At 42.3% G+C, this 288,358-nt stretch overlaps 1 protein-coding gene, 1 non-coding gene and 1 pseudogene across 3 annotated transcripts; 2 read left to right on the top strand and 1 right to left on the bottom strand.

Annotated features, from left to right (window-relative positions):
• Positions 1-51,024: 51,024 nt before the first annotated feature.
• Positions 51,025-252,205, bottom strand: MTCL1 (microtubule crosslinking factor 1). 2 transcript variants are annotated; one of them, XM_075532530.1, is made up of 15 exons: positions 250,841-252,205; positions 239,445-239,669; positions 237,485-237,643; positions 139,658-139,717; positions 138,468-138,542; positions 133,310-134,596; positions 132,045-132,200; positions 109,011-109,241; positions 107,689-107,877; positions 93,230-93,397; positions 90,470-90,724; positions 73,792-74,088; positions 67,863-67,894; positions 62,937-64,500; positions 51,025-52,184 (listed from the first exon to the last, which is right to left on the bottom strand). In XM_075532530.1, exons 1-15 carry the CDS (start codon positions 251,870-251,872, stop codon positions 51,975-51,977), a joined length of 5,940 nt encoding a protein of 1,979 aa, XP_075388645.1. In that variant the 5' UTR covers positions 251,873-252,205; the 3' UTR covers positions 51,025-51,974. The 2 variants fall into 2 exon arrangements, with proteins under 2 accessions (XP_075388645.1, XP_075388646.1); XM_075532531.1 differs by lacking the exon at positions 138,468-138,542 and having other exon boundaries at positions 250,841-252,204.
• Positions 143,820-144,704, top strand: LOC142428041 (axin interactor, dorsalization-associated protein pseudogene; annotated as a pseudogene).
• On the top strand, positions 248,527-248,633 carry LOC142428332 (U6 spliceosomal RNA). The gene has a single exon (XR_012780254.1). It is a non-coding gene; the product is annotated as a U6 spliceosomal RNA (small nuclear RNA).
• Positions 252,206-288,358: the final 36,153 nt, after the last annotated feature.

Here is a 288,358-nt window from a genome sequence, read left to right as displayed (position 1 = left end):
GGTCCTATAGGATCACTAGGAGTCAGAAGGGAAGTGATGCAGAGAGTTTAGCAGTCTCGGATCTTCATCAGTAAGTGCTTCAGGTCCTTCTCACGGTCCACAAGCAAACCTGTGTCATCTGTGTATCCCAGATTGTTGAGGAGCCTTCCTGCAGTCCTGATGCCATGTTTGTCTTCATACAGTCCAGCTACTCTGATCACCATATATATATGACATGGGTATGGTAAAAAGATACAACCCTGACATACGCCATTCCTGATTTTAACCCACGCAGTATTCCCTTGACCTGTTTGCACAACTGCCTCTTGGTCCATGTACAGGTTCCATATGAACATAATGAGCTGTTCTGGAACTTCTATTCTTCTCAATGCTACCCATAATGTGTTATGATCCACATAGGCAAAGTCTTTGCTTATTTAATAAACTACCATTAAACATATTTTTATTTATTTACTTACTTGTTGATTTGTTTGCTTGGTAGTCTTTGCTCTCAGATACAGGTAGATATAATGAATCCCGTGTAAAACAAACTCATTTCATTTCCCTATGTAGAATATATTATTAGAAAAATCTGTACACTTTAAAAAGAGAGTCGAAGTATGGTCTGTACTATTCATTGAAGGCGAGCTTAATAAAGACATAGGGACCTTAATCTTTTATCTCAACCGGACACACGAGAAGATTCAGGAACAAGGTCAGGACTCTTCTTGACTACGAATCTGACATCAGGCAACACTGAATATCTGAGTGTTCCAAGTAAGTCCTGGAGAGGAGTAGCAATGATTATATGGCTAAGTATAGACACTCTAGTGCTGCTAACTGGGTACTCCCTGGATTGTGCAAACAGTAATACGCTTGGCTGCTAATGGACATTGTGGAGGTTCAATTCCACCGGAGATGCTACAGAGGACTTGAAAATCTGCCACTGAGAACTCCGGAGCACAGCTGCACTTGGCCGCACATCTGAGCATCACAGGTTGGAATCACCACGACGGCAACTGGCCCTGGGTAAAAAGAAGTCCAAGGGATTGTGCTAAAACAGCAGGCTCAACGGTCAACACAACTGGGTTGGAGGACACATTTGTGCATGTACTTGCTCCTCTTTTTACAAACTGGATATTGTAGGCAAATCATTTCATCTGTTTGCATCTTGTTTTCACATTTACCTTCTGGTAGATGGATAAAAACAACACTTATTCTATAGCTATTTTTGTGAAGCCCATTGATCGTATTCTGAAGCTGGATAATGACAAGTTCCAGTCCTGTAGAAGCATTTCTCTAACCCAAGAGGTTCTGAGTATCAGGAAGCAAACAGGTTACAGTCTCACCGAAAGAGTAGCGCTAGGAGCGTTGAAGAAGAAAGAAATGGATTTGCTTTATTTTGATTGCATTCTCAGAAGAGATATTCTTTTCCTACAAGCCAGTCCACCGCCTTCAGAGACGGAGGAAATCAAGGCTTTTGTTCATTCAGGCAGCGATGTCCTCCCTCGAATGCCCAGAAGCCGGGCCCCTGTCCTTTATCATGAAAACCCCCTCATTGCAGTTCTACCCTTACGGTCCTTGTTTGTGTTAAGGCTAGATTCCTTGTTCTTCCCCAGGAAAGAGAGAAAAGTGATTAAAAATCTATTTTATTATGTGTATTCAGAGACAATTTCAATAATCTTACAGATTTCCTGGCATTACATGTACAAATACCTCCAGTGTCAAACAAAGAAAAAAATTCCAAACTTAAATCACTCAAAAGATTATATTCTTTTGGGCATTCTAAGAAATATAGTTCAAAGAGGAATGGGATTTATCTAGAGAGACGATTGTCCCCATTCATATAGTCACATCTCTGTTTGTGAATGACCCACCTAGATTCCTCTTTCTCTGTGTGTATTCGCCCACTCAGTAAGCACTGGGCAGGGGGGGGGGCGGGGAGGGATAGCAGGAAAAGGAGAGCTTGTTTTCTCACAGAGCAGACCCTGCAGAACCACAGTTCTCACTGCCCATTCCTAAACTGTGCAACCCCTCCTTTTCTAGAAGACGGTTAAAGTGCCTGAAAGCTGCCTCTGGATCCACCTACCTTCCAGCTTTAGACGTTTTTGCAGCTGGTTTTTCTCATTTTGAGTTGTGCCCATGAGCAGATGACGGTCCCCAAGGCTTCACTCCCACACACTTCCCTCCATTCACCTCATGGTGCTTGACTTTACTTGGAGAAGGCAGCTCTTTCTCAGCTATATTTTGCCCCTGACCCGAGGGGCTCACCTTCCGGCACTGTCTCTGACAATGTTCGGCTTCTATTCATTAGACTTTCAGTATCTGACACTATTTCAATGCTATGCATAAGGCTTCAGCTGCCAATTCCTCTGGACAACCTATTCTTTCTTTGTCACCCAGGTGACTCAGCGGTTGGTTACATGTCGCATTGCTAACAGCAAGGTCAGTAGGTGGAAACCACTCGCTGTTTGGTGGGAGAGTGAGTTTCTGTTTCTCTAAAGAGTCACAGTGTCAGAAACTCACACGGGCAGTTCTGTCCTGTCCTATAGGGTCGCTATGAGTCAGCATCGACTAATCCATCCGTAGTCTGGCAGCCCTGATGATACCCGATCGCTTTGGGCGAGCCTGCTGGCATTTGAAATACATGGTTTTCAGCAACACACAAGTCACCACAGTGTGAACCACTGAAGCTCCGGGTTGGCGTCTACAAGTGTCAAGATGCCAGTGACCTCCAGATGGAGAAAAGAGCTATTTAAAGAGATCAGGGCGAAGTGCCTTCGTTTCTTAAAGCTGCTGTAGTGCAAACACCACAAGTCGCTTTAAAATAGAAAATTATTTTCTCATAGTTCTGGGGATTGAAAGGATAAGTCGGCATCCAGATCGTGTCAATACCTTCCTTGTCCATAGCACTCGGTGTTCCTTGGTTCTTGGAGGCCTCTTACAAGCCTGTCACCCTGAGAAAGCTTATTTATGATTTTTTAAGCCAATCACTTTTTAGGATACACTTTGTATTATTATGTCCTAATTTACATTAATTTTATATTAATACAGCAAAGAAACTCCAATTTCCAATTATGTTTACATTCATAGGAATGTGGGTTAGGATTCCCACACATATATTGATGGAGCACAATTTAACCCATAACATTTTATCCTTTACCTTTTCCCTAATCTAGTCCATTCTGTGTGAAAATACTTTCACCCTCTCATTTCACCACCATTCCCCCTGCACCTCACCCGCCCGGAGTCTAAACTCATTAAGTATCAACCCTGTAAATTAAAGATCGCAACTTCTGGATTGTCAAATCAGGTGTGGGTTAGACTCTGTGTCCTATCCTGGGGGAAAATTTCTTTTCATCAGTGCATCTGTGAAGCTTAGAATACAGCTTTTAAAATGCAATGGTGGAATAAATAGATATTTCCATTCTAAATAGAAGAATTTGAAGGAAAAGGAGAAATTATGGATACCAAACAAATCTAAAACTCAGCAAAGAAAAGTTAGTCAACTCTTAAGGGCTGAACGTAATCTGCTGCTCTCCAGACACATCTAAGCAATGCTATAGCCTCCTACCTCTGAACATTGGTCATGTTCTCCATATTATCCAAACTCAAGGTGAAAGTGGGGCTTCTAGGAAAGCTGATGTGAATATTAATCAAGATATCAGAGCACTTGAAAAGGAGGGGTTGCAGAGTTTAGGAATGGGCAGTGAGAACTGTGGTTCTGCAGGGTCAGCTCTGTGAGAAAATAAACTCTCCTTTTTCTGTTATCCTGCCCCCCACCCCCCGGCCCAGTGCTTACTGAGTGGGCAAATACACACATAGGGAAAGAGGAAACTAGGTGGGTCATTCACAAGCAGACATGTGTCAAGATGAATGATGGGACTTGTCTCGCCTGATAATATATTCAAAGTATGTGAGACGAAGTCTTGCCATCCTTGCCCCTAAGGAACCCTCTGGCCTTACTTTTCTGAGACAGATCAGTTTGTCCATTTAGCAGTCCGTGGTACTGTCAGTATTCTCCAGCACCACCATTCAAATGCATCGATTCCTCTTTGGTCTTCCCTATTCAACATCCAACTTTCACATGCATGTGAGGCAATGTACAATACCATGTCTTGGGTTGGGCCTAACCGTCTGGTGAATCTTGGTCCTCAAAGTAGCATCCTTGCTTTTCAGTACTCTAAGGAGGACTTGTGCAGCAGATTTCCTTGACGCGATTCGTCTTTTGTTCTCATGACTGCGGCTTCCATGAGCACTGATTGAGGTTCCAAGCAAGGCAAAGTCCTTTCCCACATCAACCTTTTCTACATTTATCATGATGTTGCCTATTGCTTCCGCTGTGAGGATTTTGGTCTTCTTTTTTACATTCAGGTGTAATCTCTACTTGGCCAGATGTTTGGAACATTACTGCTCTGACCCTGATCATTGTAGAAACTGGCAGTGCATCTTCCCTAACACTGCCAGTGGCGACCGGTGACATGACTCCCAGTTTAAGCAAGCTTTATTTGCAACTGTGTGTGTGCGTGCCTGTGTTCTCAAACTCAACCACAAGAAATCCCATTAGAAATTAGCCTCTGGAGATCTCCCTCTATCTAAAATTGAGAGAGGGAAGGAAATTGGTCACCGAATAAAGAGCTTGGGAGAGAGGAGTGTAGAGATCAAAGGCAACCTGATCTGCTTTCCACATTTTTCTGTATTTTTAGTTTGTACTGTTTGTGCATAGGAGGGTGTGTCTCGGAGGTGTTATGTCATTGGAGGTCACCCTCTTGAAGTCGTGTTATTTGCTTTTCCATTTTTGGCATATGGAACCCAGGATTGATGAACCTACAGAGACAGCAAGTAGAATAAAGGTTTCGTGGGGAGGGGAGTACAGTGGTGGTGGGATACATGGGAGGCGATGTTAAGGAGTCCGTGTAGAAAAAGAATGTTTAGAAACTGATGTGGTAGCAATTGTACAACTCTACTTGACATGATTGAATTATGGAATGATATATGTATTAAATCCCAATTAATAATAAAATTTAAAACTCAGTACCATAGCAAATGTATCCCTGGGCAGTTTTTTAGTGTGATGCTGTTTTAGGTACCAGTGGAACTCTTCCAGTTCATAGCAGCTACATGTACAACTACAAAGAAGAAAATACCGTCAGGCCTTGTACCATCCTCACAATCCCTGCCAAGTTGGAGCTCATTATTGCAGCTTCTATGATGGTACATCTGGTATAGGCCTCCCTCACAGTCAAAGGAAGACTTTTAGACTTTTCCAGCCATGATATTCCTCTCCAGGGTCTTGCACTCTCTGATAGCACGTCCAATGTACATGAGATGAATCCTTCCCTTTAAGGACCAGTATGGCTGTACTTATTCCAAGACAGGTTTGTTCATTCTTCTGTCCGTTCACGATATATTTCATATTGTGTGGTAGTGACATAATTTCATGTCAACTTGATAAATAAGGTGAAGGGGTGGAGTTTAACCTGCCAGTCAGGTCACAGCCGGAAGATGCATCCTTGTAGGTGTGGCTTTCTCATGAGGATTCATGGGAACTTCCTCTCTTTCTACCTGGAGGCAGATCTCTCTCTCTCTCTCTCTCTCTCTCTCTCTCTCTCTCTCTCTCTCTCTCTCCTTCCCTTTCCTGCTGTGGAGACACTCAGAGAGCTGGAGGAGTTACGTGGAGACCCATGCAAGTGCTGAGATGCTTCCACTGCCACTGGATTCACAAGACTTTCCACCCTCTGACCTGTGATCTTCCTTCATTTGGCATCATTGCATGAGCTGCATGAGTCTGAAGAGGTATCTATAAACTAATATGGGGCATATGGGCTAATATTGGACTTATGGACTCAATCTGGACTGGGCTGGGATATTTTCTCAATCTATAATTACTCTTTCAGATAAAGCTCTTTCCTTTACATAAATGAGTATCTCAATGAATTTGTTTTTCTAGTCAAACTGGACTAACACAATTAGCCAGCACTATAATTCAAATGCATGAATCCTTAAACCTACCTTATTCATTGTCCAAATGGTCATAGATTTGGGAAAACATGGCTAGTTACTCAATGTAGGAAACTGGTCTTTCCTAACTCCTGTCGCATCGCCAGCCTCATGGAGCACAGTGAATTTAGTGGAGTTTAAATGTTTACTGCATGAGTGAATGAGAGTCACCACTGAAGAGGCAAACTGGGATGGGATTTGTTCTCAAATGCTCATGGAGGGCAGCCTGTCCCTAACATCTCTGAGTATGAACCCTAACCCTGCTGCCACCAGGGATTCTATTTATGAGGTTTAATCCATCTTATTTGAAGATGACAACAGAGGGCTGCATATCTCCTCTGTTCTGAAATGTCACTCCTGAGCCACACAGCAGAGTAGCCCTTCCCCCTGCACCCGCCACCATTGGACACATCGCTCTGTATCCCGCATGCCATTCTGAATTTACTTACTTCATGCGCATAGCACCTGGAGGGAAGAAAGCAGGTTTATTTGCCACTGTATACAGAGCCTGGCAGTGTCAGGACGAGCAATGCTTAGCAGACATTTGCTGCTTACATGCGCAGAGGATACAAAGCCCCACCTCTGCACTTCACCGCAGCCTCCATGTGACAGACATGAATGAGCAGGGAAACATGAGTAAATTATTGGTGCTAGTGCAGCTATTAAAATGATGCTACTGGGGGAAGAACATAGCCTGTAGAAACGTCAGGCTTCAAGCATGGGTTTAGCCTTACCGAGTCTGCAGATGCCTAGACTTGTTACTTTCAATGAGATCACACCTGGTGCAGGAGTGACTACTTCCTCGATGATTGCTACTTGGCTGCTCTTAATGAAAATACTTGGACAATATTATATACTCTCCAGAGTGCCAGGTGAAGGAGGAGCAGAGGGAAAGATGGTATTTGGGGGCCCTCATTATTCCTGTCCCCTCTCTCCTGAGCTTTAACCAGCAAGGCAATTAATTCTGTCTGCCGCAGAGCCTTGAGGATGAACCAGTGGCCGGGGAAGAGAGGAGAGAAAGATGCTGGCAGAGTTGAAGAGTGACTCAGGAGAAGAGGGCACTACGTTTCAGTTCCTAAATTCTAAATATATCCAGGAAATTATGAGAGCAGTAGCACTTTGTGAAAGAGAAATATCAGTATTATGGCGTGCTTGTCATGGTGACTTACTCTCTAGACGAGCGTCTTCCGGGTCCCTGGGGACAGACACACGCAGACACACACACACACACCACATGTCCCCCAACAAAATTCTGACAGTGGGAGTATTGGAGGAGTGGGAGGTGTTTGGGGACTACTAATCCTACTGGAATGAAGAGGTTCAGCATTCAGAGCTCACACTCAGGTCTACACGGGGTCTCATCGCTTCGCTGTCTGCGGTGGAAGAGCTGGATGAGGCTACATGACGATGGACCGACTAGCCTGCCAGCCTGTCTCGCTCCCACCCTCCTTCCTCTTCACGGCGGCTGCTGCTACCCAGGGAAGGGGGGATGGGGCCATTTCGAACTGAGGACGACTGGGGGCACCCCTGCAACGTTCCGCACTCCCACTGCCTTTCTTTCCGGCCCAGCACAGCTGGGATTTAAAGCCCCGTTAAATTTCATTGGGATGCTAACGTAATCTGCTAGTGAGCTGCTACCCAGGTCGTTGATCCCAGTGACGTCACGTCTGGGCTCGGGTTGCTAGGCAACGAGACGGGAAGTAGCGTCACTGGTTCTCGGCAGACAAAATAGCACGGACCGCGGGGACAGGCTTTGCCCTTGCGTAGACTAAATCCATTTGTAGCCATCCGGTGTCACTGCACCTGGCTACGGACTGCTTTGTGGGGCATTTCGATGTTGAACGCAGTGCTCCAGGCTCCATTACCATGGTTCCGCTGGGCTCTGCACCTCCCCTAAGTGGGTCAGGGGAAATTTAGACAAGATCTTCAGGGGCTTTGAGAATGCCTTTCAATTTGATCTTCATGTTTAAAGACAGTGTTCTCCGGGGAAGGTGTTCTGCCGTGTTCTTTTGAGCTTGCACGGCGGTGCGGGTCACAAAGGACCCAGCTCTTCTCATGGCCACCTGTCTGCTTTCTCTGGGGGGACATAGCCCTCCTACCGTCCACCCCCCCCCACCCCCCCACCCCCCCCACCCCCCCGGTGAAGCTGTGTCTGCCTGGCAGCTCTTATGTAGGAACCACTGGGAGCTTCATTCCAATCTGATGGCAGAAAGGACGCTTACAGAAATTGCAGTTTCATGCCACTTGGCATAAACAGTGAGAACTCAATCGTTCATCTCTAAATTGGTGGGAGGTAGGTGGCCAAACCTGGTGCTAGGTGTCTACTGGCAGGTTGCTTCAGACAATACCCACACCGGCCTGACCTAGGTGTTGTACGCTCCGTACTTCCTTATTGGCAAGCACATTTTTTCATGAACATGGTAAGCTGTGGTTCTAGCTGCAGATCGTGGGTGCCTTTCTAATTCTATGAGTCTATATTTTTTCCCACCAAATATTGTACTTCAAGCCTGTAAATGTACCTTGGGGAAATCCTCCCTTTCTCTCTGTAATCCAATCAGCAAATGTATCACAGTAAAATGGGTAGAATTATGTGAGACAGCAATGAGGCAGGAATCATGTGAGGGCTTAGTGTGTCAGGATCTGTTTACAAGAGTAAACAGTAATTTATAATCATTGCCTTTTTAGAACATACTAAGAAAAGGATTCTAGTCAAATAGACCACTTCAAGCTATTTTCCAGCCTTGAAAAGAGATAAAATAGAGTCAATGAAATTCAAAACATGATTTTGTCTATTACACTCCAGGAGCAAAGACAGGTGAAATGAGATGGGCCTAGAATCACACTGGCCCAAATGTTTCACATAACAGGGCCGATTTACCCACATTAGATCTAAGCCTCCTTCTCTTCCTAGGGTGCAGAGATAGTGGATAGAGTCTGGTAAATGAAACCTCTGTGTGAAGCCCTGCTTTGCCAATTATGATCGTATGATCACAGCTCTGTGGGTGGTGAAGATGACTAAATGCTCAGCTGTTAATCAAAATGTTGGGGGTTCAAGTCCAAGTGCACCCAAAGGGCCCTCAGAAGAAAGGGGTGGTGGTGTACCCCTGAAAACGGTGTCATTATACACCCCGTGACAGTACTTTGGCATTCATGGGGTTGCTGTCAGTGTTGACTTGAAAGAAATTGGTTTAATCTGAGACAGCCAACAGCCTTTCAGGTTCACAACTTCTTTCGCTGTAAGATTATAATAGCCTTGATTTGCAGGTTTATAAGAAAATGAAACGTGCAAGAATAGCTAACATTTGCGGGGCTTGTGCTAACTGAATATCTCACCACAACCCTGCTACTGTTGTTTTTGGTAGGTGCCACCACACTGTCCCAACTCAGAGAGACCCTAGGTACAACAGAAGGAGACCCCACTCAGTCCTTAGGCATCCTTATAATTGTTCTTTGGGTACAAAAGCAAGTAGAGAATATGCTGAAAACCACACAGATTGTGGCAGAGTCAAGAATGGTCCGCATGTCGAATTACCATGGAGCCCTGGTGGAATCGTGGTTACATCTTTGGACTGCTAACTGCAAGATTGACCATTTGAAACCGCCAGTGAAACGCAGCTGGAGGAAACCCATGGGAGCAGTTTATCCCACTTCATACACTCACCGTGCATTGGAATCCACTTGGTGGCAATGAGTTTGGTTTTTCAGAGTTTGAATCACGGTGGTTCTCTATGTTGCTGCAAAAGAGAATCATGTGGCCGGTACTGATAAATTGCAATGGTCACGCCTCACCCGAACTAATGACAGCAGAATTCTGGGGGTCAGGAGGGAGGCGGCAGTGGATGTTCCCATGTGATTCCAGAGTATAATAGAGGCACCGCTACCAAAAAAACAAACAAACTTCTGCCATCTAGTTGGTTCTACGCATAGCGATCCTAGAGGACAGGGTAGAGCTGCCCCTTTGGGGTTCTGAGACTGTAACTCTTTACAAAAGTGGAAAAGTTCATTTTTCTCCCTAGGAGAGGCAGGTGATTTTGAATTGTTGGCCTTAATCCGCAGCCTGGCTGGTAACCACTAGGCAATCAGGGCTCTGACAGCTAAGATTGTTGCTGTTACTGTGAAGTGTTACGGGGTTGATTCGGACACATAGCAAGCCTATGTACAACACAACTGAACACTGCCCGCCCCTGGGCCGGCCTCAAACACAACTGAACACTGCCCGCCCCTGGGCCGGCCTCAAACACAACTGAACACTGCCCGCCCCTGGCCAGCCTCAAATACAACTGAACACTGCCCGCCCCTGGGCCGGCCTCAAACACAACTGAACACTGCCCACCCCTGGCCAGCCTCAAATACAACTGAACACTGCCCGCCCCTGGGCCGGCCTCAAACACAACTGAACACTGCCCGCCCCTGGGCCGGCCTCAAACACAACTGAACACTGCCCGCCCCTGGCCAGCCTCAAATACAACTGAACACTGCCCGCCCCTGGGCCGGCCTCAAACACAACTGAACACTGCCCGCCCCTGGGCCGGCCTCACACTCGTTCCTATGCTTGTGCCCATTGTTGCAGCCACAGTGTTAATTCATCTCCTTGAGGACATTCCTCGCATTCATTGCCCCTCCACCTTTACACACATGCTGTCCTCCAGGGGCTGTTTCTCCCGACACCTTGCCCAAAGAGTATCTAGCCATCTTTGCTTCTAAGGAGCATTTGGCTGTACTTCTTCCAAGACAGTTTGGTTCGTTCTTTTGGCAGTCCATGGTACTTTCAGTATTCTTCACCAGCACCATAAAGCAAATGCATCGATTCTTCTTTGGCCTTCCTTACTCGATGGCCAACACTCACATGCGTATGAAGCAATTGGACATGTTTTGATGCGATCCACAAGGTTTTAAGTGGCTAATTCGATGAGCATTGATTTGCAGATCCAAGCAAGATGATATACCTGACAACCTCAGTCTTTTCTTCATTTAGCAGACTGTTACCTGTTGGTCCAGTTGTGAGGATTGTTGTACTCCTTACATTGGTTGAGTCATAATCCACACCGAAGGCTGCAATTCTTGAGCTTCACCAGCAAGTGCTTCAAGGCCTCCTCACTTTCAGCAAGCAACATTGTTTCATCTGCATATCGCCTGTTGTTAATAAGCCTTCTTCCAATCCTGATGTCACATTTCTTCTTCATATCACCCAGCCTACTGGCTTCCTGGATCATTCAATATTTTTCTCATAGAACCTTTTAATATTGCATCTCAAGGCCTGAAGTTTTTCTTGAGTTCTTTCCATCAAAGATAATGTAATCATGCTCTTCCTTTTTGCTTTTCTTTTTGCTTTTTTAATCATTTTTTGGGGAGCTCTTACAACTCTTATCACAATCCATACATACATCAATCGTGTAAAGCACATTTGTACATTCGTTGCCCTCATCATTCTCAAAACATTTGCTCTCCACTTAAGCCCCTGGCATCAGCTCCTCATTTTCCCCTCCCTCCCCTACTCCTCCCTGCCTCATGAACTATTGATAATTTATAAATTATTATTTTGTCATATCTACACTCTCAGACGTCTCCCTTCACCCACTTTTCTGTTGTCCGTCCCCCAAGGAGGAGGTTATATGTAGATCCCTGTAATCGGTTCCCCCTTTCCACCTTTTTGATTTTCTAACTTTAGGTCTTTACATTGTCTTTTTGAGCTGCTCTTTGAAAATTTCTGTTCAGCTCTCAGTTCATCATTTCTTCCATATGCCTTAGCTACTTTATGATTCAGAGCAAGTTAAAAAAAAAAACAAGTTTCAGAGTTTCTTCTGATGCTAATGCTGAGCTTTCTTATCTTAATAATCTTTTGCTTTCTTTGTGAATAATATTTTTTATGTCCTTCCACAGTTCAACAAGTCTTCTGTCATCAGTGTTCAGTGAAGTAAATCTGTTGCTCTAAAAATTCAGGTGTGTCTTAGTCCAAGTAGACCAGAGAAACAAATCCAGGTAGACTCGTGTGTGTAAAAGAGCTTATAGACAAAGAGCAATTATATTGAGAAAACATCCCAGCCCACTCCCGATCAAGTCCCTAAGTCTGATAGTACCCCATGTGTCTGATGCCAGTCTGTAAATTCCTCTTCAGACTCATACGCAACATATGCAATGAGGCTGAATTGAGGAAGATCACGAGGCAGTGGATGGAAAGTCTTGTGGATCCAGTGGCAGTAGAACCATACCAGCACTGTCATGGGTCTGCATGTGGCTCCTCAAGCTCCAGGGCTCTGGCTGCATCAGCACAGTTCCATCAGGCTCGCCTTCAGTAATGTCTCTCAGGGAGTGAGTGTATCTGGCCTCCAGTGAGCTATTTATCTCCATGGCACCTCCAAATGAGGTCATCAAGCTGCAACCAGATTGAAAGGCTAGACTCCACCCCTTCACAAGTTGGCACCAGATTATGTAAGTACCGCAAATGGTATATATTCAAGGTCATATTTTGGCTCTCGTGGACTTGTAATTTTCTTCTGCTTCAACTTGAACTTAAATAAGAAACATACAACTTTCCTCTAGTTCTTAAATGCTTCCTCCCCCCACTATAATGATTTAATTTCTTACCTTACAAATCTGGCTAGACCAGAGGATGTACATTGGCACAGATAGAAACTAGAAACCCAAGGAATCCAGGACAGATGATCGCTTCGGGACCGGTGGTGAAAGTGGTGATACCTTGAGGGTACAGGGAAGGTGGGGTGGAAAGGGGGAACTGATTACAAGGATCGACATAAAACCTCCTCCCTAGGGGACGAACAACAGAAAAGTGGGTGAAGGGAGACATCAGACTGTGTAAGATATAAGAAAATAATAATTTATAAATTATGAAGGGTTCATGAGGGAGGGAGGGAGGGAGGGGGAAATGAGGAGCTAATATCAAGGGTTCAAGTAGAAATAAAATGTTTTGAGAATGATGATGACCACAATGTACAAATGTGCTGACACAGTAGATGGATATGGATGGTTTGTGATAAGAATTGTACGAGCCCCCAATAAAGTAATTTTTTAAAAAGATCACTATCCATCAGAAGCACCTCAGTTACTAAGTTTAAGTCAAAATGTCGACACGTTAAAGAATCTAAGAAAGTTAAATTTTAAATAAGTATATAAATAATTTTAAGACCTTTAAAGTGATTCGCTTATATTATAATTGAGTTAATAGATCTTTGTTGTAATTAATTCTCATGTCTCTGAAAAGATATCCATGAAAAATTATGAGATATATAAGAGCAATGGCTGAAGAACTCACTGTTTGATATAACAAAAGCTTTACCCATAGGGCTAAGAGTTTAATTAATAGGATTAACAAAAAAATAGGTTTCTTTACATTAGAGCAATGGTTCTCAACCTTCCTAATGCCTTCCTCATGTTGTGGTGACCCCTAACCATAAAATTATTTTCGTTGCTACTTCATAACTGTAATTTTGCTACTGTTATGAATCATAATCTAAATATCTGACAAGCAGGATGTATTTTCATTGAACATAATTAAAGCATAGTGATTAATCACAAAAACAATATGCAATTATTATTGTGAAATATTTATTTCTAATTACAAATAAATGAAATTTTGTCTTGAAGCATGGTGTAGCATGGGTAACAGTCTTCACGCTGGGTACTCCTTTGTGGGCGTGTCTGCATGTGGGTGGACCCACCTGGAGACGGAGAGAGGCGTGGTGTCTCAGTTCCTAAGACCATTAGAAATACCTGTGTAATCATGAGGTGTCCACCAAATCAGGGATTGGGTATCAAAAGATCCCAAACAAACAATTATATCAATATGACAGGGGGGTTGGAGTGGAGACCCAACGCCCATCTGTAGACAATTGGACATCCCCTCACAGAAGGGTCACAAGGAAGGGGCGATTCAACCAGGGTGCAGTTTAGCACCGACAAACACACATCATTCCTCTAGTTCCTGCATGCTTCCTCCCCCCTACCTCCCACCCACTACCATTACCCAATTCTCCCTTACAAATCCAGCTAAACCAGAGTACACATTGGTATAGATAAGAGCTCTCGACACATGGAATTCAGGACAGATAAAAACCTCAGGAACAGTAGTGGGAGTATGAAACCATGAGGGTGGGTGTAGGGAACTGCGTGTCTCCCTACCCTGGATTTTAGCCATGAATTTACTCTCACCATACAAACTGCCCTGAAGTTTTACTGCCCTTTGTTCCTTTCCCGCCAGAGGGTGGCTGCCTTGACCCTTGCTAGGATTGGTGCTCTTTCACTAGCAGCTGCTATGCTCATTGGTCAATATATGGCTGATGGCATCTCCCCCCAGGCTCACCAGGAATGCTTCATTAGCATACTTACCTGTTTGATCAGTTGCCCGCCATTCCTTCCTTGTTTGGAGATGCACGACTATTGGCTACCTCAGCTGTACCTTATTTTACATGTGACATAATGGTGCCAGCCCCTCGCTGGCTATTTAAACCTCTGCTCTCAACTCAAATAAATGAGGCTTGATCAGATTCCTGTCTTGCCTCCATTTCTCGCGCCCTTGCCCATCTTCATTCCCAGTCCCTCTTTCAGGTTCACGTTGTTGATGTCCCGCTGGACGGGACATTTGGGGGGTGGGGTGGGGAAGGGGGCGAGGGGGAGAAAGGGAACAGATCCTAAGGTTGGATATATAGCCCACATCCCAGGGGGACAAATAACAGGAAATGTGGGTGAAGAGAGACAACAGACAGTATAAGACATGAAATAGCAACAATATATTGTCAAGCATTCACGAGGGTGGGAGGGTAGAGCACAGAGGGGGTAAAGAGAAGCTGATACCAAGGGCTCAAGTAGAAAGAAAATATTTTGGAAATGTTGATATACACGTATGATTAGTCTAAGTAAATGATGGATTGTCATAAGACATGTCAGAGCCCCCCAGTAGGATGATTAATAAATCAATATATGTATAAAAGAAAAACATTTTTAAATGAGTTCGTCTCAGAAACCCAGAGGGGCAGGTCTACCCTGTCCTACAGGGTCCCTATGAGTTGGCATTGACTTGATGGCAGTGAGTTTGGTTGGGGGTTATTTACTTATTTGTTTGGCTTTGGATTGCTTTGAGAAATTTTCAATTTAGTCTTAAAAAAAACAAAACAAACAAACACCCAATTCCTACGGGCTCACTAGGGCCATATCAACTTTTGCAATCTACAAATAAGTTTTTGCTTAGTTGGATTGCTGAAACATTTGACCAAAACTTTCCAATAAAAATGGACTCTATTGGATTTATTACAAAGGACGAATATCCTGAGTTAAAGTCCACCAGTCTAACAAGATTTCTAGGATCCTAGACGGTGACAAGTTTCATGAATTACAGAGGATCCAAAATTTGTCAAGGATAGAAATTAGCCACTAAATAGAATAAATGTTCCTGTAAGTCCTATATGTGAAAATATTCTGGGCATTTAAAATGTAGCCTATGTTATAAAATAGAATAAAAGTAAGATTTCCTGATAAGTTCCTAGTTCATATAAATGATGTTTCTATAGAAACAATGTAGCTACTACATTGACATCCGGTGAATTCCGATGGAAATTCATGATGAGAGACGGGAAGTTAAGTCCATCTCTGAGCAGGTGGTTTCACTTCTTGGCGGGTAAACGAGAGAAGGGCTACCTGCCTTTGTTGAAAACCTTCACATCACTACTGTGGACCCCCAGTTAAAAATGTCTTGTATAATGTTACTAACCATGCATTTCTGACTGTTTCCTGATTTTTAGTAATCTAGGTCTTGTACAACCTGGATTTTATATTTTTTGAGGTATACAGCTTTCTTCACAAGTCCCATTAGAAGGATACATTTGGGAAACCTCACTGAGCGAACTGGGCTTTGCCTTAAACACAATTGTTGAGGATTAAAGTACTCTTTTGGACTTTAAGTTGAAGTACTTCAGTGAGAAAAGAAGCAGAAGATTGCTATCCCACGATGTGGACTTGGAAGTCACTGGACTTTAGTTAAAATCTCTTTTGCTTTGAGTCCAATAATTGACTATTTGAGACTACCACATATTTGCCTTTTTAAAAACTTTCTGTGACATGCCTTATTTCTGCAGACACATAGTTTTGCCTTAATGCCATGTATCAAACACTATTATTATTTTAAATTATATATCATTAGTTGTTGCTATTGTTATTAGGTACCATGGAGTCAGTTGCAACTCTATGTACAACAGAATGAAACACTGCCTGTGTTAGTCTGAGAAACAAATCCACAGAAAATCATATGTATATAAAAAGAGTTTATATAAAGGGTAAGTGTACATTAAGAAAGCATTCCAACCCAGTCCAGTCCAAGCCCAGAAGTCCAACATTAGCCCATATGTCTGACACCGATTTACAAAGTCCTCTTCAATCTCACAAAACACACATACTGATGAAAGCCGAATCAGTGAGCATGTAAGCATCTCATCACTGGCAGGGGTCTCCACAAGGCTGTTCCAACACCAGGGCTGCATCAGGGTAGGTCCATGTGGCTTCTCCTCAGGAATGTCTTGCAGGAAGTGAGTCTTTCCAGCTGAAGGTGGAAACTGGCTAAGGCAGCTGCACCCTGGTGCCACCATCAGAAAACAAGAGACTGGAGAACTAGAAAGAGGAAGCTTACCAAGCCATTTATCTCACTACCCCATCCTCACAATTGTTATATTTGAGCCCATTGTTGCAGCCATGGTGCAGAGTCATCTCCTCAAAGGGCTTCCTTTTCTCACTTCTATTTTACTAAGTATGGTGTCTTCCAGGCACTGGTCTCTCCTTACAACATGGCCAAAGCAAGTGAGATGAAGTCTTGCCAACCTTGTCCCTAAGAAGTATTCTGCCTTGATTTCTTCCAAGAAAGATTTGTTTGTTCTTTTGGAAGTCCATCAATTCTTCATTGGTCTTCTTTACTCAATGTCCAACTTACACATGAATACAAGCAATTGAAAATATCATGATTTGGTGCAGGCACATCTTAGTCCTCAAAGTAACATCTTTGCTTTTTCAACACTTTAAAGAGGTATTGTGCAGCAGATTTAACCAATGTAATGTGTCCTTTGACCTCTTGACTGCTGCTTCTATGAGCAATGATTGTGGATCCATGACAAAATCCTTGACAACTTCAATCTTTTCTCTACTTATCATTAAGATACTTATTGGTCCAACTCACTGCCATTGGACGATGCTGACTCATAGCAGCCCTACAGGACAGGGTAGAACTGCCCTTGTGAGTTTCTGAGAATGTAACTCTACGGAGTAGTAAGTCCCATGTGTCTCGGAGGAGCTGGCTGGTTTCAACTGCTGACTTAGTGGATAGCAGCCCAAACCATAACCACTACACCACCAGGGCTCCTCCCCATTGGTCCAGTTTGGAGGATTTTTTTTTTTTTTACATTGAATTGTAATCCGTATTGGGATTGCTGGGGAAATGGCTGTCTAGTTAAGACTCACCCACCTGTGCTGCCGGACCAGAAAATTGAGAGGTAAGGTGAAGGAAACTGGAGGTGGAGTCCTGAAATTAGAACCAGAGTACTAAGGTCTGTCCTGAACCCCGTTTTTGTGTGTGATTTCCACTCACAAAGTGAACCAAGAATGCACTAAATCACTTTAAGTTCAGGGCATTGCTACTCCCACCCTTTTGTAGCGAGTTGCGATTTCTCCAGGAAGACACCTGAAAGGAGACATGATCCCAGACATGAGAAGAACCCCACATCAGAGTTCTCTGAGCCATTAGCGGCCTTGAGCTCATAGCCCGGGGAGTAGGGGTGGCGGGTAGCCACAATTTGGAGTAGAACAAAAAGCAGAAATTTAACTGAGGCAGATCGTGGTGTGGGAGAAAATAGTCATAGTTCTTGGGGCAAACTCAGTCCCAGTTGGCTGAGAAGGAAATGTTAGGTTTCTCTCTCCAGCCTAAATCTCAGCCTTGGTCCTTAGCTCCACGCGAGAAAGATTTCACGCCGAAGCCGGGCTCGTGATCCAAGTGAATTTAATGAAAGTTCAAAGAAGCATCAGGTTTTACGCGGCACCTATAGGATTCCTTTGACCATGCGGCCTGGCAGAGACTGCTCCGGGACACGCAAGGATCTCTCTCCTCCCACGAAGACCACCAGACCACCCAAGCAAGACAAGACCAAGAGACCAGGCGCCCAAGAGCCCAAGAGAACCTCTCCCTTCTGGTCCCTGCCTTTTCAAGGGTTCCCGGGGGAGGTGTGGTGAACGACCCCAGGTCAATTCCATTGGCTGAATTGCAATCACCCGGCCCAGGTGGGCTGCTCCAGGTGTAACGCCCATCCAAGCCCACCGCGGGGAAAATCCAGCTTTTGTCTTTTGCTGGCTCTCCTGGGCATGTGTAAATGGACTTCCCAATTCCCTAGGCTAAGCTACCTAACAGGAAACAACCCCCCTGATAAGCTGGATCTCCCCCTCTGGGGGTCAGCATGACAGCCCCAAATCAGGGCACCTCACAAGCATAATATAAAAGAGAATATATATTCCTGGTAAAAACTGCGAATCCCAGGCTCATTGCTCAACTCCAAGAAAGCACAGAGAAGGGATCCCTTAACATAAATCAGCATAAGAAGAAGCCCAAGGTAAGGAATGCCAGCATTTAGCTCCAGGGCCTGGCGGCTTTCTGCATAACAAAGACCCACTGAAGCAAGTCTAAACTTCTAACCCAGCCCAGAGCTAGAGCCCAGAGCCAGGGAGACCATTGAATTTGATTCTATTCTAGCTGGCCAGAGGTTGGAGGGGGTGGGATTGTAATCCATATTGAAGGTTGTAAACCATGAACTTCATTAACAAATTCTTCGACTCTGCTTCACTTTCAGCAAGCACGCTTGTGTCATCTGCCTATCAAAGGTTGTTAATTAACCTTGGAGAATCCTGAGGCCCCACTCTTCACATCAGCCATCTTTTCTGAGTATTTGCTCCGATGTATAGATTGAACAAGAATGGTGAGCGCATATACCCTGAAGCACACATTTCCTGACTTTAAATCATGCAGTGTTCCTTTCTCGCTTTACACAACTGCCTCTGGATGAATGGACATGTTCCAAAAGAGCACCATGAAATGTTCTGGAATTCTTGTTCTTCTCAAGGATATCTGTAGTTTGTTATGATCTACACAGTCAAATTCCTCTGTAGTCAATAAGACACAAGTAAGCATTTTTCTGTTATTCTCTGCTTTCAGCCAAGATCCAACTAATATAAGCAATAATTTCCCATATGCCACATCCTCTTCTGAATCTGGCCTGAACCTCTGGCAGCTCCCTGTCCATGTACTGTTGCAATGCTTGCTGGATAATCTTCAGCAGAATTTTACTTACATGTAATATCAATATCATTCTATAGTTTGAACATGTTTGGGTCGGGTCTGAATTAGGCAGCCCCCGTTTGGACTAAGCGGAAGCAGGTCTGGGCCCTGCATGAGCGTCCCTGCATATCCCCAACGTCAGCAGCAGATGGCGCCAGATAAGCTAACCAGTGAAACCAGATGTTACTGGCTCAAAGAAAGCAGCAAGGAGTTGACAAGCAATTCTGGTTTCCACGCCCCATAGGCTAATTACCCTAGATGCCTCACCACCCCTTTATAACCGTTGTTCCCAGCTGCTGATGCTAGGTCATGGAACCTCGTCCGGGAGCTCCCCCCACCGATTAAAGCTATTTCTGTTTCTGCTCTTCCTTGTCCTGTCATGTCGGTCTTCCTCCCTGTTCCTCAGTTTTGCCTTTACAGAACATTCTGTTGAGTTACCTTTCTTTGGAATGGGTACAAATATGGATCTCTTCCAATCAGTTGGCTAAGCAGCTGTCTTTCAAGTTTACCAGTGTTTCTAATGCTTCGTCAGCTTGTGGAAAAATTTCAATTGGTATTCCATTAATTCCTGAGCCTTCTTCGTGGTTAATGCTTTCAGTGCAGCTTGAGCTTTTTCCTTCAGGACCACTGGTGCTTGCTCATATGCTACCTCTTGAAATTGTGGCATGTTGATGAGTTCTTTTTGGTACAGTGACTCTGAGTAGCATTTTCATAATCTTTTTATCATTTTATTGGGGGCTCATACAACTATGATCACAATCCATATATCCATCCATTGTGTCAAGCACATTTGTACATTTGTTGCCATCATCATTCTCAAAGCATTTGCTTTCTACTTGAGCCCTTGGTATCAGCTTCTCATTTTTTCCCTTCCTCCCCACTCTCCCTACCCTCATGAAACCTTGATAATTTATAAATTATTATTGTTTTGTCATATCTTACACTGTCAGATGTCTCCCTTCACCCACTTTTATGTTGTCCATCTCTCAGAGAGGAGGTTATAAGTAGTTCCTTGTAGTCAGTTCCCTCTTTCTACCACACCTTCCCTCTGCCCTCCTGGTATCGCCACTCTCACCACTGGTCCTGAAGGGATCATCTGTCCTATCCAGTTTCCAGTTCCTATCTGCACCAGTGTACATCCTCTGGTCTAGCCAGATTTGTAAGGTAGAATTGGGATCATGATGGGTGGTGGGGGTGGAAGGAGGGAGGAAGCATTTAGGAACTAGAGGAAAGTGATATGTTTCATCATTGCTACACTGCCCGCTGACTAGCTTGTCTCCTCCCTGCGACCCTTCTTTAAGGGGATGTCTAGTTGCCTACAGATTGGTCTTGGGTGCCCACTTTGCTATCCCCCTCATTCACAATGATTTGATTTTTTGTTTTATGATGCCTGATACCTGATCCCTTTGACACCTTGTGATCACACTGGCTTGTGTGCTTCTTCCATGTGGGCTCTGTTGCTCTGAGCTAGATGGCCGCTTGTTTACCCTCAAGCCTTTAAGACCCCAAACACTGTATCTTTTGATAGCCAGGCACCATCAGCTTTCTTCACCACATTTGTTTATGCACCCATTTGTCTTCAGCGATTGTATTGGGAAGGTGAGCACACAATGATATATTTTTGTTCTTTGGTGCCTGATACCTGATCCCTTTGACACCTTGTGATCACACAGGCTGGTATGCTTCTTTCTTTTAATGCTTTCTGCATCATTTAATATTTTTCCTACATAATCTTTCATTATAACAACTCAAGTTTTGAATTTTTTCTTGAATTCTTTCAGTTTAAGATATGCTAATCATGTTCTTTTGGTGTTCTAACTGTGGATCTTTGCATATTGCATTATAACATTTAGCTTTGTCTTCTTGAGCCACTTCTGGAAATATTTTATTCAGCTCTTCAAGCTCATCATTTCTTCCATGCACCTTAGCTATTCTAGCGATTAAGAGCAAGTTTCAGAGTCTCTTCTCACACTCATGCTGACCTTTTCTTTCTTTCCTAGCTTTTAAGTAACCTTTTGCATTCTTCATGAATGATGCCCTTGATGTCATCCCGCAACTCATCAGGCCTTCTGTCATTAGTGTTCACTGTATCACATCCATCCCTGTTAACTGTTTTCTATATTTTTAAGTTTTAAAATTGAAGTTCTTGACATTCCTTTTTAAATTGAAGTTCTCAAAATTCCGGTGCAATATATTAAAGGTTATATTTTGGTTCCCATGGGTTTGCTCTGATTTTCTTCAGTTTTAACTTAAACTTACATATAAGAAATTGATGGTGTGCCCCTATAGCCAGCCCCTGACCTGATTTAGCTGCTTAGATTAAGCTTCTCCATCATCTCTTCCCATAGATATAATTGATTTGATTTCCCTGTATCACTACTGGAGAAGTCCACATTTATAGTCTTTCATCAACATTTGAATTGTTGAAAAAGGTATTTGCTATGAAGAAATCACTGGTCTAGAAAAATTCTACCATGTGATCTCCAGGTACATTTCTGTCATCATGACTGACTACATTTTCCAATTACTGTTCCTTCCTCTTGGTTTTCAAGTTTTGCATTCCAATCGTCAGTAATTACATCTTGATTTAATGTTTGATCCATTTCAGACTGAAGACTGTGGCAGAATCCTTCAACTTCTGCATCACTAGTTTTAGTGGCTGGAGGGTCAATTTTAATCATATTTGTATTGATTGGATTTCACAGACAGCATTGTACTTCAAGATTGATCTTGAAATGCTTTTTTCCCCAAAAGCATTTTGTTGGGAGCTAATAAAGATATCATATCATTTCATAGTTCCATCACATCCAGCAGTATTGTACAATTGCTACCACAATCAGTTTCAAAACAGTTTCTTCCTTCTTGAACCCTCCTTTACCTCCCCTCCCCCACTGTTCCCAACCCCACCCCCCTCGGGAACCCTCATTCTACTTGTTCTCTATAGGTTCATCAATCCTGTGTTTCATATACTAAAAAACAGAAAATATAACAAAAATGCAAGAGGCCTCCCCACAATGACAAAATACATAGGAGATAAACCCCAAATGAACATTCTCTCTCTCTCTCTCTCTCTCTCTCTCTCACACACACACACACACACACACACACACACACACACAACACACAAATGTTGAAAACCAGATCAGGTCCAACCTGTATCAAATGGGGGACCACGCGACAAGGTTTAAGCTGTTCACGTCAGGATTATCATTTTGTCTCCTGCAATCATCTCTAACACTCTCTGTGTGGGAACTAACTTCTTCCCATCCCTCCATTACGGATAGAAGGAAATCACCAGCGACTTAATTCTTATGCAGTTCTCACAACTGTATCTCGGGCTTCCACTGTCATCCACAGCCTTCTGCAAACCAGAGTCTCAGAATTTAGGCTCTGATACTACTGAAGGTGGTGTGCATCTTCCATGTGGACTTAGTTGACATCTCAACTAGATGGCTGCTTGTTTGGAAACAAGCCTGTAAGACCCAGATGCGATTTCATCTGATAACTGAGCATCATCTAATGTCCTCACCACACTTTGCTATGGCACCCGTATCTTCTGTGTTCCCTTCATGAGGGTGAGTATCAAGCAAGGCCATGATGTGAGAACTAATAGTTACTAAATTGGAGCCAGAATTGAGAGCAAGCCCCAAATCCATTTCTGGATTGGTTTTTTATCTACCCGCGGGTCTCTTTAGAGACCTCCTTGTTAATTTAGGATAGAGAGTCTTAGTGGTCATCTCCATGGAACAGAAAGATCTTACATTAATATTGTCATTGATTAGCCCCTGGTACTAATTTTTAAAACACCATTGAGAGAGGGATATTGGACCTACCTGAATTACTCACTTGTACAGTAATAATCCTTATGTGGCGGTACACCGTTTACACAAACAGTGGGAGTTGGTTGTCAGGCAAAATTTACAATAATATTCACTGACAATGTCAATCCCATTTCTGCCACCATCATATATATCTTAATAGAGCAAATAGGGCATTGAGGTACTAAGTCAATGCTTGTCCACCTACCAACGGTTCAATACTCTTGGTATAGCAGGTGTGTGCTTCTTTAAACACCATGAATTTTCAGTTCTCAGTTTATAGGTGTGTTTGAGGTAGTCCAGTTAACCTACTGGAGTTTCCACAGGACCCATTGCCCAGTGTTCTACGGCACTTGGCCTGGGTCCCCAGGGTGTGCTTAGAAACTGGGGCCAATGTGGCTTATTAGGTGCATATTACTGGGGATACTTCCCTTGGAGGTCAGTATCCCTGACCTCCATCTTTTTCTACCAATAGACATGCATTGTCTTCTCCCAGGTGGATCTGCTCCCTTTCCCTCATCCCTCAGATAGGGGTGTCTACCTGTCTGGGGGGCAGGGTTGGGGCTCCTCATAACTGTGCAAGGCAACCACTAAGTGGTCGGCATTCCCTCCCTTTCCCTGGACAATTTGATCCCAGCTAATATTAAGAGCCCTCTGCCTAAGTGACTTTCAGGATACAAACCTCGAGAAGGCGGATCATGGTTCATTGGCACCAGTCTTTCTGAGCGCCCTAATCAGCAGACGAAATGTCCTTTTTGATGATGAATGCAAAGCCATTCCGCTTGAATCGGCTATTCTGATTCAGAATGGTTAATACTAGTCACTTCAGCTCACTAACCTCTAGAATATAGAACTTTATGAATTCCATTTCATATTTGACCACTTTCAATTTTCCTAGATTCATACTTTATATATCCCAAGTTATGATTATTGATGTTTGCAGGTGATAATTCGAGTGAGTTGCCACTGAGTGAACTGTGTCTATGAGTTTTTATTGGCTGTGGGGTACTTGGCCTGTCTGTATCTCCAGATTCTGAAAGGACCAAATTCGGGTGTAGTCACACCTCTCCGGTCAAACCATGAACCTGGTCATGCTCTATCCACAGCTGGGTTTCTTCAGGCATGGACAAGGAAGTAAGCAGGCAATGAGTCAGCACAAAGAGTCATGGGTTTGCTGACTTTCGAGTTTACAATCAGCCTAAATGTATGGTGCCTTCTGGCTTATAATTTAAAATTATCCTAGGCTGTTGAAATCACCCCTCAGACATCCTGCTGTTCTCAGTGCTTCCTGCTTAGCCTCTTGTCCTCAGTCTGCCTGGGTTCTCTGTCCCCTATATCACACCAGAATTGATCCCCTATATCACACCAGAATTGATCCCCTATATCACACCAGAATTGATTTGGGGAGGCCTTTTGAAGTGTATTAGTTCCCTACAGTATCAGAAAAGGTTCTAGCTTCAAAACAGAACAAGTTCTTTCAATGCAATAGATAGAACTAGGCCCAGAACCAATCAAAATAAGCACACTTTTTATTCTTCTTCCATTCTCTTATTTTAAATGGTGCAACTGCCTGTAATTGGCTTCCCAAGCCTCTCCACCACCTTCAACTGCACCAGAGCCATGATTTGTCTTGCTATGGTCATAGATAGATAGATAGATAGATAGATAGATAGATAGATAGATAGATAGATATAGATAGATAGATAGATATCCCACTGATGCTAAAATATAGATGACAGATAATAGTTGAGAAATGCCAAATTACTTATGGAGAAGGCTCACAGAGATTGGGGTAAAAATGGGAGGAATTAGGCAAAGGGAGTGGAGGCAAAGAGGGGCTTGTAGGCCAAAGTTGCGAACAAGATAGTAGGTCGGGCCTATGAGGCAGCACAAAAATAAACAAGTAGATTATGGAACTCCTAAAGATGGTGGGGTTTAATAGAAGGCACTAAGAATCTTCAACAGCAAATCCTAAAACTCAGTTCCCGATGAGCAAAGTATGATACACAATATAATAATAGCAACAGAAAAATTGTCCAAACCCACATCAAGCATCCCTGGGCTGACAGCTGCCTTTTTATCTAAAGTCTTGATTCCAAAATGCTCAGAATGTCTTTTACATATGAAAATCAGGTAACTTCCTTGTTTGATATCTCTTAATTAGGGCAGATTGACTAGAGAAACAAATCCAATTATATATATATGGAAAAGCATTACATCAAGAAGTAATTCTAGAGCAATAAAGCAGCCAAGCCTAATCTAACTCAAGTCCATAAGTCCAATACTAGTCCATAGTCATTTTCAGAATCATGCAGCCACGCGCAATGATGGAGAATACAGGAAGATCACAGGCCGGGGATCCAGTGTCCTGTGGCTCCAAGGTCGGTGGAAACATGGCAGGCCTCCTGAAGCTCGAAAGGTCAGTGCCAAGTCCCAGTCTGCTGGAGGCAAAGTGGCAAAGAAAGAAAATTTCCAGAGTCCTTCTTATGAAAAGACCACACCCCCAAGGAAGTACCATTAAGCTAGGACCTGATTAACAAGTTCCATTTCTACACTTTCATACATCTTCAAGTTGACATAAACTCTTCTAACTACCATTTCCAGGTCTTGAATAAAAATCACCTGGAGAAAAAAAAAATCCAAGCCCTTTGTCCTCCATATTTTCCCTCCTGTCCCTCTCCTCCTGACTTTCCTTGTTTTTGCCCCAAATATCTGTGTTAGACCAGGTTGACTAGAGAAACAAATTTATTGACACATATTTGTAAGAGAGGACTTTATATTAAGAAGTAATTATGCATCAATAAAACATCCCAGCCCAGTCCAGGTCAAGTCCATAAGTTTATTTGTTTTCTTTTATTTTTTAATCTTTTTATTAGGGGCTCATACAACTCTTATCACAATCCATACATACATCAATTGTGTAAAGCACATTTGTACATTCATTGCCCTCATCATTCTCAAAACATTTGCTTTCAACTTAAGCCCTTGGCATCAGGTCCTCATTTTTCCCCTCCCTCTCTGCTGCCCCCTCCTTCATGAACCCTTGATAATTTATAAATTCTTATTTTGTCATATCTTGCCCTGTCCAACATCTCCCTTCACCCAGTCTTCTGTTGTCCATCCCCCAGGAAGGAGGTCACATGTAGATCCTTGTCATCGGTTCCCCTTTCCAACCCACCCTCCCTCTTCCCTTCTAGTATTGCCACTCACACCAATGGTCCTAAGGGATCATCCACCCTGGATATCCTGCATTTCCAGTTCCTATCTGTACCAGTGTACATCCTTTGGGCTAGCCAGACTTGCAAGGTAGAATTGGGATCATGATAGTGGGGGGTTGGGGAGGGGGAGGAAGCATCTAGGAACTAGAGGAACGTTGTATTTTTCCTCGTTGCTACATCACACCCTCATAAATTTAATCTTAGCCCACAAGTCCAATATTAGCCCATGAGTTCCTCTTCAGACTCATGCAGCACATACAATGATGCCTAATGCAGGAAGATCACAGGCTGGTAGGTGGAATATCCTGTGGATTCAATGGCAGTGAATGTAACTCCAGGACTCTAGCTGCCATCAGCATGACTCCATGTGACTTGTCAGCAGGACTGTGTAGCAGTGAGAGAGAGTTCCCAGAACCCTCATGAGAAGACCACACCCACAAGAAGGGATTATCAGGCTGTGACCTGATTGACAGGCTAGATTCTACCCCTTCATTCTTTTATTAAGTTGACATGAAATTGTCTAACTACCATAATATCCTTCTTTTGCTTCTGGAAATCTACTCCTAAGCCAGCTTTGTACCAATTATTCCCTCTGCTTGGCTCACACTTTCTTCTTATTCAGGCCTCAGATCAAATAGTATCTTCCCAGAGAATTCTTTCAGTTACTGTGGTAGTTACATAATCTGGTGTCAATTTGAGAGGATTATGAATGAAGGGGGTGGAGTCTGGCTTGTCAATCAAGATATAACCAATGAGCCCTCTATGTGGACATGGCCTCCTGAAAATTCTGGGAAATCCTGTATTTCCTCCTTGGAGGTGGGAGACACCTCTTTCTCTCTCTTCTCACTCCCTGGGAGACATTGCAGCTGACAAGATGCATGGAACTATGCTTGTGCCCCGGAGCTGGAGAAGCCACATGGACCTACCCTGATGCAACCAGACCGCTGATGCCAGAGAAGCCACGCAGAGACCCCTGCCAACACTGAGATGCTTACAACCCACTGGATCCAAAGACTTTCTACCAACTGGCCTGTGATTGTCCTGCATTCGGTGTCATTGCATATGTTTTGTGAATTCGAAGAGGACTTTATAGATTGGCATTGGACATATGGGCTAATATTAGACTTTTGGGCTTGACCCGGACTGGGTTGGGATGCTTTCTGAATGTACAATTACTCTTTATATAAACCTCTTTCTTATACACATCTGTGTGCTTATGAATGTTTTGCTGGTCTACGCAGACGAACACAGGTACCCTCTATTACATCCCCTGCTCCTCTGCTGTTCCCTTCACTACAATATGAGCTCCACAAAAGCAGAGAACTTGGTTTTTCCCTCCATCTCCAGGGTTTACAAATCCTAGTACAATATTGTGCACACAGTTGGTACCCAATGCACCTAGATCCTCATAACAATCCTAGTGTTGATATTTTTTGAATGAGAGATGCTCTCAAAGTTGCACCCTTAAATAGAAATTATACTCAAATATTTTACTCTAAGATCTCTACTGTTTTTAGCAATCCAGAGAAAGTCTCAAAGACTCAGTGTCCTCAAAGTTATTCAGATAGCCTACTCGCTTGTGATTCATTGTGTGTGTGTGTGTGTGTGTGTGTGTACTGGATTCTAATGCATACTGTATTTCATAGGCTAATGAAGAAAGACTAAATGAAAATCAAAGAAAACCATGGAAAATATTATATTACTTGGTATCCTCTTGGAACAACTATGTTTAAGAGTTGAAGAAAGATGGAAACTGGCTCAATCATGTAAACGGATTGTTGAGTACCCTAATTATTCATTGTGAATTAATACCTTCTGGAAAATGTACTAACTGCTAAAGTAAACAAAAGCATTTTGTTTTGTTTTCAAAGTAGGCACATACCATCAACAGATAAAAACATACACAAAATGTTGTATGACGTGACTGATACGTGAAGGAGGCCAGACACAGATGGCGATGTATTATATGATTTCCATTATATAAAATATCTTGACACGGTAAATGCAGTGAGACCAAAAACAGAAGCGCAGTTGAAGCAGTGGGGAGAGGAAATGTCAAGGAATGGAGACTCACTGCTTTTTTCTCATGGGATGTCTTTTTTTTTTTAACATTTTATTCGGGGCTCATACAACTCTTATCACAATCCATACATATACATACATCAATTGAATAAAGCACATCTGTACCTTCTTTGCCCTAATCATTTTCAAAGCATTTGCTCTCGACTTAAGCCCTTTGCATCAGGTCCTCCTTTTTTTCCCCCTCCCTCCCCGCTGACCCCTCCCTCATGAGCCCATGATAATTTATAGATTATTATTTTGTCATATCTTGCCCTATCCGGAGTCTCCCTTCACCCCCTTCTCTGCCGTCCATCTCCCAGGGAGGAGGTCACATGTGGATCCTTGTAATCAGTTCCCCCTTTCCAATCCACTCACCCTCTACTCTCCCAGTATCACCCATCACACCCCTGGTTCTGAAGGTATCATCCACCCTGGATTCCCTGTGCCTCCAGCTCCTATATGCACCAGTGTACAACCTCTGCTCTATCCAGACTTGCAAGGTAGAATTCGGATCATGGTAGTTGGGGGAGGAAGCATCCAGGATCTGGGGGAAAGCTGTATTCTTCATCGGTGCTTCATCGCACCCTGACTGACTCATTTCCTCTCTCATGAGATGTCTTTTGGGGATGATGAAACTTCCTGGTACCAGACAGTGGTGATGGTTGATCAACATTGTGAATGTACTAAAAGCCACTCTGCCGAACACTTTAAAATGCTAAATTTTGCTATATATACTTAACCATTGTGTATTTATCAGTTACTTTCTTGAACAAAATAAATAAACATTTCTATCTCTGGCAAAGATAATTTTAAAAAGAAGACACAAATGCACTGAATCAGAAGTAGAATTATAATATACACAGATATTGTAATATTGAAAATCTTAATATATTACTTTCTCATAAGGAGAGCAAAGGAAAGGGTAGAATGGAACATCTAACAGGAATGAATAACCCCTGCTGAGGATTTCCATTTCCACCCCAGATATACCGAATCAGAATCTGTAATTTAGCAAGCTATCCCTGTGATTCTCATTTATCGTATATATGTATGAGAATAACCACGGGATGTTGCAGGGGCGGGAGTGTCTGGTTAAAGTGTCGATTCTGATTCGCTTTATCTGAGGTAGAAAGGCGAATTCTCAGCAGGAGATCCAAGGAGAATAAGCTGGTAGAAGCTCTGAGCGGCGTTCAGCTGCTGTTGCTGGATTGCTAGTGAATGAGATCTTTATTAGGGCTGCCAGTGCGCCTCACAGGCTAGTGAGGAGAGCGTGCCAGTGTGACGGATGCTGGCTGTGCTGCAGCAGTGTGCCTCATCTGTCTTTAGGCTCTAAATACCAATGGCACCTTAGCGATGACTTGTGTGGACCCACATCTACACTTCCCGTGGGCTATTTCTTTTCCGCAGCCGCTCTCCTTTCACAGATGAGCATCAGTCACTTCGCTGCCGCAGCTTTCATTGAGATGAGTGAAGAAAACGATTTATCTCTACCACCTGGCCTTTTGCAAGGTTGGAAGGGTTCCACAATAAATAGATTTGTAAATGGGATGGTTGGATCGGTTCCAAACCAGCTTTCAAGGCATAGATCTGCTTGATTTGGCTCTACTCACGTTCTGGCGCAATGAGTACACCTCTGTACTTTGGACACGCATGATGGTCCTCTTACCACTGTACTTCTACTGCTGCTTCCACTTCACAGCCTTTCCTTTCCTTTCAATTTCAATCGGAACTTCTGTTGAGGTCCAATTCTACTTGGAATTTATACCACTTCATTTTTAGCATTTGTTTTATGCCTTGGAATTTATCTCCTTTAACCTAATCTGAAGAACTACTCCTGGTAATTTTGGGGTGGCCTACAGTAGTATACAACTTTAACTGTCTTCTGGCACCCTTTTCCCCTTGAACAGTACCCTAATTTTTCTTTCCTGGACCAGTATGTCACAGTGATTGGCTGAGAGTGAGGCATGTGACCTAGTCCAAAGCAAGGAAAATCCGTTGTCCTAGGATTGTTGCTGGAGCTCTTGGGTACGAGCCTGTTTCTCCAGTGTTGCAGAACTAGTAGGAGCTGCTGTGACTATGGTTTTCAACTCCTGGGATGCTTGTCTGAAAATCAAGCCAGAGAGAGGAGAAGAGAGCTAGGAGACAGAGAGAGAATCTTGATGGCTTTGTTTGGGCTCTGGACTCACGGTGCTTGTCAGCAGCAACATCTTTGACGTTTTCCTTTATGAAAACCAATGATTATCCTTCTTGACGCTGATTGGGTTGCTTCCAACTGAAAGAATGCTAATGAGACAGGGCAAGGGAGTAAACACGGAAATTTGGACGGCACATGCATGGAGCCCCCAGCAGCATCTTCAGACTACATTTCCCAGAACCCCTCGCTAAGGTGCAAAGGTAAATTTTGGCAGAGCATATGCACAGGCCACAACAATATCTTGGGCTAAATTTTCCAGAATTCCTTGCTGCATAAAGGAACTTGTAGGAAGTAAGAAACATCAAGACTGGCCATGCTGCCTGGTAAAGGTTTCTTCCTCCTCAGAGATTATAGCTAAAATTTTCATGTGATATCCTATGTGTTCCAAAAGTAAAATTTTAATAAGACCAGAACCTGAATTCTGGTCACATATCTGGTGAGCCAGCCAGGAGAAAGTGGGGTTGCTGGACTGTTCTTTAACATGATGGCATTAAACCAGAATCATTTTTTAAATCATTTTATTGGGGCTCACACAGCTCTGATCACAATCCATACATCCATCCATTGTGTCAAGCCCATTTGTATATTTGTTGCCATCGTCATTTATAAAACATTTTCTTTCTACTTGAGCCCTTGGTATCAGCTGCTCATTTTCCCCTCCCTCCCTCCCACCACTCTTCCTCCTTTATGAACCCTTGATAATTTATCCCCCCCCCCCCCATGTTTTACACTGACCAATGTTTCCCTTCACCCACTTTTCTTAACTTAGGAAAGAAGACAAGTGGCTGAAAGAATGCCTGGCACGTGTGCAGCCCCCATGCCAAGAGTCCGGTCAGATCCCAGCCATGAGAGACCCTCACTAGAGAATCTGATTATCCCTTAAGAGCCCCGGTGGCACAGCTGTGATCCGCCAAGTCAGCAGTTTGAAACCACTAGCCAGGCACTTCATGGGAGAAAGACGGGGCTTTCTACTTGAGTTAGTTAGTTTATTGTGCCAACCTGGCCGATAAACACATGTGGGGTTAATTGAAAGGCAGGAGGGAGGGCTAAATGGCTCGGTGAGCCTCACCTTTCAAGTTCTTCGTTCTCTTGCTTTCTGATGATCAGACCAGGGTGCATCAGCCTTAGAATTTCCCTGCTTCAGCTGGCAAGGCTGACTTCCTGCAAGATATCCCCAAGGAGCAGCTGCATGGACCTACCCCAATGCAGCCCTGGGTGCTGGAACAGCTGGGTGGAGACCCCTGCCAGCGCTGAGACGATTACCCTTTCACTGACTCTGCTTTCCTCCTGCAGTTGGCATCACTGCATCTGTTTTGTGAGATGGTGGAGGACTTTGTGGATTGGTGTTGGACATATGGGTTAATGTTGGATTTGTTGGCTTGGGCAGCACTGGGTTGGGATGTTTTCTTGATGTGCACTTAACCTTTATATAAAACTCTCTCTTATACACGAGTTTCTGTGGATTTGTTTCTCTAGAGTACGCAGACTAACACACTATTCCCGTAAATAGCTGCAGTTTTAGGAACCCACTGGGTCCACTCTACCCTGCCCTACAAGGGTCACTATGAGTTGACACTGACTTGATGGCAATAAGTTTGGTTTGGGAGTTTCTTTTGACTTAAGGTATGTTTATCTGTCTATTGACTAGTGTGGCAATTACATAATCTCTTGTCAACCTGTGAAGGGGTGGAGTCTAGTCTGTCAATCAGGTCACAGCTTGATGACCTCATTTGGGAGGTGCCAATGGAGATAAAAAGCTCACTGGAGATTAGATACAGGCTCACTCTCTGGGAGACATTCCTGTTGACAAGCCACATAGGCTACACTGATAGAGCCAGAACCCTGGAGCTGCAGGAGCCATGTGGAGACCCATGCCAGTGTTGAGCTGCTTCCACCACCACTGGATCCACAAGAGTCTCCTCCCCGCCCCCCACTGGCCTATGATCTTCCTGCATTCAGGGTCATTGCATGGCTGTGTGAATCTAAAGAGAAATTTATGGACTAGTATCAACATATGGGGTAGTATCGGACTTACGGACTTAAATCTGGATAGGGCTGGGATATTTTCTTAATGTACAATTGCTCTTTAATATAAAGTTTTCTCTTACATACATATCAGTGTCTATGAGTTCGTTTCTCTAGTTAACCCAGACTAACACAACTAGGATTTGAAATATTCTCGTGTAAAATCTGGTTAGGATGGAACCCTTTTCTTTGCTTATGTGTGACTGATTTTCTACAGTTTGGCTCTGTCTTGATTTTGAAAACTAGGTTGTTGCTTTCTTGAGCTTGTTTTGAAGTCTAAAGTTCTTCCTGTTTTCTTGTTCTGTATTGAGAGTGTTGTGAATCTGAATGGAGAACACTCTAAGTGTTTCAAAATAGATTTAGTTAACTGCATCTTTGGGTGTAGAAAACGTGGATGGTGTGCTTGATACTCACCTTCATTAAGAGATCAATGAAGATAAGCGTGCTACGAAGAGAGCAGATGGTGCCTGGCTATCAATTGGAATAATGTCTGGAGTTTTAAAGGCTTATATACAAACAAGAAGGCATCTAATAAGGGGTCAGGTAAGTACACATGGAAGAAACACACTAGCTGGGTGTGATCCAAATATAACAATAACAAAATCCAAATATGATATAGGTAAAAGTATGAGAGCTTCAATTGTGAACTCTCAATTTGTAGAAGACTGTGGAGGACAGAGGGAGCTCAAAACCCATCTGCAGAATATGGAGTCAGATTAAGCTTCTAACAGATCCTTTCGATCCACAGGGGAGGGCATTGTTCCAACGACAGACATTTCTTCACTGGATTTTTAAATGTTGTTGGAACTTTCTTTCTTACTCTTTAATTTTACCTTTATATGATTATTTTTCTTCTTTCCATTTTAAAATTTTGTTTCTGTTGTGTTTTCCAGTGTGTAAAAGGAGTGGATGCATAGGGAAAATAGCTGGTGCAACGGTTTATCAGGTTTGTGGGAGTGGGGGTGGGGGTGGGCGGGGTGGGGAGCTTGAGGGGACTGGCGGAGCAAACAATGAATGCATGAGAGGGGAGGGAGTTGACAATCAGTTCTAACTGATTGTGATGATGTATACACAACTCTTTTTTAGAGAAATTAACTATAGAAGGGTATGAATATTTTATATATATATATTATATATCTATAATATAGATATATAATCTACTAAAAGGAAAGCAAGAAGCCAGGCTCTGCTAATGGTTCCCGTGGTGAAGGAGGAGGAGTTGCTGCTTAGGGAGCACTGAGTTTATGTTAACGGTGGTGGAATCATTTAGAAAAGGAGATCAATAATGGTTGTTCAGCACAAAGAGTGTCAACAATGGCACTGGCTTTTACATATAGGACTTGTTGAACTGGAAGATGGTTTGGCACAGTTTAAAGATAACGACCTGAGTAATGAGTACAAGCAAGAAGGAAGTGCTCTAGAATGGACTGTGGTGATGACCGGACAACTCGTTTTGCTAGGACTGAATCACTGAATTATATGACATGGAGAGGGATGCCGATAAAACTGTTAACAAGAAAAGAACAATCAGGAGGTGAGTGTCCTCTGCTTGACTTCTGAAAAGTGTGGGTCCGTGCTGTTTGCCCTAAGATGCTACCAGCAGGGTGCTGCACACGGGTCTGCCTTACCAGAGGCGCCCAGCAGAATGCCGCATGCACTCCATTCCCACAGTCACTATATTTCCAGAGGCTTAATCCACGTGGAGACCCTGAAAATGGATTTGTGGCTACAAACAAGGTATTCACAATTGAAACTCTGATACCCTCCCTTGCTTCAGATTTGTATTTGATTATTTATAATCCTTGGGTCATACAGGCAGGTGTGCTTCTTCCGTGTAGTTAGTTGATGCTGCACTTAGATAGCTGCTTATTTTATGACAAATCTTTTAGATCCTAGACCCTATTTTTTCTCCTAGCTGGGTACCATCCTGATTTTTTTCACCACACTTTGCTATGGCATCCCTATCTTCAGTGATCTGTTCATGAAGGTGAGCATTGAGCAGGGATATGTCATAAGAACTAATTGTTCTGGATTCTGAGGATGATGGCAACCAGGTAGCAGTGAAGGGAGGGACTTCGAAGACACCAGCGCAGAAGGGATATCCTATACTTCCTAACAGTGAGATTCTCAACATAAAGATAAGTACACACAAGTTTATTAACGCCGAGAGCAGCAATGCCTGAGGACAGATTTCCCATTGTGATCAACCATCTGCACAAGCTCGGACACAGCTCCTGCTCACCTGACAGATTTCCCCCAGTCTTGGAGCTAGCTTACACGGCAGACCGATCAAGCTGCAGGACAAGCTTGGGGCAGACACAGACACAAGTAGGCTCAGGTTTCTGTTCCATGGGAGCTCCGTTCTGATTTCACGCAGCCTTACCTTCCTGATGCTAGATATATCACAGCCTGCTGAGCCTCAGGAGGAGATGCTCTGCTGGGCTTTCCACGGAGGCTGGGGAATTCCAGCCAGGGCTGACACTGATGGTGACCCTTGTTGCAGGGATGTAGCTTTACATGACCTGTCTTGGGACCCCCAAAACCACAGTCTTGGGGCACCTGAAGTGCATTCTTCAGCAGCTACCTTTTTTCTTTTGTGTGTGTGTGTGCGCGCGTGCCCCCACCCTCCACCTGTAGCTTGCCTTTTTTCTCCTTTTGTTTGCCTAGCCATTGCTCTGCCTCAGAAACAGAAGTATCAGTCTAACAATATAAGCAAAGTGCCTGTAGACAAGGGAACCAGAGCTGAGCTCACAGACCTAAGAGAATAAGTTAATTTCTCAATTTAAACACCACCACCTGTCCTACAGACAATAGACATACCTACACATCCCTCAGTGGGCGGGTCTCCTGGGTGGGCAGGTGAGCACCCAGGCAGATGGTCAAATATTCTGCTTCAGCTCTTTGAGATATTTCAAACAGAGAGCATGTGAGTGAGTCAAAGGCCATAAGCCCCAGAGACCAGAGGGCTCTCCTGGCTAAGGTACTGACCAGACTGTGTGATTCACAAGCTATTTCAGGACACCATGTCCTGGTCAGCACCCCAATAGACCACTCCAGGCCACTTAAAACTACACACTGACATCTGAGCAGACCTTTACTTCTCCCTTCCCTCCTAGACCTCTTAGATAGGTAGCAGATACGGACCTTATCACCCACCACCACGGGGTGATATTCATCAACTGAACTCCCACCTGATCCACCCGAGGTCTTCCTTTAAGATACTTAACTTAAATTTATATAAAATATAGGAATCTCAGCCCTACCAGACACCAAAACCAATCCCATAGCCTAAAACTCAACCTCGAGTTCTCATTCTAAAAGACCACAAGGTGAAACACTTCCCCAACTGCTGGAAAGTCTGCTCCACATAGATCTGATTCCCCTGAGACAAGTTTTAGACCCCAGCTATTCTATTGTTGGTGTTGCTGTGTGTTCTCTTATTCCTATATCTTCCCCCTCTTTAAAACAAAGTTGTGCACTATTCTAACAATCCACCCTTAAACAGTGTTTCCCATCTGTAGTTTACATAAGAAAAAAAACTATTATTGTTTTCTTTATTCTCCTTCAAATGATCGTTTTTCCCTTCCTTTTAGCTCCACAACACATCATTAATCTACAAGTTAGCAATATTCCTTCCTTCAGTTAACATCTCATTTAAAGCAAGCTAGACCATTTCAGGCAGTTCAGAGCTACAGCCTGCCCCTGGGACCACTCAACACTCACCTTTTCTTCCCATTCAATCAACAAGACAAGTTGTACAGCCCTGATCCACCCAATAATCCTTCTCTGAAACCCCTGGCCCTTCGAATGTGTGAACCCCAGCCTATTCATATACAGCAGCCCAAGACCACCTAGATCAATTTCTCCGTATCCTGACATTCCACACTATCCCCTGGCCACCAGGATACCAAATATCATAAACATAATCCAGTGATCCCAACTACCTGACCTGGAGGATCTAGCCACCCACAAACACTGAACATAATTATTCCGCAGGTTCCTCATCCAATGTACTACAAACATGGTTCCAGAAGCTACCTAAAGCGCGCCCCCACCTCCTCAGTCTTCAGGAAACACAAAAATCTCTTGCCCACATCAGAGACAAAGCACCTGGACAAAGCTTAGAGCCCAAACAAACATACATGAACAGATCTTCAGCTTCTTACTTTAGTATTATTGTTTCTACTTTTATTTTCAATGTTTTAATCTCTTGTGATTTTTCTCCTTCAATTTGAATACCTACATTTTTCTATCTTAGCCTTCTCTACCTTTCCTTTTTTAATTAATCAACATTTCACTTTCCTTCTCCCTTTTATAAAATCAAAAGTCAACACCACTCTTACAATTTTTTTCATCTTTTCACTTTTTCCTCTCAATTGTCATTAGCCTTTCCTTTTGTGTTGAGTGTGTCTAATTTATTTCCTTATACTCCACTAACTAGCACTATTAGATAATCCTATTTTTTGTTCTCTTTTCTTCCACCTGCCTCTAACACTCCCCAACCACACTTTGATCCCATCCCTAATACTTATCCTAACACTCTCCCTCAGATACTTAAAGTGTCTAATATCACCCTTCCACTGCAACACCAAACAGTGTAAACTTACCCCAGACAACCCCATCTCAGTAGCACTCCTAATAACTATACCAAGATGTCAAGGAACCATGATACACACACACACACACACACACACACACACACACACGAGAAACAGACAGAAATAAATGCACAAAACCCAGACCTAAATGAAATGCCTGAAATTAAACAGGCTATAGAATTACCATAAACATAACTTAAAAGAATTATAATTGCACTCAGACCTGCAGATGAAGAATCAGAGAAGAAAAGTAAGAGTAGAAAAACTAGAAATCTCACTATACACCTTACAAGAAACACCTTACAATTAGAAACACAAAAGTAAAACACTACAATAGCAGAATAGCAGAATTCTATAAAAGAAAAGAGAACCCAAATTGAAGAGATGAAATCATTAATTAGTGAGCTTGAAAACATCAACAGATTCCATTCTAAGTGAAGAACAAATAACAAAAATGCAAACGAGACCAAGAAAGGAGTGAGAGAAATATGTTACACAATCAAGAGGCACAACCTACATCTTATAGGGATTCTAGAAGAAGAAGAAACAATCAAATTCATATGGCGAATAGTCCAATCCAAGAACTCCTGCAAGAAAACTTTTCTCAATGTCTAAAGGATGAAAAGAGGACATTTCAGAAAGACGAAGGGGAACCCCCCGGAGAGCTACCAAAAGGAACCCCAGCATATTGCAGTCAAGGTGTCCACCATCAACAAGGAGCATCCAGAGGAAAAAGAACAATCACAAAGATGGGGCCAGCACTTAGAATAACCCCCCTCTGCAGAAACCATGCAGGCAAGAAGGCAATAGAGTGACAAACATTGCATCCTGAAGGAAAAAAAATATCAATCCTTGAGAAAAATGAGAACGATAGCACAGCATATGAAAACCTGTGGGACACAGCAAAAGAAGTAAACAGAGGCCAATTGAAAACCATCAACATATGCATGATAAAAGAGGAGAAATCCAAAATCAACACCCTAACACAACACCTTCAAGGAATGGAATAAGGACAACAACATAAACAGTCGTATAAAAGAAGAAAAGAAATCCTAAGGATCAGAGCAGAAATAAAAAAATATGGGGTGGGGGGAATGGGGAAAAAGTCAACAAGAAGGTATTCATTTGAAAGAATTAACAAACTAGACAGACCACTGGCAAACTTAAGAAAGGAACAACACAGAAAGGATGCAAATAGGATAAGAAATGAAAAGGGTGATATTACAAAAGATCCAAATGAAATTAAAAATAATAACACACTACTATGAAAAACTGTATTTAAACAAACTCAACAATATAGAAGAAATGGAGAGATACCTAGAAATTCATCATCCACTCCAATTAAGGAAGACAGATGTTGAAAAACTCAACAGACCTATAGCCAAAGAAGACATAGAGCAGGTCATGAAGAAACTTTCAACCTAGAAAATCCCAGGGCCAGATGCTTCACAGGGAAATTCTACCAAGTATTCAGAGAAGATCTGACACCAATACTACACAAACTATTCCAGAACATTAAAAAGGACAACAAACTCCCAAACTCATTCTATGAAGTGAGCATAACACACATCCCCATATCAGACAAAGACTCAGAAAGATAGAAATTATAACCAATATCCCTCATAAACATAGATGTTAAAATCCTCAACAAAATAATTCACCATGACCAAGTGAGATTCATTCCAGGGATGCAGGGTATGTTTTAAAATTTGAAAAACAATAAATGTAATCCACCACATAAACAAAGCAATAAGCAAAAACCACATGATGATATTAATAGATGCAGCAAAGGCATTTGACAATATCTAAAATATTTCTGATAAAATCACTTAAAATAAGAATAGAAGGGAAATTCTACAACACAATAAATGCAATATGTGAAAAACCAACCAACAGCACTCTCAATGTGGAAAAATTAGAAACATTTCCCCTGAAAATGGGAACCAGACAAGGATGTCTCCTGTCACTACTTTTACTCAACAGCATACTAGAAGTCTTACTAGAGTCATCAGACAACAGAAAGAAATCAAGGGAATACAAATAACAAAGAAGTGAAACTCTCGGTATTTGCAGATGATATGATCCTATATATCTAAAACCCCAAAGTCTCCATAAAAGCCTACTGGAAACACTCAAGAGATTCGACAAAGGAGCAGGATACAAAATTAACAATCAGAAATCCATTGGATTCTTGTATATCAGTGAAGAGTGCTATGAAAAAGACATTAAGAAAAAAATGCCATTTACAATAGAAACATAGAAAGTGAAATACTTAGGAATAAACTTAACGGGGGGGGGGGGAAGATCTATACAGAGAAAACTGCAGAAAATAATTTCAAGACACCAAAATGGACCTATCCTGTGCTCATGGATAGGCAGACTCATAGTGACCCCTGTAGGTTTCTGAGACTCTGGCTATAATGGGAGTATAAAGCTTAGTCTTTCTCTCTTGAAGCGGCTAATGTTTTTGAACTGCCAACCATGCAGATCGCAGTCAAGTGCATTACCACTACATCACCAGGACAAATAACTTTCTAAAAACAAGAACCAAGGATAAGGACTCACATTTACTTATCTAAAAACCTACTATCTAGCCCCAATAGTGAAAACAGCTTGTTACACGTTCAAGAAGAGATACATAGACCAGTGGATGAGAACCAAAAACCAAGACACAAATTCAACAGCCAACAGAAAACTAATCTTTGATCCAGGGACATGAACGATCACATGGGACAAAGCCAGTCTCTTCAACATCTGATATTGGACAAACTCGATTCCCACATGTAGAACAATGAAACAAGACTCAAGTCTCACATGCACATAAATGAACTCAAGATGGATTAAAGACCTGAATGTTAATCCAGAGCTATCAGGATCATTGATGAGAAAACTGCAACAAAAATAATGGCCCTAGTGCAGGGCATGCTTAGACTACCAAGTAAATAAAGGAAGCACACACATGCTGAAGAAGGCAAAATCGTTGACTGGGACATGTTGAAAATACATCACTCAAGCACAGCAAAAACTTTATCAAAAGAGTAAAAGGAGAACCCACCGATTGGGATTTTTTTTTAAACCAATGACGCATTGGACAAAGGTCTAATTACCGAAATCTACAGAACTCTACATCAGCTCAATAAAGCTGAAACATAACAAATGACACAAATAAGAAGTGGGCAAAAGGCATAAACAGACAAAAATACAACTGGCTAACAAGCAGAAAAAATGCTCACAATCACTAGCTATCAGGAGATGCAAATTAAAACCACAATAAAATACCACCTTACACTCACAGCACTAGTCCAATAAAAAAAATAGAAAACAGCAAATGCTACAGAGGCTATGAAGAGACTGGAACTCGCATACACTATTGGTGTAAATACAAACAACCACTGTGGATAATGATATGGCGATACTAAAGCAACTGGGAACTGAAATCCCATATGCTCCAACAATATGACAATTGGGCACATGCCCCAAAGAACTTAGAGAAAAAACATGAATGGATGCATGCTCCCAAGTTCATAGCGGCACAATTCATAATAGCAGCAGCCCACCCCCCACAGTAGAAGAATGGATAAAGAAACTATGGAAGATACACACAATGGAATATTATGCATCCCTGAAAAACAGTGATGAAAGCATGAAACACTGAATGACATGGAAGGACCTGGAAACCATTATCGTGAGTGAAGTGAGTCAATCACTAAAGGATACATATTGTGTGAACCCAGTGCTATAAGAATAAACACTAATTAAACAAACCACAAAGGCCAATTCTCAAAGGCATAGAAAGTCGACCTACCAGCCATGAACCATACGTGACCCCCCTTATATGCCTTCATAAGAAACACCTTGAAAAAGAAGATCTCATATTGGCTGATAATAGCATCTATAAAGTGGACTAGAGACATATGTAAACCATATACATATATGAATGAATTTGGGGTTACCTCTAATTCTAGTCCTAGTATAGAACAATTAGTTCTTTTAAAAATAGTTTTATTGATATAAAATTCACATAATATACTTCCAAAACTGAGTTGCTTTTTAAAAGAGTTGTTTATATATCATCACAATCAGGGCTAGCCCTCTCTCCCCGCTCCTGCATTCATTATTTGCTCAATTCTCCTCACCCTTCTCCCATCCCTGATAAACAATTACATCAGTTATTGTCTCTATGCACCCACTCATTCTGTGCCTCATAAACGGAGAAACCTAACAGAAGCAATAAGAAACAAAAGTAAAAAATAATAATTAGAATAATATAAAGATAAAAATGAAGAGTAAGATAAAATAACCCAATGAGGAAATTTCTGTTGTGGAACAAGTGAGAATTATTTAAACCTAGTGCAAATTCAGGTTGGGTCAAGAGGGAGAGCAAATGTCCAAGTAACATATTATACCATAGTTCCATGCACTATAATCAAGTTTCAATAATCTGTTTGATAGCAAGGATATTCACACTCCTCAATTATGCTCAGAAGAAATTTGCCAAAGGTCTAATTCGCATGGGTACTCTGTAGATGGACCTTGGGATTCCACTGGTCTACATAGCCTTCTACAAGTTGTGTGTTCATAATTTAAGTTCTGATTCCTTTCCCTCCATTGTATTTGAATTTTGTTATTTGGATCACACAGGCTGGCGTGCTTCTTCCATGTGGTACCTCCCTTATATGACAGTTTATTTGAATACAAGCCTTCAAAACCCCAGACAGTATTCTTTTTTTAAAAATCTTTTTATTGGGGCTCATAAGGCTCTTATCACAGTCTGTACATACATCAATTGAGCAAAGCACCCTTATACATCCGTTGCACTCGTCATTCTCATAATTCACCTTCCACTTGGGTTCCTGGAATCAGCTCGGTTTCCCTTTTTCCCCCCATCCCCCTCCCTCCCCGATCCCACCCCTGGTCCCTTGATAGTTTATAAATAATTATTATATCTTATCTTACACTCCCCGGCGTCTCCCCTCACCCGCCTCCCCATTGCCCATCTCCCAGAGAGGAGGTTACACATAGATCTCCGAGATCGGTTGACAGTATTCTTTTTGATAGCTGGGAACCATCTGCTTTCTTCGCCACAATTAGCTGTAGCACTCATATCTTCAGTGATATGAAGGCAAGTATCAAGCAGGGCCGTGTCTAGCCATGAAATGTTCTTGGCTTGGGGCTGCAACTATGTGGGAGTCCAGAGTCCATTTACTTGGATACAGATTACGTACAGCTCTGGTTCTCTTTAGAGGTCTCATTTTCTTTTTAAGCTAAAGAACACATCAGTCATTCCCTAGGGCATAAGGCCTTGATAGTAGTGGCATAGAATTTAACACCGAGAAAAGGAGGTTATGTGAGGATAACCCAGCTATGAACTGCACTCAGTGAGTTAGATTGACTTCTTAAATTATTGAGCTCTGTTTACATTGGTGCTAGGGGAAAACTTCCAGTAATGTTCATTCACAAGTGTAGATCTTTGCCTATCAGATCAATACATGTCATATTAAAGAAGGGTATTAAAACAGTAAATATTCTGTGGCTCTGGGCCACCCTTCATTGGATACCTGATAAGACAGGGATCCTAACTAAGGTCCAATGACTGCCAATTCCATAGTCTTGGGTTGTCCATCATTTGTTTCTTCTCACACCAGGGCATTTTGGTCTTAAATTCAAGGGTTACAGGTAATTTTGACACAGAGCCCAGTTCACTCAGTGGAATTCCCAAATTGAGATCGTTTGGTGTGGACTTTGGGGGATTCCATGTTCCTCCAAATGATAGAATGTAAGGTTGTTATAATACATTGTCCATGGCTTGGTTTACAGAGGGTTGGGTAGAAAGTAATTTTAAGGTGTCTAGCCCTGAGCACAGTATTGCACTTATTCCTCTCTTGGATTCTCTGTAATAATTGTTGAGCATCCCTTCCCCATGTGAGGTTACTCCTCCCCATATACCAGCCAACCGAAGAGTAAATGACTCCTCTGAAATCCAAATGGTTCCCTTCCCTAACACTGACTTGGCTTTCCAGTAAGGTTCCCTTCTCATTCCTGTGCAGTGTCTGCTGATCTGTTACGATCTTATCTGACTAATGCATGGCGTCAAGTGGATGGTGCTCTTACTTTTCCCACTTCAAGAGTGACCCAAGCTGATGTGAAGTCTTCTTTTTTGAGGAGGTTCTAAAGATGTGTATAGAAGGGAGATTGTGTGTGGTTCACGTAACATAGGCAGGCTCCGTACCCCCTTTGTTTGGGAATTGATCTCTAAAATTAATTTGGGTATTTTTCCTCATAGTAGTGGGTTCATACAGTATTTGTCCTTTTGTGATTGACTAACATCACTCAGCATAATGGTTTCCAGGTCCTTTCATGTCATGCTGTGTTTCCAGTTTTCATCACTGTTTTCAGGAACGCATACTATTCCATTGTGTGTATGTTCTATAGTTTCTTTATCTATTCTTCTACTGTTGGGCATTTGTGCTGCTTCTAGTTTTTTGCTATTATGAACTGTGCTGCAATAAATGTGGAAGAGGATATAGCCACTCGTGTTTTGTCACTCGTTTCTTTGGGGTATGTGCCCAATAGTGGTATTGCTGTCTCCTACAGGATTTCTATTCCCAGTTGTAGTGCCATATTGATTTCCACAGTCTTGGCACATATTTTCAAGTCCACAACATTGTATGCAACTTCCATTATCTACACATTCTGTCCAGTATCTGTTGTTTAAATTGTTTCAATTTTGTTTGTTTGTAGGTGTGTCATTTTTGTAGTGGATGTAAACGGTGTTCTTTTCTTTATGTCTTTTTCAGAGCTATGCTCACTGGTTCATTCTTGTCTCATATTATTTGCCTACAAGTCTATTTTAGGAAAGATTAATATTGCCACAGCTGACTTTTTATGGTTGCTATTGGCTTGGTATATTTTTTGCCCTCCTTTAATTTTTAGTTTCTTTTTGTCTTTGTGTTTAAGATGTGTTTCTTGTAGGCAACATACATCTGGGCCTTGTTTTCTAATCTAGTCTGCTAGTGTCTTATGATTGGTTCATTTAATCCATTAAAATTCAGTGTCATTATTGATATATGTGGGTTTGTTGCTGCCATTTTGCTGTGTTTTTGTTTGATTTATTTTCACTTGTTTTTGTGATTTTATTTGTGTCTTTGTTACTTTATTCTATGTTGTTTTGGGTGCTGCTTTTATTGCCTGATGCTCTCAGATTTGTCTGCTGTTGTTGATTTTCTGTCCATAGTGATACAGTTTATATCTTTTTAAATGTTGCTCTTGGTTTTAGCAAATTCTTTAGTTTTTTTTTCTTTTCTAGAAATACCTTTATTTCTCTCTCACATTTGAAGGATAATATTGATGGATATAAGATTCTTGGCTGGTGGGTATTTTTTCTTTCAGAATTATACATGTCACTCTAGCGTCTCTTGCCTGCATAATTTCTGCTGGGAAGTCCGAGCTTATCCTTAGTAGTTTTCTTTGCAGGTGATTATTCCGTTTTCTTTTTTTCCCCCTGTAACTCTCCTCAGCTCTTTTCCCTTGACATTGGAGAGCTTGACTACGCTATGTTGGATGGTTTTCTTTTAGGGGGTACCATATTAGAAGTCCTCTCAGCTTTTCTTGCATATTTGCTTTCTCCTCCTTTGTGATGTTGGGGAAATTTTCTTTCCTGATTTCTCATACTTTTTTCTCTGTAGATTTTTTTTGTTTCTTCTTGTTCTGGTATCCCAATGAGATGTAGGCGATTCCTCTTGATACTGTCCCCATAATTCTCAGGCTTTCTTTGGATTCTTTCACTTACTTTGCTGATTGTTTCCCTTGTCAACTGCATATTATTTGCCTAGAATATAATTGTCCTGGAGCTCACTGATTCGATTTTCCTTTTCTTCCATTCTATTCCTGTCTTTTACTATGTTGGTAATATCATTGTTTATCTTCTGAGATTTCTTTTGATTTAAGGATTTTAATTTTTCAATATTTCCAATATTCTCATGACTGTTCCCCACATATTTTTTAATGAGACCACTTTAATAAAAAAATCAAGAAAGATTTTTGACTGTAAAACGGATTTTCATGGGAGAGCAGTGGGGCTAAGAGAGGTAAGGGGAAGTCCTTGGTTAGGGAGTAGACGGATGTTAGCTTGGTAGAAGTTATCCCCACATCTTTTGAAAGGATCTCAACATCATTCTTCTGAATTCTGTTTTTGGTAGTTCCAGGGGCTCTTCAAGAATACTCCATTATGTTAGGATTATTTGGGTTTGTTTTTGACTTTTTTGCTTTTCTGTGGTCGATTATTGTTTCATGATATTATGGTACCAGCGTTAATGGTGTGGGTTCCTTTGTCTTGTAGAAACATTTGGTCTGTCTACTAATAGAAGCTGGAAAACATATAGTGGTGAAAAGGAAAAAGGGGTAGAGAGATGGGTTACTCAGGAAACTGGAAGATGGAGAGAAAATCAAAGTAATGATAGTAAAAATAAGTAGCTGTCTGACAATGTCAAGAAATTAGAAAAATTAACAAGAAACTATCTTAAGAGTGGTAACAGAATTAAAGTTTCATGGAAATCTCACAAGGAAAAAAAGTGAGCAGAAACAAAACTGAACAAACTTCCTTGTGGGTGGGGATTCGTGCTCCTTTGAGAATGTTATTGTGTGTCCATGTGTGGCATGTGGGAGTGAAGGGCACTGGAGAACAAAGCAGGAAGGGATTTAGTGGAGAAACGTGAGCTTGCTTACTGAGAATGTCTGCACCAAGTTGCCTTGTGATATGCTAGCCAAGAGCTTTGCTGGCTGTGTTGCCTCTGGGACTGGAAAAATAGGCTCTGACAATAAGAAGGGAGGTCACAGAAATGGCTCATGCGGCTGATCAATTTTAAAATGGTGTCTGTCTGCAGAATTGCTGCTCTCCCACTTTAAGAAACTTGGGTCTACTGAGTTTTAAAGTTGATTTTCTCACTGCCAGAACGTGCAGGATATCCCTCTTGGTGGAACCTCCCTGGAAGTTGCTGATAAAATTTTGCTGTGCATCTCTTCTCCTGATTGTTTTTAACAATAAACCTCAGATTGGGAATCTTTAAGAGTGAAGTACAGGAGGGAGAAACATAGTGATATGCATTTAGTCTTATATTCTTGGGCAGACATAACATTGATGGACACCAATCCTTTCCTCACCCCATTTTTCTTTTTTCACATTGCTTTGGTTAGGTCCTATGGAGTTGGTTTTGACCCACAGTGATCCTATGCATAACAGAATGAAACACTGTCCGGTCCTGTGCAATCTTCACCAGGGTGCCTGTGCCTGAGCCCAGTGTTGCAGCCACTGTGTCAATCTGTCTTATTGAGAGCCTTCCTCTTTTCCCCTACCCTTCCATTTTACCAAGCATAATCTCTGTCTCCAGGGACTGGTCTCTCCTGACATGTCCAAAGTATGTAAGATGAAGTTCTGGCATCCTTTCCTGTAAGGGACACTCTGGTCTTATTTCTTCCAAGACAGATCAGTGTGTCCTTTTGGCAGTGCATGGTACTTTCAATATTCTTCTCCAGCACCACAATTCAAATGCATCAACTCTTTGTCCGTCTTCTGTATTCAATGTCCAACGTTCACTTGTATATGAGGCAATTGAATGTAACATGGCTTGGGTCAGATGTCTGGGTTTAGTTCTCAAAGTAATATTCTCATCTCATCATTATTAAGAGTTTCTATAAGACAACCTTTTCTGTGACTGTTGGTGGAATTTTCTGAAACACAAACCCAGTTGATCCTAAGGAAACCTAGACTGAAGATCATGAACAAGCCTGTGCCTATGAATGCAGCACAACTTCAAGTGCTGCATCTTCACTTGGAAGAGCTTGCTCGCGTCAATGAAGAGTAGATTAGGAGAGATTTCTACTCATATAGGCAGAGTGATGATACTTTACTCCCTATATAACCAGGAAGCAGATATAAGACAGACCCCATCCCTGATCTCATGAAGAATTGTTTGTGAAATCTCTCAGGTGGGGAATGAGACAGGGCAAGAGAGTGAAGGTGGAAATTTGGACAGAGGATGTGCTGAGTCCATAACATCTTGGGACTATATTTCCCAGAACCCCTTGCTGCAAGCAGGAAGCTTTTAAAATGAAGCATCTACATGCAGGAAGTAAGAAATACTGAGACTGGACATGCTGGCCGTTAAAGACTTATTCCTCCTAGGTGTTTCTAAATAAAATTGTGATGCTTTATGTCTTCCAAAAGTAAATCTATTGGTAAGACAGGAACCTGCATTCCATTAACACTAATGTAACTCAACATGGGGTTAGGAACAGTAGGTACTAAATATGTATTTATCAACTTGATAATTTGCTTGCAAATATTTTAGTTAAGTGAAACTCTTGATTTTAAATTTAAAGATCGAACTGTGATAATGATGGGTGTCAAATTTATGCCATTAACTCACCCAGATAAGACGAAAAGTGTGGGCCTACTGAAACATTAAAGCTGGACACTTTGGGCTAGAGTTGTTAGTCTGCTCTTCTGTAGTCTCATTCCTTAAAAAGTTGTACTTTAGATGACAGTCCGGCTCAGAACGGCCAATGCACAGAGGACCCACTGCGAGATGCGGCATCCTGCACTTACCCATGCCCCTACATGGACAGCACCGGAGACACAGTGTGGGATGTGTGACCGAGCTGACCCCACCACACTGAGGCAAAACACTGGGGTGTGCAATAGAGTGGCGGGCGAAGCAGAGTAAGGAGGTCCAGAGGGAGTATCAAGGATGGACTTTGGGGCCAGGGTGTGACACCCCATCAGACTCGTCTGGAAAACACTCTTAAAGGTCAACAAACAGACCTTGAACTATTAACAGGCTTTTCTTTCTTTTTAAAAATTTTAAATCTTTTTTCTCTTCTTTTAGATTTTTATGTCCGTAGCATTTTTGTTTATTAGTTTGTTGGTGTTGCTGCCATCGTCGCCATGTTCGTATATGTCAATTTGTTTGGTGCTGTAGAGGCCACCCGCAATTTTATGTGCATATTATTCTCCGAAGGTCTATCTAGATAAGATAGGCTGGATAAACAATATGAGAACAATGGGAACAAGGGTCGGGGGTAGGGGTGGGAGGTGGGAGAAGGGAGTTGGTGTTGGTCAACCCAGGGACAAGGGAACGAATGGTTCAAAACCAGTGGAGGGAGGGGATGGGAGGCCTGGTAGGGAGTGACCAGGGGCAATGCAACCGAGAGGAATTACTGAAACCAGAATGAAGGCTGAATGTGGTGGTGGGACAGGAGGAAAGCGTAAGGAAATAGAGGACAGGAGTAGGAGGCAAAGGGCATACATAGAGGCCTAAATACAGACATGTACACAGGTAAATATATTTATGATTATGGGGGAAATAGATCTATGTTCATATATTTATAGATTTAGTAGTATGGTAACAGGTGGACATTGGGCCTCCTCATGTGCATTCCTTCAATACAAGAGCAGTTTGCTCAGCTAAACAGTCATTCCTTGATATTCACCTTCCAGACATGATCACTGAAGACAAACATGTGCATAAGCAAACGTGGTGAAGAAAGCTGATGGTGCCCGACTATCAAAGAATATAGCGTCTAGGGTCTTAAAGACTTGAAGGTAAACAAGTGGTCATCTAGTTCAGAAGCAACAAAGCCCACAGGGAAGAAGCACACAAGCCTGTGTGAACACGAGGTGATGAAGGGATCAGGTGGCAGACACCAAAGAACAAAAACCATCATTGTGTGACCACCTTCCCCACATAAATGCTGAAAGTGAATGTGTGCATAAATAAGTGCGGTGAAGAAGGCTGATGGTGCGCGGCTATCGAGAGATATAGCATCTGGGGTCTTAAAGGCTTGAAAGTAAACAAGCGGCCATCTGGCCCAGGAGCGGAAGAGCCCACATGGAAGAAGCACACCAGCATGTGTGATCATGAAGGGTAGAGGGTACCAGGTATCAAGCACCATGGGCGGGGTGGGTGGGAGGGGATCATATAATCGCAAATGAGGGGAGTGCATGTTGGGGACCCAATGCCCATCTGTAGACAACTGGACATCTCTTGCAGAGGGGTCGTGAGGAGGAGATGAGTCACTCAGGGTGCAGGGTAGCATTAATGAAACTCACAACCTTCCTCTAGTTCTTAAACACTTCCTCCCCCCTACTGTCATGATCCCAATTCTACCTTGCAAACCTGGTTAGACCAGAGGATGCACAGAGGTGTATATGGGAACTGGAAATACAGGGAATCCGGGACAGATGAACCCCTCAGGACCAGTGGTGAGAGTGGCGATAGCAGGAGGGAATGGGGGATAGAAAGAGGAAATTGATTACAAGGATCTACATATAACCTCCTTTCTGGAGGATGGGCAACAGAAAAGTGGGTGAAGGGAGATGCCGAGCAGTGTAAGATATGATAAAATAGTAATTTATAAATTATCAAGGGTTCATGGGGGAGGGGGTGTGGAGAGAGGTCAGATGCTTACAGACATCCTCCCTGAGGGCAGTTAGTCAATCAGACTATATGGCAGGCCTCACTCCCTGGTACTCGGGACAATAAACTATTCCTCCTTGAGGCCTGTGCCTGACCAAGCGTTCTCACCCTACCAATAATGATCTCTATCAGTTGAGTCAGGGAACAGGCCAAACTGGCTCTGAGACATCCAAAGTTAAGTTATCTGCCCATCTTATCACATGTACACCCCCATTCCCTCATCTTATTATTGCATGTATGTCCCTAGACCACCCCCTCTCATTACTGTATTACCTAGAGCACAACCCCTTTCTGTGACGTTTGTACCCACCTGTAATTAGGGGGCTTACATGTCCCCAGAGAATATAAAAAGCCTGGGCTAGCATTAAAGAGGTTGCTCTCTCCCTCCACGTGGACCATCAGGCGGGGCTGAGGTGAGCATGCTACCATGAATCGTGTCTGACTCCACTTATTTCTATACTTCTATCTCTCATGCTCTCAATAACTTTACTATGATCTTTACTTTTTATCGCTGTACAATTGCGCCTACCGGACCTGTAATGATGTGTTAGGGGCTGGCTTCCCCTGACAGCGGGAGGAGCAGGGAGGGGGGCTAAGGAAAATGAGGAGCTGATTCCAGGAGTCCAAGCGGAAAGCGAGTGTTTTGAGAATGATGGGGGCAACGAATATATAAGTATGCTTGACACAATTGATGTGTGTGTGGATTGTGATGAGAGTTGTATGAGCCCCAATAAAATGATTTTTTTAAAAAGAGTTGTACTTTAGGTGAGGTTAGCATCACCATATCAGAGAGAGATGAAGGGCACCTTCTGGAATTACGACTCACTCCTTCTTTCCTGGTGAAGGGAGATGTAGAAACAGCACATGTTTCCTTGCAGAGACCTTGTTTCCTCACACATGCCTCACCCACGGTTTGACTGCTTTGATACGAACCCTTCTCTAATCCCAGGACTTTCTTACAGAATGCAGTTGATCATGTACTTAGGGTACCTTCCACCTTAGATCTTTTATCAACCACTGCCTTTGTATAGGACCTCCTCTTTTCTGTGTTCCCTCCCAAACCAAAAACTCAATGCCATCACGTCAATTCTGACTCATAGTTACCCTCTGAATATAGCATCACTGTCCCTGTGGGTTTCCAAGACTGTCACTCTTCACGGGAGTTGGAAAGCCCCGTCTGCCTCCTGCAGAGTGGCTGATGATGTACAAGACAACCCAAGACAACCAAGACAACCACTGTACTACCAGGGCTCCGTCTCCCTAGCCACAGAAAGCTTTCAGTTTGAGACCCTGGAAATAGACAGAAATCATGGGACACGTGCGATCAGAGAAGAGACTGCCATCGTAAAATCTTTATTTTCACTTCCTTGTGGTCTCACACAGACTCAGAGCCATCATGAATTGTGTCAATTTGGCTTCTTTACGTTTTCTTGAAAGATTTCTCCTTAAACAAGAAAACTGAATGAACAATGCACATTGCCTGTTAATCTTTTTAACAATAATTTTAAACGTTACTGTTGTGTCATCAATGCAAGAGGAATGACAATAAAAGTACAGTACAAAGAAATCCACAATGTAGTATAGTGAAACACGTAGACGCACATGGAGGCGATAGTGAGAATCAGCAGCATTATGTACATGCACTCAGTGCTGGGGACCCAAGACATGCAAGGCAAGGAGAAGATGTGGACTGCACAGTGGCTCTGTGCACGCCTCTGAGGACTCGGTACCTTCCCAACACACTGACTTGTATCCCCTCGAGTTTATATAGATACTGGCCTTGTCTATTGTCTTCACGGCTTTTTCATTACAAAGTTCAGATTCAGTCAGAAGCATTTCAAAAATTCTTAAATAATAACACTGACAAAATAAATTAACTTACAATGCTCTAATTCAACATGGAAGTGAACCAAACCAAAGCCGAACAGTGGGAATATAACAGAAAGGCAGCAGTTACTGAAAGTGAGGGCATTCAAGATCTCTTAAAATGTACACTTTTAAAACGTTTGTTGTTAAATTTTGTATCATACTCACCTTTTGTTTCATATATTGTGTGTAAAAAAGATGCAGACAAAAATAGTTTTCTGAGCTATGAAAAAAATTAAGTTATTACAGGCACATTTACTGTTTCATTCTAGAAACATTGCAGTTTCACAGGTTGAACATTCAGTATCTGTGTGTTTTTAGAAAACATTATTTGACCTTGGGAAATCAAGCTCTCTCCGTCTGGGCAGAGGTTGGTTCATGACGGTAAGGTGGTTTTGCAGATTACAGTGAATTATGCTGTGATAATTCATGCATGCTTGCATCTTGGGTGCGGCTTCTCCACTGATGGCTCCGTGTCACACTGGTCCTCCACGGGCAGCAGCTCTCCAGAGGCCTGAGGTATTGAGGCAGTGGGGAATTGTGGAGCCCAACGGGATGGCGGGCGACGATTTGCTGGTCTCTCAGGCCTGGAGAAGCAGGGCTCTAGGGAAGGGGCGAGTGCTGAACAAGGCAGTTCCTTCAGGATGGGGGTTGGGGTGGAGGGAGGAAAGACAGCATCATTCAGATGAGCAACGTCTCTATGTACTAACTCCCCCTAATTTTTTAATAGATGAAAGTTAAATGTACCTTTGAATATTACTTCTGCTCCTGAAGAATAACTGACAAGCAAGCAAACCTACTACAAGCCAATGGCTACAATGATAGGGTGACATAAAATTATCATAAAAATATGGCAATACTGTGATAGGGATTTCCATGCATAGCTCCTTCAGACGGGATGGGACCATCTATAAGTTAGGGGGAAGCAGCCGTGGCTTGGTCTCCACAACCCACTTCATCATATTCTAACTGAGCTGCTTCAATGATTTCGGCTTTCTAGAATTACCTTATGAGGTCAATAGGACACATTCCTAAAAAGTCAGGCTTCTTCTGCCTGAGTTTGTCTGGGTCCATTCCACCCAGCTGTCTGAGCAGTGAGACTCAGCCTAAACTAAATCATGCTCCTGTTTACCTCACACTGACTGTCAGTATGGTAAACAGATTCTGACATGTTAAAAATGCAGGCAGAAATTTAAATTTGGGCCTAGTGTTCTTTAATGATTATTCATTCAAGCAGCATTTTAAAAAGTGGAATTGGAGTATGCGTGTTCGATTTTGTATTTCACACCTCCTACACATTCTGCAAACTGATCAATACAATACACATGCCGCCCAGTGCAATTGACGTGTCACGTTTATTTTCCAGGGTTCGCGGTACTTTTTGTTTGAAGAATGCTGAGCTGTATGTTAGAAAACAAGCACAGATACACATGGAACTTGCTGGCACACAGATATGAAGCATGAGGAAAGCACTGAGTTACACCAGTGCTGCCCAGTGATGCCCAAATGGCCGGAAGCCAAGATGGAAAGCCACTGCAATGGAAGGCAGAGGAAAAGTGACGAGAGAATTAACACCCTTCATCTCACCCCACCCACCCTGTGAATTCTGCATTGGAGAATCTGAAGAGAGCTGACGTGCAATGGAAAAGATCAGCAGTGACGCATGAAGGGCGGTGAAACAGACCAGGTGAGTCATTCAGCAATATTATAATGTGGGAGGAAACACACAACGGACCATGGACATGGCCCCATGGCAGTATGGAACACACAGGCACACCCATAGAGCAATGGCTTGAGCCGGTCCCCCTGCCTCCTTAGTATGATCAGCAGAAACTTCTTAAGGTTCTGGGCTGCTTTGGTGGTGGACGTTTCAGGTTATAGAGGAAGAAGTGCAGCAAAGTGCTTACACCAGTGGTGCCATGACAAGCAAGCTCTCTCCAGGTCAAGCCACATCGACTCAATGCCGAGCTACAAACTAACTCTTGCGATGCCTGCGTCCTTCCCTCACTTCAAAAGGAGCTAGAGCTCGGGAAATCTGCTGTTTTCAGACCTTCTGACAGAAGTGGACAGGTGCTGATACCTGCAGGAGGCAACAGGAGGAGAAGCTCTGCTTTTGTGGTTTAGTCTTTTTGTATGTCTGATCTGATTCTTTAAGAGCAGTCTATGGATACACGTGTGTTCTTGGAAAGGCTCTGCTATAGGTGTATTCAGCCAACATTGCTGCGACCCACTGATCCCACCTTGCTAATTCTGAATCAGAGTGGGCTGTTTGCTAGAAATCTTGACACTGCTCCCCGCCCCCATCGCTCACTGGTATTTCTTTATCGATTCTGACAAGGAAAATAAAAACTGCATCACCACTGCACACAGAAAACCAGTGATGTCTTTTCCCTGTGGGGTTCCTGCACGCCTCTAATGTCAGGATGCATTCCTTACTCGGTGTTACCTCAAGGGACCCCTTGGAAGGACAAGATACATGGGGATTCATTCCTTCAGGTATGAGTATTGGTGTGAAAAACAAAAGAAAGAAAAAGTATCCTTAAATAGAGTACACCTGGTTGCAGAGCATACAGGTGGGTTAAGAGCGAGAGGGCCAACCAGGAGATAGACCTGTTGGACAAGCCTGAGACACCACTCTTGCCCTGTATAGTCCATAAACCCTCACAAGGGGGGAGACAATTTCAGTGGATACAGCAGGTAAAACCTTCAATACCCGCAGCACTTTTCTTCTCACTCCACAGGCAACACTGGGGGTGGGGGGCAAGTGGGAAGTTTTAGGCTTGCCAGTCATCCCCCGTCGGTGTGCTAAGCCACACAGAATGCGGGTGAGTGTGCGAGCGAGCGTGTGGGAGCGGCCTTCTATTTCAGTAACTCTGCTTTGCTTGTGAACAGCAGACGGCAACCACGAGGCTATGAAATGACTTGTCCAGGCAGTGTGGAAACAAGAAAGAACGCACTTACAGCAGCAGGCAGGCAGGCTAGAGTCCCCAGGGGGCAGTTAGTAAGACAGTTTGGTTCTGGACAGAACAGACAGAGAGAGAAAAGGGAGTAGGTTGGAAAGGTTTTGTTTTTCACGGAGAACAGAGTAAATGTCTGATAGTCAGCATGCACAATGTCTGACGAGAGCACTACACGCAAGGCAGCGTGGAGAGTCTAGCGCGGCTCTCTCACAGCCAAGGTCTTCGCAGCTGCCCAAAGCTCAGAGCCAAGAGGGACCCATCTGAGACACACACATCATGTGAACAGTCCAGCCTTCATTGTTTGCACTGTGCTCCACTTCTTTTTCAGTACACCATTTCAAACGTCAATCGGCGAATGAAGAGATCTGAAACAGGGCATGACGGGACTTGGTCGCAATCATCAAGCCCCACTCGTCATCCTAAAGCACCCCCAGCGGAAGGGCAGACTAGCATCACATTTCCACACTGAATCTCCCTTCTACCCTGAGACTGGTTTTGGTTCAAGTGCTCTCTTCATTCCCTAATCAATATTCGCGCTTCAAGGGGAAACAAGGAAAAGTCACATAAACACAAGTGGGAGAGTGCAGTGAGAAAGGCGGATTTCTTTCTTCCCTATTGTCCATATTCTTCGTGCAAGTATGCCCAGATCACCCCCTGTATCTACATATCTGAGGTCAGATAGGTCCTGTAAGAGAATGCTTAGAGTAGGTGGGGGATTAAAATAGGCTCAGTGGTGGTCGTGGTTCTGGTTATTCTGGAATGAAAATTCAGAGCTACTTTATAATGTACAAGGTGACAAATGAGTCTCCAATTGGTCTCATACTTATGCTACTTCACACCAGGGATAAATCCACTGGAGAATTTAGAACAAGCGAAATCCTAACAGTAGAGAAAACCCCGGTGATGGTGGAGTAATACCACTTGAGTAGTGAGCGCTTCCCATAGGTCTGAGTCCAAGATGGGTCAATGGTCCCGCCAATCACCTCCCTTGGCAGCAAGCATGCCAAGTGAGAAGGAAACCTAAACCTATGCTAGACAGAGGATTAGAGGCGGGGGACGCCCCAGTTTCACACGGATCTCATACCCTAGTGCTACGATTCTGCCACGTACCCATTTCGTTTAGTGTTATCTAGACTTCCAGGAGCTTTCACTGCAGCAATTCAAGGCAACTTTTGTTCCTAAAAAATCATTTATATTTCGTTTCCAATATAGATAGATACCACAGATACAGTCAAGTTGATGCTTTTGGACTAAGCTCCAATCCCAACGGATTCCCGTAGAACCCAAGGAGGGCAGGGTGTTTTCACACACACACACACACACACACACACACACACACACACACACACACACACACACACAGACCCTTCCACAGCGGTGACACTTACCTGTGGGTCCAGAGGGATGGTTGACAGAGCCTGCAGAGGATATCATTTGTCACCTGAAAACATGCAGCCAGCAACAACTGTTCTCCACAAAATAGGTAAGCAACTTTATCATAGAGCACCATATCTCAAGCCACCTATCAGTACTTCTCTGGCTGAGACTAGGGATGCACAGGAATGCCCAGGTACAGTATTTTGAAGACTTGGACAGTGAAAGGAAGAATGATGGAACATGGTGGTGTCATAGGCAAGCTGGGAGGCCCGGCTTTCTGATGTGTAGGTAAGTACATAAGGAGGACGGAGAGTTTTGGTCTTCATGAGATCCCTGAAAAATAGGTCATTCTGTTTTCCTGGGGTACTCTGTTTCCTAGACTACTGCAAGAAAAATCCTGCTCAGAAGAATCCTAAGTTGCTTTGAAGAATTTTGTTAACCAGGAAGATTATCAAGGTCTATATTGAAGTGCATGAGTCATTTGTAGGAGCCATGTATATATTCCCTGGAATTTCATAGAAATTTATAAGAACAGAATTATGGACAAATGCATGTTGTAATTTTTTTGAAGTATAGAGTAAGTTGTAAAATTTTCAATGTAACAATAAAAAAATGAGATATGCTAGCCTGTGCTTCAGGTGCATTTTGGGTGTATTTTCATATATTTGTTCTTTTAAAATGCAGTAATATAACACCATAAATAAAAATATTACCATAATTAGCATATATTTATAATCATGAAAATATTTTGGCCAACAAAAAGGAAAGAATTATTCACAACAATGATATAATCAAAAGTTCTTGGTCCTAATTGGAAAACTTCCAGTTTCTTGCATGTTTATATATTAAAAACTATTTAAATATCTGCTTCCGATTTTTAATTAATGAACAGGTACATAACACTGTACAAAATACAGAATCTACAGATTAAACTTTCTTTATTACCTGCACATTATACATCATTATTCACTCTAGAAAGGTAACTTAAATAATTTTAATGAGTATACGATAATTTTAAGAAAATCTCACTTGCTCTCTCTTTATTTACATAATTTCTTCAAGTAGACTTAGAATTCTGATGTGATACTTTATAGTATAACTTTACTGTACTTTATTTGCATATTCTCCATATCAAAGAAATAAAAATTGATATAAGGACTGAACAATATATTTTTTATCAATTTTGAAACATTCTGGATCTGAACCAGAATTACATTATTTTACTGAAAAGTTTTTAAAATACCTTAAAAGTACTTTGAAATAAGTGCAGTAATAATTAAGCACATATGAATATAAAGAAATATAAGTACATTTTGAGATAAAAGGAAGCGAAATATGACCGACTGGGGAAGTTCCTTGAGAAGGAGGAGGAGTCTATAGCAGACAAAAATAAGGTTGGGTGGGAACCATAGCATCAGGAGAGGGATGTGAGCTACCAGTACTTCAGGAAGATTCTTGTTTGTGCATGTTGAACAGTGTGCAGGATTGGGCAAGCTAGAGAAAATTCAGAGAGAAAGTTGTTAGGAGTCCAGAATCAGAAGAATTACGGACTGCAATAGAAAGACAGTGGTAGTGATACTGCACTTGAAAAATACTGATCCGGAGAGGTGAGTATAGTTGCTAGTAAGGATGAAGCCACAGATTACAAAGTTAAAAAGTCTCACTTAAAGTACCCACATAGAAGACCCAAAGAATGAAGAACTGTGCCTCAAGACATCAGAAATGCCCAGTTCCCCAAAGGGGTTCTCAGGGTGGAATTTTGGATGGACGATCTGGTACCATGCACACACATGTGCACGCACATTTAACCGTGCTGGGTTTCAAGCCGGATGGTCAGAGATATACAAAATGATGTAATGATGCTGAGTAGAGCATGTAAGGGAAAAAATTAAACAGTATTTAAATTTAGGAAGCAAGGCACCTCACCAAGAAACAAACAAATAAACCCCGGTACAATTTCTAAACTGAGACTTTAGAAACAAAGGCTGAAGCTTTCTGAAGGGTTGTCTAGTAGCAAGGAGATATTAAATAGAGTAATCAAAGTTAATTTTTAGTTATGACCTTGTCTAGACTTGCTGGATGATGAGTGAGGCAAAGGAGCTCTTGATGATCACCGCAGGCAGGATCAATGAGAACAGATATTGCAAAGAAATCATTGAAAATAGCCAGGAGTGTTGGCGAGATAAAAATATTCATAGGAAAAAAATTCATAAGATCATTTAAAATGTAGTTGGGCACTACAATGTTCTTCTAAATAATACGAAAACAAGAAAGCTGATTATATAGAGAAATATTAATTGAATCAGTGTATGAAACATGAACTGAGCCAATATATTCTGGAAAGGAGGAAATTGAAAAAGCTGAAAGGCAATTAAGGGAAAGGCAAGCCAAATATGACCAAATCATGACTTGCCTTTTGAATTGCACAAGGAATGCTTCACGTAGCTCTCACTCAGAGCATGTTGTGAAGGCTGCTTCCAGGGGCCTGGTGGAAAGTAGGTTAAGAATTGGGCTGCTAATCACCAGCCACTTTCTGAGAAGATGAGGTTGTCTGTTCATGTAATAATTTAGCTTTGAGAATCCTAATGTGCTTGATGTGCAGTGGGTGGACCTCGAGAACATCATTCATGATGAAAGCAAAAGTTATTTGAAAAGGCAGGAAAGAAAAGGTCAGTGCGAATGTCGGAAGAGAGTCAAACTTGCTCTTAATCACAGAATAGCTAAGGCAAGTGGAAGAAATGATGAACTCAAAGATGTGAGCAGACACTCTCCCGACACAACTGCTGAAGCCAAAGCGGGTGAACAAGTAAATGTGGTGAAGAAAGCTGATGGTGCCCGGCTATCAAAAGAGATAGTGACTGGGGTCTTAAAAGGCTTGAAGATAAACAAGCGGCCATCTAACTCAGAAGCAACAAAGCCCACATGGAAGAACACACCAGCCTGTCTGATCACGTGGTCCCGAAGGGATCAGTTACCAGGCATCAAAGAACAAAATTTCATCATATCATTGGCTGCGCACCTCCATGATAGGATCGCTGAAGACAAATGGATGCATAAGCAAATGTGGTGAAGAAAGCTGATGGTGCCCGGCTATCAAAAGAGATAGTGTCTGGGGTCTTAAAGGCTTGAAGATAAACAAGCGGCCACCTAGCTCAGAAGCAAAAAAGCCCACATGGAAGAAGCACACCAGCCAGTGCGATCACGAGGTGCCCAAGGGACGAGGTATAAGGCATCATGCAAAAAAAAAAAAAGAATATGTGTATGTGTATATATATATATATATATATATATATATATATATATATATATATATACACCATATTGAATGAAGCGAGAAGTGCAGAGTGGAGACCCAAGGCCCAAGTGTCAGCCACTGGAGATCCCCTCATAGAGGGGTTTAGGAGAGGAGATGAGTCAGTCAGGGTGCGAGGTAGTACCGATGAAGAACACAGCTTTCCCCCAGATCCTGGATGCTTCCTCTCCCCAACCACCATGATCCGAATGCTACCTTGCAGGGCTGGATAGGGCAGAGGTTGTACACTGGTACATATGAGGGCTGGAGGCACAGGGAATCCAGGGTGGATGATACCTTCAGGACCAAGGGTGTGAGGGGCGATGCTGGGAGAGTGTGGGGTGAATGGGTTGGAAAGGGGGAACTGATTACAGGGATCCACATGTGACCTCCTCCCTGGGAGAGGGACGGCAGAGAAGGGGGGAAGGGAGACTCAGGATAGAGCAAGATATGACAAAATAACGAAGTATAAATTACAAAGGGCACATGGGGGGTGGAGCAGGGAGGGAGGGGAAAAAAAAAAGAGGACCTGATGCAAAGGGCTTAAGTGGAGAGCAAATGCTTTGAGAATGATTGGGGCGGGGAATGTATGGATATGCTTTATACAATTGATGTATGTATATGTATGGATTGTGATAAGAGTTGTATGAGTCCCTAATAAAATGTAAAAAAAGAAAAGGAAAAAAAAAGAAAGAAAAGAAAATGATTAGGGCAAAGAATGTACAGATGTGCTTTATACAATTGATGTATGTATATGTATGGACTGTGATAAGAGTTGTATGAGCCCCTAATAAAACGTTTAAAACCAATAAATAAATAAATAAATAAATAATATATGCCTAGAATTTAAAGCAAATTAAATAAATAATACCAGCGAGAATTGTTAAGCAAAAAAAAAAAGATGTGAGCAGAAAACTAATAACAAAAGCTCAAGAAGAAAGTCAAATGTTATAATGAAATGTACAAAGAACTAGCGTGGGAGAACCAAAAAGAAAGAACGTGCTTGGCTTATCTTAAACTGAAAGAATTGAAGAAAAAATCCAAGCCTCATGGTACAATACCGAAAGATTCTATGGGAAAAATACTGAATGATGGAGGAAGCGTCAACGATGAGGGAAAGAATATGCAGAGTCACTGTATCGAAAAGAACTAGTAGACATTCTACCATTTCAGGAGGAAGCATATGAGCAAGAACCAGTGGTACTGAAGGAAGAAGTCAAGCTGCAATGAAAGAATTGGCCAAAAACAAGATTCCAGAAATTGTTGGAATACCAAATGAAATTATCTTCACAAAACGGTGAAGCTCTGGAAGTACTCACTCATGTATGTCAGGAAATTTGGAAAACAGCTACTTAAGGAACCAACTCAAATTCATATTTGTACCCATTCCAAAAAGGTGACCTGACACAATGGTATGATTATAGACCAATATCATTAACATCATCTATAAGTAAAATTTTGCTGAAGATCATTCACTAAGGTTTGCAGCAGTACATTGACAAGGAACTGCTAGACACGGTGGTTCTCAACCTTCCCAATGCTGCGACCCTTTCACACAGTTCCTCGTGTTGTGGTGGCACCCCCAACCATCAAGTTATTTTTGTTGCTACTTCATAACTGTAATTTTGCTACTGTTATGAATCAGGTGACCCCTGTGAAAGGGTCGTTCAACCCCAAAGGGGTTGCAACCCACAGGGTGAGAACCACTGTAAGAGGTTCAGGCTGTATTCAGAAGAGGATGTGGAACAAGGGCTAACATTGCTGATGCCAGATGGATCTTGGCTGAAAGCAGAGAATACCGGAAAGTTGTTTCCCTGTATTTAATTGACTACAGAGGCATTTGACTGGGTAAAGCATAACAAACTACGGATAGCCTTGAGAAGAAGGGGGATTCCAGGACACCTAATTGTGCGTGGATCAAACGGCAATTATGTGCACAGAACAAGGGAATATTCTATGGTTTAAAATCAGGAAAGGCATTCCTCAGGATTGCATTCTCTCACCATACTTGTTCAATATTTATGCTGAGAAAATAACTCTAGAAGCTATATTATATAAAGAACAATGCAGTATCAGGTCTGGAGGAAGGCTTACTAACAACCTGCAATAAGCAGATGATACACTTTGCTTGCTGTAAAGTCAGGATTATAGCCTTCAGTGTGGATTATAATTCTGTGCAAAACCCACAAAAATCCTTACGACTGGACTAATAGGTAACATGATGCTAAATGAAGAAAAGATTGAAGTAGTCAAGGATTTTGTCTTGCTTGGATTCACAATCAATGTTCATGGAAACAGCAGGCAAGAGCTCAGACAACATTGCATTGGTTAAATCTGATGCACACGTCCTCTTTAGAGTGCTGGAAAGCAAGGAGGTTCCTTTGAGGACCAAAGTGCATCTGAGGCAAGCCATGGTGCTTTCAATCATCTAATATGCTTGCAAAGTTGGACAGTGAATGAGGAAGACTGCAGAAGAACTGACGCATTTGAGTTGTGGTGCTGGAGAAGAACATTTAAAATGCCAGACTGCCCAAAGAACAGACAGATCTGCTTGGAAGAAGGACAGCCACAGTGCTCCTTAGAGGCCAGGCTGGTGAGAGTTCATCTTACACACTTTGGACATGTCAGGAGAGACCAGTCCCTGGAGACGGCCATCACCCTTGGTAAAACAGAGGGGCGGCGAGCAAGAGGAAGGCACTGGGCAAAAGAGCTTGGCACAGCGTTTGCTACAAAGGGCTCAAACACTCCTGTGCGATGGTGCAGGGCCAGCCAGTGTTTCCTGCAGTTGTACATAGGGTTGCTATGATTTGCACGGGCTCACTGGCACCAGCACCAGCACCATGTGGTAGGAATGTGAGACTGGTCCTCGTGGCTTTCACCATCAGCATTCAAGCGGGAATTAAAAAAAACAAAAAACGTCCCACAGACAAGGGGTCTTCAAGAAGTCTGTGGAAAAGTTTTAGCATCTTTCAATTCCATTCTTCCACAAATTTTTTGAAGTCTCCCCATTCATGTGGATATATATTAAAACAAAAGGCCAAATCACTTGATTTGTAAATCATGCTAACCCACTAAAAAAACCCATTGCCACTGTCTTGATTCTGATAGTGACTCCATACAATACAGTAGAATTGCTCCTTAAGGTTATGAGACTGTGTTTATGGGAGCCAACAGCCTTAATGATGCAGAGGGGTTAATAATAATTATGCTATATTAAAGCCGCATTTTGGACTTAGTCCACTTGACTCATCTGTTTATTGCTAGGGGGATTTGCAGACACAAAATGGCCAAGTGATCTTTGACGGGATAGGCTGCCGCGTTGTTCTTCCCGATGAGAGATGTGTCCGTTTCCAAACTGTCCAAACCTTCTCCAGCTCATCTCACTTTCTGCCAGCTAGTAAGGCCTGGAACATTCGGGAAAGGCAGTTCTGACACACTTTCACACACACAGACACACACACACACACACACATTCATACAGAGAGAGGGCAAGTCCAGATAAAACACAGCATCCATCCTGTGAATGTTGACCTGAGTCAAACCCCATCCTCTGTGATTCTCTGCAGACAAGACAATGACACATTCTTTGAAGAGCAGCTCAGAGTTATTTTGTGCAGCTTGTTGCATTCTCCCATAAACCCAACACTTCACAGCTCACAACTATGGACTGTGAATGCGCTCGTATGACTTAGGTCCAAACATGGCCCTAGTTAAGTGACAAGTCAGCAGGGTGAGAGGGAGAACACTCAGCCCTTATTACCTCCATGGACCCTGGGTCAGCTTTGCTCATCTCCCCTGGGTGGCCATCGCTGCTCACATTCGGGGGACTGTGGGCAGCCTGCCTCCTCTCTTCCTTCAAGGCATGCTCCAGCAGCTTCCTGTTGAGGATTCGAGCGGTGTTTTCTGTGAGTGTGTGACCAGGGGGTGCAGACAGGTCCTGCCTCATTGGTGTACCCTCTCCCCCTTCCTCCCTGAATGTCTCCACTCCAACTCCGAGAGGGCTGGGTGACCGCCCCCGGGAGCTGGTGCCTGTCTCCTGGCCCAGCTCTGGTCGGGGTTCCACTGAGCGAGACTGGTTCCCGACTCGAGCTCCTTTCTGGAAAAGGTCCTGTGACAGGGGGCTGTGGTCAATGATGTTGAAGAGGCTGGAGAGGCCATCATTGATGGTTGTGTGCACGGGGCTCTCCCTTGTGGTGGTGGAGCGTGCCCAGGCTGACTCGCTGTAGCCCTTTTGGGGTGTTCCTGCTGAGGTCCTGTTATTTGGCTGGTCGGCTTTTGCAAGTGATTTCCTTTGCAGTTTGGGGGAGCCGTACTTAGGGGAGCAGCATGTGCGCTCAAACTTGGCCTGTACCTTCTCGATGGCAGGGGCCACCTGCCTGCTCCGAAGACTTCTGGAAGGCGAGGAAACAGGGGTGGTGCCACCCCCAGCCTTGGGTGTGAGACACTTGTGGGGACTGCTGGTTAGACCCCCACGCAGGGCTTCAGTCTGTAGGCCAATGCTGAGGGTCTGGATGGTCTGTGTCCCGGCTGTCCGGGACCCATTGGTCTGGCAGGCAGTGTCCTTGACCTGAGGCTCTGCAGGGCACATGACACTCCTGACAGAGAAGGCCACTTCCTTCATGTCATCGCTCATGTTCTTGGACATCTCCAGGCTGTGCAGTGGAGAGGGAAACCCCAGGGAGGGGCAGAGGGAGCCCTCCAGAGAACAGAGTCTGCCATCCCCATAGTCCCGAGGCTGTCGGGGGAAGTCACAAGGCCACTTGCCAAATACATGCTCTGCTGGGCCTCCTTTGGCTTCCCCCACTCCTGCTCTGGCTCTGCTGGTGGAAAATGGCAACTCAGGTTCTCCTGGGCTCTGCTCCTCGCTGCCCGGGGCCGTGACCCCACCCTCGAATCTGTGCAAGGCAGGCGGGCTGTGGAGCACGCGAACACCCGACCTCTCGGCTACCACATGACTGCGAAGCGGCTGTTTCTGACAGTACTCAGGGTGAGTCATAGTGTCTGTGGTCATGGTGACACTTGTGGTGAGGTACCACGAAGAGTCAGGGAACGGGTCTGCTGCAGCATCAGGCCCGTCTTGCCCCACCTCGGTCCTGTCTGTCCAAGACTCTTGAGGCCTCCCCAGACCTGCTCTATCGTGGTCCCTGCGGTAGCTGCACTCCCAGGCCTTGTTGTTAAACTCCTCAATGTACTTCAGATCATCAGGCGACAGGGGAGGGGTGGTGTCATCTTTGTTGCTCATGGAAGGCAGGTCCTGGTCAGGCAGGAAGGGAGAGATGTCCATCAGGCGCTGGAACTCAGACATGGAGGTCACGGACACTGCCCTGCGGAAAGAGGAGAAACGGTCTGAGCAACCGGCAGGGTTCCTGGTCCTCCCTCTGCGCCCTGGCACTCAAGAAGACACACAGTTGTGTTCTCACCACAAGCAGTGCACCAGCGAATTGCAGTGTGTTTGGGAGTCAGTCTGACACACGATTTTCTGGCTCCTGTAAACACTGCTGTCTACTCATGAGTTGACCAACAGATGTGTACAGACTTTTGTGGCCCAAAATTGTTCTGGAGCCTGGTGTTGGTCAGATTTTAACATAATAGACTCTCAAGTACTGAAGCAACAAGTAGAGGGGGCTGAGAGCAGTCACAGACCAATCTTCTACCCATCCTGGGCATAGCTTCATGCTTAGCCGGCTAGTATCCCCAGGAAGAGGAAAGCTCTGCGTTTGGGCAGTGGCCTGGGCTCCCTGGTAGCTGAGGAGAGGGTCACGGCTACCATAGCCACGAACCTGTGAGTTCCAGGCACTGGTCAGCTGCTCACACTCCAAATGGACATCTCAACTCTCTAACTACAATCTGAAGACTGTTTCACCTCTAGCACTATCTTCTTTTGGCTTAAGTCCTAGCAGTCTCTGAGGAACAAATGAAAGATGGGGATAAAGGGAGGGAAGGGGAAACATAGACTGGAAAAGCGATTTCCAAATCAGATTGGAAATTTCAAAATTAAAAAAATTGGAAAATGACTTCCACTCTTATTAAAATAATAAAAAATCTACCTGCCCTTTCCCAATACACCAGAGGGGCTAAACACTTCCCTTCCTTTTCTGCTCCCTTCAGTATCGTCAGGCCTTCGTTTTGTTCTTCCTCCTCTTTTATTCCTAGAGAGGAGGGAAAACTGCCCCACATAAACGAACCCCATAGGATGGTGAAGATACGTGAGCTAAAAGAACAGCTAGTTTTGGTAAGTGGCTACCTACTCTCTTTGGATGTAAATTCCTCATCATTCCAGCACTTTCATTCTATGTATTTCAATTTGACATGAATTTCCTGACTGCTCTCTCTGCACCCAGCAGGCACTATGAGGTACTGAACACTCAGAGATGACGAGGTTACAAGAGTGTTTGGGCCACTTGCCAATCTACCCAGGGCAAAGAGGGGGCCTAGGAGGAAGTCTGGGGGCTGACTCCGCCTGGGGCTCCCGAGTCAGGCAATAGAACCTTTATGGGCTGAATCGCTTCTGCTGGGAGATCCTGGTCACTGGGTCATTCTCTCACAGGATATATTCATATTCCCTTGATCCCAACAGAGGTTTACATACCCAGGAACACACACCAACCCAAGCCTGCTAGGAGGCCCCAGGCTTCACAAACCCCACAAACAAAGTGAGGCCAGATTAAGATGCTGCTGAGAGCACATCATGTACTAGAAGCCCTGGGGTGGGGAGAGGGTCACTATGAGTCAGCATTGACTTAATGGCAGCGAGTTTGGTTTGGAGGGGACTAATCAATAAAACGGGTTGCCTAGAGGCAGCAAATGTTTCAACATGGCTAGGGGATAAGGTAGGCTGGCAAACACATGGCCTGGGGTAAAACGGCAGGATAAAATGGCAGTGTTAGGCGGCACACTCTGTTATTTCTCCCTCCGTGCAACGTCAGCGGTTTCTGGGTTGGTTTTCTGGAGATGTACAAGCACAAGCTCAGGGACGCGAAAGAAAGAATAGCTAGATTTGTTGTGAAGTCTCCAAGTTTCCGCAGGCAGGTTTGACCTCTTCTTGCCTCGAGCAAAAGAATCCCCAATAATGGTATGTTTCCAGAACACTGCTCACGGAGAGTCTGTAAGTGCTCTACAGACCCTTAAACTCTGGTCTTTCCTACATTTATTCAGAACGAGCTCATTAAACCGCATTTTTGCCCACAGGACTTGAGGGACAGCAGCATCTACCTTAGCCGTGGCCAAACCAAAGCAAAGAAAAACAGCAACTACAAAGACATAGGATCTATTTGGAAAATATGCAATCACTTGCAATTACAGAGAAAAAAGTCTGGAGGATCTGCACCAAACTGTCAGGAGGGAGTGGGGACTGGGGCATTGAGAGAGTACCCCCTCATCTATCTACTTTGGACATTTTAATCCTGTTTGGATTTTAGAAGTATGGATTCGTTTTGCAATGACCAGAAGGAAAAATGCAAAGGCAGACGCCGTGAAGAGGGAGCATAGAGGTCTTGGAAGCCCCTGAGAGATGAACATGGTTAATGCACTCGGCTACTCACTGAAGGTTGGCGATTTGAGTTTCCCTAGAGGCGCGCTGCAGTCTTGGGGGCTACTTCTGGACAGTCAGTCACTGACACCGATAAATACAGCTCTACCGTGACACGCATGGGCCTCATGCGTCACAAATGCATCGATGACAACGCTCTTTATGCGTGTGTGTTTTAAGATACGCCCTCACTTGAGACATTGACATGGAGACAGCTATGCAAATAAGGAAATGCAGGGTTGAAGGGAGAGGTGTACTAGTATGTTTGCTGAATGATTGGTCTGTATCAAGTACTGCTTTAATTATCTCATGTGCCTTAACTCATTTTATGTTAGCAAAAGATTCAAGTATCTCGTGTTTCCATATGTGGAAACTAAAGTGCAAAGAAATTCAGTAACTTACTCCAGTGTGAGGTAGAACTTGTTTGACCCAAGAGGCATATGTGCAGAGCCTTAAAGCATAAGGACCATACTGTACTGCCTGAGAGCTGCCAGAGAAAACAGAGGCTTCAGGGGTGCAAGGGTGATCTACCAGTGCAGCTGCTGGATGAATATGATAGAGCACAAAATGGAAATGATCCAGGCCATAAGGTAATCCACAAGGAAACCAATGATGAGGATATATGAAAATGGAAAAATGCCCAGAGCGGACATTTCAGGTAGTAGAAATGGTACATACACATCAATAGAACTAGAAAATATTAGAATGATGGGGGGACATGGGTATATAATTAACATTAGCTACATCATTTATTTTTTGTCTCTTCAAAGGTTACTACCAGGAATTTTTAAAATGAATTTTCCCCTAAGATACCTTTCAAATATACAATATATGAAGTGTCTCATAGTATAGAAGATAGAGGTGTGTGTGGACTCTTAAAAAGACAAATAGTAAAAGTCATTTTTTGTATGTACACATAACTAAGCCTGTAAGGTATTCATCAGAGGCTAAAATATCTCACAAGCTGGTACACTGGGTCTATTTTGTTAATAATCAAGACCATATTTTTGAGATTACTAATATCAAGCAATTAGAAATTCACAACTCTTATTTTAAGTCATTTTAAGTTGTTACAGTTGATTGCATCAATAAGATGGAATTTTAAAACTATTATTTTAACTTCAGTAGTCTATTACTGTTTTTATAAATATCACATACCTTTGAAGATTTCCTTTGTGATTTTCTTCTTCCTGTAATGAAGCAATAAGTAAGTTTAACAGTTGAATCAACTGGTTTCCATCACCCTGGAACCTTGTGTTACCTTTTTTGTTCTGCTCTGCTCTCATACAACAATACCATCTAAATTATTTTTCATTGAGGCAAAGTTTTTGTCAAGCATGCTACTGTTTCTGAGTCTTTTGAAGTATGTACAATAATAAACTCACAAATCCACAGCCAGATGAGGATTGTAGCGTCAGTAGTCAAGGGAGGTGCCTAAATGACTGAGAAGAACCGGCTACAAACTTTCTGTATAAATATACAGGAAGTTGGATCCTTTATGCTTCTTCAAAGAACTTATTTATGATTAATTCCAAAGCCAGATTTTTTAGTTACCTGTGTGAGTGTCAGTGTAAAGTACTTATGAGTGTGTTTGTCAGTAAGAGGGGGAAGGAGAGATGAAGCAGGTGGGAGTTCCTTGATCTGAAGTTTGCTATAGAAATTAGTGGGACAACCTTAGACTTGAGCCAACATTTCTATATAGACACAGAGGTGAATTTTCAGTGGTTTCCTCTTAAAGAAGAAGGGTAGCAGGTCCATATGCAAAAGAATGAGTGAGGGTCTCCTCATTTAAAAACACTAATTCCAAATGGATCAAGGAGCTACATGTGAGAATCCATGAAACTCTAAGAAGAAAACATAAGGGTATTACTACAGAGTCTAGTTTTTAGCGATGGATTATCAGATATGACACCAAAAGCAGGAACAGCAAAGGATAAAATAAATATTGGGGCCTCATCAAAATTACACACTTCTGTTCACCTTCACTAACAGGCTTTATCAATAAAGTATTGAGATAACTTCCAGATTAGGAGGAAAATTTTGGGAACTATCTATCTGAGAAGGCTTTAATATCCAGAACATTTAGAGAAATCCTACAGCAACAATAAGACAAACAATCCAATGGAAAAACTGGCAAAAGACTTAAATAAAAATGTCACCAAAGATAATATGTTAGTGAATAGTCGTCATTGACTTGGTTTTGACTCCAACAGAACGAAATGCTGACTGGTCTTACACCATCCGTTTGTTATCGGATTTGAGCACCATGTTGCAGTCACTTTGTGAATTCATCTTATCAAAGGTCTTCTTTTCTGCAGACTCTCTTATTTTTATCAGTTTCCATACCCTTTTCAAAAATGTACCTGGAAAGATGCGGAGTATTATTATCCATTCCTTACCACCATCAAGTCATTTCTAACTCATAGTGACCCTATAGGATAGGGTTAAACTGCCCCTGTGGGTTTCTAAGACAGTAATTCTTTATGAGAGTAGAAAGCCTCATCTTTTTACCTCTGAGCAGTTGGTGGTTTTGAACTGCCAACCTTGTGGAGAGCAGCCCAACCCATAACCACTAATCCACCAGGAGTTCTATTAAACATCATCTCACTTCCACTAGAAAGATTAAAAAACAAAATCAAAAAGGGGGAAAAGAAGCGGTGTTGATGAACATAAGAAGAAGTTGGAACACTTATTGATTGCTGGTTGAAATGTAATGTGGTCTAGCCACTATGGAAACCAGCTAGTGGCTCCTCAACAATCTGAACATAAAATTGCATACCTTGAGTATCTACCCACATTCATGAAAGGCAATCCCAATCCTGAGTATCTACCTAAATGAACTGAGAGCAGGAATGCAAACAACAGAATGCCAGTGTTCACTGGAGCACTAGGCCTACCAGCCCAAATATGGAAACAATTGAAATGTCCACTAACGGTTGAACAGATATACAAAATGTGGTATGTGTATACAGCAGGTTATTACTCAGCCCTCAACAGAAATGTAGTCCTGATGGATGCTACAGTGAGGATGAGCCTTGAAAATGCTGCTTTTGTTAGGGGCCGATGATTTGGTTCCGACTCATAATGATTCCATGCACAACAGGAAAATAACATTGCTGGGTTGGGCTCTAGCCTCACAACTGTGCTGTGTTTGAGCCCGTTGCAGCAGCCATTGTGTCAATCCATCTCTTTGGAGGTCTTCCTTTTCACTGCTGCTCCATTGTACTAAGCAGTGTCCTTATCGTTTGATAATATGTACAAAATGTGCTAGCAAACTCTCGCCATTCTTGCTTCTACGGAGCACTGCAGCTGTACTGCTTCCAACACAGATTTGTTGTTCTCAAAGTGACACCCTAGCTCTTCAGTACTTTAAGGAGGCCTTGTCTTGTGCAGCAGACTCACCTAATGTAATATGTTGTCTCATTTCTTGACTGCTGCTACAAGGAGCACATTACAACCAAGGAAATAAATCGGCCACAAATGGACAAATTTTGTAATGATCTTACCTATGGGAAAAGGCAAATGTACAGCGACCAGGCTTATTTGTAGTTACCAGGGGCAGCAGGGAGAGCCACTACTTAGTGGGCATCGAGTTCACTTTAAGGAGGTAGAATAGGTGGGGAAAGGATATTGGTGGTAGCTGCACAACATGATAAATGTACTCAATATCACCTAAGTACATGTAAAGAGATTACTGAACTGGTAAATGTTTGAATATATATATTTTTACACACACACAGAACACTATCCTGGTCTCCTTCATCTAGATGTTTGTCTTTGTCCTTTTTAAGGTTTAGTAAATCTATCTCTATGAATTCAAAAACAAAACAAATAAATGGCAGTTAGGTTGGCAGGGAACAAAGTCAACTGAGAAAAAAGTCTTTGGTGACATGTTCTTGAGGAAGCAGCAAACACCCAAAAAAAGCCTTTGTTAGTAACACAAATATATTTCGGGGGATAGTACATAGAGTAAGGGGCATACTTCCATTTAGTGAGTATATAAAAGGTTTATACAATGTGGTAGTTACATAATCTGTTGTCATTTTTGGGACTTAAAAGCGAAGGGGTCGCATCTAGCCTGTCAATCAGGTCACAGCTTGATGATATGATTTGGAGGCACCACGGAGAAAAATAGCTCCTGGAAGCTGGACAATCACAACTACCTGCGAGACATTCCTGTTGAGAAGACATATGGAGCTACACTAGAGCCCTGGAGCTGAAGTAGCCATGCAGAGACCCCTGCCAGCCATGAGATGGTTCTATTGCCATTGGATCCACAAGACTGTCCACCCACTGACCTGTGAACATCCTGCATTTGGCATCATTGCATGTGTTGCGTGATTCTGAAGATGAATTTATAGTTTGGTATCAGACATATAGGCTAATATCAGACTTATGGACTTGATCTGGACTGGGCTGGGATATTTTCTCAATATTCAATTGCTCTTGTATATAAAGCTCTTTCTTATACACATGAGTGTCTGTTCTATGAATTTGCTTCTCTAGACTACCCAGATTAACACATACAGCAAGAAGGAATGTAAGGACTAATTAGTCTACACAGCAGTACAGAGAGCTCAGTTCAACTCACTTTTATGAAACAGTTAATATACTGAAGGTCCTTCAACTCAATTGGGCTGCTGGTCCAGGAAGCAGAAAGGGGAGTCTGTCTCCAGGCAAAACAGACAAAGGCAGAAGACAGCAGGGTGGGGCAGCAACAGTCAGTAGTGCCAGCTTAGTGAAGAAGGCCCGGAAGGGATCTTGAATTCAAGTGATGTATTTATTGCGACACAATGCACCATCCTTGAGCTCAGGTGATATATGCACCAGCTGTGTGGCAAAGCAGTTCTCAACGGAGTCTCAAACTTGAGTGACATGATCCACAGGTTGACTCGGCCCACAGGTAGTGCAGCACACAGTTGAGGCAAAGAACTAGCTCAAACATCATAATGCTGGTCTGAGCACCAGGGAGGAAGAGAGCAGGGATGCCAGTCATAGAAAATATTTATCTCGATGTGTTTTATACAATTGATGTATGTATATGTATGGATTGTGATAAGAGTTGTATGAGCCCCTAATAAAATGTTTTTTAATAAAAAAAAAAGAAAAAGAAAAAAAAAAGAAAATATTTATCTCAGTCATCCTCCAATCAAGCTGCGACCTGTTTAAATTCTGCCCACATGTTCCTATGGAGGCCCAGTTGGCACAATAAACCTAACTATCAATGTGTGCATGCCAACTATCTCTGCCATGAAGTACAAGTACGAAGTCCATGCTTCTACTTGTCTCTTTACCTGTTCCTACTTTCCCTAGGCTATCCCACTGAACTATATGGAATTGCCCAAAGATAGAAAATAAGGAACTACTGATGACAGCATAAATTCAACCTAATACTTATGCTGCGGACAGTCACATATAATCTGTGACTACCTACATATTTCAACAACAAACTATTTGAAATAAACTCTTCTAATTCTGTTCAGTGTTTGGGAGATCAAGTCACAGATATAATAACTATAAAAACCTGGTTTGAAAAGGGAATAACCAGAAAAAAAAACCCTAACAAAAAGCTGAGGATATTACAGCATATAGCTTAGCTCACATTTGATAATAACACTTATGTAACATCTCTAATTGTTTGAACTATTTGTATTCGCATAAATATGATATGCCTGTGGTGCTTTTAAAGAGTGGCTGGTAGTATAGTGGTTATGTGTTAGTTGGGCTGCTACCCTCAATGTCAGAAGTTTCAAACTACCAGCCACCCCACGGTAGAAAGATGAGACTTTCTACTCCCATATAGTTACAATCTCAGAAACTACAGGGGGAAGTTCTACCCTATCCTGTATGATCACTATAAATCAGAATCAACTCGATGGAAGTAAGTTTGTTTTTGTTTGTTTGGTGGTGTTTTGGGTAAGCGTTCATATTCCTTGCGTTTCTCTTTTTATCTGACATTTTCCATTGAGGGCCATAGTTTAAAAAGAAAATCTATTTTATGCATTAAGAAGGTGTTGGGCATGGCCACAATAACTGTGGGGCCTCCTCTCCATAAAAGCTGGGCCAACCTGTTCCCCTCCCTCACCCCCAGCCCATGTCTTCCATTCCCTCCTGCCTGCAGGAGCCCTGTTTCCATTGGTTGCATGTGGTCTACTGTCTTGGTGGCCAGTGGATGTCTGTTCTGGATTCTCAGCTTCCTTGTCACTTGAGGTCTACAATCAGGCACCCAGCATCCTCACAAGAAACGTTTATGTTTCATCAGACCCAAAGCACAGAGCAAGTGCTGGATCATGCATGCAGAGCTTACAAGGGTGGAAGTGGAGATGACTCTGTAAAGGAAGCCCTGATGCAATATAGAAAGAAGGCCCTCCATTCACACAGCCAAGTTTTATCCAGTCTGTCTGCTCTAAGTCTCCTTCTCTACAGAATGATACTCCATAAGTGGACCCATCACAGTAAAGTGCATATCATTAAATCTTAGCTATTGTTATTTATATGATCATATTATGCATTTAAAAAACTCATCACACAGTCTGAAAAATAAGCCTAAATTAAAAACCTTCCATTTTCACATAATGTCAAGGTTTGAATAACAATCTGGTCTTTGGAACCTAATCATATCAGTGTATTTATAATATGTAATTGTTTAGTAAAATTTGCTTCTTCAAGCTGTTGGGTTATTTCATATATATATATATGAAATATTTCATATATATATATTGCTCACTTTTTATATTTAGAAGGCTATTATGATTTTAAGAAAAGTGGAAAACATACACATCCCCAAATAATATACTTATATGTTTTGTTGGACACAGTCATTTGTGACACCCTTCCTTCTAAACAAGGCATAACCCCCATATTTCTAAACCAGAATGGAAAAAAGGAACAAAATCAAACATCACAGAACACACAGGAGTTCACAATTAAGGCCACATGCAAAATCCTACCAGTAAGAAGATTTCACTTTTACTAAATTGAGAGGTTGGGATACCTGGAAGCCAGAGAGGGAGCCTGACCTAGCATTTTGGGTTTCAGCACAACTTCTTGTTGCAAGAAACAATGAGACTGGAGTAGCCATGCTGACCTCAGGTAGGCGGTTCCTGAACTCTCGGTCCAGTCTTCGGGGCAGAAGCTCCTCGGGCTCCTCATCTGGTGACAGAGCATCCAGATAGAGGTTCTCACTGGCTGAGCACCTGTCCGACTTCTTCAACTTGGACAATGGCTGCTCTTCAAAGGGGATGGATTCCACATCGGTACAGGGCCACATGCCCTTGGTTCGAGGGACACAGAGGCCTCCTGGGTCGGGGAAGGGGCAAGGGCTGCCTTCTTTCTGGTCACAGAGGAAACTGCCACCTTTCCGGGGACTGTTTTCTTTCTGCAACTTGAAAGTAGTAAAAGGGAAATTAATCATCCTCATATTTTTCTCTGTTGCTCTCCCTAAGGCCATATTTTCTCCACAATTTGAAATTATGTAAGGAAAACCTTGAAAGACCTTGAGAGACTGACCTTAACTTTGAAAGGTAATACATAATATAACACATCATACCATATACCACATATCTTTTGTTCTTGAGTCAATTCCAATGAATGTTGGCCACACATGCTACAGAGTGGAACTGCTCCATAATGTTTTCTTGACTGGAGTCCTTACAGAAGCAGGTAGCCAGGCCTTTCTTCTGTATTGCTGCTGGGTGGGTTAGAACCACCAACCTCTAGTTTGGTAGGAGAGGTTGTTACAATCAACCTCTTGGTAGCAGTTACAAATGCTTAAAAAATTTTTTTAACCCCACAGTCTTACCTGTTAGAAAATTTATCTGCAAATGGAAAATCTTTATTATCTAGCACAAGTGGACTCAGCTTGTTTAGACTAGAATACATGTGTTATATAGCTTTGAGTGCCATGGTCATGGGAACTACATATTTATAGCACTTGTCCAACAGCTCCCAGCTTGAAATTTTCACTACTTATTTAGCAAAACTGGAGAAAAATCTGCTCAGTGTTCATAACTTTGCTGGATAATTGAACAGAAAATCCAACTTTAAAAAAACGTGTACAAGCTGAGAGTGAGTCATGCATTGTGTCTCACCTTCGACACAAAGGGGTGACAATTCAGTCCAGGTGTCACTCTCCCTCAGCCAACATATCATGCTTGTGCTAAAACATTTGTCATTGCGCTATTTATTGTGCTTTATTTGCATAACATATCGAAACCCTGGCTCCAAAGAGAGTTAATGTAGCAGCAGTAAACCTGAGAGGAAAACTGTGAGAACCACGAGAGAGTTAAGGAAATCATTGTGAAGTCGCCATCTGTCTGATGTGGTAGCTGAATACAACATGGCTAACTCAACAATATCAATAATTTGAAAAAAATGTGACGAAAGTGACTGAGGTAGTGAAAGGTAAAACTGTTACCCACAAAACCAAGACATTGAAAAGTTACTGTTAATTTGTTAAAAGTTACTGTTAATTTGGATAAATCAGGACCAACTCAATGGTGATAGCGAGATAGTGATATGCAAGAAGGCAAAACCTCCATAAGTGATTGAAAGTCCTGGAAAAATGAATTTTTAAGTGTAATTTTTGGGCTTAAGAACCAGTTATTTGTTTTTCCATTATTACCTAAAGGGAAAAATTTGTCCAGTTCTATAACTTTTTGGTGTTCTGTCATGAATTTGGGAATGAATTGAGTTCTACAACTGAGAAATAACTGTACTTATTTTTAAATATGATATGGTTAAATAACTAGGAGCCCTGATATTGAATTGGTTACATGTTGGGCTGTGATCCACATGGTTGGCAGTTAGAAACCACCAGCAGCTTCTCGGGGTAAAACTGGGCTAGATCCATAAACAATTACAATCTTGGAAACCCACAGGGTTGCTATGAGTCAGCATGGGAGTGAGTTATTGTTCAATGACTTGTTTAGAGTTAACTTTTGGAATTGCCTTCCAAACTTAATGCACACTCAGTGGACTGTCACCCGTGACAGCAAAGGTGTGAGGACATTCCTAACTCCACACAAATCACCTGGAACAGGTCCCACACATAACTTGAGACATCAATGGGGCTGTGATGGTTTAGTGTGAAAAACAAGATGTATTTTGCTTGAGACGTTTAAAATGTAGCTGAAAAGGGAGTTAGAAGACGCAACATGACTGGAAAAAAATATTTGTTTGTTTGTTTTTTACTAAGCAGTTATGGGGGAAAATAGGGCTAATGTGAGTCAGGGAGACATGAGTTAGAATCATGCTTATATGACTTCTTGGTTGGCTGAGTGAATAACCTGAAGTCTCTCCATCCCAGCACATCTGTAAAATGGGGTGACTGTGTCCCCACAGCAGTATTCACTAATGTGTTGGTGAGACCACCACCTACTTCTGTAGGGTCTCCCCTGTTCTCTTGGGCCATGGCTCACAGACCAAGCCTTCCTTGGCTAGTTACCGGCCGGCCGGAGATCCTGGGGGGCATATTCCAGGAGGGGAGCCAGGATAGAGCATAGGGAAGGTGCTGCTGTGACAGGAGGGGATACGGCAGGCAGTGCAGCTGCCCTCTTTCCATTCCTTCACCTGTGCTGTGAATTTCACTCTGCATTTTTCCTTGTTGTTCTTTTTCCTAGTATTTCCAAGAAAACATGGTGAAGGCCTGAGGAAGCTGTACCAGAGCATCCTTAGGAAGATCTTTGCTATTAAGACAGCATTATCATACCATCTCTTGGGTAGATTGCCCTTTTACGAAATAAATTATCTGAATGACTACAGTAACATTTTAACTTGACCTGAAGAGTGGCAGAGTAACTTTAAAAGTTAAATGCTGAGACAGTGCCAAGAAATTCTATAACTCTCTTGGAAGCATAACAGTTTATGTATATAAAAGAACGTATTTTTAGACTGTACCTTTGTGTCCTAATCTAAACATTCATCCTCAAATTGGATATAAGCATGGCCTATGTAGAGCCTAGATCAAATGTTGACTCATTTTGAGTAATTTCTTGGGTGGTAAATCAAGTCTCAAGAGCATTAGCCCTCTGCTATGAAGCCCTGCGGGTCTAGTGGGTTATATGATTGGCTACTAACTTGAAGACCAGCATTTTAAACCTATCAGTCACTCCATGGGAAAAAGATAATTTTTTTCTGTTCCTATAAAGATTTTCAAAGGCTTCTGGGAAGATGGCGCTGATGTAGAGTCCCCTGTGTAGAACTTCTCTGGTGTATCCAAGAGATCAACAGGTGAGGAGACCAATTATGGGAATTTAGAAGAGGGACCTAAACTCTCAGCAATCTGGAATTTTCCCGACCTCCCACTTAGATTTTCACCAATGGAGAAAGCAGCAGAGCTAGCTATGCTGTGATCACCCCTATCCCTCACCCCGGAAGTTTTTCAGATCTAGCTCTCTGGTTTCTGCCTATGGAGAACATAGTGGAGTTGATGGTGGCGCCCCTTCTCCCCTCTCTCCTACCATAGCAGGGTTAGTTAGGTGGCGAGTGCCAGCCTCTTCCCTTCTCCCCTAATTCTGTGACCTCTCAGCATGAGGGAATATGCCAAGCCAGACTGTCCCCCAAGTGCAGCCCCACACCACTGTGGACCTCTGGGAGCCCTGGATGCAGCAGCCAACAGAACAGAGACTGCATCGCTTTACTCCTTTACAGAGTCCCGCTCCTCCCCTCCATGCAAGAGTGTGCTCTCTGGACAAACACCCAGCTCATGCTAAAGGGATCTTGCAGCTCCAAGAGTATATTAGATTTGTTCCCATTTTCCTTTCAGGAAGAAAACCATGAAACTCTTTCCTACCAGAGGAACGGGAACCCAGCATTCCTGGGTTTCTCAGATGCTCTCCCTCCCCTCTCTAGGCAACTGGTGGACGCTGGGGTTCACTGTCTTTTGCAGGATCACCTCCTGATTGGAATTTCCCTCTCCCCGCCACCTTGGCCCCCACTCCAATAGCCTATTTCCATCCTGGGACCACACTCAAGAGTGGAAAGTACTGATTTGTGCAGAAACTCAGACTATCCCTTTTACCACAAACGCAATAACAAAAGGGCTGTACTCTCCCTATGTAATATACAGGGTTGTTAAGTGATTCTGGTAGATGGCTTAATAAACCCCTCACCTACCCCAACCACCATTAACTCTTCCCCCACCTCAGTAATACACCTCCCTGTTCCCCCCTACCCCAGTAACACACAGTAAACTCTCTTATAACTTAGAGTAACAAGACATCTCTTATAACCCACTTGTCCAATTCATCAAATATTACTATACTTACCAGGACGACTTCCCTTGATTAACACCACCACTCAAAAACTACTTATATCCTATTCTTCCTATTAGTGAACCTCATGAGGAGAAATCTATACAGCAGCCTGGAACGGGTGTAAATAGTGAATAGACAGACCTATTATTCACACGATCGTGCGGCTCCAGACCAACTCAGCAAAACTAACCCACCTGCCCTGAGGTACAGCTCAGCACAGTCCTTAATCTTTGGCTTTTTTTTCTTTTCAAATTTTAGTGCCCATTCCCGCATCGCTGCAAAGCAGGCATTTTTTAGTCTAATCTCCATTCCTTTAACCTTCCAAATAACAGCACCCAACACTTTCCATTTCTTTACTTACTATGCCTTTCTCTCTCACTCTGCTAACGCATCAACCCTAGTCTGACTGCTCCCTAAAATCTCATCTAACGCTGTTCTCCAAATACTTACCACAAACTGTTTATAACCCCTCTACTGTACAACCAAACAGAATGAACCGCTCCCTAACACCCCAAATGGCAACGTCCAGAAGTCAAGAAACAAAAGAAGCACACACAAAAAATAAGAAAAGAAACATAATCCAATTTCCACCAGACCTAAATGTAATGCCTGAAATTGAAAAGGCTATGGATTTACCAAAAAAAGTAATTTAAAAGCATGGTGATTGCATCATGTAACAGTTGAAGGAAGAGTCTGAGAGACAAAGTGAAACCATAGGAAGGCTCGTAACCTCACTACATGCTATAAAAGAAAAACAAAAAGAAACACAAAAACCAAACACTACAATATCAGAATTAAACAACACCATATAGGAAAAGCACGGCACTATAAAAGAACAGACAAACAGAATGGAAGGTATGGAAGCCTGAATTAGTGAGCTGAAAGACAAGTCTACAGAGTCCAACCTCAAAGAAGAATAACAAAAATGCACGAGACCAAGAAAAGATTGAGAACAATGTGGGACACAATTAAAAGGAACAACCTGCTAGCAGATGTTCATTGGGCCTCCACTCAAGTACTCCCTCAATGCAAGAATACTTTGTTCTATTAAACTGGCCTTCCATGATGCACACCTTCCTAACACAATCACTTAAGACCAAGTGGGTAAATAAACAAATGTGATGAAGAAAGCTGATGGTGCCCAGCTATAAAAAGATATAACAAGAGATACAAAGAGCAATGGATCAGAACAGACGATGTAGATATAAATGCATCAGCCTCCAGCCAGCTCATCTTTGATAAAGGACCTAGAAAGATCCAATGGGAGAAAGACAGCCTCTTCAACAAATGGTGTTGGACAAACTGGATTTCTATATGCAGAAGATTGAAACAAGACCCATACCTTTCCCCATGCACAAAAATGAACTGAAGATGGATTAAAGACCTAACTATAAACCTGAAGCTCTCAGGTTCATCAAGGAGAAGGCTGGAACAAACTTAAGGGCCCTATTGCAGGGCGTACATAGACTACCAAGTGTAATGGGGGAGGCATACTCAGTAGAACACAAGATAGATGACTGGGACACGCTGAAATTACATTATATATGCACATCAAAGAGAGTGAAAGGAGAGCCCACATATTGGGGAAAATAATTTTACCAATGACACATTCGACAAAGAGCAAAATAATTTTACCAATGACACAGAAGAAGGGCTAATTACCAAAACATACAGAACTCTCCAACAGTTCAATGAGAAAATAATAAGAGTGGAGAGCAAATGCCTTGAGAATGATTGGGGCAGGGAATGTATGGATGTGCTTTATACAATTGATGTACGTATATGTATGGATTGTGGTAAGAGTTGTTGGAGTCCCTAATAAAATGTAAAAGAAGAAAAGAGAAAAAAAAAGAAAATAATAAGAGACCCAATTAAGAAATGAGAAAAAGGTATGAACAGAGTTCACCTAAAATGAAGTACAAATGGCTAACAAACATATGAAAAACGCTAATGGAACTGCTGAAGCCAAAGTGGGTGAACAAGTAAATGTGGTGAAGAAAGCTGATGATGGTCGGCTATCAAAAGAGATAGTGACTGGGGTCTTAAAGGCTTGAAGATAAACAAGCGGCCACCTAGCTCAGAAGAAACAAAGCCCACATGGAAGAACACACCAGCCTGTGTGATCACGTGGTCCCGAAGGGATCAGTTATCAGGCATCAAAGAACAAAAAATCATATCATTGGCTGCACACCTCCATGATAGCATCGCTGAAGACAAATGGGTGCATAAGCAAATGTGGCGAAGGAAGCTGATGGTGCCCGGCTATCAAAAGAGATAGTGTCTGGGGTCTTAAAGGCTTGAAGGTGAACAAGCGGCCATCTAGCTCAGAAGTAAAAAAGCCCACATGGAAGAAGCACACCGGCCAGTGCGATCATGAAGTGCCAAAGGGACCAGGTGTAAGGCATCAAGCAAAAAAAAAAGTTATGTATATATATATATATGTGTGTGTGTGTATATATATATATATATACCTACCATAATGAATGAAGGGGGAAGTGCAGAGTGGAGACCCAAGGCCCAAGTGTTGGCCAATGGAGATCCCCTCATAGAGGGGTTTAGGAGAGGAGATGGGTCAGTCAGGGTGCGAGGTAGTACTGATGAAGAACACAGCTTTCCCCCAGATCCTGGATGCTACCATGATCCAAATTCTACCTTGCAGGACTGGATAGGGCAGAGGTTGTACACTGGGTGCATATGGGGGCTGGAGGCACAGGGAATCCAGGGTGGATGATACCTTCAGGACCAAGGGTGTGAGGGGCGATGCTGGGAGAGTGGAGGGTGAGTGGTTTGGAAATGGGGAGCTGATTACAAGGATCCACATGTGACCTCCTCCCTGGGAGATGGACGGCAGAGAAGGGGGGGAAGGGAGACTCCGGATAGGGCAAGATATGACAAAATAACAATGTATAAATTACCAAGGGCACATGAGGGAAGGGGGAGCGGGGAGGGAGGGGGAAAAAAAGAGGACCTGATGCAAAGGGCTTAAGTGGAGAGCAAATGCTTTGAGAATGATTGGGGCAGGGAATGTGCGGATGTGCTTTATACAATTGATGTATGTATATGTATGGATTGTGATAAGAGTTGTATGAGCCCCTAATAAAATGTAAAAAAAGAAAAGGAAAAAAAAGAGAAAATGATTAGGGCAAAGAATGTACAGATGTGCTTTATACAATTGATGTATGTATATGTATGGATTGCGATAAGAGTTGTATGAGCCCCTAATAAAATGTTTTAAAAAAAAAACGCTAATGGTCATTAGCCATCAGTGACATGCAAATTAAAACCACAATGAGTTGCCATTTTGTATCCACAATGCTAGCCTATATTAAAAACAAACAAGAAAACACCAGAAAACAACAAATGCTGGAGAGGATATGGCAAGATTGGAACTCATATACTCTGTTGGTGGGCTTGTAAATACATATAGCCACTGCAGAAAACAATGTCAATACTTAAAGCAACTGTGAATTAAAATCCCATACAATCCAGCAATAGCACTATTAGGAATACACCCTACAAAATTGGAGACACAACGCAAGTGCATGTATGCTCTCATAGCAGCCCAGTTCACAATAAGAAGACACTGGAAACAGCCCAAATGCCCAAGAGTGGAAGACACAACAAAGAAACTATAGTGCATACACAATGGAATACTATGCATGCCTGAAAAATAGTGATGAAACACGAAACACCACATGACATGGAAGGACCTGGAAACCATTATGCTGAGTGAAGTGAGTCAATCACAAAAGGACAAATATGGTATGAGTCTAGTAATATAAGAAGGAACATCAATTAAACAAATCTTAGGAACCAATTTCTGAACAACAGGGGAGAACTCTACCTACTGGCCATGAATCAGATATCACTTCCCTCTTGCACACCTCACAAGAGCCCACTTGCAGGAGACCTCACATTATCTGGGTCACTCCTTCAAAAGGTGGGAAATGGGAAATGACCATCCACTTGAGGCTATAAAACATCGAGACAAGGCTGGGGCACATCAACGACAACCCCCCTCATAAGAATGGAAGGAGATCCTTGCTGGAAAACCAATCTCAGACCAGGCATATGGGAGCATCCACATTTTGGAGGAGATGCTGATAGTTCTGTTGGTAAGTATGGTGGATGACTGGGGAGAAATAACCTCACATTGGGAAGAGGTGCTAAACAATGATTGTAGGGAACCTAGAGGGACAATGGGCCAGATTTTATGTTCCTGGGTAGGTTCTACAAATACATTTCTACCAACCCTTGGTGAACCAGGCCACTGGCTATGCTGTGCAGGCAGTAGAGTAGAGGCTATCCCAGAAAGTCAGCATAGAGGTCCGGCTGAATGCACTGAGCCCTGCCTCGAAGTTGCCTGCACCCTTGGACTGTAGACTGGGGTATTGGGGTGGAAGAGGAAGCAGAGATTGGCCACCTGTGGAAATGGTGGTTATAGAACTGGGGAGGGAACCCCTGGCTTGGTAGGTACCCATATATTTAGTACTTTGACGTCCCCCTCTCAGGGACATGGCAGGCTTTGGTCTGTTGGGTAGGGAGATCTGCACTAGGAAGAACTGATCCAGGAAGTTTCCCTGTGGAAACTTCCCCATACATAAGTCAACAGAGCTCAACAGACTGGGAGATTGAACCGTGTAAAGCAACACCTCAAGGTTGCTCAATACTCACAGAGACACCTCATCCTCCTGTCCGGAGTCCTTTGCCATTGGGAAAAGTGATGCCATTGATGCAATCAACCACCTTACACCTCAGGGGGATGGCTGGCTGACCATGTTGCACTCTTGTGTTCCATGGGTTTTTGTTGTCCTGACTTTGGTTTTTCTTCTTTTTTCCTTTGTTGGATTGCTTTTCTGTTGGCTGGTTGGTTTGCTTTTGGTGCTGGGGTAGTTGGGGTCTATGGGGTTTGATTCTGTCATAAGACAGCAGCCAAAGTAAACCTCAGTCATGCATATTCCATGGACAATGGATTGATTTAGGTTCCTACTTAACTCTAGCCCCATTCCAAGAAGAGTTAGTTCTGGTACCAAGGCCTTACTCAATACTAGCCTACATGAAATGATTACTTAAGACAAGGGTGCTATAGCAAAGTGTCGGAAAGAGAGCAGATGGTGTCCTGCTATCAAAATTGTAATAGTGTCTGGGGTCTTAAAGGCTGGTATTCAAACAAGCAGCCATCTAAGTGAGCAATCAACTAAGCCCACATGGAATTAGCACACCAGTTTGTGTGATCCAAAGATGACAATAACAAAATTCAAATATGACAAAGGGAAAACTCTCGGAGCTAAAATTGTGAATGCCCAATTTGGGGAAGACAGTGGGAGCCCAAAACCCATCTGCAGAGTATCGAGTCAGATTAAACGGATGGTATATCCCCTGTAGCCACATTTCTTCCCAGGCTTTTCTTTTTCACTCATTGCATTTTTTTTTTTACATTACTACTGATTTATCCTTACCATTTAATTTCATTTCTGTTCTTTTTAAAAATCATTGTATCAGGGGCTCATACACTCTTATTAAAATCCATACATACACCAACTGTGTAAAGCACATTTGTACATTCATTGCCCTCATCATTCTCAAAACATCTGCTCTCCACCCAAGCCCCTGGCATCAGCTCCTCATTTTTGCCACCTCCCTCCCCGCTCCACCTTCTTCGTGAACGCTTGATAATTTACAAATTATTATTTTGTCATATCTTTCCCTGTCTGATGTCTCCCTTCACCCACTTTTCTATTGTTTGTCCCTCAGGGAGGGGGTTATATGTAGATCCTTGTAATCAGTTTCTCCTTTCCAACCCACCCTTCCTCCACCATCCCAGTACCATCACACTCACCACAGGTCCTGAAGGGATCATCTGTCCTGGATTCCCTGTGTTTCCAGTTCCTATCTGTACCAGTGTAAATCCTCTGGTCTAGCCAGATTTGTAAGGTAGAATTCGGATCATGATAATGGGGGGCAGGGGGAAGCATTTAGGAACTAGAGGAAAGTTGTTTGTTTCATCGTTGCTACATTGCACCCTGACTGCCTCATCTTCTCCCCGAGACCCTTCTGTAAGGGGTTGTGCAGTGGCCTATAAATGAGCTTTGGGTCTCCACACTGCACTGCCCCCCCTCATTCACTATGATATTATTTTTTTCATTCTATGATGCCTGATAACTGATCCCTTCGACACCTTGTGATCGCACAAGCTGGTGTGCTTCTTCCATGTGGGCTTTGTTGCTTCTGAGCTAGATGGCTGCTTGTTTACCCTCAAGCCTTTAAGACCCCAGATGCTATATCTTTTCATAGCTGGGCACCATCAGTTTTCTTCATCACATTTGCTTATGCACCCATTTATCTTCAGCCATCGTATGAGGAAGGTGAGCACACAATGATATGAGTTCTTGTTCTTTGATGTCTGATAACTGATCCCTTCAGCACCTCGTGCTCATGTAGGCTGGTGTGCTTCTTCCATGTGGGCTATGTTGCTTCTGAGCAGCTTTCCTTTCTGTTCTTTATTGTTCCTATTGGGTTTACCAGTTTCTGAAGCACAGAAGGATTGGATGCATAGAAATAATAACTGATGTAAGGGTTTGAACGGGATGGAGGGGTGGGGATAAAGAGATGGGGAGGATGAGGGGATTTCAGGAGTAAACAATGAAGTCTGAAGGGGGAGAGAAGACTAGAACTGAATGTAGTAACACAACTCATTCTAACGGCGATTTAATCTAGGGGCGGATAAAGAAAGAAAATGTTCTAAAATGGATTGTAGTAATGATTATACAATTCTTCTTGATATGTTTGGACGACTGAATTGTATGATATGTCGGTTATGTGCCAATATAACTGTTAAAAAAATTACAACTTCAGAAACCCTAGGGAGCAGTTCTCTTCTGCACTACAGGGTCGCAGTGAGTCGTCACTAACCATGTGGCGATGAGTTGATGAGGGCATACGCATTCAAGAGGCTGGTGTTTAAACATTAGTGTCTGAGGTAGAGTCACACTCATCTTGGGGAGCAAATAACTGCTCTAGGTCTTAACAGAATCCTTTCCAACCGCCGCCCCTTGCCAAAGGCACAGTTTTTAAAAGATGCTCAATGCTTTCTTAAAGAAAAGGAACACTTTATATTATGTTCATCTAATGAATGGCAGCACAATTTAGTCTCAACACATGATCATTTCCAAGCTATTTTGGGCAAGGAATTAAAAGTGCAAGAATCGCATCCGAAGCTGTCAATGTGCTGACAGTGTGCGTGAAGCAGCAGCAGGAATGACTAGAGAGGAGAGCTGGGAATAAGTGTGCTCTCATCGGGAAAGCAGGAGCTCAAAAATAGATCCCAGAGGCCAAGAGCAGCTCGCGTGAAAGCTGGAAAGTGTTAGGTTTCCTCAGAATGAATCAGACGAGCTTTGGCGGCAGGTCTCTGCAATGCAGATGCCTTTGGGGGTGCGGTTATATAAGAATGGGTGTGTAGAGCATGGGAACCTTTCCTAAGGTGGTCATCTCAAACTAGGAGTCAACATCTACTGTATTTAGAACCTTCCAGTAGAACAATTTTCAAGGCAAAAAAAAAAAAAACAGTAGAAGATTCACATTTCAAATAATATAGCTAACCATAAGTCAGCAACAGTGTCACTTTACTTAGAATGGTCCAAAGAGAAAAGAGCATTCTGCAAACAGGTTGTGGAAGAAGGGCCTTTCTGCCGCAAAGGCAACTGTGGTAAGAAGTTACTGGAAGGAGCTCTTTAGTATAAGCTTTCCTTTAGTGTTGTTAAACACAGCAAACACAGTCCAACCCAGTCTTAGATGCCTGTCAATTCTGAGGGAACATGTAGTGTATCTCCATACAATCCAACCTGGATTGATAGAAAAGATGGGATGTATTACATTATCATCAGCAAGTCCCTCAGTCCATCACCATATAAAATGCCTTCTGGCACAGCCATCATGCGGGGGTACAACTGCACTGGATGAGCATGAGGCATGTGTTGTGAAAGTGGACAATGGATTTAGTACCACTTTTATCTCACAGTCTGTCTTAGACTGTCACAGTCAAGGTTTCACGGCTTACCAAGTAGTCAGATTTTGAAGGCATACACTCAAATCGTTTATAAAGAATGTCCAACTACATTTTTATTTATTCATGGCATTTGTAGCTCTAGTTAAATGACCAAGTAACCCAAGAGCTGATTTTAAAAAGAAAATATCTACACACACATACGTACATTAGCTAATTTTCTGTCTTACAGAAAATGCTTGTAATTGCTTTACTTAACTTTCCAGATTTGGCACCATTTTTTGGTAATATACTCCTTGAAAATGTTACACCTTTAGGTGAAAGACTAGATTTATTTTTGAAAGAGAATCGTATTTCTGAAGCATCAATTAATTTGGTAATAAATCATCTTCTTTAAACAGCAGTGAAATCATTGTACAGAAACCATGGGATTCACTACAACAGGTGAATGGTTAAAACTCATGTGCAAATAACCACTCATGCTCAAAAGTAATGTTGTAAAAATGTTGTAATCAAAACATTTTAATCATAAAGTACTTCTCCTAACCACTCTTATCTTTCTAAAATATTGTTTTAAAGTCAGTCAACTGATCAACCTTAGGGCATGAATTACTTGAAGATTGAATCACTAACCCACCCAAGTGGAGGGTATAGTTTATATCTCCACCGAAGAGGGAGAGAGGGACCAGACTTCAACCAGGCTGCGCCAAGATGTGATTGCAACATACAGACGTGAAGCAGCAAGACAATAGAGAGGTCTGCAGGGCCAGCCCCAATCCCAACTACGTGGACCCTAGTTCCCTCCCTCAAAGAATGTACTTCAGAGGACAGCATTGAAGCTACAGCTCAGAGAGAGGGGTACGTCTGATCAAAGCACACAGGAGCATAAGAAGAGGAAAGGAGAGAGAGTGGAACACATCCTGGCCCACCAATCCCCGAGAATGACATTCCTGGTCAGAGCAGCCAATGCACAGAGAGGACCATAGGGCCAGACCCACCACAAGAAATGGCATCCCTCATTGTCCCATAGCACTAAGGGGACTGAAGATACAGTATGGGAATTGTGCCTGATCTGACCCCACAACGCCCGGGGTGTGGGGTCTGGGGGTGAGGGGTGGGGGCATGGGGTAAGGGGTGTTGCTCTCCTTGCAACAGAGCAGCAGGGGAGCAAACCAATGAAGTCCCTGGGAATACCAAAATTAAGACTTTGTGGCCAGGGCCTGGCACCCCATCAGACTCAACTGGAAAACACTCATAAAGTTCAACAAACAGAACTGGAACTATTTATAGGCTTTTCTTTTTTTGTTGTTTTCTTTTGTTATATGGATTTTCTCTGTCTTGTTTTGGGGATTATTGTTGTTTCTGCATATCTATCTAGATAAGATAGATGGGATAAACAATCCAGAGGAGAAAACAATGAGACCAATGGTTGAGGGGGGGAGGGGTGCGGGGGGAGGGGTGCGACACAAGAGGGGAGGCAGGGGAAAGGAAGTGGGTAGTAACAACCCCAGGGACAGGGGAATAACAAGTGATCTAAACTTGATGGCTAGGAGGGTGTAGGATGCCTAGTGGGGCTTGATCAATGGCAATGTACCCGAGAAGAATTACTAAAACCTGAATGAAGGCCAAACATGATAGTGGGACATGAGGAAAGTAAAAGGAAATAAAGGAAAGAACTAGGAGACAAAGGGCATTTATAGAGGTCTAAATATAGGCATGTACATATGTAAATATATTTTTATATAATGATATGGAAATAGATCTATGTGTGCATGTTAAGTATTAATGTAGCAGATGGACATTGGGTCTCTAATCAAGTAATCCCTCAATGCATGAACACTTAGTTCTAATAACCTGACATCCTGTGACACTCACCTTCCCTGACACGATCACTGAAGAGAAAATGGGTGTATAAGCAAATGTGGCTAAGAAAGCTGTTGGTGTCTGACTATCAAAAGATATAGTGACTGGGGTCTTAAAGGCTTGAAGATAAACAAGTGGCCATCTATCTGAGAAGCAACAAAGCCCACATGGATAAAGCACACCAGCCTATGTGCTCATGAGGTATTGATGGGATTAGGTATCAGGCATCAAAGACCCAGAACAAACAAACAAAAAAACATATCCATGTGAATGAGGGGGAGTGCGGAGTAGAGACCCAAAACCCAAAGACAATTGGACATCCCCTCACAAAAGGGTTACAAGGAAGAGATGAACCAGTCAGGGTACAGTACAGCACCGAAGAAACATACAATTTTTCTCTAGTTGTTTAATGCTTCCTGCCCCCAACTTTAGTGACCCCAATTCAATTGCTACCTTACAAATCTGGCTAGACCAGATCATGTATGCTGGTACAGATGAGAGCTCACACAACACAGGGAACACATGATAGATAAACCTCTCAGGAGCAATAATAAGGGTAGCAATACCAAGGAGGGGAAGGGGAAGGTGAAGGGAGAAAGGGAGAACTGATCACAATGATCCACATATAGCCCCCTCCCAGGGGGATGGACAACAGAAAAATGGGTGAAGGGAGACAGCAGTTGGTGTAAGTCATGAAAAAAAAAAAAAGATAAATTATCCAGGGTTCATGAGCAAGGGAGGGTAAGTGAGGGGGGATGGGGGAAATGAGCTGATACCAAGGGCCCAAGTAGAAAGAAAATGTTTTGAAAATGATGATGGAAACATATGAACAAAGGTGCTTGACACCATGGTCATATGTATGATGGTGATAAGAGCTATAAGAACTCCCACTAAAATGATTAAAAAACCCAGCCTTCCTTTGTTAGAGAGGAACTCTGGGTAGGCATTCCCAAGAGTACAATCAAAATATTAAATACTTGCTTACCTTAAAATGTGACGATCAAAATGCAGCCTGTGCGAAAACCAACAAGTCACTACAGAAAATCAGTAAAGGGGACCCTATAGGGTCATGGATGGGGCTAGGGCAGCCCGTTGGGGTGTGGGAGGGATATAAGAAATGAGAGGGAAGACCATAAATTAAGCTCTTCCTGAAATTACTTGTGATACTGGTTAACTCCAGTTGTTTATGATAAATTCATGATAAGCTTGTGATTATGTTCATAAGGACACATGCTACTTTTACCCCAATAACGTCCACATTACTTCCAACTACGTAGTGGGGCTCAGGCACATGACAGAGGTTAGTATAGAAGACTCTTCCCAGTGTTACATTTATAAGCCAAACAGGAAGTAGCTAACATTCCTTTTAATAGAATTTAAGGAAGTTTTAAATGTAGTCATATAAAAATCGGTAAGGTGATTCCATTATGAATAATTGAACTTGGGGAGGGCAAAAACATTCTTCTTCTCAATGGTTTCTAAGCCAAAGAAAGTTACTCAGTCTTTTACTTTCTTCTTTATCTTGACCACATCGTTAAATTTCCTTCCCTCGGGCTCTCATATTATGCGTAAACTAACCTTTACCATTACATAACAGGTACAATATCTGTGGAGACCAGCGCACATTTTTCAAAAGCCTCCCACATAATTGCAGGTAGAATCAATACTTACTATGGAATTATGAGGTTATTTTCCCCCGAATCTAGTGTCTCGTTGATTAATGAATTTCCCTGAGGCTTTATGCAAAAGCGTGACTGGCCAGAATAAATTAACTGCATGCTAGGTAATGATCTAGCCAGGGAGGAATCCCAGACCTCCTGTGACAATCTAGGGTGTGCATCACTCAGGAGCCACTGCAATGCAATCCACGGACTGATTATCTGGGCTACTTTCCCCTATCCTCCCCCCTCCCCCCCGCAGCTCCCGGGCTTTCTGAATCATTTGTTTAGCGCCGAAGAGGATGAGCCACCTCCCTGATGAATCACAACTCAGCACTATCCACAACAGCTGCAACCAGCAGCAGACAGCCTGACTCCCAACTGAAGTCAGCAGTTTCTTTACCACTGAACAATCCCATTCAAGTTGGAGCAGCCACTGTGACCACATCGTCAGTGGCATACGGAAAAGTTAGCTTGCTAATGCAGCTGACATCACTGAAGAAGACCTGAAATAACCTCAGTTTTCAAGTTTCGTCTTTAAATTCCTTTGAAAAGTTACTTCCCCCCACCATTTTGCATTCCTTCCCTCGCCCAACACCCCCCCATCCCCAAGACAGTTGCCTACACACTTTGAAGTGAGAAAGTCTGTGTAATGAAAGGGCACAAGTCTGGGCTCAGGACCCAGACCAATGAAGCCAGAACTCACGGAGCCTGGTTTCTAATGTTTTGTTTCTTAAGTGTTCTTCATTTCCAGGCTGGTTCAGAGCCCTGGTGGCATTGTGTGACAACCATGGGATTGCTAACTGCAAAATTGGCAGTTCAAATCTACCAGATGCTCTGTGGGTGGAAAACGAGGCTATCTGCTCCCATAAGGATTATAGTCTTAGAAACCCTATATACCGGGTTGCTAGAGTCAGAATCGACTCAATGGCAATGAGTTACACACGCCCTCTGCCCTGCTCTCTGCTGCCTGCGGGGCTTTTATACCTGTTCTATCCTCCATAGAAGTTCCTTCTTCTGCCGTCCCCACTCCTGTCGATCTCTGTCCAGGCGGTCAAGAAGTTCCACCTTTTCGCGGCTCCAGTTTTTCTCACTCTGATGGATTTGCCAACGCAGATCCATCACTAGGCCATGACTGTCAGCAAGGAGTTTCTTGTGAGCCTCCCGTTCCTTCCGCAAAGCCCCTTTGATGTCAGTGGAAGGAGCTGGCTCCCCTAAGTTCTTCTCAGGCTTCTCCTCCAGCTGTCAAGGAGAAAAGACTTTAGGAACTCACCCTGACAACCCTTGCAATGGTGCATAAAGAAAATCTTAACACATTTATATATTTTTTCTGGAACAAGTGGCTAAGCCAAGTGTGGGCAACTAAGAAACTGGATGAAAAAACAAGCCCAATCTCTGCACTTGTAACTACAGGGTGTGGAAGACTGGCTCTAGTGCGGAGGACTCTCACAGTTCTGAGTTAGAGACAAAACCCAATATCATCCTCCAGGCACTGGCTCTTTGCTACCAGCTGTAAAAGACCATCTTTAAAAAGCAGACCCAGCTCCCTTTGTTCTCATCACACTAGGAGTCAGCTTCTCCTTTGTCCTTTCATTGCCCAGTACTTATGGCAAAGTGCCCACTCTTCTCCTATAAGTTCAGAGGAAGCCAGATGTAAATATTTTTTAGGAAAGAGGCTGTTCACATGTAGCCTCTATAAAATGATAAGTTACTTCCCACAGACACCAAGTGTCTGCTTATCTCTATAAACATTCCCTGTTTAATGTTATTATAGAGCAATTGCCACCATTTGTAACATTGCTCAGTCACCTGCCGGGCACTTCCTTTGAAGTGTTCTCCCCAAAGAGGTTGTGATAGATATCTCCGAGTCACCCTTTGCCTTGAGGGAGGTTTGTATATCTCCTTACTACATATGCTGTTAGTAAACTGGCCCTTGTTCTCCCGATTCCAATAATGGAAAGATCCCTTGTATGCTCCATTGTCTACTATTCTTCTCTTCCATAGTCACACATGCTGCTCCTCAGACCCACTCTGTTGGGCTGGTTCCCACAGCCAAGATTTGGTCAATCCCATATAGAGAAAAATAAGCATATTTTACTGAAAAGGCCCAGTTAAGAAGTATACATATATACTCACAGAACGTTAAACTGTAAGCCCTCTGAGAGTTGGAGTACTCCTTACAGGCTAAGCTTTCCTATTCTAAGTCCCCACCATCTCTTGCTTTATAGCTACCTGAGAATAAGTACCACATCTGTTCTTATATTCTTAGCCCTACATATAGCCCAGTAGTAGAACAGTGACAGAACCCTGTGGTCTTCAATAAATATTTAACGAATAAAATTAACAGTCATTTTCCCTAATAATATTGGTAATAACCGCATTGCACATGGAAAAACCATCCTGAGTTCAAATTTTGGTTCTGTGATCTTTGGCAACTAGAAATGTTGTGAAGATTAATGGTGAGAGAATCATGAACAGTTCTTCCCAAAGCATCGGGTATAAAATAGCTCTTATATTCAAGGAAAGTCGTCTACTACTGTACTAAGACGGGCCAAAGAATTACATTCCTTTCATTTTCCTGTAACTGCTCTTAATCAGTCCCCTGCTAAACAATTCATAGCTTCCAGTTTAGCAGATAGAAAGTCGGCGAGATCATTGCTCCCGTCCTTACAACACAGTGCAACCAATCTGCAAATCCCTAACTCTTCTCGAATAGATATCTAACAGCTGAGGTAAAGGGGCAACCGACTAACCCACATTCTAAGGATACAACTGCCTTAAAGCGTACAGGACACAAGCACCGCTTACCTGTATTATACACTGCTGGAGACTACACATGCCAGTAAGAACAATTCAGTTAAAAACTTTAATGAATTGCTGAAGCTGAGTCAGAGCTAGCTGAGAATACAGAATGCCTAGAAGCTGCACAGAAAGGACCTAAGAGGCATTCTGCCTACTAATAAGCTCTTCTTCAGGAATCTTACCAGGTGATCTGGAGAAAGTCTGGAGAAACGGTGTGTTTTGAGAAAGCTAACCCTTAGTACATGGCTGAAGGAAAACAGAACTCCCTTCAGAAAAGTCATGAGGCTCTGCTCAGCTGCTTCTCTCCTGCCTTTCCCGGGGAACACATGTCTTACATTGTTGGGAAAGGGAAGCAAACCCTGTTTCTCTAGGACACTGGTGAATGCTCACTGTAGTTCAGAGCAGGGGAGAGAAAAAGATCCTCTAACCCTGCAGGAGGGGCAGGAATACAAACCAGGCCCACACCACTAGAGAGATCCTGCAGCTGGGAGGGAGGAGAGAATTGTTTAGAAATCCTCCCTCTTGAGACCCAGAGATACAGTACCTGCTTATGACCGACACGGAATAAGAACAGCACTGAATGCCACCCCCCTGCACACCCCGTGTCAAGTCACAAGGCATAGCAGCCTATTGCTGGAAGAGCAGGGTGTGAGATGAGACCTTTTCTGGAGGAAATGTGTAAAGGGAAGCCCGAAAGCCATGGGCAGAACTAGGGTCACCATGAGCCAGGATTGATTTGATGGCAGTGTTTGAGTGGGGAGAGGAATGCTATCTTAATCAGGCTGTTTGATAAATGTGATGTTCATACTTTGGAGAGGGGACAAAAGGGAAGAACAGAGGTGTGTAAGAGACTCCTTCTTCCTGTTGGGCAACAGCACGGTGGCATCTGAACTAAAGTAGGCATCCTCCAGACAGTGAGTGAGGAACATCTTGGTAGCGAGGTACCTGTTCCAGGTGGCACCTGATCATGGCCCACTCCATGTCCCAAGCAGCCTTGTCATTGGCATACTCCTGCTGCAGCCGTATCCGGGCCTGCTTGTCCTCCCGAAGCTCCACACGGAAGTCTTCCAGCAAGGCCCGGAGGGCACCGAATAGCTGCTGGCTCTCCATCAGCTGGGAAAACACAGAGGTCCGATTATAAGCCTCTCGGCAGTGTGTTCTTTGCTCAGAAAATGAGAGGATACATGGGATTGCGCTACTTCACCCACCAGTGGCAGTGGCTGTGACGTAGGTGGAAATCTGCAGTAAGGTGCCCGTTTGGGGGCATTGGGGTCAGCAGCAACTGCTAGGGCTTGTTCAATCAGGAAGAGGCTGAGGGGAGCCACTGCAGCTGCCAATCACCATATTTGAAAGCAGTGACTTTGGGGGAACCTGGACAACAGAGGGTTCCAAAGCCCAACAATGGAAGGGAGGAGGTAAGAGGTCATGGGTCCTCAGAGGCAGGGCCGCTAGAAATCTTGGAATGACTTCAAGGACCAGGGCTCTAGGTTTGACAGTGAAACTGCCACGGTGCTGCTGTAACAAACAGTATACATGAACTTACACACAAGGCTGTCATTCCAGCGCCAGCTGTTAAGCTCTTACCAATTTACAAATGGAGGGTGGTCATTATCTAATCTGTACTTGTTCTTCAAAAAAACCCCAAACCAAAGTGCTTGCCAGTGACCCGATCTAAACTCTAGGCTACTCCATGTGTGACAGCGTAGAACTCTGCTCGAGGGATTTCAACAGCTGGTTTGCCAGAAGTGCACCCTAGGCCTTTCCTTAAAGACATTTCTAGGTGGACTTGAATCTCCAACCTTTTGGTTAGCAGCTAAGAGCATTAACTGTTACATGCAATAAATGTCTGGTGTACAGAAGAATGTATCAACTTGACGGCAGTGAGTGAGAGGGAATCTGCTTATAGCTAAGTTAAAAAGGATTTTAAAGCTTTTAAAGCTTGACCTTTGAGGATGAACGCCACAACCATGATTTCTATCTCGGTACATTTTCACATGGCTATTGTATCAGAAAGTTTTGTCCAAATGAATTAAATATACCAATCCAAGGATGACACCTGGATGATAAGTCATACAAGGCCATCTCTTCCTGCCCAGCAGAGAGCACGAACAGCAAACCCGGGTGTGCTGCAGACCACAAGGGCAATGCTGGCTTGGTATTCTTATGAGGAAAGAGGGGTCAAATCTCAGACTCCTGTGGGATGCAAAGCACCTCTCCTGTGGGAACATACGACAGGACTCCCAACTCTTCTGTGAGGGAAGCAAGCTGCTGTGGTCTGCACGGGATTCTCACAGACTGCAAGTTGTCACTTCTCAATTCGGTCAAAGGTCAGTGCAAGCTTAAAACATCATTTAGCTGAGCAACTAAAAGCACATCCATGTTTCTATACAGACATGGTATAAACAGACATAAGGTGAATTTAAGGTGCTTTACATAGATGAATTGAATAAAGTTGAATTAGAGATGAGAAAGTATTCTATACGAGTAGATTTATTCCTGAAGAGCCCATTGTTTTCACCATTGTTGGTTGCTCTTTGAGTTTTCTCACCTTGACATGCACTTTTTACGTTAAGAACATCAGGACAAAAGGTAGTCAGAGTGCATACAGTTCAGTTAACATTTGAGACATTCACCATGAACGGAGCTGTCCTAAAATTCTACACACTGTTTGCAACCACCTGAATAAAAATAAATGTTATTCAAAAGGTGCTCATGAAATGTATGAAGCTGTAAGAAATGAGATAGTTTAAAACGCGATTTAAACACCACAAGAATATAAAGATTGTGTAAGTACAAAAGAGTGAGAAGAGGCCACAACAATCTTTCAGAATTAGTTGGCTGAAAAATTAAGTTTATTTTATGGTAAATGTATTTGCTGTTTTCATCTGTAGCTTTTACTTTACTTTTTAATCAATATATTGGGAGTATATATTGGGAGTTCTTACAGATATCATAATATTCCGTAGTTCAATCTCATCAAGCAGTATCACACACTTGCGACCACAATCAGTTTCCTTTCTTCTTGAACTCCTCGCTTTCAACTCCCCTTTATCTCCTCCACCCCTGTCCTGGCCCCCAGGAACCCTTACTTATATTTTTGCAATATCATACACCATCCAATACTTACTTACAATCCTACTGTTCATTCCCCTCGAGTGGGGTTATACAGTCATCAGTGCTCTCAGCTCCCTATCTTCACCTTTGCCCACCTTTTCCCATACCCTCAGGAAGCCATTACTTTTATTACTATTTCTGAAGGGTTATCTATCTTTTTAAATGAAAAAAGAAAAAAAATCTCAGTAGCTTTTGAGACAAAAAATTTGAACCAAAAAAGAATAATAATGATTTAGATCCAGTCTTGGTGGTCATCTATTTTTCACTGAAGACAAAGCAGAAAACCCTATAATAAATTCAAACATGTAACCAATAGTTTTCTATGAATCCTGTTACATATGTTGTCAACCCATCACATTCTTAACCCTGACACCAAGCTGATGCTAATGAGATTAAAATCAGGACTTTGTGCTTCCAGAGAGCAGGGTATTATACCTTTTTGCAGATTGATATTTGATTCTTTGGAAGAACATTTTGGCATTAGCAGATATTAGAATAAATAAAATTAATCTTTAGTGGTTTTTCTTTTGCTGTACATTTGAGTAAAAGTACCTAACTTGGATGTAGTATTAATCATGAAATACATTCCAAAATTGCTTTGGGGTGATAGGTAGCAAAAGAACCTGAAGAATCAAGTGCTATTGCTTAATACTATAACCGCTCAATGAAGTGACTGGTATAGTAGGAAGCCAGACACGGACATGAGAGGACAGCAGGAAGATGGGCATGATGCAGCTAAGCAACTTATACATTAAAAAATCATGGTAATATTGTTTCCAACCTGGGCATGTGCTAAATGATTTGTCTACTTTATCTCACTGACAGTTCACATTCACTGGGACATTTTCTCTATTTGTTTTACAGAGGAGAGAACTAACGCTTGGAGCAGTGAACTATCTTGGTACTACACCTGCTGGTTAGTAAGTGGCTAAGCAATGCCTGCAACCCAGCTCTGCCTCATTGTGGCAGTTACACAATCTCTTGTCAACTTGCGAAGGGGTGGAGTCTAGCCAGTCGATCAGGTCATAGCCAATGAGGCCTCTGTGTAGGCATGAACTTCTCCTGAGGATTCTGGGAATTCCTGCCTTGGTCCCTGGAGGCGGGATACATAATCCGCTTTGTCTCTCTGCTGACAAGACACATAGAGCTATGCTAGAGCCCTTGAGCTGGAGAAGCCATGCAGAGACCCACGCCAGCCCTGAGATGCTTCCACGACCACTATATATCCACAAGACTTTCTACCCACTGGCCTGTGATCTTTCTGCATTTGGCATCATTGCATTTGTTTTGTGAGTCTGAAGAGGAATTTATAAACTGGTAACATACATGTGGATTAATATCAGACTTATGGACTTGATCTGGACTAGGCTGGGATGTTTTCTTAATATACAATTACTCTTTCTATAGAGATCTTTCTTATACACGTATGAGTGCCCATGAACTTTTTTCTCTAGACTAACATACCCACCTCCAGGCAGACATACCGGGTTATGGTATTTGAACTCTGATACTACATTCTGCCTTTGTATTTTTGCTTCTTTGCCTCAGAGAAGTCACCGAATCTTATCTAATTTTGCCCCTGCATTGAGGGAAACAACAACAGTAGGGCATCCGACAGAGTGCTGACAAGACACCACTCTCTCCGTTTTGCACTGTGGTGGCTCTTGTTGGGCTTTGTTCTTTAGAAATAGATGGTCTGAATCAAGTCGAGAATCAAACGAAGACTCTGGTCCCTGTGGAGGTCTTTTAAACTGAAGAGCCACCTTGGATATAGAGTTCTCTGAAAATGCTGTGCCAAGGCCTAGCCATACATAAATACATTTATTTATATATTTGTAAGTATAGGTATATGTCACTGTGAAGGTAGGTTTGTTGTGCCAATATGGCCAATGAGCACATGTGAGAATGGTTGAAGGGTGGAGAGATAAATAGCTCAGTGAGCCTCACCTCTCTCTCTCTCTCTCTCTCTCTCTCTCTCTCTGATCATCTGACCCATGTGCAGCTGCCTTATTTGTTCTGTGCCTCCATTTGCAAGCTACACTACCTGTGGGACACCTAACCCGTGAACTGTGTCGCTGTAGTTTGAGGTTCCTTCAGGACCTGCTTCGCCACACCATTGGAATGTACATCTCTTGAGCTGGGAACTGTTGGACCCTGTCATCTGACTGACTGTTGGTGACCTGCCTTGCTGTTTGCTGCCTGTGCCTGGGTAGCCTGAATTGCTCTACAGAGGACTGCCTGGTGGCCCTCAAGACTTGAAGGACTGCCAGTGTCTCATGGGAGTGAGTTGCACAGAGCCATTTGTACTGCTTTATAGATTGTTTACTTCTTATGTTATCTATCTAAATATATATAAAATTATTAGTGTGCTGGTTTTGTTTATCTAGAGAACCCTGTCTAACACAGTCACCTAAAAGTCCACTTTTCAAAATCTTCATCTATCAGTTGGTTGGTTTTTTGGCAGTTGGCATCATCCAATCCAACCTCAATTCATGTATATAATAAATTTTATTAATAGAAAATAATAAAGAAGTTTATAAAAAAAGTAAAATAGGGAGAGGGGAGGGAGAGGAAAAAAAGAGGACCTGATGCAAAGGGTTTAAGTGGAGAGCAAATGCTTTGAGAATGATTGGGGCAGGGAATGTATGGATGTGCTTTATACAATTGATGTATGTATATGTATGGACTGTGATAAGAGTTGTATGAGCCCCTAATAAGTTGTTAATAAATAAATAAATAAATAAAGTGAAATACCAAGATATCTGTGATAAAGTGCCAGACACTTTCCAAATATTTCTTTCCTAAGAAGACTTTCTTTTTTTAACCATTTTATTAGGGGTTCATACAACTCTTATCGTAATGCATACATACATCAATTGTGTAAAGCACATTTGTACATTCATTGCCCTCATCATTCTCAAAACATTTGCTCTCCACCTAACCCTCTGGCATCAGCTCCTCATTTCCCCCCTCCCTCATGAACCCTTGATAATTTATAAAATATAATTTTGTCATATATTTCCCTGTCCGACATCTCCCTTCATTCCCTTTTCTGTTGTCCGTCCCCCAGGGAGGAGGTCACATGTGGATCCTTGTAACCTAAGAGGACTTTCAAGACATGTGCAGCATCAGGTGAAATGATAACTCTGTAAAGGTGCTCCAGTATCAAGATAGCCAGAGGCTTTGGAGATGGGTTTATCTGCAATTGGAAGTATACATGGTCCTGTGGCTATAGTCTGGTCCACAAAGAGTCCATCTCAAATAGAGGTGAGGGCTTCCACCTGCTCATTAGCCAGGCTCTTAGACATAATGAAGGGAAATTCCAGAATGTTATAGCAGCTGCTCCCACCATCAACACACACATACATATTTCTTAGTTAATGCATTTACAAGGGATACCTCATGCAATGTTCCATAAGAAAACCTCGCTATCAGGAGGAGTCATGGGACATGTCCTTTCTGTTATATTAACCAGAAATGATATAGCTGAACATCCAGGAACATTAAAAAACGAAATCTGTTACTGTCATTCTACCTTCCTTGTTACATTCTATTTAAAGATTCTTTGCTTGGGTCATTATCATGCCTGCCCCCCACCCTAGATAAAGACAACGAGCCCTGGAGGAACAGCTATTGAAATATACTCTGGGCAGAGGTGCACGGAAATCGCACAGCCATTTGCTCTCTGGTTTGCTATATTCCAGTGTGATCTTGGTCACTAGGCCTCTGTACTTGGGAACTTCTCAAGGACAAATATGGATGTGTGAAAGAAATAATGAGACATACATTTGGTAAGTGATAAACAGTTATTAGCCCAACAGCTTCAAAGAAAGCAGGGCAGGTCTGATGAAAACCAAGTGATCAGATGGGAAAACAAGGTGAAACTCTTATTAGTGAGGTTTAGGGCTTTCTTATGCACTCTGAAAAATATTTCACAAACTGCACAGCTGGTGGCTCAGTGGCTGCATTCTGAACGGTCAGGAGTTCCCAACCACCAGCAGCTCCTCAGGAAAAGACAGGATTTTCTACTCCCATAAAGAGATACAGTCTTGGAAACTCACAGGGCCAATTCTCTCCTGTCCTATAGGATTGCTATGAGTCAGTATTGACTCAGTGGTAGTGAGTTTGAGCTCTGTGTTTGAATCAGGTGTAACTTCGGGAAGCAACATTGGGTGGAGAGTCCTGCCGCAATTAGAACAGAGATAAAGGGTCCAGCAGGACTCTACGGTTCTCAGCCATAGCCAACATCTCTAACCCCTTCTCCATCCCTGCGGGGGCCTAAGATGACACCTTATCTCCTGAGGTCTCACATAATAGTCCCTCATCTCTTCACCCTTCCGCTGGTGCCATAGCCAATAGGGGGAAGCGTGGGCTCCTTAGACATATTAATTTATTTCTGTCCCCAAAGTTTATTAAAACGGGATTCCTTTGTTCTCTCTCTGTGGTCCTGTTCACCTTCTCATGTGGCCACACGTCCCTTTATCTCTTCCTCCCTTCTCTCCACTGTCTTCCAATCTCCCCTCACCCTGCCCCCTTTACTCTATTCCAGTCTAAACACAGGAGCAGGTCGTTAACTGATAGAATATGTTAATAGAAACCCAAGCTCCAGGTTTTCTTTTATTCCGGGAGAGGGAATTATGGCCAGAACTGCTTCGGCATTAAACTCTCTCAGGCATTAACCTCGTTTTTTAAGCCGCTTCCCTGGCCGCCTCTTCCCAGACCCATGGACGTGAATTTCTTAGAGACCTCTGCAACTGCTATTAGAAATCTTCCAACTACACAAAAGCTAGGTGAGGGTGAATTTTTAACTTCTCTATCTCGACCATTTGTTCTTCTGGCCTTAAAGAGCCCCCGCCTGGGAAATCCTAAGTGCTAAGGCTCTCTTGCTTTTGGGCTTGGGGTGCAGGGTTGGGGGCGGGGGTGGCGATCAGGAAGGGATGCCTTACCATTTTGCTATTCCCACTTCTCCCCTCACGGGATTCAGGGTTAATGAATTAAAAGGGAAGGCTCTTTGAAGGTCTTGTCTCCGGAACTTAAATACTCACTCCCACCCTCTATCATGGGTTGTATTCTAAGCCCCAACAAAATGTACCCCTGCAGTATTTCTTCTCTCTTCCCTGCTCCCACCTGGGCCATCTTCCGTGATATTCCATACCAACTCTATGCCGTCAATGCCTCCCCCTCCTCCTACTCCATCACACATTCCCCTCCCATCAGCTGCCAGCTTCCAAGCAACCTGACACCTCTTCCCAGCCTGCAGCATTTCCCCCCTCCCCCCGCCCCCCTGCCAGTTCCAGGTCTGCTGCTCTGGGCTCAGAAGCCTTTTCTAAGGTATTAACTCCTTAATACCTCTTTCAAACCCTGCTTCCGTCAGTCCTCTCGGTGAAATAGCCAGAGCAAATTTGGCTGAGCATCTGAGATGTTTTTCTTCTGACCCAGACACTTACATTAAAAAATTAAAATATCTCCTTGAGGTTATGATCTTACTTGGCATGGTACTGTATAATTTTAATAACTACTTTAACTCCCGAAGATAAGGAGAAAGTCTGATCGCTGCTTAACAGAGAGGTGATGAAGTTCATGTCCAAAAACAGGAATAAATCATTGGGCTTCGATGCAGTCCCCTGGCAGAACCCTAACTGGACTTATCAAATTGGCCATAAGGACTGCACTTTCCAAGAGGAGATGATTATTTATCTCATTGAGAGCCTGCAGAAAACCACGAATAAGGCAGTGAATTATGAAAAAATGAGAGAAATCATCCAAAATAGGGATGAAAACCCTGCCCAATTCCTAATATGTCTGTCAGAGGTTTTTCCTAAATACACTAAAATGGACCTCTTAACACCAGATGGCACTACTTTACTTCAATCCCTTTTCAGTTCACAATCTGACTCCATGACAAGGCTTTCTCAGTGCAGCTTCACAGTTTTCTACAACAGAGATGCAAGCAAACTAAATGAGCTGCAAAGAAATGCTAGGTTCCAGCCTCTGGCCAGGAAGGGGTGGTATACCTAGGTGGGCTTTACACCTGGATTGGCTCATCTAGGCCAGGTGAATGGGGTCATCAGCCAATGGGGTCGACCAGCATCCACACCTCCCAAAGGGGTTCCTGAAAAGGCAGACGTATTGCTTCAGTGCTCTCTCTGAGCAGCACAGGGAGCAGGAGAGAGAGGGAGGGAGAGAGAGACCCCCCCACACACAAAGCCATGCCCATACTGTGGATAAAAAGGTCACTGGTGAAATGACTACCTCACCCCAGACTAAGCTGCTCAAAGATGCTTGGCTTGGATATGGAGGTCTGAGGCCCGTGGAGACCACCCACGTCTCCTGCCCAGGGTAACGATTGTCACCTCAGGTAAGCCCATTCTTTCCTTGCCGCATAGTCTACATTATGTACACATTTCTGACACACTTCTTTAGCACCCACCACTTTTCCAGGAGTCATAAGTATAGCAGTCATTCACGACACAAACACCTTCATATAACCTGTATTCAGCACATTTCTCACACCAGCTTCTAATCGTTCCACATTGCTTCATCCCCTGACTGGGCAGAGATAGTCTTACTAAATTCAAAACAGTAATACGTATGCAATTGGCAGACAACTCACAACCTCCAGACCTGTTACTTCTCTTACAAGCAGTGACAGACACTCTGCCTGCCTTCACTCCCCGACACCCCCAAATAACTCTAGTGCCTCAACACTCCCCACTGATTTTTTCCCTCTACCACCTGCTCAGGTTAACCCATGGGTGGGCTGTCACTTTGGTTGCTTTGAATCATCAGACTATTTACATTAGGTTAAAATACTCTTTGAAATTTCCCAACACGCCTCAGTACCCTATCGGCCTCCGACACTTAAAAAGCCTTAACTCTATAATCTCAAAACTCCTTAAGATGGGCCTGTTGAGGCCAACTTACTCTCCCTACAATACACAGATTCTGCATATCATCAAACTCGATGGCAGCTGCAGACTTGTTAAAGGTTTGAAAGCAGTGCTCCTCAACCTTCCTAATGCCACGACCCTTTACTACAGTTTCTCATGCTGTGGTCACCCCCCCAACCATAACATTAGTTTTGTTGTTACTTCATAACTGTAATTTTGTTATTGTTATGAATCGGGTAACCCTGTGAAAAGGTTGTTCACCTCCCAAAGGGGTCGCGACCCACAGCTTGAGAACTACTGTTTTCAAGCCATCAACTCTACTGTCTTGCCTATTCATCCCATTGTTCCCAACCATTATACTGTGTTCTTCACTATCCTACCCAATCCTGTTGACAAACGGGCCAACCAGGCAGGCTTACATGATAGCAGAATGAACGGTGTTCGTTAAAGTGGTGACTGGAAAGTAGAATGGCTGGCTCTGCCAGAATTGGGAAAGAAAGCAAAGCTAAACGTGAAAGTCTGCAGTAAGTGCTAGAAGGTGTGAGGAAAGGTGAACTTCATTTGTCCGGGTTCACGATTCCTGCAAAGAATGAATTTTTAAGCAGGTTACAGAAAGGAGACGTGTCAGCAGTGGTATCCCTTGTTCCACATTCTCTTCTGCCTGCAGCCTGTACCGCTCTGAGAGCCCCCGGCAGAGTAAATGTCTTAGAATGTATGGTCATACCAGAGGATGGATAGTAAGGCTAAACGTGAGGGGACACAGTAATTTGCACCCAGTTTCTCCATCCGCGCTTAGCATAACGTGACACCTCATCTCTCTTTACTCTGCCAGGGGGCTCTCAGAGCGGTACAGGCTGCATTCAGAAGAGAATGTGGAACAAGGGATACCACTGCTGATGTCAAATGGGCCTTGGGTGAAAACATAAAGATGTTTACTTGCGTTTTATTGACTATGCCAAGGCATTAGACTGTGCAGTTTATAACAAACCATGGATGGCCTTGCGAATAAAGGGAAATTCAGAACATTTCATTGGGCTCACGCAGAACCTGTGCGTGCCTCAAGAGGCAATGTGCTAACAGAACGAGGGAATGATGCATGGTTTAAAATCCTCAGAGGTGTGCATCAAGGTTGTATCTACTCACCATAATTTTTCAGTTGGCATGCTGAGCAAGTCATCAGAGAAGTGGAATGTATGAAGAAGAATGGGGCATCAGGATCAGAGGAAGGCTAATTAACATGCTGTGATATGAAGCTGATACAACCTGCTTGCTGAGAGTGAGGAGGACTTGAAGCCCTTGCTGATGAAGACCACGGATTGCAGCTTTCAGTGTGGATGACAATTCAGTGTCAAGAATGGCAGAATCCTAGCCCTGGTGGCAGAGTGGTTTAGCACTCTGCTAACCGGAAGGTCGGTGGTTTGAAGCCACCAGCAGCTCTGAGAGAGAAAGAAGAGCAAAATCCTCACAGCTGGACCAACAGGAAGCATCGTGATAAATGGAGAAAAGGTTTAAGTTATCAAGAATTTTGTCTAGCTTCAATCCACAATCAATGTTCATGGAAGCAGCAGTTGAGATAAAAAGATGCATTGAATTAGTTAAATCTGCTGTGCAAGACCTCTTCAGACTATTGAAAAGCAGGGTGTTACTTTGAAGATCAAGGAAGCAGGGACCCTCGCCATAGAGTTTTCATTTGCCTCAGATGCACATGAAAGTTGGACATTGAACAAGGAAGACCAAAGGAGAATCAATGCATTTGACTTGTGGCGCTGGAGAAGAATATTGAAAATATCATGGACTGCTAAAAAGACCAACCGATCTTTCTTGGAAGACATATGGCCAGAGAGCTCCTTAGAGGCAAGGATGGCAAGACTTTGTCTTACATATTTTGGACATGTTATCATGCGAGACCAGTCCCTGGAGAAGGACAGCATATTTGTTAGAGTAGAGGGACAGTGAAAAAGAGAAGAAAGCCCTCAAGGAGAGGGATTGACACCATGGCTGCAAGGAGGGAGTTGACGCACGCAACAGAACAATTGTGAGGACGGTGCAGGACCTGGCGGTATCTCGTTCTGTTGTGCATAAGATCGCCATGGGTCCGAACTGACCGGATGGCACCTGACGAAAAACAATTATCGAAAACTCTGGTCTGGTTTCTTCGATAGATTAGCATATCTTAAAGGTCAAATTATAAAGTTGCAGAAGTGCAGAACCAGGATCTAAAATATAAACCTACTACAACATGAAAAATGGAAATGTGATTACTACCTAGGGTTTAGAAGAAAGAAGCTTTCTCAGTAAAAATAAAACCACCACCACAAGATTCACAATCCTGATATATAAAGCCAGTCTTTCCTTAAGAGTTTGCAACTTGGATGAGCAACGTGGGTGCTGCTAGGTGAGCCCAAGTCCAGTAAGTCAAGAGCATGAGGAGGCTAAAGCTGGCTTAGGGAGCAGTTCCTGACAGCAGGACCATTGTAGGGAAGCGTGCACATGTCTTAAAAGGCCCAAGGGGAGTTGACTGAGTCTTGAGACAGGACCCTGGCTTAGGCTGGAAGTCGATGGTTTTCCATTCACTTAAGTTCTTGTTATAACATCTGTATTAGGATACCAATATTGATACTTGCTGTTCATGCTACTGAATAAAAATGTACCTTCTCCTTTAATAAATTTATTAAACACTGGGAAAACTAGCTGTTGCAACCACTGGGCCTTGATTCCTGCATTATTAACTATCGTGTGGTTTTTAAAAAGCATTGCACCAATTACTAATAAATTTTTAAAATGCTCCAATGGCTTTTTGAACAGTGGCTTCAAAACTATCAGGCAATAAGCAGCAAGTGTCTTGGTGATCAGTGAGAAATACACAACAGGCTGGTGGTTGTTTCAGCTCTGCTCTTGCAGATTGCTGGGCAATGAATGTACTTATTGTACTGGAGAAGAATATACATGTGTGTGTGTGTATTTAAAATCTCTTTGGGCTTGATAAATGTTGCCATTTTCTGTGTTCAATTGTGAGATTGTTCAATGTGATACAAAACAAAGAGCAAGGCCTTTCAAACTCTGTTACTTGTGAATTTATTGTTGGGAAAGAAGGTCTGCCGCATTTCCCATTCTGCTTATCACCTTACGAGGTTTCAGAGTTTCTGAAGAGGGACCAGGAGTTCCTGGGGGGTGCGAATGATAAACGTGCTTAGCTGCTAATCACAAGCTTGGTAGTTCAAGTCCACTCAGAGGTGCCTCAGAAGAAAGACCTAATGATCGACTTCTAAAAATCACCCACTGAGAATCTCATGAAGCACAGTACTACTCTGACACACACAGGGAGTTGCCATGAGTTGGAGTTGCCTTGACAGCAACTGATTGATAAGGGCTTACCTCTATTGATAAGGGCTTCCGGATATGTGAGACATGTATTCTTGCTCTTGCGTTCAAATGGTCTATCTCATGACTGTGCCATGACATGAGAGACCAACTTCCTAAAGCTTAGTAAAACAGCTGCCACTTACAGTAAAGCTCTTTAATCTTCTGTCCCTGCACGAAAGGCACACAGGCTTCCAAGGTATGTTGCCATCCCCTTAACTGCCAGCCACACAGACTGACGCCATTTCAAGAAGACCTGATTCTGAAGCCCTGGACCCTTCCCTGCCAGCCCCAATCTCTTTTCAAGGCCAATAGCTAAAAATGAATGTTGCGAGAAGGGGAGAGGCAAAAGCAGATCATTAAAATACAATGAATGTGAGGATCCAGATGAATGACTTCTGTTATTTTCTACTTCAAGTGTAAATTTTTCTATGTCTCTTGTTTAGAAAACAGATGTGTTACATTCCCCACCTTGCCTGAGCCCCCCCCTCCCTTCCCAAACATTTGAAGTAACAGTTTACTCTTTGATGTAAGCTTATGGATATCTGGCAATCTAAGAATCCTATGTGAGTTCATTACAAACAATCTATAAAATCAGGTAGTAAAACCTCTCTTTTAAAATAATAAAACTACTCCACATGCATTAGAAATAAGAAAACCAGTAGATCCTGGGCTATTAATTATTTATAAATTATCATTCTATTTTCTAACTAGATCATTGCTAAAGAATTCACTGCATCACCTACAATCTCTCCATGGACACTGCTGAAATGACATATTTCCTAATAACTAAAATGAAAAATTCATTTAAAAGTATAATCTCCTTCTTGGAGTATAATTCCAAGGGGGAAGAGCGGGGGGACTGTGTACATTGAAGACAGTTTTGTTGTGAATATCTAATTTGTAAATATAAAGAAAATAAAAATTACTCCTTAGCCTGAGTTCAATACAGCCTCTGCTCTTCATGTGTAGCTGAGCCAAGGTTCCAATAAACAGCAGTGCTCCATGCCCCCTTGCCAGGGGAGGGTCTGGGCTCTAAGCACAAGGGTAGGAGTGGGGACTGTGGGGTGGACAGCAGCAGCAGCAGCAGCTGGCTGGCAAGTACAGAGGAGTGAGCCAACAGTGTTTATCAAGAGTCTGGACCTTTGCCCCAAATGACCGCTGCTGCTGAGAAACTCCAGTCCTGCATGCCTCAAAGTAGGGAATCTTCAGCTTGATGGGCTTGGGTGAGACTTGGTGGAGCCTTTGAGAAACCAAGGTGGGTCAGAGGGATTCAGATTACAAAGTCTGGGGCAAGAAAGCTCTAACACGAGGTTCTTCTTAAGAGTCACAATCTTCCAAGTCTCCAGCATTAATCTTTTATAGGAAAATGTAAAAAGTCTAGATGGTTCCAACAGTAGCTTTTGGTTTATTCTGTAAGCTTGTGGTGTTTGGCAGTATGAACATTGGAATCCCTCCTCTTTTCATACGTTTTAATTTTTAATTTCACCCAATATTTTTATTGGGGGGCACTTTGTTTCAAGTGACCCCATGAAAAATTTTAAAAAATTGTTTATATATGTTTTGGGATATTAAAAACACATTTTCTTTACTTTTGCATATTCAGATGCCATATTAAAGGTGCTGCTAATACTTGTTCAGCAAAATGCCAACAAAAAGAATCCTGAGGATGTTCTGGTAATGTTCCCAAAATGCATCCTCTTTCTTGGGAGAATTGCCACCATTGGCCAAGCCATTCTGTAATGCCAATTTTATGGAGGGTGTGCACTCAATTGCTCTGACCTTTCTGGGGCTCTTACTTATATATGTACATGCCAAACAAAGTCACTGGCTTACATTAGACTAGAGACCAAATTGTGTGATTTCCAGAAAGAACACAGCCTCAGAAACAGCAATAAATTCTAACAATTAGGCTGGACAAGTTTCCCAGGACCTGGAGTAGCAGCGCTTTAGAGTAAGAACACCTCATGGATTAGGAACCTTCTACCTCAAGTGAGGGAAAAACTGACAGACAACCCTGGGTCTGGTCTGGGCACACACCTGCTTTTGTTGTCCCATGTCTGTACTCTGAAGTCGCAACCCATGGCTGCCGATCTCCACCGCCGGGCAGTGCTGAGGATACTCTCCCACGGTAATGCAGGGGACTCCGTCATCATCCTTGCCATCTGGCCCACCACCCTTGTGCACTGCAAGCTCAGCAAGGTCAGGGAGGGTGTCCGGATGCTCGCCCTAGAAAGGCAGGACATGATGTTCAGTCTGTGCTGGCCAGTCAGATTTTTATAATTTGAGTATAATTATCCACTTTGTGAGTTATCAAGCCCAACTCTGTACTTTCCAGTTCCTTCCTCCAAAAGTTCAATTTGGCCCTTTCACACTCATTACTCTTTCCTCCTTTCAAATCGCCAAGTGGGTGATCATTTTATTAGAAAAAGGTAAGTACTGTTTACAAGTAGTTATTACTCATAACTATCATCTTATCAATTAGAGGGGGAAAGATTCCAAAGTATTCATCAATAGGAAACTTTATCATTACTTCTACATTTCATTTAATCATGGCTTTCTGTGCTATGGGAATGAGGAAGATGGTTCAATTAATCTTTGCAGATTTTCCTCACGATAAGGAAAGGGACTCATTGAGTGTTCCCATCTATAAGGAGGCACAAACTGACATAGACTGTTCACCAGTGAGGAGAGTCGGAAAAAGGCCTTTGGAGCGAGGGAAGAAACTAAGTCTTCATAATGCCTGGAACAGCTGACAAACAACACTGCCGGGGGTGCGAATGCACAATATACAAAGTGCACCAGTGACTCCATGCCACGTTCAGAGGGCCAGGCTAGGAACGAGATGGGGAGCCACGGCCACTCTGCGTTCACCAACGCAAAGCAAGTACCTCTGTTCTTTTACATATCTGGGAATGGAAACAACAAAAACATACACAAACTGCAGAGGTAGCAAACATGTGACCCATCTGAGGCTTTGAAAGAAACCCTTACAAAACTCGACCAGCAGAAAGGGTTCTAGCATAAAGCTTACATGAAAAGTGTAAGACTCAAGGTTTACAAGTCACCAAGGCTGACTGAGGTGGTGAAGGATCTGAGGGTGGTAAACGAAGGGCATTAATATATCAGCAACAAAAGAGACAGTAGCAAACCAATGCTGCCTCATAGAGTTTCACATCAGAGTCCTCTTACAACTAGGTCGAAATACAGCATCTAATTCCTGGTTTAATATATAACTGGACAATCTACCACATTTCTTTTACTTGGATCAGCCCTGATAACATATTCTAAAACAATAAAATAAGGGGGTGGGTAACAAAGTCCGGGGTCAAAATTAATAAGAAGTCTGCAGGTGGAGTTACCTCGGCTGGAGCGTCTCTTTCTTCATCCATCCGTTTACCTTGCCGCCAGTGTTTCAGCAGCCACCTGAGCTTGACGTAGAAGAGGAAAATGTTCTGTTTCAAGAACCGGAGCTCTTGCTGCATCAGCTTCTTCTCATGGTTCCAGCTCTGGCCGTGGAGGGTGTTTTGCACAGCCAGGCTGTGCACTTCTAGCTCTTTCCACCTCAGAGCACAGAGGTTTTCCTCCTGACTCTTGAACAGAACAAAAGACAGAGCGTGACAAGGAGTTACCCCAATGTGCCACCCAAACCAAACCAAGCATCACTGCAAACTGCCATTCTATCTACGTAATTAAATTTGCATTTATCTGGTGGGACTGGCCCCCCAGATTCTACTTAAATAACTCCCTGAGCTATTTCTTTTCATAAAGCCTTAGGCATTTGGTGATCCAGAAGCAAGTATTACTTCAGGAAAAGGGATTTTTATATACACAATTTCATTGTCAGTCTTTCATCATTCTCTAAGAAATATTCTTCAAGAAAATTGTTTCTCAGATGGATGGCTTGTAGTTGACTTAAATGTGAATCCCATTTCACAGTGCGACAGTCGAGGGAAAGAAAGAGGGAGCCCTCCACTTTAGAGAGCCAGATGGAGGGCGGAGGATGAGCGGGAATCCTCTCCCGATGCGTAAGGACCCTATTGCATAGAACAGGAAGCAACTGGAGGACGAGTCTGATAATCATTTCCAAACAACACTCATGAGGTAGGCATCTCTCTTCAGTACACAAAAGGGACACGATTCAAAAATGAATGTTGTCCATCTTTATATTAATTCCCTGTTTTTAAGTCATGCATGAACACTCTTTCAAGAAATAAGCAATTATTTGTCAATGCTGATGAAGCAAAAGAGAATAAAATCTTTACATATAAGGGCGCAAGAATAATTATAATAACCAAGATACATAGATTCAAAGCTTTCGTTCCATAGATTACAAATAAAAAGGAATGCCAGTCTTCTTTGTCATTACCAGCTGTCCTCTCCTAAGTTAACACTCCTCGTGTGAGAAACCAAAGCAGTATTGTTGTATCGAAACTATTAGCTTGGTTTATTCTCAGCAACCACAGGAGTATTGCTATGACAACTTGATGAGCCTACGTGCTGATGGATTTTTTGTACTTCAAGATGCTCTAACTCAAAGTTGTGGTCAGTTGCTGTTGAGTATGGCGGCTCCATTTGTGCAGAGCAGAATGCACCATCGTTTTCAAGGCTGTGGCTTCTCATAAGCAGATTTCCAGGTATGCTTTCCAAGGCACCTCTGGGTGGGTTCCAACTGCCTACCTCTCGATTAGGAGTCGAGTGCTTAACTCTACGCGCTATTTAGGGACTCTTTAACAGAGAGTAGTGGTAATTTATTCCTCATCTGAGTTTCTTGTAGCTTTGGTTTCTTCTACTGCAAAATGGAGACAATGTGGACTTCAGAGTGTGTACAGGGCAATAAGATAACACGAGCCAGTGACCTCGCACAGATACTTGCTCCGAGCAGCTTCCAGGCCTAGCTAGCCCAGAGGCAGCCCAGGGTGGCTTTTCAGCTGCAACATTATTGTGCAGGCCTTCCTGGAAACTCCTTTCTGATTCCCACACACCCTCCCCTATCGTCCCCTCCCTGGCCACGCCTCCACCCAGCTTTCTGCCTCCTTTTCTTCCCCAGGCTCAGAGATGGCCCTCTGCTCTCTGGGTACAATAGAGGACACCTTCCCTTTCCTTCTCTTCTGAACAATCCTGAGTGATACTCCACAACTGACCAAAGTCTAGAAGCTTCTCCAACACATATTGACATGGAGTACTGAAAACTCCTGACCCCTACCTTTGGTTTAATATCACCAGATAAAAACTCTTCAAATGTGTTTTTGAGGCAGTATTTAAAATGACTATAAGTTCTCTCTCTTTTTAGTAATATGAAATAAATTTCCTCTTGTAATGTCAGTGAAGTTTGACCAATACGTTTAATATTTTAATAGAAGTATGTGCAGCTAATATGGTCTGAAAGGCCTATTTGGGTCTTACATTCAGCTTTGCTCTTCCTAAGCGGCCAGGCAGAAGGTACTCCCTTACTCAGTTTCTGACCGGTTTTGGCCAGTGAGACCAGGATGACATGGGACATATGTGAAACAAATATGCCTTACCAAATTAAGTTCCTGGATACACCCCAAATCTCTACTCTGCTCATCTTTATTGTGCACATGTGCAAGGCATGCACACCAGGGTAATTCAAGACCAACCATGTTTTAAGCACTCTTTCAAGGGGAAGAAGTGCAACACAAATCTGACCCTTGATATCGGTTAATAATAATTAGATCAAGGGCAGTAGTATAAGTTGGATGATCCTCAGAGAGGGTTCTACGCAAGGAGTGTTTTTCTGTATCATCAAATCCCTTTTACTAGGAGCCCTGGGAAAGGAGTTAACAAAAAAAAATTATTACTGATCACTCTAACATAGGTAGGGGTGCTAACCAAGTCACACTTCAATGACAGGCAGCTGTTTGGAAGACAGCATTTTAGGGTGTGTGGTTGATGTTTCTAACAGAAATCTCTCCTAACGTTAATAAAATATTTGAAATTTCAGGACAACAAATAATATAAATACAACTGTCGTATCCAGTTGTGCTTATTTTACTTGCTTTGCCATTTAGGAGCCCTGGTGGCATTAGTGCTAACCCAAGGTCAGCAGTTCGAAACCACCAGGTGTTATGTGGGAGAAAGATGGAGCTTTCTGCTCCCACAAAGAAGTACAGTCTCAGAAACCCACAGTGGCAGTTCTACCTTGTCCTATAGGGTCACTATGCATTGACAAGATATCATTCAGACATATTTTGTTATTTCTGTTGAGGGGTTCCACTGCTAGCTGAGCAGTGTGCTAAAATCCAATTCCCATATTTACCTTAGGGATTTTGTGTGCATATCTCTGGCTCCCCTCCTGATACAGTTTGGTCACCTGCACAAGGTGACCCTGGAGCTCCCCTACCGATAGAATCTTTTCAGGTAAAATGGGGTCGGGTGGAGGTGGGACTGAGCTGATTGGTGGATAAAGGAAGGGGTTTAGTGGAAAAACTGCCTGATGTGATTATGCAAGACATACATCTGGACACACATAGAGCAACATAGCCCTGCAGGCGCTGCAGCAGTGGAGTGAAACTATGGCTGCTTCTCCTTGACCTCCTGTAATGAACTGGTCCACCACAGGATCCCAGTGTTACCCAAGGATGTGCAAGTCCACTTGCCCTTCATTTCCTATCTAAGAGATGGAGGATCCATGGGTACCTATCACCTGAGCTTAACAATAACACAAGCTAGGCCTAGAGAAGGAGGCGAATCAGACCAAGATGCAGGAGGGAGCGGGGTGGGTGGGGAGTGGGTGGATCTGTACTTGCTCCACAGTGGCTTCGAGTAAGTTAATTTCTAGCATCTCTAGATTGGGTGACTGAGTCAGGTGTGACTTTTGACTACTTGGCATAGAAATCAGCCTCTTGGATTCATTTCCTAAACCCATACTGTGTCTTTCTAAATTGCATCATTAATTTGTTCATAGACCTCTTTGTAGAAATTGTTCTTTCTCAATCATGCGTGCGTTTCTTTTATCAAGTAGCCTTATCGTCACGCTCAGAGGAACAGATGGTTTCAGACCTTTGAATTACACATATTCCCTGAAAGGAATTGTATGAAGAGCTATTTGTAACATTAAAAAAACATTTTTGGTTTGAAATAGTTAATGGAATCTTTATTCTTTTTATCAGTAAAGCCTATCTTATAAGGTCAAATGATAATGGTAGAAAATCAGTTGTGAAATAAATAAAGTTATGAAAAACTTAAGTATGACATTTTACCCAGACTTATGCTACCTAAAGAGAAGTGATTTATAAGGGACGTAAAGGGACTATTCTAGTGAAAATATGTGTCATTTCACTGCACTGTGAGTGTTTCTGTTATTCCTAATCTGGTGGTACCCGGGCTGTCACGAGCGAGGGCTATACCCCAGGAGCCGGAAGTGCAGGAAATGAGTGGGCAGAACACAGAGGACACAGGACGACAGTGCAGTAAGAGAAGAGTGGAAGCAGAGAAGACCCACCACCATTCCTCGGGGGAAAGTGGAAATCTGGAGACTGACTCAGTCTACTTTCCAGAAACTCAAAACTGTCCAAGCTTCTTGGACTTGTTAGTTAAACTATTCTGGTAATCCTTGAGATCTAGTTATTTGCCTCCACATCGTTGAAGAGAGGCATCTTGCTAATGACCAATTTCTTGTTTCTAAAAGCATTAGTCATATCGCTTAGTGGTCATCTTAGAATAATAATTATTGCTTTCTCAAGTTTGCTGTGCCCTTAATGTTAGTGTCTCCGTTCGATAGTTTCTGAGTTTTAGAGTGTAATTCAGGAGCCGTGGTGGCGTAGTGGTGATGTGTTGAGCTGTGAACTACAAGGTCAGCAGTTTGAAACCACTACTGCTCTTCAGGACAAAGGGGAGGCTTTCTACTCCTGCAAAGAGTTAGCCTCTGAGACCCATAGGGGCAGATGCCAACTCACGTCACCCCAGTGTCTGTGGACTCTAGCTCGCCATGGATGGTGCCTGCTTATTTGTTTGAAGTTCATTTTCAAATGGGAGTTATTTATGAATCTCATGTGTGATGTGGTTGAGAATGTGCCTGTAAGTTGGTTTTGTGTTTGAAGAAGCCAACAATAAATCCTTGGGGATTCTTGCACAAAATAGACCATAAGTTTCACCCAGTGTGCAGGCTGGCCAGTCCAGGAGGTACTTTCCTACGTGTTGTGTGTGTGTGTGTGTGTGTGTCACATATCCTTCTGATGGTGTATGTGTGTCTGTGTCACATATCCTTCTGGTGGTGTGTGTGTGTGTCTCATAACCTTCTGACCCAGAGCTTTTGGTAAGATAGACAGCTTCCTTGTTGACTCTTTTACCAGCAGCAGATCGGTTTTCTGAAGGAGTGGCTAGCTCGTGAGGGTCCTAAGCTAATGTCTTTCCTTGCTGGTGTTGTGTTTATTATTAAAACTGAAGGCTCCCGGTTACCAATTCTGGTATCCACCCATTACTCACCTCACCTAAAGGCACCAAATAGTGCTCTATTTTTCAGTTCTGAGATCAATCATAATTCTTCGAGTTTCCAACACTTGGGGACTATATACATTTTGGGGGGAGGGACAGAGTCCAGATATGTAATTAGGGAGCGTTTATCCAACAAATATCTGGTAAGCATTCTTGTAAAAGGCAGTGTTTAAAGTATACAGCCGTAAACAAAGTCCTCACAAACTTCACTTCTAAATTTTATAGGTCGTCACGGCAGGAGTATTTCCATGGCATCTGGTCTGCTCTAGTGCAAACTTTACTTTCACTTACCTACTCTGTATACATCGAAACTGTCAATTCTGCCCACATTTTAACAGCGGGGTCTAGTCAAAGGCTTTCTATTACTAGATGCTAAAATGGCATCCTAATCAAGCTGACCTTTTAAGAAAAACAAAGATCTATTAACTTAGTCTTGTGCATTACCAGAGTTTGTCACCTACAAATAATGTCAGCTTGCCTGGACCACGAGTGTCCGGGGTTTGGTAGCTATACAATGATGTAACTGGCCCCCATGAGGTGATAAACCAAGAGATGAGGCTAGGCTGCAATATCGTTAATCAGGCCCCAGCCCTTGTCTGATCATGCAAGGGAGTTTCCTTTGGTGTGGCCTGCTTCACCTTTATCAGGAAATAAAAGAAACCAGAGGGAGCAGGCCCATGAAAGAAGAACCAAGAGCAGAGTGTGTTCTTTGGACGCAGGGTCCTTGTGCTGGAAACCTTCTGGACCCAGTGGAAGACTGACACCAAGACACATGGACAAGACTGATACCAAGACACATGGACACATGGAACACCAAGCCCACAGACAGTAAAAGGAGGCAAAGACCTTTTCTCAGAGCCACCTGAGAAAAAACATCCTCCTTTCAAGTTGGTGTTATGAATTGACACCACCAGCCTCTGAAATTGTGAGTGAAGACGTTTCTGCTTGTTAAAGACATCCACTTGCAGTATTTTTGTTAGAACAGCACTGGAAAACTAAGGCAAGTTGATTTTAATCTTAATACATAACATATATGAAACATATTTATAGCAAACACTCATACTTCATTATTAAAATCTGGATTAAAAATGAGGATTCAATATGGTTTAAAAATGTGTGCCTCTACCGAGCGACTGTAGGGTCAACAACAACTCCAGACATGATGTCTTCTTGCTGGAGCACACTGTGACAGAGGACAATATTGGGGACCCATGGCAGGGAGTGAGTATGGTCTGCACAGCCCACACAGTGGGGTGAATCAAGACGGGAACACGACAGATCAGCAATGGGAACAAAGCAAAGCCACAAAACCACTGAGGAGCCCGAAAAACAGACTTCAAGCTAGGAGTGGCAAATCCCGGAATCCCCCAGGTACATATTCATAAAGGTCAGTGGAAATCCCTGCAATTATGTATGCTTCTTTTTTCCCCTCTCTTTTTATTCAATCTTTTCTTTTTGTTTGTATCTGTTATTGTTGTGTTGCCTACCTATATAAGATGGGCATGGAAGCAAGCCCAAGGAGAAAGCAACAGGACTGATGGTTCCAGAGGGACTTAGAGGGAAGAGGAGGTGGGGGAAAGGAGCAATGAGTAACAACTAGGGAATTCAAAGCAACAACAAGGAGGAGATAGAGACTCCAGTGGTGTTGGAGCAACAGCCGTCTAGGTGAGAGGAATTACTTACAGACAGAAGAAAGGCAAGCATGATGGTGGGGCAGGAGGAAGATAAAAAGCAAAAAGGAAGAAGCTGTGGATAGAGGTATAGACATAGGTGTGCACTTACGTACATATATTCATAAAGAGAGGTGTTAATATCTCTACAGGGAAAGAGAGACCAACCAGACTTCAACCCAGTGGCCCAAGATGTGAATGCAACATTCTGGCGTGGAACAGGGAACCAGTGGAGAGGTCTGGGGGGCTGGCCCCAGTCCCAAATACTAAGTGGATGCCTGCCCCTTCCCCCAGAAGAATTTATTTGAATCAGCAGCTCTGGGAGAGGGACATATCTGATCAGAGCACACAGGAGCAGATGAATGGGGAGTGAGACAGAGTGAAGCATATTCTGGCCTACCAGGACTTGAGGACGATGTTCCCAATTAGAGCAGCCAGTACACAGAGAGGACCACATGGCCAGCCCCACTATGAGACATGATGCCCCTCCCTGACCCATGGCCCTGCGGAGGACAGCACTGGAGACACAGTGTGAGAATTGAGGCCGATCTAATCCCGCCACACCGAGGCAAAGCACTGGGGGAGTGCAGTGGAACAGCAAGGGAATGGAGTGGCAAGGTCCCCAGGGAATGCTGAAAGTGGACTCTGGGGCCAGGGCATGGTGTCCCAACAGACTGGACTGGAAAATGCTCCTAAAGGCCAACAAACAATCCTTGAACGAACTACAAGCTTTTCTTTCTTGTTGTGTTTTGTTTTGTTCTTTGTCAGTGGTTTGTTGTTGTTGTTACATATTGTTGCTTGGTTTTGCTCTGTCTTGTTTTGTGCATGTTATTATCTCCGCAGGTCTGTCTAAATAAGATAGACTGGATGAACACTCTGGAGGAGAAAACAACAGAAACGACAGTGCCTGGGACATGGGATATGGGGAGGTGGGAGAAAGGAAAGGGTGTTAACAAACCCAGGGACAAGGAAACAATGAGTGATCCAAATTGGTGGTGAGGTGGGTATGGGAGGCCTGGTAGGGCATGATCAAGGGCAATGTAACCAAGAGGAATTGCTGAAACCCAGGTGGGGACTGGGCATAATAGTATTGAGTATTAAGGTAGCAGAAAGACATTGGGTCTCCACTCAAGTACTCCCTCAGTGCAAGAATACTTTGTTCTATTAAACTGGCATTCTATGATGCTCACCTTCCCAACACAACTGCTGAGGACAAACGGGTGCATAAGCAAATGTGGCAAGGAAAGCTGATGGTGCCCACCTATCAAAAGGTATAGCGTCTGGGGTCTTAAAGGCTTGAAGGTAAACAAACAGCCATCTAGCTTAGAAGCAACAAAGCCCACATGGAAGAAGCACACCAGCCTGTGCGATCACAAGGTGTTGAAGGGATCAGGTATAAGGCATCATCAGAACAAAAAATCTTACCATAGTGAATGAGGGGGGGACTGAAGAGTGGAGACCCAAAGCCCATTTGTCTGCCCTGGAGATCCCCTTTCAGAGGGGTCTAGGGGAGGAGATGAGCCAGTCAAGGTGCGATGTAGCAATGATGAAAAATACAACTTTCCTCTAGTTTCTAAATGCTTGTCTCACCTCCCCCCCCCCCCCACCAACTATCACGATCCAAATTCTACCTTGAAAGTCTGGCTAGATCAGAGGATGTACACTGGTACAGATAGGAACTGTAAGCACAGAGAATCCAGGGTGGATGATCCCCTCAGGACCAGTGGTGTGAATGGCGATACTGGGAGGGTGGAGGGAGAGTGGGTTGGAAAGAAGGAACCGATGACAAGGATCTACATGTGACTTCCTCCCTGGGGGACAGACAACAGAAAAGTGGGTGAAGGGAGATATTGGACAGGGCAAGATATGACAAAATAATTTATAAATTATCAAGGGCTCATGAGGGAGTGGGGAATGGGGAGGGAGGGGAAAAATGAGGACCTGATGCCAGGGGCTTAAGTGGAGAGCAAATGCTTTGAGAATGATGAGGGCAATGAATGTACAGGTGTGCTTTACACAATTGATATATGTATGGATTGTGATAAGAGTTGTATGAGCCCTAATAAAATGATTTTCAAAAAAAGCTTACCTAAAAAAAAAAAGAGATGTTAGCCTTTGTAAATATGTTTATGTGGCAATACATTGAGGAAGTGGACGTACTTTGGACTTAAGCTCTCCCTCAACACAAGAACACTTTGTTCTTACAAACTGGCATTCTGTGATGCTCATCATGCCCATATAATGGCTGAAGACATAATGGGTGCATAAGCAAATGTGATGAAGAAAGCTGATACTGCCCTGCTATCAAAAGATATAGCTTCTGGGATCTTAAAGGCTTGAAGAACAAGCGACCATCTAGCTGGAAAGCAATAAAGCCCACATGGAAGAAGCACGCCAGCCTGTGTGATCACCAGGTATCAACAGAATCAAGTAACAGGCACCAGAAGACCAAAACAACAACAAAAAAACATGTGTTGAGAATGAGGAGTTTTGAGCGGAGACACAAAACCAACCTGTAGAAAGGTCACAAGGAAGGGATGAGTCAACCAGTGTGCAGTATAGCACCAATAAAACACTATTCCCCTGGCTCTTTAAGGGTTCATCACCCCCCACTGTCATGACCCCAGTCCTGCCTTTCAGTTCTGGCTAGACCAGAACATGTACACTGGTACAGATAAGAGTTCATGACACACCGAATCCAGAACAGATAACCCCCTCGGGAACAGAAATGGGAGTAGCAATTCCAAGAGGGTAGGAAGGAAGTGGGGGGAGGGGGGAGGAACAATAGGAATGTGGGTAAAGAGAGACAGCAGTCGGTGTAAGGTAAGAAAACAATAATAATGTATAATTTATCAAGGAGTCATGAGGGTGGGTGGGGGGAAGAGGAGCTGATATCAAGGGCTCAAACTGAAAGTAAATGTTAGAAAATGATGATGGCAACATATGTACAAATGTGCTGGATACAAGTGATATATGGAACGTTATGAGAGCTGTAAGAGCCCCCAATAAAATGATTGTTTAAAAACTGTGTGCCTCTATTTGAACCACATTTATGAACAGAAAAGGAAATTTAAGAGATTTTTCATCTGGAACATTTAATTTCCTACAGTGTCTTCAGTGTTGGTTCTGAAGACAACAACAGAAACACTTAGCTCCGAGGAGCTATGTGAAGTTTATGTTCCTTTGGGGGGTGGTGGTGGTGGTGGTGTGTGTGTGTGTGTGTGTGTGTGTGTGTGTGTGTGTGTAACTTCCATGGACAAATGCTCCTTCCTACTGGGGATGCCAATGTCACCCCAGTGCTACAAAAATAAAAAGTTCATCAATACAAAACACAAGCAAGGTGCAAACATTTCCATCTAGAATTACTCACTGCCACACAACTGTAAATGAGGATAGGTAAACATATATTGCTACAAAATCAGAAACCTTTATTAAATAAAACCAACAAAATGTGAAGCTACTCTTTCTCAATATACCCTTCATCTACATACAGAGATGCTCCTAAAGGCAGTGCTTTCCATCGCTAACACCCTTCCCGGTGATCCCTGTGCTCTTCCATTTAAACCTGGTCTTGGGGCATTTGGGGCAGCCTCTGGGGATTCACACAGGGCTCCTTTGAAACGTTCCAGGAGTGTGGGTAACCACAAGGAGCCTGCAGGGCAAGCTCAGGGCTGTAGAATGGATGAGGTGAGATTTCCCAACAAACTTCTCATAGGACAGCTCTTGTTACCCTCAAAAAGGAGGAGATAGATGCATTCTGATAGAAAAAAATTCCTCAGCACAACTTCCCTGGATCTTTATCACCAAGTTTGTTAGTTTGTTACCAATTTTCTTTTTAAAAACTCCTAATAAGCTCCCAAGATCTCCTGTATTCTTTAAGAAAATAATCAATATTACTCCTTTGGAATCTCAGTGAACAGTTACCCTAATTCCTGAGCTGACCTCTCTGTCCAGCAGATCTCCTTGGAAGCCACCTTTATAATTGGATCTTTTTTGAAGGCACGCTCATGAGATTACAACAGATTACAGGTTCTCCTGGAGAGCACTTGTCTGCAGCCATCAGAAAGACAGGCTGAATGTGTTGCATTTGAAGTAAACTGGAGCATGTATGAACTGTGCAGCAATCAGAGAGACAGGCTGAACGTGTTGCACATGCATGTGTAAACCGGAGCATGTATGAATTGGAACCCTCAGGGCAGTAGCTTTATCTCTTACCCTCACACAGTCACATATGTTTGAAGACCGTGTACACATAACAAAAACACTTCCTTTACACAACATATATTACCCTTCATCACCAAAAGTTTGATTCGATTGCTTGTTCACTTACCAGAGATGTTGACTATACAGCAAATTCATGTTGCTGTTTCAATTCAGGAAGTTTATGTAAAGAAACAGCATCCCTATGGTTTCCGTGGCTGTCCAGACTTATTGTCCAGGGTTGAACAGCCACCTTTAACCTTGTTGGTGCCTAAAACCCATGACCTAGCTTCAATCCATAAAGGATAGGTTGCACACTAATTTATGTTGCAAATTTCTTAACCATCTCCAGAGAAACGGGATTATAACGGCCAGATTTAAGATGATAACACCACTATCTCAACATCCAAAATAAATGAACAAGAAATATTTTTCATTATCTCCATTATGATGTTGAATACTCCTGTTTAGATGTTAAGAGTCTACCAACACTGACATACTTCATTTTCTAATGAGTTCTATTTGATCCTAGCCACTTCTGCTATCCTTTCTTTGCAAAGCAGTAGATGAGTTCAGCACAGGTGTATGCATACTTGGCCCTATATAGTTTTGCTAGCGTTGGTATTTAGCTGAGTCATAGGATTACCAATGCATGCTGTCCTCCCCGGACTGAAAGATAAAAGGAGGAACCAAGGAGAAGGGTTCTGAAATTTGGGACCCAGGAACTCAACCCACTGGTTGGAGAGTGGGTCTCATTTATATCTGAAATCTGACCAGGGTATTGCCTGACCATTTCTCATAGGAACTATTTTTAAGGAGTGCACACATTCCAAACCACATATCTACACACTGCTCTCATAACAGATGCGGGTGTCACAGGAGATTTGATGGAAACCATGAGAGCAAACTCAGGAACAAATATGACGTGTGGCACAGGATCTTGCTGAGATGAAAGGACAAGAGGAATACCAGTCCTTATGAAAGCTGGCTTTGTTTGGAGAGATTTGTGTGGCTGTATTAGTGGGTGTGGATTCTTTGGCTGTGCCTGCTTTTAAGCATGCTGGAGCTGGCTGTTCCACACCCTTCCTAGCCTGAGTGTGTGGCACATGTGAGCTGCAGGCCTCCTATATGGCATGTATTTGTGTGATTTACTGAGGGAATGTGCTTGCAAGAATATGGTCTTTATTTTAAAGTTGCTGTAGTTTTAATTTTTTTTCCTCTTGATGGGGTTTTCTGTATTTTATGTTGTTATGGTTAAATTTTTAAAATGTTTTTCAGTATATTAAATCCAGGATGGGTGGCTCTATAGAGACAGTAACCAGATTAATGGTGTCTGGTGGTGCGGGAGGGGAAATTAGGGGATGTGGGGAGCGTACAAGAAAGAAGAGACGGTTCTAAAATGGACTGTGGTAATGACTATACAACTCTTCTTGATATGACTGGACTATTGAATTGTATAACATGTGGATTATGCCAATAAAACTGTTTATTAAAAAAGAGAGAGAGAGAGAGAAGAATGTAGTCTTTCTTTTTCCCACCTGTTGTTACTGCTCGTAATCCCTTAACCTGGTCAATGCCTAAATGTTCCAAAATAAGAACTTGTCTTCTTTTTCTATTCCCAAAAATGTGTAGTCTAAAGATCCATGAGACCAAAAAATAAAAAAGGCAGTTCATACACAGAAATTGAGACATTGCAGTTTTTAAAAACTTGCAGCATAAATCCATAAAGTTGTTACTCAAAGCTGTCAATCCCGATGTCCTTTCTAGCCCCCCCGAGGAGCTTGGAGCAAAGCGCTAAAGGAATTTCACACATGAACAGGAGTAGTTGGTTTAGGGACAAAATTCGATTATTTAAATGGCAGTGCAAGAAAGAGGATGTAGAACAGCTAGCTGTACACACGGTTTCACCCTCGGTGTCCACTTCGGTGTTCCTTCTCCAAAGGAATCCTTGCACGTTGATCAAGTCTCCATACAGGGATGCTTGTTTGACTCTGCGTGCCACTAACTCATGGACATTCTAAATCGTGTTTCTATTTTAGCCTTGAAGGAAAGCAATGGTTTGCTATGCACTTGAGGGCCATTTAGTTCAAAGGATTTTGAAGAGTTCTTCCTAGCAGGTGCTGATATAATTTTTATATACTCAAGTATAAGCCGACCCAAATATCAGCTGAGGCAACGAATTTTAACCACAAAACCTGCATAAAAATGTGCTAAAAAACTCAGCTGATACACAAGGATATACAGTCAACTGTACAGTCAAAGGTCAAATGAGTAAGGTTGTCAGAGTGACAGGGCACCCACTGGAAGCAGACTCAGATGCTTTCTGAGACCACAAGGAGCTCACATTTGGCTCCGTTGTTTCTGCTCTGTCATGCACAGAATTGTCATCAGTTCGTTTGACTTAAAGGTAACTGATAGAGCAAGGAAAAAAACAAACCATGAATATGTCCAAGTGGCCCGGGAATATATTTTAGCTTAAAAAAAACTTTAAAAATACAATATATAGTTTCAATATATAGTACAGTTTTCTCTTCTCATTAAATTCTCTGCCATCAAGTCAATTCCAACTCATAGTGACCATAAAGAACAGATAAGAACTGCCCCTCTGAGTTTCTGAGACTATAGACTTTTCCAGGTGAAGAAAGTCCTGTCTTTCTCCTGTGGAGTTGCTGGTGGCTTCGAACTGCTTGCTAACCCTGTGGATTTCAGCCCAATGTATAACCACTACACCACCAGGGCTCCTAATTTCTTCTTCTATCTTTCACTATGAGCGTGTGTATTTGTTTTATTGTTTTAGTTTCTCATCAAAATCTATAAAATTAAAGAAAACTACACTGAAGTTTAAAAGAAGAAACATCACACAGGATAACAGCAATCAGTGCCATTAGTCCCCACAGGTAGTAGGCACACTGATGGCATGTGCTAACCAGCACTGCCACTACAGAGCAGCTTTCTGCCACAAGCAGGCAGGGGGCTGAGTCAGCAGGACGTTGCTTTAGACGCAGTTCTGTCAATAATTAGGCGTGGTGCTTACTGGCAAGCCATGCTACTTCTTCGGCCTCATCTTTGTGGAACAAAGGAATCAGTCTGAAGGTCCTTGCACAGGACTGATGAGCTTTGCTAATCTATTTCTTGTTAGTTGCTGTGCCGCTGACTCTGGACTCAGGGCGATCTCATGCACAACGGAAAAAAAGACTCTCCAGTCCTGTGCTACCCGCTTATTATCTATAGGGTTTTCCCTAGTTAATTTTAGGAAGCAAGTCACCAGACTTTTCTTTCTGACTCATCTTAATATGGAAGTCAGTTTAGTGCCAAATTAACATGAAAGACCACACACACATACATATATATTCTCTCTCTCTCTCTCTCTCTCTGGAAGGAGGGCAGTGATTGATCTCCAATGATCGCACCATCCAGAATGATGGCTGCATGCAGCCTTGGAGGTGTGTGTGTGTGGGGGGGAGGGGAAGCTCAGAAGGGGCGTGGTAGACTCAGGATGGTGCTACCAGAGCAGCAGCCACAGCAAGGGAGGGCTCTCAGCAGGGGCCTGCTAGCAGCTGTGTGGAGGTTGGGGGTGGATTCGGCTGTGCGGGCAGAGGGTGGGGTGGGCTGAGGGTGCATGAGTGTGGCAGCCTCAGCCATGAGCCCAGCCTGGAAGCGGTGTGGGAGCTGCTAGATGGAATGGACTGGAGGTTTGTTAGAGAAGGAGGCAAAGTGTGAAGGCAGTCCTGTAGGGTGTTTGGGAGGCAGAGGCGACCCGAAACGAGGTCTAGGAACGGGGAGATGAGAAGCTTTTCATATTGCAGCAGCAGCAGCCAGAGCAATTGCCTGGGCGCACACGCGGAGGGAGTAGTGGACCGAGTACGGGGGAGCAGAAGACCACTGTGTTCCAAGGAGAGGTGGAAGCTACTCGCCAGCACCAAGCTGTGGCCTGTAAGATCGTCTTCTGCCACTCTACACGGGGCATCGTGCAAACAGTGCCCACAGGAAGGCTGCAAGTAAGCAAGTTATGTACTTTTTATATAATGCCGATTTTCACACAACAAACCTAACCACGTCAATAAGTGAAGATTATGTGTTTATGAGATTGGGAGGGCAATATTTTGACTCCAGTGTTACCAACGAGAAAACAGGGCTCATAATGAACATAGCGAGGCCAGTCCAGGTACGGTGATGACCACTTCTGCGCCGATTCCATCCCGGCACAGCGTTTACACCAGAAGCAGCCAGCAGTGCAGTGCTAATTGAAGACCCCGTAACATGTTTTCCTGAGGCTTTACCCCTGGGGAGGAAGCTTTCAAACCACTTGAAGCAGACATACAGGGTGCATCGAAACTTTGTGGGAAAACAGAATTAAAAAATAATGGAATTCTTCCGTGAATATTTTGACACTCCTTTGCAAATGTGATCATTGTCAGATGAAGCCCGTGTGGAGCAGAGATAGGTCACAGGTGGTAACTGTGAAGGTTCTGAGGGCAAAAAGGTGAAGATATGGACAGAGGCTGTACAGAGTCCATTACATCTTGGGACATTTCCCAGAACATCTTACCACCCTGGTGGGAGTTCCTGGGACTCTCATGTGCAAAAAATAACTTTTAAAAACGTTTGGTATCCATATGGAATGGGAGTGGGGGGAAGAACTACTGAGGCCAGCCATGCTGGCTGGTCAAGTCTTCTTCCTCCTAGGAGTGTCTAAATAAAAGTCTCTTGTATCGCCCTGTGTCTTCCACAGTAAGTCTTTCTCATGGTCACACAAAGAATCTAATTCCTATAGGAGGAAAGCTGGACCGAAAAGGAAGCACCACTGTCCCCATGACAGGACGGAACTGGAAATTTACTCAGGGAAGAAGATGCTTGGCCTCCATGGTAAGCAGCTGGTCAGGTTCTAGAGGTGAGAGACTCTTAGCTTCAGCATTTTACTTTTCCCTTCTCACTTTTGGCTTGGGGCCTATTTATCTATTGTCTAGGATTTGGGATCCTTCCCCCAGAAAACCTCTGTAAAGTCTGGTTAGGATTAAATTAGTTTCCTGTGTCTGTCTGACCCTGGTTCTCTGTGTTGCCCTGGAAAATTGAGTTTCCATTTCTTTGAGCTTATTCTGAACTTTATAGATCTTCCTATTTTTTGCCCTGTATTAAGAATGTTGTGAGTCTAAAAATAACAATCTATAAATTATCAAGGGCTCATGAGGGAGGGGTGAGCAGGGAGGGAGGGGAAAAAAAAGAGGACCTGATGCAAAGGGCTTAAGCGGAGAGCAAATGCTTTGAAAATGATTAGGGCAAAGACTGTACAGATGTGCTTTATACAACTGATGTATGTATATGTATGGATTGTGATAAGAGTTGTATGAGCCCCTAATAGAATGTAAAATAAATAAATAAATAAATAAAAGGAATGTTGTGAGTCTGAAGCGGAAAACAGAATATTGGATTTGAGTGTTTTAAAATGAATTTGTGGACTGTATCCTCAGGTATAGGGAAAAGCAAGCAGTTGAGTTTGGGATGTGTAATTCTGAAAAATGGGGGCTTCCCCTTAAGATGATTACTACCAGCATGCAATAAATGGATCTTCCATTAGGAGACAGCAACCCAAGAAGCCACATGGTCTTCCCACAGGCTAAATTAAGAATTCCGTTTTGGAATTCCCTTTGGACTGTAAGAGTGAACAATTTAGTTTAATTGGCTATAACTAGGATTTCTAAAACACAATGTTCACAAAAATTTAACATTTACCTTTCGATGGTGTTGTTTAGGTGAAGTGCATATTATATGCTTTTTTCTTTAGAAGCTCAAATTTGATTTTAAAACATGCACATTTTTAAGAATTAAACTGTGTTAACATGATTATAAGGAATAAATGAAATTTTGCGCATATATGGATATACGTGTATACGTACATACATGTTTTACATTTTAATGATAACTGTACTTTGTTCCTGTTAGGTACCATAAGGTTGGTTTCAACCCATTGTGGTCCCATCCATAACAGAACAAAACACAACATGGTCTTGGCTCCACGCTTACAATTGCTTCTAAGCCTGAGCTCATTGTTACAGTCACAGTGTAGATCCATCTCATTGACATCCTCTTTCTCACCGCCTCTGCCCCTTACCAAGAAAGACATTCTTCTCTAGGGACGGTCTTTCCTGATAATATGTCCAAATTGTGTAAGCAAAAGTCACCATTCTTGCCTCAAAAGAGCGCTCTGACCTTCCTTTTTCCAAGACAGATCAATTAGTCCTTTTAGAAGCCCAAAAGGGAAGAACACAGCATATCCAAAACTGGGAAACTTGAGGAAAAAATTCAAGCCTCAGTTGTTATTTTGAAAGGTTATGTGGGCAAAATATATGGGCAGGAAGCATCAAAAGAATATGGGAAGAACATACAGAGTCACTAGACAAGACTGAATAATTTCAAGAGGTAGCATATGATGAGGAACCAGTGGCACAGAAGCAAGAAGTTCAAGTTGCACTGAAAGAATTAGCCAAAAACAAAGCTTCAGGATTTGATGGAAGGTCAATTAAAATGTTACATCTGACCTCAATCTCTGGCAGTCCCTTTCAATGTACTGCTGCAACCATTGTTGGAGGATCTTCAGCATGAATTTACTCACATTTGCTATCAACGATATTGAGCCTTCTGTTGGGTCACCTTTCTTTGGAAAGGGCACAAATATGGATCCCTTCAAGTCAGTTGGTCAAGCAGCTGTCTTCCAAATTTCCTGGCATAGATGAGTGCGTGCTTCCAGTGCTTCATCAGCTTGCTGAAACATTTCAGTTGACCTTCCATCAAATCCTGAAGCTTTGTTTTTGGCGAATTCTTTCAGTGCAACTTGAACTTCTTGCTTCAGCGCCACTGGTTCCTCGTCATAGGCTACCTCTTGAAATGATTCAATGTTGTCTAGTGACTCTGTATGTTCTTCCCATATTATTTTGACACTTCCTGCCCATATATTTTGCCCACATAACCTTTCAAAATAACAACTTGAGGCTTGAATTTTTTTTCTCAAGTTTCCCAGTTTTGGATATGCTGTGTTCTTCCCTTTTGGGTTTCTCATTCTAAGTCCTTGCATAGTTCATTATAATCTCTGACTGTCTTCTCGAGCTCCACTTTGAAATTTTCTATTCAGCTCTTTGACTTCATCTTGCTTCCATTTGCTTTAGCTACTCTATGATTAAAAGCAAGTTTCAGAGTCCCTTCTGCCATCCACTTTGATCTTTTCTTTCTTTTCAATGACCTTTTGCTTTTTCATGGATTATGCTCTTGATTGCCTCCCACAGCTCATGAGATCTTCTGTCATTAGTGTTCAATGCAGCAAATCTGCTCTTGAGATGTTTTTGAAATGTTGGTGGAATAGACTCAAGGTCATAGCTTGGCTCTCATGACCTTGTTTTCATTTTCTTCAGCTTTTTCCTAAACTTACACAGGAGCAATTTATGGTCTGTTCCACAGGCAGCCTCTGGTCTGGTTTTAGTTGCTGACATAGCGTTTATCCATTATCTCTTCCCACAGACATAATCAACTTGATTTCTGTGTATTCCATCTATGGAAGTCCATGTGTATAGCCACCTTTTTGTGCATTTGCTATTAAGTTGTTGGTTGTGCAAAATTCTATCATGCAAGCTCTGGTTTCATTTCTATCACAGGACCATATTTTCCAACTATTGTTTCTTCCTTTTTATTTCCAATTTTTGCATTCCACTTAGCAACTATTATCAATACATCTTGATTGCATTATTGATCAATTTCCAACTGAAGTCATTGATAGGATTCTTCAATTTCTTCATCACTTCCTTTTGTGCTTCATGCACAAATGTGAATAAGAGTTGGATTGGATTTCCTTGAATGTGGATAGATATGATCCTATAACAGACAGCGTTGTACTTCATTATTGATATTGCAGTGCCACTGAGTCATGTGTGTACCCTGCACATGGATTTTGGGCTTCCCCTGTCATCCATACTGTTCTGTAAACCCGAGTGCTTACAATTTAAGCTCTGAGACCAATCCTTCCTTCAGATTTGGATTTCATTGTTCACAATCCTTGGATCACACAGGCTTGTGTGTTTCTTCCATGGGGACTGAGCTGGTAATTCATTTAGACGGCTGCTTGTGTTAAAACAAGTCTTCAAGACCCCAGACACTATTCTTTTTGATTGCCTGGCACCATCTGAGGAGCTCTGATGGTGCAGTGATTACATGTTGGGCTTGGATCCGCAAGGCCGGCAGTTCAAAACTATCAGAAGCCCCATGAGAGAAAGATGGGGCTTTCTCTCATAAACAGCTGCATTCTCAGAAACCCACTGCGGTCACTATGAGTCACAAATGACACAATGGCAGTGAGTTTGGTTTGCTTATCGATGGACATCATCTGGTTTCTTCACTGCACTTTGCTGTAGCGCCCATATATTCAGTGATCTTTTCATGAGGGTGAGTATCTAGTTATCTCAGAAAGTAGTAAGGGAATGGTGTACCCTAAAGAAAGAAGTTTAAGAGAGCTTTGCTTATTTATCATTAAATTCACTCCTTATAGATTATGGGAGCTGAAATACTTCTTTAAATGTTTTAAGTTGAAACGCTTACTGCAGGCAGAAACATGGATATTCTAAAATCCTCCAAAGTCATTGGGGTCTGGCAATTAGTCTTTCATACACGTGCCACCTGTTGTTATAATCCCTGCAGGGTATGTTTGCATGACTAAATACATGTGGAAAGTCTAAAATGCTGCAAAATTACTGGGCATAAAATCCTAAGTGCATCTTTCTCAACAAAAGAAGGCCATGTTCCTGATTTGAGGCCAACCTGCTAGAGAACTAAACCTGGAATTGAGGTGCTCTTCTGAATTAACCCCGATCTACCTCTCTTCTGATGGGTGAAACATCTGCAAGTGCAACTTGACTATCTCCCCCTTATGCAGGATCTGTACATCTTTTAATATAGATTATGTTAATTACCTGTCTAGTTACCTTTTTTACCAATTACAATGATAGTCACTTAGATAAGAATGCTTCTGATGGACTGTTATAATCCAGCTAGGTGGTGGTAGTCTAATAGAGTTTTGAATTTGCCACAAGAACACCCATTTTAAATTCTCATTTGCATGTGCCTGCATTTACAACTTTTCCCAGGTTTTAGCTAGTTCAATTATGGTTAAATAATGAACTCCCCTTTAGCAACCTGACCACTTCTCACATTGTGCTTTCCTCTTGGTTAGAATCTGGTTAAGGCATCATGCAAAAAAAAAGATATATGTGTGTATATGTATATATATTGTGTGTCTATATATGTATATGTATATATACCATATTGAATGAAGGGGGAAGTGCAGAGTGTAGACCCAAGGCCCAAGTGTTGGCCAATGGAGATCCCCTCACAGAGGGGTTCAGGAGAGGAGATGGGACAATGAAGGTGCGAGGTAGTACCGATGAAGAACACAGCTTTCCCCCAGATCCTGGATGCTTCCTCCCCCCAACTACCATGATCCGAATTCTACCTTGCAGGGCTAGATAGGGCAGAGGTTGTACACTGGTGCATATGGGGGCTGGAGGCACAGGGAATCCAGGGTGGATGATACCTTCAGGACCAAGGGTGTGAGGGGCGATGCTGGGAGAGTGGAGGGCGAGTGGGTTGGAAAGGGGGAACTGATTACAGGGGTCCACGTGTGACCTCCTCACTGGGAGAGGGACGGCAGAGAAGGGGGTGGAGGGAGACTCCGGATAGGGCAAGATATGACAAAATAACGATGTATAAATTACCAAGGGCACATTGGGAGGGGGGAGTGGGGAGGGAGGGGGGAAAAAAAAGAGGACCTGATGCAAAGGGCTTAAGTGGAGAGCGAATGCTTTGAGAATGATTGGGGCAGGGAATGTGCGGATGTGCTTTATACAATTGATGTATGTATATGTATGGATTGTGATAAGAATTGTGTGAGTCCCTAATAAAATGTAAAAAAAGAAAAAGAAAAAAAAGAATGAAAAAAATTCTAAAATGGATTATAGCAATGATTGTACAACTCTTATTGATATGATTGAACTATTGAATTGTATGGTGTGTGGCTAATGCCAATAAAACTGTTTTAAAAAAAAAGAATCTGGTTAAATGATTATTTATGTGAAACACAGTTGCTAAAGTAATATCCTCATTTGACTTTCAGAGGAGATAAATGTTTTGTAGTTATGTGCCATGCCTTTCCTTGAGATTTACATGGATTGTACCCACAAAGTTATGATAAGCTAGTTGAAATTATAGCATTACATGTTGTAAAACAAGGGTAAGAAGAAAATTCCTTAATCCAACACTCAGGTTGGGGTTTATTATTCTTTTGAGAATTTTAATCCTTAGTTATAGTTGAATTGGAGCAGTCTTTGGAAAATTTATCAATCAACATAGGACAAATAGCAACAACAACAAAAAAACTACTGAAGGATGGGAGCATAGCAGCTTTGGACTTATTTTTTCTAGCTCAGCGAAACAGAGCCGTCATCAACACTTCTTGCAACACATAGATAATCAATACAGGGAAATTAGAACAGGACATAGACAGAGCTAGATAATGGGCCTCATAGCTACATATTATAACATCCCTACAGGCACCGGACTTATTTGAGTGGTGACCATGAGGAATAGACAATTTTATAAGGAATAGTAATGATTTTAAACTGCATCCCACTCATAATATTATCTTTCACTGGTGCCTTACAAATAGTAGAGAAAAGAGATTGCCTTGGACCAACGTGATGAACATAAGCTCTGATCGGCTCTCCGAAGTCCCTCGGTGATGACAGACAAGAGGATATCCAGTGAAAAGCTACCACTGGGAGTTTAAAGAGCCTGCTCTGGCCGCCGGCTCGAACCTCTAATCGAGAGGAGGAAATGTGTCAGTGCCAGAGGCGACAGGCACCTGCTGTGCAGGAGGCTGCAGCCTGGCACAGAGTCCTTTCCCACAACAGGGAAAGCAGTCCGGTGGGACAGCCAGAAAGGTGTCGGAAAATGTGTCTTCTTGCCATGTAACTTTGGGGGAGGTGGTTTCAAGGTGATTTTATGTCCGATCACATGGGTAGAGATGTGCCATGCCCTTTAATCGGGCAAGAAGAGAAAAGCCCGTGGGCAATATAAAAATAAAATTAAATTAAAAAGGAAGGGAAAGGCCCTAAAACTAGAAGAATTAAGCCTGCAGCCCTCCTGTCCCAAATCTGACATCCACCTGTTCTCTGGCCAATCAGCAGCAGCAAATTAAGCAGATGGCACAAACGCTGCCCGACTCCCGGGCTCTTCCTCTGTTACGTGGGTTCTAGTATGTTCTCAGTTGCCAGAGACGCGCATCTTCCTTACTTCTGCCCTTCCACGGCCACTAGCATGTCTTAGAACAAAGGACTCTCGTCCTCATGGGGGCTGGTAAGTGAGGATCTTTGCCATTCTGCTCTAATTTAGAATATGCTGCTCTAAAACTGCCAATAATGGTGCCTGGGCTACCAACCGCAGTGGGCTGAGAGCGCCATCCTTAGGGAGCATCCGCCTCGGGTCCAGGGTGGAATTAATAAGAGTACGTGAGAAGATCGTTCACTCACAGGACTCTGGACAGCTGTTTCATAACAATGGCAGTCCCTGAGGTGTCCGAGAGCTTTATCTGTATGGCAGTACTATGACGACGGAGACTGAACAAGATTGTAAGGGTCAAAAGGGGGCTGTCCTTCCTATGGCCACTGCTATCAGGTGAGACACAGTGGGAAACAAATGAAAATAAAAATCCCAGAAAGAAGTGTGTGGTTTCACCAGCAAATTCCCTATAAGTTGGCAAGAAGTCACTTAATGCTCATCCAATACTCCCCTATTACTAATTACATTTCCACACGAATGGGATTGATACAAAGGCTATGGTCAGAGGGCTGTGGTGAGGCCTCACTTTTGCCCGACAGTGGGCAATGTCACCCTCGTCCATATATTCCTATTACAGTCTCCAACACCACCAGAACTGCTGTCTCATGAAAGTCTTGTGAAGCAAGACAGCGAGACAGCAGAAGAGCTAGGGTCCATGGGAAAGACGTGTGGTCAGTAGAATTGGCTGGCACTCACCTCCAAGCTGAGGCGTCTCTGGTCTGCAGGCCTGCAGCGACTGGCATCCCCATCTGCTCTGCGGTGCATCTCTGGGCTTAGTCGAAGGCACAGTTTCCCTTGCTCCTCCCCATGGTCCGGGCTGAGCTGCCACTCCATCTGCTCTCTCCATTTGGACTGTTAGGTGCATGGGAGGTATTTGTTGTTGTTGTTTTAAACATAAACAAAGAGGCGGGGGTGAGAAGAGGAGGCATAAAGAAAGGATAAAAGAAACAAAAATGGGTAAAATAGACGACTGAAAAACTACCAGACAAAGAAAAACATGAACTGACAAAACAACTTCAATGCAGTGGCAGGAGAGAGTGAAGAGAACAGAACCAAAATGAGGGTGAGCGAGACAAAAAGTTGAGACATCTGAAAAGCAAAAGGAGAAAGGGGGGTGGGGGAGGGAAATGCGAAACACCAGTTATGAGGCGCATGCAAGGGGGGTGCATGAAATCGGAAAATCAATCATAAGCATACTACCCATGAAGGATATGGAAATAAGGCTCTCCTTCCTTCTCGTGGGCCGAGCAGCAAAAGCCAAACTCCAGGTGGGCGCTGGGTCATGCACAGGAGGGTGATGTGTAGAAGGCAGTCCTTGTAGCCTCTCCACTCCTCCCTCATTGCACCGAGGGCAGGAGCGGGAGTAGGCTGTCAGCAAGCTCTTCCATCAAAACCCTCCTTCTCTCAGGAGGCTTCCTCTCCCCATTCTGGCTTATCCTCCAGCAGGGGTGGGTGGGCCTGAGCTGCCCACGACCCTTCAGTACTGTACTTCATCTCTTTTGATAATAAACCCAAGCAGGGGTTCCAATGCTTATTGGCAAGTCTGCTTATCATTCTGACTGTGAAATGAGCTTGTACTGTGTTTTAAATTCCTCATTGCTTCTTCACCAGGTTGTTTGAAGCACCAAAAAGGAGCAACAATACATTGAGTCAATTGCTATTGCTTCCATTGGGATTAGCCTTGCATCATGAGGAGAGACCTCCAGATCAAGGGCTGTGGTGTAGTTGAAGGAGTAAGACAGAAAGAAAAAGGGCAAAAGAAACAGGAAAACTGAAAAGAAAAAGATTTTAAAAAAAAGAAACCAACTGATAGAAAGGCTCTGGCTGACACGTTGGACTTTATTGCAAGGCTGAAATCATAACCAAGCAGCGGTGAGCAGAGTGAGCTCGAGAGCAGCAATGCCAGCGAGCAGGAAGAAGAGCAGGGCGGAGCGGGGAGGCAAGCCGAGGAGCCCCCTTACCTGCAAGTCTGCAACCAGCTCCTTGCCCAAGTTCCCAATGGGGGAGTCCCGGGACATGGAGGTCACGGTAGAGAGGAAGCTGGAAGACTCAGTCAGATGGGGCAGCGGGGCCAGGTCTTCCAGGTGCTCCCTCAGGCCATCCCCAATCTGGTTCACCTGCTCCAAGAAGGCCTGAAGCTCCTTCCTAAACGCCTTCATCTTGAAGTTAATGGTACTCAGCAGCTCCGGCTCCTCCCAGCCACTCTGGACACCAGGCTCGGTGGCATGCAGATTGGCCTCATAGATCAGGCTGTCAGTGTCAGTGATGAGGCTCTCCACCGTGCGCCCAAGCTGCTCTGCCTCCTGCTTTATGTTCACTAGGCACTCGGAGTCTTCTTGGGCCTGTGTATGTGAGGTGGGACATATCTCACTAGCCTCTGAGGGCTTCCCACTTCCAAAGCCCGATGTCTTCTCAAAGGTCTCTTCCGAGTCACTCTCACCACCAATGGGGCCTTCCCTCTTGGGCTGGGCCAGCTGGCCTTCCTCCCCATCACTCTCCTTCTTGCCCACGTAGCTCTCAGCATCACTGTCACGGGGGCTTGGGACACGTAGCCCCAGATGCGCGGCCAAGTCATAGCGCTGCACGCTGGACAGCAGCACGCGGTTCTCATACTGCAGCTTCAGCACCTTCCCACTCAGCTCATTGATCTGCAGCTGAGCGGACTTGAGCTCCTCCTGCAGAGGGAGGCCTGTGCTGCCCTCATCCAGCCATCCTGGCTCTGGCCTTGCCTCAAACTTGAACTTGCTTAGCTCATGGGTCAACTGTCGGTTGTGGTCCTCCACCTCAGAAATTGACCTCCTGAGCAGCTCTGCTTCCTCCTCCACAAATTGGAGGTGCCGGCGCAGTTCTGATGAGGACTCAGCTGAATCTGGGAAGGGTGAGGTAGGAATGCTTGGAGGGCGGTCCCTGCTTGCACACTCCCGCTCATATTGGCCCCTCAGGTCTTCCAACTCTGCTTTGAGGCCTCGGTTCTCCACCTCCAGCTCGACAAGCTTGCGGCCCAAGATGTTGGCTTCTTCCTCCACCAACTTGAGCCGCAGTTTCAGCTCAGCCTCTCTGGTGCTGGGTGGCCCCCCTGCTTCCCCAGTTGGGAGGGGGCTGTCCACATCACCATAGAGGGACTTGTACTTCTGGAGCTCTTGCTCCAACTCGTCCTTTTCCCTCCCTAGTTTGGCCATCTTTTTGCACATCAGGGAGGCTTCCTCTTTGGCAAACTGAAGCTGGCACTTTAGATCAGCACTGTCATCCTGCCAGGAAAGCATAGCCCAAGAGAAAATTATTTGAAAATACCACATGTCAGTGTTTCTGATGATTTCCCTCACAACTCTAACTCACTCTCTCTCTCTCTCTCTCTCTCTCTCTCTCTCTCTCTCTCTCTCTCTCTCTCTCTCTTCTCTCTCTCTCTCTCTTTCTCTCTCTCTCTCTCTCTCTCACCACTGTCAGTCACCTTGAGTTACATGTAAGAGGAATCAGGACAAGGCACAGAGGCGAGTGACTTTGTGGAGTACTCCATGTGTGCTGCTCTGTGCTTTGTCGTAGAAACAAATGGAACAAAAACAGTTTAGGAAAAAAAAAACAGCACATAAACACCATTAGACAAATTATAAAAGAAGAAGAATATTAAATGATATACCAACACCCATCTGTAATGTGGCATCCTAATTACTTTGTGGGTGAACTGTCAGCAACAATAGACACGCAAAACCTTTGGCTGAAAGTGGGTACAGACAAATAGGAAAGCCACCACTGCTTGGTCTGTGGCCACCTAGTCTGTCCACATGCAAAGAGCCCTCATTCAAGTTGCCAAGCAACCCACAAAGTAGTCTAGGATGGTAGTGCCAGGTGACCCGAAATCAGAGCCCAGCTTTCCGTGGATTTATTGAGGTGCTACAGCTAAGGGAATTCACCTCTCCTACGGCTAATTTCTCCATACCCAACTTAACATAGAGAGGGCAAAAGAATGAGATGAGATTCATGAGCTGGGATGGCCCAGCATGGAAGGCCCTGAACTTAAGTGCTGGGCCTCCCAACATTTGGCCATGCAAGCCTGACCTCTGAGCTTGTGGTTATGGTCCCAAGTACAACAGCAGGAAACCGAGCTCAGAAGGCCAAAGTGAGGGATTCAGTGTCTGATCTAAGAAGTGGTTCTTGTCGGAATTCAGGAGACTGGAGGCCACAGAAGCACAAACTTTCTGCCGGTAAAAGCTCACGCCTCTCGGCTGTGGTCCAAGAGGCGTTTCTACAAAAGAATGGAAAGTCAGCTTTCCCTGGTCAGTGTAGGTGTCAGTGCTCTGAGTTGTGTGACCTCTATTTTTGGTTTTCCACAAATATTTTATTACTCACACTCAGTGAGTAGGCAAAAAAACCCAATGTCATTCTTACTTTAATGGCTAGCAGAAGTTTCAAAAAGCTGCCTGGGGGACAAAGCCTTTACAAAAGCTGCCCCCATCAGACAGAGAAACACATTAACAATGCAGTCTGCACTGTTCAAACACCATCAGACCCAGGAAACAAAAGCCATGTCAAGCTGGGCTCTCCAAACTAAGAACATGTCTCTAGAGCAAGTCAACCGACCCAGGGGAGGGCTTATTCTTTTAGGTGATCATGTTCACTCCACTGATCTCAGAGTTGCTGCAGTTTTCACACATCCACACTATCGCCCAGCCTTTGGCCTGGTCTTACCACACACTCATCATTTGGCAGGAAGGGTGAAAAGCACTCCCTCACAGCCTCCCAACTTTGTACCTTCCCCTCGGTCTTGACCTCTCCTCCCTCATCAAATACCACACGGAAACCCTCACCACCCACCACCAACGGAAACACAAGGTGGTACAGGAGACTCAAGGAGCAATCGAACACAAACAAGGGAGCCCGGTCCCTGGAGCAGGCATGCCATGGCACCAGGGTGCTGGGAAGACCAAATGAAACAGGTACATTAAGGTGGCGTGTAAGTGGTCAACTCATCATATGCTCTCGCACCTGGACTGGACTTTTTCTTGGTCTGAAACATCCTTGCTATTGGGAGAAGGAGCAGTAACTCTGCCTTTTCTCTCCTTGTGTCATAGGAGACTAGTATATAAGGGTCATGCGTAGGCAAGCAAGTGTCTTCATGTTCTAAGAATTTATCACATTAGCATTCTGTTTGGCTTTGGTTAAGAAATCATGAAAACAATTTCTGAGACTAACTGGAAATAGGGCTGTCTGCCTCATTCAAAAGTCTCTAGAGCTAAATGCGTTGTTGTCCTAACTCTGAGGGCCAGGGTCTGCTTTAAAAGAGCCTACATCAGATAGATGAACCAAAACAAATCACCATGTTTCATCCCAACTCTAAAGGAAAGGCATGCTGGCATAGGTGCTCATTCATTCCGTAAATATTTACTTTCTATTTGCTATGCGTTCATACAGAAGTTGGCAGGCTACCTTTAAACCCCAGCTTCCTAGAATGTGCTCCACCAGAAAAATCAAAAGTACCTTTTAAAACATTTTAAGAAATGACACATAAAAAATCATAGTTCTCTGCTCTTCAAATAAAGTTTAGAGATTAAATTAAACTAGACTACTTATTAGTAGGGAATGGTTGTTAATCTTTTATATATGAATTCACTTCGGAGTTAAATGCATGGGATGGGAAGGCATAAAGGTCTTCAGACCCATCCTGAACATGATAGCCATTCTTGCCTGTCAAAAATCTTCTAAGGGCGTCTATCTTCATATTTGAAGCACAGAAATTCAATTTTGTGTCTATAGATGGCAGCAAGAGCCACTGACCAAAATGTTCTCCAGCTACAGGAGACACAGCACCAGATACAAATAGCTGCCTCCCCAGATATAGCTATCATTCCCCCAGCACTCTAGACAGAATAGACAAGCCTAGCACAATGGTGCACATTATGATCCTCTTTACAGGGATATGTGCAAATGGAGAGGTCAGTAAACAGGTGAAAGCCATGATGAGAAAAAAGGGAGAGAAGAGACAGAGACACCTACATATTTCAGGAAGGTTTCTACTCAAATCAAGTCTTGAGTTTTGAGCAGAGTCTCAGGTGATCTCTCCCGACAGTCTTCCCCACAAGAAAAACTGAGAAATGTGGGTCAGGTGGGATTTCTGAGCGGTGTGGGGACCCTGACCTTCTTCCTAGGGGCTCTGCCAACTCTGGAGATTATTCATGTTCATCCTCCTCCTTCAACAGAAGATTCCAAAGAACCATGTACACTCACCTTCCTCACTCTCTACAGCTCTATAAACCAGAAAATCGGTCTCAACCTTTTTAACCTCAAACCACTTTTTTATCAGGGTTGCCAAAAGAAGCAGTTACGGAAGGAAGATTCTATGACATTTCCTAAAGAATACTTGATCTTTAGATTAGCTGGGGGTTGATCACATGTCTAAAAATGGTTCTTGTTTCTGACAGAAAGAGGCGACACAAACACCAAGAATTCTAAAATAGGATTTGAGGCAAACTTATTTGACTCAGCAGCCATGTGCACAACTAGTACCAAATAGTTCAGGCGTCTCTGAAAGACAAGTAACTTTTGAAGCCCAGGGGCTATTTCTCCTTGAAAGGTCAGACTTGGTCCATGTAGTGGAGAAGACTGACAGCAGGACATGGGACACTTCTGATGTGGCCATGAGGAAGCGTGGCTAGAAGAAAGTTGTATTTGACTGCCTCTGAGTGAGGAAACCCACTGCTTCAACTAAGTGAGAGAATTGCAGCCTTATTCAAATAGGAGGTTGCTAGATACCCAACTTATCTTGTAATCATAAACTTTTCAAAATTCTGCCAGGACTCTAAGGGAAGGGTCTCTAATCATCTTGCTGTATCTTCAGCTTCAGGATATCAAATTCTGGTTTCAAGAGATCAACAGATAGCTCGTGGAATGCAGAATCAGAGCAGAAGTTGGGGTCAAACTTTCCACATGAAACCCTTCCTTTTGCAGGCAGAGAATGCAAACAGGATATGGAAGAAAAGACACACACAAGACTACCACCATCACCACCAACAGCTGGAAAAGGCCTTGTCAAGCAACAGAAATATATCAGTGTAGGTATATATTCTTTGGCTTGCAAGTCTGCTATCTAAGCAGCGTCCTAGGCAGGCAGACTGCTCTTGTTCCTACCTTGCGCGGGGGCACCAGTTTCCTTTGAGTTTTGGTCGTAGACCTGCAGGTCCCAAGGCGCTCCACTCCACCATTCTGCTGAACAGAAACTCCTCCTCTGAATAATGCCACAGACAGAGCCGAGCAACTCACACCCTCCCCTCCAGGGCGCACTTCCAGAACTGAGGGAGCAGGGCTTCTGGTCCGAGCCTGCTGGACCCACTGAGTACTTCCCAATGGGGCAGTCGTAACTCTTAAAGGAATATGTCTGCACTGATACAAATATTGAAAGTATGGTCTCTGAGGAGGTAGGTCCTTCAAAGTGGAAGGACAGATTTCATTGTCCCTGGTATTAGTAGAGAGGGTGTAAGAAACAGTTAATCCTTGGTGTTCTTGCTAATCACACAAGTTTGACCCTTCTGGAATGGCACTCTGGGAGATCAGTGAATGTGGAAAGCAGAGAAACCTAAGGAAATCATTACGTTTGGAGTTCACAAGGGGGCAGGGACACCAAGTGTCTCTATAATTACTGCTTCCTTAGAGAGTTCAGTCAGTTGATATCCCAATAAAGCCTCTGTTCTCTCTAACACCTAATACTAGCAGCAATTTACCAAAAAAAAAAAAAAAGAAGAAGAAGAAGAAGAAGAAAGGAATCCAGCAAAACAACTTTTCAAAAGGTCTAAGGAAAGTTCTGAAGAATAAATGCTTGTTCAGAGAAAAGGCTGACATTTTACCGTCTTTTGGTTGGAATATTTTACTTTCAATAAAACCAGTGTAAGCTATTGCTTATCGTGTTCACTAGACAGAAGTCAACACTCAGAACAAGACCTTATAAATGGCCAGTGCTATAACACCAGGGTACTTGACTGTGCGAATGGTGGGGGGGGGGTGGGGGGGTGCGCACACTCTCTTGCAGTTGTGAGTCCTGGCAGGCCCTTTAGCTGGATCTCATTATGTTTCGCACAAAACTGGTTTGTTTCCCTCTTTCCAAAGAGAGGGATCTGGAAGGAAAAGTTTCATTTGCTGGAAACTTCAGAATCCAGATCTGGGGGTGGTAAATTTTTTTTTTTTAATGTTTTAAAGGCAAAGCTAAAATGACATTGAGAAAATTCAAATGAAGTGTTTTTACTCTCATCGTATGTGCTGGCAATTCTGACTCATAGCAATCCTATAAAATAGAACCGAGGAAGAGACACAAAACTTCTGCTTACCTGGTTCAAAGTTCTCTTTTCTTTATTCATTTCCCGACTGCTTCTTCTTTTCAGGGAACTCTGAAATAGATCCGAGTGACATTCTATTACTAAGAGCCAGAACCTTGGCAGACTGTCATCACAGTTAGAGGAGACACAATGGATGGAAACTCTTGCCTTTGCTGGAATCAAGAAATAACTTAGGGTCAATGTTTAGATGCAGTTGAGTAAATTTGGTAAGATCCTCAAATCATGGCGTCAAATGCTAATGTTTGCATGTGAAGCATTTTTCAATTATCCATGTTTAATTGAAACAAAAGGGGGGTTTGGTTTGGCTAACTTAGCAGAGAGAAGATGAGAAGAGAGAAGAGAAGTTATGGATATGGTTATGCACTATTTCTGGAGTTGTTTATCTTCCTAATTGTGTTTTGTTTGGAGTAATCTAAATATTAATAGGTGCTTCCTGCTCCCTATAGGTAAGGGGCCAGAGAAGAGAATGGTAAGGAAGGGGAAATGGTAGCCCATGCTTATAAATAAAACCTAATTTAGGTTGCAAAACTTTCTATGAATAAAGGCAAAAACGATAAAACTATCAAGTGGATTCCAATTCATGGTGCTTGAAAGTGTGTTAGAGCAGAATGAACTGCAATCTATAGGACTTCTGATTTCTTAGGAGGAGGTGCCAGGCCTTTCTTTCAAGGCACTTTCCATCTGAGGTACCTCTGCATGGACTTAGACCACCAAGCTTTTAGTTAGCAACCAAGTACATTAACTATTTGCACCACCCAGGGACTCCTCTCCATGAAGAGCCCATTCTAATTTGTGGCAGTTACATAATTTCATGTCCACTTGAAGATATGTAAAAGTGTAGGGGTGGTATTCAACCTGTCAGTCAGGTCACAGCCTGGTGGTGCCTTCATGTGGACATGGCCTTCTCATAAGAAGGGCCCCAGGGAACCCCCCTTCCCCGTTCTGCCTTGACCTTGGCCTCTCTTTGGCTGATCTAGGGAGCTGCCAGGGCTCTGCCATGTTTCCATCAACATTGGATCCACACGACTTTGCACACACCAGCCCTGTACTCTTCTTGCATTCCGCATCATTGCATGTGGTTTCATGAGTCTGATGAGGGACTTATAGACTAGTGTTGGACTTATGGACTTGTGTTGGACTAGGCTGGATGTTTTCTTGATATATAATTACTTTTTGATAGAAAGCTCTTTTTAACACATATATGAGTATCACTGGATTTGTTTCTCTAGTCAACCTGGTCTAACAAACAATTGATCATTAAACTTGAGAGGTATCGTGATGTCCATATTCTTTTGAGCTGATTGTGGCTGTGTCCTGTCAATGGCCTGCATTCTAACTAGTTGGCATGCATTATAGGTGCACCTTAGCCACTCTAAGCAAGACATTGGAATTTGTCTGAAATATAAATATGAATATTAACAAAAGGACACAACATGCATTACCATCAGGTCAATCCCTAATCATAGCATCCCTACAGGGCAGAGTCGATCTACTCCTCTGGGTTTCTGAGGCTGTAAATCTTGAAGGGAGCAGCTGCTAAGGTATCAGCAGATCTTGTGCCCAGCACCCCAAAGTGAATCCCATTATGCTGCCAGAGCTCTTTACAAGAGGGACTAGGGTTTTCTGAAATAGAATGACAAGGAGCCACGATAGTTGCTGCTTAAGTAAGGTGTGAAGACAGAAATGACCAGAGGAAGAAAGAAAAGTATCATAGGGAAAAAAAATGGGATTTAAGACAGATTTAACTGAGAAAATTGAAACTAACTCTAGAAATAAAGCTTTATTGGATTTCACTCTGATATTAAAGCATCTATAAGTGGGAAAAGATTGACCTATGATCCACGACCTCCCTCCTGCATTGGCTTCCAGTCCCAGCCTGCTGACCTTCGGTCCCCAACATTAAATCCTAAGGTGAGTGTAGGGCCCTGATCCAGTGTTTGCTTCCTCTGCTATTCCTCCATACACAAAAGGAGGTTCTTGTGCAAATCACTTATATTGCGATCAGAATTTACTTAACTTTCCTATTTACATTTCAAGATTTTTACTCGCAGAGGTCTTATAATTTGTGGGGAAAATTTCCTACGAAGCAACAACTAAAATCTGTTGCTGATGAAGATCAGTGGTTGCAGCATTCAATACAGATTACAACTCAGTGTAAAGAACACCAAAATCCACATGAGGGAGGGGGGAAAGGGGAGGGAGGGGGAAAAAAAGAGGACCTGATGCAAGGGGCTTAAGTGGAGAGCAAATGCCTTGAGAATGATTGGGGCAGGGAATGTATGGATGTGCTTTATACAATTGATGTATGTATATGTATGGATGGTGATAAGAGTTCTATGAGTCCCTAATAAATGTAAAAAAAGCAAAGAGGAGAAAAAAATGATTAGGGCAAAGACTGTACAGATGTGCTTTATACAATTGATGTATGTATATGTATGAACTGTGATAAGAATTGTATGAGCCCCTAATAAATTGTTAAAATTAAAAAAAAAAAAAAAAAAAGAACACCAAAATCCATACCACGGGTCTAAAAGGTAGCATCACGCTAAACAGAGAAAGGATTAACGTGGTCAAACCTTTCATTTTGCTTGGGTCCACAATCAATGCTCAAGGAAGCAGCAGTCAAGAAGGTAGACACTGGGTTGTACTACATCTACCACACAATACTAAGGTGGGCCTGATCACAGCCATGGTATTTTCAATTGTCTCCTATACGTGTGAAAATTGGACATTGAATAAGGAAGACTGAAGAAGAATCCATGCATTTGAGTTATGGTGCTAGTGGACGCTGTTGAAAGTACTGTGGATTGCCAAAAGACTAAACAAATCTGTGTTGAAGAAGTACAACCAGAATGTTCCTAGGAATTGAGGATGGTGGAACTTTGTCTCACAGACTTTGGACATCTTGTCAGGAGAGACCAGTCCCTGGAGAAGGACATCCTGCTTGGTAAAGTGGAGTGGCAGCAAAAAAGAAGAAGACCCTAGAGCAGTGGCTCTCAACTTCTTAATGCCGTGACCCTTTAATACAGTTCACGCTGTGGTGACACCCCAACCAAAAAATTATCTTCAGTGCTACTTCATAACTGTAATTTTGCTACTGTTATGAATCGATGACCCCTGTGAAAGGGTCATTTGCTCCCCCAAAGGGGTCACGATGCACAGGTTGAGAACCGCTGCCCTAGAGGAGCTGCATTGAAACAGTTGGGGCAACATGGGCTCAAACATAACCATTGTGAGTGAGGATGGCGCTGAAGAAACAGGCAGGGTCTTGTTCTGCTGCACATAAAGTTGCTTGGACTCAGAACCTAACAACAATAAAATCTGTTGCTGTCATCCCTCTGTTCAGTTGGGGATCAAGCTTGTGATCCACAGGTTTTCTTTGATTGCTTGGTTTCAGCTGTAGATGCTCACCTCTTTCCCCTCAGTTCATCTCAGTCTGAAAGCTCCACTGAAACCTGTTCAGCAACACAGCTGCAGGCGAGCCTCCACTGACAAGTGGCTGCTGGTTGTGCCTGAGGTGCACTGTCCAGGAAATGAATTCAGGTCTTTCGTAAGCAAGAATTACACCACTGAACCCCTACTGCTTCGGTACGTAACATCTATCTGTCCTTTGGCCCATAGCAGGCTGGAGGCATAGATAGATGTCTTAGGGTGGGGTGGGGGTGGGGGGCGGGGAACGTAGGGAGACACAAAACTCCCTGCCATTGAGTCAATTACAATTCAGAGTAACCCTAAAAGACAGGATAGAATTGCTCCTGTAGGTTTCCAGGAATGATTTTTTTTTTTTAAATGGGAGTAAAATGCCTTGTCTTCTCCTTTAGAAAAGCTAGTGGTTTCGAAATGCAGCAGCCTAACTTGTAACCACTAGGCTACAGTTGGCCCGATGAATAAAACGATGGAGAAGATGACAAAGTCAGCATGGAGTGTCAGGTTAGCAAAGAGCTGAAAGTAGCCTGTCTGAACTCCAGCTGCAGAAGTGGTTTTAAGAAGTCTGTTTGGACTTCAAGGCTATAGAGTTTGCCTGTGGGGGCAAACCGGCTTGGGCTGTTCTTTGGAGGGTGATGACTAAAGAGGTTCTCTCTGGTCTTGTTGATGTCAGGGTCATGGCCAGGCCCTGGGAGGACGGCACTCAAGAGTTGGGCCTTGCTAGGGGATGGGCAGAAGGGGAATTGGAGGGGCCAGCTATGCCAGAGATGAGCTAGAATCTGCTGCGGTGCTTGGGTGCCAGTTTACGAGAGACGTTGACGGCTACTCCTGTGGCCAGCTGGGGAAGGCAGTAGGCCAATATGGGATACTAGCAAGACACCTACAAAAAAGAGGCCCAAGCTCAACAAAATAGTTATAGAAGAACAAAAGAAAACCGTAGGCAAAACTGCGACATGCTGGGAGTTACAAAGTACAGGGTTACTTACAGTGCACGTAGTCCAAATAGGAATTTAAACAGAAAGATCTGAAGAAGCTAGACTCACAACCTAATGAATATTCTTACATATAACAAAGAATTCTTGTTCCATCAGGAAGAATTTTAGCGCCTGGTGAAGAAATATGGAATTGGAAGAAGACGACACTAGTACTGGAGCAGGGTTTCCTGGTTGTTTTCTTACAAAAGGTCCTGGTACCACAACTGCCATCAGAACCAAGAATGATGGGACTGACCACCTGAATCGAGCAACTTGTCTGCAAGCTGCTGGGCAGTTCATTTACCCGATTTCACAATTAGTGTAAACAATCTGAATGACATAGATTTAATTCCTAAACAAGAGATTCCTGTGGCTTCAAAAAGACACATGTGTCCATTTTAATGTGGACACCGAGCTGAGGTAAATGCTGAAAAATTAACCAACGGCGCAGCTATCTTTTTAAACACAAGCCTAAAAAGAGGTTTACCAGCACGCGTGCTTTGCTTTCATGGAGGTGGGTCAAATTAAACTTGGGCAATTTGTAATACAACTATACAAGAAGCCCACTGGTTTTAAAAAGGAAGAAGTTATAGTTATTGACCAAGAAACCATTTTATTTCCAGCTATGTAAAACTTAGAGCAAGGAATGATCCTGACACAAATACCCATTACGTCTGTGAATTTTATCACTCAGTAGAAACCACTGTAGCTCTGTGTAGCAGATGCTCCCTTCAACAGGCTTCCCTTCCAGGTCAGAGAGAGCACATTAGATTGTGTGGCTGTACCACAGGCTTTATTGATGCACAAGCCTCCTTTGGGTATAGGTTTATTGCAAGTTTTGAAATATATATTTACTTTCCTCTTAATTATACAATTAAGATTCTACTTCCTAATTTACCCCTATTCCTACTTTCTCCTGGAACAACACATTTGGGTAGGCCATGCTCATCTTCGGACTAAAAACAGCCAAAAGACTGTGCTAGACTTACACATCTGCTCACTTCCACAGCAATAGCTCACTGGGGTCTGGAGTGCTGTTGTCAATTGGACCACTTATGCTGCTGAAGGTAGTCACCCTGGAAATGCACAGGCTGTTCCTCGGAGATGGTTTCAGTTCACGACGACCTGTGACTTTTGCTGTTCAGTAGTGTTTGTCTTGGTCAGAGCAGGAAGCTGCATAGTAGTATACCCCAAATGGTAGCAGTGGTTGTTTTTTTGTTAACTTGCATTTTTTGTTGTTGTTAGAACTTGGAATAACTTAATTTTTTAAAATAAATTTTTAATTGTGAATTAGGTGGACATGGGATTGGGTTTAAATTTCAGATCAATAGTTCATACCACGCATCAACACTTTACCACTGTATTCTATCCCATCCACCTCCTCTGATTTCTATGGCCCTCCAACCTCTTTCACCAATCAATACCTATCCACCTTTTAGTCCACTGGTGCACTGCCACATCTTTCCACTGTAGCCCAACCTCCTTTGGGAATTTCCAAAGTCTGTTTTCTTTGGTATACAAGTGTTTGTCTTGTCTTTTATCCTGGTAGTAGTGTTCTCATACACTATTTGTCCTTTTGTGATCGACTAACTTCAATCAACATAATGTTCTCCAGTTCCATACATGTCATGAGGTGTTTCGTGGTTTCATCATTGTTTTTTTAGCAAGGTATTTTATTCCATCGTGTGTACATACCATAGTTTCTTTATCCATTCTGCTACTGATGAGCATTTGGGTTGTTTACAATGTACTGCTGTGATGAACAATGCTGCAGTGAACGTGGGAGTGCATCTATTTGTCCCTGTTATGCCTCGTCCTTCTTTAGTGTAAACACCCACCCAGGAGAGACGTACTGCTGACTTGTATGAAATTACTCTCCCCGATTGCTTGAGGTACAGCCAGATTGCTTTCCACAATGGTTGTTGGTAACAATGATTTCTCCAGGTGACCGAGTTTTTTTTCCACCCTTGAGAAATGAGCATTGTTTTACTTGTATTATTTATCTTCTCTCATTGCATTATTTCTCTTCCTGATAATAGTGGAGGTGAATCATTGGAATCATAATAATTACAAATTTTTAAGAGTAAAGTAATGGACAGCTTTCTAAATAATATAATCTAAAAATAGAGCTATATGCTAATGAGATTCTGAGAAATTTCAGTAATAATTGCTCTTTCTCTGGCAATGATTGTAAAACCTGAAAAACCTACAGGCACCTGCTTATGTGTAAATATGAGAAGCTATTACTCCCCCCACCCCACCCCCTTATAGGTAACTAGGACTGCCATGTATTCTTGTCCAGGTATACTGATATTCATCCATATGAAAATATGCAGGTCATAAGATATTATAATTTCATTATTTATATATTATCTTTGACTTAATAATGGACATAAAACATCTATAGTACACATAAAGTGGTAAGGTGTGTGGTGGTTATTCTGTGGGTTAGACATAAACCAAATCTCCAAACTCACTGCCATCAAGACAATGCTGACTCATAGTGAGCTCCCATGGGCTTCCAAGGGTGTATGAGAATATATAGCCCAGGCTTTCTCCCATGGTGCTGTTACAGGCTTTGAACTGCTGACCATGCAGACCGTAGCCAATCTGTATTCACTATGTCAAAGGAGTGGTGCTATCATGAGGGGAAGAGCAGTTGGAAAATATGGTTTTGGTGATAGAAATGAAACTGGAGGCTGCGTGATAAAATTTTGCAAGACCGATGTCTTATTCATAGCAAATACCTTTTTTCAACAACACAATAGGGAACTATACACATGGATTTCTCCAGATGGAATACAGAAAAATCAACATGACTACATCTGTGGGAAGAGATATTGGAGAAGCTCAATATCAGCAGATAAAACCAGGCCACAGGCTGATTGTAGAATGGACAATTGTGGAATGGAACAATTGCTCCTATGTACTTTCAGATTGAAGCTGAAAAAATTGAGACACCTCAGAAACAACAAAGCCCACATGGAAGAAGCACACCAGCCTGTGTGACCATGAGGTGTCGAAGGGATCAGGTATCAGGCATCAAAGAACAAAAAATAATATCATTGTAAATGAGAGAACAGAGTGGAGACCCAAAGCCCATCTGTAGGCAACTGGACATCCCCTTACAGAAGGGTCATGGGGAGGAGATGAGCCAGTCAGCGTGCAGAGTAGCAATGATGAAACATACAACTTTCCTCTAGTTCTTAAATGCCCCTCCCCCGACTATCATGATCCCAATTCTACCTTACAAATCTGGCTAGACCAAAGGATGTACACTGGTACAAATAGGAACTGGAAATACAGGGAATCCAGGACAGATGAACCCTTGAGGGCCAGTGGTAAGAGTGGTGATACCTGGAGGGTGGAGGCAAGTTAGGGTGGAAAGTGGAAACCAATTACAAGGATCTATTTATAACCTCCTCCCTGGGGAATGGACAACAGAAAAGTGGGTGAAGGGATACATCAGACAGTGTAAGATATGACAAAATAATAATAATTTATAAATTATCAAGGGCTCATAAGGGAGGAGAGAGTGGGAAGGGAGGGGAGAAAATGAGGAGCTGGTATCAAGAGCTCAAGTAGAATGCAAATGTTTTGAGAACGATGATGGTAACAAATGTACAAATGTGCTTGACACGATGGATGCATGTATGGATTGTGATAAGAGCTGTACGAGCCCCCAATAACATGATTTTAAAAAAAAAACGAAACACCTCCATGAGAGCCTTGAGTCTATCCCATGTAGATTTGAGAACACCTCCAGCACAGATCTGCTGCACTGAACACGAATGACAGAAGACCGGATGGGCTGTGGGGTGACAGCAAGAACACCATTCGTGAAGAAAGCAGAGGCTCCTTAAAGACAGGTGGAAAGGTGAAAGGGGATGCCGGAAGAGACTCTGAGACTTGCATTTAGTCATAGAGAAGTTAGAGCAAATGGAAGAAACAGTTAAGAGAGCTGAACAGAACATTTCAAAGGGCAGCTTAAGAATATTAAGTAAAATATTATAATGAAATGTACACGATGCTAGAGTTAGAATTCCCAAGCTGAAAAACATGCTCAATATATCTTAAAATAAAAGAATGGAAGAAAAATTCAAACCTTAAATTGTAGTATTAAAAGATTCTAAGGGAAAGATATTGAATGATTCAATAAGTATCAAAAGAAGAGGGAAAGAATAGAGTCACTGCACTAAAAAGAACTAGTTGACATTCAATCATTTCAAGAGGTAGCAAGAACTAATGGTACTGAAGGAAGACGTTCAAGCTGAGCTGAAAACATTAGGCAAAAGCAAGGTTGCAGGTACTGATGGAATACCAATGAAAATGTTCAACAATCTGATGAAGCACTGGAAGTACTTATTTGTCTATGCCACGAAATTTGGAAGACAGCCACACGGTCAACTGACTTGAAAGGATCCATGTTTGCACCCATTTCACAGAAAGGTGACACAACAGAATGCTCAACTTATGAGACAATCTCACTGATACCACAGGCAAGTAAAACTTTGTTGAAGATCACCCAGCAACAGTTGCATTGATACATTGACAGGGATTCAGGCTTGGTTCAGAAGAGGATATAGAACAAAGAATATCATTACTGATTTCAGATGAATCTCGGCTAAAAGTAGAGCATACCAGAAAGATGTTTACTTGTGTTCTTTGGCTATGCCAAGGCACTTAACTGTGTTGATCCTAATAACTATGGACAGACTTGAGACGAACAGGAATTCTGGGAAACTTCATTGTGTTCGTGTGGAACTTATTCACAGATCAAGAGGCAGCTGTGGGAACAGAACAAGGGAATACTGCATGGTTTAAATTCCAGAAAGTTTTGCATCATGGCTGTAGTCTCTTACCATACTTATTCAATCTGTATGTTGAGCAAAATATCAAGAGAAACTGGATTATATGAAGAAGAATGTGGCATCAGAATTGGAGGAAGGCTTATTAACAACCCGACATATGAAGAAGTCACAACCTTGCTTGCTGAAAGTGAGGAGGACTTGAAGCACTTGCTGATGAAGATCAAGGATTGCAGCCTTCGGTATGGATTACAACTCAGTGTAAAGAAAACAAAATCCTCACAACTAGCCCAACGGGTAACATGATCAATGCAGACAAGACTGAAATTATCAAGGATTTCATCTTGCCTGGGTGTACAATCAATGCTCATGGATGCAGCAGTCAAGAGATCAAAAGATATTGTATTGGGTAAATCTACTGCATAAGACCTCTTTAGAATGTTGAAAAACAAGGAGGTTGCTTTGAAGACTGAGGCATGCCTGATGTAAGCCAGGTATTTTTAATTGCATATGCATATGAAAAGTGACACTGAATAAGGAGGACTGAATATTGCATTGTGGTGCTGGTGAAGAACATAGAAAATATCATGGACTGCCAAAGGACAAGCTGATCTGTCTTGGATGAAATATAGCCAGAGTGCTCCTTAGAGGCAAGGATGGCAAAACTTTGTCTTATATACTTTGGACAGGTTATAAAAAGAAACTAATCCCTGGAGAAGGACACCATGCTTGGTAATGCAGAGAGGCAGCAAAAAGAGGAAGGGCCTCAAGGTGGTGGATTGACACTGTGGTTGCAACAATAGGCTTACTCAAAGGAACAATTGTGAGGATGGTGCAGGACCAGGCAGTGCTTCATTCTGTTGTGCACAGGGTTGCTATGAGTGACAGCTGACCTGATGGCACCGAACAACAACAACAGCATGAGGAGAATGCAGGATCCGTACTTGGCCTGCTTTGAGGTAATCCTAGTCAGACCATGCAGTATACTGCTTTACAATTAAATAACCACAGCAAGTTGTTTCAGCCCTTGCACTTCCAGAGATCAAGCCTTTGTCTATTAGGTCAGTTTTCTTTACTAAACTTGTAATAGGATGTTTACCTGAGCCTGAGAAAATTCCCAACCAAATTTAGGCTTGTCTGCTAGCTTAATTTAGATTAATGCAAATTCTATCATGATGGATTCAATCCACAGTACATGTAGAGCAGAGTTTCCCAAGGTGGGCACGGTAGAGGAGGCAAATGAAGATACCCACACATTATCCTGGACGCTGAGCTATCGTGGGAGTTCTGGTGGTCTAATGGTTGCATATTGGGCTGCTAATCGAAAGGTCTGCAGTTTGAAACTACCATCCAGGCGTTGGGAGAAAGACAGGGTTTTCTACTCCTGTAAGCAGTTACAGTCTCAGAAACTCACAGGGGTAGGTCTACTCTGTCCTGTAATGTCACTATTACTTGACATCAATTTGATGGCCGTGCATTTTTTTTTATAGTTTTGTAGGCTACAGTACAAACATTTTTAATTGCCGAGGGGGTTCTGAGTAATTTTTTTCTGAAAAGGAGCAAGTAAGTTTGGGAACCTATTCTCTAGAGGATAGAGACATTTCCTTCATAATTTACTTCGTTGTTCACTGCAGTATAGATTATGAGTTGTCATATCTCTAGGCAGGAAGCTCCTCAATGGACAAGAACTGCCACTTCTCCATGTCATATGAATTGTGTATGGTGCTTGGCAGCACTCTATACCCTGTGGGGCACTCAAGATGTGTCGTTTAATGTTGTAAACAAAACTTAAAAGATAATCCATTGTCTAGATGGGCTGAGCTGGAACCTAATTACTTCTTGATATAAAGCTCTTTCTTACACATATAAGAGTATCACTGGATTTGTTTCTCTAGTCAACCTGGTTTAACACGTTATGGTATCAGGAATATGGGGTATTAGAGAAACAAATCATGAAGATGGAGAGTGGATGCTTGTCAGACCTCTGTGTTATGGTAATTTTTCTTCTTTGGCTAGCTGGAGGTCAGACAAGGCCACACTGTTTCCTTGATTGTTCTTTGAATAGGACATGGGAAGTGAAGGCTTTGATTCCTGCAAGTTTTATTTGGTTATTCTTAATTGAAACGGTGAAAATTATTGTGATAAATGTAAATTTTGAGCTCAAGAGGCAAAATGACCTCTTGCATGTCTCTGAGGCTGTGATGCTGAGTCAAAATAGCTGACAGATGCTCTGGCCCTGGCCTGATGCAGCCAGAGGCCTCAGGCCATATTGTATATAAATTGGGTAGGTTAGATAAGGAAGGTTTGCATTTGACTGATTTATGAATGTGTTTAGGATCTGGCTGTACTAGGATTAGACTAATTTCTTCTACTTATTGATATAATATGGGTATAAATGATTATTGGAAAGTATGAATAGAGTTTGTAAGTCCACTACCTTCAGTCATTAAATTGGTTCTGCTAAATGGGTATCAGAAAAGCCTGCAAAGAATGCTGAGCAAAGGTAAGCCCCTTGAGTGTTCAGGACGTCTGATGCAGGGACTGAAAGTTGGAGATTTTATGGGCAACCTGAAATGCTTGCTAGGTGACCACCGAGACCCACTTGTTGAGTGGAAATGGGAGCAATGCAGCAATAAAGAGGCGAGCTGAGTCCTAGCCACTGACACCCATGGACCTGCTTCACAGAGACTGGAGGAGAAGACAAAAGAGCAGGTTGGCTGGTCTGAAGTTTAACGAGTTGAGTAGAACCTAAGCCTGTGGCGTGATCTAGCCCATAGGGAATAAGGTTGTGGAGAATTTGGCTCATGGACAAAAGGCAAGGCTGCCAAAGGGTAACCTGGTGAAGCTAAGCAAGGTGGACCACACTGAGTTAACCAGAACCGTACCACATTAAGATAAAATGTTTGAGCTTGTAAACTGGTGCACATTGTTGCTGACTTTAAGGATGGCCTGCCTGATTGGACTTTGCTCATAGAAGCAGGCTCACAAGGTTCTAACTGGAATGAAGATTCTTCATATCAAAGAACATGCTTGTCTCTTCAGAACACTGGGTTGATATAAATGGGCAGTAAAGAAATTGGATACCCAAAATGGAGGAGATAAAAGCAGGAAGTGGCTGGCTTACAAATTTTCTTGAGTGGGGGAATATATTGATAGCATTATAGGATATAGTGTAAATGCTCACAAAGCTAATTGTTAAATATAGAATATTTTTGGTTTGTTCACTCAGAATATTATGCTTAAATAAGGCTGGCTCTTTTTGAGTTGTATTCATTTTATTTTTATCCTGTTAGGCACAAATATGATTTGACTATTGTCTTTGTTTTTAAAATTATGTATGGCTAAAGAGTTGTGTTTGTCAAGTTGACAAGAGGTGGTATTCAACCTCTCAATCAGGTCACAGCCAGATGGTGCCTGCTGTGGGTGTGACCTTCTCATAATGAGGGTCCGTGGAACCCCCCTTCTCACTCTGTCTTCGCTTTCCTGTTGGCTGAGCCTGATTGCTGCCAGAGCCACGCCCACTGGATCCATGTGACCTTGAACCCACCAACCTGTGATCTTCCTGCAGTCTGCATCACTGCATGTAGCTGTGTGAGTCTGAAGAAAGACTTATGGACTGGTATCGTCGGGCTTAAAGATGAATTGGACTGGGCTGGAATGTTTTCTTGATATACAATTACTTCTTGAAATAAAGCTCTTTCCATATATGTCACTGGATTTGTTTCTCTAGTCAACCTAGCATAACACAACCTGCCACCAATTCTACAAAGACTTCCAAAATATAGAAAGGGGCAACAAATTCCCAAACTCATTCTATCATTACCTTGATGCCCGAACCAAGCAAAGACACCACAAATACAGAAAAATACAGAGCAATATTTCTTAGGAACATAGACACAAAAATTCTCAACAAAATTTTGGCCAACATACAACAACATACCAAAAGAATAATTCACCATGACCGAGTGGGATTGCTACCAGGGAAGCAAGGATGGTTCAGCATTTGAAAAACCATCAGTGCCAATCACCACATAAAAAAGTCAAAGACCAAACACCACACGACTCCATCACTAGATGCAGAATAGGCATTTGACACCACTCAACACACATATTTCATAGAGACACTCAACAGAAGAGGGATAGAAGGGAAAGTCCTCAACATAACAAAGGCCATGTGTGAAAAATCAGTGGCCAACATCACATTCAGTGGGGAACAATTAGAAACATTTCCCCTAAAATGGGGAGTAGACAAGGATGTCCCCCTATCACCACTCCTGTTCTCACTGGAAGCCTTAACCAGAACCATCAGACGACAAGAAGAAATCAAGGAAATACAAATAGGCAAAGAAGTGAAGCTCTTGTTATTTGCAGATGATATGATTCCATGTATAGAGAAGGCAAAAGACTGCACACACAAACTGTTGGAAATAATTAAGGGATTTGGTAAAGTGCGTGATACAAGATTAACAAGCAGAAACCAATTATAATCCTGTATACAAGCAAAGAAATCTCAGAAAAAGATATTAAGGAAACAATTCCATTCACAATAGCCACACAAAAGATGAAATAGTTAGGAATAAACCTAACCAAAGGAACGAAAGACCTCTATAAAGAACACTACAGAACACTATTAGAAGAAACCAAAAGAGACCTATACAAATGGAATCATATTCTGTATTCATGGATAGGAATACTTAATATTGTGAAAATGTCAATATTACACAAAGCAGTTTACAGATACAACAGAATTCCAATCCAACTCCCAACATCTTTAAAGAAATGGAAAAACTAATCACCACCTTCTTATGGAGAGGGAAGAGACCCAGGATATGCAAAGACATTCTTAAAAAGAAGAAGCAGGTAGGAGGCCTCACACTACCTAACCTAAAATCTTATTACACAGTCACAGAAATCAAAACCGCCTAATAATGATACAATGATATATACATAGACCGAGGGAAGAGAACAGAAAACTCAGAAGTAAATGCATTCAACAACGGGCAACAGATCTTTAATAAAGGACGAAAATCTATCAAATGGGATCAATGCAGGCCCTTTAACAAATGCTAGTGAGTAAATTGGCTCTCCATATGCAGAAGAAGGAACAAGGACCCTTATCTCTCTCATGCACAACAACAAACTCAAGATAGATTAAAAATCTAAAATGAGAAAAAGTGGGCAAACAGGCCTATCGCAGGGCATATTAAAAATGAAGCATACACAGTAGAAGATGAAACATATGCTTGGGAGCCCTTGGTATCAGCTCCTCTATTTTCCCTCCCACCCCACCCTCCTGAGCCCTTAATAAATTATAAATTATTATTTTCATATCTTACACTGACTGTTGCCTCCCTTCTCCCACAGTTTCTGTTGTTTGTCCCCCTGGAGGGGGTGTGTGTGTGATTATATATCGATCGTTGCAATTGGTTCCCCCTTCTTTCCCTCCTCTCCCAACTTTCCCCCTACCCTCCTGGTATCACTACTTCCATTTCTGTTCCCAGATTCCATGTGCCGTGAGCTCTTACATCTTCTCAGTGCCTGTGCACATGCTCTGGTCTATCCTGCAGTGAAAGGCAGGGCTGGGGTCATGATAGTGGGTGGAGGGTAGGGGTGAGGAGGAGCCTCAAGGAACCAGCGGAATATTGTGTTCCATCTGTTATGCAACTCTTGATATGCCTAAATGATGGGAGTTTATGATATGCGAGCTACATGGCTAATAAAACTATATATTTTTTAAAAAGATAATCTGTCAAAGAACCTAATAAATGTAGCAAAACTGAAAGAGAAAGAAAAAAAATCAGCCTTTTGGTAAAAGTATAAAGAGAAACTCTCTCCTCCACCAAATTCTGGGTGGCTTCAAAGTCGCTTTCATTTTCCATTACAGAAAGTAGGTCTGGCGTTATTCTTTCCACGGCAGTAATTTCTTTGACTGAGCGGAGTGAGGTGAGACATTGGGATCAGTTGCTACAAAGAAGAGTAGCAGAGAAGTGGCAGGGAGGAAGGCTGTTGCCCAGAGGTCACCCTACAGGCTTGGATTCTGGGGCTGGGCTCCAACCAGGGCCACAGTGAGAGCTGGGTTCCCAGACACACACATCACAGCTCCTAAAAAATGGAAAGCAGATGTTGTCCACACATGAAGAAAACCAGTGGAAAAAAGTAAAGAAAAAAAGAAAGAAAGAAAACCAGGGATTTGAGAGTGAGATAAAGCTAAAATCAGGACAAGGTTTTCTTAAAAGTACTTCACTCAGTGCAGGAGAAAAGTGTATCCTCTCTGTGAGCCTGGATGATAGGGGCCAAGTGGTCCTCCAGACTCATTTCACGTGCTTCCCCGTGCAGTTGTTCTGGTGGAGCACGAAAGTGATGAGGCTTAAAACGCATATGTGGTGATCGTTAGTTCCACAGCTAAGGAAGCATGCCGAAGTAGGCCTGAAGGCTGATGTGCGAGGAGGTGCGATACTGTGTTTGTTACAGCAGAAATGAATAGTAGAGAGGTATTAAAATGACATTTTTGAATAGTATGTAAGGGCATAAGAAATGTTCACAGTACAGGTTACAAACAACATGGATTTCAAACTTTCAATTTTATGATAATACACATATGTACATGTATTCTAAGGAGGTAGACTAGAGGAATATATCACAAAATATTAAGTGATCATCTTCAGATGATATGCTTAGGGATGATTATAATTTTTTTCTTTGTAGCTCTTCATATTTTCCCAATTTCCTATAGTGAACAGTATTCCTTTTAGTAAAATTGATATTTGTACTTTAAAGAGGGCAAGGAAAATAGAGCACCATTCTCTAGATCAGTGGTTCTTAAACTCCCTAATGCTGCGACCCTTTAAGATAGTTCCTCCTGCTGTGGTGGCCCCCAACCATAAAATTATTTTCATTGCTACTTCATCACTGTCATTTTGCTACTGTTATGAATCGGGCAACCACTATGAAAGGGTTGTTCGACCCCCAAAGGGGTCGCGACCCACAGGTTGAGAACCATTGCTCTAGGTGGAACACAGTGGTGCTTCATCAGAAGCTACATGCCCGTTTCTTCTGTTTCACTATCTGAGTCTCTCTGCCACAAGTTGATACTGTTTTGACTGACCTGGCTCTTAAAACATAATATGTACTTTTAAATCATTGACTAGAAAAACCAGGAAGCCCCCCTGAAGGATGGGGGAACAGTCAGGACCCTTCCGGCTGCTGGTCCTTGGACACACAGTGCCCCCGGCAAAGGAGGAGTGAGCCATAAGTGTAGCATTACCAGCAAGAAGTACATCACCTACCACTGAAAGTACACGTGCTTTGGGCACACAGCTCATGGGCTTTAAGTGCATGACAACCTTAGGTGAGACCACCTACGATCCCGCTCTCTCCTCTGGATGGCTCAGAGATCACATGGAGAGCCTCTTCCAAGACATAAGTGAGAGAGAGCGGAAATGGAGATGATCAAATTAAAGGAACCAAGATGGGGGAATTGCCGGTTGATTAATGTTAATCTTGCCTTTTTTGTTTGGCTAAATTCCAGAAAATCAACTCTCAGCTCTCACTGAAAAGGAAAAAGTAGTTTGTGACTCTAATTGAATCCATCTAAGGCTGGTGTATTTCTGAATAATGAATGTGATTAAATTAAATATGGAGTTAGGCAATTACGTGGACTTTCATGTCGATTCTTAATGTTTCCTATTTTAAGTTTGCCTGTGCTTTCCAAGTAATTTCAGAAATACTGGCAAGCTCTCAATTGCTGAAGAGTTTCAGAGGCAGACTTTGGACTTAAATTTTAGGTTGATAGGAAAGGAGGCAAATCCAAAATGAAATCCATTGTCTTTATGTCAATTTTATCTCATACTGCCGTACCGTACTTATCTAGTGCTAATATAACAGCAATACCACAAGTGGATGGCATCACACACAGGACTGTCTTCTCCCACACTCTAAGAGGCTAGAAGTTCAAATGCACAGCACCAGCTCCAGGGAGTCTTTCTCTCTCTGTGGGCTCACAGTTTAGGAGGTAGTTCCTCGTGTCCTCGGATTCCTTACAGATCTCCATGTGCAAGAGTGCCAATCTTGCCGTGGATCTAGGAGGGTCCCAGTATAGGGGCTTTTGTCCAAAGGATTTGGCTTTTCTTGATTTTAGTAGATCCTTCTCTCTGCTCACTTCTCTCTCATGTCCAGAACAGGGCTGTGATAGAATAGAGGGTGTTGCTCTCACCCTTAATCCTCTTACAATTCATTGACTTATCACATCAGATTATACTCTGGGAGATCATCACATAATTGCCACACCCCATCACTTCCACAACTGCCAATCAACTGAGCATCATGGCTGACACATATCCAGGAGAGATGTAATTCAATATCATCGCATAATTGCCACACCCCATCACTTCCATAACTGCCAATCAACTGAGCATCATGGCTGATACATATCCAGGAGAGATGTAATTCAATCCATGACCCTGACCCTATAGAGCAGAGTAAAACTGCCCTCACAGGTTTTCCAAGGCTGTCAATCTTTATGGAAGCAGACTGCCACACTTTTCATGAAAATAACAGAATTATTACCAGGTTTCAGTTTACATTAAAGTGCTTTTAACCACTGTGCCCCTAGGGGTCCTCAATCTAAAATCCAAACTGACGGCCACATGTTGATTACAAATCATAGCAATCATAGGGCAGAGCCGAACAGCCCCACAGGGTATCACGGGCTGTAAGTCACTATTGAATTAGACCGCCACCTCTTTCTCACGTGGAGTGGCTCGTTGGTCCAAACAACCAACCTTTCATTTAGCAGCCAAATGCCTGACCCACTTCTCTATTAGGCTCCTTACCCACCTCCATTGAGACAATTTTGATTCATATTGCCCCTGACAGATCCATGTGATACCAGCAATGACTGTGCCCTGCTCCATGTCCTTTTCTGAGGAGATGGAACATTAGGTTTCTGGGACTATAAACCCTTACAGGAGCAAACTGCCTCGGCTCTCTCCCTGGCGGATCTGAATTGCTGAGATTGCAATTAGCAGCACAATGTCTAACCCATGTCACCTTAGGGCCCTTGCTGTTGTTAGGTGGCATCGTGATGGCTCCGACTCAGAGTGACCATATGCACACCAGAAGCAAACACTGCACGGCCCTGTGCCAGCCGCACAGTGATTAGGTTCGAGCCACTGTTGCAGCCACTTTGTGTCAGTTCATCCTGTTGAGGGTCTTCTTTTTGTTGTTCCCCAACTGTACCAAGAATGATGCCTTTGTCCGGGGAGTAGTCTCCCCTGGTACCAGGTCCAAAGTATGTGAGAGAAGGCCGTGCCTTCCTTGCTTCTAAGGAGCATCTGGCTGTACTTCGTCCAAGTCAGCTTGGTTTGTCCTTTGGCCGGTCCATGGCGCTTTCAATATTCTTCGCAAGCACCATAATCCAATTGCATCCATTCTTCTTAGGTATTTCTTATCCTATGTCCAACTTTCACATGAATATGACCCCAGAATAGAAAATACCAGGCTTGGGTCAAGTGCTCCTTATTACTCAGTCACCTCGGTGCTTTTTAACACTTTAAAAGGTCTTGTGCAGCAGATTGACCCAGTGCAATGAGTCATTTGATCTCTTAATTGATGCTTCCATGAACACTGATTGTGAATCCAAGCAAGATTAAATCATTGACACCTTCAATATTTTCTGCTTATTATATTAAATATTGTTCTAGTTGTGAGGATTTCTGTTTTTGTTTGTTTGTTCGTGTGTTTTTTACATTGAGTTGTCATCCATACTGAAGGCTACAATCCTGGATCTTCATCAGCAAGTGCTTCAAGTGCTCCTCACTTTCAGCAAGCAAGGTTGTGGCATCTACATATTGCAGGTTGTTAATCAACCTTCCTTAACCCTGATGCACACCTTTCTTGCATTTAGACCACATAGTGTTCCCTTATTCTCTTCCCACAACTGCCTCTTGATCCATGTGCATGTTCCACAAGAGCACTATCAAGTGTTCTGGAATGCCTATTCTTTGCAAGGTTATTCATAGTTATGACCCACACAGTCAGGCGCCTTTGCATAGAGAGCAGTCATCTTTCTGGTAGTCTCTGCTTTCAGCCAAGATGCAGCTACCATCAGCAATGACTACCTTTTGTTCCGCGTCTTCTTCTGAAACTAGCCTGAACTTCTGGCGGCTCACAGTCAATGTACTGCTGCAGCCGTTGTTGCCCACTCTTCAGCAACATTTTACTTGTAGGTGATAGTAATGATATTGTTCTACAAGTTGAGTAATCTGTTGGGTCACCTTTCTTTGGAATGGGTAGAAGTACGGATCTCCTCCAGTCATTTGGCTCAGTAGCTAGCTTCCAAATTTCCTGACAGAAAGCAAGTACTTCCAGTGCTTCCTGAGCTTGTTGAAACATTTCATTTGGCATTCCATTTATTGCTGGAGCCTTGCTTTTGGCTCATGCTTTCCGTGAGTGTGGACCTCTTTCTTCGATACCATTGTTTCATGCTCATATGGTACCTTTTGAAATGGTTGAATGTTGATTACCATACATACTCGAGTATAAGCCGACCCAAATATCAGTCAAGGCACCTAATTTTACCACAAAAACTGCATTAAAATGTGCTGAAAAAACTTGGTTTATATGGTAGTTCTTTCTGTACAGTGACTGTATATTCTTTACATCTTTTAAAGCTTCCTGCATCACTCAATATTTTGCACATAGATTCTTACAATATTGCAACTAGGGGCTTGAGAATTTTTTAGTTCTTTCTGTTTAAGATATGCTGAACCTGTCCTTCCTTTCTCACTAACTCTATGTCTTTGCATATATCTCATTATAATATTAAACTTTAGCTTCTTGAGCTGCCCTTTAAAATTCTCTGTTCAACTTTTTTTTTACTTCATTTCTTCCGTTTGCCTTAGCTGCTCTACGATTAAGAGAAAGTCTGAGTCTCTTCTGACATCCATGCTGATCGTTTCTTTCTTTGATGTCTTTTTAATGGCCCTTTCCTTTCTTCATGAATGATGTTCTCAATGTCATTTCACAGCTCATCAAGGTGACTGTCATTGGTTTTCAATGAGTCAAATCTATCTTGAAGTGTTCTTGAAATTCAGGTGGGATAGACTCAAGGGTGTAATTTGACTCTAGTGGACTTGGTTTTTTTCCTCAGCATTAACCTGAACTGGCATATGAATAATTGATGGGCCATTCCACAGTCAGTTCTTGACATGGTTTTAGCTGCTAATATTGAGCTTCTCTATGATCTCTTCCCACAGATGGAGTCAACTTGACTTCTGTGTACTCCACTGGGGAAGTCCATGTGTATAATTGCCTTTTGTGTTGTTGAAAAAAGATATTTGCTATGAACAAGTCATTGTTTTTGCAAAATTCTATTATGTGTTCTCCAGCTTCATTTCTATCATGAAGACCATATTTTCCAACTATTATTCCTTCCTATGTTTCCAATGTTCACATTCTAGTTGCCATTAAGTACCAATGCATCTTGATTGTGTGTTTGATCGATTTTCCAATAAAACTCTTCAATTTCTTCATCACTAGCTTTATTGGTCAAAGGACACATTTGAATAAAGTTATATTGATTGGATATCCGTGTGTTTCGATTATACTATCACAGACCGCATTGTACTTCAAGATAGATCTTGAAATGTCTGTTGTAAGGATGAATGCAACACCAGTTGTCGTGAATCTGTCATTCCCAGAATAGGAATTTTTATTTTTGTCTTCAAAATGGCCACTATAAGTTTGTTTCAGCTCACTAACACCTAGGATATTAATCTTTGTATGTTCAACTTCATGTTTTGATGACTTCCTTTTCCTAGATTCACATTTCAAATATACTAAGTTCTAATTAAATACATGTTTGTAGCTGCTTCTTTTCATTTTAAACATCAACAAATGAAAGTCTTAAAGATTTTACTCCATCCACATTATTAGGATAGTTTCTCCTTTGAGGAGGCATCTCTTCTTTGGTCATATTTTGGGTGCCTTCTGTCCTTCGCAGCTCATTTTCTGGCTCATATCTCTGAAAATGTTCTGCTGCTACTACTGAGATTTTCATTATGTAACAAAGTTTCGATGCCAGCCATAAGGTGGCTAAATTCTCTGAAGTGGACAGCCTATTTCTTCTGTGCTGTCTGTTCTTAGTCTGGAAGCTCAGTTGAAATCTGTTCACTTTGGGTGATCCTGCTGGTAATTGAAGATACCAGTGATATAGCTTTCAGGATCACAGCAACACACAAGCCACCACAGTGGCAAACTGACAGACAAGTGGTGGTTAGGCTCCTTGGAATATTCGCATTACGGATCAGCATGGATAATTGGGGGTAAATGATTTTCTGTATTTTTACATATTTTCTTATGATTTAGAGAATTGATTGTGGACTGAGCTGAAGCATAATACTGTTTTGTCAGATTAAGTAAATAACGGTGCGTAAGTCTTTTTTCTTTTAGGAAAAAAGACTCAGAGGGAGAATTATGGAGCTTCTCTCCCAACCTGTAAGTTATGGGTATTGACCAAGATGTCTCCTACTCCTTCTTCCTCTTCCCAATTCCCTTTAAGTGACCTTCCTTTAAACCTCCTCAGGAGACGAATGTCTTTCACTCCATGTCCCTTGAATCTGTTACAAACATTTACTGTACAGGACTCCAGTGTATATAACCCAACCCTTGGATTATGTGGGAAACCCTCCATAACCCTCCATTGTTTCCAATGGAAACAAACCATTTTTCCATGTCCCCATTGAGGAAGATAATAATGGGATTCACAAATTTGAAGCAATAATTAATGCAAGGCACAATATGAACCCTTTCTTTTGATGTGGTTTTTGTAATTAGTTATTCTTCAATCAACTCCAACTTATGGTGATAACAACACATGTATAACAGAACAAAATGTGCCTGAGCTTGTGCCATGTTCATAATTGCTGGTATGCACTGTGTTGTTGCAGCCTTTGTATTTTGAGTGCTGAGCTAGTTACTTTATTGTGCCAACCTGGCCAATAAACACATGTGGGGTTAATTGAAGGGCGAAGGGATAAATGGCTCAGTGAGCCTCGCCTTTCTAGTTCTTGGGTCTCTTGCTTTGTGATGGTCGGACCAGGGTGTAGCTGCCTTAGCTGGTTCCTGCTTCAGCTGGCAAAGCTCACTTCCTGCAAGACATCCCCAAGGAGAAGGCGAATGGACCTAACCCGATGCAGCCCTGGGTGCTGGAGCAGCCATGTGGAGACCCCTGCCAGCGCTGAGATGCTTACACATCCACTGACTCGGCGTTCCTCCTACAGTCGGCGTCATAGTGTGTGTTTTGTGAGGTTGAGGAGGACTTTGTGGATTGGTGTCGGACATCTGGGTTAATGTTGGACTTGTGGGCTTGGGCAGCACTGGATTGGGATGTTTTCTTGATATGCACTTAACTTTTATATAAAACTCTGTCTTATACATGGGTTTCTGTGGATTTGTCTCTTTAAAGGACCCAGACTAACACAAGTTCCTTCCCACGAGAGGGCTCATCTTCCATTGTTACAGTAGAGTGTGCTGATTTGATTTGTAGAATTTTCATCGGCTAATTTTCAGAAATAGATTACCAGACTTTTCTTCCTAGTTTGTCTGAATCTAGAAGTTCTGCTGCAATCTGTCCGCCGTGGGGGACCCTGCTGATATTTGAAATACAATGGCATAAATTCCAGCATCATGGCAACATACAAGCCACCACAGCATGACAAACTGACAAATGGGGGAAACCTTTTCATATACCTTTAATTCTGACAAGAGCAGTAAGAAGAATATCGCTATCACTGGTTAACAGATTACCCCCACCACCACCAAAAAAGGAAAAAATGTAAGTCAGCAATCATGTACTAATTAAATATCCCCCAAAACTGGTGATGGATTAAAACCTTCACCCATTCAAGAGCTAGGACCTGTCACTGCCCATCCACCCACAAGGCTGAGAGTATACTTCCAGAACCCAATCTCTAAAAGTTAGGCAATTTTTCTTTTCCTCTAAGCTTCTGAGCTCCAAAATGCTGCATTTTCTTTTCCAAAGCATCTCTGCCTTTCTTTAGGGAAATAGCTGAAACCTATTACAAGACTGATTGAAAATTACAATATTCACTTCATACCTCAGAGCAATGGAATAATATTTGTTGGCACTAAAGTGATTTCCGAAAAGATTTGAGGCTACAGACAATATTAATCCTTATTTGGAAAAGTAAGAAAACTATTACCAGAGGACAAAATATCACAAAGTAAAGTAGGATAAGACAAGAAAATGTGCACTCAGACACTCTGGCTTAAGAAAGGTATTGGCATAAAATTAAGTGGCAGCGCTGAGGTAAGTATTAAAAAAATTAAATTTAATTTTTTAAAATGCAAAAGGGGCATAGGGAAAAAGCTACTGTATACAAACATTTTTGGGGTGAGGACTGTGTAGTATGGCAGAGACCAGACCAAAACCAGGGATGCACATGGTAGACAATGGTGGAGGAGGTGGGAAAAGGAAAATAAAAGGATGAATATAAGGAAGAAAAGGGGAGTGGGGGCATGGGGCACTAATCCACCCAAGGGGAGGGTATTGTTTATATCTCCACAGGGAAAGTGGGACCAGACTTCAACCCAGTGCCGCAAGGTGTGAATGCAGCATTCCTGCGTGGAGTAGGGAACTGGTGGAGAGGTCTGGGAGGCTGGCCCCAGCAACAAAAATTAAGTGGATTCCTGCCCCTTCCCCGAGAAGAATTTGTTTCAAAGGACGACATTGATTCTGCAGCTCTGGGAGAGGGACATATCTGATCAGAGCACACGGGAGCAGATGAAGAGGGAAGAAGAGACAGTGGAGCACAGCCTGGCCCACCAGGCCATGAGGATGATGTTCCTGATTAGAGCAGCCAGTCCACAGAGAGGACAACATGGCTGGCCCCACTATGAGACATGATGCCCCTCAGTGACCCATGGCGCTATAGGGGACAGCACCAGAGACACAAGGTGCGAATTGCACCTGATCTGATCCCACCACACCAAGGCAAAGCACTGGGGGAGTGCAGCGGAACAGTAAGGGAATGGAGAGGCAAGGTCCCCAGGGAATGCTGAAAGTGAACTTTGGGGCCAGGGCGTGGTGCCCCAACAGACTGGACTGGAAAACACTCCTAAAGGCCAACAAATGATCCTTGAACTAACTACAAGCCTTTTTTCTTGATGTGTTTTGTTTTGTTCTTTGTCGGTGGTTTGTTGTTGCTGTTTTGTTGTCTGGTTGTATACTGTTGCTTTGTTTTCCTCTGTCTTGTTTTTGTGCATGTTATTATCTCCACAGGTCTGTCTAAATAAGACAGGCTGGATGAGCTAACTGGAGGAAAAACAACAGGACCCACAGTTCCGGGGGGATTTGGGATAAGGGGAGGTAGGGGGGTAAGGAAGTGGTTTTAACAAACCCAGGGACAAGGGAACAACATGGGATCCAAATTGGTGTTCAGGGGGGAGTGTCAGGCCTGGTCGGGAATGATCAAGGGTAAGGTTACGTAAAGAAGAGGTATAGCTGTAACCCAGGTGGGGACAGAGCATGATAGGGGGGCAGGAGGAAAGTCAAGGGAAATAGAGGAAAAGCTAGAAGGTAAAGGGCATTTATAGAGGTCTAGACAAAGACATGTACATGCAAATATATATATGAGGATGGGGAAATAGATCTATGTGTCTACATTTATAGGTTTAGTATTAAGGTGGCAAAAGGACCTTGGGCCTCTACTCAAGCACTCCCTCAACGCATAAATACTTTCTTCTATTAAATTGGCATTCTATGATGCTCACCCTCCTGACACAACTGCTGAAGCCCAAACGGGTGAACAAGTAAATGTGGAGAAGAAAGCTGATGGTGCCCGGCTATCAAAAGAGATAGTGCCTGGGGTCTTAAAGGCTTGAAGGTAAACAAGCAGCCATCTAGCTCAGAAGCAACAAAGCCCACATGGAAGAACACACCAGCCTGTGTGATCACGTGGTCCCAAAGGGATGAGTTATCAGGCATCAAAGAACAAAAAATCATATCATTGGCTGCACATCTCCATGATATGATCGCCGAGGTCAAACGGGTGCATAAGCAAATGTGGCCAAAAAAAGCTGAAGGTGCCCGGCTATCAAAAGAGATAGTGTCTGGGGTCTCAAATGTTTGAAAGTGAGCAAGCGGCCATCTAGCTTAGAAGCAACAAAGCCCACATGGACGAAGCACACCAACCTGTGTGATCACGAGGTGCCAAGGGGATTAGGGATAAGGCAGAGTAGAGACCCAAAGCCTATTTGTCGGCCACTGGAGACTCCCTCACAGAGGGGTCTAAGGGAGGAGATGAGTCAGTCAGGGTGTGATGTAGCACCGATGAAGAATACAGCTTTCCCCCAGATCCTGGATGCTTCCTCCCCCCCCCTAACTACCATGATCCGAATTCTACCTTGCAAGTCTGGATAGAGCAGAGGTTGTACGCTGGTGCATATGGGAGCTGGAGGCACAGGGAATCCAGGGTGGATGATACCTTCAGAACCTGTGGGTGAGGGGCAATACTGGGAGAGTAGAGGGTGAGTGGTTTGGAAAGGGGGAACTGATTACAAGGATCTACATGTGACCTTCTCCCTGGGGGACGGACAACAGAAAAGGGGGTGAAGGGAGACGTCGGATAGGGCAAGAAATGACAAAATAATAATCTATAAATTATCAAGGGCTCATGTGGGATGGGGGAGCGGGGAAGGAGGGAGAAAAAAAGAGGACCTGATGCAAAGGGCTTAAGTGGAGATCAAATGCTTTGAAAATGATTAGGGCAAAGAATGTACAGATGTGCTTTATACAATTGATGTACGTATATGTATGGATTGTGATAAGAGTTGTATGAGCCCCTAAATGTTTTTTTTAAAAAAGTGAATTGACAAACTGAAAAAAAAAATTATCAAGGGCTCATGAGGGAGGGGGGAGCGGGGAGGGAGGGAAAAAAAGAGGACCTGATGCAAAGGGCTTAAGTGGAGAGCAAATACTTTGAAAATGATTAGGGCAAAGAATGCACAGATGTGCTTTATACAATTGATGTATGTATATGGATGGATTGTGATAAAAGAGTTGTAGGAGCCCCTAATAAAATGTTTTTTAAAAAAAGAAAAAATAGGGAAAAAAATTAAGTGGCAGCTCTGGATTGCCCATCACCAAGCGAGAGAGAGGCAAAGCATAGAGTACAACTCTCTGGGCCCAGGAGCTTTCTGAGACCAGCAGAGATCTGCAACACATCTACAGTGATGCAGTTCTGCCATGCTGATCTTGGGAAACGGCATGCATTTGCTCTGAATTAGTGTGGCTGATTCATTTTCAAAACTTGACAGACCTTCGCCCGGTTGGCAAAAACAAGCAAAACCTCAGTGACAGACAGAATGACATAATGGCCACACCAGATGTACCAAGGATGACTAAGATGCCACAAGACCAGGTAACATTTTGATCTCTTTTACGTAGAGTTGACATGATTTGGAGCTGGCTTGTGGCAACCAGCACCACAAACAACAAAGTTACTGGAAAATTGTTGGCCAAAACTCATTGGTGTAAATATGGATCACAACACAGTGGAATGGATTAAAACATCACAAAATAACTAAAGATGGCAAAGTAAAACTGTAAATTATCATTAAGATATAAGATGAAAAATTGGAAACTGTGACCATTAAAAGACATAGTTTTAACTTCAACAAAACCAAAATATCCTTTCCCTAGATTTCAAGATATTCAAATCTGCACATGTGCACAGACAGGCAAGCAGCAAGACCAAGAAAGAAGATAATGAAATACTGCACTAGTCATGCTTCAGAGCCCTTACTGAGCTGGGGCACTCCTGACGTGGAAAATGCATGGGAATGCATACCGTCTGCTGTCAGAGCAGACTGGACAGCACCTCACGACAGCAACAACCATCTGTGAATTCACATTTTAGGGTAGCAGATTTGTTGGCATTCCTTGGCTTGCACATGCAATAGTCTCCCTCATCATATGGCATCTTCCCTTCGCCTCTGTTTCTTCTCCTCCTTTGTAAGGACGCCAGTCAGACAGGATGAGGTTCCCCTACTACAGTGTGATGGCGTTCTAGTGGCACAGTGGTTAAAGTATTCAGTTGCTAACCAAAATGCTGGCAGGCGAAAGATGTAGTAGTCAGTTTCTAAAAATGTATGGTCTTACAAGCCCTCTAGAACTACTTTATAGGCAGGAGGAAAATGTGCAAACCTTGGTGTAAGTACAAAGGTAGTCACCTGGAAGATATGCGGGCATCACCTCCTTCTTCTGAGGTGAGGCTGCTATCCACATATACCTCAACTTGATCTCTGTTTTCTTATAGTTTTACTCCTACGTTTCTTCTCGCTCCCATCACCTACACACAGAAGGTCCCTGCGGTGAAGGCATCAGTTGCAATCCTCCCATAGCCAGTGCGCCACCTGAAGGGTGGGGGAGCTTCAAAACGCGTGTGGAAAATGGAATGGAAAGATAATGGAATTTCCCCACAAATACACTGCAGCCCTTGTGTATCTTCTCACTCCTTGGTATATCTCCGTGTTTGTGAGGAGCTGGGCCACGCACCTGGCTATCCGGAAGGAAGAAAGTACGCAGTCACTATCAATGCATGATCTTCTTCACTTCCCACTTTTAGCGCGTCATGTGCTATGGGTTGAATTGTGTCCCCTAGAAGATAAGCTGAAGTCCTATGTATCTCTACCTGTGAACGTGACCTTGTTTGGTAACAGTCTTTGAAGATGTTATCAATTGGTTTCACAAGAGGTCATATTGGAGTATTTTTCCATCTTCCAAAAGAGGTCTCTCATCACTTTGAGTGTTCTATTAAAAGCTTTTTGGGTGGTGGTGCCCACCTCAAGGACTGTTATCCTGTTATTGATCCTGAAATATTTAATGTTCTGTGTGCCTGTGGGGGGTGGGGGTAGTGTCACCTACCTGGCTGCTGGTTTTTGTGCTATGCAGGATGCTTACAGGCTCATGGTCAGTTTTAACTATTATAATCTCACAATGCCAGGAGCAAGTCAAAGTTATTCAGGGATGAGCCCCTTATATTTTCCCTCTAAAAGCTTAGCCCTATAGAAAGATACTTCTTCAAAATACTGTATCGATAACAGCCCATGTTAAGAGTCACACAAAGCATCCCAAACAAAACCCAATGGACTGTGACAGCTTATACTGGGGGGTCACTATTAAGATTCAGTGATTTATTGAACTTTCCATATATGTAGTACTATAAATTCTTCTTTTTCTCCTTTTATGGCCAAGAAGCTAAGATTAGCTAGTCTGTTTTTAATCTGTAAAACACACATTCAGAAGGACTGCAACCATTTATAAATGTTTTGAAGGCAGTTTTTAAACAGTGACCAAACTATTTACAAGTTATTTTTTTCTCCATGGCCTCGTATTTCTGGGGGGTTAGGGGTGCTCATATTTTCAAAACTATAGATCCCTATTTAATTTTTAAATTTCTTTTTTTTTCACTTTAAAATATAATTTTTAAATTTCTATACTACTTCTAAAGGTAGTTTTTCCTCTATTGATATTTTAAATCAGCATATTCCAATTGACTATTAAGTACATGGTTTATTCAAAGAAATACTTAGTGTAAAAAAAAAGAAATACTTAGTGTAACTCAGTAATCATGTTATATATTGACATTTTCTTTCTAAAATTCACTAAATAATACCACTGAGATTAATTCTGATTTCTGAGGCATTAGAAAATGTTAAATTTTATTGAAAGATATGAAGGAATACCTTCTCCCACATCTTATATTTGTTTGACACCCATAAAAATTCACTTCCCATATTGTGGAAATGTGGGGAGGAAAAAAATGAAAGGAAGTAAGGGAACTGGGAAAGTGGACAAAAGTAAAAAGAGCCAAACTCAGAGATTCGGGTTCTACTCAGAGTTAGCGCTTCAGCAGACCTGAACCTGTGTGTGTGTGGTTCACATCATTAACACCACACACTTGCTGTATAATTGATTATAGGAGACATTCTGGTGAGGTGACAATACATTCCTTGCATTTGACATTTATAACCTGCTCCATTACAGACAAATACTTTATATTCAAAATTGCTGATCTTAAAAACATCATTATAGGTGAGTAGTATTATTCTTATTTCAGTATTATTATTCTTATCACAGAGCCAGGATTTGAACCCTGATCTCTCTTTTCTCAATGCATGGGTCTTCCCAAACCACATGGCGCTTCTCCAAGATAAAATCTAGGTCAGAAACAAGCAAGTGCTGTGCATCTCAGTGTGGCTTCCTCCTGTGCTGGATGTGAGGTAAGATATAAGCCTACTTTCCAGATGAGTACATAACAAGGATACCGTATTTTTTATTATTGGGGGCTTGGAAGTAAGGGGCTAAGTTCTCTTAGGTATTTCATTCAAAGGCAATGATTCTTTAAAAGAGATCTCCAATGCAGAATTACAAGGCAACAGCAACCCTCCTCCCCACATATTTCCCACCATTTTTAGCCCTTGCCTCTTCTCTTTCTCTACTATGCCTGTGCTGGACTGATCTTCCACAAGAAAGTAATTTGACTGTGTTTTTGTGGGAATTTGTGGCTACAGTTAAGTACTGTAAAGAAAAAATGCTTGACAAAGGTCAACATCCTATTAATCTCCATTTTGGGAAATGTGTCACTTAGTTTCCTGGGCTCTCACCATAATTAATAATAATGTACTTTTGTTTCCTTATGGCATGGCACCCATCTATTATCTGGTCAATGAGAACCAAAAATTTACAATTCTCTGTGATGCCTGGGCCTTGAGAGAGAGGGAACGTGAATATTGAAAGTTGTTATGATGGTTAGGTGCACTGTGTAAGTATCAACAATTTTTAGAAAAACTTCAATAGCACAAAGGAATACAAGCCCAGTTTATTTAAGACCAACCAGCTCACCCTCTGCCAGCAAGCCTATTCTGACTCATAACAAACCCTGTACCAGACTTCAACCCAGTGCCTCAAGGTGTGAATGCAACATTCCAGCATGGAGTAGGGAACCAGTGGAGAGGTCTGGGGGGCTGGCCCCAGTACCAAATACTAATTGGATGCTTGTCCCTCCCTGCAGAAGAATTTATTTCAAAGGACAGCATTGAATCTGCAGCTCCAGGAAAGGGACATATCTGATCCAAGCACATGGGAGCAGATGAAGGGGGAGTAGGAGAGTGTGGAGCACATCCTGGCCCACCAGGCCCTGAGGTCGATGGCCCCAATTAGAGCAGCCAGTCCACAGAGAAGACCACATGGCCAGCCCCACTATGAGATATGACATCCCTCGCTGACCCATGGCCTTGCAGGGGACAGCACTGGAGACACAGTGTGGGAATTGCGCCCGACCTGATCCCACCACACCGAGGCAAAGCACTGGGGGAGTGCAGTGGAACAGCAGGGGAATGGAGTGGCAAGGTCCCTAGGGAATGCTGAAGGTGGACTTTGGGGTCAGGGCATGGTGGCCCAACAGACTGGACTGGAAAACACACCTAAAGGCCAACATATGACCCTTGAACTAACTACAAGCTTTTCTTTCTTGTTGAGTTTTGTTTTGTTCTTTGTCAGTGATTTGTTGTTGTTTTGTTGTCTATTGTTGCTTGGTTTTGCTCTGTCTTCTTTTTGTGCATGTTGTTATCTCTGCAGGTCTGTCTAAATAAGATAGGCTAGATGAACTATCTGGAGGAAAAACAATGGGACTGACAGTCCCGGGAGGATATAGGATAGGGGGAGGTGGGGGGAAAGGGAATGGTGTTAACAAGCCCAGGGACAAGGGAACAACAAGTGATCCAAATTGGTGGTGAGGTGGGTGTGGCAAGCATGGCAGGGCATGATCAAGGGTAATGTAACTAAGAGGTATAGCTGAAACCCAGGTGGATATAGCATGATAGTGGGAGAGGAGGAAAGTCAAAGGCAAAGGGCATTTATAGAGGTCTAGACAAAGACATGTACATATGCAAATATATATATGAGGTTTGGGAAATAGATCTATGTGCCTACATTTATAGGTTTAGTATTAAGGTGGCAGAAGGACATTGGGCCTCCACTCAAGTACTTCCTCAATGCAAGAATACTTTCTTCTATTAAATTGGCATTCTATGATGCTCACTGTCCCAACACAACTGCTGAAGACAAAGTGGGTGAACAAGCAAATGTGGTGAAGAAAGCTGATGGTGCCCGGCTAACAAAAGATATAGCATCTGGGGTCTTAAAGGCTTGAAGGTAAATAAGCGGCCATCTAGCTCAGAAGCAACAAAGCCCACATGGAAGAAGCGCACCAGCCTGTGCGATCATGAGGTGTCTTTGGGATCAGGTATAAAGCATCATCAGAAAAACAACAACAAAATCTTACCAGAGTAAATGAAGGGGAAAGTGCAGAGTGGAGACCCAAAGCCTATTTGTCGGCCACTGGAGATCCCCTATCAGAGGGGTCTAGGGGAGGAGATGAATCAGTCATGGTGCGATGTAGCACCGATGAAGAATACAGCTTTCCTCCAGTTCCTAAATGCTTCCGCCACCCACACCCACCCCCAACCCACTACCATGATCCGAATTCTATCTTGCAAGTCTGGATAGAGCAGAGGATGTACAGTGGTGCAGATAGGAGCTGGAGGCACAGGGAATCCAGGGTGGATGATCCCTTCAGGACCAGGGGTTTGAGGGGCGATACTGGGAGGGTAGAGGGAGACTGTGTTGGAAAGAGGGAACCGATAACAAGGATCTACATGTGACCTCCTCCCTGGGGGACGGACAAAAGAAAAGGGGGTGAAGGGAGAAGTTAAACGGGGCAAGATATGACAAAATAATAATTTATAAATTATCAAGGGCTCATGAAGGAGGGGAGTGGGGAGGGAGGGGAAAAAAAGAGGACCTGATGCAAAGGGCTTAAGTGGAGAGCAAATGCTTTGAAAATGATGAGGGCAAAGAATGTAGAGATGTGCTTTACACAATTAATGTATGTATGTATGGATTGTGATAAGAGATGTATGAGCGCCTAATAAAATGTTTAAAAACAACTACCCTGTATCGGTTTTCTGAGCGGATAGCCTCACCCTCTTCTGCAGAGTGAACGGTGGGTATAAACCACTGGCCTTGAAACGAACATTCCAATGTTTACCTGCTGGCACAACCAAACCAACGAACCAAACTCACTGCCATCGTGTCAATGATGACTCAGAGCGAGTGACTAGCCTATGGGCTTCCAAGACAATCTGTTTACAGGAGTTGAAAGCCCAGTCTTTCGCCCAAGGAGCTGCTGATGGTTTGAGACTGCCAACCACGTGGAACGCAGGCCAAATGTGACCACTGCTCCACGCGGGTTCCTAACAGAACAAGCAAGGCTCCTTTATTCAAGACCAAACGTCTACAAATGTATCAAATATTATGAGTTTAACTAGAATCTTATGGCTGAAATGCAGTGTTAGTCTGGGTAGACTAGGGAAACAAATCCACAAAAACTCATATATATGTTATATAAAAGTAAGTAAGTGTACATTAAGAAAGCATCCCAACCCAGACCAGTCCAAGCCCCTAAGTCTGACTTAGCCCACATGTCCAACACTGATCTACAAAGTCCTCCTCAAATTCGCAAAACACAGGTAATCACGCCGACTGCAGGAGGAAAGCCGAATCAGTGAGCATGGAAGCATCTCAGCACTGGCCAGGGTCTCCACATGACTGCTTCAGCACCCAGGGCTACATTGGGGTAGGTCCATGTGGCTTCTCCTCAGGGATGTCTCTCACAGGAAGTGAGCCTTGCCAGCTGAGGCAAAGAACCAGCTAAGGCAGACGCACACTGGTCTGACCATCAGAGGACAAGAGACCAGAGAACAAGAAAGGCAAGGCTCACAGAGCCATTTATCTCTCCACCCTTCAATTAATCCCACATGTGTTTATCAGCCAGGTTGGCACTGTCTTTTAAAAGGTGATTAGACATTAAAAATAGTTACGATCAATCACAAAGTAGGTCAGGGCTCTTAAGAGGAATCCTGGAACTGTCTGAGACACTGGTTTCACTTCAGGAAAGTTTTCTGGGACAGAGTGGTCTGAGAGAAAGCGAGAAGGTGATGTGAGAAAGTATGAGGGGATCTTGGCAGAATAAAACCTTCCTCTGGTCCGTCCTCGTTCATGAAGAGTGAAACCTGCATGTTACCAGCATCAAGGCTAAAGAGTTATTCCAAATCTATCCACATTACTTTTCCAACTTGAGCTTGAAAAGGAAAAGGAATCAAAGACTGCATATTGGTTTATACACAGATCTGGTTGTCCTCTTCTCTCCACCAGCCTTTCATTCGACATAAGGAGGTCTCAAAATTCTCTCACTAGAGGCCTCTTATCGTCCCTTCCTTTCCGTTTGAGTGTATGCTCATTCGACAACTCTCTGTTCAAAATGCACCAACACTTATCTTCCCTCCTGCCTTTTTGCTATCAGATCTGTAGTCCAGGACTTCACTGAATGCCCAGGCTAATTCTGAGTATTTCCAATCCAATCAAGTATCTGAAGAACACAAACAAACAGGATTTTTAAAATTAGCTATCCCCTTTTGTTCAAAAGATGGCCAATGACTCTCTGAGTTACCTGTTGACCACACTTCCAACCCTGACCAGCCCACCCACAACTCTTCCATATCCTGCACTGAATGCATTATTACCTTGACTTCCAAGGGATATGGAGCAAAATCCCTCAAGACCAGCATGTTATTACTTTTATAATTCTGATATAGTGGAAATGAGTCTTAAAGAAGCACCCTAGTGAGAACGGATAGCACAAACTTTGTTGTTTCTTATTCTGAAACAATACCAATCTATTTTGAAAGGACTAAGACAGCCAACTTGTGAGTACACCCTGAACAGAAGCAGCAGTATTTCTAACCCCAGAAGCCCAGATGCACTGTCAATGGTTAAGTAAAAATTTATATTGCTAGAAAATCACATTAAACAAAAATATCAAAATGTGAAACAACTGTATCAAACATATCCTCCACCTAGATCTATACATCTCTGAAGGTGGTGTTTCCATCTCTATTCTGCACTTTTCCAGTGATCCGTCAAATTGGCAGATTTAGCATTCTCAAAGACTCAAATAGAGTGCCTTTACAATATTCTTTGAGTTTGGGGAACAAAAAGAAATCTGAACGAGCAAGTTTAGGTTATAGAGTGAATGCAGTCAGGCTTCCAACAAAATTCTCCGAGGTCGGCCCTTGCTACCCTCGAAGATTGAGCAGACTTGTCGTGGTGAAATAACTTGGTACCATTTTCCTGGCCTTTTCCTAACCAACACAGTGTTGATTTGAAAAATTGTATGAAAATTTGCCTTGAAGTCCCCCCAAAAAACAATGGTCCTAAATCTCAGAGCCAACTCTCTGCTTTTAATTCATCTTTGATGTCTTCCTGACCTTCCTTAAAACACTTGACCCACCTAGAAACTGTTGTTACATGTGGGGCAGCATTCCCACAAGCTTGCTGCAAAGCTTCAATGGCTTAAAAAGATGACCTCTTCAGTTCTGATAAAACTTTGATATTAGCTCTAACCTCAAAATCATTTTTTTCATAGCAGAAAACCATCCGCTTTTTATGAAGGCACCCAAACAAGATTAAAACAAGTACACCACCGAGGGGGCTTGTGTGCAGTCATCCGCTGACCACAGAGACAAGCTTCATCAGATTTTATTTGGAATAAACTCATGCGTATATGAACCGGAACCCTGGTACTTTTTGACTTATCTGTGTAAAATTCCAAGTTATGCTCCTGAAGGTGGGGACGCTGCTAAAAGAGTGGTGTTTAAAGTCTGCACACACAAAAGGTAAACAAGAGAACTCCGTGCCTGGTCAAATAACACCCTGTGGCAGAGCGCGCACAGCTGTGCCGAAGCGTGCTGAAACTCCTTTTAAAGCGAAAGTGCAGAGCCACCAGCAGCTCCACATGGTCTGTTTTCCAAGCAAATATTTTCTTCACAAGAGAATCCAGATACACACAACTCATGTGTTATGAAGGAGACGTGCACACAGATCAGGTCTGGCGCGCACACTCACTTTGCCAGTTCTCAGCCTGATTCAAGAGCATCCTGGTACCCTGGCTCCTCTGTGCAAGTCGAAGATGATGGTGCACCCATCCCAGCAAGCGGTGGAGCGCAAGAAAAGTGTGACGCAGCCCTGTAGCATCTCTGCCCCAACTGCTGCTTCCATGCAGCTTGCCAGTGGCCCTCTGCTTCTGTATCTTTAATATATCCACGTATAAATAGAAGATCACTCTGCAGGCCTCGATCCCAGCAATGCTAGAGGTTACTACCTGTGACTGCCTAAAATAAATGAAATCTGAGCAGCAAGTGGCTTCGCTGTAATGAGGATAAAGCGCTCCGCAAAGAACTCCCTCAACTAAGACAAAATAACCTGATCAGTGTAGCACATTCAAAGAAGCGTGGTTATTTCCTTGTTAGGATTCTCCTCCGTGCCCAGGAAGAATGTTTTCAAGACTCTGTGGAGCAGCATCCACTGGAGCTATGCATTTGCGGTCCAAGCTAGTAACCCTTCCAAAGAGCCAGTGGCATTCTCTAGTTCCTCCCTGTCTCCACCTGAAGAAAAGAAACTGGCAGATGGCATGCAGAGTGCTATGCCGGAGCCCTTCATTCCTCCTCCACCCACACAGTCAGCTGGCAAGCACACATGAATCGCCTGCAAGCCCAGCCCTCTCAGAGAAGGGGCCTGTTGGGGGACAGGGGTGGGTTGCTGGGGTTGGGCCCTCCAGGCCTATTCACTGGGCAGCCCTACTATGATAGGTATCAATGAATGGCACAGTCTCCCAGCTAAGAACACCTTCAACATTCTCTGGATTAACCGAAAGAAATTTAAAATACCTCTTCACATTTGTCCATGCCTCCTTTTGGAGCAAAACATCATCTAAACATCCTAACAAGCTTTCGAGGTAGCTACTGACAGCTCCGCTTTACAGCTATAGACACTGAAGTGAGACTAATGAAGCAGCTTACGCTCAGTCACAGTCTAAGGAACAGAACAAAATAAGATGTCTAATAGTACCAAACTAACACTCCGACTCATGCTACACAGAATTCTAGCGCCACCTCAATGGCAGGCAAGGCACTCTCAAGTAATGAACAGAATCTCGGCAATGTTCTTTATCAACTCACAGGCTTATCGCCGTGGCCTCTGCCTTAGTCCACGCTCTTGTCTTCTCACTTAGATCATGGTAATAGCTGCCTGATTGGCCTTCATCAGGCTTCACCCTCCAAACTGCCAGTAACCACCAGGAAATACAACGCTGACCCCACCTCCTTAAAGTTCTGTTGTGCTCACGACCTTGAGGATGACCTCCAACATCCTAGGCCAAGAATGCTGAGGCCAGTCCTTACCCCAGTCTCATCTTCTACACCCTCTGTTCCAATCTGCACTCACTCTGAGCAACCTGGTGCTCCAGGCAGCCTGCATCTGAGCCCTCTAGAGCGCATCCTTTCCTTGAAATGATTTAATTATTGGAAAGCTCTGAGGCTTGGGAAACTATGGAACATCTATTATTGCTCTACAGTGCATTTATGGAATGAGTTTAGATACCACACAGGGAAGAATGAACCAGGAATTGGAAATGATCAAATGCTCCACCTTTGGCTGTTGCCAGATATTTCCTGAGGTCAGCTGATGCAAGTCCACTTATAAGAGAACTCAAAGGAGAGATGCTGCTTGACATTTTGAGAGCAGAATCATGCGCTGGTGGTGCTCATAAGACGCTGAATTGGTCCTCGCACCAGCAACTGCTTTGAATAGACTACACCCTAATCTTGTCCGTAAACTTTGACTCAAATCACACACACCAACTAGAATGACATACATATGTGTGTGTGTATACACATTTTAAAAGGAGACCGCTCGAGTGACTCTGATGCCCGAAGAAGAACCACGTGACCTAAGCTATCTGGTTGCAAGGGCTTCAAGCCAGCCCCAATTTACACAAAAAGTAGCTTCCTTTGTTGAAGTCTCACCATCAATCTGGTGCAGCCACCCAATTCTGGACAAAGTGCTATTCTTTTCTAGCTCTGAATTTCCGTTCATCCTCAGTTATAAACTCTGTTGCCATCACCTATTTTAACATTCTTGTGAGTATAAAATTTGGTTACATTGACTTTGTTGAGACATTTATATCGCATATTCCCAAATGGGGGGTTAAGTGTTCATTGTGTGCATTGTATCAATGTTAGGAAGTATTTTATGATCAAGAAAAAGCAAACAGAAACAAAGAAAAAATTACAAGAAATTAGTAGACCTTTTTATAGTTAGAAAAATTATTCTTGATCAATGGACTGTGATTGCACCCATAGTGAATTGAGTGGCGACGTCACTAAGGTCTCCAGCGTACAGCCAGGAAGAACGAGGTGCATAGCCTGTCTGCTGTAGGTGTACGTGTGCCAAAGACCAACCGCTTCAAAGCAGGGGACTTGCTGTTTGCTTCAGTGTGCATGGAGCTAGTCGTTTGCTCGTGTATTCATTCAACAAATATTCATAGAGTTTCACCAGGGTTAAATAGGCATTGTGAGGAGATAAGAATAAATATGGCAATGTCTGCCTTTGAGAAGCTTAGAGTCAAGGAGAGAGCTTGAAACTAACCTCCAATTAATAACAAAATCAGGCAGAACGTGCTAAGTGTTTGAGTTTTCTCAGAGGAGAGTTGTTTTAAGATATTTCAGAGACCACAGCTGGTACAGAAACAAGGGGAGATGTTCTTATCGATGAAGCCAACCACATGAATTGCAAAGAATGTTGATGGGTAGGGTGGTAGAAGCTGGCCAGATGGTATCACTAAGGTTCTTGGGTCTAAGGTCAAAGATAAGGTTGGAAAATGAACTTGAGGTCAAGAATAAGGATACCAATTGCCAGGCTAAGAAATTTAATCATTCACCAGAAAGCAAGTCCCAAATTACTTCTGTAGGTGAGAATAAGTGATTGTGTGTGACCTCCTGAAGCAGACTGATCTGGCAGCACCATGCAGATCTGACTGGCAGAGAGGCACCAAGCGAATCGGCTAAGCATAGGACAGTAGTTTGGGTGTGAGGTCTGGCTGCCTCGACTCAGTGACGACAGTGATGAAAGGAAAAGGCAGAATCATGAGACACTGTGGTGGAGAGCTGCTGGAACGACAGGACCCGAGAAACAGCTGGGATGATTCCGTGGGCTCTACTCCAGTAACAGAAAAGTGAGCAGGGAGAGTCAGTTCTGGTCATGTCTCTCAGCCTGGGCAGTAGAGAGGGAAGCGGGAGGAGGAAAGAGTTCCAGAATATGTCAGGAAAGATTAAATCCTTAAAAAATGGAATAGAAAACACTGTGCTTGGATTTCACAGCAGAATCAAATTCTTGTAAGCATTTTGAGGTACGTACCCGCCATCTCTCTCTTTATCCCAGGATTCATGTGGACTGGCAGTGGAGATTAGGGGAAGTCTGGGGCTCTGGGTCTAGTCATTCCAAAAGGTTGGCCATCTCTTGAACTTCCATCTGAAGGAGCTAGCCATGAGGATGAGAAAAGCCAGGCTAATCCAAGACTCTCTAAAAGAATGACCACTGTGACTATCAACAGACCCAAGCTTCACTGCCCAAGTGGAAAGTAAAGAGGGAACAGGAAAATCTAGCACTTCAAACCAAGGCAGCTTCCCTGTTCCACCACTCAGCTTTTCTCTCTTTTCTGAAAATAGAAACTTTCTGGGTGCTTACAATGATTTCCAAATCCTGTTTTCAGTCTAATAAAGACAGAATTTCCCCATGGGAAAGCCCAAAGAATTCTGCTAAATTAAAAAATATAACAAAACTCCTAAAGTAGTTACACCCAATTCCTACTATTTATTATCAGACATAATCATATAATTATCTTCCTAATAATCATACATAAATAACTTACACCCATCATTCCAAGGGCTTTTCCATACCCATGAAGTACAGACCCATATGAAGTTTCTCCTGGAATGTGCGGGAATCAATACAGGCAGACAAAAAGTGAGCCAGCCCAGAGAATCTTCAAGCAGGACGTGCAAATGCCTAAAACAGACCTAGAACTACCACGTGTTTATGCCAATTTTAGTTTTACTCCAAAAGGAAAAAGAGATCATGAAGGAAAGCATCCCCATTCACATCACAGGGTTTTATTCTGAGTTAAAATTGCATGGGATCTCTGGCCCCATACAGCAAAGCCGGTTGTCATTGTCACAGCAGCAGCTCCATTAAGTATCCTCAGTGCTCAGGTTTTCACAATAACTCCGCAGGGCGGTTGTGAATAATCTCAATTTAAAAAGAAAATTCAGGCTACTGGGAGGACCATATCTCATAGGTACATTAGGTCCATGTCTAGAAAACATTCCCTAGTTGAGAAAAAATTGGGTTACACCTTAAACACTGACTGCATCATTCCATTAAACTCAGGTTACTTATAGTAAACTTGCCAAGCTCCTCCCTTAATTTCTTCAGAAAATAGGCAGGCAAAAGTAAATCATTATAAGAGAGTTGTCAGGCTTGACCATGAGAGCACTGTCAGTCAGCTCTGAACATGGTTTAGGCCCTTCTTTGATAGACAGCTTTGATAGCTGCACCATCGCAGCAGTTTTGGAATCTGTCTAAGTTCTCAGGGAAGATAGGGTGTCAAGAACCAGTCAGGTAACTTTACACAAACCCTCATGTCCACACTTTATCATGGACTCTGCGGTCAGTTGGCAAAAGCTTCCTGATCCTCCTGAGCCATTCTCTTTCCACTGCTCACAGGACTGACTATTCAATGGGAAATGCGGGAACCAGTGGTTATCCATCTGGGGAAAAAAATGAAATGTGGTCTCTACTTCACACTGTCCCGAAAGACAATTCCATCTGAATCAAGAACTTAACTGTGAAAGGGAAAACTACAAAATTATAGAATGTTCATGACGTTATATATATCTCAAAGGAAAAGATTAAGAAAGTTAACCATATTACATTTAATCCTCTGTTCATCAAACAGTGAAAATTAAGTCATTATCTGGAAATAGACACTTTGTAGGAAATAAAACTGACACCTTTTGCTTAATATTCAAGTGCTTCGCTATTTGTACCACCCAGGGACTCTTGACAAAGGGCAACGGTCCAGAACTTGTTCATGAGGACAAAATAAATATCCCCATTTTTAAAAAATGGACAAAACAAACAAACACATTTCATAGGGTAAAGACAAACAGACACAAATGTATGAAAACATATTTCCAACTACACAACCAACAAAGAAATGCAAGCTACAACCTTATGGATAAATTATTTCATGTAAAAATCTAACAAAAAAATAAATAAAACATCTGACTGTATCTGAGTTGGCCCAAAAGGAAAAGAACTCTCTCATAAACTGCTGGTTTGCACATAACCCATCACAACCACTCTGAAAAATGACTTGAATTTACCAGTGAAACTGAGTATGTTCATACCCTACGGCCTACCCATTTCCCCCCAAGAATATTTAGTACAGAAGTTATTGCCCTTGTGCACCAGGACACAGAGAACATGGTGGGAGAAGCCTGTGGTTGTCATTACTAAACACTAGAAAAAACAACCCGAGATACAAGTGAACCAATAAACAATCTGTACTGCACCCAGATAAAGGAATAGTAAGCAGTGAAAAAAGATGAACTACAAAGAGCTGTAAGAGCCCCCAATAAAATGATCTTTCAATTAAAAAATGATGACCTTTTTTACAGATGAATTTTTTACAGATGAATTTGATACAGCTATATGTATCAGCATGATACTTTCTTTTTTAAATAATTTTATTGGTGGCTCATACAACTCTTATCACAATCCATACATATATCAATTATATAAAGCACATTTGGACATTCATTACCCTCATCATTCTCAAAACATTTGCTCTCCACTTAAGTCCCAGGCATCAACTCCTCATTTTCCCCCTCCTCCCACACCCTGCCTCCCTCATGAACCCTTGATAATTTATAAATTATTATTTTGTCATTTTTCCCTATCCGACAACTCCCTTCACCCACTTTTCTGTTGTCCATTCCAGGGAGGAGGTTATATGTAGATCCCTGTAATCAGTTCCCCCTCTCTACCCCACCCTCCTTTCACTCCTTCCACCCTCCTGGTATCGCGACTCTCACCACTGGTCCTGAAGGGTTCATCCATCCTGGATTCCCTGTGTTTCCGGCTCCTATCTGTACCAGTGTACATCCTCTGGTCTAGCCAGATTTCTAAGGTATAATTAGGATCATGATAGTTGGGGGGTGGAGGGAGGAGGAAGCATTTAGGAACTAGAAGAAAGTTGTATGTTTTATCGTTGCTACACTGCACCCTGACTGGCTCATCTCTTCCCCACGACCCTTCTGTAAGGGGATGTCCAGTGGCCTGCAGATGGGCTTTGGGTCCCCAATCTGTGCTCGCCCTCATTCACATGATTTGATTTTTTGTTCTTTGATGCCTGATACCTGATCCTTTCAACACCTTGTGATCACGCAGGCTGGTGTGCTTCTTCCATGTGGTCTTTGTTGCTTCTCAGCTAGATGACCGCTTGTTTACCTTCAAGCCTTTAAGACCCCAGATGCTACATCTTTTGATAGCTGGGCACCATCAGCTTTCTTCTCCACATTTGCTTATGCATCCGCTTTGTCTTCAATGATTGTGTCAGGAAGGTGAGCATCATGGAATGCCAGTTTAATAGAACAAAGTATTCTTACATTGAGGGAGCTCTTGAGTGGAGGCCCAATGTCCACCTGCTACTCCAATACTAAACCCACAAATATATGCACATAAATCCATTTCCCCATCCTCATATATAAATATATTTACATAAGTACATGCCTGTATTTAGACCTCTAAAATTCCTTTTGCCTCCTAGCTCTTTCCTCTATTTCCTTTTACTTTCCTCTTGTCCCACTACGACAGCATGATACTTTCAAGAACAAATTATCAAGTTATTTATTTACCCCAGAAGAAAGTCCACTATAGGACTCCATTTCTTGGCTCATTTAAAATTAATTAGCAAGATTATATAATTTTATGGAGATATGCATAAGTGGCAAAGTATAAAGAAAAGCAATAAAAATAATTTAACAATCAAAGAAAACGGTGTTACAGGTGGCAAGTAGAATGTTAAACAAATCCGTTAAGTTCTGTTTCCTAAAACAGGCATTCTCTTCACCGTTCTTCTTTATGTCACAGAGTGCATAGATTATTTTAAAGTAAAAAATTGCTTAAATTTAACCATCTCCAAATCACAAGCCTTCTCAAATAGTGGTAGGCATGAGCTGACCGCATCACTCCCATCCTCTTTTGTAGCCCTTTGTGGTTGTTCTGGCTACTTCTGATCGTGAGCCCCTTGTAGATTACAGGATGGGTAGAGACCACACAGAAGACCACCACAGATAGTGTCCGTGGGATGACGCTCTGCTCTGGGCCACCCACTGCCCCACGGCCCAGCATTCCCTGAAAAGGCCTTCAGCTCTCATCAGAGGCAGGAACCCCCAGGGCGGAGTGGGATCTAAGAACATCTTTGGCAAAAGCCCACTGTATCCTAGGCCTTTGCAACAAACAGAAGGAACTGAAACCAATACAGGAGTGCAACTGTCTTTCATAAAGAAGGCTGGTCACAAGACAGTTTTAAAATACAGGTTTTAAATGGGACCTTCCAAAGCAGAGCTAAGACACTCTAAAAAATAGGATTCAAACTCGCTAAAGGGAAGATTAACAACACAGAAATGTGTCAAAGACAAAAAGAAACATAGGATTCGCTCCTAAGAAGCAGCGGGAGGAAAGAAGGGCTGGGCATGGGACTTGGTGAAGCATCATCTTGAGACTTCATTGTGAATCTTCTGGTTTTATTTAAGCCGGCTAGCCAAGAGGAAAATGGTGCTCCAAGAGATAAAAAAAAAAAAAAAAAAAAAAAAAAAAAGATGGTGCTCCTCAAGAAGGAATGGCAAAAATGTTAAAGGCTTAAATACCCCGGTGAAGTTAGATCATTCTAAACGTGAGGAACGTATATTATTACATACATCCCTGGAGGAAAAGGTGAGTTTGGCAGAATGGCATGATGGGGACAAAAATATCAAACTGGAAGCAGCAGAGCAAAGGCTAGTGGGACACATTTGTGAAAGAGGTTAAGTAAGCTTGGGAGGTAGGCGACTCCCATTAAGATCAAAGCCCAACACTAACCACTCTGCACCAGGGCTCTCTAGCTATATAACCTAGAGTCAGTTTTTTAGCCACTCTGAGCATACTGTCCCTACCTTTAAAATATATAATAATAGCAACATTATAGGTCCTGCATGAAGAAGAGATGAGTACTTGGAAGCAACTCACACACAGTAGTTCATAATATATGGTACCCAGATACCAAGAAGTAAATGAGCTCTAAATTCAATGGCTTTAAAATTTTATTCCAGAATGATGCCACTACACCACCCAACCCCCATAAGTCCACATCCTAATCCCCAGAGTCTGGGACTCTGTTATGGTCCGTGACAAAGGGAATTAGATTTGCTAATGAGCTAACCTTAAAATGGAGCAATTAGCCTGGATTATCTAAATCGGTCTAATGCAATCACAGTGATACTTGAAAGTGTGAGAAGGAGGCAGACATGAGAGAAACAGAGACAGTGTGTGCAGGTCTCAGCCCAATACTGCTGGCTTTGGAGCTGAAGAGGACCCACGCCAGAGAAGGCAGTCAACTTCTAAAAACTAGAAAAGGCAAGGAAACAAATTGTCTCCAAGGTACATAGCCTTGAGAATGCCTTGATTTTAATCTGGTAAGAAAATTTCAGAGATCTGAACAACAGAATTGTGAAATAATAAACCTGTGGTGTTGTGTGCCACCATTTGTTACAGCAGTCAGAAGAAATTAACACATTTATCCACGGTACTAAAAGCTACTACAATCGAGACTGGATTTAGTACTGTGCTGAAATGAAGGGAATTGACCAAAAATATAAAAAAGAGAGAGAACATTAATAAATACTCAACAAACCAGTATACCAAAACTGTATTATTACATGATTACATTGGTCAAATTATTATGTATGCTATACATTTTCCCATACATAGCAAATTGTTTCAGCCTTACTAAAGTGTTAGCACAGAGTTCTACACGAAGGAACAGGTGAATATCAATGAATCTAAGCTATGTATCAAGGCTTCTTCAGCTCTGGGCTCCGTCAGCACAGTTTAAACATTCATTTTTTTCAAGGTTTTAACATAATAAAGTTAGATAGCTTTAATTATGAAATGGAATATTCATATTTTCTATTTCAGACTTCTAAGAAATAATCCGAGGCGCACAGGTGTATGAGTAGTAGGTACTGGTACTACTGCTACTGCTGTGCCTCCTGCTTGTAACGTCAGGGTGCTCTGAACTCTCTTCAGAAAAAGGGAGGTAAGTTACGGTCTCCTCAGGTTTCTGATTTAGGAGCCCTGCTGGTGCAGTGGTTAAGTACGTGGCTGTTGACGAAAAAGTCCACGGTTAGAATGGATCGGTTGCTGTGATCAGATGCTCTACAGTTTCTATTTGAAAACTGACGAGCTCGGAAGCGCTCAGCACACTGTAGGGAGCTCCACTGACCCTACAGGTTAGCACTTGGCTAACTGAATTTTTGAAAAGTGGATGGTTCAACTCACCAGATGCTCTGAGGAAGAAAAGGCCTGATGATGTGTTCCTATAAAGAGAGAGGGGAAATCTAGGGGCAGTTCTACTCTGTCCTATACTGTCATAATGGGTCAACTAAACAGCACTGAAAACAAAAAAATATTTATGTCCATATTTGGAGTGTGCTTTAAAATACTCAATAGAAATGAAAGATGGGAGGGAGGAAAGAAAAGAGGAAAAAAGATGGGAACAGGAAATAGATATAAGGAAATCAGCAAAATAGTAATAGTGGTGAAAAATGGATATTTGCACAAGGAATCCAGGACAGACGAATCCCTTCAAGACCAGTGCTGAGAGGGGCGATACCGGAAGGGTGGAGGGAGGGTGGGGTGGAAAGGGGAAACCAATTACAAGGATCTACATATAACCTCCTCCCTAGGGGATGGACAACAGAAAAGTGGGTGAAGGGAGTGGGTAAGATATGACAAAATAATAATAATTTATAAATTAGCAAGGGTTCATGAGGGAGGGAAGAGCAGGGAGGGAGGGGAAAAATGAGGAGCTGATGCCAAGGTCTCTAGCAGAAAGCAAAGGTTTTGAGAATGATGATGGCAACAAATGTACAAATGTGCTTGACATAGCAGATGTATATATGGATTGTGATAAGAGTTGTACAAGCCCCCAATAAAATGATATTTTAGGTGGGTATTTGGAGGTTTGTTGTGTAGGTACAATTCCCTGAAATGTTGAATATGTTTAAAACGCCCTATAATAAAAAAAATATTAACTGAACGATGCTTTCTACCTCAATACTATCACCAAACTAGGACTGCTTGCCAGGTACAGAAATGGCTTGATTTAGTGCAGAAAGTGTGGTGGGGTTTTTTTTCATTTGTTTTATTTTTCTGCACTGGACTAGAACTCCTAGGATCGCAAGGACTCCAGAGAGGCAACTTTGACTATGCCTCCCTGCAGACACAAACAACTATTTTTCGATGGTTTTTTTTAGACCTACAGAATTCTCCTGCCAGAGCATGCCATCTAGCAACCGAGCCACTCTGACACAGCCCCTGGCCTCCGGCTGCCTTGAGCTGTGCTGTGTTGCAAGATCCTTATAACTCTCTATTAACTTTATTTGAAGAGTTCTTAGACGGTAACCAAGTACACAGAGAAATAACCTCTGAAACAGCAAGCACATCGTAACTCTATGTATCCATTAACTGATATTCAAGTCTGTACAGCTTGTCGCAGATGTAAACCATTTCTGTTTTCTTCCACATTTTCCTTCATGTCCTCCCTAATTTCTGTAGTTCTCTAGTTAGCTACGATTCTAGTCCTCTTTCCTCATCCCACAAACGTTTATTTAGTTACATAATTTACTGTGTCACTTATGTAATTTTTGTCCTGGAAAAAGTGTCACTTCTTTCTATAAATAATTCTAATTAAAGCCTATCTGTTAAAAAATCTAAAGTGTTACTATTGGCATAAAATATATTTGTCATTATAAGCAATTTATCTTCAGTTGGGAAAGCAGAAACTGAGACAAATATATTGATGAATGACTAGAACAAAGCGCCTGCATTATTTCCAACTGGACTGCAAATAAAGGGACAGGAAACCATTACTCCTGGGTAATCAACAACACTGCCATTAGCCAGATTCATGTAGTAAATGAAAACTAGTCCATGAGAGACAAAGCAGGGCGTTGATTACATCACACCTCAATTTTGAGACCATCTCAAGAATAGATTTAACTCTCTGAACACTAATAAGAGAACGCCAGATGAACTGCGGAACAACATCAAGAAGAAAGAAAAAAAATCATTAGAAATACGGGGGGGAAATATCACAGTGAATACCAGAAATGAATTGGGAAGGAACATTAGAACTGGTTGTAATGATGTATACACAGCTCTTTTAAAAAGCAATTTAACTATGGAAGTGTGTGATATGTGAACATTACATCAAGAAAACTACTAAAAAAGAGAGAGAAAGAAAACAATCCAAACTTGACCTATGGTTCCCACTGATGAAGGAAGAAATGTTTTTGCTTAGGGGGTATTGAGTTTATTTTAATAACAGTGGAAAATTGGGAAAGGGGTACCAATAATGATAGTACAACACAATAACTAAAAATAATTGCACTGAATGATACATGTCGAAGTTACTGAATAAGAGAATGTTTTGTTGTGTTCATTTCTGCCACAATAGAAAAAATTACACAAATAGCAAGGAGTACAAGGAAGAAGAAAATGTCCTAAACTTGATTGTGGTAATGACTGTACAACTCTTCTTGATGTGACTGGACTGTTGAGTTGAGCTATGTGGATGAAGTGCCAATAAAACTGATAAAATGAAATTAAAACAGGCTGTGAGTCTAAAAAACAAAACTCTGAACTTGTTCTTAATTACAGAGTAGATAAAGTAAATGGAAGACATAATGAAGCAAAAGAACTAAAGAGAAAATGTCAAGGGGAAGTTCAACAACACTCAGTGCTATAATGAAAGGTGCAGAGACCCGGAGTTAGAGAGCGAAAGGAGAAGAACGCGCGTAGCTTATCTCAAGCTGAGGGAAGAAGGCAGGCTTGCGCTGCAGCATACGAAGATTCTGTAAGCAAGTGAGAAGCCTGGCTGCATGGTGGTTACATGCTGCACTGCCAACCACAGAGTCAGCAGTTTGAAACCACCAGCGGGTCCGCAGGAGAATAAGGCTTCCCACTCCATGAAGAGTTACATCCTTTGAAATCCTTCAGGGTAGGAGGACAAGTCTACCTCCTCTATAGAGTCACTATGAGATGGATGGGACTGACTAGACAGAAATGGGAAATGGGGAAAATATTGAACATTGCAGGAATTTTCCAGACACAAAGAGGAAGGAGTATACAGTTACTGCACAAAAGAAGAAGAAGAATTAAAAAACTGGTTGACATTCATCCATTTCTAGAAGTAGCATATGACCAAGAACCAATGATATTGGAAGGGGTCCAGTATTGCACTGGAAGACATTCGCAACAAACAAAGCTCCAGTGATTGACGAAGTACCAATAGAACTTTTTCAACAGGCTGTTGAAGCACTGGAAGCAATCACTAGTCTATGCCAAAGAATTCGGAAGGCAGCTAGTAGGCTAGAAGAGATCAATATTTGTGTCCATTCTAAAGAAAGGTAACCCAAAAGAATGTAGAAATTATTGAACAATATCATTAAAATCACATGCAAGTAAAATTTTGCTGAAGATCATTCAAGAAAGATTGCAGCATTGACAGTCATCAGTCAGAAATTCAAGCCAGATTCAGGAGAGAAGATGGCATAAAAATCATTGTTTCTAATGTTAGATGACCTTGACTCAAAGCTGAGGGTACTGGAAATACATGTGCTTGTGTTTACTGACTATGCAAAGGCATTTACCCATGTGGATCATAACAAACTATAGTCACAAGTAAGAAGAATGGAACTCTAAAATATTGGGTTAATGCTGAATCTGAACACAGACCAAAAGGCAGTCCATTCAGACAGAACATGAATGTACTGCATAATTTAAAACAGGGAAAGGGGTACATCAGGGCTGTATCCTTTCACCATTGTTTTTCAATCTGTATGCTGAGTAGGTAATATAAGAGCTGGACTACATGAAGAATTGGAATGAGGATTAGAGGAAGGCTTATTAACAACCTTTGATATGCAGATAACATAAATTTATCTGCTGAAAGTAAAAACTTGAAGCACTTGGCAGTATGGATTCCAACAGAATGTAAAGAAACCAAAATCCTCAAAACTGGTTTGACATATAACATAATGGTAAATGAAGAAAAGTCTGAAGTTGTCAATGATTTAATCTTGTGTGTACACACAATCAGTTTTCATGGAAGCAACATTAAAAAAATCAAAGGAGTTTTCAGTAAAGATGGTACCACAGACAGCTACAATCACCCTTTAACAAAGATGTACTGAAAACAAAAATGAAGGAAAAACCCAAAAACCTCAGTCTCTGAGAAATGAAAAATAAATGAGCTGAACACCCACAAAATTTGAGGGTGTAACCCACACAAAGATCAAGAGGTGCAGCAAACTGTCACTGGGCCAGCCAAGAACCCTGCATCCCTCCCACAGCAAGGCTCAGTTCATGGAGCTCTCCACACCCACCAAGTGGAGGTGTACTCAGGATTTAATCTAGTCCACCCACAGGATCGTTACACCTATCCCTCCACACCCCCAAGGCAGCTTGTGCATTCTGCAGGTAGGGCACACTTGACAGGCCACCTCACGACACAGGAGGCAATGCAAAGGAGGCTGAATCATACCAGGTCAACCAAAGTGCTCTGAGGCCTAGAGAAGATACAGGTGCTTAGCTTGCAGCTTGGAGACAAAGGCAGATCCTAAGGGCAGCAGTGGTTTGGGGCCGAAGCAGTTCTGTGGCTGAGGATTTTCCTCTTCTTATTAGATTCCCCATCTTCCTGCATTGTTCTCCTTTCTTCCCTTCTTCTGGATTTCAGCTTGATAACACAGACATAGAGGGATGGAGTCAGTCCTGGTGACCACAGAGATCGGCCTCAGGAAGAGGGCCTTGAGAAAAAGCAGTGGCCAGTTCTGGTTTTGAATGTTGGTGTTTGTCGGAGTTCCCCCAACCCCTTTCATTTGTTGTTTGAATAAACCACAAGCAAAGGGGAAAGGACATAACCCTCTACTGATCAACAGCTCTTACCCTCGTGCACTCTGGGTCGCAGTCCTCTGTAGGCACTCAGGGTGGGCCTTTGATAAGCACACACTGGTGGTTGGGAAAGAGAAAGCAGCAGTTCTGGCTCAGGTATTTGTGTATGTGTAAGGGGGGGATTAGTATGCGTCTTTGTGGTTATTGCTTTTTTTAGTATTATTCCTATTCCACCTGACAGAATCAATTGTCCCAACACTCCTCAGTTAGTGTTGAAGGTATAATAGGAACAACTACTGAATAAGGACCACTATCCATTCCATCACCACCTAACCAAAATATAAAAATAATAAACAAGGCAATATCTCAGAGACAACAGTGAACTTTTGTTCATATGAAAAAGCAAAACAATAATACAAATGAGTGACCAATGCATTGAGCCATAGGACACTCTTAAAGACAGAAACATAATGAAACTACAGGGAAGGGAATTCAGAATAATAATAATTTCATGCTCTCGATGGAAATCCCACGGGCAGTTCAAAGTGTTGCTCTGAGTCAGAAGCAACTTGATGTCAATGAGTTTGGTTTGGCTTTTGCAGTAGACAGAGAAAAAGATTAAGAGTACTATGTGGGAAAGAGAAAAAATGCTATAGGTAAAAACGATAAGAACAAGATGAGAAAATAAATGAAAATATTAGAAAGCAAAGAAAAACTCCAAATAGAAATCCAGAAAATTAATTTTAAAAAATTAGAATTAGACAACACTTTGAAAGAGCAAAGCAGTAGAATTGACACAATGGAAGTCTGAATTAGTGAAATTGAAAGTAAATCTCTAGATAGTAGTCCATTAGAAAAACACTCAAAAGCAACAAGTCCAAAGAAAATCTAGGAATTATGTGGGACACTATCAACAGGAATAATGCATATGCCGTTGGCATTCCAGAACATGAAGGAAGAAAAAAATCACAAGGAAAATGCCATATATAATCGTGTATAATCCCGCCTGAATGTCAGCTGAGGCACCTAATTTTACCACAAAAACTACATTAAAATTTGCTGAAAAACTCGGCTTATACATCAGTATATATGGTAGCATAAAAACTAGATCCCTAAGGAAAATTAATGCAACATATCATAGTCAAACTTTCCGATATCAAGGACAATGAAAACATCCTAAGAACAGCTCAAGAAAAAAAAAAAGCAGTTATCTAACGTGGACTCAATAATAATAAGCTCAAACTTTTCAGTCGAAACCATGAAGGGAAGAAGTCAATGAAATGATATATTTTAAATCCTGAAAGAACAAAACTGTCAACCAAGATCTTATATCCAGCAAATTATCACTCAAATATGAGAGACATAAGGACACTTACAGATAAGGAGAAATTTAAAATTTATAAAAAGAAGACTATATTTACAGAAAATACCAAGGGGAGTTCTTTGGACAGAGGATCAACAAATCATCGATCTGACATTACCATACAAGAAACCACGACCCAGGAATTTAAAGCAGTACTAAAAATAAAGTGATCTTATAAGACTGAAACTAGATAGCCATGTAGAGAAGAATTGACTAATTCTATGCAAAGTATTTCAGAATACTAAAAGGAACACCAAGTCCCTTAATACTTTATCTTGTCCCGAACTCCAAGAAATCTAAAAAGGGAATGGTTTGAGTTCCTCAAAGATGCCCAAAGTGCAATTGTGACATATGATAGTTTAAATCACAGAGGGCAAAATTCTTCAGGGAAGGGTTAGAAGATGGAAATGCTATCTTCAAAAGTATATATATCTGGACATAAGATATGTCAAAAAGAAAGTTTCACATTTGGTTATTTTTCTTTAATAAAGGTTGCTCTAATTTTGGAGCAATACTTTTTTACTTACTGTTGGATAAACTATGGCTCTGGGTCAACAAACATCATTGGTCTTTGTACCGTGTGCATGCTGGTGGTTTGCCTCATCTGTAGACTGTGCTTGCTTTGTCTTCGTACTGTTTAAGGTTTAGTAAAAGGGTCTCTATACAACTGTACGTGATTCTGCATTTTTTTAAATCTAGCACACCAGAAGGCTGTGGTAATGTACTTCTGAGTTCTTGAATTACTCTCTTCTCTCCAAATGTAAGCACATTCTTATTGGTTGGCAGAGTGGAAGGTTTTAAAAATGCCACACATGTGGTTCGAAAATTATGGGTAAAACACATTTCTAATAAAACACCTCTCTGTCACTACTTTGCCTCAGAATGTGTGCGCGCGCGCACACACACACACACACACACACACACTATTATGCTGGGAAGGCAGTGGCCTCCTTCAGCTACCACATGTCAGAACCAGATGAATATGTGAGGTATACTGAACCACACCAGCGCCAGACTTCTGGGAAACCTTCTATGAGTTATGTGGACACTCGCTTCAATATGGCACTGGCTGTCCGAAGCCTTAATTTGTGGCTCTTCATTCTACTGTGCCTAGTTTTGCTGACAAGCTACGTATACTTCCAGAACTCTCACGATTGACGTCAACCAAGGGCAGATCCTGTAAGTCTCCCTCACAACTCTCAAAGTTTATGTTCCAACTTATAAACAGAATTTATACAAATATAACCTAAGTTTTAATTTATAGACGTGCCATGTAAGCCTAAGTTTGTTTTAAAAGGCAGTTGTTGGGCACTGACTCTCTTGTGTGGAGGGAAGAAATGGACTTTCAAAAGAAACCACTCTAGTTTCTATCTGAAAGTAAAAGAAATGTCAAACTTCTGGTTGTCTACTCACCATATAAGGTTAACTACAATTTGCTCAAGTAGTTTTCTAACTATTTGCATTTACTGGGTAATTTTTCTCAAAACATTGAAGCCATGACTTAAAAAATCATGTTATAAACCCACACAAATTCCTATTAAAGTACATTATGATTCTTAAGTCATTGCCATCGAGTCAACACTGATTCATCTTGGCACTGCTGTGGGTTTCCGAGACTGTAACTGTTTTCAGGAGTAGAAAGCCTTGTCTTTCTCCCAAGGAGCTGCTAGTAGGTTCAAACTCCTGACGATAGGGATCACAGCCCTCTTAGCCACTACACCACCAGGGCTCTTTAGGGAACCAACCAGTAACCACAAAAAAGCCTGAGCCCAAATGCTCTGTAGCAATGTAAATCATCTTATCCAGCTAAAAACAATATAATTATCTAACCATTACCTCCTAATTTAAATCTCAAAGGCTTACAGAATGAAGGTTGGTAGAGGGTTAAATTATTAAGTAGCCAGGCTAGAAACTCCCTCCACCAAAAATCCAAACATATTGCCATCAAGTCAATTCTGACTCAGCCTAATATATAACCCACCCACTAGCCACAAGGGCTTCTTAGCTAAGCTGGAAGTGACTTGATATCAGCTGATCTCCACAAAAGGGGGGGGGCAGGATTCAATCCATTATAATAAGGTTAGCCAGTGGTTGATTTTGTCTATTTCTCCCTCCTCCTCACTTTAGCTTTATAGGCCCCATTATATCTAACTTCGTCCAGGATTTGCTTTTTGAGGAATCAAACACACACACCCCCACCCTATGTATGCTTACCCTGGTGGTGTCATGATTATGCCTTGGGCTGCAATAAGCATGGTCAGCAGTTCAAAACCACCAGCAGCTCCTCAGGAGAAAGTCTGGACTTTCTACTCCGATACAGTTCCAGTCTCAGAAACCCTCAGGAAGTTGCTGTGAGTCAACACTGACTAGATGGCAGGGAGGATATTTGCTTACTGAAGAGAATTTTTTTTATACTCGCTGTCATCAGATATGCCTGACAATGTTGCCAGGCAATGAGTCCCAGACATCAGACAAATACATTCATGTCAGACAGGCTGGGCTACTCTGTTCAACGTGATCTTAGCTTGATACAACTGATATATGGAATGTTATAAGATCTGAAGAGCCCCCAACAAAATGATTTTTAAGTGATCTTATATATAAAATACGAGAAAGACACACTTCAAATCCCCAAATTAATAAATAAAAAGATACCCACATCTAGACACACCATAGTGAAATTTAAAATGCTTTAAAAAAGTTGTGGTTTTAAGTAACCAAAAGGAAAAATCAAATGACCAACAATGACAGACTGACAGGCACTGCAGTAACAATTAAAAGATTCTTATTTTTTTTTCTAACCTAGTTCCCAGCAAGCTCATTCCAATTCAGAGTGAAGCCGTGTAGGTCATAACGCAACTGTGCTCCATAGGATTTTCAACGACTAATTTTTTCAGGAACAGATTGCCAGCCCTTTCTTCTGAGGTGACCCAAACTGCTAACCTTTTGGGTAGCTGCCAACCATGTCAACTGTCTGAACAACCCAGGACCACAAACACCTTAAAATAATGTCATTGTACCCACGGAAGCTGTACTAGAGCTTAAACCAGAGCACCCGTGTGTAGAAAGCTACGGGTGACGGTAAAGACCCAAATGCATTTGTAGAACCCTCAAATGTATTCAATCTCCATGAGTTCTGTGTGTCGTGAGATATTTCATCACTGTTTTCTGAAAAGAGATATTTCAAAACATGTTTTCATCATGTGTTTACATGTAGAAGTACCAGAATTTCTTTACCCATCATTCTACTGATAAGTACTTACTTAAGCGGTTTCCAGTTTCTTGCCATTATGAACTATACAGCAAAGGACATGGGAGAACATATGTCTGTACATGTCCAGTCTCTTCTAGCTTTGGGTTTTGGTACTTTATTGCCAGCTGTTTTAGGTATCACCACATCGCTTTCCACCATGGTTGTACACATTTACAAACTCACTAGCAGTGTGTTAAGAGTTCCAATCGCTCTACACCTTCTCCAGCATTTGTTGTTCTCTGGAAGTTTTTTAAACTGGGCTATCATTTCATTGTGGGTATAAGGTGGTATCTCATCAGAATTTTTATTTGCCCCTGCCCATTGCCTAGTAATCGTGAACCCTCAAGGGTTTATTAGTCATCCCTTGTGAATTGTCGTTTCATGTCCTTTGCCCACCTTTTAATGATAGTTTTTCTTATTGAGGTATTTCAGAATTCTATAGATTTTAGTACCATATATACTCAAGTATAAGCCGACCTGAATATAGCCAAGCACCTAATTTTACCACAAAAATACATTAAAATGCGCTTATACACGAGTATATACAGTAATTATTCCATTTTCTGTGTCATTGCTGAAGATTTTTTTTCCCAGTCCATGAGCTCTTGGTTTTCCTCTATTGATTTCATAGGCCACACCAAAAGAATTTGATGTAAACCTCTACTAAGTGAACTGAACTTTACCTCAAAATCACTTTAAAAAGATGTATGGAACTGATTTACAACCTTGGGCTTAAGGTTCAAACCCCCTGGTATGAGAAGAAGCAGATGATTTCTAGCCAAAGGTTATGGAATATGGAAAATCATTGGACTTTGGTTTGGATCTCTTGCTTTGAAGATGTCCAATGAATGCTGGCCCATGATTACCACATATTAACTATTTTCACGCTCTCATGGTTTTCTTATGGAATGTATTAGTCTGGAAGCCATGGGTCTGTCTTTGTGAGTGAGTGCTACTGAGAAGTTTATCCTATCACCAACTCCCATTGTTAATGTGAACAGTGTCCACTCGCTTTAGAGCTTAGTCTGTCAAATCAACAATTCATACACTTCTGTCTGAAGTCAGTACATACTTATATAATTTCCTTTTTAAATTGTATACCATTGTCTAAATTAATGACACTATCAATAGAAGTACCTTATCAATCATCCCATGGGGACGATTTCTAATGTTCTCTATCATAAAATGATAATGAGGCCTCTATAGTGAACCACAAATATATATAAACCATAGATATATGAATGGGTTTGGGGCTACACTGAATTCTAGCCCCAATCTAAGAACAATTCGTTCTAATGACATGGCTCTACTTGATACTCATTTCCATGAAGAAGCCACTGAAGATACGAGTGCTATAGCTAAGTGTAGCAAAGATGGCGTCCAGCTATCAGAAAGAATAGCAACTGGAGTCTTAAGGTTTGTCTTAAAACAAGTAGCCTTCTGAAGTGTCAACTGAGTCTGCTTGGAAGCAGCACACCAATTGGTATGATCCAAGGATTGTAAATAGGAAAATTCAAATCTGAAGGTGGAAATGGTATCGAGCTTAAATTATGAATACCTGGGCTGTAGAAGCTATGGATCACAGTTGAAGCCCAAAATCCATTTGCAGGGTGAATACCCTGTGAACATGGTCCAGGGATGTGAACAATCTTGCTATCAGAGATAGAGCATTGTAAAGTCGATTATGACAGATGTGATAAGATTAAATGTACCTTATCATTTGATTTCCCTTTTGACTGAGTTTAAAGTTTTTCCATTTTTAATATTTTCTGCTTTCTTTTTTTATCTTTAACATTTTAAGATTCTCAGATATATAATTACAATCCATAGTTTCATTAGATCAAGTAGAGCTGAACAATTACTGCCATCGTTTTCAATACATTTTCTTTCTTCTTGAACTCCCTCATATTATTTTTCCTTTATCTCCTCCCTCCCTCACCCTGCCACCCCTCTGAATCTATAATAAATTATATTTTTATTATTATAGGGGGTTTGGCCATAACTTACACCTTCCAATATATTCATTCACTTAAAATTTTTATGCTCATTCCCCTGAGTGGGGTTACGTAGTTATCATTGCTATTAATCTCCCTCTTCCCACCCCTTTCCTCTTCCCTACCCTCAGGGAATCATTACTCCCATTATTGTTTCTGAGTGGCTTATCTATCTTGCATTTCGTGCATCAAAAGATCTTAATTGTACCAATGGACAAACACAGGTCTAGCAAGATTAGTGAGGTAAATAAAACTAAGGTCATAATAGTGGGAGGAGGAAATTCTAAAGAGCTAGAGGATAGTTATATGTTTCATCAGTGCTCTACTGCACCCTGCATATATCTTCCCTTCTGTGCTGCTTTCTGTGAGGGATTGTCCAATTTTTTCACAGGTCAGTATTGGGTCTCTACTTTGGTATGCTCGTCCACATAAATCTGATTGATTTTGAAATTCTGATACCTATTTCTTTCAACACCTCATTATCTCACAAGCTGGCATGCTTCTTCCATGTGGACTTTATTGCTTCCCTGCTAGATGGCCACTTGTTTGACGTCAAGCTTTTAAGACCCCATAATAGCCAGGCACCATCAGCTTTCTTCATCACATTTGCTTGCGCACCCATTTTGTCTGCTTTCTTTTTTATTGAAGTTTTTCTATGTTTTGTCTAGGCATTGTTTGTGGAATTTTTGTTTGGTTGTTTGCTCCTGCTGGTGTTTTCTCTGATTCTCTGTGTTTTGTATAATATGAAATCCAGGATAGGTAATCAACTAGATTAATAATTACCTGAGAAAAAGATTAAGCTCTACTCCCACCCTTCTTGGAGTGATTGAACTGTTGAATGAAGTTGTAGTGTCAGAAACCCACAGGGGCCATTTCACTCTGTCCTATGGGGTCACTATGAGTTAGAATCGACTTGATGGTATTGTGGCTTTTTTGTTTTTGTTTTGAGAGGGGCATGGCAGGGAGGTTGCAGGGTAATGGAGGCTAAAAGAAGGAGTACAAGAAGAAATTGTTCTGAAACTGATTGTGGTGATGATTGCACAACTTTTTGTGCCCTGACCTTTTTATTCTTACAGGTTTATTGGCATATAATTCACATATCATACAATTCAATCACATCAAAAAAGTTGTACAATCATCACCACATTCCAATTTTAGACATTTTCTTCATTCTTGTACTCATTGTTATTAGCTCCCCATTTCCTCACAACTTCCCCTGCCATGTCCCCACAGATGTATTATTCTGCCACCAATCATGAATTTGTGAGTTGCTTTTTCCCATGTCTCACTTAAATAGCATTCTATTTGTGAATCCTCAGATGCTGTTTTAAGCATCCAGATAATGTTTCTGTGTCTCGGTGTAGTCCTTGGCCTTTAAAAAACTTAATATTCTCCTTAAACTGGATTTGAGATTGAGGTCTCTTTTGTACCCTAAAACAAAGTGCTAAGAAAAAAATAACTGTTAATCTAATATCTCTACCAAATTAAATTGCCATTTTGAGAATAAAGGCAAAAATGAAATTATTTTTCAGATATATAAAGGGACAATTTCTTCTATTTTTGTTGTTATGTATAGTTGCCAAGTCAGCTCTGATTCATGTTGACCTTATGAAGTACAGAATGAAACATCGCCTCACATCTTCATGATCATTGGTAACTGGACGCTGTCTGCTGTGATCTATAGAGTTTTTATATGGTGATTTGGGGAAGTAAATTGCCAGACCTTTGTGTCTTAGTCTGGCAGTACTAACAAAATCTGAGCACTATGGGTGTTCCTTGATAACACATGCCAGTAAAAATTTGCTAAAAATCATCCGGCAATGTTGCAGCAGTACACTGACAAAGAGCTGCCAGAGGTTCAAGCGAGTTGCAGAAGACAATTTGGAACAAGGGATATCAATGCTAAGGGAAGATGTCTTGACTCAAAGCAGAGAGTACCAGAAAGATGTTTATTTGCGTTTTAGTGACTGTGCCAAACCATTCAACTGTGTAGATCATTACAAGCTATGTATCGCCTTCAGAAGAATGGAAATTCCAGAATACTTCATTATGCTCATTCAGAACTTGGACATGGATCAAGAGGCAGTTGTAAGAATGGAACAAGGGAATACTGCATGGTTTAAAATCAGAAAAGGTGTGCATGTGTTCTCTCATATTTATTCAATCTGTATGCTGAGCAAACCACCAGAGAAGCTAGATTATATGAACAAGAATGTGGCATCAGGATTTGAGGTAAGCTTATTAACAATAAACTGAGATATATCAATGACATGATCTTACTTGCTGAAAGTGAGGAGGACTTGAAGCACTTGCTAACGAAGATCAGGGATTACAGCCTTCAGTTTGGATTACGAGTCAATGAAAAAAAGACCCAAGCCCTCACAACTGGACCAATAGGTAACATCACAATAAAAGGAGAAAAGGTTGAAGTTGTCAAGGATCTCATCTTGTTTGGATCCATAGTCAATACTCATGGAAGCAGTAGTGAAGAGATCAAATGGCATGCTGCATTTGGGTGAATCTGCTCCACAGGACCTTTTAGAGTATTGCAAAGCAAGCACTTTAAGGACTAAGGTGTGCTTGACCCAAGCCGTGGTATTTTCCATTGCCTTGTATGCATGTGAAAGTTGGACATTGAAGAAAGAAAACTGAAGAAGAAGCGATGCATTTAAAACCTTGATTACAAGTGTCATTTTAACACCAGTTCACAAAACTCAGTAAAACACTAAGGGTGGGTCTGCCAAATCAGTGCACACCAGCTGAACCCACCACTGATTATAACTCTGTCGACTTGTGGCTTCATTCAAGTTATGTATCCTATGTCCAACCAGAACCCAGTGAAAGAAACAAGCAAAACTTACAATGAATGTCAACCATTCTAATTTCGGTTTAGTTTGTGGTTTTTAAGATAAAAGTAAGGCACAACCATAGTAACATATATAGAACTATCCTGCCTTCAAGGAATGTATTACTTAAAAGAAGAGAGAATGAAGAACACAGGCAACACTCAGTGCATTCCATGCAGATATTCTTTCAAAAGATGCTAGAGAAATTCTTCATGTTTTACAAGACAACGAAGAATTCTATGTTGTTTCAAACTTTCTTCGTGTTTCTTGAGGCATGGGACTTACTGTCCAAGGGAACTATTAAATATATACCACATCTCACTGATTTTAAGATACACATTTTAAATCTCTGAAATCAGGTTGCACCTCTTGATTTATGCCATGTTTTCATTCAATCAGCAGCATATTTTATTCTCCCCTAATGGTACATCCTTTCATCAATGACATCTTAGAATCAGTGAAATGTAGATTTTTGAAGAGACTGATTAGGTAACACAGGATTTTTAAATGATTATTCATTTCTTTACACATTTAATAAATTTCACATGTGTACCCCTCAATTTTCACATTTATCTTCAGGAGAGAAAATGGTATTGTGAAGGGGAAAAAAGAAAGTATTTACTCTGTCCCTTATTAACCAATGTTTCACAGATCAGGCCTGCCTTTTATAAAGGGTGTGACCGATGGTAAATCACCTAATCTCTATGAGGTTCATTTTTCTCGACTGAAATGAGCCTGTCACCACCAGCTGTCTGAGTTGCATCAAGGAGGAAACAAGATAAAGTACTTAAAGCATTCATGCCTATGTCTGGCACACAGGAAATCGTCAACCAAGGATAATTCATGGGCAGTACTTGCTCTTGTTCACTGGCTTTCCCTTTGCTTTCTCCTGGTCAACTACCTTCACCATGACTCTTGTCTTTAACTTGGATGACACAAAACAGCAGGAACCAAAAGAATAAAATTGCCCAGGCCAGTAAATGATTCTTCACTTCCTCCTTACTTCTGTTGAAAATGTGCTGTACTCCCCGAAAAGCATTTGAACAAACAAAGTCCTGTTCAGGGTAAACAAAACAGAACAGTGGGCAGCTTGAGGGCCTGGCTCAGGAAGGACTTTTCAGAGAGCTCACCATCCAGAGGCCACAGCATCCTATGAATGTCCCGGCCTCACTTAACTCTCTCCACTGGTGGTCGGGAATAACGGGGCCACCGACAATCAGTGCAACCTTGCACCACAGCAAAGAGAGTGTGTGCTTTCAGTGAGGAAAATGGGAAAAGAGCAGAAAAGAGAAAATGGAAATTGAGGGAGAGGAATAGACTCTATAGCTTTAAATAAATAATGAATAAACATAGGTCACTATCATGAGTAGACTACAAACGGTAACCTCTGATTCATTTTACGAACACTAATTGACAGAAAGCCATATATTATTCTCCTTTACAACTTCTGTGGCTGTAAGTATAAAAATTGAGACAGTGGATTGACTAACTCCTTAGAGCCAATATATGTTGTCTGGCTACATATTTAGAACCTCAGTTTTGATGGAAAGCAGGGCTTCAAACAGGTTCTCTCCACTTTGACCTCCTACTGACAATTTTACTTTCCATTCTTGTTATAAAAGTGGAATCAGAGTCCACATTTTAATAAGAACCCACACATGATTCTCATAAAAGCCTTCATACAGAGTTTTAAAGAATTCTTACGAAGAATCACCTGCGGGGAGGTATGGTTAAGGTGGCTTGAAGCCCTCAAAAAGAGTCACAAGTTCAGTTAACTCACTCCAGTTCCATTTGGGGGATCCCTTATTTTATTATTTGTAGCCTAACCCACCCCTTGTCACTCTCCTAGCTCAGAAATACTTAGTCATGGAAATGCTTCAGAACAGACTCCCCCAGGCAACAAACCTGTTGATCTAGAGTCACCTATGCATTTTAAAAAGCATTGAGCCTGGGTGTGACCTCACATATTTTGATTTAATTGGTGTGGGATGTGGCTTGGTCATTAAGATTTTTTCAAAGCTCCCCAGGGATTATGCAGCCAAAGTTTGAGCATCATCAGGATAAAGGGTTTGATCCATGGCCTGGATTTACACAATCTTTTCCACTGCCTAAATAAAAATCAGTGGTACAAGAAGTAACTTGTCAGAAAATTGTGCTGAGAATTGTTGCTCTCTAATCCACTTGCAAAGGAGAATCCAAATGTCTACATAATCATTTTAGAAAACTAGGATGCCCCACTCTAAGGAAACAAAATAATTAGCAAAGTTCTAAGAGCCCTGGTGGCATAGTGGATCCTACATTCAGCTATTAACTACACAAGAGCAAGCAATTCAAAACTCCCAGCCACTCTATGGGGAAAAAAATAAGATTTCTTCTCCTGTAAAAAGTCTTTCAACCTGGGGTGCCACAATGTGAACACAGCATACCATCATGAAGCAGCAAACCAATAGAGAAGTCTGAAAAGTAGGCCTCAATCCCAGCTATGTGGACACCCCCACCCTACCCCCTAGAAGAATGCACTTCAGAAGACAGCACTGAAGCTACAGCTCAGGGAGAGGGGCATGTCTGATCAGAGCACACAGGAGCGAAGGAAGAGGGAAGGACAGAGAGTGGAGCACATCCTTGCCCATGAAGCCCCGAGGACAATATTCCTGCTCAGAGCACCAATGCAGAGAGGACCATAAGGCCGGCCCCACCACGAGAGACAATGTCCCTCACTGACCCATACAGTTATAGGGGACAACACTGGAGACACAGTGCAGAAATTGTGCCCGATCTGACCCGAATGCACCAGGGTGAAACACTAATGGCATGCAACAGAGCACCAGGGGAGCAAAGCCAGGGGAGGAATACTGAAAATAGACTTTGGGACCAGGGCATGGCACCCCATCAGATCCAGCCAGAAAAGCATTCATAAATGTCAACAAACAGACCTGGAACTATTTATAGGCTTTTCTTTATTGTTGTTGATTTTTTGGGTGCTGTTGTTTTGGTTTTCTTTTGTTGTTTTGTTTTGCTTTGTTATGTTTTTGAGCTTATTATTGTTTTTGTGTGTCTGTCTAGATAAGATAGCCAGGATAAACAATCCGAAGGAGAAAACAATGGAACCGACAGTTTAGGAGGGGAAACAGGCAAGGGGGAGGCAGGGGAAATGAAGGCGGATGCCAAAAAACCCAAGGACAAGGGAGCAACAAAAATCAATGGTGAAGAGAGCATAGGATGCCTGGTGGGGCTTGATCAAGTGCAATGCAGCTGAGAGGAATTACAGAAACCTAAGTGAAGGCCCAACATGATAGCAGAACAAGAGAAATATAAAAGGAACAGGCATATACATATGTAAATACCTTTATATATAATGATAGGGAAATAGATCTATATGCATATATTTATATGTTAAGTAGTAAGGTAGCAGATGGACTTTGGGCCTTTACTCAATGAAAGTACTCTCTCAATGAAAGAACACTTTGTTCTAATAATCCAGCACTCTGTAATGCTCATCTTCCCTGACACGATCACTGAAGATAAAATGGGTGCATAAGCAAATGTGGTGAAGAAAGCTGATGGTGCCCAGCTAGTCTGGGGTCTTAAAGGTTTGAAGATAAGCAAGAAACCATCCAACTCAGAAGCAACAAAGCCCACATGGAAGAAACACATCAGCCTGTGTGATCATGAGGTATTGATGGGATCAGGTATCAGGCATCAAAGACCCAGAACAAAAAATTATATCCATGTGAATAAGGGGGAGAGCGGAGCAGAGACCCAAAGCCCATCTGTAGACAATTGGACATCCCCTCACAGAAGGGTCACAAGGAAGAGACAAGCCAGTCAGGGTGCAGTATAGCACCAATGAAACATACAACTTTCCTCTAGTTTTTAAAGCTCCCCCCGCCCCCCGACTATCATGACCCCAACTCTACCTTACAAATCTGGCTAGACCAGAGCATGTATACAGGTCCATATAAGAGCTCACGCAACATAGGAAATCCAGGACAGATAAACCCCTCAGGACCATATGTTGCCATCATCATTTTCAAAACACTTTCTTTCTACTTGAGCCCTGGGTGTCAGTTCATCCCCCCCACCCCCACCCCCACCCCCATCCCTCATGAATCCTTGATCATTTATAAATTTTTTTTTTCATGTCTTACAATGACTGCTGTCTCCCTTCACCCACTTTATTGTTTTTCATCCCCCTGGGAGGAGGTTATATGTCAATCATTGTGATCGGTTCCCACCTGTTCCCTGCACCTTCTCCTTACCCTCCTGGTATTGCTACTCTCATGATGATGGCAACATAGGTACAAATGTGCTTGACACATGGATGGATGGATGGATGGATGGATGGATGGATGGATGGATGGATTGTGATTAAGAGCTGTAAGAGCCCCCAATAAAATAATTTTTTTAAAAAAAGAGTTTCAGTCTTAGAAACCCAGTGACAGATGTACTCTACCCACTAGGTTGCTATGAATAGGAATCAATTTGATGACAATGAGTGTGTGAATACTAGGCTTCTCTAGGACAGCTGAATAGAATCTGAACCTAAATATTGCAAGTGGGGTTTTCCTAATGTACAAGAATAAATCTTGCACAGATACCATACAATCACATCACACAAATCATCCTTTAGAGCAGTGGTTCTCAACCAGTGGGTTGCGACCCCTTTGGGAGCTGAACAACCCTTTCACAGGGGTCTCCTAAGACCATCGGAAAATACATATTTCCGATGGTCTTAGGAACTGAAACACCACTCCTCTATCATCTCCGGACAGGTCTGCCCACATGCAGATATGCCCACCTATGAGTACCCAGTGTGAAGACTGCTACCTATGCTACCCCATTCTTCAAGACAAAATTTCATTTAGTTGTAATTAGAAATAAATATTTCACAATATATAATTACATATTGTTTTGTAATTAAACACTATACTTCAATTATGTTTACTTATGTTCAATTTATAACCATGAAAATGCATCCTGCATATCAGACATTTACATTATGATTCATAACTATCAAAATTACAGTTATGAAGTAGCAATGAAAATCATTTTATGGGGAAAAAAAAAAGAAAATCATTTTATGGTTGGGAACCACCCCAAACTGAGGAATTATCTGAAAGGGTCACGGCAGTCGGAAGGTGGAGAAGTAGCAGATTGGTATATTAATAGGGCTGAGGTTCAAATCCTTGTTCTATGGAGCCCTAATGGTGTAGTAATTCTGTACTGGGCTATTAACCACAAGACCAGTAGTTTGCAACCATCAGCCACTCCACCAGGGAAAGATGAGGCTAGGAAATCCCACTAAGAGTTATAGTCTCAGAAACCCACAGGGGCAGTTCTACCCAGTCTTATTCACTGTATAGAGCACAAAATCATAAAATATGGACTCAGTATGGCTCAGCCTTCAAGACATCACTCCCAGCCTCCTTCCAAATGAAACTAAGATAGCACACCACCACTATGGGTGTGTCAGGAAAATGGACTTATCTGGAAAACATACAGACTAAATATATCACCATCACGCGCACCACTCAGAGTCATGAACATATCTAAGAAACATTTGGACTAAACCATCCCCACTAAGAGCTATCAAACTCAGAGCAACTAGAGCACAGCACCATGCCCTTATGCTCAAAGCTCTATGCCGTGGCACTAGGTAAGTGTTCCCTCTTTTTCTTAATAAATCATTTTATTGGGGCTCATACAACTCTTATCACAATCCATACATGCATCAAATGAGTAAAGCACCCTTATACATTCGTTGCCCTCATCAGTCTCAAAATTCGCCTTCCACTTGGGTTCCTGGAATCAGCTCATTTTCCTCTTTACCCTCCCCCTCCCTTCCCACTCCACCTCCCCCCTCTTTCTTACTATATTGTTATCTACTGTGTTAATTAACATTTGTGTGATATAGATCATTTTTGTGATAAAATATAGATCGTCAGCAATTTATACCTGTCTCACATGTATTCTTACCTGCATCGAACTCAGTCCCTCGAACTATGAGTCAGAATCAACTTCATAGCGATGAATGTGAAACATCATAAATGTGAAACCTCAAGCAGTCGTCACCTGCAACCCTAACTTTCTGGTGGGAGGGGAGGGGGTGGGGTGGGGACGCTGATATCTGGATCTCACTAAGTACCGTATATACTCAAATATAAGCCGACCCAAGTATAAGCCGAGGTACCTAATTATTACATGGGAAACCAAAAAAACTGATTGATTCAAGTATAAGTCTAGGGTGGAAAAATGCAGAAGCTAATGGTGAATTTCAATAATTAAAACAAATGAAAATATATTACTAAAAATTGAGACATCAGTGGGGTAATGTATTTAAATATTTAATTTAAATAAAAAACATAAATAAAAGGACAAATCATTTAACATTAGTAAACCAGCACAGTCAGTGGAAAATAGGTTCAACAAAAACAATAAGGTATCAATAATGATACCTTAAACGTACTATTCCCTGAGCTCAATCAGCAACCAAGCTAAAATGTAAAGAGTTAAAATCCTTCAAAACTGGATTCCTCATCATCATCCGTATCCCAATGCAGAGCTTCAGCTGGTATGAGGTCATCACAGACGCTGTCCTCACTGAGATCGCTGTCATCACCATCGCTGCTGTCATTTTTATACAAAGCACAGTCTTCACTGCCATCCATAGCATTACTAATACTACATTTCTGGAAGGCACGTCGCACCATGTCTTCTGGACTGTCTTCCCATGCATCTCAAACCCACTTTGCTATTAATTCTATGTCAGGCTTCATGAGATTTCCTCCTTTTGTTAGTCGGGCTTGATCAGACGTGAGTAAACAAACACTCAAAGCCCTGCAGTGTCATGGGGATTTGAATGAACAGCAGAGAAACAGCAATCACCCGCAAGATAATGGGGACTCATCCTGTTACCTGGGGACCGAGGGAGGCAGCAAGATGTTACACCTCGCTGGGGTACCACTGACCCGTGTATAAGCCAAACCCCAGTTTTTCAGCACATTTTTGGTGCTGAAAAACTCGGCTTATACATGAGTATATATGGTAATCGTTCTCCAGATCTGCAACTGCACTCACCACCACCACCCCTAAACACACACAACCCTCCACTGCTCACCCACTCCCTCGCTCATTTTTCAGTCAAACAATTCCAAAAAACTCACTGCCACTGAGTTGATGCCAACTCAGAGTGACCCACAGGGAGAGCTCTACTCTGTCTTATAGGGTCACTCTAAATCCGAACCAAACAACAGACAGGAATATAAGGAAATCAATAACATGAAGGTGGCATGCATACCTTAGAATAACCAACCATTTGAGATCATAGCATTTATCCAAAGACTATGCACAGAAACCAGAAAAGAAGGCATGGAAATGAGAAACACAAAGTTAGTGGCATGAATAATGTGACATTGTGGAGGTTCCAACCAATAACATAAAAACAGGTCAAAATATCAAAATGGAAAACTGATTTGCTCTGTAAATGTTCAACCAATTCACAATAGGATTCTATTTTCATATATATTTTAAAGAAGCATAAACTTCTAAGCATGAAAAACAATTTCATTAAAAACTGAAAGTATATACATAGTTTGTATATGTATAAACTATAAAGTATACTCAGTATGTATGTTCCAATTACATATCTAAAACAATCAGATATAAATCTACAGACTTAAAATAATGGCAATTTTCTCCATGTACAATTTTCTATTACTTTACACTTTCTACAGCAATCACGTAGTAGTTTGTTGTTGTTGTTGTTGTTAGCTATGAAGACTCCTGAATGGATGGCAACCCCATGGACGGAGAGTACAGCTGCTCCACAGTGTTTTCAAGGCTGAGGCCTTTTGGAAGCCGAGAACCAAGTCGACCTTCCAAAGCACCTTTGGGTGGATTTAAATCGCCAACCTTCCAGCCAGTTGTCAAGTGCTTGATTATTTATGTTACCCAGAGATAGCTGTAATGATTTTATTGTCTTAAAATTTTTGTCCAGAATTTAAGAAAGAGTGGCAAAGAAAGGGTTCAGTGAGGTGAGGGCATTTCAGGGAGAGTCTTAAAGGTTCGGCAGGATTTCTCAACAGGTAGACAGATAGAGGACCAGGGTACCTACCAGTCTAGAGAAGGGATCACACAGACCAAAGCATTAAGATGGGAAGGGATATGAGCAGTATTGGAACACAGACAGCAGGTGGCTCCACTGGGAGGCAGGGTGGTAAGTCACCTGACCCAAGACGAGGCAAGTGTGAATTTATACAGGACAACCTGGGTGGAATCTCTATGAATTAAAAGAAAATAGGCCATCTGGAGGCGATGTACAGGATTATTACCAAATTTTGATCTTACCGCTATTACCTTAAGAATAAAACCAACATTCTGTGACATTTAGTGTGATTTGTCTTCCTGCGGTTCTCTAGTTTTCTAAACTGGGGGGAATGAACAAGTACAAGATGCCCACTGTTAGATCAGGCCAGCAGGGCAGAGACAGCCTGGTGAACCTCAGGGCCGCTGAAACACTGAGTTGAGAAGCTCAGCAACTCTCCAGTCCCATTTCTCCACCTTAGGAGGACTGAAGCTCGGGATGGAGGGAATGTATCACGCATCACCAAGTTGACAGAGGCACAGCCAGGACTAGCAACCACATCCAATTCCCAATGCAGGGCTGCTGCCCCACATCAGGCTCTGCCCAGCACCACAGGCTGAGGCAAAGTTAGCATATTCTCAAGATCAAGGTAATTACTTAGTGACCAGTCATGACCACCTATTCCTGCACAGCGAAGTGCCCCCTAAAGCCACTGCTTCCAAACAAATAACCAAGCCTTCTGCCAGTTTTTTCAGGGGCCTCCAAAAAAAGGAAGGCCAGAGCTCATGCTCTTCAGAGCTAAGTCCTATCTCCTTCTGCCTATAATTTTCTCAGCAGAGATGAAAACGGAAGCTTAATAAGCATCTCTAAGAGCAGACTATTTCTATAGAAAAGCAGTAATGGGCCAAGAAGCAGACAGGTGCCCTTCAGCAGCAGCCCGTCAGAACAAGGCTCAGAGAGGCACGCATGGCACACAACAGACACCAACAGTTCCCCCAAACACCCCATTCCAGCACATTCCAGGAGGGCCTCACAAGTCCCACCCTTGTGAACTAGTCCGTTTTTTCTAGCTACAAACTAAGGAAGGAGGTCAGGTTAAGAGGAAAGCGAGACCTGGAGGAGAGACTGGAAACCAAGCTACGATAGCAGTTCTGTGCCTCGCTGGCTGCCTGATTTAAGGACTTGGATTTCCTCGTGTCTAGAATTCCTGAAGTCCTCAGGCATGTAACTTGGCCTTGCCAATTTTCCTGCCCTATCAGAAGTAAACACAATTACTCCTGCCCACTCTTACACATATCTAAGGTGGGCTCAGATCTCCCTTTCTTTCTCCTTGTTTTTTCCTTATTCCCATTTTAATTTTCCAATATAATGGCAATATTGCAAAGTGGTAATAAAATATTCCTTTGATAGCACCGTATAATCACTAAATACTTAGATCACATAAGGATACCCTGGTGTCGCTGTGGATTAAGCCCAGGACTACTAACCGCAAGGTCAGCAGTTCAAACTTACTAGCCCTCCACATGAGAAAGATGCGAGTGTCTGCACAGTCTCGGAACCCTAGGAAGTAGTAACACTGTCTTCTAAAGCTGCTATGACTTAGCACTCGTTCCATGGCAGGAGGTTTGGATTTGGTTTTAGATGGCGTTGACTGGGAAAGGAGTTCACAACTCTAAGGTGCCCCCACAGCTTGCCATGAAAAGATGATGAAGCTGCCCGGCATGGGCACACAAATGACTAATACTCTGTTGCTCAACCTTTTCAGCAACAGTATAAATCAGATCTTAGTGTGATTTGTGGTTGTTTCACTGACAACACATCCTCTTTCTTCCCAGGTATAAAAATTGCTCCATTTACAGATTTAGCATTTTAAAACATTTGTGATAGATATTTCTGCATTTCCTGGCCCGGCTCCTAATCTTCCAATTTGATTCCCTCTCCTCAGGCCTACACAAAGAATCAAGCTCAGGCTTGCAGGAGCAAGGAAGCTGGTGACCCTCCAGATCACTGACATTAAACACACATACCCTGTCTCTGGCTCGGTCTCCTATCTCTGTCTCGCTTGTACCATCCAGACTCACACCTTCAAGTTTTAGTGCTGAGGAAGATCAAACTAGACACCTCTTTTCTTCCTCCCATCTCCACCCCATGTTACTTCAAAATCAACTTGAGAGCCCATGCAAGAGTAGACATTATGACTAAAGACCTCCTCCCCCTCAAAAATTGCCATTTATAATAACTACCAAATGAAAGTGGTGGTATTCTATTTTTTTCTGAGTTGTCTTACACAGCCTACCACACTAAGTCATAAGAAGCCTGCCTTGATACATAACTTGTGACTTACCTACCTTGGTCACTCATAGTGGTCACTGTTGCCTGAGCAAGAAGTGAATCCCTGACACAGAGGCAACCAACAAAAACCTGGTCCATAGCCTGTGGGATGTACCAGCATCAGAACTCTGCCCAGTGATCTTTAAAATCTTTAAATTCCAGTCAAATTCTTTCTTTTAAAGGGCTGTATAGTGTCTAGGGACAGGTGGTTTTTTTTAGGTGCCATCTAGTCAGTTCCAACTCATAGCAACCCTATGTACAACAGAAGGAAACATTGTGCAGTCCTATACCATACTCACAATTGTTCATAAGTTTGGGCATATTGCTGTTTGCTGCCCATCTACTTTACCAAGCATGAAGCCCCTCTCCCGGGGCTGGTCTCTCCTGTTATATCCAAAGTACATGAGACAAAGTCTCTCCATCCTTGCACCTAAAGAGCACTATGGCCCTACTTCTTTCAAGACAGATTTGTTGATTTGGTTTTTTTTCAAAGTCCATGATATTTTCCATATTTTCCCGTTTTTCAAAATTCTTCAAATTCTATATTTTTATATATTCTTAAAAATTATAAACTTGCATAATTCAAATGCATCAATTCTTCTTTAGTCTTCCTGATTCAATCTCCAACTTTCACATGCATATGAAGTGACTGAAAATCCTATGGCTTGGGTTAGGTGCACGTTAGTATTCAAAGTAAGTTCCTTGCTTTCCAACACTCCAAAAAGGTCATATGCAGCAGATTTGCCAGATGCAACACATCCTTTGATATCTTGATTGCTGCTTCCATGAGCACTGATTGTGAATTCAAGCAAGACAAAATCCTTTACAAGTTCAATCATTTCTCTATTTAGCATGATGTTACCTGGTGGTCCAGTTGTGGGAATTTTTGGTCACCTTTACATTGAGTTGTAATCCACACCAAAGCCTGCATTCCTTGGTCTTCATCAACAAAGGTTTCAATTCCTCCTCATTTTCAGCAAGCAAGGTTGTGTCATCTGTATGTGTGTGTGTGTATCTTCCCCTATTCCTGATGCCTCATTCTTCTTCATAGAAGCCTGCTTGTCTTGTTTGCTCAGCATACATAGAGAATAGTATGAGAGGATACAATCCTGTAGCCCACCTTTCCTGATGTTAAACCATGCAATATTTCTTTGTTCTGTTTGCACAACTGCCTCTTCATCCATGTGTAGGTTACGCATGAGCTCAAGCAGGTGTTCTGGAATTCCCTTCCTCTAAAGTCTCTCCACAGTCGGGTATGACCCACACAGTCAAATGCCTTTGCTTATTCAACAAAACACAAATAAATATCTTTCTGGAGTTCTCTGCTTTCAACCAAGATCCATCTGACATCAGCAATGTTGATGTTCCATGTCTTCTTCTGAAGCCAGCCTGAACCTCTGGCAGTTCCCAATCAATGTACTGCTGCAACCCTTGTTGGAGGATCTTCCACAAAATTTTACTTGCTTGTGATATTAATGATAATGTTCTACAATTTGAGCATTCTATTGGATCACCTTTCTTTGAAATGGGTAAAAATATGGGTCTCTTCTAGTCAGTTGGCCAGGTAACTGTCTTCCAAGTTTCCTGGAATAGAAAAGTGAGTGTGTCCAGTGCTTCATTAGTTTGTTGAATCATTTCAAATGGTATTCCCTCAATTCTTGAAGCCTTGATTTTGGTTAATGCTTTCAGTGCAGTATGAACTTCTCCCTTAAGTACCATTGGTTCTCCATCATATGGTACCTCCTGCAATGATGGAATGTCGACCAGTTCTTTATGTGTACAATGACTCCTGGCATTCTATTCATCTTCTCTGATGCTTCCTGCATCAGTCAATGCTTTGCCCGTAGAATCTTTCAATGTTGCAACTCAAGGCTTGAGTTTTTTCTTTAGTTCTTTCAGTTTAATATATGAAAAGTGCATTTTTCCTTTTTTATTTTCTTACTCTAGGTCTTTGGACATTTCATTATAATATTTGGCTTTGTCTTCTTGAGCTGCGCTTGAAATTTTCTATTCAGCACTTTGACTTCCCCATTTCTTCCATTCGCCTCAGCTACTCTATTATTCAGAGCCACTTTCAGAGTCTCTTCTGACATCCACTTTGATCTTTTCTTTCTTTCCTGTCTTTTTAATGACCTTTTGCTTTCTTCATGAATGACTCTCTTAATGTCCTCTCACAGTTCATCAGGTCTTCTGTCATTAGTGTTCAATGCAGCAAATCTGTTCTTGAAATTCGGGTGGGATGGATTTAAGGTTGTATTTTGGCTCTCGTGAACTTGTTTTAATTTTCTTCCACTTTATCTTGAACTTGTATATAAGCAATTGCTTGTCTATTCCTTAGTCGGACCATGGCTTGGTTTTAGCTTCTGATATTGAGTTTCTCCAGTGTTTCTTCCCACAGATATAGTTAATCTTATGTCTGTGTATTCCATCAGGAGAAGTCCATGTGTATAGTCACTGTTTGTAATTGTTGAAAAGTGGGATTTGCTGCACCCAAGTTGTTGGTATTGCAAAATTTTATTATGGGATCTCCAGTTTTGTTTCTATCACCAAGATTCTATTTTCCAACACATTCCTTCCTCTTCATTTCCAACTCTTACATTCCAATTGCCAATAATTATCAATGTACCATGATTACATGTTTGACCAATTTCACACTGAAGACTTGGTATAATGCTTCAATTTCAGCATCATTGCCTTTTGCAGATGGTGCATAAATCTGAATAATAGTTATGTTCATTGAATTTACTTGGATGGAGACAGATATGATTCTAACACAGACAGCATTGTACTCCAGGGTGGCTAGACCTTGACATTTCTTTTCTGATGATGAAGGCAACGTAATTCCTCTTGATTGTTCCATTCCCAGCATAGTACGCCATATGATTTTCTGATTCAAAATTGCCAACACCAGTCTCTTTCAGCTCAGTAACACCTAGGATAGCAAACTGTATGAATTCTGTTTCATTCTGACAACTTCTAATTTTCATACATTGATATTTCATGCATTCTAAGTTCCTATTATTAGTTTTCGCAGCTGTTTCTTCTCATTCTGCTTTGTGCCCCATGAGCAAATGAAGGTCCTGAAGACCTGACTCCCAGAGGCTTCCCTCCCTTCAGGTCATTATGGGCGACCCTACTTTGAGAAGACGGCTCCTCCTCAGTCATACTAGGAGTGACTTTTATGACCTGAGGGGCTCATCTTCTGGCACCATTACCAACAATAGTCTGCTTCGATTCATTAGGCCTTCCGTATCTGACAATGTTGTGATGATACACATAAAATTTTCAGTGGCTAATTCCTCTTAAGAAGATGACCAGTTCCTTCTTAGTAGGCTGTTTTTAGTCTGGAAGGAACACTGAAACCTGTTCACTCTGGATGACCCTGCTGATATTTGAAATACCAATGACAGAGCTTCCAGCATCACAGCAACACACAAACCATGACAGTGTGACAAACTGACAGACAAGCGATGGTCTAGAAACATAAACAACATATTGTTACATTGTAGCATAATAGCCCGGTGCTTTAGGGTGGATTCCAACTCACAGCAACACTATGTGGGGTTTCTAATAATATAATCCTTAATGGAAGCAGGAGCCCTATCTTTGTCCTGAGAAGCGGGGGGTAGATATGGACCACTGCAACCCTTAGCCCAGAGCCCTCAGGGCTCCCTGTGCAACACAATAATCAGAGAAATAAAAGGTAAACTCACAGAAACACAGAAATGAAATGAATTAATTAAATTTATAAAGAAAATATTTAGTAAATGAAACACAGAAGAAAACAAAAAAGATGTGTGTATAAGAGAGAGAAAGGAAGAGAAAAAAGTTACCCAAGGCAGTGACATTCATACAGATAACACATGTCTCAATAGCAAAGCAAAACAAAAATAACCAAGTGCTGGGAGTAGCAGAATTCTACACCTACGTGAATTCCTTTCAAGCCTAAGTGTGAAATAAGAACATTTTCAGACAACACTGTAAAAAACTACTAAAGGATATACTCATCAGCAAGAAGAAAATAACAAGATCAATAACACATAAATGAGTTTGTAAAAATGTAGGTAAATATAAATAAGCACTGATCATTACATTAGGCAATGGGCCTGGTGCATCATGGCTTATGAATTGGGTTTCTAGCCACAGAGTCAGCAGTATGAACCCACCAGCGACCCTATGGGAGAAAGATGAGGCATTTGTTCCAGTGACAATGTACAGCCTCAAAAACTCCAAAGGGCAATTCTACTGTCCACGGGGTCACTATGAGTCAGGACTAATTCGATAACAGCGAGTTTGGAGTTTTGTTCTGTCTGTTCTGTCAGTGAGTTTTTATTAAATACCCATTTAGGGAGGATTGTGAAAGATGAAACTAAAATACTAGATAACAATATGAAAAAGAGTATTCAGGAAGAGAGTAAATACAATGACAACACATGGAAAATAAAGAGCATGATATATTCCAACAACATGGATTGTGATAAGAGTTGTATGAGTCCCTAATAAAATGTAAAAAAAAAAAATTCCAACAACATGCGACAGCATGCAAATGTCCTGTAGGGCTTTCCAGGCTGTCATCTGTACAGGAGCAGATCCTCACGGAAATCCTCACAGGAAACCTGGCTGGGCTCAAACCACTAACATTCCATAAGCAACTGAGCAATAAACCATTGCACCTCCAGGACTGCTTACAAATAAGCTAAAAACAGGCAAATATTCGCCAAAATAAATGTGATATAGATGCCAAAAGCAGACAGACTATAAGGTGAAAACATTCCATTGGATTAGGTAAGAATTAAATTGGATTAAGTAAGAATTAAATTGGATTAAGTAAGAGAGCCATTACAAAGAGTAGAGGGTAGCAATTCAAACACAACACTTATCCGGTCCTGCATATATTTTTAAAAGCTCCCCTAAATATAGACAAAGTAAAATTTGACAGATTACATAAGGACTTTAAAATACACAATCAAAATGGATAATTTTAACATGCTCATTTGTTAAATTGATGTACTTAGCTGACAAAGCAAAGCATTAAGTATTATATACAATTTTAAGAACACACAAAAAAACAATTTTAACAACACATTTAAAAAATTATCTAATACATTTTTCCAAATAGCCACAATCCACTAATGAACTACAAATGAATTCTACAACCTACGAGTCAGTTCTGACTCAGTAGCCCTACAGGACAGAGTGGAACTGCCCCTTTGGATTTGGAGACTTTAAATCTTTTTTTTTAAGTCATTTTATTAGGGGTTCATACAACTCTTATCACAATCTATACATACATCAGTTGTGTAAAACATATTTGTACATTCATTGCACTCATCATTCTCAAAACATTTACTTTCCACCTAAGCCCTTGACATCAGCTCCTCATTTCCCCTCCCTCCCTGCTGTCCCCTCCCTTGTGAGACTTTAAATCTTTACAAGCACACACAACCTCATCTTTCTCCCACAGAGCAGCTGATGTATTCATAGTACAGAAAACAGATCAGGATGCATTTATGGAAAAGATAAGCATGGCGTTCTGAAACCTTCACTTCTATTTGTATATTAAGTAATGATATAAAATGAAGTCGATTGGAGTATGGTTAAAGTTTAACTCTCTGATCTGGTAGATTTAAGCATTTTTTAGCAAACATTCTTCTCAAGCACACAAGGAATGCACACAAGAAAGCACGCAAACAAACCCCCAAATTAAAATCATCCCTTGAGTCAATATGAAAAGAGACCCAGAAAACCATGTGACTGCTAGTTAGTGTCCTGCAGGCCTTTTCAAAGGTGCAAGTAAAAAAGAAAAACAAAAACCTGCCAGGCCAGTGGAGTAACTTCTTACCTGCTGCTGTCCTTTCTAAGTGTGTATTAACTTGGTGAGGGATCATCTGTGTGCAGCACATAAAAAAGGTGCTCCAAAATATTCTTAGAATAACACATTACTGAGTGGCAGCATCTCAGTATTCAGTGCAAAGTTAGGTTAAACATTTTCAGTCTTTTGAGATATTTCACCACAGATGAAGTTGAGCACCAGAAAACTCACAGACACAAATGAGCACTTTTTTAGCTTTTCACCAGTGAAGTGCATGGATGCTTTGGATGCAAGGACTCAGGGAATAAGCAGGTACAGGAAGAAGTAAGCAAGCTCAGTAACTGGCTAGCCACGCAAATGGGTAAATATGTCTAGTGCTCTCATCTACCGTTGAAAGGTGACTTTTCCAGGGACACACTTCTCTTCGTTCAAAGGAACCCAGTGTACATAGTCGATTTCCACCCTTCTAGGTTGCTCTTATTTCACAGTCCACAAACATGGGCTCAGGCACAGCAAAAGACAGGAATGAGCAAGCAGCAAGGTACTCTGGGTTATGACAGAGTTGGACAATTGGGAGCCACGGCATGTTTGTTTAAGTAGAGAGCAATATTGTCATAATTTCTTACAAAGAGCACAGAACTAAAGCAGGAAAGTTTTAAAAGACTGTCTACTTTTCAAAGGGGTGATAGCATATTATCAGCCTACATTGTCTACCTCGAATATCCATGAGGGTACAGTAGAGTCCTTCAAGGAGGTAAAATTTATGTAACAAAAAATTAACCACTTCCAAGTGTACAATGAGGCAGCATTTGGTATGTTTATAATGCCATGCAACCATCCCTCAATCAAACTCCAAAACAGCATCACCTCAATAGAGGAAACTCTCTATTCACCATCAGTCCCTCTCCATCCCCTCCTACCTCCAACCCCGGTAGTCACTTATGTGCTTTCTATTGCTCCAAATGTACCTACACTGGATATGTCCCATAAATGGAACCATAAAATGTGGTGGCTTCCGTTGTGGGTGACTCCTTCACTTAGCATCATATGAATCCTTTTGAGATTCATCCATGGTCAGCCACTCAGGTGTCCATTAATCCAAACTTAAGGATGTAAAAGCAGAAAATAAAGAACTCAGCAAGCAAGTGAAAATGCAGCGTTGCTTTGCTGCTGTCGGGTGCCTTCTAGTGGGTTCCTGCTCACAGTGACCCGACGCACGAGTCAGACAGAACGCTGCCAGGATCTACGATAGCCTCCCCATTGCTCCCACTTTGTGCAGCCACCGTCGCAGGCCTTCCTGTCAAGGGCCTTCCTCGTCTTCTCTGCCCTCCACTTTATCAAACATAATGTTCCGCTACAGGGTCTTGTCGTTCCTGACACCATGTCCAAAGTACATGAAACCAAGTCTTGCCCGTCTTGCCTCTAAGGAGCAATCTGGCTGTACTTCTTCCAAGACACATTTGGTTGCTCTTTTCCATTTTCAGTCCATGGTCCTTTCAGTGTTCTTCGCCTGCACCCCAATTCAAACTCATCAGTTTTCCCCCAGTCTCCTTTATTCAACGTCCAATTTTCAAATGCATATGAGGCAACTGAAAACACCATGCGTGGGACCAGGCCCAATAGAGTCTTAAAGTAACATCCTTGCTTTCTAACCCTTTAAAAAGGTCTTGTGCAACAGACTAACCCAATGCAATGTGTAGTTTGATCTCTTGACTGCTGCTTCTATGAGCACCGATTGTGGATCCAAAAATGACAAAATCCTTGAAAACTTCAATCTTTTCTACATTTCTTATGATGCTATCTATGGGCCCAGTTGTAAGGATTTTTGTTTCCTTTAAACTGAGTTGTAATCTACACTGAAGGCTGCAGTCCTTTACTTTCATCAGCAAGTGCTTCCGGTCACTCTCAGTAAGTAAGGCGTGCCATTTGTACATCTCAGGTTGTTAATAAGCCTTCATCCAACCTTGATGTCGCATTCTTCTTCACCTTATCCAGCTTCTCTGATTATTCGCTCAGCAGAAAAATGGGAATGTACAGTCAACACACCTTTCAATTTTTTAAACCATGTAGTAGTCCCTTGTTCTCCACATGAATATAATTAAGTAAATTTATAATGAAATGAAAAGCAAGAAAGTAGAGTATAACTTCAATCTTTTTTGGGCCTGGTTGACCAACGGGTAAAATCAATTCACACACACAGCAAAGACAGAAAAAAATGCAAGTTATGCTAAAAGGGACGGGTGACACATTTGTTTCTGGGCAGTCTGAAGTTGAAGGGGTAGATAAATCCCTCTTGGCACAGGCAGCAGGCAGCAGTTAGCACAGTTGTACTCCTATCGTGATTACAGAGCAACAACGATATGGAGAAACTGCTGTTTTAGTCCTCTGATGCTGAGGGTACTCACATATATTAATATAAGAATTTAAGTGAAAAACCATTTTTATTAGGGTTCCAGTTCATCGCACTTCTGACATGTAGTTTATGGCGCCCTAGTTATATAATGGTTATGAGTTTGGCTGCGATCCATATAGTGAGCAGTTCAAAACCACAAGCAGCTCTGCCAGAGAAAGGCTGGGCTTTCTGCTCCTGCACACAGTTATAGTCTTGGAAACCCAGAGGAGGTTTCTATGAGTCAGCAGTGACATGAAGGCATGGCAGTGAGTTCATACACACACTATGTTTATTCCAAACATGTTTAAATATGTCTCTGTGATAAATGGATGGCTACAGAAAAAACTAAGATATTTGTCTTAGTCTTGATGGGGTGCATAAAAATAAAGATCTAATCAAAACAGTGGCTTCTGTAGGGAATCTGTTGGGCCAGTTAAATTCAAAGCAGAGAGGTCAGTTCAGAGGGGTAGTGTGACTCTTTGATGGACATTCAGAAGTGGTCATCAAGATAGACTGGAAGCTAACAGGAATTTATAAGGAAAAGGTTTTTAGGAAAACTGAAAACTGCATCGATGATTAAAAAGGTCATAAAAATAAACCAAGAAATGTTTTCCCATCACAACAACATTCTTCAATTTAACAAGGGCTGTCCTATGAAAGTTTTACTGGGAAACCTCATCCCATCTACCCCACAGCCCTGATCTTGCTTACCCAGAACTTTGGTTCCCCAAAGTCAAAGAACATTTAATAGGAACACACTCAGAGACTCTCAAGCTTGCCAATACAGCTGTTTGGTGTGGCGAATTTCATCAAACTATTAAAAAGATGAAAAAAGAAATCACTCAATCAACAATCATGGTACGTGACTTTAACACGCCACTATCAGAAAAAGACAGATCACTGGGAAAGAAGCTCAGCAAAGAGGCCAGAGAGTTAAACAATGTAATTAGAAAACTGGGCCTGATAGACATCTATAGAGCTTTCCATCCAAAAGCAAAGGGTTTCACATACTTTTCAAATCCACATGGATCTTTTTCAAGAACAGACCGCATGCTGGGACATAAGTCCAGCCTGAGTAAATTCAAACACATAGATGTTATCCAGACATCTTTCTCAGATCACCATGTCATAAAGCTGGAGATTAATAAGAGGATGTCCAGAAAAGCAAGGGCAACCAATTGGAGAATGAACAACAACCTCCTGCCAAATCAGAGAGGATATTAGGAAGTTTCGAGAAACTAATGAGAACAAGAATACAATGTATCAAAACTTATGGGACACTGCAAAGGCAGTTATCAGAGGTAGCTTGATATCATTAAATGCATATATGAAAAAAAGAAGAAAGGCATATGGCACATACATTAACACAAAACCTCCAAAAACTAGAACAGAGTCAGCAGAACAATCCCTCCAATAACAAGAGAAAAGAAATAATAAAAATCAGGGTGGAGTTAAACCAGTGGGAAGACAAGAGAATAATGCAAAAGATAAATGCAGCTAAAAGCTGGTTCTACAAAAGAATTAACAAAAATTGGCAGTCCTCTGACAAAGCTTACGAAAGACAGAAAGGAGCAAACATCAATAGCTAGGATGAGGAATGAATCAGGGGCAATAACAATAGACCCCAATGAGATTAAAAGGATAATCACAAAGTACTATGAAGATCTGTATTCTAATGAATTCAGAAACCTGGAAGACATGGATAAATATTTGGAAAAAGTCTCTCCCTAGATTATCTCAGACAGAGATCAAGAACCGCAACAAACCCATAGCGAAAGAAGAAGTAGAGAGGGTCATCAAAAACCTACCAACAAATTAAGCCCCAGGGTCAGATGGTTTCACAGCAGAATTCTACCAAGCATTCAGGGAAGAGTTGACACCGGTCCTCCACAAAGCACTCCATAACATAGAAGAAGATGGCAAACTCCCAAACTCATTTTATAAAACCAGCATTACTTTGATACCCAAACAGGGCAAATACCCCACTGGTATAGAGAATTACAGACCAATATCACTAATGAACATACATACAAAAATCCTTAACAAAATATTGGCCAATAGAATACAAAAGTGGGTGCTTTACTCAGTTGATGTATGTATGGATTGTGATAAGAGTTGTATGAGCCCCCAAAAAATGATTTATTAAAAAAAAATTTTTTAAGAATACAAAAGTATATAAAACATATCATCCACCATGACCAGGTAGGATTCATCCCAGGGATGCAGGGATGGTTTAACATCCAAAATCCACCAATCTTATAAAAGAAAAAGGATAAAAACCATATGATAATATCCTTAGATGCAGAAAAAGCATTTGACAACATCCAGCACCCATTCCTAATAAAAACACTCATGAAGATAAGATTGGAAGGTAAGTTCCTCAAACTTATACAAGCTATCTATGAAAGACCAATAGCCAACATCATAGTCAATGGAGAAAAGACAAGAACAATCCCACTGAAAAAGAGTACAAGACAAGGATGCTCCCTGTCCCCACTTCTATTCAATATCATTTTGGAGGTTCTGGCTAACAACATAAGACAGCGGAAGGACATCAAAGGGATCCAAATGGGAGAGGAGGAGCTGAAACTATCACTATTTGCAGACGACATGATCCTGTACAATGAAAACCCCAAAAGATCCACAGCTGGAGCACTTACAGTGATAGAGGAATATGGAAGAGTAGCAGGATACAAGATCAATAAACAGAAGTTGGTAGGTTTTCTATACACATCGGACAGGGCCATGGAAGAGGGGATTACGAAGGAAGTACCCTTCACAGTAGCTAAGAACAAATTGAAATACCTACGAATATATTTATCAAAAAATACTAAAGACCTATATAAGGAAAACTATAAGCCCCTACTACAGGAAACCAAAAGCGACCTCCACAAATGGAAGAACATCCCCTGCTCATGGTTTGGAAGGCTCAAAATAGTAAAGATGCCAGTCCAACCTAAAGCACTTTACTAGTTCAATGCTATACCAATTCAAATACCATCAACCTTCTTCAAAGAATTGGAAAAATTGACCACCAGTTTCATATGGAGAGAAAAGAAACCCAGAATTAGCAGAGAACTCCTCAAGAAGAAGGACACAGTTGGTGGACTCGGCTTACCCAATTTTAATGCCTATTACACAGTTACAGTGGTCAAAACAGTGTGATACTGGCACAAAGACAGACACTCAGACCAGTGGAAAAGAATAGAAAGCCCAAGAGTAAAATCATCAGCATATAGACAACTGATCTTTGATAAGCATGCCCAAACCATCAAGTGGGAAGCAGATGCCCTTTTTAACAAGTGGTGCTGGAAACAATGGATATCCACATGTAGAAAGATGAAAAAAGACGTTTACCTCACCCCATGCACAAGAATAAACTCAAGGTGGATCACAGATCTAGAAGTTAAACCCCAAACCATCAGGACGATCAAGGAGGGAATTGGGACTAACCTCAGAGCACTGGCCCAGGGACCTCACAGGCTCACTGCAATAGGGAAGGGTACAAACACAGGTGAACTGGAAATTGAAAAATAGGATTTAATAAGAATAAAGCACCCGTGCACCTCGAAAGACTTCACCAAGAGGGTGACAAGATAACCCAGACTGGGAGAGGATTTTTAGTAATGACACATCAGACAAAGGGCTCATTACTAAAATGTACAACACCATCATGACCTGCAAAAAGAGGAAAACTGTTAACCCCCTAAGGAAGTGGGCAAAAGAACTGAAAAGAACTTTCACTAGGGAGGAGACCCATATATGGCCAATAAGCATATGAGAAAGTGTTCCAGGTCATTAGCCATAAGAGAAATGCAAATCAAAACAAACATGAGACACCATCTAACACCCCTGAGGCTAGCCCAGATCAGCAAATCAGAGAGCAGCAAGTGTTGGAGGGGCTGTGGTGAAGTAGGAACCCTCCTCCACTGCTGGTGGTCATGTAGATTTATACAGCTACTGTGGAAAACAATCTGGTGATACTTAAAGAAAATGGAAATTGATCTACATTATGAGCCAGTCATCCCTCTACTGGGCATATACCCGGTGGAAGCAACAAATAAAACATGACCAGTCATCTGTGCTCCAATGTTTGTTGCAGCACAATTCACAATCGCAAAGACTTGGAAACAGCCTAAGTTTCCATTCACAATCGCAAAGACTTGGAAACAGCCTAAGTTTCCATCAATAAATGAATGGATTAGTAAACTTTGGCACATACACACAATGGAGTACTATGCAGCACTGAAAAGCACAGATAATCAAATGAAACATGTTGTTTCATGGGAAGAGCTGGAAGGAATAATGTTAAGTGAGGTAAGCCAGACTCAAAAGGACAGGTAGAACATGAGTCCCCTGAGGAAAGTACAATCAGCATGCCAGGAATAGAAGAATAAACATCTATCTCACAATAAACGGGTGGAAGCATAGATAGTTGGAGGGAGGGCAGGCCACACCTAGGAAGGTACATGAGAGCCCAACATAAAGAAGGAGAAGTGGGGCAGGGGGAGCAAGAAGCAGGGTGGGGAGAAACCGAGTGGATGGTATGGGGGAAACAGGGCACTAACCCACCCGAGGAAGAGTAATGGTTGTGTCCCCACAGAACTGGAACATGCATATGGACCCCACCATGACACGCCAAACCAGGAGGGCACTGTAAAGTGCAGAAGAATACACAAAGAGACTGGACCATACGCCGGCCCAAACCAGGAGGGCACTGTAAAGTGCAGAAGAATACACAAAGAGACTGGACCATACGCCGGCCCCAAGCAGAATAACCCTGACCCCCACCATCGAAGGGAGTACCACAGAAAATGAAAATAGATCATCTGGTGTGGGAAAGGAACTGACCTACCACACCCAGAGGAAGCTGAAGCAAAGGAAGGAGGAAGAACGGAGCGGAGCACACCTGGGCCACCAAGCTCAGAGGACACAGTGGGGGATGTGAGACTGAGCTGACTCCACCACATGGAGGCAAAACACTGGGAATGTGCAATGGAGCGGCGGGGGAAGCAGAGCAAGGATGTACTGAGGGAGTATAAAGGATAGACTTTGGGGCCAGGACGTGGCACCCCATCAGACTCATCCAGAAAACACTCCTAAAGGTCAACAAACAGTCTTCAAACTACTAACAGGTTTTTTTGTTGGTTAATTTTTTTTTTTGCTGTCTTTTTGGGTTTTTTTTTTCCTCTTCTTTTAAATTTTATATGTCAGTGGCTTTTTTGTTTGTTAGCATGTCAGTGTTGCTGCTGTCGATGCCATGTTCTTATGTGCCACTTTGGTGCTGTCAAAGTCATCTGCATTTTTATGCACATATTACTATATCTGCAGGTCCACCTAGATAAGATAGGCAGGACAAACAATGTGAGAAGAAAATAACGGGACCAATGGTCCCGGAGGAACATGAGAGTGTGGGAGGTAGGGGAAGGGAGGAGGTGTTGGCCAACCCAGGGACAAGGGAACAATAAGTGATTCAAAACCAGTGGAGGGAGGGGATGGGAGGGCTGGTAGGGAGTGACCAAGGGCAAGGTAACTGAGAGGAATTACTGAAACCAGAATGAAGGCTGAACACGGTAGTGGAACAGGAGGAAAGTGTAAGGAATAGAGGAAAGAAGTAGGAGGCAAAGGGCATACATAGAAGAAGCCTAAATATAGACATGTACATATGTATTTATGATTATGGGGGAAATAGACCTATGTACATATATTTCTAGGTTCAGTAGTAGGGTAGCAGGTGGACATTGGGCCTCCTCGCACACACTCACTCAATACAATAGCACCTTGCTCAGCTAAACGGTCATTCCATGATACCCACCTTCCCAACAGGATCGCTGAAGACAGACGTGTGCATAAGCAAACATGGTAAAGAAAGCTGATGGTATCCGGCTATCAAAAACACATAGTGTCTGGGGTTTTAAAGGCTTGAAGGGAAACAGGTGGCCATCTACCTCAGAAGCAACAAAGCCCACAGAGAAGAAGCACTCAAGCCTAAGTGAACACGAGGTGTTGAAGGGATCAGGTAGCAGACACCAAAGAACAAAAACCATCATTGTGTGATCACCTTCCCCACATAAACGCTGAAGACGAATGTGTGCATAAGTAAGTGTGGTGAAAAAGGCTGATGGTGCCCCGCTATTGAGAGATATAGCGTCTAGGGACTTGAAGGCTTGAAAATAAACAAGCAATCATCTAGCCCAGAAGCAACAAAGCCCACATGGAAGCAGCACAGCAACATGTGTGATCATGAAGGGCCGAGGGGACCAGGTTTCAAGCACCAAAGGCAGGGGTTGGGGGGGAATCATATCATGGTGAATGAGGGGAGTGCATGATGGGGAACCAATGCCCATCTGTAGACAACTGGACAGCCCTTGCAGAGGGGTGGTAGAAAGGAGATGAGTCACTCAGGGTTCAGTGTAGCAACAATGAAACTCACAACCTTCTTCTAGTTCTTAAACGCTTCCTCCCCCCACAACTATCATGATCCCAATTCTACCTTGCAAACCTGCTTAGACCAGAAGATGCACAGCGGTACAGTTGGGATCTGGAAACACAGCGAATCTAGGACAGATGAACCCCTCAGGACCAACATTGAGAGTGGCGATACCAGGAGGGAAGGAGGTGTAGAAAGGGGGAACCGATCTTGAGGATCTACATATAACCTCCTCTCTGAGGGATGGGCAACAGGAAAGTGAGTGAAGGGAGACGCCAGGCAGTGTAAGATAAGAGAAAATAATAATTTATAAATTATTAAGGGTTCATGAGGGAGTGGGGAGTGGGGAAGGAGGGGGGGCGAAACAAGGAAAATGAGCTGATTCCAGGAACCCAAGCAGAAGGCAAATTTTGAGAATGATGAGGGCAACAAATGTATAAGTGTGCTTTACACAATTGATGTATGTATGGATTGTGATAAGAGTTGTATGAGGCCCAATAAAATGATTTTTTTAAAGTGATGCCAATTTTCCATGAACATTTTGAAGCCCTGTCATATATGTATATGCAGTCACATGTCACAAATGTCCATTTGGGAACCATCGGAACTGCGTAAATGTCCGTGGTCACCTAAGAGTATTACAGAATTCCGAAATCTCAATTAGTGAATGCAGCAGCTTCACACACACAATGCATGCATCTCATGTCTCTTACTTACAAAGTGACTGTGCTGGCAGGAGTAGACTGGAACAGGAAATATAGTCCTAATAAATAGTTGTTACAGGTTTATACATATACGGTGCTATAGTACTTTCTAACTAAAAAATCAATAAATCTATATAACGTGTATGCTTCGATTCATATGCAGCAGCACCCAATCTCATGTATCACATGTCTCTTGAGTGTTGAACTATTAATAGTGAACCCCATAGTTATGGTCCCTAAAACCAAAGGACAAACCTGCTGAGGCTCAATTTGGGTAGTCTGCTCCCACTTCTAGCTGGCACTGAGATCTGCTAGCAGAGGCTGCAGTGTGTTAGAAAGCAGGGGACCTCAGTGAAGGCTGCACTCACATCCAACACTCTCCCGGGGACACTTCCACAGTAATCAGATAGACCTTCCTGGGGACTTGACTGTACCATGACACTTTCTCACCAACCCGGTAATGGTTATTTGCCGGCTGCTGCAAATTGCTGCAGAAAGCCCAACAGTGGAGTATGCTCCCATAATCAGCACTGTCTTGCCTCCCTGCGCACCCCATAGCTGAGACATTTGAAGCCAACAGAACAGACCTCCTAGGGATCAGTGTGGGTCTGACTTCCCCCTTTACAGTCAGTAATGAGGACTGTGGGCCGAGGCTGCTGGGTGCTAGGAAACATGCATGTGTGGAGCAGAGAGACCCACATACTATGGGAGAGGCTCTGATCGAAACAAGTATCAGTTCACAGTGTGATTAACCCTCCCCCAACTGGCAGCTGCTGCCCAGGAGACTAGTAAGAGCCTACACCATGTCCCCTACAGTGGCATCAGGACCCGAGTCACCTCAGTAGAGACTGCTTCCTCACCACCACAGGGCCACTTCAGCTCTGGCACCAAGAACCGTGAAGTACAGTCCATCTGAAGTGTGGCAGCCCCTCCTCCTCCTAAAATGCAAAACGTTTCTACTGTGCTTCCCTTGAATGCAAGCTCAAATATAAGCCGTTCCCACAAGGCAGGGAAGGAAATCTCAGTCAAAACCAGAGGGCCTGCTCGATACTCACCCCCATGAAGCAAAGGCAGAAGATATGGGTGCTATAGCAGTGTGGTGAAGAAATTAGATGGTGCCGGCTAGGTGATAGAATAGCATATGGGGTATTAGACTTGTTTACAAGCAAGCATCCCTCTAAGTAAGATGTCAACTAAGCCCACATGGAACAAGCACACCAACATCCAAGATTCAAGGATTGTAAATTACATAATCCAAATCGAAAGGAGCTTAAATTGTGAGATGCTGATGTGCAGAAGGCTATGCGTGACAGTGGAAGCTCAAAATACATCTGCAGGATCTACACAAGGCAAAATGCCGCCAGTGATTTCCCTAACCATAATGGAGGGATGGGAATAAACTGGTTAATCCAGTCTTGAAGAGATGACTATAGTACATTAAAATGATAAATCTGACTTGAACGGTTACAACCTTGTCACTTGATCTACCTTCTGATACACTTTGGGCTTGATCTGGTATTTAACATTTTTTCTCTGTCTCTCTCTCTGTCTCTCTCTCTGTCTCTGTGTGTGTGTGTGTGTGTGTGTGTGTGTGTGTGTTTCTTTCTCCTTATTTGGTAATATTCTTGACTGTCTGTGTTTGTCTATGCTTTTCGGTATATGAAGCCCAGGATTGGTGAATTATAGAGACAACAACAAGAAAACTGGTTTCTGTGCGGTACAGTGGGCAGGGGGTGGGGAAGGGGGTTAAGGGGCAGCTGATATCAAGGTGTTTGAGAAGGAAGAAAATGTTCTGAAACTGATTTGGGTAACAATTCTACAACACTGCTTGATAAGAGAGAACTATGGAATGGTATGATGTTTAGCTTAGCTCCTAATAAAATGGGTTGGAGGAACAATTCAGAGGGCAGTAATCACTCCTGAAGTGGGCTCACTGGGTGTTTCTGACTAAAATTGTGACTGCAGAAACAGAACAGAAAGCAGGAATAACCAGAAAGAGGGGACTAAGCACTCTAGTAGACAGACTGATTATTGCACAATCCGGCCTAAGAGGCAGTGCCATTTTTGGACAAATTGACAACAGCATGTTGTCTCTGTGTCTGAGAGAGAGAAGAATCCCAGTTGGGGGAGGGGTGCGAAATCCCAGTTAGGACATGCCCTCAAAGAAGGGTCACAGAAAGGGACGAGCCAGCCAGAGTGCAGTATAGCACCGACAACACACACAACATTCCTCTGCCTCTTTAATGCTGCCCCCATCATGACCCCAGCTCTACCTTACAAATCCCGCTAGACCAGAGCATCTACACTGGTACAGATCAGAGCTGTCAACACACAGAACCCAGGACAGAGAAACCCCTCAGGAACAATAATGAGAGTAGCGAAACCATGAGGGTAAGGGAAAGGTTCGGAGAGAAGAGGGGGAGCGGGGTAAGCAATCGCAATGACCAACATACAACCCCCACTCCCCACCCCAAGGGGTATGAACAACAGAAACCATGGGTGAAAGGAGACAACAGTGTAAAATATGAAAATTTTTTAAATTATCAAGGGTCCACAGGGTGGAAGGGTGGAGGAGAGGGGTAAAAAGAGGAGCTGATACCAAGGGCTCAAGTAGAAAGAAGTGTTTTGGAAATGATGAAGGCAACATATGTACAAATGTGCTTGATGCAACTGATGTATGGATTGTGATAAGAGCTGTAAGAGCCCCCAATAAAAAGATTTATTAAAAAAATTTTAAAGGATCTCAATTAAACCAGGGAGGGAAAATGAAGCTATCACAGAAACAAAGAAATAATAACCAAAGGCCAAAATTTCTGCCTGCCTAAGAGATTCTCGCAGAAAGTAGTATAGGCTAATACACCAAATAATAGGGGAAACGGAAAAAGTTTAACATCCTCTAAAATTCCTATGCCCCAACAAAAAATCGTAACAGAGAAACAATGACCCATTAAAGTAAACATGATAAAAGAAGTGAAAGCATGCCTTAAAAAGGGGGGTAGTCAGAAGAGGCAAGAAACAAACCAAGACCAGACATCTGTGCTCCAATGTTCATTGCGGCACAGTTCACAATTGCAAGGAGTTGGAAGCAACCCAAATTTCCATCAACTGACGACTGGATTAAAAAACTGTGGTAGATACACACAATGGAATACTACGCATCACTAAAGAGCAGTGATGAACGTATGAGGCACATAGCGGCATGGGAAGAACTGGAGGAAATCATGCTAAGCGAAGTAAGTCAGGCACAAAAGGACAAGTACAACATGAGTCCGCTGAGGTAAGAATTTAAAAAAATTTTTTTTTAAAAAAAGCAAAAGTGGCATAGGGAAAAAAGCTACTGTATATAAACATTTTAGGGGTGAAGACGGGGTAGTATGGAAGAGACCAGACCAAAACCAGGGATGTACATGGTAGACAAAGGTGGAGGAGGTGGGGAAAGGAAAACAAAAGGATGAATACAAGGAAGAAAAGGGTAGTGGGGTCATGGGGCATTAATCCACCCAAGGGGAGGGTATTGTTTATATCTCTACAGGGAAAGTGGGACCAGACTTCAACCCAGTGTCGCAAGGTGTGAACGCAATATCCCCGTGTGGAGGAGGGAACCGGTGGAGAGGTCTGGGAGGCTGGCCCCAGCACCATAAATTAAGTGGATTCCTGCCCCTCCCCTGAAAAGAATTTGTTCCAAAGGACGACATTGACTCTGCAGCTCTGGGAGATGGACATATTTGATCAGAGCACACAGGAGCAGATGAAGGGGCAAGAGGAGAGAGTGGAGCACAGCCTGGCCCACCAGGCCGTGATGATGATGTTCCTGAGTAGAGCAGCCAGTCCACAGAGAGAACAACATGGCTGGCCCCACTATGAGACATGATGCCCCTCAGTGACTAAGGGCGATACAGGGGACAGCACCGGAGACACAGAGTGGGAATTGCACCTGACCTGATCCCACCACACCGAGGCAAATCACTGGGGGAGTGCAGCGGAACAGCAAGGGAATGGAGTGGCAAGGTCCCCAGGGAATGCTGAAAGTGGACTTTGGGGCCAGGGCGTGGTGCCCCAACAGACTGGACTGGAAAACGCTCCTAAGGACCAGCAAACAATCCCTGAACTAACTACAAGCTTTTCTCTTGTGAACTGTTTTATTCTGTTCTTTGTCAGTGGTTTGTTTTTGTTGTTTTGTTGTCTGGTTGTATACTGTTGCATTGTTTTCCTCTGTCTAGTTTTCGTGCATGTTAGTGACTCCACAGGTCTGTCTGAATAGGACAGGCTGGATGAACTATCTGGAGGAAAAACAACGGGACCGACAGTTCTGGGGGGACTTGGGGTGGGGGGGTAGGGGGGTAAGGAAGTGGTGTTAACAAACCCAGGGACAAGGGAAAAACATGGGACCCCAAATGGTAGAGAAGGGGGAGTGGCAGGCCTGGTGGGAAATGATCAAGGGTAAGGTTGCTTAGAGAAGAGGTATACTCTAGCCCAGGTGGCGATGAAGCATGGTAGTAGGGCAGGAGGAAAGTCAAGGGAGATGGAGGAAAGAGCTAGGAGTCAAAGGGCATTCATGGAGGTCTAGACAAAGACATGTACATGCAAATATATATAGGAGGATGGGGAAATAGATCTATGTGTCTATATTTATAGGTCAAGTATTAAGGTGGCGGAAGGACCTTGGGCCTCTACTCAAACACTCCCTCAATGCATGAATACCTTCTTTTATTAAATTGGAACTCTATGATGCTCACTCTCCCGACACAACGGCTGGAGCCAAAGTGGGTGAACAAGTAAATGTGGTGAAGAAAGCTGATGGTGCCCGGCTATCAAAAGAGATAGTGACTGGGGTCTTACAGGCTTGAAGATAAACAAGCGGCCATCTAGCTCAGAAGCAACAAAGTCCACATGGAAGAACACACCAGCCTGTGTGATCGAGTGGTCCCAAAGGGATCAGTTACCAGGCATCAAAGAACAAAAAATCATATCATTGACTGCACACCTCCATGATAGGATCGCTGAAGACAAATGGGTGCATAAGCAAATGTGGTGAAGAAAGCTGATGGTGCCCGGCTATCAAAAGAGATAGTGTCTGGGGTCTTAAAGGCTTGAAGGTGAACAAGCGGCCATCTAGCTCAGAAGCAAATAAGCCCACATGGAAGAAGCACACCAGCCAGTGCGATCACGAGGTGCCCAAGGGACCAGGTATAAGGCATCATGCAAAAAAAAAAAAAAAGATATAAGTGTGTGTATGCATGTGTATATATGTGTATATGTATATATGTATGTATATATATATCATATTAAATGAAGGGGGAAGTGCAGAGTGGAGACCCAAGGCCCAAGTGTCGACCAATGGAGATCCCCTCATAGAGGGGTTTAGGAGAGGAGATGGGTTAATTAGGGTGTGAGGTAGTATCGATGAAGAACACAGCTTTCCCCTGGATCCTGGATGCTTCCTCCCCCCACTACCATGATCCGAATTCTACCTTGCAGGGCTGGATAGGACAGAGGCTGTACACTGGTGCAAATGAGGGTTGGAGGTACAGGGAATCCAGAGTGGATGATACCTTCAGGACCAAGGGTGTGAGGGACGATGCTGGGAGAGTGGAGGGTGAGTGGGTTGGAAAGGGGGAACTGATTACAAGGATCCACATGTGACCTCTTCCCTGGGAGAGGGACAGCAGAGAAGGGGGGAAGGGAGACTCCGGATAGGGCAAGATATGACAAAACAACGATGTATAAATTACCAAGGGCATATGAGGGAGGGGGGAATGGGGAGGGAGGGGGGGGAAAGAGGACCTGATGCAAGGGGCTTAAGTGGAGAGCAAATGCCTTGAGAATGATTGGGGCAGGGAATGTATGGATGTGCTTTATACAATTGATGTATGTATATGTATGGATTGTGGTAAGAGTTGTATGAGTCCCTAATAAAATGTAAAAGAAGAAAAAAAAAAGGGGGGTAGTTGGAGAGAAAAATATAACAGAACATTAAACATAATTAAAGTGCTATAGGACACCACTAAAAGAAATAAGAAAGCAATACGAGAACAAAATGAGGATCTTACAAAAGATACTGCACTAAAAGAGGGACAATAATTGAAATAGAAACACAATAGAACTGCCTAGTAAAAGATTTTAGAAAGTATGAAAGTCAGAAAATTAAAGGATAAGATTGTTAAAATTACACATGCTAAAGAACAAGAATGAAGGCTCAAGAAATCTATGACTGTTTACGAGAATTATGGGACAATAAGAAACCTCATATACAAATCTTGAACTCAAAACCAAACCAAATGCACTGCCATTGAGTTGTTTCCATCGCATAGCAAACCTTTAAGACAGTAGAGCCCTACATGACTGGCACCATAACTCTTTGCAGGAGTAGAAAGCCCCATCGCTCTCTCACAGGGGGGCTGGTGGTTTCAAACTGCTGACCTTGCAGTTAGCAGGCCACTGAGTAAACTATTAAGTCACTAAGGCTGTCACGTTAATTACAGGGTTTTTTTTAAAAGGAAGATAGAAACATGTGCAAAGAAATAAACTTTTAAAAAGTCACTGCTATTGAGTCGATTCTGACTCCCATTCATTCTATAAGACAAAGAGACCTACGCCTTTGGGTTCCTCAGACTTTAGATCTTTACCCGATGAAAAAGCCTCATCTTTCTCCCACAGAGCAGCTGGTGGGTTCAAACTCCTGACCTTGTAGTTAGAAACTGAGTTCATAATCCACTATGTCACCTGGATTCCTTGAAGAAATAATGTAATGACAGAAATGTTCCCCAATCTAACAAAGGACATGGATCTATAAATCCAAGAAACCCAAAGAACACCAAGTAGGATAAATTGAAAAAGATATATAAAGAAACTGGATGGTGCCTGCCATTCGAAAGAATAGAGCCTGGGGTCTTAAAGGCTTGTGTGAAAACAGTCAGCCATGTAAGTGAGGCATCAACTAAGCCCACATGAAAGAAGCACACCACCCTGTGTGACCCAAAGATTATAAATAATAAAATCCAAGTCCAAAGGAGGGAATGGCATCAGAGCTCAAATGGATTAAGTTTCTGGTGAATCCCTTCAGAACACAGGTGAGGGATGTGATAGCCTTGTTATCAGACAGAGAACATTGCAAAGTCAATTATGGAAAACACTGTTTTGTCAAAATGTAATACCCTTTGACCTATTTTAAAGTTGTTTTAGTTTAAAAAAAAAGGAAGTGGAAAGACGTGCAGATTAAGTCCCTAGCGAATCCTCTCTGACCACGGACTAGGAATGTGAATAACCTGGCTGTCATACAGAATCCATTTGGAGTGGACTGCTGCAGATGCCGTCAGGTAAGATTTAGCCCCTATTGTGTGATCTCCCTTATGGTCCACTTACATCGTTCTAGTTTTTAATATTTGCTGCTTTCTTTTCCAGTGAGGTCTTCTCTGTCTTACTTTCTGACTGCTCTAAGTTCTGTTGTTGTGTTACTCGTGATTTTCTGTAGATGAAATCCAGGATAAGGAGATCTATAGACACAGTATCTGGATTAATGGTTTCTTGGAGGTGTGGCAGGAGAGACTGCAGAGAAATGGGGAGCTGGTGATGAGTACCTGACTGAAGAATGTTCTAGAACTGATTGAAGTGATGATTGTGCAACTCTTCTGGATGTAATCAAACCACTGAGTTGTATGACAGGTGAATTATATGACAATAAAGCTTTAAAAAAAGCTTAAAAGTTTTTTAAAAAATCAATCAAACCAACAAACAATAAAAAGATCGACACCAAAACACATCATATTTATATTATCAAAGAACAAAGACAGAATTATAAAGGTAATGGGGGAAAAAGTCAGATACACAATAAGGTAAGAACTGGCTTCTTCTCAGAAGCACTGGAGGCTGTAAGGCAATGGAATGATATGTTGAAAGTGCTAAAATTAAAAACATAAAAACCTATCAATCAAGAAAACTATCCTTTAAGAATGAAAGTGAAATTAAAACATCTCCAGACCCAAAAAAAAAAAAATTGAGAGTTCATATCTACCAGACAAGCCCTCCACAAATTACTAACAAAGAAAAATAACTAATGGGAAAGACAGTAGAAAGTAATTCAAAGCTATACATTAAAAGAAAGACCCCTAATAAATGGAAATGCAAAGCACATATAAAGGCCAGGAAAACACATTCGTGCTTGATTATGCTAAATATTTTAGCCCTTCACGTTTTTAGTAGCAAATTAACCACAAAAGGGAGAAAGGAATTAAATTCTTTCTTATATGTTATTGTAGCTAATTAAATAAAACAACCTATCCATCAAAAACCAACTCACTGCCATGGACTTCATTCCAACTCATAGCCACTCTGTGAGAGAGACCAGGCCTGTCACTGTGGTTTTCCAAGTCTATAGATCTCTAAGGGAGTAGAAAGCCTGTCTTTCTCCCAACAGCCTACCCTAGAATATTATAAAATACAAACTCCTAAACGATAAATGCATGATAACCACTAAAACTGTATATTTAAAAATATGCAGGAGACTTAAAGACTTGAAAGCAAACAAGCGGCCATCTAGCCCAGAAGCAACAAAGCCCACACAGAAGCAGCACCAACATGGGTGATCATGAAGGCCAGAGGAGACAAGGTCTCAAACAACAAAGGCGGGGTGAATGAGGGGGAGTGCGTGATGGGGACCCAATTCCCATCTGTAGACAGTTGGCCATCCCTCCCAGAGGGGTAGTAGGGGGGAGATGAGTCACTCAGGGTTCAGTGTAGCAACAATGAAACTCAAAACCTTCCTCTAGTTCCTGAACGCTTCCTCCCCTCCCAATTATCATGACCCCAATTCTACCTTGTGGACCTGGTTATACCAGAGGATGTACAGCGGTGCAGTAGGGATCTGGAAACACAGGGAATCTAGGATGGATGAACCCCTCAACACCAGCGGTGGGAGTGGCGACACCAGGAGGGAAGGGGGTGTAGAAAGGGAGAACCGATCTTGGAGATCTATGTGTAACCTCCTCTCTGGGAGATGGGCAATGGGAAGGTGGGTGAGGGGAGACACCGGGCAGTGTAAGATAAGATATAATAATTATTTATAAACTATTAAGGGACCAGGGGGAGGGGGAGAGCGGGGAGGGAGAGGGAGGGGGAAAAAAAGGGAAACAGAGCCGATTCCAGGAACCCAAGTGGAAGGTGAATTTTGAGAATGACAAATGCAACAAATGTATAAGGGTGCTTTGCTCAATTGATGTATGTATGGATTGTGATAGGAGTTGTGTGAGCCTCAATAAAAAGATTGAGTAATAAAGATATATATACAGAAAAAAATAATGGAACAAAAAGGATTACTATAATAAACCAACAAAGCAGAAAAACAAGCAGTATTAAGGAATAAAGATAAAAGAAAGTTTAAGACACATTAAAAACAATAACAAAATTGCACAGGGGAATAATTTCTATTACTAATGCAATGGATCATTCTGCAGGATAGACTACATTTTATATCACAAAACAAGTTTTGACACATTTTAATGACTAATATACAAAACATTCTCTGATACCAAAGAGTAAAGTTAAAAAAATTTTTAATATTCTGGAAAACACACAGCATATGGAAATGAAATTATTAAAAGGAATAAACTTCCAAGTGAAAACAGAAGTACAACATACTAAAACATGAGGGGTTCAGGAAGTCAGCAGACAGAGGGAAATTTACAGTAAACAAATGCATGCATAAAGTGGGGGGAAATGATTTCAAATTAACAGACTAACTCAAGGAACTAGAGAAAGAGAAGAGCACACTGGTCCAAAATTTACCAGAGAGGAAATAAAAACTAGAGCACAAATAGATAAAATCAAAACCAGGAAATCTAAAATGATTAAAAAAAACAGGAAATCCATAAAACAGACAAACCTTCAGCTGCACTAACAAAGAAAAGAAGATAAAGGGTGAAAATAACCAAAATTTAAGACAGAAGAGAGGACATTACAATAACTGACCCAATCGAAACAGAATAGTGGTGGAATATTGTGAACAACTATTTAACAACACAGACGCACACCTACCCAAACTGACTAACGAGGAAATACCAAGTCTCAACAATGAATGAAGAAATAGTGATTAAAAAAAAACCTCACCAAAAAAAGTCATGGATTGGATGACGTCATGAGGAAATTCTATCAAATCTTTAGAGAAAAAATGACACTGATAATGTTTAAGCTCTTCCAAAGATAAGGAAGGACTATTCCAGAATTTATTCTATATAGCAAACATAACCCTGAAACCTCAGGAGAAAAAGGCACTCAAGAAAATTACAGACCAAGATATTTTATGAATATAGGTACAAACCCCCTCAACAAAACACTAGAAAACAGCACACTGAAAGCATCGTATGCCATGACCAAGTGAGATTTGTTCCAGTAAAGCAGGAATGCTTGAACCTCATAAAAGGAATCAACATAATGCACCACATCATTAGAACAAAGGGAAAGAATCACACGATCATCCCTATGGATGCAGAAAAAGTATTTCAAAAGAGTCAACTATTTCTTGATGAAGACCGTAAAGAAGATTAGAATTGGAGAGGAATTTCTCAATTTGCTTCAGAGCAATTATGAAAAGTCAGCACCCAACATTATGCTTAAGGAGAACTTTCTCTTAAAACTGGTAACAGCCAAGGGTGCTAGCTTTCCTCACATTTACTGTGAGTCATAATTGACTTCATGGCAGTGAATTTGGTATTTTTTTTAATCCATATTGTATGACAAGTCCTATTAAGACAAGAAAGAGGAATAATAGGTATTCAGATGGAGAAAAAAAGTAAAATTATCTCTATTCATGAATTCATGAATATTCTACTCATTATATTATTCTACATGAATATACAAAAAATCAAAAGTCAATAAGAAAACACTGAGAGCTACTATAGGGATTTGGCAAAGCCACGGGTACAAAGTCAACAAGCAAGACCAATCGACATAATGGTACATGGACAAACAGTTCAATTGTGTTCCTTTTATTGTGTGTTCTCTCAACAACAACAATAAATAACATTTAGGAAAATAGGAAAACTCTATGGAAACCTACTCAGATATACATAGGCTCATAGTCAGGTTGGAATTGATTGAATGGCGACTAGTTATGCATGTATATGTATATTTATATATATATATATGCAAACATAATATAAAATTTATCAAATAAACTTCTAAGTTATTTCCTATAATCTTCAGGTTAAGCTCAAACTGAAAGTTTATATATATATTCTATATACTTATATATATAGAATATATATATCACTATGACAAACCTTCTAGCAAACTAGGAACCAAAGAAAATGAGGGAAATAAAGAACCAGTAACTAAATATGATACAAAGTATCCATAATTAAAGGACAAATTCCTCCAGTGATGAGAGAAATTTCTCAGACTCGTCATTCGTTTGGTGAAGCACAGTGCCACCCTCTAGCAAGGTCTAACCACCACAGCGTGATACCCTCCCTCTTCCGCACATTTTCCCCCAAGGGTGAACGCATAGACAGTTGAATGGATATGTATTCATCAGGAAACTGATCCAAAGAAAACTTGAGCTTCTAAGGGAGATCCATAGCTTGAACAAGTAATAATCTGCCTTTAACCATCATGTGAATGCATTCACTTCTAAGTTTTAATTTATCAATATGCAGGATATTTTTCTAAGAAAATACACAGCTTAAATCTTAAAATGGAAGACAGTCCATTTCATTGTATGCAAATGAAAAAATTCATATTCCAGAATATGGTCACATATTAGAAAGCTTCCAGCCTATATTTACATTATGTTGGCTGAGTTATATATACTGGTAGCAAACTGCTATGACCCACTTTTCCAGGTTTAGCAGAAAACGGTAACACATTCTCTAGCCCATTAAAGAGGCACTAGAGAAAAATGCTAGTGCTTACTTTTGTGTGTAAGAAATAGTAACACACAAAATTAAGCACTAGTATTTTTCTCTAGTCTCCCTTTTAGACACAGAAAGAATTATCATATTTTTATACCAATCACACATGCATTATATGAGTTTTTGCAAACCACAGTACACCCTCTCACAGTTTCTCTGACACCCTGGATGCATGCTATGTGCATTGTATGTGTGGGTAAGTTAGATCCAAAAAATAGGGTAAGAGTCAACTCATCAGAAAAGAAATAGCTTTGGACTACAGTTCCATATGATTTTTCTGTAAAGCAGCGGTTCTCAACCTGTGGGTTGCTACCCCTTTGGGGTCGAATGACCCTTTCACAGGGGCCACTCGATTCATAACAGTAGCAAATTACAGTTATGAAGTAGCAACAAACATAATTTTTTAATCATTTTATTGGGGGCTCATACAACTCTTACCACAATCCATACATACATCAATTGTGCAAAGCACATTTGTACATTCATTCCCCTCATCATTCTCAAAACATTTGCTCTCCATCTAAGCCCCCATCAGCTCCTCATTTTACCCCTCCCTCCCTGCTTCCCCCTCCCTCATGAACCCTTGATAATTTATAAATTATTATTTTGTCATATCTCACACTGTCCGGTGTCTCCCTTCACCCACTTTTCTGCTATCCGTTTCCCAGGGAGGAGGTTATATGTAGATCTCTGTAATCAGTTCCCCCTTTCTACCCAACCCTCCTGGTATCACCACTCTTACCACTGGTCCTGAAATCCTGGATTTCCTGTGTTTCCAGTTCCTATCTGTACCAGTGTACATCCTCTGGTTTAGTCAGATTTGTGAAGTAGAATTGGGATCATGATAGTGCGGAGCGAGTAACCATTTAAGAACTAGAGGAAAGTTGTGTGTTTCATGCAAGAAACATAATATTATGGTTGGCGGGGGTCACCAAAACATGAAAAACGGCATTGAAGGGTAGCATTAGGAAGGTTGAGAACCACTGCTGTAAAGTGACAATAAATATTGTGGGCCATACAGAGTTTGTTTTGCATCATCTTCTTTGCTTTGGGAAATTGTGTGTGTGTGTGTTTGGCTATTAAAAAACAGTAAAAACCATTCTAAACTCTTAGGCCAAACAACTAGGCCTTGGATTTCTGGTCTCTGCTTCAGAGATTAATCGGAGTTAGACCCCTGCAGTGCCTGACAATTTCGTTCTTAACACCTCAGCCCAGGAAGGCATCGCCATGCTTTCCCACATTACCTCTCTGCGTCTCTCCAGCTCAGTTTGGAGGGCCAGCTTGGATATTTCCACTTCAATCATCTGCTGCCGGAGGGTTTCATTCTCATCTTCAGCTTTTGCACGCTTTTCCTCCACAGTTTCAAGTTCATGGTGCAATCTTACAGAGACATCTTTGGCTACCTGTATAGACCCACAGGGAATCATCAAGATGGGAAGCGTTCTGCCTGTTTAAGGGCATTTTCCAACAACCCCAGAGACAGAATAATTAAATATAGACAGTCCCCAGATTATGAATGATTTCCATTCCCACATCTGTCTTCAAGTCAGAACAGTTAGTTAAGGTTTGAATCTAAAGTCATTAGTCAGATGTTAGCCTTAGTGTATAGTATACCTACATAGGCATTTTTATAAAGTTAAAGAAACACTTCCAGATACACTAAAAAATCCTTAACCCAGTAGTAAAGCAATAGTAATATTTATATATATTGCAAAGGAGTACCCTTTTGTTGTTACAAACTATTGTATGTAGCTCAAAATTTTAATGTAATGAGCTTTTACAAGGTTTGATTCATATAGGTTGTACATAAGTTGGACATATATAACCTGGGGACTACACCAAAGAGAAGAGACCTGGAAATATTTAATAAAATAGTTAATAAAATGAAGAGATGAAATCTGCATTTTGAGGGAGAATATGACTTTCATGTAAATTTTAAAAGATACTTTGAATAACTCTATCTTATTATAGAATATCACCAAGAATACTATTTCTCCCCATGCACACATGTTTTAAGAGATAAACTAAAAATAGTAATATGGTAATAAACACATAAACAACTCTGTCCACTAAGGTAATATTGCCTGCTAAACAACAATCCAACGAAAAGACAAGAAAGAAATCTGCATGCGTTAGATGATTACTGCAGCCAAGGTTTAACTAGTCTATTGTTTAAACGTCTTTGGCAAAATGCTTCAATGTTAAATGTAGTTCAACAGTCTCACTGTCGAGCAGCCAATGAGAAAAGAGACTTTGGAAGAGAAATATAAATTACCCTAAATCACACTGAATGACATTTCATCAGTGGTTTATAACTTTTATAGAACTACAAAGATTCTTTTCTTGTTGAGAGGTTAAATGAAACTTCACAAGTACTTTCATAAGAAGGATGTTGTGAATAATTCACCTCTAAACAAATGATTTGAAAATCAGACCATGAGAGAACTATGTTTCCCAGGGAGAGAGAAATGACACATAGTCTGAAATTTCTTCACCTCATTCCTGCCCAGGCTGCCAATAATCTCAAAGATACTACTGGGGTTATGAAAATTTCATAATTTGAAAAAATTTCGTAATTCTGAGTCCTAGAAACCTAAATAGCATAAATATGTTAAATGATTTTTAATGTAAAGTGATTATGATATTAACCTTTGAGTTACCTTTAAAATATAACTGGATTGATAACCAATAATATTTTTTAAATATACTTCAGATCTTTATATTTCCATATAATTCCAAAACCGAATTCCCTACCATCGAGTCATTTCCAAATCCTGGCAACCCGATAGAACAGCACAGAAGCGTCCCTGTGGGTTTTCTGAGACGATACATCTTTATGGGACCAGAAAGCCTCATCTTTGTCCCTAGGAGCAGCTGGTGGCGTCAAAGAGTTAAACCTTTGGGTTAGCGGCCCAATGCGTAACGCACAAATACCACCCTTTATAATTACACATTTTAATATAATTAACAATTATTCATTGTTTGAATGTAAATCTATTATTTTGAATTCTTTGGCTCTAATATTCCAGTTCAGAATATCACAAGCTTAAAGTCTTGAGCTACTGACAGTCATGTGACTCCACATCAACCCATAAATCACAAAGTCAATGCTCAAATCTGCTGAATTTCAGGAAAACCTTAACCAGAAATGAGTGGGTCCACAAGTTGGGACTACATTTCCAGATGAAGAACCTTCTCACATACCTTTAAATCCTGCTCCAGACTTCGGATCAGCTCGCCATCCACCTCCCCATCCTGAGTCACCTTCAGGCTTTTCTGCTCAGCCTTCCTGAGACGGTACTGCAGAATTCGACAGTTTTTATTTGCACGGTCCAGTTCTCGCCGAAGTTCCTGCAGCTGGTAAACATCTTCTTCTAAATAATTGTCCCTCATTTCTTCCATTTCAGCGCGGAGTTCATCCAACTCATCCTACACGAGCCAGACAGAGTAAATTTATAAGCCAACGCCATCAAAAAACGATGATGTTCCTCTCCCCCCTCTCACACTCCTCAACCCCAAATACTAAATGCCTACGCCCATACCCACCACCTTAGGGCCACATCTGTGACATGGCAGAGGAGCCTCTGTACATGTCCCACAAGGTAACATCACCAAATATCTGCCCACATCTTACCAATCCCAAAATTAAAAATCAGAATGGAGAATTGATAGCAGCCTCTCACAATTGATTCCACTCCCAGTATTCCCTTACATAATCATACTCAAAAAGGAAATAAAATCGGTAAATAGACCTTTAAACTCAAACCAAACCTAGTCCGAGCCTATATCTCAAAAGCACACTCTACGTACTAAGGTGAATGAGACAAACCCTGCCTTCAAAGAACATAAACTTTAGTGTGATAATAATAATAAACAACTGTTAACTGCCCCTGGAATTATGATACACCTTCATATGTCCTGAAAATTATATCCACAATGCAAAATCCATCATGTGACTTTGTAACTCACCGTTCTAAACAAGAACTCTTCTCAAATACACAAATAAATGTTATGAATGTTGTTTGTTTTTTCCATTCACCTATCCTTTATGCCCATCTGAATTCTACTTTTCAGTCAACAGGAAGATAATTTGAATATAGGAGAATCTTCCTCTTTCCCGCAATTCCACATGCATCCCATCAGCATCCTGGCAACTCAGCATCAGTGCAATCTCTCCAAAGGGTTCATAGAGTCTATTGGAACAGAGATGAACAGGGTTTCCCTACTTCCCCTCTTGCCATCTAATTTTCCCAGAGTCTATTCTCCATCCAGAAGAGTTCTTTCAATGTGTAAATCAGATCACCTCACCTCACCTCGCCTCAAACCCTCAAAGGGATGTCTGTCCCACCAAGCACATTCTTTACAATCCTCCCTGGCCTCTAATGCGCCCTGGCTCCGGGCCTACAACCAAACAACCAACAAAACACACACACACACACACACGTTGTTCTTTAAAATCTGTCCCACAAGTCCCAGTCTATGTTCACTTCCTACTGCCTCTTCCTAAAGTACTTCTCCCTACCTTTACAGAGCCCGTGGAAACATAATTCCAGTCTTGGCCCCACCTGCTAACCTCTACCGCATCCTCTCCAGTCTGCCTTGCTCTGCTTTCTTCACAAGTCTTTTTTTTTTTAATCATTTTATTGGGGGCTCATACAACTCTTATCACAATCCATACATATATCCATTGTATGTCAAGCACATTTGTACATTTGTTGCCATCATCATTCTCAAAACATTTGCTTTCTACTTAAGCCCTTGGTATCAGCTCCTCTTTTTTCCCTCCCTCCCTGTACCCCACTTCCCCACTAACCCTTGATAATTTATAAATTATTATTATTTTATCATATACTGTCTGATGTCTCCCTTCACCCATTTCCCTGTTGTCTGTCCCCCAGGGAGGAGGTTATATGTAAATCCTTATAATCGGTTCCCCCTTTCTACCCCACCTTCCCTCTACCCTCTAATATCACCACTCTCATCACTGGTCCTGAAGGGATCATCTGTCCTGGGTTCCCTGTGTTTCCAGTTCCTATCACCACTTAATGTCATTTATAGTTCTTCTCATTCCTTGCCACCCACATAAAAAAGCAAGCTCAATGAGTAAAGTCAAGTGTAACTACACCTTTATGTTGTTCCAGGCTTACATCACAAGTTTTTTTTAAGTAGTCCCAAATCCATACGCATAGCTTCAGTACACTGGATATAAATTTTACTGAAGTATTATAAAAGATTTCAAAGTATGGAGAATATGGAAAATATTCTAAGAGTTTTCTGGACTAGTTGTAAACTCAAGTATGATGTCTTAGGATAGGATGTTCTCAGTCACCTCTTTTTATTTTTATCAACTATTGGGGCTCAAGGGGGAAAAACGGCCTCCCAATCTTGGACAAACTAAATTGTACATTTCCCTATTTCTGCTATTCAGTTTATTCCTGAATTCTCATCACTCTAACTAATCCTGCATTTGTTCTTAAAGCTTGGAACTTACTTACAACACATAACATGTTTTCCAATGTCAATCAATGCTCCAGGTATACAAGAAAATGAACGAGAAAGAAATGTCCTAAAGACTTTTAACCTGGATATGATTAGATGTAGGAATTGATTCCTTATTTGAACAAACAAACCAAACACCACAGTTTCCTATAAAATTGAGTGAAGAGGATTCTCCAGCTCATCTTTATTGTATGAAACAATCTCTATTGGAAAGACCGTAAATGTATCAGGTTAACTCTCACAAGACCTCACAGGTCAAAGACCGTAAATGTATCAGGTTAACTCTCACAAAACCTCACAGGTCAAAGACCGTAAATGTATCAGGTTAACTCTCACAAAACCTCACAGGTCAAAGATTCTACCTGCTTTGTTCACATCATCTGAATCAAGACTCCAAATAGAACCTATTTCAGTGGACTGCCAAGGAAAATAGATGTTAAAGAAGAAAGCTTAACCAACTTCCTAGTGATCAAATCAATAAAATATTTCTCTTCTCAGTTAAACATGGCTCTTACAGGATCTCTATAGCAATGATTAAAACATAATTAAAAAAATAAACTGCTTTAATGCTTTTTTTTTCATGCACACTTCTCTAAATACATCTTGGGCCCAGTAGAAAAATTTGCTGAGACGTATAGTTACTTGACACAACATAAAAGCTGGTCACTTGCATGATCGATCACTGAAGACAAAGAGGGCCCACAGCAAATGTGGTGAAGAAAGCTGATGGTGCCCAGCTATGAAAAGATATAGTGTCTGGGGTCTTAAAGGCTTGAAGATAAACAAGTGGTCATCTAACTCAGAAGCAACAAAGTCCACAAGGAAGAAGCACACCAGCCTGTGTGATCATGAGATATCAATAGGATCAGCTATCAGGCATCAAAGAACAAAATATCCTATCATTGTGAATGGGGGAGTGCATAGTGGAGACCCAAAGCCCATCTGTAGGCAACTGGACATCCCCTTACAAAAGGGTCACGGGGAGTAGATGAGCCAGTCAGGGTGCAGTGTAGCAACGATGAAACATACAGCTTTCCTCTAGTTCTTAAATGCTTCCTCCCCCCACTATCATGATCCCAATTTTACCTTACAAATCCAGCTAGACCAGAGTATGTACACTGGTGCAGACAGGAACTAGAAACACAGATGAACCCCTCAGGACCAGTGGTGAGAGTGGCGATACCAGGAGGGTAGAAGGAAGGTGGGATAGAAAGGCGGGAACCGATTATAAGGCTCTACATATAACCCCGTCCCTGGGAGATGGAAAACAGAAAAGTGGGTAAAGGAGACGTCAGACAGTGTAAGACATGACAAAATAATAATGTTGTATAAATTATCAAGGATTCATGAGGGAAGGGCAGGCAAGGAGGGAGGGGAAAAAATGAGGAACTGATATCAAGAGCTCAAGTACAAAGCAAATTTTGTGAGAAAGATGATGGCAACATATGGACAAATGTGCTTGACACCATGGATGGATGGATGGATTGTGATAGGAGTTGTACAAGCCCCCAATAAAATGATTTTTAAAATTAAATCATTAAAAAACTGGTCAGTTGAATGTACATGAACAGAATGGAAAGGCGGGGCTTTCAAGTGGTTGAGTCAAAAAGGAATCACCACCATTCAACTAGAGGGGATTGTCACCGGTCCACAACAACAGAGGCTGTAATGACGACTGGGGAGCACACACCAGGGCCAACCGCAGATGGCAGGCTTTACAACATGTCTTTGCTGTCATTCTTTTGAGAAAGTGTAGAGAGCTAGCTCCAAATCTCCCAAAATCAAGGTAAAGTTCACTCAGTTTCTGAGTGCATCTGAAGGATTGAACTTTGGTAAAGAACTAATCTCTACACTTAAGCTTCTGGGTCCACTTAAAAAGTAGTTGTTCACTGAGTAACTAATTGGGTGAGGGAATCAATGCAAACCATGAAAATGAAGGAAGACTGATTTAAGCCACAAAATCAATATGTGTATAAAGGGACTTGAAAAGTTCATGGGGGAAAAAATCCATATCTTTTCATTTTATTTTTCTAAAACCCCCTCATATGTACACCGTACAAATAAATATACAGTGGATTTCCTGCTAGAAAGATTGTCTAGGAAAGCCAATGTCATTGATGCTTGAAAATTCCTGTTCTTTAAACAGAAGCTTTGAAAGTTGTATAAAACATAATAGGATGCAGAACAGCTTTCAGGCATAAAAATGAGATCGCAGGCCTCGTAAGAGAAGAAGAGCTAGAGCCACGTGATGTCAAGCATTGGAGACAGCAGAGATGTGTAGACTGCTACTCCAAACAACTGATTATTAAGGATAAGACACACCTCCAAGCCACTGGACAGGTCACTAGTAAACAGCTCAAGTCTTTCTTTCGTGTTTTTAAGGGGTTTTTTGCATAAAGAATCACCAACAGTAGCTACATTGCAAAGAAATTTGGGAGAGAATATATTGTATGTATTTCAACCATTAATTTTATAGCTCATTTTATCTAACCGTCTTTATAAAGTACTTTACTTAATAAAAGTAAGCATCATTTTTAAAGTACTTTATTCCATTATCTCTTTACCACCAGGCACATATTTTACCCTATTTTGTAGACAAGACAGCCAAATTCAGGCAGTTTAAATTGCCCAAAGTCTCACAACTAATAAATGGATGCTAGACTGCAAGTCCAGGGAGCTCTAGATGCAAACAAATGCTTTCTCCGGTAAATACTATAAATTATTAGCATATGAAACAAAAACAGACCTTAAATTGCACTTTTAAAAGCCCGCCATCAGTGTAAAATATTAAAAGCAACCTAACATTTATTGCTTTACAAATACCCGTGTCCAAATATATCTGTCTGTTCCGGTAACTGGTCTGCAGAGCAACGCGATGAAAGGCACAGTATTACTGGCCGCATTTTAAACTGAGGAGGTTCAGATGCTAAGTTTCACCAGCTTCCCAACACTAGTCCCTTGCAGAGAGTCCCACCACTAGTGTTCTCAGATAGCCTTGAAAAAAGGAATTCTCCTTTTCAACAAAAAGAAGTGACATAAAAAAGCAAATCATACACCATGACAGCAGCTGAATAAGCAAAAACTAATTATTCAGATTAAGGTCAAAACAGACACTGATTTATAAACTAACATATTAATGTTTTGACAACAGACTCCAATTTAGAAATCACTGTCTTTCTGAAATTTAAAGATGTCTGCCATTTAAATGTCTGAGACAATCAAATCAAGCAAATGATATAATGTTTCCAGCAGATATAACTTAATAATTGTAAGTAAAAGTGGAAAATTGCTGTTGATTCTTATAGAGAAATTAATATGGGGGGAAAAATCTGCCCTTAATAAAGTTTCTTTTTTAGTAAATTAGGATCAGATCTGCAGATACTTAAATTATAGCTCATTATCTTGCTGAAGCATTTCATTGTAAATATTTTTCAAATATATTTATACCAAGAGATCTTGAAGTAGTACAAAACTGCAGAAATATTTGCCTGCTATAACAAATCAAGCCTCACTTTATTTATAAACGTATCATGCAAATACCAAATTAGAGGAATAACGAGGCACCATGGGATAAAACAAGATTAAAATAAAATGGTTTGAAGAATAAACTACTCTAAGAGGATAATTTTATCAACAAATATATAATAAAACCTAAATTTTTGGTTTCTTCATATAACTAACAAACACTCTTGCTCATACTGGTAATTTTATTCATATCTTCATGTCATTTAAGCAACCTGAAAACAATAACTACTTGTGTTTTAATAACCTCTTTAAATAGACCCAGTTTAGACAGGAGCAGTCATCTGGCAACAGTAGCAATAATTCTGTCTTCTGGGAGTTGCAGACGGAACCTATTGTCTGTTGTCATACACCAATAATCCATCTCATTTCCCTCTGGACAATGGAAATGTTTTCCACAGATCCCAGCTGTAGCTAAGGAGGCTCAGCCTGGTCACCATTGTTTACAAAGGTGACAGTTGATGCCGCAGCTGATGGGCCTTGTTTGTCCCATCTGCATTGTCTGCTACCTCCAGTTATTCTAGCTGTTCTTTTACAGGCTGAATAAAGAAAAGATAGGGAAATCTGGAGTGTCCGAAAAGAAAGGTTATGCTTTAAACGCTTAAAAGGCAGGGTGCCAGAGGAGGCAATGGGGAGCTGGAGGTCCTTTGCAGTGCTGGTAGTGCTCATTCTTGCCTCCTAGTGTCTGCCCTCCACACCACAGGGGAATCTGACAAACCATTTCAGAGCCTGTGACTCAAAAGAATACTTCAAGTGAGAAATGAATGGCTGGATGGGATTAGAATGATGTGTGGTATATTAAGCACTGCAACCTATTTATTCAAGATGATCTTAACAATAATCTCCCCGAGAAGTCCAATTTTATCTGATTTTTTGTTGTTGCTGTTGGTTTTTGTGTTGTTTTTTTTTTTAATTTAATTTTTTTTAACATTTTATTAGGGGCTCATACAACTCTTATCACAATCCATACATATACATACATCAATTGTATAAAGCACATCTGCACATTCCCTGCCCCAATCATTCTCAAAGCATTTGCTCTCCACTTAAGCCCTTTGCATCAGGTCCTCTTTTTTTTCCCCCTCCCTCCCCTCTCCCCCCTCCCTCATGTGTTGTGTTGTGTTTTTAAACAAAAAGTAATTCTTAGAAAAAGTGAGGAAGTAGAAGTCGTGGGGGTGCAATGGTTAAGTGCGAGGCTGCTAACCGAAAGGTTCCTGGCTGGAGCCTACCAAGTCCTTTGGCATGTGCAAAACATGGTGGTCGAGATAGGATACAGATAGACGACCCTGTAAACCGTTCTGCTTTATTCGAAGGGTCACTACGCATTAGAATCAACGCTACGGCGTGTATCTGGTTCTTGGTTACTCCCACACTGGTTCTCCCCATATAACAACAGAACTTAAGCTTGGAAAATTCCATTCTCTTCTCATTCCATTTTTCCATGAACTTTCTGAAGCTCACTCATATTTGTGGAAAGGAGAAATACAGAAGCCTAAGAAAACGAGAAGCATTTTCAAAATAGGTCAATAAATTCAGAGAGATTAAAACCTCCTGAGAAGCTCTGTGAACAAGAGAACATAATTAATGTGTTCACAATGGGCATTACGGTTTCTCTGATTATCTTGAAGCATTCAAGCAAAAAAGAGTCAAGGCAAGCAAGGAGGGAGGAAACACATCAGCTTTTAGGCAAAGTCTTCATCATTATGAAACATGCTTGGGTCTTAGTTTTGAGAAAAAAAGCAACGACATTTGAATAATGAACTCGACTGCTCACTTAATTTCTGAAAACTTACAATTATACCAAAGTTCATCAGAGGTAAAAGGCAGCGTGACTGCTTTTCTGTTTTTACTCAGAATGATGCACATTTCTCCAACTAGTCACCTGGGTGCCCTTAATCCAAGAAGAGAAGGAAAAGAAAATTAGGTCAGGGGCTGACTCACACAGCAATTGGTTTAGAGAAGGTAGATGGGGGGCACATCTGCTATTTTTTCAAAAACAATCTGGCAAAAAACAGAGACAGCCACTTTAATTCGTGGTCAGTAAGACATCCTTCTATAATATTTCAGGCCTTCCGAGACTATGAAAAAAGGTATTGCTACAAAATCATAGAAACCCTTCTTAAACAAAATTATCAAAAAGACAAAGCTATTATTTTTCTACATGGCCTCCATCTAGATCTGTACCCTTCTGAGGGCAGTGTTTCCACCTCTCAAATCCTCTCCCCAGAATCCTGGACTCCTCAATGTCACACCATGTCAAAGTGACAGTTGGGGCATCCACAAGGGATTCCCATGACATTCCTTTCGAATGCTCTTTGAGCTTGTGAAGGAAAAAGTCTGAAGAGAAGATCAGTGCTGTACAGAGATGGGTAAGGTTTCAAACAAGGTTCTTGTAAGACAGCCCTCGCTAGAGCAGGTGCATTGTCGTGATGGAAAACAGTTCCTTGGTGTTGCTTTCCTGGCCTTTTTCTCACTAATGGAGTTTTCAATTTTCTTACAATTTCCTCCTAATAAGTCCCCATAAAGATCTTGTATTGTGATCACCTCTTTGTCTTGGATTTAACTGATCCAGTAGATCCCCTTGGACACCACTATTTTAATTGGACCTTTAAAACAACAACAACACTCTAACACACAAAGAGAAAGTGTATTACTGAGACTTTGCCAGTAGTCATCCACTGATTAGAGCCATGTTTAAACACATTTTCTTTGGAAAAATTAATGCATGTACAAACTGAAATCGTGGTAGCAATACTTTCTGACTTTCCTTCATGTGTTTCCACTTCATGACTCTTTGATCTTTCTAGCTCAGAAACTGTAAAAGACTTCCATAACACTAGTGAAAGTACAGACTCAGTGAAGAATGAGATTCTCTGTGAAGTTCACAGTCCTCCAAAATTTATCACAGTAAAGTTTCTGGCCAAGGTGCTAGTCACAGATTATACTGAAGCTCTTCTTAATATCAAATGGATAGAGGCTATATCTAGTCTAGAGAGTTCTGTGCAATATTCCCTAAGAAAACAGCTGGCTGGTCCAGGTTGTGTTTTTTATCCATCATCCAAAAGAATAGGCCCTTACACAGCAAGGAGATGGACTGACACAGTACCTGTCACAGTAAGCTCAAGCATAACAATTGTGCAAATGCCTCCGGTCTAAGCAGTGGTTTATTCTTTTGTTCCTAAGATTACAGCTAGTCAGAACAGACAGGAAGACATCTAACAACAAAAATAACAAGAATCATTTTGATTATAATAGGTACACTCTAGTGCTTGCTTCGAAGGCACATATACTAAAATTGGAACGATACAGGGAAGATTAGCAAGGCCCCTGAACAAGGATGACACACAAATTCGTGAAGCGTTCCATGTTTTTTTTTTTTTTTAATAAATAAATAGGTACACTCTAAAGGTCATGTGGCAGGACATGACTTCTGCCTTTTGCCTTATAAGGTCATTAAGCTCTTAGCTAAATTCTTCACCAATGGGTGGGGGGCTCTGGCCATAAGAAAAGTCCACCCAGATTCTTGTGTTTCTTTCTAACTAGTGTCATGTAAATTTTTGAATGAACAAATACATAGCTCACATTGATGCATGACATGGTTTCCCTGCTTGCCCAGACTCTTTGTGATCACCTTGACACGCTTTCTCTTCTGCTCTCTCAGGAGGACATGCATCTGGACATGACACGGTAAATGGCCATAGCACTTTCTCCTCAGAAAATGGCAATTGACCATTTTCCCACATTGACTCTTTCCAGTGGGTTTTACTGGAAAGGTGGACATAGTGGCCTTTTCACTTAAAAGGAAGACAGATGCCCCCGAGGAACGATGAACACAGGGAACATTTTGCACCAATCAACAACTCCGAAGCAATGTGCTCTCAGAAAACTAGCTTCGGTGGAAATAGCCATATAGATGGGGCAGAAGCAATGGCCCTGAAGACAAGGAATAAAAGCTTCCTCACTTCCTAGGTATGTGACCTTGAGCAAGTCATTTGACCTCACTGTATTCTCCGAATCCTTGCCTATGAAATTGGAGTCATGATAAATATAACAGCAATGGCACCCTATGCTGTTGTGAGGAGCACTCGAACTATCAAATGTACTCGACGGCACACCAGAAGCAGAGGCCCATTTCATTCACTAAGCGTCTTCAGATAAAAAGATGAGGCAAATAAACAGCTACCCAGGAAAGAACGCTGAAATCCTGTCGCGTTAGCGACTTAAGATCAAAGATGTAATGAAAGTCTTGTTTTCTCTAAAGAAATTCAATTGACTATTGCCCAGCGTTCATGATCCAGAGAAGTACAAAACTGTAGTCAGGAGTTATGCTAAAAGCTGGAGGTACAAAAATGAACATTAGCTTACATCCGTTCACAAACAGGGGTGAGGAGATTTTGGTTCTGCTGTGACGTCACCCGCAACACAGCTGTCCTTACAACACGTTTGGCTTTCACTCTCTGATCTATTCGGTTACACAAAAGTAGGCAAATGTATCTATTTGAAACATCTCAAGCCAGGTAGCAGACTGCTCTCTTTTCTCACGTCTCACTCTGCCTCATGATTGCCACTTTCTGCAACATGAAATCACTCGGGCTTCGTGGGCTAGAGGAGCTCCTGATAAGCCCAAAGCTCACTGCCACGAGTGATTGTGGCTCACAGCAACCCAGACAGAAGTGCCCTTGTGGGTCTCAGAGACTGTAACACTTTACTATCCAGTACCTCGTGTCCTATAATAATCCCATTGTGCACAGCACAGCCCACCACGGTTCACCTTCAAAGCTCATAAATTAGTTCCGTGGCCAAAAGCTGGGCCCGAACAGAGTGGATCAATCTGAGAAAACGGCTCGTTTTACACAGCCCACTAGTGGAGGAGGGCCACTCTCATTGTTTGGAGGATTTCGTTAAGATCTTGCCAGATGCCATTGGAATTATTCCTACCCTGCGGATCACAATGCACGAGCACGTCATATCACGATACAAGTACACAGTACAACCGCCTTTATTTTCTATTAGCACACCACGACAGCGTGGGCCGGCCAGTATCATCCAAACTGAACGCACGGTTCGGCAACACAGGCCTCCTCGCCTCCCAGATAACATGGTCTGTGTCCTGATGCTGGCACCATCCTAGAGAGCGCGGGGTCCTCCCTGTGCAGTGGCCGCCGGGACGAACCACCGCAGGTCCCTGGCTCATCTTCAATGAGACCAGCCAGCCTGAGGGGCCAGGCTGCCGCAGGCAGGCGCGTTTCCTGGACTCGCCCTCCGTCGCTAGGGGGAACCGTGCCACAGGTAAGGATGTGCACCAGGCTACGGGAAGAGCGACTGACCCAACGTGTTCCTTCCCACGAGCCTGGCCAAGTTACCCACAAACTTCTAGAACCGAGCAGCGCGGCGTGAACGCGCCCTAGCCGGGCCGCGCAGGGCTGGCGACTGAAAGCCTCGGGAAGTTCTCCCCAGTTCGTAGCGCCCCGAGGGGGGCGCGAGGGGAGCAGAGCGGGAAGGCGAGCGTCGCCCCCCCCCTCACGGGCTCTCGGGTGCCCGCAGCATCCGGCCAAAGGGCGCGGGGACGCGCCGCTCACCTTGAGATAGTCATTCTCGGAGCGCAGCTCCTCCATCTCGCGCAGCAGCTCCTCCTCCGCCGGCAGCGTCTCGGCCCGGCCCGCTTCCTGCGGGGTCCCGCCACTGGCGTCCACCCTTCCACAAGCCACTCGCTCGGGCGGCTCGCGGCCGCCGGCGTCGTCCGCCGCCCCGCACCCCAGGGGCCCCGCAAGGAGGCCGCCCGGGCTGCTCCGGCCACTGGGCCTGCGGCTACCGGCTGGGGGCGCGGCCGCGAGCGCCGGGGGCTCCGGGCTGAGCGCCAGGGCGCTGCGCGGGGGTTCGCGGTCCCCGGAGCCGGCGTCGCTACCGGCGGCGGGCGGCGGGCGCTGTTCGTCCGACAGGGGCTCCGAGGGGCAGTCGGAAAGGTCGGAGCTGCTGCCCGTGGGGCTGAGGCGGGAGACCGTACCAACTGCCGAGGCCACCCCGAGCGTCACGGCGGGGAGCTGGGCGGCGGGCGACCAAGGCCCCGCGGCCGGAGCCCGGCACGAGCCCGAGGGGCCAGAGCTGCGCCGGGCCTTGCGGACCTTGGCGGCGGCCGGCGGCAGCTCCGCGGCCAGCGGCGGCGGCGGCTTCCCGGACCGGGGCAGAGGCTCTGCTGGCGCCGCGCGCGCCGCCCTGCGGGGGCCCAAGGCGGCCTTGGCGACTCCCGGCGCCCTGGCCCCGGCGCCCGCGGGCGGCTTGTCTTTGGCGCCCGGGGCGCCGCCGCTTCGCCGAGAGAGGCGGCCTGGGGCGGCTAGGGAGCCGGGCGAAGACGGCGCCTTGCCCGCGAGGCCGGGCGAGCGCGGGGCGGCGGGCGCCGGGGCGCGGGCGGGGGCAGGGTGGGCCGGGCCGGGCGCCGCAGGCCGCACGTGCAGGTCCTTGAGGGAGGGTCTGGCGGGCGAGGGCGCACGGTGCAGCCTCTTCCGCTCCGCCAGCGGGTGGAGGTGGTGGTGGCGGTGGTGCTGGCCCGGCGGCGGCGGCGGCGGCTTCGCGTCCCGGGCGCCACCGCCTGCGGGGCCGTTCAGCGTGTCCATGGCCGAGTCCCGGCCGCGCGCAGCGGGGCTGGTGACAGATGCTCCTACAGTCCCGGGCACGCCCGCATTGCTTTGGCGGAGGCCCTCCGGCCCGCGCACCGCCGGGGCCTCGCCCCTGTCGCCTGCCTCGCGGCCGCCGGCGACAATCACCGCAGCCGGAGTTCCGCCGCTCGCATCCTCTGGCAGCCGATCGCCGGACTCCCGCGTGCCTCCGCCGCGACCGTCGCAGCCGCTCGGCCAGCGTCCTTGAGCTGCAGCTGCTGACAGTCCGCGCAGCGCCGCTCCCACGCGGCCAGCCGCGCCCCCGGCCGCGCCCGGCCGCCGCTCCCGCGGGAGAGAAAGTCCGACCGCGCGCCCGGCTCCGCGTCTCTGGCGCCGGGCGCCGGGCGCTGTGCGCATGTCCCGCCCCTGCCGGCTCCAGTCGTCTCTGCAGGGGGAGGGGGCGTTGGGAGATGGCACACCGAGTGTGGGGTGTGCCCGAGCCCTCCCTCCTTTGCGATAGGGGGGGGGGGCAGAGGGGACTTTACCACGCCTTAGAGAAGGTGTTGGAGTTGGAGAAGGGAAGGGGAAGGAAGCCAGCAGTGGGCAATTGTGAGAGACTGGTCCCAGAGCTGCCCACGTCCCCTTGTTGGCCTAAGGATAGTGCGCCCGCTTTCCCTCTCTAGCCCCGAGGCCTCCACAAGTCTCTCCACCCAACTCTTGCCTTCGTGGCACCCTCCCCGCCTTCCCACTGACCTCTCCAATCCATGCCTGAACTGCTCCCAAGTTCTTTTAAGGGTGGCATAGTGGTGACCCCTTGGGCTGCTAACTACAAGGTCGGCAGTTCGAAACTGCCAGCCACTCAGACAGACAGACTGGGCTTTGACTAGAGTAACAGTCTCAGACACTCACAGGGGCTGTTCTACCTTGCCCTGTAAGGCCTCTGTGAGTTGACATAAACTTGATGGCATTGAGTGACAGTGAGTACCCAATTGCAGTTCTCACGATAGGGAGCACAGAGGAGCTGCTGTAGAAATAAGACAAGCCGCTCACAAGCTTGGAGGCCGACAGGAAACTTCCATTTATAGTGTGTTTGCACTCCAACCACTGTTAGATATTTCATAGGCATCTTTTTTAATCCACAGAACAATACCGAGTTGGAACTATTATCCTCTTATGCATAGTGGTTATAGTTGGACAGCTAATCTCAATATCAGCAGCTCAAAACCGCCAGCTGTTTCATGGGGGGAAGAAGAGGTTCTCTACAAGGCTTTCTACTTCTGTAAAGAGTTAGTATTAGAAACCGACAGGGGCAGTTCTACCCTGTCCTCTAAGGTTGCTATGAGTCAAACCCAACTCAAGATGGCAGTGAGTTTGGTTTTACTTTTAACAGATGGAGATATAGTTGCATGGAAGTGAAATATTTGTCCAAAATATTCCTTAGCTAATCAGAAGCCACCTCGGAATCAAAACCCTCAAAAACCCCAAACCAGTCGCACTGCCATCAAGTCAATACTAACCCATAGTGACTCTACTGGACAGGGCAGAATTGCCCCTGTGAGTTTGAGACTAATTTTTATACCAGTAGAAAACAACTATACAAATTTCCTACCCTTACCCTCCCCTGCCCTACCATTGAGGACCCAGGATAACAGAGCTTGATGATAACATGCTCATCTATCCGACTTTTTTTTCCAATCATTTTATTAGGGGCTTATACAACTCATCACAATCCATAAATACATCAATTGTGTAAAACACATTTGTACATTCATTGCCCTCATTCTTAAAACATTTACTCTCCACCTGAGCCCCTGGCATCAGCTCATTTTTCCCCCTCCCTCCGTGCTCCCCCCTCCCCCCTCCCTCATGAACCCTTGATAATTTATAAATTATTTTGTCATATCTTGCCCTATCCGACGTCTCCCTTCACCCACCTACCTGACTTTTTGATCCGGAGTTCCCTCGTTTGCATAATGAGAAAATATTGTCAGCTGAGTATTGTGAAGATTCAATAGCACACACACTAAACCTGCTGCTATATAATACAATTCTGACTCACTAAGACCCTATAGGACACAGGAGAACTGCTCCTTAGGATTTCTGAGGTGGTAAATCTTTACAGGAGCAGATGGGTCCTGTGAGTGACTGGTGGATTTTAACAGCTGACCATGCATCTAAGAGCCCAACACTTAACCCACTATACCACTAGGGCTCCCTAGAAATACAAGTGGGTGACTTTAACAAACATAAATTTATTCTCTCACAGTTTAGGAATCTAGACATCCAAACTCTAGGAGAATGCTTTCCCTCTTGTGGCAGTTACAGAATCTGTCAACTTGTGAAGGGGTGGAGTCTAACCTGTCAATCAGGTCACAGCCAATGAGACCTCTGTGTGGGCATGGCCTTCCCCTGAGGATTCTGGGAACTACTGTCTTCCTCCCTGAAGGTGGGGCACACACTCTGCTGCAAGTCTTCTTGCTGAGAAGACACATGGAGCTACAATAATGGAGCCAAAGCCCTAGAGCTGGAAGAGCCACATGGAGACCCAGGCCAGTGCTGAGATGCTTCCACCATCACTGGATCCACAAGACTTTCCACCCACTAGCCTCTGAACTTCCTGCATTCAGCATCATTGCATGGGTTGCTTGAATCTGAAGAGAAATTTATAGACTGGTATCAAACATATGGGTCAATATCCAACTTATGGACTTGATCTGGTCTGGGCCGGGATATTTTCTTAATATATAATTACTCTTTGATATAAAGCTCTTTTTGTACACATATGAATGTCTATGAATTTTGTTTCTCTATTCTACCCAGACTAACACACCTCTCTGTTGGCTCTAGCCTTCCTTGAAGATCTCCATGTGTCTTGTCACCAGTCTTCCCCTGGGTCTAAGGTTCGCAGCACAAGGACTCAAAGTCCAAATGAAGCACTGTGTTCCTGGCCCTTCTTTCTCAGTGGTAATCAAACAAGCCCTGCACCCTCCACCCCCATCTCTGCTGACCTTTCTCTCCTCTCATCTCTTGTAAGATAATCGGTGATGGAAGCTACACTCCCTTTAAATCAGATGAGGGCTATTATCTTAGTAAGTGTTTCATCCTGCCCTGATCATGCCTCATTAACTACAGGCAGAAGTTACTGTTTATAACACATCACAAAATGGAGGATAATTACATCAGATTGCACTCTAAGAGATGATCATGTCATTACATAATTGTCAAATTACTGCCAACCCCTGAGAATCTGGCCCAATCAAAGTTGACACATATTTTGAGGGGACACAACCCATAACAATGAGTGAATATGGGGAAACACTGAAAACTATTGTGCTTTTGAGATATTATGTCTTAAGTAGTGAGTATTAAACAATAACAAGAAGAATAAAATATAGCCTTATCTCTGGATTTGGCTTTGTGTGGAGGTAAAGAACAGGACATAGACACAAGGAACCAGGGTAGGCACTGAATCCACCCAATTCACACAGGTAAATATTGTACCTGGGCATGGTAGTTGGGTTGTGCCTTGAAGCATGAATTGTTCTTGTAGTTGAGGGTCAGGACAGAACACAAGCATAGGGAGCAAGTTGGTGGGCAGGAGAACAGGCTTTAGTGAGAATATGGAAGACAGACAGGTACAAAGGTTCTGCCTGTGAATGCAGACACTGTCTTAGAGAGTGAGGAAGCCCTGGGAGCCCTCAGTGGTCATGGCTATATTCAAGCTGTGGGGGAAAGGAGAGAGAAAAAGAAATAGATTTGTGAAACTAAAAGAAAAATAGACTCCACAATCTGTTATCTTAACCACAAATTATGCTACCTATAGACTTCCTTTTTTAAATGTAGGTTAAATTTCCAGAGGAATATAGTAAAATTTAGTACAAGATTAACAAACAAAATTTAATAATAGGTTTCTATGCACAAACAATGAGAAATCTGAAAAGATATTAGAGAAACAATTCCATTTAGGAATAAATCTAAACAGATTTGAGGGGCTTACACAATAAAAAATATAAAATATTGCTGAAAGAGATTAAAGAAATATAAAATTAATGAGAAAATCTTCCACATTAGTGACTTGGAAGATATTGTTAGACTGTTGAACTGTTAATATTACTCAAAGTGATGAACATGATCCCAATCAAAACTCCAATAGCCTGCTTTATCAATAGAAATATCAACCCTCAACTTTTTATGGATGACAAGAGGCCCTGCATAGCTAAAATAATGTTGAGCAGGTAGAACACAGAAGGAGGGTTCATACTTCCTGATCTTAAAACATACTATGAAGTTACAATAATCAAAACAGCCCCATACTGTTATAATCAAAACAGCAATCAAATAGTGGTAATCCAGAAACAAACTTGCACATCTATGAACATCTGATTTTTTATAGTGGTGATAAGTCCATTGAATTAGGAAAAGAAGAATCTCTTAGGAATTGTTCGTGGGAAAGTGGATGTGTTAGTTTGGGTAGACTAGAGAAACAAATTCATAGAAACTCATGTTTATAAGAGAGGGTTTTATATAAAGGGTAATTGTACATTAAGAAAACATCCCAACCCAGTCCAGTCCAAGCCCATAAGTCTGATATTAGCCCATATGTCCGATACCAATCTATAAAGTCCTCTTCAGACTCACGAAACACATGCAATGACGCCGAGTGCAGGATGATCACAGGCCAGTGGGTAGAAAGTCTTTGGATCCAGTGGTGTAAGCATCTCAGTGCTGGCAGGGGTCTCCACGTGGCTTCTCCAGCACCCAGGACCACATCAGGGATGTCTCTCCTGCCTCAAAGGGGGAAAAGCCAGATTTCCCAGAATTCTCAGGAGAAAGCTATGCCCACACAGAGGCCTCATTGGCTAGGATCCGATTGACAGACTAGACTCCACCCCTTCACTCTTAATCATCTCAAGTCCTAAATTGAAACCAGATTATGTAACTACCAGAGTGGATTACCATCTGGAGAAAAATGAAGCAGGATTCATGCCTCACAGCATATACCAAAAAAAGTTTCAGAATGTATTAAAAACATAAATGCGCAAACTGCTATTAGTCGTTAGGGGTCATTGAGTTGGTTCTGACCCATAGCGGCCTCATGTACAACAGAATGAAACATTGCTCCATCCTGCACCGTCCTCCCCGTGGTGCCTATGCATGAGTCCATTGTGGCAGCCATGGTATCAATCCTTCTTCTCAAGTCCTTCCTCTTTTAAACTGACCCTGTACTTCACCAAACATGATGTCCTTCTCCAAGGACTGGTCTCTCTATATCCAAAGTATGTAAGGCGAAGTCTCAGCATCCTTGCCTCTAGAGAGCAGCCTGGCAGTACTTCTACCAAGACAGATTTGTTTGTCCTTTCAGTAACTCCTATTATGGTCAATATTCTTTTCCAGCCCACTTCAAATGCATCGATTCCTCTTCAGTCTTTATTCAGTGTCCATATTTCAAAGGTATATGAGGCAAATGAAAATACCATGGCTGGAGAGCAGACACACCTTAGCCCTTAAAGTAACATCCTTGTTTTCCATACTTTAAAGAAGTCTTGTGCAGCACATTTACCTAACGCAACACATCATTTGATGTCTTGATGGCTATTTCTATTGGCATTGATTGTGGATCCACGCAAGACAAGTCCTTGACAACTTCTATCTTTTCTCTGTTGCCCATGATGTTATCTCCTGATTGTGAAGATTTGATTTTTTTGTACTGAGTTGTAATCCATGCTAAAGGCTGCATCAGCATGTGCTTTCCTCCTCACTTTCATTAAGCAAAATTGTGTCATTTGGATTTCACAGTTGGTTAATAAGCCTTCCTCAAATCCTGATTCCACATTCTTCTTCATATAATCTGGCTTCTCAGATTATTTGCTCAGAAAAAAAGATTGAATAAGTATGGTTAAAGAATACAACCCTGTCCTCCCGATACGATCCCTGAAGACAAAGCAGGTGCATAAGCAAAAGTGGTGAAGAAAGCTGATGTGGCCCAACTACTAAAAGATATAGTGTCTGGGGTCTTAAAGGCTTGAAGATAAGCAAGCTGCCATCTAGTTCAGAAGCACAAAGCCCACATGGAAGAAGCACACCAGCCCGTGTGATCATGAGGTGTCGAAAGGATCAGGTATCAGGCATCAAAGAACAAAAAATAAAATAATTGTGAATGAGGGGGAGTACAGATTGGGGACCCAAGCAAGACCCATCTGTAGGCAACCTGACATACCCTTACAGAAGGGTTAGGGGGAAGTGACAGCCAATCAGGGTGCAGTGTAGCGACGATGAAACGTACAACTTTCCTATCATGATCCGAATTCTACCTTACAAATCTGGCTAGACCAGAGGATGTACACTGATACAGATAGGAACTGGAAACACAGGGAATCCAGGGAGGATGATCCCTTCAGGACCAGTGGTGAGAGTGGTGGTACCGAGAGGGTGGAGGGAGAGTGGTGTGGAAAGGGGGAACCAATTACAAGGATCTACATATAACTTCCTCCCTGGGGGATAGACAACAGAAAAGTGGGTGAAGGGAGACATCAGACAGTATAAGACATGACAAAATAATAATTTATAAATTATCAAGGGTTCATGAGGAAAGGGGGAGTGGGGAAGGAGGGGAGAAAATTAGGAGCTGATACCAAGGGTTTAAGTAGAAAGCAAATGTTTTGAGAATGATGAGGGCAATGAATGTACAAATGTGCTTTACAAAACTGATGTATGTGTGGATTGTGATAAGAGTTGCATGAGTCCCCAATAAAGTGATTTTTTTTTAAAGAATACAACCCTGAAGCACACCTTACCTGATTTAAAACCATGCGGTATTCCCTTGTTCTGTATCCCAACTGCCTCTTAATTCATGTACCAGTTCTACATGAGCCGTTCTGGAATTCCCATTCTTCTCAAGGCTGTATAAAGTTTATGATCCACAAATTCAAATACTTTTCCATCGCAAACTAAACACAAATAAACATCTTTCTGGTGCTCTGTGCTTTCAGCCAAGATCCATCAGACATCAGCAATGAGATCCTTTGTTCCAGGTCCTCCTCTGAATCTGGCCTGAACCTCTGACAGCTCCATGTCAATGTACTGTTCCAACCGTTACTGTCTGATTGTCAGAAAAATTTCATTTGCATGTGATATCAATGGTATTGTTATATGTTGATATTGAGCATTCTGTTGGGTTACCTTTCTTAGCATGGGTATAAAACAAAACACACGCTATGATGCTAACTGCAGGAGGAAAGCCAAGTCAGTGAACATGTAAGCATCTAGGTGTACATGAAATAGCAATTACAGGAGTCTTAAGAGATGCTAGGGCCCACTTCACAAATTTGTTACTTACGGTTGTGGTAAAGGGTATGGCCTCAGGACACCCCCTTTTTGGGTCTGTGGGAATATCCTGATAGATCCATTCCAACATACCAATTTCCCTAAACTTTTGGATGCCTTCCTCTACAGTGTACCAAGGATAACAGTGGGAACTGCCCTAAGTGAACTCCGACATTTGCCCACAATGGGGCTGATTGGTCCCTGTGGTGGTAGAGGGCAGGTGTCAACACTGACACAACAGAGATTAGAAAGGTGAGGCTCGCGAGCCATTTATCTCTCTGCCCTTCAATTAATCCCAGATGTGTTTATTGGCCAGGTTGGCACAGTAAACTACCTACCTCCAGGCAAAAAAGATAAGCTACCAACAGAGACAATATCTTTAGAAACAGTCATATATGGAATTATTCAAAGCAAAGCTTATTTAAACCTGATTCTTTGGTCAGTCAGTGGACATCTATATACATGTTCTAGTAATATACTTGTCTTGGTTTCATTAGAGTGCCTTAAACAACAAAAGCAATCCAATCAAGACACAATTCATATTCTTTTTTATCAGCCTGACAAGTGTTTTATTTACTATTAGCAAGGACATATTCAATAAGACCTTTCTTGAAACTACCATGGCAATGAATAAGAAAAATTTTAAATGGATCATATAAAGAAGAATGCGGCATTTGCATTGGACCAAAGTTTTTGAGAACCTGTGATATGTAGATGAAATAGCCTGGCTTGTTGAAAGTGAGGAGGACTTGCTGATGAAGATCAAGGATTGGAACCTTCAATATAGATTCCAACTCAATATAAAAAAGACCAAAATCCTCACAACTGGACCAATGGGTAACATTATGATAAAAGATTGATGTTGTCAAGGATTTAATCTTCTTCGGATCCACAACCAAGGTTCATGAAAGCAACAGTCAAGAGATCAAACGACCATTCCATTGGACACATCTGCTTCACAAGACGTCCTTGAAAATCCAGGATGTTTACTTTGAAGACTAAAGTGTGCCTGACTCAAGGCGTGGTATTTCCAATCCCCTCATATGCAGGTGAACGTTCAACACTGAATAAGGAAGGGGGAAGAAGAATTGATGCAATTGAACTACGGTGTTGGCTAGAATATTGAAAGTACTGTGGACTGACAAAAGAATAAACATATCTGTCTTGGAAGAAGTACAGTCAGAATGCTCCTTAGAAGCGAGGCTGGGGAGACTTCATCTCGCTTACTTTGAACATATTATGAGGAAATACTGGTCCCTGGAGCTGGATATCATGCTTGGCGGACGGGCAGCAAAGAAGAGGAAGATCCCCAAAAATATGAATTGGCGCAGTGGCTGCAATAATGGGCTCAAACATAAGAACCATGTACAGAACGGTGCAGGATGGCTTTGGTCTTTTGTGCATAGGGTCAATTTGAGTTGGAACTGGCTCAATGACACCTAACAACAAGCAAAGGCCTAAGAACAAGATGCAATGTTAGTATGATCGGTCTGCATTATTTTGCGTCATAGGGTAGTATGATAGAGTGAGAAGAGCAGAGACCTTCACACTACAAGAAAGTCTAAGTTCAAATCTTGCCTAAGTCAGTTGTTGTCTATGTGGCCTCAGTCAAAGTGTTACTATCAATGTCATCATCATCATCACCATAGTCATTATAACTAATCTAAGAATATTCAATGTCTCAAATATGGGTAAAGTAAGCTTTGATGGAATTAGAAATCTAGGTTGTATACTACATGGTTATATAAAGGGAAAACTTTTTAATTGACTCACAGAGGCAAAGAAACAGATTTATTCAGTTGGTACAGGCATGGGCACAATTATATTTTGCAAAATTTCTGTATTCCCAAAACCTGTTTTCCAGTCCTGTCCCTTATTTTAGCACTGAGTCAAATTTAGAATATGGAGCCATTCTTGCTTTAAATTATGATAAATCATCATCCTTGAGAGGAATGGGGGAAAGAGGAGATTTTAAATAGAGAAGACAATTTCTTGAAGTTTCAGAAAGTTAAGGTCAAAGAGATAACCTGAAAGTAAGTGGTTTCCTTGAGTTTAAAGCTGATGCTTCCAGCACTGGGGAGCACTCCCCAGCTTCCCTTGCAGGCCCACTGCCAAAATATCATCAGGAATATGGAAGGCCACTCCTACAATTGGCATCTCTGTGTGATGGTAATAAAGGATGATGATGATACTGGCTTTACAAACCCACCCAACCCCCTGCTGTGAACTAAAATTCCACTCTGACCCTAAAGGACAGAAGAGAACTTCACCCTAGCATCTATAAGGTTGTACATTTTTATCAAAGCAAGTTGTCCTATATTTCCCCCTCAGAGCAGCTGATGAGTTTGAACAGCCAACTTCTGGGTTCACAATTGAGTGCTTTAACCACTGCCAGCAGAATTCCTCAGATAGTTTTGCAGCTGTTGTTGTTGGGTGCTGTCAAGAATGAAGAGCTGCTGGGTCCTGTCCCGTCCTCACAATTTTTTTAGATTTGAGCCCGTTGTTGCAGCCATTGTGTTAACCCATTACCTGGAGGGTCTATCTCTCTTTTTCCCAGTGAACCCGTACTTTACCACGCAGGATGTTCTTTTCCTGGGATTGGTCTCTTCTGCTACCCTGTCCAAAGTATGTGAGACAGTCTTGCCATCCCCTCTCCTAAGGATCAGCGTGGCTATACCTCCTCCAGTACAGCTTTGTTCGCTCTTCCAATGGACCACAGCACTTTGAAAATTCTTCTCCAGAACCATAACCCAAAGGCACTGGTTCTTCTGTGATCTCCCTTATTCCTTGTCTAGCTCTCATATGTGTATTAGGTGACTGAAAATAACATCGCTTGACTCAGGTGTACCTAAGTCCTCAAAGTAACATCTTTGCGTTGGAATACGGGTCTCAGGGAGGAGACGAGCCAGTCAGGGTGTGATGTAGCAACGATGAAAAATACAACTTTCCTCTAGTTCCTAAATGCTTCCTTCTCCCCTCACCCCCACCCCCACCCCCCTATCATGATCCCAATTCTACCTTACAAAGCTGGCTAGAACAGAGGATGTACACTGGTACAGATACGAACTGGAAACACAGGGAATCCAGGACGGATGATCCCTTCAGGACCAGTGGTGTAAGTGGCGATACCGTAAGGGTGGAGGGAGAGTGGGTTGGAAAGAGAGAACCAATTACAAGGATCTACATGTGACCTCCTTCCTGGGGGATGGACAACAGAAAAGTGGGTGAAGGAAGACGTCGGACAGGGCAAGATATGACAAAATAATAATTTATAAATTATCAAGGGTTCATGAGGGAGGAGGGAGCAGGGAGGGAGGGGAGAAAATGAGGAGCTGATGCCAGGGACTTAGGTGGAAAGCAAATGTTTTGAGGATGAGGGCAATGAATGTACAAATGTGCTTTACACAATTGATCGGTGTATGGATTGTTATGAGTTATATGAGCCCCTAATAAAATGATTTAAATTAAAAGGTTTGTATTTTTTACAGTAGATATGCCCGATGCAACATATCATTTGATTTCTTGACTGTTGCTTCAGTGAGCATTGACTATGGATCCAAATAACATAAATCCTGTGTATCATAATGTTATCCACTAGAGGAGATTTCATTCTCTTTACAGTTAATTTTAATCCGTACTGAACTTTGCAATCCTTAATTTTCATCAGCAAGTGCTTCAAGTCCTCCTCACTTTCTGCAAGCAAGGTTGTGTCGTCTACATATCACAGGTTACTAATAAGCCTTCCTCTGATCCTGATTCTGCATTCTTCCTTAGTCCGGTTTCTCTGATTATGGGTTCAACATACAGATTGGATCCCCAATCCAAACTCACTGCCATCGAGTCGATGCCAACTTAAAGTGGCCCCATAGGGTAGACTAGGGTTGCTAAGTTTCCAAGACTGTAATTCTTTACAGGAGTGAAAACCACATACTGTGTTTTTCTTGAGGAGTCCCTGGTGCTTTTGAACTGGTGACCTTGTGGTTAGCAGTCCAACTTGTAGCCACTGTGCCACCAGAGCCCCTTACAGACGGAATAAAAATGGTGAGCTGATACAAACCTGATGCACACCTTTCCTGAGTGGAAACCACACAATATTTCCTGGTTCTTTTCTAACGACTGTCTCTTGATTCATGTACAAGTTCTGTATGAGCACAATGAAGTGTTCTGAAATCCCCCTTATCCATATTGTCTATAGAGCATTATGATCCACACAATCTAAACCCTCTGGATAGTCAATAAGCCACAAATAAACACCTTTCTGTTGTTTTCAGGTGCCAGCCAAGATCCATCCCTTGTGGCATGTCCTCTTTTGGATCCAACCCGAATTCCTGGCAGCTCTCTCCCAATGTACTACTGCAAACATTTTTAAATTTGCCTTTAGACAGTTTTCACTTGCATGTGATATTATTTTGTTCAAGAGTTTCCACATTCCATTAGGTCAACTTTCTTTGGAATGCACACAAATATGGATCTCTTCCAGTAGGTTGGTCAGGTAGCTGCCTTCCTAATGCCTTCGCATAGACTAGTGAGTGCTTCCAGCACCTCATCAATTTGTTGAAATACGTCACTTGACATTCTTCCAATTCCCAAAGCCTTATTTTTCATTAATACCTTCAGCACAAGTTCAATTTCCTCTTTAAATGCTATCATTGAGTAATTATATGCTACCTTTTAAAGTAACTAAAGGTTGACCTTTTTTTTCGTACAGTGATTTGGAATATTCCTTCCATTTTCTTTTGATGCTTTCTGCATCATTCAGCATTTTGCCCATAGATTCCTTGAAATCCTTCAATACTTTAGTCCTTTTTTATTCATTATGATGTTGTTATTTCAGCTTGAGATATGCTGAACATGTTTTTCCCTTGTAATTTTCTAACCCAAGGTCTTTACACATCTTATTATAATCTTGTGTTTTCTAGAGTTACCCTTCAAAATTTTCTGTTCATCATTGCTTCTATTTACTGCTATCACTTCATCATTTCTTCTATTCGCTTTAGTCACTCTACAAGCAAGAGCAAGTTCAGAGTCTCTTCTGATGTCCATTTCCATCTTTGCTCTCGCTCCTGACTTTTTCTTTTCAACTCTTTTTTTAAAAAAAAATCATTGTTTCCATTTGTTTAAGCTATTTTATGTTCAACAGCAAGTTTCAGAGTTTCTTCTGACATCTGTTTTGGTCCTTTCTCCCAATTTCCTACCTTTTCTTTTCTTTTAAAAAATAGTTTTATTGGTGTATACATCACATATCATACAATTTAACCTTCAGTCATATTAAGATTTGTGCCATCATCACCAAATTAACTTGAGAACATTTTCTTTTCATCCTCATTGTTGCTTGCTCCTCATTTCCCCATCCTCCCCTGCCAAGCCCTTAGTCACTATTCCCCCAGTTACTGTCTCTAGAGATCTATCCACCTGGATTTTACAAACAGTAAATGATACAAAAAACAACGCAGATGCATGCATCGCAAGCAAACAAAGAAAAATACCCAACAACAATGACTAGAAACAGAAAAAACGTCAGAGAGAAAGCAGAAAATATTAAAAATGAAAACATTAAAATTAGTCAAAGGGAGATCAAATAATCCATTTTCACTTACCGATGTCTGCCATAATCAACACTACAGTGTTCTCTGTCTGATAACAAGGCTTTTCCCAGCCTCGGACTGTGGTCAGAGAAGATCCGCCATGGGCTTAATCCATGTGGGAACCCTGAAAGTGGATTTTGGGCTTTTGAGATTTATGCTTTTAATTTTTAAAATAGTTTTATTGGTACGTCATCCACATGTTATACAATCCAGTGATTCCATTGTTTCAAGAAGTGTTGTACAGCATTACCACAAACAATTCTAGAACATTTTACCCCTTGTACTCATTGTTGTAATGTAATTTGTTTAATTGTCGCAAAAAATATAAGCAAGAAAACATTCTCCAATTCAGGACACTCCTAGAGGACAATAAACAGACCTTGAACTATTTACAGGTTTTTCTTTTTTTAATTATTTTTTTACTATTTCTTTCTTTATTTTTTGTCATTGTTTTTTTGTTGTTGTTGTCATCATTTTGTTTTATTTTGTCGCTCTGTTTTGCTATATCTTGTTTTTTGTGCATGTTAATATCTCTGCATATCTATCTAGATAAGATATGCCAGATGAACACTCGGGAGGAGAAAACAACAGGAACAGTGGTTCCGGGGTGACAGGGGAGAGGCAGAGGTGGGGACAGGAGGTGGTGTTGACCAACCCAGGGACAAGGGAAAACAAGTGATCCAAAATCAGTGTCAAGGAGGGTGTGAGAGGCCAGCTAGGGATTGATCAAGGGCAATGTAGCTGAGAGAAATTACTGAAACAAATGAAGACTGAGCATGATAGTGGGACAAGAAGAAAGTATAAGAAAATAGAGGAAAGAACTAGGAGGCAAAGGGCATTTACAGAGGCCTAAATACAGGCACATACATATGTAAATATATTTATTTATGGGGAAATAGATCTACAAGCATATATTTATAGGTTTAGTATTAAGGCAGCAGATGGCTATTGGATCTTCACTAAAGTATTTCCCCAATACGAGAATACTTTATTCTATTAAATTGGCATTCTATGATGCACACCTTCCTGACATGGTCTCTGAAGACAAAGTAGGTGCATAAAAAATGTGGTGAAGAAAGCTGATGGTGCCTTGCTATCAAAAGGCCTAGCATCTGGGGTCTTAAAGGCTTGAAGGTAAACAAGCAGCCATCTAGCTGAGGAGCAACAAAGACCACGTGGATGAATCACACCAGCCTGTGTGATCATGAGGTGTTGATAGAATCAGGTATTAGGCATCAAAGAATAAAATATCATATCATTGAGAATGAGGGGAAGTGCAAAGTGGAGACCCAAAGCCCATCTGTACACAACCGGACATCCCCTTACAGAAGGGTCACAGGGAGGAGATGACCCAGTCAGAGTGCAGTGTACTAATGATGAAACATACAACTTTCCTCTAGTTCCTAAATGCTTCCTCCCCCTCACTCCCCCACTATCATGACCGCAATCCTACCTTACAAATCTGGCTAGACCAGAGGATGTACATGGGTACAGACAGGAACCGGAAACACAGGAAATCCAGGACAGATGATCCCTCCAGGACCAGTGCTGAGAGTGGCGATACCTGAGGGTAGAGGGAGGGTGGGGTACAAAGGGGGAACTGATTACCAGGATCTACATATAACCTCCTCCCTGGGGGACAGACAACAGAAAAGTGGGGGAAGGGAGACATCAGACAGTGTAAGATATGACAAAATAATAATAATTTATAAAGTATCAAGGTTTCATGAGGGAGGGGGGAGTAGAGAGGGAGGGGGAAAATGAGGAGCTGATACCAAGGGCTTAAGTAGAAAGTAAATGTTTTGAGAACGATGAGGGCAACAAATGTACAAATGTGCATGACATATAATTGACGTATGCATGGATTGTGATAAGAGTTGTATGAGCCCCCAATAAAATGATATATTTTTGTTGTTGTTTTAAACGTTTTATTAGGGGCTCATACAACTCTTATCACAGTCCATACATATACATACATCAATTGTATAAAGCACATCTGTACATTCTTTGCCCTAATCATTTTCTTTTCTTTCTTTTTTTTTCCTTTTCTTTTTTTACATTTTATTAGGGACTCATACAACTCTTATCACAATCCATACATATACATACATCAATTGTATAAAGCACATCCATACATTCCCCGCCCCAATCATTCTCAAAGCATTTGCTCTCCACTTAAGCCCTTTGCATCAGGTCCTCTTTTTTTTCCCCCTCCCTCCCCGCTCCCCCCTCCCTCATGTGCCCTTTGTAATTTATACATCGTTATTTTGTCATATCTTGCTCTATCCGGAGTCTCCCTTCCCCCCTTTCTCTGCCGTCCCTCTCCCAGGGAGGAGGTCACTTGTGGATCCCTGTAATCAGTTCCCCCTTTCCAACCCACTCACCCTACACTCTCCCAGCATCGCCCTGGATTCCCTGTGCCTCTAGCCCTCATATGTACCAGTGTACAACCTCTACCCTATCCAGCCCTGCAAGGTAGAATTCGGATCATGGTAGTTGGGGGGAGGAAGCATCCAGGATCTGGGGGAAAGCTGTGCTCTTCATTGGTACTACCTCGCACCCTGACTGACCCATCTCCTCTCCTAAACCCCTCTATGAGGGGATCTCCAGTGGCCGACACTTGGGCCTTGGGTCTCCACTCTGCACTTCCCCCTTCATTCAATATGGTATATATATATATATAGATAGATATAGATATAGATATAGATGTAGATGTAGATGTAGATATAGATATAGATAGATATAGATATACACACACACATACACATATTCTTTTTTTTTTTGCATGATGCCTTATACCTGGTCCCTTGGGAACCTCGTGATCACACTGGCTGGTGTGCTTCTTCCATGTGGGCTTTTTTGCTTCTGAGCTAGATGGCCGCTTGTTTATCTTCAAGCCTTTAAGACCCCAGACACTATCTCTTTTGATAGCCGGGCACCATCAGCTTTCTTCACCACATTTGCTTATGCACCCATTTGTCTTCAGCGATACTATCTTTGATGCCTGATAACTGATCCCTTTGGGATCACTCGCTCACACAGGCTGGTGTGTTCTTCCATGTGGGCTTTTTTGCTTCTGAGCTAGATGGCCACTTGTTTATCTTCAAGCCTTTAAGACCCCAGTCACTATCTCTTTTGATAGCCGGGCACCATCAGCTTTCTTCACCACATTTACTTGTTCACCCACTTTGGCTTCAGCAGTTGTGTCGGGAGAGTGAGCATCATAGAGTACCAATTTCATAAACGAAAGTATTCATGCATTGAGGGAGTGCTTGAGTAGAGGCCCAAGGTCCTTCCACCACCTTAATATTAAACCTATAAATGTAGACACTTAGATCTATTTCCCCATCCTCATATATATGTTTGCATGTACATGTCTTTGTCTAGACCTCCATAAATGCCCCTTGACTCCCAGCTCCTTCCTCCATCTCCCTTGACTTTCCTCCTGCCCCACCACCATGCTCCGTCCCCACCTGGGCTACAGCTATACCTCTTCTCTATGCAACCTTACCCTTGATCGTTCCCCATCAGGCCTGCCACTCCCCCCTCACTACCATTTTGGGTCCCATGTTGTTCCCTTGTCCCTGTGTTTATTAACACCACTTCCTTACCCTCCTCCCCCTCCCCACCCGGAACTGTCTGTCCCCCCGGAACTGTCTGTCCTATTGTTTTTCCTCCAGATAGTTCATCCAGCCTGTCCTATTCAGACAGACCTGTGGAGACACTAACATGCACGAAAACAAGACAGAGGAAACCCAAGCAACAGTATACAACCAGACAATAAAACAACAAAAACAAACCACTGACAAAGAACAAAACAAAACACTTCACAAAAGAAAGGCTTGTAGTTCGTTCAAGGATCATTTGCTGGCCCTTAGGAGTGTTTTCCAGTCCAGTCTGTTGGGGCACCACGCCCTGGCCCCAAAGTCCACTTTCAGCATTCCCTGGGGACCTTGCCACTCCATTCCCTTGCTGTTCCACTGCACTCCCCCAGTGCTTTGCCTCAGTGTGGTGGGATCAGGTCAGGTGCAATTCCCACACTGTGTCTCCGGTGCTGTCCCCTGTATTGCCCTTAGTCACTGAGGGGCATCATGTCTCATAGTAGGGCCAGCCATGTTGTTCTCTCTGTGGACTGGCTGCTCTACTCAGGAACATCATCCTCACGGCCTGGTGGGCCAGGCTGTGTTCCACTCTCTCCTCCTGCCCCTTCATCTGCTCCCGTGTGCTCTGATCAGATATGTCCATCTCCCGGAGCCACAGAATCAATGTCATCCTTTGAAACAAATTCTTTTCGGGGGAGGGAAAATGATATTTTTAAAAGACATTCTCCAATTCAATAGCTTCTACATGTATAATTCAGTGCCATTGATTATCCTATTCTTGTTGTATCACTATTACTGATATAATTTTTCAAAGTATTCCACCACCATTAATGTAAACTCAAAAGCTTGTCCCGGCTTTGTGATTACCTTCTGCTTTCTTCCTGTCTGACGCTTTGATGTCATCCCACAACTCCTCTGGTCTTCATTCATTCGTGTTCAATGCAGCAAATATGTTCTTCAGAAGATCTGTGGATTCACGTGGGATAGATCCATGGTCACATGTTGCTCTTCCTGGGCTTATTTCATTTTGTCCAACTTCCACCTGAACTTAGGTGTGAGCAATTAGTTATCTGTTCCACCATCAGCCCCGCCCTCATTTCAGCTGCTCTGTCATCTCTTCCCACAGATGTAGTCCATTTTATTCTTGTATATCCCATCTGGCAAGGTCTATGTATATAGTTACCATTTACGTTGTTGAATGAATTCACAATGAAGAAGTATTTGGTCTTGCAAATTCTATCATATGATATCCAGCCATGCGTCTATCACCAAAGCCATATTTTCCACCTATTGCTCCTGACTTTTATTTCCAACTTTTGCATTCAAATAGCCAGTAATTATCAATGTATCTTGATTGCATGCTTGGTCGATTCCATACTGAAAGTCGACATAATTCTTCAATTTCCTAGACATTATCTTTAGTGGTTGGTGTGTAAATTTGAATAAGTTGATTAACTGGCAATATATTGATATTATCCTGTCACATAAGCATTGATCTTTAAGATTGATCTTGAAATCTTCTTTTTGGGAATACTGTAATGACATTCTACTTGAATTTATCATTCCAAGCACAGTAAATAATATGACTGTTGGATTCAACATGGCCAATAATGATCTATTTCAGCTCAATAATGCCTGTGATATCAGTCATATGTACTCAATTTCACTTTTGATGAATTTTAGTTTTCCTGCACTCATGCTTTGTACATTCCACATTCCAATTATTAATGGATATTTGTAGCTATTTCCTCATGTTGAGTCATACTCTATCAGCAAATTAAGGTCCCCAAAGCTTTACTTCATCCACACTATTAAGTTCGACTCTGCATTAAGGTCAACTCTAATCCTTAGTCTTCCTCATCCTATTATGGATGCCTTCCAACCTGAGGGACCCGTCTCCTGGCCCTGTTTCAGAAATGTTCTGCTGCTCCTTGTATCATTTTTGGTGTCTAATGCTTCAGAAGTGGACAGCCTGTTCTTTCTTGCTATTTTGTTCTTAGTCTTGAACCTCCACTGAAACCCAGTCGCCACCTGTGACCCTGCTGGAATTTGAAATATCAGTGTTATAGCTTCCAGTATCATAACCACACACAAGCCACTACAGTACAACAATGACAGGTGAATGGGAATAATAGCTGTATTGTTAAGAGCCATCCAATCAGCTTTGGTCCATAGTGACCCCATGCTCAACACATCGAGCAAAATATTGCCCAGTTCTGCACCATCCTCACAATTGTGCCTCTGTTTGAATCTATTGGTGCAGCAACTGTGTCAATGTCCGTTGTCAAGAAATGTCATCTTTTTGTAGCCCCTCTATTTTACAATACATGATGTCCTTCTCCAGATAACATGTCCAAACTACGCTAACGAAGTGTCCCATCATCTCATGGACCATTCTGGCTGTGCTTCTTCCATGACAGCTTTGCTTCTTCTTCTTCTTCTTCTTCTTTTTTTTTTTTTTTGGTAGTCCATGAGACTTTCCATAATCTTCCCCAGTCTTCTTTCTTCAATGCCCAACTTTCACATGCGTGTGAGGCAATGGCAAATACCAGGGATGGGTGAAACATACCGTAATCCTCAAAGTAACCTCCTAACTTCTCAACACTTTAAAGAGTGCTTATGCAGCAGATTTACCCAGTGTGGTGCATCATTTGATCTCTTGACTATTACAAGCAAGACAAAATCCTTGAAAATGTCAAACTTTTCTCCGTTTATTATGATGTTACGTTTTGGTCCAGTTGTGAGGCTTTTTTTATTCTTCACATTGAATCATAATCCATCCTGGAGGCTGCAAGTCTGGATCGTCATCAGTCAGTGCTTCAAGTCATCCTTACCTTCAGAAAGCATGGTCATGCCATCTGTCTAATACAGGTTGTTTATAAGCCTTCCTCCAATCCTGATATCACATTCTTCTTCAGAGAATACAGCACTTCTCAGCATACACATTGAATAAGTATGGTGAGCAGATACATCCCTATTTCATATCTTTCCTGATTATAAATCATACAGTATTCCCTTATTCTATTCCCACAGCTGTGTCTTGATTCACGTACAAGTTCACAATGAAGTGTTCTGGAATTCTCATTCTTCTCAAGGCTATCTAAGTTTGTTATAATCCACACAGTCAAATGCCTTCGCATAGTAAACATCTTTCTGGTATTCTCTGCTTTCAGCCAAGATCCATCTGACAACAATGATATACCTTGTTCCAAGTCCTCTTCTGAACCCAGCCTGACCTTCTGATAGCTCTCTGTCAATCCCCTCTTGCAACTGTTGTTGGAGGAGCTTTAGCAAGCATTTACTTGCGTGTGATATTAATGATATTGTTCTACAATTTGAGCATTCTATTGGATCACCTTTCTTTGGAATGGGTAAAGATGGATCTCTTCCAGTCATCTGGCCCAGTTGCTGTCTTCCAAATTTCCTGGAAAAGAAGAGTGTGTGCTTCCAGTTCTTCATCAGCTTATTGAAACATTTCAAAGGATATTCCCTCAATTTCTAAAGCCTTGCTTCTGGCTCATGCCTTCCGTGCAGCTTGAACTTCTTTCTCTGCACCATTGGTTCTTGCTCAGTTGCTACCTCCTGAAATGGTGGAATGCAAACAAGTTCTTTTTGGTACAGTGACTGCATTCTTTTCATCTTATTTTGATTCTTTGTTCAATATATTGTCCATAGAATTTTTCAATATTGCAACTTGAAGCTTGAAATTTTTCTTGATTTCTTTCAGTTTAAGATAAGGTGAGCGTGTTCTTTTTGGTTTTCTAACTCTAGGTCTCTACACATTTCATTGTATTTTCCTTTGTCTTCTTGGGCTGCCTTTTGAAATCTTCTGTTCAGCTCTTTCACGACATCATTTCTTCCAGCCTTAGCTCTTCACCATTAAAAGCAAGTTCCAGGGTCTCTTCTGACATCGACTGTGATCTCTTCTTTCTTTCCTATATTTTAATAGCCTTTTGATCGCTTCATGAATGATGTTCTTGATGTCCTCCCACAGCTCATCGGGTCTTCTGTCACTAGTGTTCAATGCTGCAAATCTGTTCTTGAGATGTTCTCAAAATTCAGGAAGGATATACTCAAGAACGTATTTTGGTTCCCATGGTCTTGTTTGAATTTCCTTCGCCTTCAACTTGTACTTACATATGAGCAACTTGTGCTCTGTTCCACAGTCAGTCCCTACCCTCCTTTAGCCTCTGCCATTGAGCTTTTTCATAGTCTCTTCCCACAGATGTAGTCAATTCCATTGGTACATGATCACCTTTTGTGTTGTCGAAAAGGAGTATTTGCTATAACAAATCGTTGGTCCTTCAAAATTCTATCTTGTGATCTCCAGCTGTGCTTCTACCAAAGACCATATTTTCCAACTACTCTTCCTTCCTTTTTGTTTTCAACTTTTGCATTCCAGTTGCCAATAATTATCGATGCATTTTGATTGCATGTTTAATCAGTTTCAGACTGAAGATGTTAATACAATTCTTCATCTCTGCATCACTACATCACTAGCTTTAGTGGTTGGTGCATAAATTTGAATAACGGTTGTATTGACTAGATTTCCTTGAATGAGTATAGCTATAATCTGACCCCAGACAGCATTGTACTTCAAGAGAGATCTTGAGATGTCCTTTCTGACAATGAATGCAATGCCATTCCCCTGGGTTGTGTCTTTCCTAGCATAGTAAACCATTTTCTGAGTCAAAATGGCCAAGACCAGTCTCTTTCATGTCACTAACACATAGGATACCCATCTTTGTGAGTTCCATTCCATTTTATACCACTTCACACTTACCTAGATTCATACATTCCAAGTTCTGAATATTAGATTTTCTTCTGCAGCAGCTTCTCCTCATCTTGAGTTGTGCTCCATCAGCACATGAAGGCCCCAAGTCTTACTCCATTCTTGTCATTATGGTTCATTCTACTTTGAGACGGGTGCTCTTTCCCAGTCATATTTTGAGTGCCTTCTGACCTGATGGGCTCACCTTCTGGCACGACCTCTGACCATGCTCTCTTTTATTCACTAGGTCTTCAGCGTCTGACAATGTTTTCATGCTATGCAAAAGGTTTTCAGTGGTTAATTTCTCTGAAGTGGACAACTAATTTCTTCTTCACAGTCTGTTCTTAGTCTGGATAGTCTGTGGAAACCTTTTCACGTTGGGTGACCCTGCTGGCATCTGAAATAGCTTCCAAACAGAAGCTGGGGTAGGGGGAGGAGACAGTGGTTGGTGTAAGATATGAAAATAATAATTTAAAATTTATCAAGGGACCATAAGGGTGTGGAGGGGGCAAGAGGAGCTGACACCCAGGACTCAATAGAAAATAAATGTCTAGAAAATAATAATGATAACATATGTAGAAACATGCTTGATACAATTGGTGCATGGATTGTTATAAGAGCTCTAAGAGCCCTCAATAAAATGTTTCTTAAAAAGAAAGAAATAACTTCCAGCATCACAGCAACAACGGTAAGACAGACAGACAGACAGACAATTGGTGGCTTGTCTGTCCAGCTTTAGAGGCCCTCAAAACTTAAGTACATAAAAATCACCTGATGAACTTGCTCAAAATGATTATTTTTATGGTCAAATCATCATAAATTTAATTTACACATCATGGAATGGAACACTGGAAGTCATATCTTAGCAAACACCATATATTTTTAACAAATATATTGTGTTAGGTTGGATTGCCTAGAGAAACAAAACCAGTGACACTCATGTGCGTGTAGGAAAGAGCTTTATATATCAAGAAAGAGTCCCGGTCCAGTTCAATGCAAGTCCAGGATTCCAGTGCTGGTCCATCCCTCCCTCTTCAGACACAGGCAGCCATATGCAATGATGCAGAATGCAGGAAAATCATGGGGTGCAGAGTCCTGTGGACCAAGGTGAGTGGAAACATGGAAGGCTCTGGCAGTTCTCAGCATCAGTGCAAAGTCCCAGCAGGCAGGAAGGCAAAGGGTCAGAGACAGGAAGAGGTTCCCAAGGTTCTCTTTATGAGAAGGCCACGCCCCCAAAGAGACAACATCAGGCTGTGACCTGATTGACAGGTTGGATTCCACCCCTGCACTTTTACTCATCTTCAAGTTGACATCAAATTATCTAACTTCCACATATGTCTTATAGCTTTACTAAATAATTCATGGAAGCAGCAGTCAGATCAAACAGCGCACTACATTGTATGAATTTGCTGCACAAGACCTCTTTAAAATATTAAAAAGCAAGGAATTCATGTAATTCATGTAATGCCTGACCCAAGTCATGGTATTTTCAATTGCCTCATATGCATGTGAAAGTCGGACATTGAATAATTAAGACAAAAGAAAAATCCATGTAATTTTGGTGTTGGTGAAGAATACTGGAAGTGCCATGGACAACCAAGACAACAAACAGATCTGTCATGGAAGAAGTACAGCCAGAACGTTCCTTCAAGGCAGGATGATAAGAATTTGTACTTTGTACTTGCTAGCAGGAGAGACCAGCCCCTGGAGAAGGACATCATGCTTGATAAAGTAGAGGGGCAGCAAAAACGAAGAAGGCCCTCCATTAGCTGGATGGACTGAGTGGCTGCCACATAGGAACAATTGTCAGAACGGCGCAAGGCCAGACCATATTTTGTTCTGCCATACATAGGGCTGTTGTGATGGCCCCTAACAAATATTTTCATGAAGGTGATCATCTGACCTCAATTCTCTAAAGGAATCCTAACTGGGCAGCTGTTTCACGTTGGACGGAGACCCACATGGTCATCCGTTGGAAGCCACCAGCGGCTCCCAGGGAGAAAGACTGGGCTTTCTACTCTAGCACACAGTTACTAGCTCAGAAACCTACAAGGGTCCCTGTGAGTCACCATTGACTCAATGGCAGCGAGTTGAGTGAAGCTACAGGTGTCATTTTTTTTTTTTGTCATTTGAGTCTACCTTCAAAGCTGTGAAGGAATAACTCATCTTTGTGTTAGTGTGAAATTCTAAATGATAGAGATTTAGACATAAAGAATGAAATTTCCTTAGTCATGCCTGAACAGAAGCATCACTCACCTAAATCCTCTCCTAGAAACAGCCTTGGGATAGAAGAGATGACTCTACAGAGAACTGAGAGGGAAGCATACATGGAGTGAAAGAGAGCTTCAATTTCTCCAGACCCCAAATTTTGAATGAGCATTGGAACACACCCTACACGGGAGTTTGGAAATGTGTTGGGGTTTTGTTGCTGTCACACTGACTGAAGAATGGATGCTACTTGTATTTATTTAGCAAATGGGCATCAAAGATGCTAAATATCTTACAATGTGCCCTAAAAAAGATTTCTCTCGCCTCCTGCATCCCCTCCATCTGTGTTTTTCACATAAACACAGTTTTGTGCATATAAAGCAGTATTTAGGGCCATTTCATTTTCATTTATATTGAAATTTTGTAAGAATGCAGCTTCAAGACAATACATCATTTTTTTCCCGAACTTTACAGAATTTTTCATTTTATCAACACATCCTAACATCGATGGGAGTGCACCCAAGGTGCTTGAGGTTTCAGTATAACCAACACACACCTGGGTCTGTATTTTGGCAATTGCTTCTATATGTAGAGCTTCTATATGTAGGCTCTGACGACCTTGCTACATTAGGAAATATACGGCATTATATTCCCTAATGTATTTATGTCACAGCACTTATAGGTTGTTATAAATAAATTTTTTTTGTATATTAGTTTGATCCTTAATTTTATTTTTTAACTTTATTTAATTTAAAATTTTTATTGCTTAAGAAAGTGATACACACATATTTTAATTTCATCGCGGTAAAGAACGTTTGCAAGAAAAAGTGGGTATTGAGATAGTACAAGTGGTTTGCGATGCACTGTTAGCCGAAAGGTTGGCAGTTCTAACCTATCCAGCCACTATGCTGGAGGAAGATGGAGCAAACTACTTTCAGGTAGGTGCCAGTTGTGCCTTAGGGTCGTTTCTGACAGCATAGACTGCCCCACAAGGGTTAGCTTTAATTAATCGTTATGGGAGCAGATAGCTAGTTCTTGTCACCCACTGAGCCTCTGGGTGGGTTTCACCACCAAATTTGCCATTGGCAGCTGAGCCCTGAATCGTACCAAGGCCCCTTTTATCAAGATCACAGCCACAAGAACTCTAGGGGGCAGCTTTTCTCTTTAACATGTAAGGCCATCATGAATCTCAATCTATCCGAAGGCAACGGGGAGTGGGTGGGACAGTCATATGGTAGGGTCGAAAGAACCACCGCTTCTTCAAAGAAATAGAAAATGTCCTAGAGGATGCCATCTAGTGGTACGTGTTAGTATGACATACTCCCCCTTCCTGGAGAAAGTAGAAACAAGTGCTAATCCCAAAAGGGGTGGGAGGCGGTTTGTAATTTAAAATAGCTTCCAGGTGATTTATCTAAGAGATTTAATTTCATTAAAAGAGGCAGTAGTCCTTTATACAAAAGTTTATCATTAGATAAACGTGAAATTAAAAATTCAGACGTATCTCGTCACAAAATAACTTCTAAAGATCCTTAAATTTTATGTATAGAGTGAGTTGAGTTGTTAAATAAGTAAAGTGACTCAAATTTGGTAAAACTTGACCTATTTTTAAGCCCAGAACCCATACCATTGACATATTTTATCTTTCTTTTTTCAGTTCCTCTTTTACATCTCTCTAATTCCATACCCTGCCTAGTCAGCAGTCTGCACCCTCAAAGTGAAGGAAAATCAATGGGCATGTCCCCATTTTCAAAATGTGGATTCTAAAGTGTACAGCACATCTTGTCCTTTGTATTGTAATTCACAGAGTTACTGTCCTTCAAAATAGAAATGGAAATCTGAAATAGAAGATGTGAATGATCACTTCATGCTGTTAACTCTCTGGCTTTCCTGCTCAACTTTAATGGTGATTTTTTCATACAAAATAAGAGTGGATTCACAAATTGTTGTTATTGGTAGGTGCCGTCCAATCCAGTCTGCTGCAAGCCATAGTGACCCTATGCACAACAGAACGAAACACTGCATAGTCTTGGACCAACCTTTACAATGGTTCCTATGCCTAAGCCCATTGTTGCAGCCACTGTGTCAACCCATCTATCTCATTGAGAGGTTTCCTCCATTGCACTTCCTGTATGTTTTACCAAGCATGATGTCCTTTTCCAGGGACTGGTCTTTCCTGCCAATATAACCATGGTATTTAAGACAACGTCTTACAATTTCTGCTTCTAAGGAGCACTCTGGCCTTACTTCATCCAAGACAGATAGGTTGGACCCTTTAGCAGCCCATAGTACTTTCAATATTCTTCTCCAGGACCACAATTCAAATGCATTCATTTTCTTCTGGTCTGCCTTATTCAATGTCCAAGTTTCACATGCATATGAAGCAATGGAGAATGCCATGGCTTAGGTCAGATGCACATTAGTCCTCAAAATAGCACCCTTGCTTTTCCGTACTCTAAAGAGGTATTACGCAGCAGGCGTTCCGAATCCTGATGCTGCACTCCTCTTCCACAAAATCCACTTTATCTGATAATTTGTTCAGTATATAGATTGAACAAGCATGGTGAGAGGATTTACATGGAAGGCAAAAAGAAAACAATGAATCAAAAAGCCAAACTGCTTACTGTCAAATCCTTTCCAACTCATAGAAACTCCATGTGTTACAGGAAGAACTGCTCCACAGGCTTTTCTTTGCTGTGAAATTAATAGAAGCAGATCACCAGGTCTTCCTTCCATGACACTGCTGGGTGGGTTAGAACTGGCAGCCTTTAGGTCAGTAGTCAAGAGCAAACCATTTGTACTACCCCTGGACCTATTAATTCTAGAGACAGGATCCTGCATAGGGTCAGCTGAAAATGCATTTTATTTATGACTATGTGATAATCCCTGTCAAACAAATTTTACTCATGAAAAGTTGGAACAAAGCGGAGTCTATGCCTGGATGCAGTCATTTGTTCAGTTACATTGGACAATTTACCTGACATATTTTGCTCAGTTTTCCCAGGTCTTTAAGGCCTCATATATACAATCAGAAAGTTGAAGTTAAATGACTTTAATGTATTTTCCAGCCTTATTAACCCATGGGTCAAGGTGAACTTGAAAATACTATTTCAATTATCCAAATAGGATCATTCATTGTAAATTGGATGCCACCTCTGTTCATGCTTATAGAATATAGACTCAGAGAATGTAAGCTACTTTTAAACAGAAGACTAGTATAATTAGGAAAATTATAAATATGGCAAATGTTAGTTAAAGTCTTCATTATCTTATTGGGGGAGAACGTTTAAATTTAACCATGCTTAAATCGTTTTTAACATATAGGCATAGAGTAAGTAAATTTTATGTTTGAGTTTTAAAATATTCTTCACAACTTCTGTGAGTCTGGGAACAGAAAGAGTCCTTAGAAAGCACCTGTAATTCTCTGGTTTGTCAGCCAAGATCTCTTGGTAATCCAATGTCTACTCTTGGCTATTGTCCTGAAGCAATCCTCCCCCCTTTGTAATCACAGTGATAATATAATGTATCACCCAGACCAGAGACACATTGAGAATGAAAGCGGTAGAGTCAGTAATTACAGAACAATAATTGCAGAGCAGCCCAGAACCAACAGCTTGCATCTATGGGTGCCGGTAACTCATGTAATGTTCCTCGAGGTGAGAACATCCCCAGACGTAACCAAACGGACTCGTTATTACATTCTCTTACATTGGAATATGGTGAACATGTACTATCGTGTTTAACTCTTTCAAATATACTTGGGTTGGATGATTATTGAAGAATCCCCATAGCTTGTTCATATACTGATTTATACACTCATTTGTTGAGTACTTTCCAAATTACTATGTAGGCTATGAATAGATACTGTGAACAACAACGGTGAATAAAACATGGTCCCTGCCTTTCTGGGACTCATAATCTCATCCAGCCACCACTTGTCTGTCAGTTTGCTGTACTGTGGTGACTTGTGTGTCACTGTGATGCTGGAAGCGATGTCCCTGATACTTCAAATGCCAGCAGGGTGAACAGGTTTTGGCAGAGCTTCCAGACTAAGAGCAGACTACAAAGAAGGAATAGGCTGTCCACTTCAGATGAGTAAGCCACGGAAAATCTAATGAACCGAAATGAAATATTGTCATACACCAAACATCTCATGAAAAGAAGCTAAACATTGTTAGGGATAGAGCAGAAGAGGAGCCTCTTGGGTAAGAAGCCACTCAAAGTATGACTGAGAAAGAGCTGCCTTCTGGAAGCTGAGTCAGCCATAATAACCCGGATGGACTAACCCCGTGGGAGTAATGCCTTCAGGACCTTTATTTGCTACTGATGAAAAAGTGGAAGAATTCTACCGATGCCTTCAGTTGAAAATTGAAAAAGATGCTATCAAAATTCATTGATAATTATTGCCGATTGGAATGCAAATGTTGGAAGCAAAGAGGAAGGAACAGTAATAGAAAATAAGGCTTTGATGATGGAAAGTGCTGAAGATTTCATGATATAATTTTTGCAAGAGCCGCGACTTGTTCATCGTAAATGCCTTTTGTTAACAACACAAAAGGCAACTATCAATGTAGACTTCTCCAGATGGAGTACACAGAAGTCAAGTTGACTACATCTGTGAGAAGAGAAAGTGGAGAAGCTCAGTATCAGCAGCTAAAACCAAACCCGGGATAGCCATGGCACAGACCTTCAATTACTCATACATAAGTTTAGGTTGCCTCCAAGTTTCCCAGTTTGTCGTACTTTGGTGGCTTGTGTGGTGCTGTGTTGAGAAGCTGGAAGCTGTCGCTGGTATTTCAAAGGCCAGCAGGGCCACTCAACGTGAACAGGTTTCAATGGAGCTTGCAGACTAAGAGCAGACTATGAAGAGGGACTCGGCTCCCCACTTTGGAGGAAGCAGCCGCTGAAAACGATATGCACAGCTTCCAAGCACTGGCAGATACTGGAGGCCTACTCAGTGGAAGCAGAACACGATCGTGGCAGCTGCAGGGCCCGTCAAAAGGCACTCCAAAAATGGCTGAGGAGCAGCTGCTCTCTCACAGGAGACTCGACCTTGGGAACATGAAGGGAGTGAAGCCTCTGGGCACGGAGCCTTTGAGATCTCCTTTTGCTGGAAAGGTACAACTCAAGCTACGAAGAAATTGTTGCAACAATTTACGAAGGAATGGAAATTGGAATGTACAAAGGATCTAGGAAAATTGACAATTGTCAAAAATGAAATAGACCACATCAAGATCAATATCCCAGGCATTAGTGAGCTGAAATGGACTGGTATTAGCGATTTTCCATCAGAAAACCATATGATTTACTATGTCAGGAGTGACACAATCAAGAGGAATGACTTGGCATTCATTGCCAAAGATGACATTTCTATATCAATCTTGAAGGTGGCCAACTGATCACACAGAGTGAGTCATCCCAGAACCAGGAGAAAATCATCAGGAAAGAGACAGCGAGGAGAAAGCAGTCTGGATATCCACCCAATGGATAAGTGATCCAAATCCCACTGAAGTCCAGGGACTGTGGGAGTGGCAGAAGGCAAGGGGAAAGGGGAAAGGTCTAATTCTTCCCACCCCACCGGGCCAAACCACTGATCTTGTGGCAGACTTGAAAGACTGATGTCCGCACTGGGTGTGAATTTGACACATTTGCCCTCCAGACAGCCCACACACCCAACTTACCCTTCTGCAGGCGGGTGCCCCTGTGCAGGCAAACACCCAGGCATACATGGGCCCCAGGACTGAACCTGCTTGGTTGATGCAGCTCAGCATCCCTCTGCCCTTCAGGCAGCAAGAACGCTCACCCTGGAGCCAAAAAAAAAAGCTCACCCTGGAGCCAAGCAGGCTCCAGTAACTGCTGAGCATCCTGGCCGTAGTGCTAGGTAAACTGAGCACCTGGTTGGCTACTCACCACCCCTCTCTGAGAAGGTTCTTGCTCCTCTCCACCCCCAGCCCACCCCCATTCTCCAGCCACCTAGGAAGGCATCAGGTACAACACGCTTTCCTCCACCCCCTCGTAGAGATCATCATTATCAGAAGAGTGAATCCCACCTGCTCCAAACTGAGACAGCTGAGATCTGTCCCTTTAAGGCAGCCAGCTACAATTAGCCTCACTGGATAGGAACTCCAGTGTTTAGCTCTCAGCCATCTAAAGCCCCAGCCCCTTAGCCTAAAGCTCAACTCTGCCCTCGTATCCTAAACACTGCCTATTCCTAGGCAATGCGTCCAATTGCTCCAAAGATTTATGGCCTGCAGCCTTGATCTCTCCTGGGACAGAATTTAGACCCCCGCTCTTTATCGGTCATCATTACACTTTCCTTTGTCCTTACAAAATAAGGGGTACATTTTCCCTCTTTTTCTTTTCTTATAATCCACCAATTAGCACTACCTGATCCCTTTCCTCCCTCTTTCTCACCTTCCTCTAATACTGTCCCTTCCATTCTTTAATCTCTCCCCTAGCTTTTACTCTATTGCTTTCCTGATACTTGATCTGAAGTGTCTAATATTCCTCCACCCAATAGGGTTCACTACCCCTACACAGCCCCACCTCCCTTCCATCCATAACAGCTACACTTACATGTCAAGGAAACTGCCTCCGACCCTATGCTGCTGCCCAGCCCTGGCCCCATACCTCAGTGGGATGATTAGAGTTACTTAGCACCGTCTGGATGAAATGGAGCCAACCTCCAAGATGCACAGAAACAATGCTTGGAGAACCTGCAGGAAGGAAATCACTAATGATCAGAAGGCAGGCTAATCCTCAGAGACGCTTTACATCTTCGAGGAAAGTTCAAAGCCAGATGTCTTCGCCGGGTTCTAAAACCCAGGGCCGTTCTAGCACTTCTATTCATAAAGGAGATAGTGAGGAAAGAGGACTTATAGTTATCAGGAACTGGCGTTGCTGGGGTACAAGAAGGTATAGTTCAGTCTAAACTAATTCTATATAAGTTAAAAGTGGCCAAAGAGAAGTCGCTTTTTAAGTTAAATATGTGAGCAGAGCCATTGGAAGTAGAGCAGGCCAGTCTGCATATAGCAATTCAAGGGAAGGTTGACCTTGATTTCCTGATTTAACTGGCGTCTTCAGATCACTCCAAAAGTTTAAATTCAGGTTTAGGAGAATGCTTTTTGGGAAGAACAAAAGAAGCAATTGGATTCTCTGACTCTGAAATAACAGATCACTAAGGCACTGAAACTTATTTGTGATTTCCCGTGTCCATTCAAGACTACTATTGTGTTTGAATAAATTTATATCATTTTATTGGGACTTATGTAACTCGTATCACAATCCATACATACTTCCATTGTGTCAGCACATTTGTAAATTTGTTGCCATCATCATTCTCAAAACATTTTCTTTCTACTTGAGCCTTTGGTATCAGCTCCTCATTTTTCTCCCTCCCTCCCCACATTCCCTCCCTCACAAACCCTTGATAATTAATAAATTATTATTTTTCCATGTCTTATAATGTCCAATATCTCCCTTCACCCCCTTTTCTGCTGTCCATACCCCAGGGAAGGGGTAATATGTACATAATTGTGATTAGCTCCCCCTTTTTCTCCCACCTTTCCCTTACCCTCCTGGTATCCCTACTCTCATTATATGTCCTGAGGGGTTTATCAGTCGTGGATTCCCTGTTTCCAGCTCTGATCTGTACCAGTGTACGTCCTCTGGTCTAGACAGATTTGTAAGGCAGAATTGGGATGATAGTGGAGTAGGGAAAGCATTAAAGAACTAGAGGACATTTGTATGTTTCATCGGTGTATGTTTCATGACTAGCTTGTCTCCTCTCCAAGACCCTTCTGAAAGGGGATGTTCAGTTGCCTACAGATGGGCTTTGGGTCCCTACTCCGCACTCCACCTCATTCACAATGATATAAGTTTTTATTCTTTGATGCCTGATACCTGATCTTTATCAACACGCATGATCACACAGGCTGGTGTGCTTCTTCAATGTGAGCTCTGTTTCTTCTGAGCTAGATGGCTGCTTGTTTATCTTCAAGCCTTTAAGACACCAGATGCTATATCTTTTGATAGCCGGGCACCATCAGCTTTCTTCACCACATTTGCTTATGCACCTGCTTTGTCTTCAGTGAGCACATCGGGAAGGTGAACATCATGGAATGCCAGTTGAATAGAACAAAGTGGTCTTGCTTTGAGGGAGTACTTGAGTAGAGGCTCAATAGGACCAATATTCTTAAGTATAAATAAACACTGGATAAGAGCTAGCAGACAAAAAATGTTCTTAAGTTGGAATCCTGTCATATATGATGGAAAAGAAGCATGACTTTGAATCCATGTCTTCAAAACTCATCAGTATCACAGGTTAGGCTTTTGTTTGAACTCAGAGACAATGTGGTTGGATCAAATGATGATTTAACGTGATGTTTTAGAAAACATGCTAGATGTCAAGTTTACATCATCAGTGTTTATTGATAATAATGTTAATAATTTTACTGTGTGTGTGATTAACTATCGACTTGAACATTTCCGTCTCCTTGTCTTACATGGGAGTGTTTCCCCACTAGTAAGTTGAGGGAACAGTCACCATAACAACCTTCCTATGTTTTATCCATTTTGGAGGAAATGAGTCTTATCAGAGCTGTGTTTCATCTGAGGATGCATCCAGGTCAAAGAAAAAACCAATGACCAAGTACATACTCCTGAAATACAAAGAGAAGAAGAGCAGGTAGATGCTTATAAGAAGAGAAGACACTTTCTCCAGACTGTCTTTGTACTTCTTTAAGCTGATACTGGCTCCAGAAAGTTTCTGTGAAAGAGCTCCCGGAAACAGAGGTGCTTGACATACCTAAAATGACTGACAGGATCTGACTTCGATTCCATTTTTCCCTAGGTCCTGCTTCTGCTTTTTGGATTATGTGACCCACAACTACATGCTTGCCCCAAAAAACTTGTTTTCCAAAATTCTGAAGTGGCCTATCCAGATTGTTGCAGGAGCCAACTCTGGAATGCGGGAAACTGAGGCTAAGATTGAGTGCACCAGACCATAGAAATTCTTGATAAATGAGTCAGAGGCATACTGAATATCAACCGATCAAATCTACCTGCTATTCTTTTCCAACTCTGTACAGAGTTCTACAAAACTGAGTATAAAGGACGTATGCTCATGTTCCCTCTTTGAAAACATTATTTTAAATTTCCATCATGGTTCCTCCCAACTTGTAAGTCTTTAATCTTAAAAAAAAAAAAAACCAAACTCTTATAGAGACTCTGCTTTGTGGTTACATTCCTCTTTCTCCTTCCCCGAGATTTCCCAACCGCTCACTCAGTCATGAAGTTTATTGAGCATCTATTCTGTACCAGGCACAGCCATTGCCCATGATCGCCATTTGCCTTACACCAACAACTCTCCTGCCAGGTTGACTCCACTTTGCATAGTTTTCCAAGTTCTCTGAAGGTCTCTGGGGAATAAATGGTCCCTAATTGTCTCTATTTGGATACTTGATTAGCTTCTAGACCCAGAACAAAGGGCAGAAGATCTAGCCAGGGCTTGAGATATAGGGCATTACAACATTCCCATATTTATCCTGCATGAACAACCAAGCATTGAGTGGGTACAAATTGCAGGATATAGCTAAGAGTTGCTTGCCAGCTGGTGAGAAATATTTCAACTAAAGGAGAAATTAATTTTTGTTGTGCAAAAACTTACCCAAACACATCTGTAAAGATGGAAAAAATTTTAAAGTGGCTTCTTCCTCTAAATGTTTAAAATGAAACATATTGACTTTTTCAAAATGTTTTAAAGACTGAGAATATGAGGATAAGTCCAAATGTATTGCTACTGAAATTCCAGTTCATGCATGTATAGGTTTATTCCACAGTGTGTTTAAACATGTTTCTGCCATCAGTGGATGGTTGCATACAAGTTGTCTCAGTAATACGCTTGTCTTAGTCTCATTACAATGCCTTCAAAAACAGGTGCCACGGGTAAAATATTTTAAGGTCAAGGCTAATATCACATTTTTAACAAAGCTCACACGGACGTCTTTTCAAATCATTGATGGTTTGCAACAAGTTTGCAGAAATGCTGTCCCACATGAAACAGCTACTGATGAATAAATGTTTTAAGGAAGATCAAATAGACCTCAAAGATGAAATTAGGGTTCAAAGGGTTATGATGACTGATTTGGGGAATTTCAAAGGGAAAATGGAGACAGATTCCCAGGAAAATCGTAGGAGCTTATGAATTTCAAGAAAATCAAGGCTGTATTGGTGAGGAAAAACACCCAGAAAGTTGCCCTGAGGAATTTTTTTTTCTTCGCAACACTGCCCCTGCTCATTCCTCAAAGGTACTAAGGCCTTTCCTTCGAGAATTCTGTTGGGAAACGATACCCCAGCTGCCCTATAATCCTGATCTTTCCCTTTCAGATTTATTTTTGTTCCACAAACTTGATGGACATTGAAAAGGTACACAGTGTGTGTCCCTCAACGAGGCTAAAACTGACATGTTGACATAGTATAAATGGAAGAATGCAGAATTCTTTGGGGGGAAGGGTTAGAGAGATGCAAACAATACCTTCAGAAGTGTATGGACCTAGATCAAGGCTATATCCAGAAACAATTACTTTGCATTATGACTCTGTAAAAGTTATTACAATGTTCTATTATTTTGTAGTAATGCTTTCTGATTTACCCTCAAATGAGAGGGTGAGACAACTTAGAAAGAAGACACTTAGCTAAGTCTTTTCTTCTGATGCATAATGATTATAAATCCTTGTTGCTCTCTAGATAATTTATGAAAAAATGACATGTAAAAATCTTGATAGTAATAAATTTGGTTGGGAACTAAATAGAAGGGTAAATTCAATTTATAGAAAACCTGATTGTTTTTCTTTCCTGATTTAATAAATGCAGTCTTTTATGTTGATACAGAGGAACTAGGCAACTGATTTAGAATTCTTTGCTGATTTAAAATTGGAACATTCCATCTTAGTTCTGTCCCTGCTAAGGAAACAATGACCTGAAAACCTCCTGCTTTGGAATCAGCCTGACCTAAACTGAGATCTCAATGGACCTAAATTGCTATTTTCACTTGGTAACAGAGCTCATTTGAGCTTAATTTCTCTCTGTCTTCCCCCATTCTCTACTAACAGCATGATGATAACAACAGCCAGGGATAAATGGCATTCAATATGTGAAAGCCTTTTCACATTTAAAGCACATGGCAAATATTCAACCAATTAGCCAGATGACCTTTAGGCAAATCACCAACTCTAAATTTTCTTTCTGAACAACCTTCTTAGGTTCTCAAAACTCACTCCATTGAGTCAATTCTGACTCAGAAGGCCTGTAGGACAGAGTAGAACCATCACTGTGGGGTTTGGAGGCTGTAAATCATTATGGTCACTGAAAGCCTAATCTTTCTCCATGGATTTGAACTACAGACCTTGCAGTAGTTCTTAGGTTAGTAAATTGTAATTAGCATATTAAGTACCAGCCTACCTTCTCTTCAATTACTGTTCATACATAAATGACACGTGAGTACTGAATGAAGCAAACCTTGCTGATACTCCTCCTTGTCTACCAACTAGGAGCAAAATCATACTGCCATAAGTGGCAGGGAGGGTGCATATCTGACTTCCTATGGCTTCCTTATTGCCAGGAAGCAGAGGGCTGACATACCTTGACATGCCTCCATTGTCCGTACTTTCTTTCTGTTCTGACACCAACCAATCCTCCTATCACACCCTACTTTGTTTTTTTTTCTTTTCCAGTTTTACTGGCACATAATTTACATATCATACAGTTCAATAGTTCCACAGTTCAATCATATTAAAAAAGAATTGTATAATAATTACATCAATTTTAGATTACCTCCCATAGTTAAATCATCTGTAAAATGAATTATATAATCACAATCAGTTATAGTGATCCCTCCCTCTTCACATCCCACCCCTGACCTTCATTGTTTACTTCCGAAATACCCTTTCCCTCCCCATCACCCACTCCATCTCCGCTACATCTCCTATAAACCCTTGTATCAGTTATTATCACTATGCTTTCCATGAATTCCTCCTAAACTTCACAAACTGGGAAACAATAAAAAATAGAATTGTGCTAAGGGGGTAAGAATAAAACAATAATAATATAAAGATAAAAATACATATAATACATAAGAAAGAAAAGACCACCATCAATATTTAAAAATCCAGGGGAGAATTTTTTTTTATGGAACAAGTAAGAGATGCATGCACCGAGAACAAATTCAGGTCGTGTCTATAAGGAGGTCAACTGGCCAAGTATCGAGTTCCATCCAGCATAATCAAAATTACAATGGTCTCTGCCTGGCAGTAAGGCTGTCTGAGAATCTTGTCTGTGGCTAGAGGGGGTTTGCAAGTGGCTCAGTATGACTAGGTACTCTGCAAATGCGTTTTGGGCTCCCACTGTCCTCCACAGCCTTCTACAAATTGGTTGTTCATCATTTCAGAGCTGATACTTTTCCCTTCATTGTATTCAAATTTTGTGATTGTCATCGTTGGATCATACAAGCTGGTGTGCTTCTTCCATGTGGACTTAGTTGGGTCCTCACTTAGATGGTTGCTGGTTTGAATACAAGTCTTTGAAACCCCAGACACTATTCTGATTGATAGCTGGGCACCATCTGCTCTCTTTACCACACTTTGCTGTAGCACGCTCATCTTCAGTGATCCTTTCATGAAGGTGAGTATCAAGCAGGCCATGTTATCAGAACTAACTGTTCTTGAATTAAGACGAAAGTTAAGTAGGAGCCCAAACTCCATCTGCTTGTCCATGGAATTTGCACATCTCAAGTTTACTTTGGTGGTCATAATATGATCAAATCAAAATCTTATAAGACCAACTGCACCAATAGCATCCATATGCCAACCAGCAACCAAACAGAACACACACACACACAGAGGTTAAAAAAAAAAAAAGAAAAAAAAGCAAGCTACAAAGAAAGAAAAACCCATATAAACTAAGAAGTACAGCCTTGTCAATCAGCCCCCTGGAGTATAAATCAATTGCATTATTATCATCT

Source organism: Tenrec ecaudatus, chromosome 15 (assembly GCF_050624435.1).
Source record: "Tenrec ecaudatus isolate mTenEca1 chromosome 15, mTenEca1.hap1, whole genome shotgun sequence".
Lineage (NCBI taxonomy): Eukaryota > Metazoa > Chordata > Mammalia > Afrosoricida > Tenrecidae > Tenrec > Tenrec ecaudatus.
This window is presented reverse-complemented; position numbering and strand designations above follow the sequence as displayed.

What these genes read in the sequence shown, in the direction of transcription:
- MTCL1 (XM_075532530.1), bottom strand. Translation starts at nt 251,872, where the DNA reads ATGGACACGCTGAACGGCCCCGCAGGCGGTGGCGCCCGGGACGCGAAG. An exon ending in AGCTGGTTGCAGACTTGCAG is followed by an intron (nt 132,201 to 133,309) that starts GTAAGGGGGCTC and finishes TGCACCTAACAG; the next exon opens with TCCAAATGGAGAGAGCAGAT. An exon ending in TCAGGTGCCACCTGGAACAG is followed by an intron (nt 90,725 to 93,229) that starts GTACCTCGCTAC and finishes TCTCCTTGACAG; the next exon opens with CTGGAGGAGAAGCCTGAGAA.